We start from the raw sequence: 255,814 nt of genomic DNA on the forward strand, positions 1-255,814 counted from the left end.
TTTTTTCCATATCATTTCCCCTATTGGAATGTGACTTCTTATGAAAATTAAGAGAACTCTGAGGTACCACTACACACCTCACAGATTGGCTAAGATAACAGGAAAAAATGATGAAAAATGTTGGAGGGGATGTGGGAAAACTGGAGCACTGATACATTGTTGATGGAATTGTAAGTGAATCCAACCATTCTGGAGAGCAATTTGGAACTATGCCCAAAGGACTATCAAAATATTCATACCCTTTGATCCAACAGTGTTTCTACTGAGTTTATATCCCAAAGAGTTCTTTTTTTGTGGGAAAGATATCTTTTTTTTAATATTATTTTTATAGCTTTTTATTTACAAATATATGCATAGGTAATTTTTCAGCATTTGTAAATCCTTTTGTTCCAACTTTTTCCCTCTTTCCCCCACCCCTTCCCCCAGATAGCAGGTTGACCAATACATGTTAAATATGTTAAAGTATAAGTTAAATACAATGTATGTATACATGTCCAAACAATTATTTTGCTTTATAAAAAGAGTTGGACTTTGAAATAGTGTACAATTAGCCTGTGAAGAAAATTAAAAAATGCAGGCGGGCAAAAATAGAGGGATTGGAAATTCTATGTAGTGGTTCATAGTCATCTCCCAGAGTTCTTTACCTAGGTGTAACTGGTTCAGTTCATTACTGCTCTATTGGAACTGATTTGGTTCATCTCATTGTTGAAGTGGGCCATGTCCATCAGAATTGATTTGCAAGGGTTAATGTTGAAAAATTATCCATGCATATGTTTTGAAAATTAAAAGGTTCAATAAAAAAAAAGAATCTTAAAAAAATGAGAAAAAATGGAAGAAAAAGCAAAAAAAAAAAAAAAAAAGAGAGAGAGAAATGAATGTGATTTCTTTGAAGGCAGGGACTGTTTTAGCTATTCTTTATATTCCCAGTTCTTAGCACTCTGCCTGATACTACTAAGTACTTAATGAATCCTTGTTGATTTGACATGACTTGATTTGACTTGTTTTTCTTTATGCTTTTCCACTGAGGGAAGGATAGGGTAAGGTGGGGAAAATAGAAGCTACATCTCTATAGTAGATTTTTGACTTGTTACCAAGTCCCCAAAGAAAACACAAAACAATCAGGAAAAGATCTGAAAAGTCAGGGGTGAAACAGCAGACTGTTGAAGATAAAAAATTAAAGGTAATAATGATACTGGAAAATAAGTGGAGAGGATTAGAATAAGACACAAAAGTCATACATTTGACTTTAAGAATTTCGGCAAATGATTGTTGAGGAGAAGAAAAATATTTACCAGATATAGGAAAAATGCTGATTGGAAGAAAATCCATATTTGCTTTCCAAGTAATTCCATCTTCTAAGATGCCAATGAAATTTAACTGGAAAAGAAAAACTACTCGAAGAGAATAGTTACTAAATGGGCTCATGTGGATGGAAAAATAAGAATAATAAAAGGATATAGAAATGTTTCAAATAAAAGTCAGGTTAATGTTGTAAAATTGGTTATAGATAGTAAAAAAAAATATTAAGGAAATAACAAGAAACTTCTGCTATAGCACTTTGGGCTAGAGAAAGCAAAATATAGCCACAGTTCTGATCCAAAAATCTTCCTATATTATATATAGTCCTGTTCTCATAATTTTTATCATTCTTGCCTAGGTAAATACAAAATACCTCGAGTTTTTTTTAACCATTGATAAATTAATTCATCAAAATTATGTATTTAGGAAGAGTAATTCTCTTTCCACTCTGTAATTCCTCAATTAAATTTCTTTCAGTTGAACATATCTGATTCCTGTGACCCTATTAGGGATTTTCTTAGCAGAAATATTGGAATGATTTTGCTACTTTCCTTCCTCAGCTTATTTTACAGATGAGGAAATTGAAGTAAAGAGGGTGAAAGTCACTTGCTCATGGTCATACAGGTTTGTTTAAGGCTGGGTTTGAACTCATGAAAGTATTTCAAGCCCAGCACTCTATCTATTGCATCACCTAGCTAGGTACCATGAAATATTTTCAAAAACAAAAATGAAAATAGTCTTTGTCCTCAAGGAGCTTGAAAAACAACATGTATTCAGATAAGTAATTACAAAATGTATAAGAAGTCATTTTGATGAAATAATTGTTAATAATTCAGAGAATCAGGAAAGGTTTCATGTGGTTACTGGAGTGATTCTTGGTTCAACCTGGGGATTTTAAAAGGCATGAGTAGAGTCAGAACAATCTGGTTATGATAGGTGTCCTGTACAATGGGCTAAAGATGGGAAATGGAATTTGTGTTTGGGGAGCCGCAAGTAGATCAGTTCAGTGGGAAAATCAAGTACATGGAGGGGAGTAATATGAAATCAGTCTGGAAAGATGGGTTAGGATTAGACTTTGAAGGATTTTAAATGTTAAACACATCAATATCCCACTTCCTTCTCTCCACCCCATTACCATTACCACCCTGCCCACAATATATTCATGCACAAATTCCTTCCAAATACAGTTGAGCTTGTCTCTTTCTCATCACTTCTTTTCTTTTTCAACATAAGATCATGAGCAGAGCAATTTTCTTATTTTCCCCCTATTCATCATTCAGTCAGATATCTCTTTCTCACAGATGGAATCCTTTTTTAAATCCCTCTTTCAATTTTTGCTCAATATGGGGCAGAAGGGGAAGGAGTACTGCCCTTGCTACAAATGGATGGCAATTACTGTTCTAGGTACTAGGAATATAAAGAAAGACAAAATACAGGCCTTTTTTCCAAGGAACTCACAGTCTGTTGGGAGAACAGATACCCATTGGGAAGGCCATAGATGTGTGAAACACCATAGTTTATAATTCCTCATACATCTTAGGGGTGGTGGTTCACATGTACAGCAGGATATACACACTGATGCTGACACTCCAATCCCATGCTTAGAGTCACTCAGAGTTCACTCAGTTTTAGAGAAATTTTTTGGACAGTTGATGTGGCAAAAATAGGAGATTACTCATGCACCATTGAAGCAAGGCAATAAGGTATTCTGGACCATAGAACCCAGAAACTTAAATCTAACTGTAATAGTCATATGGAAGAAGCAGATGCCTATTCACCAGATTACTTAAGCCATAGTATCCAAGCTTCATGGCAGCTAAGACTGAATCAGTAAAAATGGGTACTCCACCCACATCCAATTACTCCAGAATCCCAATAACTATTTCTCTCTCTATATATATCCCCCTATTTTTTTTTTTTAGTTTAAATTTTTATTTATTTATTGCTACTGTTTCTTGCTTCCCTCTGTACAGATCCTGCTTACTCCTAGGTTTATTTCTCAGACATCCATTTTTCAACTATCATTTACAAACCTCCAAATTGGTATTGATGTTAATTGGATTTAAATCTTACCAGAATAAGAGGAGAAATAAACAGAGCTAAAGTAGGAAGTAAATGGCAGACCACTACAGTATCTTTGTCAAGAAAACCCTACTGATAGTATTGGAGGGATATGGTCCATGAAGTTCATGGACCCCCTTCAGACTGAATTCAGACATTCAGACTGAATGACTGAATAACAACAAAGAATACCAAGGGTATTCAGTTATTTTCCTTAATGATAACTGTGGCTAATCTCAATTCAAATAAATTGCACAAACATTTATTCAACCCCTAATGTGCACTAGGTGTTGAGAGATAAGCACTTTGATTGTTTACTGTACTTGAAGGAGCCTTACATCCTGAGTTCCAGGAGATCTCTTGCTTTCTCTCTGTTTCTTTAAACTTTTGAACTATCTTCTGTTTTCAACTGTTGTAGATCTCCTTTCTATTGACTGTCCAACCACCTATTCTGCTATTCTTGTATTTAAAAAAAGAATGAATCAGAAAGCATTTATTCTGTGCTTATTATATATTAAACACTGGGGCTACAGATCATGCAAAAAGAAGACTCTGCTTTCAAGAAGTGCATAGTCCTGGTCCTGAAATCAGAAAAACTTGTCACACACTTATTAACTATGTGACTCTGGGCAAGCCACTTAACTCTATTTGCATCAGTATCCTCATTTATAAAATGTGGCTAATTATAGCACTTATCTTCCAAGGTTGTTGTAAGTATTAAATGAAATATTAATTGTAAAGTATTAACATAGTATCTAGCATATTTTTTTTGCTAGATTTTTTCTTTTTTTGGTATGGTACAAAATGTCGGCTATTATTATTTTTATATAAGAAGGATCAGTTTCATGGCCAAGAAAAAAACTCAGCAGGTTCTAGAGTACATTTGGGTCATTGCATTATAGAGTATGGAATCTGGAAGTGATAATCCACTACAATTTGTTGTTTGTTCTTCTTCCTTTGGGAAGAAAACCAATGGCTTCAGAAAGGCAATGTCTTGACCTGCGAATTGTATTTAGGAGAGGCAGAGTTGTGCATAGTCATCGCCTCCAGTCATCTGAGTCCAGTGGCAAGATATAGGTCAAAATGACTGGTGATGGCTCAGGATGCAGTGGAAGCTCACTAAGGTCTTTCCCAGGTCTCAGTATATATGAGGCAATACCCATTCAGTGATTAAAGCCTAGTTAGAATTGGAACAAAAGATGGCCTTCCCAAAAGAATCACTCGGAGGGAAAGACCTTCAGAGTTTCCAGTCAGAACACAAAACAATTGCTATTTTGCATTCAATCCGAGGCATCAAAAACTCCTGAAATGAGCTAGTAAGTCTTCTGCTGGGACCTATTATTGCCAATCAGTGAAAGTCAGATTTCTTGATTGGTAGTTTTCTATTCCTGACCACCTCTGTGAAGAGCATGTTTATTTCACTCCTAATTTAATTCACTCTCTGTACTCTTGGAACAGGTGTTAGTAATCATTCTTTGGGGATTCAATCTTAAATAAGTTATGGGGTAGAATCAGAAGAGGTTCTACACATACAAAGTGCTTCAAGGAGAAAGAGAACACCACACAAGTAAGGTGATCAAGGACTGATCAGGAGGAAAACAGAACAAATGTCAATGGTTCTATTTGGGTTCTTTGTCCTTAGAATCCTGAACATCCTTCCATCTTTCTAATGGTGCTTTCTCAAATTTTTGTTATGATTCTACTGAGAGCATTCCTGCATGGGCATGGGGGGAACAAGAGAAATTTGTGCAAATGTAGGGTAGAAACACTGTATAAAGGGAATAGTTAGCAGGTTAATTTAATTAGTACAAAGCATTAATAAGAAATAAGCACCTAATCAAGCACCAAATTGAAGGTTTTATATATCAGACTGATGGTTTTATATTTTATACAATAAGGAAGCTCTGAAGAGTGAGGGAAGGGGAATGACATTGTTAGGCTTAAGCTTTAGGAATCACTTTGGGGGCTGTGTGTAGAAGAGGAGAGAGTCTGCCATCAGGGTAAAAAGTTTTGAGGGTTATGGCAAAGCAATCCAGGCAAGAACTGAAAAGAATAATTATCTTGATGACTGTGTTAAGGGGAAGCTCTCCAAGAGATGCTATGAAAGATGAATCAATAAATCATGGCAGCTGGTCACATATTTTAGGTTTGTAGAATATGAAACTATTGGAAGGGATTTGGGCAATCATGTAATCCATTCTAATATGTGGAGTGAGGGAGAGGAAAGAGTTAAGGATGACTTTAAGCCTAGATTCCATCTAACCTAGAAAGCCTGGGAATCAAGGGGAGTTAGCTAATGTTATGACTATTGGGGAAAAGGGGGTTGCTCAACTACAGGAAGGATTGTCCCTAAAGAGCCATAGTATTCTGGCAGAATTTCTCTCTAAATAATTATAGAAGATAACAGTGTTCATGAGAGCTAAACTTGTTTATGAACATATCACAATAGGGGAATAAATGATTTTTAATTAAAAGTATAAAAAAAAGAGAGAATTGTTAATTTTTAATCGAAAACAAACAGTTCTATTTGATTAGAGGAACTGGTAACTGGTTAAGATGTATTGTAACTTCATTATTATAATGAAAGATGCAACAAAAAGATGCTTTAGGGAAAACGAATTGTGGTTTTTCTAGTTCTTTAGGACAAATGTCAACATCTCAAACTAGAAAAAATTATTTCAGTTACAAACCACAAAGTCAAGTCCACTGAGAATTAAGCAGAAACTGATTTTTTATCTTTTTCTAAGTATTATTTCTTAATATAGCAAATTCCTCCTCCATTTCCCCCTAAAAATTGTATTTTGTCATCATTTATATTTATATTTACATGTCATCAGGCTTCCAAGTACAAAGACTATTTGCTATTTAACATTTAATGAACATATATTGTATCCTACACACTAGTAGTTCTAGGCTGGTACCATAGTTTCAGTTCTACCACAAATTAGCTATGCCTCAGTTTCCTCATCTGTAAGAAGACAATATTTATCCTGTCTACTTTTATAGAGTTTTTGCAAGAATCCAGTCACCATTTTGGAAAATTCAAAGTACTATGTTCATTTAAATAGCTAGCACAACAGCCTGTTGAATTATTTCACCCACATAGCTCTCTTGGACATATATCCAGGAGTAAGGATAAGGAGTAAGAGAAAAAAGGGTTATGGATACATTGCAGTGTTTACAATGATCCTCAATTTTTTTTTTGTTCCAAAACCTCATCTCTTGAATATTTATATTATCCTACTAAAGAGGCAGCCTGAAGTGATAGATAGAGACAACGTCAGAATCAAAAAGATCTGGATTTGAGTTTCATCTCTGGTATCTGCAAACTGTACCTTGGAAAAATTATTTAATTTCTCAGGATAATATGCAGAGCAGGTAAAGGCCTGCAGTGGGAGTTATTTCTACTAAAAGTTCCAGATGCAAAAGAAATTAGTTTTTGTTTTTGTTTTTTAATCTATTGGCGATGGTCATGGCTTTAAATCACATAACATCCTGAACATGGAAGAATTAAATTACAAATAATCTGAAGGATAGAGAAAGGTCAAACTCCAACAAAATCAATCTGAAATATATTACCATCAGATAAAGGTTGGTAAGGATGCTTATATAACAAGAGCCACCAAGTTGGAAGTTAGAATAGTTCAATGAAGTACTCAACTGTGATGCTAAAAGAACCAAACAACATATTATTCCATCTCCCATCTCTGTGCTAGCCAATCATCCAACAAGCATTTATTAAGTACTTACTGCTTTCCTGGCACTGTGCTGTACATTAGGGATGTAAAGAAAATAAAAAAACAGTTCATGTCCTCAGAAAGTTTACATTCTGATAGGGAACAAAAAGGTTTATAAAAGATACTACAGCATAGATAGACAATAACCTTAGAGAAGAAAATTCTTTTTTTTTTTAGGTTATATATGTACAATTAAATACATTTGTATCTTAGTTATGTTGTGAAAGAAGATTCATAACAAAAGGGAAAAATCATGAGAAAGAAAAACACGCAGAAAGTGAAAATACTTGCTTTGATCTACATTCAGATTCCATAGTGCTTTCTCTGAATGTAGATACAATACAAGGGACAATACAATACAAGGTAGATCTACAAGGTAGATACAATACAATACAACATTTTTCTGCTTCTGCTCACTTCATTCAGTGTCAGATCATGTAAATCCAGGCTTTTCTGAAATTTGCCTGCTCATTATTTCTTATAGCACAATAGCATTCCATTATATTCATAGACCACATCTTGTTCAGCCATTTCACAACTGATGGGCATCCTCTCAATTTCCAGTTCCTTGACATATGCAAAAAGAGCTGCCACAAATATTTTTGTATATGTGGGTTCTTTTCTCTTTTTTATGATGGAAAAAAAGATTCTAGCAGTTGGGCGATAAGAAAGAGTAGAGAAGGTCTCTCAAAGCAAGTTAGCATTTGAGCTGGATCTTAAAAAATTTAGAGGTTCTAAGAAATGATAGTGAGGAAAGAGAGTATTTCAGGCATCGGACATAGGGTCTAACCATGGCAAAAGCATGGAAATGAAGGTAAATGATGAGTCTGACTTTGTACCATCTGTCCTTCATGCTGGCATTGTTTCTTACTTCTGCCTCTTGGAATTCCTAGTTTGCTTGACAGTCCCCCTCAAATGCCATCTCCCTTGTGACAATTTTTGCTGCTCTCCTTATCTGGTAATTAATTGTAATATAGGAATAATAACAATAGCATCTCCTTCCAGGATACTTATGAGGATAAAAATGAGATAATATTATCTCATAATATCTATAATAATATAATCACTACAGGCCTACTTGGTGATTTGAAGAAGATTCAAGGCTCACCCTGAAAATTTAACAACTGATCCTCACAAACAGATTTTAACTGTCTGCAGTACACTCTTGGATAAGAAAAGCCTTTAAACCAGCATTTTGCCCAACCGAAGATTTACTCTGCTATGAAATATAACTTTAGAATGTCTGTTCCCTGCTATTAGTATTGAGAATATCTTTCATGTATATGTAAATTATACTCAAAAAAAGAAGGCATAGAAACTGGTACCTGTAAGTGTTCTCTGTCACCTTTTTTCTGTATTAATAGACTCTGAGATTTCTTCCACATTTTTGGTATTTTCCTCTCTTCCAGATATCTCATGAATCAATGACATAATACTTTTGTGATTGGGTTACTCCTAACCTGAATCTCCCCATTTCCATTCTGGCTGCTTTTCTCATTATAGATACTTTCAGGACCATTTTTCCATTATCTTTAAGCATTTCTAGAATTCTAATGTCAAAATTCAAATTGTGATCACCTTAGTTTCCTTAGTAGTGAAAATAGTTTCTTATGTCTATAAATGTACATACTTGTGTATAAACATGCTATTAAAACTTAAATGTACCCTAATACTTTTGGAATGCTACACACACACACACACACACACACACACATTTTTCTATTCCTAGATTGATATCTTTGGGATGTTAAATTGGATCCATTTTTTGTCTCAGTTTTTACCCAGTCCTAGGTCATTGAATGGTTGCAGCCTCAGATAATCAGACCTGAGAAAGACTAAAGTCACCCACAGGATCCTTGTCTACCAGTCAGTCATTTTGACCTTTGTCTCCTTCCATTGGAGTCTGATGACTCTGGAAGAGGGAGTGAGATTGATGACTTTGTATAGCTCTGCCTCACTCTAATATAATTCTTTGAGGATGAAGAATGAGCAATAACAAATATATGCAATACACATGAACACATGTATATTTTTTCCATTTTTCCCATTTCCCTCTATTTGTTAGTTTCATTTTTTTCTTTAAGTACCCCCAGGATAATTTTGCTTAATCATGACACTAGGTTTTCTTTAAATTGGTTTTATTTTCCATTAACTCTCTCTGATTTATGTTCATATTTCTCCACTATCAAAGCAAAATCCAATAGATTGTCTCATTTGGTGGATAACAGGAGGATATAGGTTATCACTGCTATTTAAAAAATTTGGGTGTAGGATTGGTGAGAGGAAAGCTTAAAATCTGGGACACCAGTTAGGGCATTATTGTGAAAGATTAGATGGGGAGTATTCAGGATTGGATTAGTGAGGTTAGTAAACAGTTGATAGGATTAAATGACTGATTTTATACAGCAGAGGACTGAAGAAGGAATCAAAAATTACTCTGAGATTTTGGGTCTAACTAAAAGGATTAATATTAGGATAAATACAAAACTCAGGAAATATCCTCTTAGGAAAGCATTGATCAGTTTATCCACATTAAGGCCTAAATGACAGATAAGTCTCCTAGATATATTTGCTGCATATCAAAAGCCCCAAGCCAAGAAAATTAACTTCCAATTATGAAATTTTAGATACCAGCTTGAATGTATTTGTGATAAAAGAGTTGGGAAAAAGTTATCAAACTGTGCATACCCTTTGATCCAGCAGTGTTACTACTGTGCTTATATCCCAAAGAGATCATAAAGAAGGGAAAGGGACCTGTATGTGCACGAATGTTTGTGGCAGCCCTCTTTGTAGTGGCTAGAAACTGGAAACTGAGTGGATGCCCATCAGTTGGAGAATGGCTGAATAAATTGTGGTATATGAATATTATGGAATATTATTGTTCTGTAAGAAATGACCAACAGGATGATTTCAGAAAGACCTGGAGACACTTACACGAACTGATGCTGAGTGAAATGAGCAGGACCAGGAGATCATTATATACTTCAACAACAATACTATATGATGACCAGTTCTGATGGACCTGGCCATCCTCAGCAATGAGATCAACCAAATCATTTCCAATGGAGCAGTAATGAACTGAACCAGCTACACCCAGAGAAAGAACTCTGGGAGATGACTAAAAACCATTACATTGAATTCCCATTCCCCATATTTATGCCCACCTGCATTTTTGATTTCCTTCACAAGCTAATTGTACAATATTTCAGAGTCTGATTCTTTTTGTACAGCAAAATAACGTTTTGGTCATGTATACTTATTGTGTATCTAATTTACATTTTAATGTATTTAACATCTACTGGTCATCCTGCCATCTAGGGGAGGGGGTGGGGGGTAAGAGGTGAAAAATTGGAACAAGAGGTTTGGCAATTGTTAATGCTGTAAAGTTACCCATACATATAACCTGTAAATAAAAGGCTATTTAAAAAAAATAGAATAAAATGTTTAATTTGTAAAAAAAAAAAAAAAAAAGAGTTGGGAAAGAGAGAACCCTAAAATTATACAGCATAGACTAGGCAGCTAGAGTAAAAACCGAAGTGGGTCCAGAATTGCAGAGTTGATAACTTGCACTTTTGTCATGGACAAGTATCATAAAATTCTCTTGTGCAGAAGACCACAAAATATTCATGGAGCAAACATAAAATCTGCCAACCCTTTTTTTTTCCTCCCAAAAAATTCACTTGGAGTGGGATAAAAGACCTTGGATCTCGAGAATCTATAGTGAGGATAGGTTCTAGGGATTCTATCCCTTGAAGGGAAATAGAACTATGACCATGTCCCCATGCACAAAAACCCTAGATACACCCCTGGGATGCTGCAGAATGCTGTTGGGAAAGTTGCTGTTTGGGAGAGAAAGCAAAGCTGAGTAGTTCAACTTCCATTTTACTGAAATCCCTCCCCATGTTCCTAATCTATAAAAGTCCATCATTTTCCTGGCAAAAGGTACAGAAGTAATTTGCCATTTCCTTCTCCAGCTCATTTCCCAAATAAGAAAACTCAGATTATTCAGATGCTCCCTATTATTTGGTAACTTTAACTATTTTTGCTAAGTAAATTTCTTTTCACTACTTGAGAAGATATGCTAATAGAAATCTCTAAATTTCAATGCTCTAGAACAAAATGCCATCCCCACTCCAGGTATAGCTCTCAAAGGGATTAGAGCTTCCCCTATCTAAAATAGTTTTCTCCTTTATTGGAAATTCATGAAGATAAAAATCAATATCACTATCCCTAGCTAGGTGACATAGTAGATTAGAGGGCTGGGTTTGAAGGTAAAAAGAACTGAGTTAAAATATAGCTTCAGACACTCATTAGCTGCATGACTTTAGTCAAGCTACTTATCCTGTCTGCCTCAGTTTCCTTATCTATAAAATGGTGATAATAAGCACCAGTTACTACCCAAGGTAATTGTGAAAGTAAAATAAGCTAAGATTTGTAAAACATTAGACTCAGAGAGATAAGAATTTATAGGTACTAAAATGATCTTAAACATGAACCCAGGCTTTCTTGAAGGAATCTTCAATAGTTATCCTTAGTATTTTGAATAAAATACAAATTCCTTCACCTTAAAATCTTTCTAACTCCTTATCTCTGCTGTATAATACATATATTATTGATTATTGATCTCATTTACAAGATTTCATTCATATAGATCACATGATTTCATATACACATTCTGATGTGTATTTTTATACACTAGAAGAATAGATGATCCTTGAAATGGGAATTTCCCCTTCAACCAAATCAGTACCTGGGAAAATGCACCACCTCATTTTTTCTAATTTCAATAATACTTGTATTTTGCCAAGGTTGAATGAATGAATAGATAAAATGAGTTCAGTTTAATTGTCACTGTCTGTCAATCTTTACTTCTTTTCTGGAGCTGATCACATGCTCTCTGTCTTAAAATTACTTTGCATTGACTAATGAGTTATAATTTTTTTCTCTCTTGGTACAATGTAAATTCCTTGAGGGCAGAAACTTTCAAATTTGTCTAAAGACCCCAGTACAATGGGTGAAAGAGTGAATTTATGAAAGGATCTGGACACAAGCCACAGAGGATGGATGAGCAGGCAAGAGTGGATTGGGATCTGCAGCTCCCAGATTTATTGAATAATTAGAGCATCCTAGGTGCATTGTATAATGCTCTCTCTCTCTCTCTATATATATATATATAATTATCAATTCAACAAATATTTATGAAATGCCTGCTATGTACTATGCACTGTTAGGTATAGCAGAGACAAAAACCAAGCAGTCTCTGCTGACAAAGAGATTACTTTCTCCTGGAGAAATATATGTGCACACACAAATAAATATGAGATAATTTCAAGAGGGAAAGAGTGCTGAGAGATCATATTATTTAAAGCTAGCAGTGATTTTTTTTTCTCCCCGAGGCAATTAGGATTAAGTGACTTGCCTAGGGTCACACAGCTAGGAATTGTTAAGTGTCCAAATCAGATTTGAACTCAGGTCCTCCTGACTTCAGGGCTAGTTCTCTATCCACTAGCAATGATGTTTGAGGTAGTCTAATTCAACCTTCTCATCTAACAAATAAAGAACTATTGCATGTATTCAAACTCTGTATTTATTTCCCCAACCCACATGTAATATAGCTATGGATTCATTTAGCAAAAAATGACCACCCTGTCCATTTCTGGACAAATGTTTATTCTATTACATCTGCAAGGGAGCCATGATTTCCATCTTTGTGTAGAATAGGAAGGAAGATCATTATTTGTGGTACCCCTAGTAGTCAATCAGGAGAAAAGCAGGGAGAATACAGCACCACTATGGCCAGGTGATAAATTTCACCTTCATTTTCCTATCTGCAAGAGGGGTATCAGGTTAGAATTAGAAATGATGCTACCAAACATCAAAGTTTTAAAGTCTAGGGTATTCTTTTGCAATTCAAAATACAAGTCAATTCCTTTTTGTTAAGGAAAGAAGAATACTTAGCTTACTTTCATCAATTTCTATTAAAAACTAGTTACACCAAAAAAATTCATCTCAAATAGTTAGTAATGTCTTTATCCAAATATACAGTAAACAAAAATTGGAGTTGTATAAATTAGCAAAGATAAAAGTAAATTAGAGTTCACAAGAATAAATGAACTCTTTAATAGAGAATGCAGGCAACATCTCACTTCACCAAAAAGAGAGTAACAATATCAACAGGGAAGTCTGTGTCTCTGGAGTTACAGACACTGCAAATCTAGTGATATGTTACATATGCTCATATGTCTGCACCTCCAGGTATACCTCCCATTTATTTATTATTCTCTTTGTCTTTCTTGAACATCTTTCTTTCTTAATCTGTAGAATTCTCTTCTCCATTCATGCAGGTATATAACATCACAAATTTAAAAAAACCCTTAGCCAATCAGGAATCATTTCTTTCCTCCCACAATGTTGCAATACCATGTAGCTGTCAGAAAATTAGCTTTGGGGTGGAAGATGGGTTACATAAATCTATATACTGATATGTAATGTTAATATAATCATATTTAACATAAATTCATATATTAACTTTTAAAACCACTATCCTTAAGCTAGCCTAGGAAAATTGCATGCATAAGTCTAAGATGTCCCCACTTTATCTGACACAGACTACAGCACCAGATAAACTACTGACAGGACCTTAAAAGATTTCCTGCTTTCTTTCAGTCCCATGGCTTCCTGTTCTTGTATTGCTCCTCCCAGATTCTTTCTGCTGTTCCTCATCCCTTTCCTCTCCCATTTCCTCTTTTCTGATCTCCTAATCTGTTAACTCATCCCTCCTCTCTCATTTCATTTATTCTTACCTTATATCTCTATACCTGCAACTTCTGTCCACTACTTCCTATCTTTCTCCTTACCCATTATTTATGAAAGTAGTAATGTTGCTGTGACAAGAAAACCAATTTGAGAATGAAGAGATTCCAAGTTGGAATTCTACCTCAGGCATATAAAAATTCTGTCACCCTTTGAGAGTCACCCATTCTCTCTGAATCTCCCATATAAAATGGGAGGAATAATACTAACCTCATAGAGCTCTTGTGAGCATCAGATGGAAACAAATAGATAAAATGCTTTGTAATTCTTAAAATACCATATGAAAGTTTTTCCAAGTTTTTTGTTTCAGGATCCCTTTATATGCTTAAAATTTACCCAAGACCCCATGTAGTTTATATTTATTGATATATAGTTATATTTACTGATATTTACCATATTAGCTAAAACTGATAATTTAAAAATGTTCATTCATTTAAAATAATAATAAACCTCTCATATTTATATAAATAATATATTTTTTATGAAAAATAATTATTTTCCAAAACAAAAAGGTAGTGAGAAGAATATTTACCTAATTTTATGAATCTGTCTTCTATCTGCTTTGGCATTTAACCTCTTATGCTATTTTGTTTTGGGTGAAATATATGAAGAAAATCTGGCCTCATATAGATATATAGTTGGAAAAGAAAGGACTATTTTAGCCACCTTAGAATAATTATGAAAATAGATTTGACCTCAACCTGCATGAGGCTACAGATTATTATTCCAGGAGGACTGCTGTATTATATAAACATTAGTTTTTGTTATTAAATCAAACTCCAATTATAGTTAAATGCATGCAAAACATTTTCTTCCTGGCCTTTGAGTTTTTTCTGACTCTAAGCTTTGTGAGACCAGAGACCGCATATTTCATGTTCACTGTAAACACCACCTTGCCAACTGCAGCTGTTTCAATCAATATTCTAAAATAACAACAATTATAAGCCTGGGAGACCAGTCTATTCTCTCAGTTGATAATTGACAAATTCCTCATTTAAATCACAAACATACAAAGGGTTTATCATGTACTTTAGATGTTTTCAGTTCTCAGGAAGAAGGATACCTATTATCAGAATCCTAGAATCCTGAAATGATAAGTTACATTTGGCAAGAAGCTTAGAGCAATGACTGAGTTATGCTGCCTCAGTTTAATGAATTGGAGTTCTTGTTCTTGTTGCTCTTCCAATTACAGAAATGTCCAGATTATACAATAGAGTGCTACTCCCTCCAAACTGCCACCACTTTGATGCAGGCCCTTCTCACCTCACACCTGTACTATTGCCACAGTCTTCTGGTTGACTTCCCTGAGTCATTTCTCCCCTTCACTCATCTGTAAAATTAATCTTCCTAAAGCACAGGTTTAATAATTCCTTACACCATGAACTCTTGTGAGTCCCTGGAGCCTCCAGGGTCAAACATCAATTCTTCTGTTTTGGCTCCCAGATTCTTTCATAAATTGGTCTATTTTATACCACAATCCCTTCCACTGAGGAGATAGGTGGTACACTGGAGCACTGGCTTTGAAATCAGAAAGAATTTATCTTCATGAATTCAAATCTAGCCTCAGGCATTTACTATCTGTGTGATCCTGGGTGAGTCACTTAACTGGGCTGCCTCAGTTGCCTTGTCTGTAAAATGAGCTTGAGAAGGAAATGGTAAACAACTCTGCCAAGAAAATCCCAAATGGTGTCAGGAAGAGCCAGATATGACTGAACAACAACAACCCCTCCACTAACCTCTTTGCTGTTCCTGGAATGAGACATCCCATTTCCTGCCTCTGGGCATTTTAACTGACCTGGAATTCTCTCCCTTTTTCATCTCAGCCTCTTGGCTTCTTTCATATCTCAAATCCCATCTTCTGCAAAAAAGCTTTTCCCAGTTCCTATCAACACTATCAACCCTATCAACACAACCTTCCTTCTGAGATCATTTCTCATTTAGCCTATGTGTATCTAATTTGTCCATAGCTGTTTGCATGTCATCACTCCCATTAGACTGTGAACTTCTTTGGGAGCAGGAACTATTTCTGGCTTTGGTTTTTGCATTTCTTTTGCACAGCACAGGGCTTGAAATATAGTAAGCACTTAATGAATGCTTGTTGACTTGTTAATTTAAACTATTTGTCATTTGTACCCACCAACCAGCATTTATTTTTAGGACCATTTAGTAGAAGAGTACCATTTAAAAAGAAAGGTCCCTACAGGGACCACAAAAAAGTATAAAAGGCTTCTGTCTACTGAGTTGTTTATATTAAAAGAATTCTTTTGTTTAGAAATTGAGGATGAAGCGTAGAGTGCCCTAAGCTTCATACTGTCACAATAGAAACAATTTATTTTGGTGACTACAATATATAGAACACTGGACTTGGAGTCAGGATTCAATTCAAATCCAGCCTGAGATTCTAGCTCTGTGGCCACAGAGAAGTAGTTCAATTTCTGTCTGCCTCATTTGTAAATGAATAATAATAGCACATAATTTTTTATAGGGTTGTTTCAAGGACTGATGAGATAACATATGTAAAATGACGTGTAAAGTGCTATGTGTGTGTGCCATTCCAGAAAATAGTAGTCTATATTAATGCTGCTGCTGCTGCTGCTGCTACTACTACTACTACTACTACTATTACTAGTGTTACTACTACTACTTCTGTTACTATCACTACTACTTTGTAAAAAGGGAATAATAATAATTAAAAAAAAGTACCAGTTTCTCAGGGTTGTTGTCAGGATCAATTAAGATATCATTTGAAAGACATTGCAAGCCTTAATCCATTATGTAAATGCTATTCTTATTATATATATTATACTTATATATATATATCTTTTATATTTGCATGATTGTTTATACATATTATTTCATCTGAGTCTGGTGTTATTATACAATTAGCATATCCTGTTGCGTTTATTATTAACATTAAAAAAAACCAAACTCTCCTGTGATCTCCTGTGTAATGGGACCTCCTGGTGAGAAAACTCCTTTTAAAGCGTGGGGCTTTGAGATATGACCTGACAGCATTAGTACATGAATTTAGATCTTCTTGAATCTGAGGCCAGTCTGTTATTCACTGTACCATAGGAATCTATCTCCCCATTCTATAAATGAGGAAATATACCCATGGGATTGATTCTCTCATGTGCCACTATAAGTTAATATCAGTATTGTATAGTACAGAAAGTCTTGGATTTGGAGTCAGGGGTCTGTTACTCATTGTGTATCTTTTGTCAAGTCATTTCATCTATGAACATCAATTTTTTCAGCTGTAAAACCTGGGTAAAACTAAATCAAAGCTTCTTAAACTAGGGATTGTAACCCCACAGTGGAGCATGTAATTGAATGCAAGAGTCGTGAAAAATTTGGTAACAGTAAAAGGTTTCTGGATGCAGTGACCAAAAATTAATCAAAAATCAACATATAATGAATGAATCTGAGATGTTTTGGGCAGCACTTGTGTACGCTGTATTGGTAGACTTCACTGAAGCCTTGGTTTTAAACCTACAACATGTGTACTTTGCACTCTCCATGCATCAGCTCAGATTCAAGATAGGATTATGTAAAAATTTCTTGGTTGAAAAAGGGTTTCAAGAAGAAAATGTTTAATTAAGCCTGGACTGGATGATTTCTGAGCTTCTTTGTAACTCTAAATCTATGATCCTATCCATCTATGGCATTCTTAGTCTCTTAGACAGAATTTAAAGTCAGTTCTGACTCCTTCCCACCCCTACTCCCCCTAACAAAAAACACCTCTTTCTCTTGGGCTAAGTCTCTCTGGAACAAAGTCTGTTTTGCCATTTAGTAGTACAAGTAGTAGTCATTAATAATTGTTTTAGTAATAGTAATAGAAATTAGTAATAGTAGCAGTAGTAAAAATAATAGTAATAGTAGATGTAATAATAATAGTAATAAAGTTGTAATAATAGTAGTAGTAACAGTAACAGAAGTAATAGTTGTAACAGTAATAGAATAGTAAGGCAGCTAGGTGGTACAGTGGATAAAGTGCAGGGCCTGGATTTAGGAAGACTCATCTTCTTACATTCAAATCTGACCTCACATACTTCCTAGCTGGGCAAATTCTAGCAAATCATTTCACCTTGTGTGCCTCAGTTTCCTCATATATAAACTGAACTAGAGAAGGAAATGGTAAGTATCTTTGCAAAGAAAACCCCAAATAGGGTAACAAAAAATCTAAGAAAGTCACTTAACTGGTCTTTCCTCGGTTTCCTCATCTGTAAAATGAGCTGGAGAAGGAAATGAAACCACTCCATATCTTTGTACTGATATGGCTCTCTTCAACAATGAGATGATTCAAACCAGTTCCAATTATCTAGTAATGAAGAGAGTCATCTACACTCAGAGAAATAACTATGGGAAATGAGTGTGGACCACAACATAGCATTTTCCCTCTTTCTGTTATTGTTTGCTTGCATTTTTTTTTCCTTTTCAGGTTTTTTTCTTTCTAGATTACACTTCTCTTGGCAGCAAAATAACTGTATAAATATGTATACATATATTGGATTTAACATATTTAACATATATTGGACTACCTGCCATCTAGGGGAGGGAGTGGAGAGAAGGAGGGGAAAATTTGGAACAGAAGTTTTGTAAGGGTCAACATTGAAAAATTACCCATGCATATGTTTTATAAATAAAAAGCTATAATGAAAATAAATATAAAAAATATATATTAAAAAAAAATCCCAAATGGGATCACAGTCAGACATGACTGAAAAGGTTGAATAACAACTAAAAGGAGGAAGAGGAAAAGGAGGAGAAAGAAGAGGATCAGGAGTGGTAGTAGTGGTAGTAGTAATTGTACAAGTTATAGTACTGGTGGTGGTAGTAATGGTAGTAGTAGTTTAGTAGTTATAGTAGTAGTAGTAATAGTAGTGGTAGTAAAATGCTAGTGGTGGTGATAGTAGTAGTAGTAGTAGTAGTAGTACTAGTACTAGTAGGTAGGGGTAGTAGTAGTAGTAGTGATAATAGTAGTAGTAACAGTAGAAATAGTAGTAGTAGTGGTAATAGTAGTAATAGTAGCAGTAGTAGTGGTAGGGTTAATAGTAGTAGGGGTGATAATAGTAGTGATAGTAGGAGTGATAGGGGTAGTAGTAGCAGCAGCAGCAACTGTCTTAATATAGATTGCTGTTTTCTGGAATTGCATACACACAAAGCACTTTACAAATCATTTCACATATTTTATCTCATTCAGTCCTTGAAACAACCCTGTAAATTAGGTGCTATTATTATTACATGTACAGATGAAGAAACTGAAGTTGAGAGAATGCAAATATTCAGGGCAAGATTAAAACCCCGGTCTTCTTGACTCTACCACCTAGCAAATTACTTTTCCTGTTTGGGTTCTTTCCCTATCTGTAAAATGAGAGCATTGGCCTAGATCAGAAGAGTCAAACATTTGTCACAAGTGGCCCACAACACTCTCAAATAAGGCCTGAATCAGATTATAATTGGGAAATATTCAACAAAAACCAATGAAACATAGATAATGTTAATATGTTGAGGGGTTTTTCTGAGTCAATATGTGGTGTATAAAGATCCTTATGTATGGTGTAGTAACTCCTGTTTTATTTGACTTTGATACCCCTGGTTTAGATGACTTCTAGATTTCTCTCCAACTCTAATAGTCTATATGGATGGTCCTCTTCCAAAAATCCTGTCATAATTCCAAGGGATATTTTTATAATTCACATTTGTATGACCCTTTAAGATTTGCAAAGCAATTTCTTCAAATGACTGGGAGGCAGATGGTACTAGCCTTATGTTCATTTGACAAATGAGAAGCAGTGTGGTATAGTAGATAGAGAACTGAGCTTAGAACCAGAAAAATTTAGATTGAAATTCCATCTGGGATAGATATTGGGTGTAGTATCAAACTCTATCAAACAAGTATTCTAAGCAACACTCTGTGTCCATACATTTCAGAGAAGCTGACAACTTGCAGTAGTAGTGGGACTTCCTCATCATCTGTGAGTTCCTTATATCAATGAAATCAAAGGTCAAAATTCTATTCTATTTTGTGGATGGGGAAACTGAGTTGGAAAAAGAATATCAAGTGCCTTTCTCAGTCATACAGTATGAAGGGCTAGAACCAGAATTATGTGTGAGTGGGAACTTGAAGGACTTTTCTAAAACAAGGTAATCGGTGGGCAGTAGTCCTGTACAAATATGGGGTGATCTTTCCCCCGTGGCGTGGAAAAGGCTTTTAATAGTCCTGTTCGGATCTATCCTCTGAAATTTCAGCCCTGGTATTTGAGTCAGAATCCCCTTCAGTTTCAAGGAAGAAGCAGAGCACATTCTTGTGTCTGGGTTAGTCAAACATTTGAAGAACCTTTAGGAAGGACAGTGCTTGATCATAGGTAAGGTTAGATCCTATATTGAGGATCATCCGTTTCTTTGCTTACTGTAGCTGTCATGGGTATTTCCTGGTGTTTATCCTGTTCTTTTCAACAGCCAAAGGAAAAAAATTTAAATCTGCCTTTTCCCTTGGGAGCCCTAAGAGAGAGTCCATGCACCAAATACAGGAAATCATGTGGAGAGGATTTCATATTTATTATAGTTCCCATATTACTTCCCCTCCCTCTGTTGCCACCCCCACCTCTCCTTTGGCCACTCATGCAGCCACACTGGTCTTTTAGTTTTTCCCTCCAGCAGAGAACACAGAGAAGGTAGCTCACCTCTCCCATCTCAGTGCTAGAAGTATTAAAAGATTTAAAGACAATTCCCGGGAGACTCCGCCTACCCATTCTGGACAACTGCCTGGGAAACAGTTAAGTTGTGTCCTAAAGTACATGTATACCTTGGAGGAGTATCGAGGGAACTTATCAACCGCAGCAGGGAGAGGTGGGTATTGCTGAATTGATTTTTGTTAGCTTGAGATAGAGGATTTATGTTCAGTGAGAAATATCTTTTTGACATGGATCTCTAGCTCTGTCTTTCTTTCTGTATATACTGTGAATATATGGATTTATCTGTATGTCTGTCTGTCATTTATCTAGCTATTTACCTATCTATGAATACTTCCATTCATTCAGTTTTCTACCTGTTTTTATTTTCTGTCCATCTGTCTTGTGTATGTCACTGAATTCTACAACTGCTTTGAAAGAAAGCAAAGTTGAAAGGAGCTTACTTTTGGCTGTCTGTCTATCTGTCTCTGAAGAAAGAATGCCAATCAGTTTGTCCAGAGGCAATAAATATGAGTCTTATTTCACTAGAAATCACTAGAGGTAAGATTATTTGGATTTTAGAAAAGGTTTGGGTTTTGTTTGTTTGTTTGTTTCTCCTTCTGGGTATTAAGTGCCTCAGGTCCATATCATGATTTTTTTTGGTTTGGTTTTGCTTTGTTTTTTAGCTGCTTCTGTAAATTTTGCTTTCAGCTCAATAAGTGCTAAGGCTGTTTTCATTCAGAAAGAATAGCCCAGGAAATTTTCTAAATCAGGAATAATAAGTGGCAACTAAAGTATGATAACATGAAGGTGGAGGCAGTTCTATGGATAAAGATCACAAAGATTTCTAGTCTTTTTCACAGTATAGAAGTTGTCTGAAACCTCAGTGAAATTGAATGTCTAATCTTCTGTGTAGTCTCTTAATGGGGACCAGTGATTCTTTGTGGCAGGTAGATTGCTAAGAATACTGATTTGATTTACATTGATTTGTCCTTTGTTCTAATCTCCAAGGCTAGTACAGAACTTGTGCATACGTCTTGGGGAGTCTTTGGTTAAGTCAGTATGATGTGCTGGAAATGGATTTAGTTTTAGAATCAGAGAACTCCTTTAGTGGTTACTATTTGTGAGATTTTGGGCCATTCATTTCATCTCTACAATCTAGCAATGCGCTGAAGTCATCTCAATCCTATTAGGAAATCCAGGCTCTACAAATCAACCTTGATTTATTTTTACTGATTTAAGAAAGTGATGGAGAAAATGTTAACGTTGCAGATTAAACTTTAAAGTGTGTTCTATATACATTTTTTAGCTAGTTTTTAAACATTTGTCAGCATATTTCTTTCCCTAATCCTCTGTTTCCTTATTTATAAGATGACTTTCTCACATTTTCTCCAGCTTTAAATCCTATCATTTTTGATGATGAGAGTATGCCCTGAAAACAAGAGAATTTGAGTTTTAAAATAAAAGCATCCTGTCTTTGAGTAATCAGTCAGTGAACAGGTGCTCACTCACTGTGTGCCAGGTTCATAGATGAGGAGGTGTTTTATATAGTCCAATACCTTCATTTTACAGAAGAAGAAACTAAGGTCCAAAGAAGCTGGATGATTTCTCTCAGGTACTACCTTTGGTAAAAAGGATTTAAACTTAAGTTCCATTCAATACTTTTTCTATCTTATTATGATGTCTCCTTGCTCTAGCAAAACTTTCTTATATAATTTATCTCATATTCATCCATAAGATAAATAAAGAAGGTATTGTAATTCCCATTTTATAAAACAACTGATCAACAGACCACTATTTATTGAGCACTTCTCTACCTTTAGACAACCAGGTGAGACAGTAGTTGGAGTGCTGGGTCTGGAGTCAGGAAAACTCATCTTTGGGAGCTCAAATCTGACTTCAGACACTTAATGGCTGGGTGAATCTGGGCAAGTCACTTTGCCTAAGTTTACCCATCTGTAAAATGGGCTGGAGAAGGAAATGGCAAACCACTAAAGTATCTTTGCCAAAAAAAAAAATCCCAGTTAGGGTCATGGAGAATCATATACAACTAAAAATAACTGAGAAACAACATTCTATCCCATTGTTGTACCTGGTACTTCATGAATGATGTAGGGCAAGGATATCCAGAAAATAGCAAAATCTCAGAATTATAAGGGACCTCAGAGACAATCTAGTTTAATCTGCACATCAGAAAGGGTCCCCTTTATAAGATACCTGACAAATTGTTCATCAAATGGCTTGAAGATTTCTAATGGGGAATTCATATCCTCCCAATTAGCCTGTTCAAATCTGCCTATTGCACCATCATGTTACCCATATGTCTCTATCCTATACATAAGAATCTGAAGGCAATCAATTTCAGTTTACTATGGCTTTATTAGAAAATTTCCCTTTATATCAAGCCTCAATTTATTTTTTTGCACCTTCCAGTTCTTCCTCTTTATTGCTTTGGGGTCAACCAGAATAAATCTATTCTCTCTCCCAAGCAATAGTCTTTCAAATACTTTGGGAGAGTTATCATATTGCATATATATATATATATTATAATAAACTTTTCATACATATAATAAGTATGTCATATATATATATGGTTTTTTTTTTACCATTTTAGGGAGGACAGAAAAGAAAAATGGAGGGAGAAAATTTGGAGCTCAAAATTTTATTTAAAAAATAAGTGTTAAGATTAGCTTTAATGTAACTGGAAAAAAATTTTAAAAACTATTCAAAAGGAGAAAAAATTCTTGACCTAGAATCTGTGTTAGTTATTGAAAGCTATTTTGATAACAATATTTCAATTTAATTATTTTCTTTTGTAATCCTGTTTTGTTTTATACATTTAAAAACATTTTTCTGAGAAGAAGTCCATAGGGTTCATCAGACTGCCAAAGGGGCCCATGAAGAAAAGAAACATACTTATTAAGCACTTACTTCCAAAATGTGACAACCAGAATAAAACACAACCTTTCAGATGGGGCTTGACTAGACCAGGATATAGTACAATACTACTCATTCCCAGATATTATGCTTTTTAACATAGCCTAATAATGGATTATCTATTTTGACAGCTGTATCACGCCTTCAATCTAAACTAAGTAGGTAACCTTCTAAGTAGATGTTGTTTTAGATAAAATCTAGCCATACCTCCTTTGCTTTATATTGATGAAATTTATTATTTTTAACCCAAGTATGCAACTTTACATCCATTCCTTTTAAATTTCATCCTACCAGAGTCAGACCAATATTTTTTTCCAGTGTTTTGCTGCTTGATCACCATGATGTACATTGTTTGTCCTATCTATGGTCAATTAAAAATTCTATAAGCTTTTTAACTATGACTTTATCCAAGTCAGTGAGAAAAATAGTAGGGGACATTAGATCAAATGTAGATTTCAGAAGCAGCAATCCACTAGGGGGAAGCCTCCTTCCAAAATGACATCAAAGACATCATTAAACACAAACTTCTTTAGTATGAGAACTATTTTATATGAGTACATATACAAAGAAAAAGCCAAAATCCCTACTCTCAAGAAACTTATATCCTATCAGATGAGACTATAAATAAGAACTTTAAAAATATATGTGGTGTGTCCCCAAAATCTTAACACAGTTTTAAGGTTTTAAATCTGTACTAATAGTTTTGGAACTCTATGTATATATTAAATTGATTTTAATATTTTGGGGGGAGGTATGGGGCACAAGCAATTAGGGTGATCTGGAGAGATGTCATGTATTAGGCATTGCTCCAGCAGAGTTTTGATGAAAAAAACTGGTCATTTTAAGAGAAAGATACTTTGTATGAACAAATTTTAGACATAGGGAGACTCAGGTTAAAGGTGAGGAGATGGGACATAGAAAGTCATGCGTAAGGAATAATAAATTAGTCAATTTAGCTGGATTATATGGTGTAAGAAAGTGAGTTATTCATAATCATGTTAGAAAGGCAAGTGGGTTTAGATTGAGAAGAGTTTGAAAAATTAAACAAGACCTTATAATTGACCCGAGATGATAAGGAACTACTGGAATTTATTGATTAAAAGAGTAGTATAGTCAGACTAGGTGATACAGGATATAGAGTGCTTATCCTGAAGTTAGGAAGACTCATTTTCTTGAATTCAAATATGACCTCAGATACTTTGTAGCTGTGTGAGATGAGTCACCTAACCCTATTTGCCTCAATTTCCTTATCCAGAAAATGAACTGGAGAAGGAAATGGCAAACCATTCCAGTATTTTTGGCAAGAAAACCTCAAATGAGATCATGAATAGTTAAACACAATTGAAATGACCAAATAACAACAATTGCTTTTCAAGTAAAATGCTTTGGCAGCTATTTAGAGGATGGCTTGGAGAATCTGAGAAATCTTTGAAAAGGAGGTAAATTAGGAAGCCATTGACAAGCTAGGGGAGAAGTGATGAAGGATTGATCTAGGGTAGGAGCTATATGAATAGAGAAAAATGAAAGAAATATTGTAGACAAAGAAAGAGTAGGATTTGGAAAATGAATGAATAATTGGAGTGAGAAAGAGTAAGAAGCTGAGGTTGATAACAAGGTTACAAAATTGGATGACTGGAAGAATAGCTACGGCCTTCTCCAAAGTTTGCCAGATTTATAATGGAAAGGAGGGAAGAGAAGGGAATCTCTAAACTAGAAATAATGTATTCTATCCCTTTTCTGCTAATGTACTTAGAATTCTAAAACATTAAATGAATGGAAGACATTAGTAATCATCTTGTCTAGTACTCTTATTTTATATATAAGGAAGCCAAGGCCCAAAGAAATGAAATCACTTGCCCAAGGTCTTTTCAAAATTCCAATACTACTCCCATGTGTATAAACACATGCATTATGTTGTTAAGATCGTGTATTTTAAGATCAGCATGAGACAGGAATTCAGGTTAGGGGAAAATCGTCAGTCTTTATTCTCAGTGAAGAAGGATCGGAGGTGGAAGAGAATCGGCGATAGCAATGTGTGCAGCTGAGTCAAGAAGCTAGCTCGACCAGCAGCCACACAACCAGCAACTCGGAGTCTCGAACCCAGCTCAATCTCTCCCCACTTGTCTTCCTCCCTCTCTCTCTGCCTCCACCCACCAAAATCGTCATTTCCTATACAACACATCAGGACTTGCACGGAGAGTGGGCAGGGACCATTCTTTATCCAATCATGTATATTAATAAGAGTATAGCCCAATTACTATCTAGCCTCATGTACTTGGGACCTCAGTGCATCAGCTCAAACCTCAGCCCATTACATTATGTATCAAGGGAGATACTGTATGTAAAGCACTTTGCAAACCTTAATGTTCCATAGAAATATAATTTATTATTAATATTATTATTCCTCATGAACTTCACATGAATTATGAACTCAAGGATTCAGAGAAATGAAAAGTAATAAGGCTGAAAACCCCCAAGCAAAAATATTGAACATTTTATAGACTTTGGTAAAAAGCAGTAGACTCCAGGGGTAAAAAAAAAAAAAAATTAATGTGAACTGTATTATCTCCATGATCTACCATAAGAAAAAAACAATAGTAATGAGCTCACTATCCAAAAATCTGTTGTAATTGTTTGTCGTGTTTCTTCCCATCTTTTCTTTCTTCTAATTTAGTTGGTTTGACCTTGCATGTACAAATTCTGATGTGACAATGCACAGACACACAATTCACAAATGATGTTCAAATCAGTAATCTGCTTAATATCTTACATCTGCCTAATCCCTTATAGTTTACAAAGTACTTTTGAAGGCACAGCATTACTACAGTGGCAATGAGGAAGAACATGAGATTTGGGGATTCAAGCAGATGTTTCAAGTCAGAGAATCTATACTTGAATCCTGGCTTTGTTACTTCACTACTGGACAAGTCTCGTTTCCTTTCTGGGAAGGAAGGATTTCAGTTCAGTTTCCTACTCTATCCTCCTCTAAAAAATGAAAGGGGTAGGCATGATTATCTCTAAAATCTCTTATAGTTTGAAATTCCATTATCTTCTTTAAAAATATTCTTTCATTTGATTTGCACCTCTCTTATGAAGTCAATGGCAGAAAGATCATTACTCCTTTTTTACAAATGAGGAAATTGAAGAGCACAGAAGTTGTAAAATGCCTGAGGACACAAAAATAATAACAGGTTTTACAGTTATCCCTTTAACATCATGACTTTCTACATATTGAAGATAGTATAAAAAGTTACTGTTAAGTGGGATTTTTTTTGGGGGGGAGTTTTGTGGAAACTATAGACAACATTCTACAGACAGCAGATGACACAGAAAAAAGTTTAGAAACTCAAAAAATGCTTAAGGCAAATTTTACAATAAGATACTGTAAAAAAAAAAACAGAAAAGAAAGGAAGGAAGGGAGGAAGGAAGGAAGGAGGGAGGGAGGAAGAAAAGAGGAAGGGAAGGAAGGAAGGAAAAAGGGAGGAGGGAGAGAGGGAAAAAAGGAAGGAAAGAAGGAAGAAAGGAAAGAAGGAAGAAAGGAAGGAAGGAAGAAAGGAAGGAAGGAAGGAAGGAAGGAAGGAAGGAAGGAAGGAAGGAAGGAAGGAAGGAAGGAAGGAAAGAAGGAACGAAGGAAGGAAAAACATTTAGACTTCCCAATTGATAAATGGTCAAAGGATATGAACAGACTATTTTCAGATGACAAAAATTAAAGCCATCTATAGTCATATGAAAAAATGCTCTAAATTACTATTGATTACAGAAATGCAAATTAAAACATCTCTGAGGTTTGCTATACCTCACACTTCTCAGACTGGCTAAATTGACAGGAAAAGATAATGATAAATGTTGGAGAGGATGTGTGAAAACTGGGACACTAAGACATTGTTGGAGTTTGTGAAATGATCTAACCATTCTGGAGAGCAATTTGAAACTATGCCCAAAGGGCTATAAAACTGTGCCTACCTTTTGATCCAGAAATGCCATTACTGGGTCTGTATCCCAAGGAAATCATAAAGGATAGTAAAGGTAAAGTAAAGGATCCATACATGCAAAAAAGTTTGTATTCTTTTTGTGGTAGCAAAGAAAAGGAAAATGAATAAATGCCCATCAATTGGGACATGGCTGAACAAGTTGTGGTATATGAAGATAATAGGATATTATTATTCTATAAAAATGATGAATAAGGTGATTTTTAAAAGGCCTGGAAAGATTTACATGAACTGATGCTGAATGAAACAAGCAGAACCAGGAATGCATTGTATGCAATAACAACAAGAATGCATGATGATCATCTATGAAAGACTTAGTTCTTCTCAGTGATTCAGTGATCCAAAGAAATCTTAATATACTATATTAAATTAATATATTAATATCTCTTTTATGATATATGATTTACTGATTACTTACCCACTAATACCCACTGAGATAAGTTCTTGAACTTGAAATCAGGAAGACCCGAGTTCAAATCCAGCTTCAGAAATTTACTTTATAATTTACTTATCATGGCTAAGTCACTTAACCTCTGTCTGTCTCAGTTTTTTCCTCTGTAAAAAGAGGGTGGTAATAGCAACTACCTCACAGGATTATTGAGATTTGAGAGAATAACATATTTATAGTACTTTGTCAATCTTAAAGGGTTTTATAAATGCTAGCTATTACTTAATTAGAATATGTAAATGTATCTTATTGTTAGATAATATAAATATATAACTTTCTTAACATTAGGTCTATATTATACCCCAGAAAGAAAGGAAGAGAAAAGCTATAGGGGAAAAAGGTCAGTTTAAACAGACTTCTAGGGTTACTCTTTAACTAGATTATTAATTACCCCTTATGCTCTAAACACATTCCTACTCACTGGATTTGCTGCTCAGCAAAAGTTCACTTCCTCATTCAGAGGCCATTATAGGGGCACTGGAAGCAAGGAATTCAACAGAGTTTAGAGTTCTTGAAGTCTCTGACATTTCCAGGCCCTCTTTTTCCTTCCCTGTGCTGCCTAAATTGATGGGGAAAAGAGGGAATAGAGTTGGAGTTAGGGAGAAAGGCGTACATTTCTCCACAATTTTCTTTTCTTCATGAGGATAGTCCTATAGGAATTTTATCATATCCTATATACTCTTATGCCTTATACCTATCTCTCCAGCAACTAAATTCAGATAGGTTTTCTTTCCCACTCGTTGGATGGATAATAACTAAATGGCTAGTACTTTGCAATCTGGGTCTACTTGAGTGCTGTTGAGGCCTGTGGAGAGAGAAGAAATCAGCTGGAATGGAGGGGAAACCTTTTTGCCATCAACTCATTCTTTTTTTCTACTTCCCATTTCATTATACCCTAACAGCAGACTACAGGCTCTAAAATCATATAACCTCTCCACTGAGTATCTGATTCACTACATAGGGTTCCCTCTCTCTAATTTAGTTGAGTTAATGGAAGTGCATTTTGGGGGTAGTAATTTGTATGTCTTATTTCTATGTAAAGGATAATGTTTTCTGATAGTCTTATAGGTATTGGTGACACTGAGTATTACTTACAAATTAGAAAGGTCAATTCAGCAAGTATTTATTAAATGCTTAATATGTGTCAGATACTGTGCTAAACTCAGAGATTACCAAGAAAGGTCAATTCAGCAAGTATTTATTAAATGCTTAATATGTGTCAGATACTGTGCTAAACTCAGAGATTACCAAGAAAAGCAAAAATTGGTCCCTACTTAAAGGAATTCAGTCTAATGTGGGAGACAACATAAAAAATTATGCATAAAGTCTAGGAAGGATGGAGAAGTTGTCGACTAGATTTTTGGGTTCCATCTCTGGCTATAGGAGTCTTCCTAGGGGCAACTGAACCATCAGATCAACTCTATTCATTTACACTGTGCTTGGAGATCCCAGGTGCAAAGTAGCTATAATTCCCAAAGCTTTTGATTGAGGATCCTGCAGATGACAGATGAGCAGAAAGTGCTACAATAAAAAATGTGAAACCAAGCCCTTTCAGTTTGGTTAGATGCTAGTGGAGAGTCTGAAGACCTAGATGTTAGTTCTGCCTCTGTGAAGAAAATGCTGTGTTACCTGTGATACAGAGGCTTCTCTCCAGGCTTCAATAAGTGAGAGATTAGACCAGATGTTCTCTAAGGCATATTCTATCTCTAATATTCTGAGTCCATGATGGTTTTTCCCCTTTTGGTTTTACCTCCACATTTTTTAAACTACAAATTTCCTTGAAACTTAATTGGGCATACAAGGTGGAAAACATAAAAATCAGTTTATTTTTAGACATTCATAAGCCAACACAGAATCTAAAAGCCACTGTCGAATGTCCGAACTGCAACCCTGAGAATTTCCTTCAACAATGTCTAGTTTCCTCTCATTGTTAAAATACAAAGGGCATGCTAAAACACACTGGAGATCCCAGATTAACCCCTCCCACCTTGAAATCTAGGACTTGCCACTGGACTGGTATACCCACAGGTTCAAGGTGGTAAGGGTCAATTTGTGGATGACCTAGGATGGCCCTGGTTAGCAGCAAATGGTTGTCTACTTCATCTAAAAATATGCTGAAAGCTAATAATGAAGAAATTTCAGAAGTAAAGGCTTGACTATTTTCTACAGTTAAGCGTCTGACCTTCACCCTTTGCTATATGAGCAACTTCCTGAATAGCACGGGAACAGCTCCATCCTAAATGATTCTCAAATGAGGAATTTAGTCTGTTTCCCAAGAATAAAGAATTGTAGACATTCAGTATCATTAATAGGAAAACACAGATTCACATGCACAATTACACACACACACACACACACACACACACACACACACACACACACACTGGCCAGGCATCAAGAAACGATTGCTGAGAAAAGATTGTTGCTGTTTGTCCTTATTCTAAAAGAGGACCAATGAAATCAGGAAGGTAATGTCTTGGCTTACAAATGAATTGAATTTAAGTGAGGTAAATCTGTGCAAAGAAATTAACCTAATTTTTCCTCTGGAGCCATCTGGCAACCAGTGGCAAGATATAGACCAGGAGAACTGGAGGTGGTCCCCAGATGCAGTGGAGACCTTACCCTTTTTAAGCTAAGATTTTTCCAAGGTTTCAGTTTGTCTGATACAACACGCATTCAGTTATTAGGACTAAGTAAGAAATGAGCCAAAAATGACTTCTTTTATCTAGCCTCCCCAAAAAATCAATCTGGGAGGGGAAAACCCTCAGGATTTCTGGTTAAAACAGAAACAATTGCTATTTACACTCACTTGGAGCCACCAAAACCCAAACAATGACCAATTGAAACTCGGTCTGGGGCATATGGGCCAACAATCCCTATGCAATGAAAAAAACATGGTATTTGGAGGCAAAAGACTTGAATTCATTTCCCAGTTGTATCATCTGTAAACTTTGTTGATATTCAGTTTTTTAAAGTCACTTTTAACTCTCCATAATCCCATTTAAGATTTTCTTAGAAGGATACTGGAGTAGTTTGCCCTTTCCTTCTCCAGTTCATTTTACAGATGAGGAAACTAAAACAAACAGGGTTAAGTGACTTACCCAAGGTCCCATAAATAGGAAGCGTCTTAGGTCAGATTTAAACTCAGGAAGATGAATCTTCCTAACTCAAAGCCACACTCTGTCCATCACACCACGTAGGTGCCCTAGCTTGTCTCTCCAAGCTTTAATTTCTTCATCTGTACAATTAAATCATTAATCTGGATAACCTCTAAGGATCCATCTACCTCTGTCTTTGACACTATAAAATATGATTTGCATAAAATATTGGAAGCTGAGGGAATGCCTATTAATCATATGGATGGTTAAACAAATTGTGGTATATGATTATGATGGAATACTATTGTGCTATACAAAATGACAGAAGGATTATTTTAAAAAAACAATTCATATGAACTGATGCAAAGTGAAACAGAAATCAAAAAGCATTGTGTACAGTAACAGTAACATAGTAACAATGATCAACTGGGAAAAACTTGATTACTCTGATCAATACAATGATCCAAAATTATTCCAAAAGACTAATGGTGAAAAATGCTATTTACCTCCAGAAAGAGAAATGATAATTCTAAATGCAAATTGAATCATTTTTCTCAACTTCTTTATTTTTCTTTCTTTTTGTTTTTGTTATTGTTTTTTTGAAATGTGGCTAATGCAGAAATGTGTTTTGCTTGACTCAATAAATATAATGGATATTGATGAAGTGTGAGAAAGTTGCAAGGCCTAAGAAACCCTAAGGCTATCTGGCCTAGGGAATGCCACAAACAATTCTGGCCAATAATACTAATTTAATACTGATTCTATTGGTCTGTAAGCTATAGAACTCAATGATGGGAACTACCCCATCCCATGTTTCTAGCTCTTTGCTAACTTCCCTTGGAATTCTAGCTCACTTCAAGTGCTGTCACAATTATTTCCTTGATTGATTCTGTGCTAAATTCCCCTGGAATTAGAGCACTGTCAAGCAGCATAATAAATCTTTGCCCCTTAACTTGGAGACTGAGTGTGCAAATTCTTTCACCAAACCCACCAACCAGGGGACTCTGATCCTGTTGATAATCAGCATTATCATATTTCTTGCCTTCTCAGTGGGTCCAGGAAGAAGTAGAGGGAGGCAAAGAATTTGAAACTGAAAATTAAAATTTCATTGTCTTACACATAGGAAGTACTTAATGAATGTTCTCATTCTATAAAACAAGAATTACATACATCTCCACTGTCTAGTTTTAGGTACCTGGAAGGAAAGAGAGATTGAACAGTTAAGTACTTTGACCATAATCATATTTCCAGCACATGTCAGACACAGGATTCAAACTAAGACTTTCCTGATTTCAAAACTTGTTATCTCTCTCAAATGACTAGTCCATTTTTCATCTCTCTCCAATGACTATTAGGACACATGAGCCACAATTGTATTTTGTGCCAGGAGGCATGAGCTGCCTTGGTAAATAGAATAATTTCATACACATATGTATATATCTATCTATCTACATATATACATATATACACATACCTGTTTGTGTCTAATGATAGCCATCTCTAGGGTAGGGGAGGGAAGAAAAAAAAGAAATTTTCATGACAACTTTATTATATATTTAAAAGAATTAGCAGGTTATACATAATAGATTTGCAGTTTCATTTGTAATCATCTTTTTATTATGTTATGGAAATGCTTATTTTATTTCATAAATTAAAAATATAAAAATAAAAGAGGGAGCATAGTAGAATAGGTAGAATCAAGCTAGGAATCAGGAAGACTGGTTCAAAGGTTGCTTCTTGTAAGTAAGTACTGTTCATGTTACTTTGGATAAGTTGCTTCATTTTTAGGTGACAGTCTCCAAGAGAGAAATGTTGCTCTTCCCTTCCATCTCATCCCACCTTTCCCATTTCCTTAAAACATTATCTCTCACTATGCAGAAAATGCAGCAAAAGCAGAAAAAGAAAAGAAAAGAAAAGAAAAGAACATTGAGCTTAGACATTCATAGACCTACCTGAGTTGTATTCTTAGTTATGATGCTTACTAGGTGAGTGTCCATGAGCAGCAAATCACTCCATTTCTCCAAGTCTCAGTTTCCTCATCTATAAAATGGGAATGGTAATACTTGAGTGACCTATCTCACAGGATTCCTATGAGAAAATTCTTTGTATCTTTTAAAGTGCCCTATAAATGTGAGTCATTGATATCTGAATTCCCTTAACATAGCAGGTTGCCTCATCATTCCAGAGAAAGTCAATTGATATGATTACCTCCAGGAGAGTATACTGACCTGCTTGGGATGATAAAACAAGTCATGGCAAAAGCAATGATTAGAACTTATGAGTCATTATATTGGGCAAATACAGATACAGCTGACTTGCAGGTGAAGAAACCGCTTAAGAGAGGCAAAATGTTATTGGAGACAAAACAGATTTTGGTGCTAAGAGGTGTCTTAGAGATAGTCTAGTCTGAGGTCCACAGTGTTTAAATATCTTGCCCAAAGTGACATAGGTCATAAACCACAGATATAGAATCTAAATCCAAGAGGCTGACTATAAATTCAACACAATAATTCTATGACATTGACAAGATTATATAGGATTTAAAACTAAGTCTAACGTTTCAGGCAGCTAAGTGGCACAGACCTGGAGTCAGAATGACTCATCTTCAAGATTATTGAAGATTATTGGTTGTGATCCTGGGCAAGTTACTTAATCCTTTTAACCTCAGTTTCCTCATCTGTAAAATAAATTGGAGAAGTAAATTGCATACTATTCCAGTATTTCTATGGAAAAAAACTCACTATGTGATCATGAAGAGTTGGACACAACTGAAAAACAAGTTAACAACAAATTACAGTCTCCAAATCCAATACTCTGTTCACTCTTCAATCAATCATGCAAATACCTGGCAATTCCCAGGATGGTGTCACGTATCCCATATGGACATAGTTCCTTCCTTAGTCTTATGGGGAGGAGGTGGCAAAAGTTAGGAGTGAAAACAAAACTAAAATGGGCAGCATGAATGGATAAGAGGAAAATTTCTTTTTAACTGAAAGAGGATCTCAAGGTCCCTTTCACATTAATTAATGAAGGAAAACTAGTTCTGGTGAAAATGAAATCATAATCTTAAATGGGTATTGGGGGAGGAGGGCGTCTTTATTGATTGTTTTGTTTTCCAGTGTTTATTATCAAACACCCCAGAGGAGTTCACAGGGCACTTTTCTAATGTCCAAAGTCGGGCTCTGGGAATTTCCTTCCACAGAGGCAGAGCTTCCTCTCTTTGTTACCAGTCAAAGGACAAAACTAAAGCTTTACTAGAGATCCTTAACCCTTTATCCCATATCTGCCACCACCATCCTCAAGTCCCTGGTTGCATCTGAGATGAGAAAATTGTTTCTCAGATTTCAAGACTCTCTTGCAACTGAATATAAAGGGGCATTTCTATTAACAAACATGCCTACAAAGTGTCACATTCCATTTTGAGAATAGTCTCTGGCTTTTCTAGGACAGGAAATGAATTTGCTCATATCATACAGGTTAGAAAGAACATTTATAATTTTGGCCACACTATTCAAGACTGTATCCCGATTTAGCAACAGTAACATTCCCTCCACTCCCAACTCCTAGACCTAATTCCTTAGGGAGATGGTATGATGTGTCCTTCCCAACTCCCAAACACACTCCACTCCCCTACATTGTATCATTGCTGGAAGAGGCTGATGAAGGAATTGAGATATCAACATAACAAATTAAAAAGATTTATTAAACACAAAAGAACAGTGAGGAATAATGGAAATAGCATGGGGGAGATGGGGAGAGAAGGTCAGGCTGGAGCATGATTTTACATTACAATTACAATTATATTACAATAATATAAAGGAAGACCTGTTTAAGGCCTTCAGAACTCAGATTTTTGCAATGACTGGTCAATAGTAACTTTGTTCAACTGCTGGTAAGGCATGCTTTCTACTGTCAGCAGGGAAGAAAGGTTGTAGATTCAAAATAAGGAGTTTTCTCTCTACTACCTATATTCCAATAACCCTTTACATCTCCCCCACATCAAAAGCTTGGACTCTGTCCCTGACTCTCAGAGCAGAGCACTGACCTTATCTTGCCAAGAAAAAATTGTCCAAAATGCTTCCTAGCTATCCCTACCCTATGCAGGGCCCATCTATCTCCTTCTTCTAGCTATCTTTTATGTGTTGTTGTCTTGGGGGTAGCTAGGTGGCCTAGTGAGTAGAATGCTGGATCTGAAGGCAGGAAGACCTAAATTCATAATTCTGGCCTCAGACACTAGCTGTGTGACCCTATACGAGCCACTTAATCCTATTTGCCTCAGTTTCCTCATCTGTAAAATGAGCTGGAGAAAGAAATGGCATAGCATTCCAATGGCTTTCCCAAAAAATTTTTAAATGGGGTCATGAAGATGACTCAACATTAAAAATGTATTATGTTCCCTCATTAAAATATAAACTCCTTGAGGGCAAGGATTGACTTAAACCATCAGGATCATAGCAAGCACTTAATAAATGCTCACTCATTTGCACTATCTCTCCAGCTCTCTATCTCAGTTTTCTCATTTATCAGAAAGGGCTAATAGTCACATCAACTTCACCAGGCCATAGTGAAAATCAAATGAGAGGAGAAATTCAAAGTTCTTTGAAAACCTTTAAGTGCTCTATGACTGTTTGCTGTGATGCATTGATTTATTTGTTCAGCTTTATTTCTTTGTTGCAAAGAAAGCTCTACTGCAGCCAGGAGGAAGATTCATTGGGAACTGACAGGGATTTTTTTTTTTTTTCTAAAATAAAAAGTACCAACAAAACATTTACTTAATGCTTTAATTTTTTTTCCTATCTAAAATAAATACAAGGTAATTTTGGCAGCTAGATATATTTATTTTCTATTTTGTTGTTATCTTATCTATCAGAATCATATTGTTTCTCTCAAGAAAATGAAAGAGATTTGAGGATAGAGTCTGTTCTATTTTTGTCTTTATATAACAAGTGATTGGCATACAGTAGAAACTTAATAAATGGTTGTTAACTGGTTGATTTAGGGAATAAAGCATATGAAGAATTATTAGGGCAGAAAGGCATGTCAGATTGGATCTGAAGGTTTGTACAGCAAAGGACAGTTAAGTCTAGTAGGTGTTAATTGTATTTTTAACTCTGCCATAAAGTAAAAAGTGTGAGGATAGATGGAGAAGTAACTTTAAGAGAATTAATTTCTTAACTCACAAAATGGATTTAATACATTTAAAGAATTGAAAGAAGTTGTCCTTCTTACCTTAGTCTAGTTAATGTCTTAAAAACTGATGCATGGGGATGCACTTTGGAGACTCTGAAGCATATTAAGAAGCAAAAAAAAAAAAAAAAATCTAGTGAATAGAGAGCCAGCTTGAGCTAGGTAGAACTGAGTTGAAATTCAATTCTTGACACATACTGCCTGAGTGACTCTAGGAAAGTCACCTTATTTCTTAATGTTCCAGGCAACTCCAAGACTGTAAGTTGCAGAAGAGTTGCTGAGTTGCCTTGGTAGAGGGGGTTTCCTCGTCAGGAGTTACCCCATAACTGAGGAAATCTAATCTAAAAATATAAATCACCATTCCTGTCCTCAATCCTTTCCAGGAATGTGGCACTCTGGTAGAGCACAATTGGTTTCTATTGTCTTGTAGCTAAAACAAATAATTTTCCATGAGTTAGGAAGTTAAGAAGTATTATAGACAGAGTAACAGATATGTTGACAGATAGACAAACATCAAGAGACAGACTTATAGACAGTAATAGACAGATTGACAGACTGACAGACAGATAGGCAAGATTAATAGACAAACAATGCCAGAATGACAGATTGATAGAACAGACTCTGACAGATTGATGAACAGACTGATGTAGATCCATACCTTTATCTCATATGGATCTATATAGAAATTTATTGTGTATACATGTGTATGTATGTATATGTATGCATATATATGTGTGTGTATGTATGAATATATATCTGTGCACATATGGGACTATAATTTGGAAATAATGCATCATTTTTTAGTTTTAAAATTTAGAATATTTTGGCTCTTTTTATAGGTTGATTGTCACTTATTTATAACCACCCACTTTATCACAGGGTCATAAATTTAGAATTGCACTAGATCTCTGAGGCCTGTAATCCAAACTTCCTCATTTTTCGAATTCTTATTGTCTTTGCATTTGTATCTGGGGGCATTTCATACCTGGTGCTCTGAATAGAGCACTACTCCTGGAGTGAGGAAGACCTGAGTTCAAATTCAGCCTTAGATATTTTCTGGCTGTGTGACCCTAAGCAAGTCACTTAACCATGTTTGCCTCAGTTTCCTCATTTATAAAATGAGCTGGAGAAGAAAGTGACAAATCACTCCAGTATCTTTGCCAAGAAAAACTCAAATGAGGTCACAGGAGAGATGAACACAACTGAAATGAACAACTAATCTCTGATTCCAGATTCATGGGTTTTCCATTATACCACATTCTATCTACTATTCATAAAGCATTGTGTATAAAAATGGCACTTCAAAGATTAAACATAACCTATCCCTTAATTGCAGAGGGAGAACACAATAGCTACACAAATAAATAAATATTATATAAGGACATGATGTAGCAAAGGAGCAGCTGAAACAAAATGCACTTAAAAATTAAGAAGAGAAAATTTGCTTTTACCTGGGAAGACCAGGAAAGGTTTTATGTAGGAGCTGATACTAGACTTGGACCCTGAAGAAAGGAAAGGAGACCATTAGGCCAATGTGTTGTACTGTATTCAAATGAATGAAGATGAGAAAATACAAGGCACATTTAAAGAATAACTAGTTCCATTTTGACTGGAAGCTAGAAACAGCTTGATGAATATGTAAAAAAGTAGAATTAAATATATTTTAGAATGTAGATTGGGTCCAATTGTGGGATGCCTTAAGTGCCAATCTAAAAAAAATACCTATTTTGTATTATTGAAATCATTGTTGTTTTTCAGTCATTTTTCAGTTGTGCCTGACTCTTCGTGACCTCATTTAGGGCTCTCTTGGCAAAGATACTGGAGTAGTTTTCAGTTTCCTTCACCATCTCATTTTATACCTGAGGAAACTGAGGCAAGCAGGGTTAAGTGACTTGCCCAGGCTCATACAACTAGTATCTGAGGTCACATTTGAATTCATGAAGATGAATCTTCCTGATTTCAGGTTCAGCATTCTATCTACTTGTGCCACCTACCTGTCATTTTGGCCTATTGGGATTCATGGAATATTTTTGAACAAGGGAGTAGCAACATGGTCAGTCCTGTACATTAGGAAGATTATTTGATTAGCTATACAAATAATGGATTACAGATGGGTAAAGTTTTGGATTTTTTTGTTTGTTTTTTTACCCTTTCTCCAAACCAAAATGGATATATCACACAGTGCCTAAAATTTCAAAGTCAAAGTCAGAGCATGATGACTATAAAACCAAGTTGAACTTTAGATTCATGACTGTATTTAAATCTTTTTATCTTAGAGAATAAGATGTAAGAAGCAATTTTAGATTTTTTACCAAAATTAGGCTTTCTTTTTTTCTTCTGAGAAATGTGCTTGCCAGGTGTAACAAAACTAATATTTTACCAAGGAAACCACTTCACCACAGGGAACAGGGTCATAGAAATTGTGCACTGCTTCACCCACAGAACTTGCTCAAACCCTTTTGGCTGCTACTCACATCAATTCTGCTGAACTCTCAGGAGAGTTTACAAACCAACCACTAAAAGAATGGATCTAAATCCTTGGGCCACTTTTAGAATGCCTTCTGCCTCAGTTTCTTCACCTGTAAAATGGGGATAATAATAATATTAACACCAACTCCCAGTTTTATTGGAAGGATAAAATGAGCTGATGTATATAAAGGCCTTTGCATATCTTAAAGTGGTATTCAAATGCTAGCTATCATCATCATCATCATCATCATCATCATTAATAATCTTTTCTAGGATCTGGAAAAGTAAAGTTGGATTCAATGCGATTTAGGTCCTCTTTCCATTTTACCTCTGCCCATCTTATTCTTTTTTCTACTTTCTATTGCCTTGTGCTCTTTGATAAGGGTAGGGGCAGAAAGAAACTTACTTATGCTAGCAAGATATTAGTTCACCCAAAGGTTGAGTAGTACCCTTTCCTTTCTAATTTTTTTTCCTGAGGCAATTGGAGTTAAGTGACTTGCCCAGGGTGACACAGCTAAGAAGTGTTAAGTGTCTGAGACCACTTTTGAACTCAGATCCTCCTGACTTTAGGGCTGGTGCTCTATCCACTGTGCCACCCAGCTGCCACTCTTTCTTTCCTATTTAAAACTGAATATTTTTAAATTCTGCAATAAAACTAGGAGAACATTATATACAATGACTATAAAACTATAAATTAAAATAATCAACAAACATTTATTAACATACTTACTATATATGTCCAGCACTATTCTAAACACAGGAAAGACAAAGAGAAGGCAAAACTGCTTGCTTGCATTCTAACGTGTGAGACAATATGTACATTTACAATTATGGACAAGATACAAAATAGAAACAAGTAATTTTGGAGAGGAAGGCACTGGCAGCTAAGAAAACTAAGAAAATCCTTCCTATAGAAAGTGGCATTTGGATTAAGGTTTAAAAAAAGCCAGAGATCATAAGAGGCAAAGGTGAGGAGAGAAAATATTCTCAAGATAGTGGATAACCAGTAGAAAGACATAAATATGGTACATTCCATATGAGGAACAGCAAGTAGGCCTGTAGTGCATAGAGGTGAATAATTTCAGAAGATTGGAAAGATAAAAGTGGACCAAACTGTGAGGAGGCTTGAACACCAAACAAAGGAATTCAATATTTGATCTTTGAGGTAATAAGGAGCTACTAGAGTTATAGAGTTGGGAGAATGGCATCTAAAAGAAATCAGAAATCAATTTAAAGTGCAATAACTAATGTGCAATGACCAATATTGGTTTCAGAAAACCCATAATAAAACAATGCACTTCTCTAGATAGACAAGTAGGGATGGAAGAGAATGAAGAAAGAAGGAGTACAATATCACACATAATAATAAATGTCAGTTTTGCTTAACTGCTTTTCTTTGCTAATCAGGAAAAGTTGTGATGGGAATGGGGGGGTGAGAAATAATCATTGTGTAAAAAAAAAACCCAGAAACATCATTAAAGCTTTTTTTTAAAAAGAAATTCAGCTCCATCATCAGATGGATGCATTGCATCCAATTCAATTATACTGTTCATTAGCAACTACCTAGGATTTCATTTTTATTTTATTCAGCACATTAGGGGTGCTCCATTAAGCAGCTGGAATACAAAATATTAACTCATTCACTTCATAACCATAATATATGTATGTATACATATATACATACACTATCTTTTGTTCTCAAAGAGGATCATGACATGGGGAAGCTAAGTGGCACAGTGGATAGAGCACCACTCCTGAAGTCAGGAGGGCCTGAGTTCAAATATGACCTCAGACACTTAATACTTTCTAGCTGTGTAGTGATTTAATCCCAATTGCCTCAGGAAAAAAAAAAGGATCATGACATCAGGAAGGTGATGCCATGACATGCAAGTGAATTGGATTTAAGTGAGGAAGGACTGGGCAAGGTCACCTGACTTACTTTCTCCTCCAGGGCCATCTGGGTCTAGTGACCAGATATACAAGACCACTGGAGATAACTCTGGATGAAATGGAAGAACTTGTCCTTTTTAAGCTAAGGTCCACTTAGGCAACATACATTCAGTGATTAAGTCTAAGTATCAATTGAGGCAAGAATGAATCTAAGAAGTAAAGACCTTCAGGGTTTCTGACCAAAGCAGAAAAAATCTGCCATTTACATTTAATCTCAGTCAATGAAGACCCAAACAATGACCCAATGGAGCCTGGCCCTCCTATTGGTAGCCAATTAAAATCAGATTGGTTTGGGTTTAAGTCCTGATCCTTAAGGAAAAAAAATCTAGCCAATAAACCCCAAGACATCTTGGGAAGGTTCAGAGGTGCAAAAGACAAAAATTTGCTTTTAAGAGCATCTTTAAGTAATATCTTATGTGGACAGAAGAAGGAAAAGAGGGAAGGAGGAAAAAAAGCAAAGGAGGGAAAGATGGAAGGAAGGGGGGAGAAGCTACATGACTTGAGTGGAACTGGCCATTTGGATCTCCAGTGGGGCAGCTGCTATTACTCACAAATTATTGTTGTCCTTCATTCCCAAAGAGGACCATGATATCAAGAAAGTAATGCCATGACCTGCAAATGAATTGAATTGAAGTGAGGGAGTGAAAGTCACCAACCTCAATCTGTCATCTGGAATCATCTGGGTTCAGTGCCCAGATATAGATCAGGACAACAGGCAGATGATGGGAAAGAGGTTGTAGAAGGAGAAATAACAAAAAGCTGTAGTATGCACCGTGGCCATACTTTGATAGCATCATCTTGGCAGGTGTACTAAATGGCTTTGTGAGTAACCGACAAGCCTCAAACCACTTGATAAATTAGAGTAATGTCTACAGCAAGCATCCAAAGAGGGGGTAGATAAGAATACTTTTTTTTCTCTCAGTGGCCATGAAGGCAGATGAACCTAGTGCCATGGAGCACTTAGAGCTTGGTCAGGCATCAAAGACACCAAGGTCATCTCTGCATCTTGAACCATCTCTAGTCATCCCACTTTTTGTCCTGCTCTTGGATTTTGCTGACTCTGGAAGAGAAAGCCTGATGAATTTGTGCTACTCTTATTTATGTAAATTCAATTCACTCCCAAGTCAATCATGATGTCATTGATTTTTTTTTTTTTTGAAAACTAAGGATGAACAAGACATACAGTGAGGGAGAATAAGAAGTCTAAGATGAAACTGAGGTTGCAAATCTGTGTGACTAATAGGACAATCCCATCTTAAAGAGTAATAGAAAAGCTTGGAAAAGGAATGAGTTTTGAGGGAAAGATAATGTAATGAGATCTGTTATGCAGATTTCAACTCATCAATGTCTGTTCATTCCATACTATGTACTCTGTTCTACTCAAAGTAAAAGCAACCATGATGTTGGATATGCAGGAGGAGGAGGATTTTCTTAGTGGCACCTACACAGTTACTATTATGAGTAACTGGTAGATAGATTAGGTTCTAACTGCCCTGAAGGAGTCTTACTATTGAATCAAATTGGGGGAGGCTAGGAGTTTATATAAGAGAAATGAAACAGGAATAAAGGGAGAAGGAAGAAGGGTAGATGTATTTGTATTGGAGGTAAGTTTCATAATTGGTTATTATGAGTGGTATAGAATGTAATCTATATAAACTTCTACCCCAGATTAGTTGATCAAATTCTTTTTAGACCCCCAGATGAGCCCCAGAGAAGTACAAAGATTTCAGAATACCAAAGTGATCTCTTAGTTGGAGACTACTACTCTAGAGATAAGGGATAGAGTTGATTGGTCAGTGTATCTAACAATGAAATACTTTATACATTCAGAAAAAGTCTTAAACAATTAAATTATATGTTTAGAGTTTTAATTTTTGAATTTTAAGAAAATTTAGCAAAACTGTTTCCAGTTTTCCAATTTCAATTCATTTTAGGTTTCAAATGCTCTAACTGATGATAGATTCTAGAAAGTTCTTTAATCAGCACTTTTAAACTCTTACAGTTGCTGTTTATAAAGCAGGAAATCATGTTATCCATAGCACACACACTTGACCAGTCAAGGGCTCCTTCCCTGTGGGTACTTCAGGTGGCAATTTTTAACTCATTAGATCTCACTTCTCTTTTGAAATGAACCAGGAATCTGGAAACACAAGGCTTATACCCCCTTCTACACAAATATAGTAAAATTGATAAACTAAAACATACTCAGAACTTGGAACACTTTTAAAAAAATTATATGAGGGACTAGAAAATTCACACAGTATAAGCAAGACAAGATTAGAGGAATAGAAATGAATTAAAGATGAACCTAATACTATATCTCTGCTTCTTTGTAAGACCCACTAATCATCTTTATAATTTTCATCTGACTCTTAACTCTGTCTTGCACACTAAAATTATATATATGTAAACCTGCCATTGAAATTCGCCTATAGTCTTTTAACAGATGACAACTTAGCCCAGGGATGTAAGGTCATGCCTCAGTTAATCAGAAACCTAAGAAATAGATCCTTCAAATGACTGCAATTCTTTATAATATACCATTTTTGGAAAAATAAGATATATCTTGAAGAAACATGGTCTTATATAGAATTGTTTTAAAATTCACCAATGTGAATTTCTAATTTAGTACTATCTCCTACATCTTCTCCTTTGACATGCAATTACACAAAGAAACAGCATTCAGAGTGATATCATAGTACACTGTAATTTTTAATTCACAAAAACAAGATTAAAAATTATTTACTATACTTTACTTGGCTTGGCAGAATAAGGGCTACTTCAAATATATTTTGATTACACTAAATTAGACAAAAACAAGGAGATGTTTTGTTTCTGCCTAACTAGATTATCATGAAATTCCCTCAGAATTGTTGTGTGTTTTTTTTCTGGATATTCAGGTTCATATTCAGTCCATCTGCAAATTGACAGATTCTATCCATGGATTAAAGAATGCAATATTTAAAAGTCAATAAAATTCAGCAAGTATTCATTAAGTATCTTCTGGGATCAAATTGCCAAAATGATGCCAAATGAAAAACCAAAAATAAAACTGTCCCTGCCCTCAAGGAACTTGCCTTCTAATCAGGCAAACAAAATGGATATAGAGAAGTAAATATAAAATATATGAAAAAAATGTTTGGGGGAATATAGAAAAATGACAATTTTAGGAATGATGAAAATCCAAAAGGATAAAGATTTTGGTGCATTGTGAGTTCAATATGAGTCAATAGAGTGATGTCACAACCAAGGGAGTTCATTTTATCTTGGGCTTCTTTAGGAAAGAAATATCTTCTAGTAAAAAGAAAGTAATGATCCTATTGTAGAAGAACTGATTAGATTACTCCTATTACTACTAATTCGACTACTATTACTGTTTCTCCTCCTCCTCCTCTTCCTCCTCCTCCTCCTCCTTCTTCTTCTTCTTCTTCTTCTTCTTCTTCTTCTTCTTCTTCTTCTTCTTCTTCTTCTTCTTCTTCTTCTTCTTCTTCTTCTTCTTCTTCTTGTTCTTCTTCTTCTTCTTCTTGTTCTTCTTCTTGTTCTTCTTGTTCTTCTTCTTGTTCTTCTTGTTCTTGTTCTTCTTGTTCTTGTTCTTCTTCTTGTTCTTCTTGTTCTTGTTCTTGTTCTTGTTCTTCTTGTTCTTGTTCTTGTTCTTCTTCTTGTTCTTGTTCTTGTTCTTCTTCTTCTTCTTCTTCTTGTTCTTCTTCTTCTTGTTCTTGTTCTTCTTCTTGTTCTTCTTCTTCTTCTTCTTCTTCTTCTTCTTCTTCTTCTTCTTCTTCTTCTTCTTCTTCTTCTTCTTCTTCTTCTTCTACTACTACCAATAATACTACTACTTGTTCAGTTGTTTCAGTCATATCCAGTTCTTCATGACCTCATTTGGGGTTTTCTTGACAAAGATACTGCAGTGGTTTGCCATTACCTTCTTCAACTCATTTTACAGATGAAGAAACTGAGGCAAGCAGGATTAAATGTCACACAGCTTGTTTTTATTTTATTACTATTACTAAATAAAAATGAAATTATAAGGAAAAATGTATTAGATTCCTGAATTCATATTGTGTCCTAAATAGCTCATTATGGTTTCAAATGACTTTTGTGAATTGACATCACTCTAGGATATCAATTTCAGTTAGAATAACCTCAACTCTGCCTCAACTTACTATTCTTTTCAAGTGCCTTGACATTGGACAGACCCTCTTTGTTTAAAAGGAAGATTGGTATCCCTCCAGTTCCTCAGTGAAGGTTCTTGTATGGATGCTAGCCAATGTCTGGAGTCAAAAAGGCCTAAATTCAAATGTGACTTCAGATACTAGCTGTGCAATCCTGGACAAGTTCCTTAACCTCTGTTTCCTTCTCTATAAAATATTGATAATAATAGTACCTATCTCACAGGGTTAATATGAGGATCAAATAAGGTTATATTTGTGACACACTTAGCCCAGGGTCTGGCACATAGTAGGTACTTAATAAATACTTATTCCCTCTTTCTTGTTGGTAATGTTATAGAGGAAATTTTTGTTCAGGTCTAGGCTGGAATTAGTCTTTGAGATACCTTCCAACTTGAACATTCTGCAATTAAAAAGTATTGAGAGAGACAGACAGAGACAAGAGAGACAGAAACAAAGAGAAGGAGGGAAAGGGAGAGAGAAACAGAGACAGAGAGAATGAGAAAAAAGAGAGGGGGAGAAAAAGGAAGAGAGAGGCAAATACACAGAGACAGAGGAAATACAAAGACAGAGACAGAGGAAATATAAAGACAGAGACAGAAACAGAGAGAGACAGAGGCAGAGGAAAAAGAAGAAAGAGAATTGGAAGAGCAAAGAAAAAGAGAAAGTTTTGGAGAGAAAGATTATACTAGGTATTTTGCTGGATATAAGATCATAGCTTCGGTCCTCATAAATAAGATAACCAATATTTTCCAGTTTAAAGTATTTAGAAAGTACTTTGAGATTCTTGAATGCCAGGCATCATGCATGTAAATCCCAGTGTGTTTATTAATTTTGTGGATATATGGGTTTGAGAAGGAAAATCTTGAAGAAAAAAGAAACTACAATCAGTGGAGGGAGAAGAAAAAGTAAATGTAGAAATGAATAAAAAAAGAATATTGACTTTAGAGTCAGGAAATCTGTGTAAAAATCTTGGCTCTGACCCTTGTACAGTTGTTTTTCTGTCATGTCAACTCTTTATGACCCTATTTGAATTTTCTTGGCAAAGATACTGGTATAATTTTCCATTTCCTTTTCTGACTCATTTTACAGGGGACAAAACTGAGGCCAATAGGGTTAAATGACTTGCACAGAGTCACACAGCTAGTGAGTGTTTGAAGCCAGATTTGAAGTCTGAAAGATGAGTTTTCCTGACTCCCTGCCCAGCGCTCTATCCACTACACCATTTAGCTGCCCCTCAAGACTCTGCCATAACTTATATAGCTTTATATGAATAGGTTAATCTATCTGGACCTCAGTTTCTTCATTTATATAATAAAGTCTAGACAACCTCTAAATTCCTTTCATCTTTAGATCTTTAATTAAGATAATGCTGGATTTGGAATTAGAGAGACATGAATTCAAATATTATGACTTTAGACATTAGTTGGATGACTGAACAAAATACAACTTCTATCTACTTTAGTTTCCTCATCTGTAAAATGAAGGTAATAATAGTGCCCACTTCCCAGGATTGTACTGAGTGTAAAATGAGTGGATCTATATGAAATACTGTTGCAAGCTTTAAAATTCTATATAAACATTGTTCTTTTATTATTGTCCTATAATTCTAAACAAGGAATATATTGAATTCTGCCAATTTCCTGGCAAAGAAATGAGATATAATGTGCCCCAGTTTGTCTTTAGGTTCTCCAGGAACTAAAGAAAGTAGAATCTAGCCACCAAACACACTTATAATGCAAACTGATGATTGCTCATTTGTATAAATACATATAATTTATAAAATTATGTATTGAATTAGCTTTTAAATAATACTCTATAAATTACTATGGTTTTAAACACAACCAAATGATGAAGACTTTATTAGGTTTTTCTCTCTCTCCTCTACTTCTCTCTCTGTTATTTTCTCTCTGTCTCTTGTCTCTCTTGTCTTTTTGTCTTTGTCTCTCTCTCTTCTCTGTCTCTCTTCTCTGTCTCTCGTCTCCTCTCCTCCTCTGCATCATCTTCTTCCCTCCTCTTTCTCCTCCTCTTTCCTCTGTCTCTGTCTCTCTATCTCTGTCTCTGATTGTCTGTCTCTGTCTGTCTCTCTCCTTCCTTCTCTCTCTGTCTCTGTTTCTCTGTCTTTGTCTTTCTGTGTCTGTCTCTATTCTCTCTGTGTCTCTCTGTCTGTCTGTCCCTTTGTCTCTTTCCCTCCCTCTTTCTCTGTCTCTGTGTCTCTTTCTTTGTCTCTATCTTTCTCTCTGTGTCTGTCTTTCCTCTCTATTCTTCTTTCTTCTCTTTTTCCTCCCTCTCCCCCTCCTCTTTCCCTTCCCTTTTCCTCTCCTTTCTTCCTTCCAACAGTATTATGTATTGGATAGACAGACAGATCTGGAGTTAAGTGGCCTTCATTCAGATCCCCAACTCCCTTAAGAAATTAATTAAATAGCCTTAGATGAAGCATTTAACTTTCCTATATCTGTTTCCTCATATGTAAAATGAGATGAATGGACTAGATGATCTCTTATATCTCTCCTTAGCTGTCTATATTCAAAGGCTGGAAGAATTTGAAGACCAAAGATTCTACCTGTGTGCTGCTAAGCACAAAGGATCATCTCAACCACATAAGGATACTATGCTGATCTGTGGTTCTTTTTTGTGAAACAATAAATCCTTCTATTTTGTTTATGGTGAAAGTGGGACAAGAGGCATCTTAGGGCAATACAGAAACTCAGTTACGTTCAAGCAGTCAAAGCAAACAATTAAAAGTAGGTTAAATATACATGCCCAGACTATAGTTCTCTTTCTCCCATACTACTCTTAGGCAGTCAGTATAGGGTGGGAGCCTGACATAGAACATTCCCCTAAAAGAAAGATCTAATGGATACTGGGATAGGGATAGAATTTGATAGTATGCCCAATAAGACCAATGAAACCAAATAAGATTTCCCAATGATTTGAACTTTATATTCTTTTTTTCCAATAATATTTTATTTTTCCAAATACATGTAAAAATAGCTTTAAACATTTATTTTTGTAAAACTTTGTGTTTCAAATTTTTCTCCCTTCTACTCCTCCCCCCAAGACAGCAGACAATTCAATACAGGTTAAACATATACAATTCTTTTAAACATAATTCCATATTTGTCATGTTACACAATAAAAATTAGACCCAAAGGGGAAAAAATTCATGAGAAAGAAAAACAAACAAAAGGTGAAAATACTGTGATTCAATCCACATTCATTCAGCATAATTCTCTCTCCAGATGTGGATACATTTTCTATCCCAAGTATTAGAATTGTCTTGATTCACCACATTGTTGAGAAAAACCAAGTCCATCACAGTTGCTCATCACCTAATGTTGTTACTGTATACAACGTTCTCTTGGTTCTGCTTAGTTCACTTAGCATCAGCTCATGTAAGTCTTCCCAGGCTTTTCTGAAATCAGCCTGCTCATCCTTTCTTAAGAATAATAATATTCCATTACATTCACACACTCTAGCTTATTTAGTCATTCCATAGAGAGACATTCGGGCATCCACTCGATTTCCAATTCCTTGTCACTACAAAGAGACTGCTACAAACATTTTTGCACATGTGGGTTCTTTCCCCTCTTTTATAATCTCTTTGAGATACAGATCCATAGTGATATACTATGCTATGTACAGTTTGATAGTCCTTTGGACATATGGATTCTATATTTTTAAAATGCCATCTACTTCATGAAGCTTTCCTTTGTTCTCAGTCACTAGCCAAAAGTGATTCCCCCTTCTCACTTTGATAAAGAAGCAGCATGGTTTAATCAATTATATCAGGGACACTGGGAGATTCAAATTAATTAATTGATATAAAGCTTTGCAAAACTTAAAAGTGCTATATAAATAGCAATGAGGTGGTGTTGATGATGATGATGTACTGCATAGTCAGTAGGCCTCCTTGTAACTTCTTTCCCTGAGCCTTTTATAACACTCCTGCTGAAATCAAGCCAAATTTACAGAGGCTTATGGATTGGCCAGAAAAAAATGCATGTGCACACATCATTATAGTTTAATTTGGATTATTTATACTTTCTTAAATTGAGACAATTAGCAAAATAAAAAATGAAGTCCTGATTTGTAGCAACTGTGAAGTTCTGAGATGGGTAGACTCACGCTGAAAATTTTACAGTGGGTTGTCCCAGCCCAGGTATAGTTGATTCCAAAATAGGTTTGTATTAGCTTGAAGTCAAGAAGAACTGAGTTCATATTTCAGAACTCAGTTTCCTTTTCTGTAAAATAGAAATAAAAATAGTTTCTATCTTACAAAGAAAATTCACAATAAAATAACCCTTTTAAAGCTCTTAAAATATTATACAAATCAAAGCTTTTATTCTTTGACTTCCAGAGTACTTTGAATCTCTTGTGTACCATTCTTTTATTATATTTATTTGTATGTACTTTAAAGTGCAAATACAGTAGATGTTCAATAAATATTTCCTGAATAAATTAAATGAAATTAATGTCTCTCTTCTCAGTGATTATTAATAACCAATGATTTGGGAAGATATAGAGCTCTCCATTTTTCTAAAGTCTTATTTCAAAAGTTCAGTCTCAGAAGAATCTTGAAGGTAATGTGATTGGGTTAACTTTCTAAACAATCTTGTTCAAACCCCACTCAGGCGGAGAAGTCCATTGTGCTCTGCTCAGGTTTGGGTGGAGACAAATTATTTAATTAGATTATCAAAATAATTTGTATTACAAATTTTTCTCCCTCTTCCCTCCCTCCCCCACCAAGCAGCAAGCAATCCAATATAGGTTAAATACATGCAATCCTTTTAAACATAATTACATATTTGTTATGTTGTGCAAGAAAAATTAGACCCAAAGGGGGGAAGGGAAACATGAGAAAGAAAAACAGACAAACAAAGGGTGAATATACTATGCTTCAATCCATATTCAGTCTCCATAGTTCTCTCTCTAGATGTGGATGCATTTTCTATCCCAAGTCTATTGGAATTGTCTTGTGTATTGTCTGGGAGTAATTCAGAAAGAAATGACATAATCAAAGGTCATTACATTAGCTCATATAATATTCATTCATCATTGATTGTTAACCAGAGTTGATTGCCACCCCTCTTTCAAGTGCATATAAGCTGTGATCATCCCACCATAATGGCCTTTGACATTTGAGAATGCCACTGACTTCTTTAATTAATAATATGCTAGTTTTACTAATAAAATGATTAAATTACCCAGAAATTATATTTATTGAACTTTTTAAACATAATATTTTGTACAATGCTTTGTACTTTGTAACTGTTTACTGATAGGTTAACTGAAAGAAAAAAATCCTGTGAGAACCCAACAGAAAGACCTCTGACTTCTTCAGGAAGTTATTCCCTTTGTGCCCCCCTCTACATAGAGATTCTCTTTGCAAAACACCTTGTTCCCATTCTTGGATCCTTTTCATACAACTCTCCAGCCAAGAAGTAGACCAACAGGTGTTGTCAAAAAACCAATCCCAGACTTTGCAGCTTCCCCCTGTTGAGGCATTTCCTGCTTCCTTCCTTCAAGGCTGAGTGTAGTCAAGGCACGTTTCCCTTCTGACCAAGGGTCAACCCACCACACACATACTCATTATAAGGAACAGAGGACTCCTGGGCTCTAAAATATGCTGAAGGAAAAGAACTTGCTTTTCACCTTGAAGAGTTCTTCCTTTGTTGGGGACTTGGAGGGAAGGAGAATACAGGCTTTAGTTTTTTGTGTTTTTTAATAGTATTTTATTTTTCCAAATACATGCAAAGATACTTAAATTAACATTCATCTTTGCAAAACTTTGTGTTCCAAATATTTTTCCCTCTCTCCCCAAGACAGCATGTTAAACATGCATAATTCTTCTAGATTTCTGCATTTCGCATGTTGTGCAAAAAAAAAATCAGATCAAAAGGGAAAAAAATGAGAAAGAAAAAAATAACAAGCAAATAAACAACAACAATAAAAAAGGTAACAGATCTCAGAATTAATCTACATTCAGTCTCCATAATTCTCTTTGGATGCAGATGCTACTTTCCATCACCAGTCTATTGGAATTCAAGCATTATTTGTATCTAAAGAAAATGAGGATTGAGTCGATGATTATTATATTTAATAAAATGAATTTGACTCCTATTCCTTAGATTTTTTTCTCTTTTCATTCAAAAGAAATGCCCACCTTCCTGAGTATTTTTCTCTATCTAGAATTACACTAAATAGGAAGTGGCCACTTTAGTGAGATCAAAAAATAGATCCATGTCAATTGAGGAGCTTCCTAGGATAAGGATGTACAGGAATTTGAGTTCCTGCTAAACAGGTAGGTGTATGTGGGTTTAGGAGAGCATTTATGACATATTAAGTGTGATTCTAGATGAGAAAAATCCTCTGGAAAGTGCACGTCTTGCCTCAAGAAAACATGATAGTAACATCCTAAACAACTCTACAATGTAGTCTCAGAGTAGGGCTTTATAATGTTAGTCAAATCTATAAATTTAATGGGCCATCCTATTGATCATAAACAACACTACACATAGTATCAGATTTTTTTAAATACATTAACTTGTTTTTGCCAATTTTTTCTGTTTCTCTTGTTGAAATAGCTCAAGGAGCTTTCTGGGAGCTTTCTGGGAGAAATAAGGATACATGGGGAAATGTAGGTAATGTTAAAACAAAAAATATTGCTTTCCTTTTCCCCTTCCTCTTGTCAATAATTTTGTTTCAATTTTTTTTTTAAAGTGAGTCACCTTGCAATATTTGTTGTGGACCATATAAATATAATTGGGCAGTCAGGTAGTACCGTGGGTAGAACACTGATCTGGAGTCAGGAAAGCTCATCTTCCTGAGTTCAAAACTAGCCTCAGACACTTAACTAGCTATGTGATGCTGGACCAGTCTCTTCACCTTGTTTTCCTCAGTTTCCTTCTCTGTAAAATGAGCTGTAGAAGAAAATGACAAATCACTCCAGCATCTTGGCCAAGAAAACTCCAAATGGAGTCATGGAGACTTTGGTAGAACTGAAACACTTGAAGAATAATATAGAAAATATCTGAGTTTGAAATTTCTCACTAGTTAACACAAAAAGCATCAAAAATACAATCCCTCCTTTCTTTGTCCATTGCCACCACTATTGGACAGGATGTGATCACCACATTTCTTGCACTGTCTAACCCTCATAGAGTCTCTGGAATAATCTTACTTATGCATAGGTCTAATCAGGGCACTTCTTGGCTCCAAAAACCTGTGATTTCAGGGAGTGTGTTAATCTGTTAATGACCTTTTAATTAATTTTAATTAATAAGTGAACAAAAATATGTTAAATATCTATTACACACAAGGCAGAGGTTAGTTGGTACATTCACAAAGTGCTAGGTCTGAGGTCGGGAAGCCTCATCTTAATGAGTTCATATCTGGCTTCAGACATTTATTAATTGTGTGACCCTGAGTAAGTCAATTAATCCTGTTTGTCTAAGTTTTTTCATCTGTTAATGCTGGAGAAGGAAATGGCAAATCTCTCCAGTATCTTTGCCAAGAAAACCTCAAATGGGGTCGTGAAGATTTGAATGTAACTTAAATGACTGAACAACAACAACACAGCTTCCAAAAAAAAAATTTACTGAGAAGTGCCCATGGTGGCAATAACTTCATTTTGTAGAGGTTCAAATAAAGAGTCCCAGGTAGAGGGGTGCCAAGAGACAGATTATATGCCCACTTTATGTGTTGCCTCCCCCAATTAAAATGTGAGCAAAGTCTGTTTCGCTTTTCTGTTGGTATCTTCAGTATAAGCTTCAGTATAAGAAGTTAATAAATGCTTTTTCATTTCATTCCATTTCTATTTTATGTACTTTCTTAGGATGTGAAGACTTGTTAATTGTGTAATTCTGGGCAATTTCTTAACCCATCTGTGCCTCAGTTTCCACATCTATAAAGTGGAATAATATCACCTCAGTCTTATAGTAAGGATTAAAATGAGATAATATTTATAAAATGTTTTGCAAATCATAACACTCTGCATAACTGATAGCTGTTATTATTATAATATCTCTTCTTATCACTAATAAAATGCAACAAGAGGTAAATAAATACACAGATCACCATCCATTACCAATACTGTCTCCAGGTTGGTTGGACAACCAATGGAAAAATAGATTTAAATTTATTGATCCAGAATAATGAAAATAATAGATCAATCATCAATATTGATAATAAACTATTAACATGGATTATTAACTTTATTAATAAATAATAATTTCTGTAACAATTCAAGGTGCCTTCCACTAGTAGTGTCAAACTCCAACAAAAATGGAGGTGACTGATCCACATATAAGGGATAGAGCACTAAGCTTAGTATCCAGAAGACTTGAATTCAAATCTGACCTCAGACACTTGCTGACTTTGGGCAAGTCACTTACCCCAGTTTGCCTCAGTTTCCTCATCTGTAAAATGAGCTAGAGAAGAAAATAGCAACCTACTCTAGTATCTTTGCTAAGAACCAAATGAGGTCACAGAAAGCCAGATGTGACTGAAGTGACTGAAAAACAGATCCATATATAAGGATACCTGTAGCCTCATAATAACTTAGCTTTTCAAAAAATATTATCTATGTTTATATTATTTTTATTTTATTATATAAATATATATTTTGTTCTTTATTACATATATATTTATATGTATTTTTATTTTGTTAATATCTTACGATTACATTTTAATCTGGTTCAGACTGAATGGGAATATTTTAATCCTAACAACAACCCTGGGAGGTAAGTGCTAGAGTTATTACTATACTCATTTTACAGCTAAAACCGAGGGAGGTTAACAAGCAGGAAGAATTGAATATAGGATTTGAAGCCATCTTTTTGACTCTGATTCTAACATACTACCTACTATATTAAACTAGATGTAGACTTTATAATGTAATATGTGAGAGAACCATACAGTAGCATAGAATTGTTTTGAGAAGTCTTCTATTCAATGAAAAATCAATCAATCAACCAACAAGAATTTATTAAATATATATTATATGCCAAGGCAATATGCTAGGCTTTGGGCATGCAAAAAGATTCCTAATCAAGGGTGGGACAACTGAATGGAACAATGAAGGATTTTTTTTTTTTTCAGTATTGAACAGTTAGTGCTTTGGGGGTAAAATCCCAGGATTGTAGTTCTAGAAAAGACTTTAAAGGCCTCTGATCCAATCCCATCATTTTATAGATGAGACACATAAAGATGAAATATCCTGCCTGAGGTTACACATTTGATATGAAGTGCTTTCCCTTGGGATAATAAAATAATGTCTCTAAAACACATCATTGGCCAGCAGTAAGAGTTCAATGCTGTTTATCTAAAAGGGATATGGAGATTCTGCCTCAGCAATATTGATTTCCTTTTTAAAAAAATTCTGACTGCTATTTTTAAATAGTATTTTATTTTTCCCAAATGCATGCAAAAATAGTTTTCAACATTTACCTTTTCAAAACCTTGCGTTCCAAATTTTTCTCCCTTTACTCCTCTTCCCCCTCCCCAAGACAGCAAGCAATCTGATGTAGATTAAACATATGCAGTTCTTCTAAATATATTTCCATATTCACCAACACAGAATTCATTAAAAACTCATGTATATTCATGTATTTTCTCAGGATGAACCTTTGTCTCTCTGTGCTACTAAAGACATTTTCACTCCTCCTTTCCTACAAGTTGAATTTTAGGATTTTTGATTAATTTTCATTTGTGTTGTGATTTTCCCTCATCTCAACCACTCCTCATTTTACAATGTTCTCATAAATCTTATATTGAATCCTCTGAGTACTGGTTTCATCTCACAGTGGACTTTCAAGGACATTGTTCCTCCATAGTGATGTGAGCATCATCAAGTTGGTCATTAATTTCATCCTGAAGCAAACATTATCCCTGTCCCTGAATACTATGTACTCTTGAAAGGTCATGTTTTTTCTACAGTTCCTTAATCCATAATAAAGAGGCATGTGTGTGTATATGTGGGTGGGTGGTTGAGTAGGTATCTGTGTATGTCTATGTGTCTCTGTGTTTCACAAATATGTATTCACCAGTTACAAAGAAGTCATCCTGAATGAGAATCTGGCTGGTAGTTGGAAGAATTGAAGAATAAATGAAAATGAATTTAAAAATTACTAAAATTTGACTTCTATAGAGAAAGAAGTAGTAAACTTTTTCAATACTTTTCAAATAGAAAAGAGATTTGTTATGAGAAAATATTACAAGTATTTAATCCAAGAACTTTTGGAAAATGGAATATTGAACCAGTTGCTACTTTGTCTTCTCCTGCTCTAGATACTGATCCTAATAATTTACACTGTATAAACACAAGAATTTATGAATGGTTTTGTGTGTGTGTGTGTGTGTGTGTATTGATGATGATGATGATGATTGATACCAATAGATCATTGGACTAGAAATTGCTTTAGGAATGAGGAAATTTGAACCTAATCATTCAGGTCTACCACTAACCCTGTAAATAGCAGAAACTGTATTCTCACCTAGAACCTCTGACTGCATGTTCTTCACTCTACCACAAATATATTACTAATAAGAAATTTATTTTTAAAATATTATATTCCATATCTGATTCATAGCCTACACAAAAAACTGAGATCAATCAAGTTTTTTCTTATTGAACATTTAGTGTAAATTAATCAAGGGATTCTGGGAAAATTAGCAAGATTCTACCTATTGTAAGTTGTCTACCTGATGCCTATTATAAGGGTCATATTAGGTAAAACAAATGTGAAATAATAAAAATTTGCTTTCACTTTTTTCCGAAATTCCCTTCCTTCTCTTCCCTCCTCATCATTTGGACAAAATTTTATGAGATGGTGAAAGGTGTCTTGGATTTGAAGTAATGGGACCATCTTTCAAAAACTTGAAGGGATATCAGAAGCCATTTCATTTACCTTCTCATTATTCAGTGAAAACATTAAGGCCCAAGGAGATTAAATGATTTGCTACAAGTCAAATGGGTAATAACTATCAGAGGAAGGACTTGAACTCAGTGCCTTTGATTCAGAGCCAATACTCTTTGCCCTGCATTATGCACCCGAAGAAGCTAGATGACATAGTGAATAGAGCACCAGGTCTGAAAGTAATGAAGACTCATCTTTCTGAATTCAAATCTGACCTCAAACACTTAGTGGTATATGATCCTGAACAAGTCACTTAACTCTGCTTGCCTCAGATTCCTCATCTGTAAAATGAGCGAAGAAGGAAATGGCAGACCACTCTAGTGTCTTTGCCAAAGAAACCAAAATTGGTATTATGAAGAGTCAGACCTAATTGAATAACAACACACTCCCAAGAACTGGAAGTCAAATTCTATTGCCTCTTGTCTGGGGAACATTGAACAAATGATTTCATTTCTCTAGTTTTCAGTTTCATCATCTGGTAAATGATAACAGAACCTCCTAGAGTCTTTCCTGTTTTAGTTCTAGGGTTCTATGGAAGCCAAAGGGGAAAGAGTCAAAGAATAAACAAATACTGATGAAATGAAACCAAAGAGCACAGACTTTTTTTCTAGAAGTTTGATGGTGGAGGAAAAGATAGCTAAAGGTCATTAGTTTGAGAGGATGTCAGTGAAGGGTTCTTCTTTTTGTTTTTTAATTGTATTGAGAAGCTTAGCAGAAGCAAAATTCATAGATTCAAGATTCATGGAATCAAAAAGATTCATAGAGACAGAAAAGTATCATTGAAGCAAGATTTAAGAGTTTTGCAGAAATCCTTAACCCTGAATGCAAAGCTTAGTCGTGGTCTCCTACCCAGTTCCTTCCTACTCTCGTTTGCCCTACCCCCCATTCTTCAGCTCCAGCATCACCTCATGTCCTGGTTTCTGTTTGTTCCTATGGCTAACTGAGGTTTTTCCCATCATAGCACATGATGCTATTCCATCTGGTAGAGTAGGAAACACACACCAAAGAGGGGCGGGGAGAGGAAGGAGAAGGAGGGGGAAGGAGGGTTTGCTCCTTGAACATGAAGCTATGATGGGAATGCTTGTTGTTTGTTGACATGTTGAGAGGGAGCAATGACTAAAGTTTGTTTATGGGTGTAGGCTATTGAAAAGGAAGCTACAATCCACCACCACCCATCATGGGGCTCTGCTGACCTAAGGATTCCATGCAAGTCCATCCCAGTGGAGGGGTGGTGTCTTTAACCTAGAGCTTGCCAAAAAGAACTCTGCATTCCTCACAAGAAGAGACAGCATTCAGGGAAACAAATATTTGTTTGCCACCGACTTAGATTATTGACTAGATATAGATATAGATTTAGATCCTTGACTGTTAAAAAAAAATTTTGGAGGCAATTAGATGCTAAGTGATAAATAAGGGTTAAGTTGGCCCTCTTTGAAAATGAAGGATAAACGACAATTCTGTACAAGTATCTTTATCCTCATTTTATAGATAAGGAAAATGAGTCTTGGAAATCATAGGCTGATAAGCTCATTTATTTGAAGCTGAAAAGGGTTCGTTAAGGATTCTGTCCACCACCAATGCCTAATAATTATCAGAAATAGGACTCATATGTAAATGAAGGGGTTCAACTAGAAAATGCAGAAGGTCTCTTCTAGCTTCTGAATCTCTAAGGTTTTCTAGAAAATCTTATGAAAGGCCTTTATGTTAGATTTTCCTCACCTTCTTCTTCCCTGACCCATAAACCACACCAATGTTTTAAATCTTTTAAGTCAAGTTCTTCCTTGCATCCTGTGGGATTCAAAAATCAGGCCTTTTCCCATTATACGCTGCTTCCTCAATAAAACAACGAGGTTAAAGTTGACATATATTTGAAATATTATTCTCAATTTAGACTTAAGTTTTATGAGGGCTCAAAATTTGATTTTGAATCTTCAACCAAGTCATCAAATGTCTTTTCACCTTAACCTTCTCATTTATTAAATGGGGATAATAATGCTTATGTTATGTATTACACAATTGGCATGAGGCTCAAATAACCACTTGGTGATAAAATGCTGCTGAGCTTGGATTTAGCAATATCAGGGTTCAAGGGGCAGTTAGATGGTTCAGTAACCATCTGACCAGACCAGACCAGAGACAGAAAGATTAATAAAAAAAATCTGACCTCAGATACTTACTAGCTATGTAACCCTGGAAAAGTCACTTAACCTTGTTTACCTCAGTTTCCTGAGCTGGAGAAGGAAATGGCAAACCACTCTGATATCTTTGCCAATAAAACCCCAAATGGGTCATAAAGAATCAGACATGACTCAACAGTAACAAAGTTTAAATCCCATCTCAGACACTTACTGATTGTGTAACCATAGGCAAGTCACTAAATTTTCTCAGTCTCATTTTTTTTCATCAGTAACTGAGGATAATAATAGTACTTACATCACAGAGTTATTGTGAGGTTCCAATGATATAATATATGTAAATGTTTTTGTAAGTCTTAAAGTACTATTTAAATGTTAGTAATTGTCATTATGAATGAACATGGAGTCCATGAATTTGAATTAAAAAATTCATTCATATTCAAAAATAGAATATTTCTATCTTCTGACCAGTCTCTTAGAAAGTGAACCATATTTCCCCACCAGAAATTAGGGAGGAAATATGATATAAACATAGACCTATGTAACAGTGGACCCCAGAATACTCCACCATCTTGGTTCCCAAAATTGAAAGAATTTTTGTTAAATCATTTTAGTCAGTTCTTCCAGTTCATTTTACAGATGAGGAAGCTGAGTCAGAGAGATTTAAGTGACTTACCAGAGTCACACAGCTAGTAAGTTTCTGAGGTCAGATTTGAACTCATAAAGATGTGTTAGTCTGACTTCAGACTTAACATTATCCGTTGTACCACCAGACTGCCCATTTCTTCTCACTGAAGATCTCAAATAAAATCTGTATGACCAATTGTTAGGTATATTGTAGTGAGAAATTCATTTTCATGTCTGGTTTGATTAAATGGCTGTTAGCACCTCTTTCTCACTCTAAAATTCTGTGATTTTAGGTTTTGCTGATCCTAACAAAACCAAGATCCAAACCTTTGAAATCCAGAGATCCTTAGAATGAAATTGAAGGTTTCCACCTCTTCAGATATTCTTTGCCACTTGACAAAGATTAAAAGGAAGAACGAGAAACATGATCTGATCATCAGTGCTGACACCAGCATATCTACATACTTTAAGAAAAATCTATATAAACAACACGCCACTAGATAAGGGACACTCAATAAAATCTTGATGATTAATGGATAGATTGACTGACCCATGCCCAGTTCCTAGTTATGAGTAACTAGAGTGTTCCTCATTGACTATTTGTAATTCTGAGGTGAGTAAGATGAATAATAAGTTAGCCCTGAGCATTTCCCAGCCACAGGTCAGGTGGAAGCAGCATTTCAAAAGTAAAGTTTCAAGTTATCCCCATTTTTCTGGTGTGCCCTATAAGCTAGAGGAAGTTTTAGATTTCACTAGCAACAACTCCACATGGTAGGAGGTAGCCATGGTAGCTAACAAGGTAGAATCCTTATTGATTGGTTTCATCTATAGGAAGACATAATTCAAATTGATGTAATTTCCTCTGTAGCCTTTTCTTTTTCCATAATAATAGGATATAGAATTAGAATCATTCTAGAAGCTTAGGGAATCATTTAGTTCAATTTTTACCTAATTCAGTTCATTTCAAATAAGTTCACTTCATTTTATAGAGAGAGAGTATCTAGAGAGTACCTAACACATAGTAGCTTTTTTTTTTTTTTTTTTTTTTTTTTTTGACATGACAACTTGGAAGAAACCAAGCCCCAGAGGAATAAAGTGACTTTCCCAATGCTATATATGTAGCAAGTGACAGGCCTAGTTGAGGATTAGATCAGTGAATAAAAATCCTTTGATTCCAGCTTTTAGAATCTTTCCATGATAGCATGGTAAGAAAAGGTATAAATGATGACATTGGAAGTATAGTAAAAATTTTTATTGGCCATAGTTGGTCATATTATGACTTTCTACTAGGTATAGTCTTAATTCCCTCCCTCCTATACATCCTTACTAATGTATATATGTGTATCCATACATAAATACATTCCAGTCACACTAGAAAAACAGCATTAAATGTAGTGGGGAAAGCTCTGGATTTGAAATCTAAGGATCTTGAGATTCTACTTCCAGGAATCAAGGTGATGGAGTAAACTTTGAATCTCTGCTATCTTTAGTACCAGACAGCATAAAATAGTTTCCCAAGTCAGGTACTGAAGCAGTAGAACCGGCAAAAAGACTGGATGAAACAATATTTTAGCACAGAACACTTGGAGAATCAGCAGGAGGGTTCAGCTCATCTGGGGAAGACACACAGACGAAGTCAGGAAGTTTCCCAATGAGTGGGCAGCAAACCCTACCATAGCTTACCAGTAGGTGATTCTGAGCTCCACTGTGGTTGGAGCAGGCAAATGCCATCATTAGGATCCCAACCCTAGGACCCCACCATGAGAAACCAGTGGACTCCAGCTTCTAGAACCAGCATATGTTTTGGTATAGCCCCTGGTAAACACGTATCCTCCAGAGAACAGACCTTCACATGCCTCAGCACAGTTCCAAGCAAACAGACTTCCTCTAGACCACCATATAATTCAGCATAGTCCCCAAATCTTTCATATGGTCTCAGTGCATGCCAGACATTGTCACTAGGACCCCAGCTCAGTACCAGGTAAACTGCCAGACCCCTCACCAATAGCACATTAATGTTTTATTTTTCCCATATCCTCTCAAACATTTGTTATTTTCCTTTTCTGCCAAATGTAAGGTAGTAGCTCAGACTTGTTTTAATATCCATTTCTTTCATCAATAGTGATTTAGAACATATTTATATGATTATAGATAGCTTTGATTACCTTGTCTGAAAACTAACTTTTCATATCTTTTGACCATTTTTCAGTTAAAGAATGACTCTCATTTCTGGTAATTTGACTCAATTTTATATATGTTTGAGAAATGAAGTCTTTTTCAGAGAAACTCACTGTAAAAACTTTTTTTCTACAGTAATGTCTACCAACTATGTATTTTCTCCATCCTATTTCCTCCCTTCCTACTCTTTCTCTCTCCTTTTATTCTGCACATTTTCAAGTGTTTTGCTTCTTACTTTGCCTTCCTCAAACTGTCTTCTCTTCTATCAGCTCTCCTAACTCTTCTCTTATATCATTTCCTTCCTACTTTCCTGTATGACAAGATAAATTTCTACCCCTAAATGAGAGTATGTATTATTCTCTCTGAGCCAATTCTGTTGAGAGTAAGGTTCATGGATTCACTTCCCCCATTTTCTTCTCCATTCTAAAATCTCTTCCAGGACTCTTTTATGTCAGATAATTCAACCAATTTTACCTCTCCTTTTCCCCTTCTCCCAATCTTCCTCCTCATCTCTTAATTTAATTTTTAGAAAATCATAGCATCACATTCAACTCTCATCTCTGGCTTTCTGTCTATGCATACTCCTTCCAATTTCACTAATGAGAAACATTTTAGGAATTGTAAATATCATTTTCCCAGATAGGAATATAAATAGTTCAACTTTATTGAATCTTTTATCTTCCTTTTTTCTAGTTTACCTTTTTGTATTTTTTTTTTTTTTTACATCTTGTATTTGAAAATCAAATTTTCCATTCTATTTTGTTTTTTTCACCAGGGATGCTTGAAAGTCCTCTATTTCATTGAATACTCAATTTTTGTTCTGAAGGATTATACTCAGTTTTGCTGAATAGGTGACTCTTGGTTACAATCCTAGCTGCCCCTCCAGAAAATCATAGTCTAAACCCTCTGATTCTTTAAAATGGAAGTTATTAAATCTTATAAATTATGATAGTGTTTTCACTATATTTGAATTGTTTCTTTTTGGTTGCAGGCAGTAATTTCGCCTTGACCTGGGAGATCTGAAATTTGACTACAATATTCTTGGGAGTTTTCATTTTGGTATCTCTTTCAGTATTCGTGGATTCTTTGAAGTTCTATTTTATCCTCTGGTTCTAGAATGTCAGGAAGTTTCTCTTGATAGTTTTTTTTTCTTTTTCTTTTCAAAATATATGCACAGATAGTTTTAATATTCACCCTCGCAAAACCTTGTATTCCAAATATTTTTCTCCCTCCCTTCCCTTCACCCCTTACCTTAAATAACAAGTAATTCAATATGTGTTGAACATGTGCAGTTCTTCTAGACATATTTCCACAATTATCATGCTGCACAAGAGGAATCAGATAAAAAGGAAATAAATGTGAAAGAAAACAAAAAGCAAACAAACAACAACAAAAAAAGGTGAAAATACTGTATTGTGATTCACACGAAGTCCCACTGAATCCTCTTTGTGGATGCAGATGGCTCTGTCTATCATAAGTCCATTGAAACTGGCCTGAATCACCTCCCTATTGAAATGAACCATGGCCATCAAAATTGATCATTACATAATCTTGTTGTTGCTATGTACAATGTTCTCTTGTTCCTACTCATTTCATTTTCTCCAGGACTTTCCAAAATTATCCTGTTGATCATTTCTTATAGAATAATAATATTCCAGTGTTTTCTCCCTCCCTTCCTCCCCCACCGCTCCCCTAGACAGCAAGTACTGAACTGGATTTTTTCTAAATTATCTTAGGCTGGAAAATTGTTCCACTCTGTCTTATTGTGGGTTCTGCCACTCTAGAATTTATTTAGAATTATTATTTAAAGGTATTTGAAGGGATTTGGAGGAGAGCTCAGACAATACCCTGCCTCTACTCTGCCATCTTGGCCCTGACTGACCATTGATATATGACCTTAGTAGTGATCCGAGTTTTGAAGAGGTGTAGAGAAGGAGAGGAGAGAAGAGTAGAGGCGAAAAGGCAAAAAGGAAATTAAATGTCAGAGAGAATAAAAAAGAAAGAATAGGAGAGAACAAAGAAGGAAGGAAAGGTAAGAAGGAAAGGAAAGAAGGGAAAGGAAAGGAAAGGTAAAAAGGAAAGGAAAGGAAGGGAAAGGAAAGGAAAGGAAAGGAAAGGAAAGGAAAGGAAAGGAAAGGAAAGGAAAGGAAAGGAAAGGAAAGGAAAGGAAAGGAAAGGAAAGGAAAGGAAAGGAAAGGAAAGGAAAGGAAAGGAAAGGAAAGGAAAGGAAAGGAAAGGAAAGGAAAGGAAAGGAAAGGAAAGGAAAGGAAAGGAAAGGAAAGGAAAGGAAAGGAAAGGAAAGGAAAGGAAAGGAAAGGAAAGGAAAGGAAAGGAAAGGAAAGGAAAGGAAAGGAAAGGAAAGGAAAGGAAAGGAAAGGAAAGGAAAGGAAAGGAAAGGAAAGGAAAGGAAAGGAAAGGAAAGGAAAGGAAAGGAAAGGAAGGGAAGGGAAAGGAAAGGAAAGGAAAGAAAAGGAAAGGAAAGGAAAGGAAAGGAAAGGAAAGGAAAGGAAAGGAAAGGAAAAGGGAAAGGAAAGGAGAAAGGAAAAGAAAGGAGAAAGGAAAGGAAAGGAGAAAGGAAAAGAAAGGAAAGGAAAGGAAAGGAAAGGAAAGGAAAAAAAAAGAGTGGAGCCTCTTCTGGGCCTCAGTTTTCTTTTATGTAAAATGAGGGAGTTGCATTAGATGCTTTCAGAGGTCCCTTTCAGTTCTGTACATATGATCCTCTGAAAATGAAGTTCCAGAGAAACATGTACACTCTCAGAACAATGTACAGCCTATGTCAATGGCACTCATCCAGGAACGGTGTGTCCAAGTCAAACCTAGGCTGTTGCAGCCTCACAGAAATATGACTGATTCCTATTAACAGAGGCTTTTTGCCAAGATATACACATGAAAGATAAGAACAAGACTGGATACTGTAAAAATTGCTGAATTATTCGTTGGTTCCTTCCTCATGTAAAGTCAGTTTGGTGCCAGATGAGAGCTTTCCAGGCCTCAATATGGCAACATCAAAATAGGGCTGACCAAAGTTCTTTGTTCCATAAAGATTATCAGCATCCATCCATGTGCTCATCTAGGCCAAGCTGGCTTATTGGCCAAGCAGAGGTTTAGGAGGGTTAGAGATCTCCCCTATTTAAAGGATTATATATTCTTCATGGACACTCTTATACCTGTTTTTGTTATTAACTATGATTTTATAATTAATTTTGATTTTAATGCTCAAAAGACATTGCAGAAGAAAAGATTAAAAATATTGAGAAAGGCAGAAAAGTATAGTCATAAGAATATTAAGGTTCAGAAGCAGCAGACCTGGCTTTGAGCCCCAATTCTACCACTTACCAACACTATCACTTTAGGAAGTCACTTCCCCCATTTTGAGACTTACTGGTAAAAGGACATTAAAGAATCACTAAGGCCCTTTCCAAAGTTGAAATTCTATAAATCCATGGAATTCAATTCAAGTCAATGAATGCCTACTAAATTTTTGTATATCAGACACCATACCAGACCCTGGAGATATAAAGACAAAAAACCAGTTATGTCTTCCCTAAAAGAGATGACCTTGTACTAGATAGAAAAAACATGTGCATGAATTAATAAAACAAAGTAAATATGAACTAACTCTGATGAGTGGAGGGAATGCTAACTTCTGAGGAGTTCTGGAAGGGTTAAATGGGTTGCACTTGATCTGAATCTTAAAGGGACTCAGGGATTCCCAGAGATTTTTAAAATCATACAAGATATTTGGAATTTCCTGTATTACCCTCATATTTTTCATGATAAATAAGATATTTATTTTTAAATCCTTTTGGGGAAAGTTGATTTTAATATATTTCAATATCCAGGAATAATATCTACTTAGGTAAGCTATATAATAATAGAGAAAGACCTATTCTTGGAACAGGAAAAAAAATTTCTCAAATGGTTATCAGTTTGAAGTTGCTATTTAGGACCAACTTTAAAGATGAAATAGATATTGATTGCTTTTGTCCTTGTATTTTTTTTAATTTCAACTGGACCTGAGGTTAAAAATAATTATTAAATCTTCTTTTGCTATTGAATATGGTTTCTCCCAAAAGAAGTAAATACCCTGATAGCAATTGACTGAAATATTGGGATCCTCTTGAAGTCCAAACTTCTTATTCTTAAATGGAGTTGGAAGAGATGCCATAAAAGAAATACCAACCAACAACTTATTCTCATTTAAAATATTTTTGTGTTTTTTATTTGCGTAAGATACAATTTGATTTCATTATTAATTTTCAGGGATCTTCTTTTTCTTTTTTGTAAACAATTCTCTCATCCCATCATTTCTAATTTAAATTTGTTGGGCACCTTCTATAAAGCACCATTTAGTACAACTTTCCAAATATTTCCAATTAAAAAAAAAACTTAAACATGATTACAGAATTGAATTTGTCTCTTTTATCTATCTATCTATCTATATCTCTCTATATTTGTTATATATAGATACATGTATCTCTCTCTCTCTCTCTCTCTCTCTCTCTCTCTCTCTCTCTCCCTCTCTCTCTCTCTCTATATATATATATATATGTATGTATATATGTATGTATTCCCAATCTCTTCTTACCAAAGAACAATTCTTTAAAATAAGGAATAAAAAAGATGGGGTAGGGGAGAAATCAGTTCAACACAAGTAACCAACACATGAACTAAGTTAAATAGTACATGCAATAATCCACATTCTTTGCTAAGAAGGTAGTGGGGAGCATTTTCAACTCTCTTCTTTAAGGTCAACCTTGTTCATTATAATTTCACAGTATTCCATTTCCATTTTGATATTGTTCTTTCTATTTATATAGTTGCAGTCGTATTTTTTCCTTTTTGCACTTAACTTTGAATCAATTCATTTAATACTTCTCATATTTCTCTATATTCCTCACAGTAATGTTCCTTAGAAAACAGCAGTATTACATTATATTCATGTGGTAATTTATTTGGTTATATTTTAATCGATAATTATCTCCTCAGCACTACAAAAAACACTGATATAAATACATATTTCATGCATATGGATTCTTTTTTTTAGCATTGACCTCTTTGGGTTAATACTTGGCAATGGGATGTGAACAATATACATAATGCCAAAATGCTCTGCATAATGCTAATTCATAAATCTTGCACAGGTATATTAGTGTGCTTGTCTTCCCACAACTCCTCCAAAATTAATCTTTTTTTCCATCTTTGCCAGTTTACTGAGATATGAATGAAACCTCAGAGTAGTTTTGAATTCCATGCTTCTTAATATTAATGATTTGTAACATTTTAACATGCTTTTTACTAGTTTACAATTCTTTTTAGAACTTATTTTCATAAAGTTTAATCCTTTTTCTATTGTGGAATGGATTTTGGTTATATAGTTTAGCATTGTAGTATTGTATATATGTTATATTGTATATATATTTTTGTATATTATATATCTATATACCTCATATTGTATATATCTTGGAATCATATTGATATTAAAGAAATGCAATGCAAATATTTTCCCTTTCAAAATTTTCCCTTATCATTCTGGTATGTTGATTATTTTATTTGATCAAAATTTATCAATTTCAGTCACTACAATTAACTTTAACTGTTTATGATTGCCTCTATCCTTTGGTCAATGATTTTCTTCTACACATGCTTGTGAATGGTACCCCATTCAATTCTTCTAATTGTTACAATCTTTACCATTCAGATCAAACATCTGTCAGTGTTCATTGTGCTATACGGTTTGAGACTAGAATAAAACTTTTGTTGTTGTTGTTGTTAAGCTGCTTTCCATTTTTCCCAGCAAGTAATTTATGTTTTGAGGATTACTTTTCAAATTTACTTATCCAGAATTTACATGTGAAGAGAAAAAAGCCTTAGATTTGTAAATCAAAGGTTTCAAAATCCTTCCTATGCTACTTACTAGTAGTGTGTTCTTGGGAAGTGTGTTCCTCTCTGAGACTCATCTGTAAAATGTGGGATTTGGGTTAAATGATGTCTAAGCCTTCTGAATTTTCAATTTAAAAACCCATAATCATGTGCATGCTTAAAGCCCAATAGCAGGCAAAGGTGGAGAATACAAAACATTGCTAGCAGACTGGAAAAACCCCAAAGTCAGAAAACTTCAGAAGGTAGTGGGATAAAGCTTTTTGCAGTAACATTGACATCTGGTTAAGTTTGTAAAAAGCAAAGGATTTTAAATACACACTTGAAAGACTTTCACCTGGTTCTACTTTATTGTCTCATTGATTGTGCCAAATATTGATGGTGATTCTAATTTAGATTAATCAGTGATTGATAACATTTAAGTCTCAGTAAGAGAGTTGATTGGCTAAACCTAATTGTTAGGTGTGTTTCAGCTGGGAATGCTCTTTTTATGCCAACAGGCATATGTTAAGCACAGCAATGTAACAGACACTGTGCTTTGCCCTGAAAAAAACCAAAATTGGCAAAAAAAACCCCATAAAATCCAAGCCATAAGTAGCTCAGTCAGTGCCTCTAAATGCATTTTAATAGTGGTTACTGATACTGGTTAATGTTTGCAGTAAGTTGTTATAATATTTATCTATCTAAACAACATTTTATATGCAATTACCATAAGTCAAGTCATTTTTAAGTTTTGAAGTCAAGAAGTTAAATTAAATCTAATTTCTGTGTGACTTGGAGCAGGTCACCAAATGTCTCCCTAAGACTGTTCTACTCTAAGTAATGGACTTGGTAAAGGGATTTCCCTGAAATCCACAATTCACAATTTTTTTCCCCTCAAGTAGTCACATACTAATAATTCTCATTTATAAAAAGTGTCCCCAAAGTGTTAGTTCATTTTAAGGACATTTAAACTTAATTATAATTAACTTGTTTAATACTTTAAGAATAAAAAAAATCCTCACAATAATCTTGTAACGTAGGCAAACATAAATATTAATATTCCCATTTTAAAGATGGAAAATCTGAAATACAGAAAAGTTAAGTAATTTGGCCAAGGTAATTAACACAGATGGTGAAGAAGAGGAGCTTGTTATGCACTCCTTCCTCATATAGACTTAAGAAAGTGATGAAAAAAAATATTAATGACAAAGATGAAACTTTAGAATGTATCTAATGTGCATTTTTCCCAACCTAGAGAGTGGGTTGTTAAACATTTACCAGCACACCTCTAGTTCTTTTTCTGGCTCTAACAGGTTTAATGGTATCATTCTGGCCAAATCATTTCCTCTCTTCTAGCCTCAACTTTTTTCTTTGTAAAATGAGGGAGTTGGATCAGACAACCTTTAAGACCCCTTTGCTTTCTAAAATTCTAACCCTCTGATTGGAAAATGGCATTTTCTTGCCTTTCCAAATATATGTTCTTGTGTCAGGAATCTCACTTCTGGAATTATCTCTCATCCTACAAACTGTCTAACACACCAGAAAGCAACTTGGCCATAACTTTTGAGTAACTCCTAACTCTGGAACTTGTATCTCTCATCTATAAATAAGAATGGGTTGAGAATTTGGACTTAACTTCCTTAAAAACAACAAAAAACACAAATAGATGGAAGTTTACCAACTCTCTATGATGATACTTCCTCATCTTTTAGTATCAGTGATAAGAAATTAGTCTTTAAAATTTGGATAGTTTCCAGTCTCTTCCCCAGAGACCTCAAAGAAAAGGCCCTCCTCCTCTGGTCCAATTTAAGGACCACTCTACCTAGGGATAAGGGACAAGACTAAATGATCCCTGGGTGTTTCCTCATAAATCTTGCATTCATTTATTCTGCGTTATCCTGCAGAATGAATAAGTTTATGTGTGAGCATAGGGCAGCCAGCCAGCTTTGCCTTCTCATTGTTTTTTCCTTTTTCTACCTCCTGGAAATCCGAGTCAAAGTTAGGAGGTATCACTTGACTTAAAGCATTCTCCACTGAACCTCTCTGCCATAGCCCAGCCCTCTTCTGAGGGGTTGGTCTGGGTTACATTCTTCTGACATTTTACTTGGAGAGAAGAAAAGTAAAGAAAGGGGCATCGGCTGAACAAGTTGAACCACTCAGTGGAAGAGGCATTGCAGATAAGAAGAAACTGAAGGACTTCCCATAGGCGTGAGGGAAATTGCATACGCCATCCGGAGAAGGGGGCCAGGAAATGGCTTCTTGTTTTCCAGACAGCTCCTGATCTCCCTTCTATGGCACTGTGAAAGCCAGAGGGCTGGCTGCACAGCCAGGGGAGACACCCAGTTCGAAACTGGTCTTTTGCCGGAGGAGATTTATACTGCTGAAAATTGTAGCCATGAGTCCTACAAGGAATTCTTATTGTCAGTGATTTCCTCTGAGGAGGAAACAGAGCAAATGACATCTTAGTTGAAAACAGGACTTAGATCAACACCAACGAAGATTAAGAATCTCATTTTGGCCCAGCAACAGTGTTGGACAGGTAAAGTGAATTCCTGTTATTTGTCTTTTTATTCCCAAGAGAATCTAAGAAGGATTACAATATTTGATGGATCATAGGATATAGATCTCAAAGGGTTATTAGAGAGCATTTAATAAGATGCTTTCATTTTATGGTGGAGAAAACTGAAGCAAGAGGAAGAAAATGATTTCTACATGATCTTGCAGCTTTTAATAAAAGTAGAGGATTCAGCAGAAAGCTAAGCAGAAAGAGTCACTCATTTTAGAATTACTTTCCCTTTGATTTGCCTATTCGTCTCAATTAATTTTGTTAGGAATTTTATGGAAGGAATGCAAATTATTTGAGTCTAATACACTGTATGGCAACCAGCACAATATAATGAATAAAGTGATGTGCCTGGAATTAGGAGTTGAGATATTACTTCAGATCTATAATGGCTATGAGATCATAGGCAAATCATTTAGTAAAAGAATTAAGCAACTCTATAAGATTATTAAATATGAACAAGATTACTCATCTGCTGTTTCAACACTAGGAAATCTTTATACCGATGAAATCATACATCTAGAGCACATTGCATTTCCTGTCTGTCAGCTGTACTTGTGGTGACTTATTCTTTTGGGATTTTCTTTAGTCTGACCAAATTGTCACAAGTGAATAGCTAATAAAGGGGTTTGGATCCAAATATTATAGACTTAGAAGTGGGAGGGACCTCAAGGTTAATTTAGCCCTACTCTCTCCTTTTAGAGATGAGGAAATTGAGATCTAGGGAGATTAATGACTTGTCCAAGATCACCCAGTGGAAAGTAGCAGGGGCAGGATTTGAAACTCTGATTGTCTGATTCTGGAACCAGGGTGAATTCTCTTGTATCACCTTGATGTTGAGGGTTGCTCAGCAGATCACTGGCATGACAACCACGCCACTGACTGGGTACAGAGGAAGAAGTACTTGCAGAAGCAGAATGTCTGTTCTACAATTCAGACTTGAGACAAAACATGAGACGGGTTGAAAGTTTTATCTAAGAAAAATGGCTTGTCTAAAAATGTTAAAACCAGTTTGAAGCTATTCACATTTGGCAAAGTGAAGAAGGCATGTGTAAATTACAGAGAAAAAGGAGCTAAGAATTTTTGGAAACCTGTGAGAGTTGCCTCTGGTAGAGCTAGCACATTTTCCACATTGTTCTTTTTGCTGTCCTTTTCTTGCTCTTTGAAAGATTTGACTAAGTCCTTTGAAAGAATGCTGAACTTGGAGTCAAAGGATATGAATTTAAATTCTCTCTGTCATTTAAGTTAGTTACTTCAGCTCTCTCTCATTATCTATCATCTATAAAATGAGAATATGCTACATCATCTCAAAGGTCATTTCCAACTCTAGGTTCTGGCATATGCATGTATGAGTATGTGTTTGATGCACATATGTGAGCATGTATGTATCTTACATAACACTTGTATGTATCATTCCTATATACATGAATGTTCATATATATACAAATATGTCTATATATCTATATAAACTATTTTTTATCCTACACAAAACCTATCATGGGATTAAGCTCACAATGGATGTTTACCATTTATTTCATTATTTATGGGATTTGAACCTGTGCCTTTTTTACTGTAGTTTTCTATCCATTAAGGCAAATGCACCCAAAACTATATATATCTGTGTCCAATAACATATATTTTGGTTTTGCCAGTGATTTTAACTTTTTACTTATCCAATTTTCTTTGAAGGCCATAACTCTTACTCACCTTGACTGTCAATTCACCATTATTAATAGTAGTTCATATTTATAGAGAGTTTTGAAGTTTATAGGACATTCTCTTACATAACAGCTTTGTAGATATTCAAATATCATCCCTAGTTTACAGATAAAGAAACTGAGGCTCAGGGATGAATTGTCTGGGGTCATGAAACTAATAAATGTCAGAAACAAGACTCAAAAGTGGGTGCTCTGATTCCAAGTCCAAAGGGGGTTTATTCATTATAGCCATCACTTTCCATTGTTAACTTTTTTGGATCCCATTTTGAGAAGGAAGCTTAAGAGCCCAGTAAAGTTAGTGGATGAGAGATATTTAGATAATTAGGTCTCCTCTTATTGTACTTAAGGGTGGGAGGGACTGCAATAGAACAGATGCAAAACTCACCTCAAAAGCCTAGGAAAGATTTTTTAAAATCCAGTCATTAATGTGGAAACATATTTTACATGACTTCTTGTATATAACTATCAAAGTCATTTTATTCTCAATGGTGGTGGGAAAAAGAAAGGGAAGAAAGAGAATCTGGAACTCCATTTAAAAAAAATGAATGTTAAAATTATTTTACATGTCATGGGGAGAAAAACAAAATATTATTTTTTTAAAAATCAGTCACATTTTGCTTCAACTCCTTTTCTACTAGTCCATAATATTGTTTACTTTTGTTTGAGCTTTGTTCTTGAAGAGGTCCAATGACATGAAGAGAGTGATATCTTGATGAATGTAAATTGGATTTAAGTGAGGCAGAATGATGCAGAATCATTAGGATCACTTTCTCCTCCAGAGGTATCAGAAATCCAATGGTAAGACATAGGTCAAGATAACAAGTGATGGTTCCAGATTCACTAGGAGACCTTGGCCTTTTTCAGCTAAGGTTTTTCCCAAGTTTCATTTTGTCTAAGGCAACATCCTTTGAGGAATTAAAGGCTAGGTAAGAATTGAGACAAAAGATGGCCTAGTTTGCCCTCACAAAAGAATTAATCTGGGTAGAGAAGACAAGGTTATTGGAGTCTGATTTTTTACCAGAACAGAAACAAAATCACCTTCTAATATAGATAGGATTAAAAGAGATACTGGACAAAGGTGCCTCCTTCAAGGTTAAGCCATAATTCTTTTTTTGATATGATTTTACCCACTTGCTGTTACCCAATGAACTATGTATTAACCTGGATCACCTGCTCCATAATTTTACCATGGGCCACCAAAAGAGCAGTTGCAAACTTTTGCAAGAGCTATTTGGTGAAGGACAGCCCAAACAGGAAGAAGTCTTTTCAGCCCCACCCAGGACTAATACTGTTGGTAGCTTTTTAAAAGGAAGGAGAGCCCTATGTCCTTCACTGACTTCATGCGTGGTGCTTTGGATTTGTTACTTGCAGATTTTACCAAATCAGATTAAATGTTCTTCGTAAACAGGATATGATCCAAAAGTGCCAAATGATTCTTGTGAAACAAATTAAACTCAAGTTCATCCTTAATATCTTTACTTCCCATTTCCTGGGAAAAAGAGAGCCCTAATCTATGAGAAGGGAATGGAATAAAGCAAGAAAAGTTTTAATCTAAAGTTGGAGGACCTGAGTTTGCATCTTGACCCTTCTAACAATTGTCTTTGTGACCTGGGCAAGTCACCATCTTTCAGGGACTTGATTTTCATACCTGCAAAATGAAAGCACTGAATTAGATGATCTCTGAGGCACTTTTTAGTTCTAAATTAATGACCCTATAATTTATGAATCTTTCTAGTGCTAGAAAGAATACATGTTGATGGAAGCATTTTTAACTGTAAATTCTCCCAGCAGTATGTATTGAATTCTTTAACTTAATGGTAGCTCATCACTTATTATCCTACTGCATAGACTTGCCTTGTGAAAAATATTGGAGATGGTGATTTGTTCATTCCCTTAATAAGCACTTACTGAGTGCCTACGGTTTATAAAACTCCATATAGAGGAATGCAAAAGGTGTAGAATCATAGACTTCCACAACTAAAAGAGCACTTGCACATCATCACCTGCTCTAATCCTTTCATTTTCCAGATGAAGAAACTGAGGCCAGGAGAGGTTGAAAAATTGCTCAAGGTTGAACAGTTAGTAAGTGTCAAAGAAGGGACTTAAAGCAAAATCTTCTGGCTCCAACTCTGAACTTTCTTTAATATCACATCTTATGTCCCCAGAATAGATTGCACATAAATTTGGCTTGAGATGTATGCAAGGGAGAAATAGGAGATAAACTTGGAAAAGAATGTTAGGGCTAGATTGTGGAGTACTTTAAATGCTAATCTAGACTTTATACAATGGATATGGGGGGAGACATTAAAAGTTTTTGAGAAAAGTTTTTAGAAAGGGTATTTTAGAAACTTTAACCTGTTGAACAATATTCAGGTAGGATTTGAAGTGAAAAGAGACTGGAGATAGGATAATCAATTAGGAAGTGATTGTATCTTATAGCAGTTAGAATGAAAAGGAAGCAGGATATTATAAAATAGGAATTGACAATTTGTTGACTAATTAGATATGGGAAACAAGGGAAATGGGGAAATAAAGAGGAATTCTAGACATTCAGAAGCTAGATGACTGGGGAAATGATGGTGCTTTTGACAGAACTTTTGAAATTTGAAGAAATCAGTTTGAGAGGAAAGATGATGACTTGAGGAGAAAGATCTAGCATATCCTTGCATATACAAGTTATAACTTGGAAGATACGTCATAGCTGAAGATATAAATATCTTCATTGAAGTTATAGACAAAACCATGGAAATGGATGATTTTTCCAAAGGAAAGGGTATTATTAGGATAGTAACCAGGTTAACCACAGTTTGGAAATGAGACTAAGCCAAGGAAAGAAACAGATAATCTTAGAGACATGGAGAAAAAGCAAACTATTGTAAAAGGAAGGAATACTTCAAAAAGTAAAGGGGAGAATTGCCAGTAGGAATCTTGACTTTTGGGGCAAATTCATTTGAGGATGGAAATAAGGGGCAGGGTTTAATGCCTGTTGGCAGGTGCCATAGATAAAATTGTACTAAGAGAGGGTGACATAGCTTTCAAAGTCTTTATCCTTTGCTGCTATAGTAATTAGAGGAGAAAGGGCTCCTGAAGAGAATGTGCTTTGTTTATAGGATTCTAGTGTTATCCTAGAAGATAGTCATGCTTTGTAATAATGCAAACCAGTTGAGAACCACAAAAAGTCAGCAGTCACCAAAGAAGGAAGTAAAGGTCCCCATCGGTATTTCTTTTTTATTTCCAATACTGGATCTTTGGACAAAGTTCCATTCACCCTGCACATTTAGGAGAGGGTTAAAATGAGGGCTGAGAAGAGATCACTGGATTTGAAAATCACCATTTATATCCTTTGAGAGTTTTGTTTCAGGAGTATACTAACGACAGTAGATAAATATATCTTTTTTTTTTTTTTTAAGGTGAAATGCATCTGTATGCCTCATTTTGAACAAGATTAAGGGAAACCTACCAAAGGATATATAGTCAAGTACCGAGATTGATTGATAAGAGTAGATTTAAGAACTTTCTGTTTTTATGAAGATGGAAATCTCTTGTGAAAAGGTTAAAAGTCCCCAGAGAATTACAGTGGGAGAAAGGAGGATAAAATGTTATCAAACTAGCACACATGTTGGATCTGTTTTGGAAAATGTGACTCCATTGTGTACAAATAAATGTTCTGCAGTAATCTGATAAGACTGGGATACCCTGACACAATATGAGGCTAAATGCTATTTCAAGGCAAATGAAAATTAAATAGGAGGAGTGTAGGAAAATTTGTAAAATTAGTATTATGTTTCTTGTGTGTTTCAAATAAACACGAAGCTTGTTATGCCACATGTGCTAGTGTCACATTATTTAACTGAAAGCAGCAAAGTTAAGTGTTCCCCCTATGTCTTCCACCAATGTAGGAGGAGGTTTGAGATTTTCAGGCTGTACATCTGGGAGCCAGGACTTTGTCATTAATGATGAAACCTTTTCCTCATGTAACACTCTATCTTGTAAGATTGAAAGGAAAATTGAGACATTGTTCTTATTTTTTATTTATTTTTATTTCATTGAATATTTCCCAATTATAAGTACATTCTTCTTATTGGAAGGAATTCTAAGCTAGTCTCTGAATATGGGTCAAGTTCACTTTCCAAATATAGAATTGCTTTGGTATTGCCATCCAGTCAGTCTGGCAGTTAATTGGTCAATAAGCACTTACTAAATACCTTCTATTTGCCAAGCACTTTGCTAAATACTAGAGAGACAAGGAAAGGCAAAAGATCTGGTTTTCTCATTTATTCCATAATAATCATAACAATAGAGTAAAATCTCACTCTTGCTCTAGGGTTGTCTATATAGTGCTTTTGCTTATATAATTTTATGTAATCTCAGAACAATCTTGTGATGAAGACAGCCATTATTATCCCATTTTACAGAGAAGGAAATTGACTCTTTGAGGCCACTGACATTGTATGTGGAGCTTCTAATTATTTTGTGCCTTTCTGCCTCTTTTCACAAAAAAAATACTTGAACTCTTTACTAAACACAGGGAGAGATACATGAGGGTAAGAGAGTACAAAGAAAGACAAACTAGAGAGGCAAGAGACACAGAGAGATGGCAGTCTTTCTAAACTATTATGATTTTGGTTTTTCCCAAGTCTAGTCCTCCAACCAAAAATAGCTTAGCCAGAAAAGTAATTGAACATAGGCAGACCCAAATGGTGCACTTTGAGATGAGATTAAGCACTTGGCTAAAATAAAAAAAAAATAAAATAAAAACCCTCCTCCTGCTGCATCATTAAATTAAATCCTCAAATTGAAGATGCCTGTTAAAGGATAACTACAAATGCTTCATTATTTGCACAAATTAATTTGTCACATTAACTAATTATCAGTACCAGAGATAGAAGAGACAAGTTGAGTGGGGAGAACTTTGGATCTGTAGTTACAAAGTTTTGACTTTACAAGTTTGTATCTATTTGTGTGACCTTGTAGCAATACTTTCCCCACTTTAAGAATCAGTTTCTCCATATGTAAAAATAGGAATTGTACTAGATAACTTCTGACTTCCCTTCCAGATCCTGATCTAGGATGCTGTGGCTCTTATGGTGTCCAAGGTCTTTTCCAGTTCTCATATTCTATGATTTATTCATAATCCTACACAGACTGTTTTCATTTCTCTAATGATAAACCCACATAAAAATGTTCAATGAAAACTAGAGAGACATCATGGCAAAGTAGCTAGAGATTTTGACCTTGAGTCAGAAAGATCTGGAATCAATTCTCAAGTCAGGCACTTATCAGTAGTAAGACACTTAAAATCTCCATGTCTCATGTTTTTCATCTATGGTAGTGGGGGAAGGACATGTTATTAGCCTCCAAGTAAGTTCTCCTTTTGCTCTAAATCTATGAACCCATGAACTAGTTGAATTGAATGAAATGGAGTGACTTAAAAAAAAAAAAACTCAGCCCATGCTCATTTTTCATTCTAAAGATAGAAACCAGGGACTGCAACATATGTCATTTCTATTTTTTTTCTTTCCCAAGACAAAGTAAAAATAGTTCTTACTTCTTTGGTGGCACAGAGGAAGGGCTTCAGGATATGAAGGAAGTTTTCCTTCCAGACTGATCCCCAGGGATATCATGGAGAACAATTCTTTTCCCTAGTACCATTATATGGAATAACTGAAACTTGGGCTGTTCCCTAACAGAGAATGTTAGAGGTTATACAGCAGGTAGGGGATTGGTAGATAAAGTGGGATTTCAAGTCTTTTTCTATTGTTAAAATTGTCTTTGCCCTGATGGCCTCTTATAATAAGAGAAAACTGCCTAAAATGTCTTGTATCCATCCCAGTATTGCCTGTACTTCAATATTCTGTTTCCCCTCCTCCATGTAATGTTGCCTGCTCACTCCACTTCACAGAGGATAGTCCCATTTCTCTAAACTTCTACAGCATTTAATGTCTAAAATACATAATTTCCAACATGGAACAATGGAGAGAGAGATAGCTGATCTCAAAGTTAGGAAGACTTGGATTCAAATACCATCTTTAGTACATATTTCACTTCAGTTCAATAAATATTGTCAACTCTATGCCAAGCATGATGCTAGATACTGGAAATACCAAGAAAAATGAAATAATCCCTGCTCTGAAGGAGCTTAAATAATTTGAGGACAATAGTATGTTGAACATTTTTTTCTTCAGTTGCATTCTTTGATTACAATGTAGGCTAGTCACCTAACTTCTCAGTATGCTAGGTAACTTTGTAAGATTACAAATTGCAGAGAAAGTACTGATCTGCATTGCTATAAGGGGATATTCTCCTTTGGAAATGTCCTATATCAACAAAATCAGAGAGATAATCCTATCCTTTATATACACATTTTAGCAATGGAAGTGTCTGTTAAACTTGAAGTCAAGAGGTTAAACTTGACTTTTTTAAACACAAGCTCTGACCCAACTAAACAAATCACCTGAAATTTCTGATCCATTCCCTCCCTCCCTCCCTCTTTCCTTCCCTCCCTCCTTCCCTTCCTTCCTTCCTTCCTCCTTCCCTTCCTTCCTTCCTTCCTTCCTTCCTTCCTTCCTTCCTTCCTTCCTCCCTCCCTCTCTCCCTCTCTCCCTCCCTTCCTCTCTCCCAAGATTCTGCAAAATGCAGTGTAGTAAACAAAAAGACAGAAAGAACACTGCAATGACCTTCAAGAATATTATAGGAAATACTATAAGTGTTAAGTGTTTAGCTAAGTGCCGAGTATATAGTAGGTATCTAATAAATGCTTGTTAATTTAACTTGACTTCACTTCTGCTGTAGCATTCCTGGGCTTTGGAGTCCCTCTAGGTCAATATACATTGATGTTGAAAGCTGCATATCTGTCAGTCACCCACAGTGTTGCTAGTTCTTAGAGCCTATACTTGACCCTATTCTCTATTTTCCAGACCCACTGGAAACTGTGGGGGCAAGAGTTCAAAGTCTAAAATCAGGGGAGATAATAGTGTTCAGCAAAAGAAGAGAGGGTAGAAAAGTGCTTATTTCTATCCTTCCCTATTTAAAGATAAATTATGAAAGAGAAAGAGACAGAGAGAGAGAGAGAGAGAGAGAGAGAGACAGACAGAGACAGAGAGACAGAGAGATAAAGACAGAGACACAGAGAGAGACAGAGATAGATAGAGGCAGAGACAGAGAGACAGAGACAGAGACAAAGAAATGGAAAAATGGACAAACAGGAAGACAGGCAGATAGATAGATGATAGATAGATAGATAGATAACAGGAAGACCTGTGTTCAAATTCAGCCTCAAACACTAGCAATGTGACCCTCAATAAGTCATTCAAATTCTCAACTTACTTTCACCTCTAAAATGAAGATATCAATAGCACCTACCTTCCAAGATTGTTGTAAGGATCAAGATAATATTTGTGAGGTGCTTTGAAAACCTACTAATATAATTTTGATGGTGATGATGATGATAATACACTTACTATATGCCAGGTTCTGTGCCATTTTATAGATAAGGTAACTGAGGCTCAAAAAGGAAACAGATCCTGCCTATAGCTTCACAGTTAGCAAATAGGACAGCCAGCCTTTGATTATTATTTTTATAATTGTTGTGCCATTTCAATCAAGTTAGTGTCTTTGTGATCTCATTTAGGGCTTTTCTGGGCAAAAATATTAGAGTGTTTTGCCATTTCCTTCTCCAGCTCATTTTATAGATGAGGAAACTGAGGAAAATAGGGTAAAATGACTTGCTTTAGGATCACACAACTAGTAAATGTCTCAGGTTAGATTTGAACTCAGGAAAATGAGTCTTTCTGACATCAAATCTATACTCTATCCAATGTGCTACCTGGCAAGTCACTGTTTCATTGTCCTGAAATATTTTCATTTCCGCTCAGTGGGCCAGAGGAGCTCCAAGAAAGAACTCAGAATAGGTATATAGTGTTTATCCCATATCCCCACCTAAAAACTTCAAGAGGATCTGTGTGTGTGTGTGTGTGTGTGTGTGTGTGTGTGAGTGCACGTGCACGTGTGCACCTTCCCCCAGTCCAAATAATTAGATTAATTGGAATAAAGTTCTTAGTGTCATTGATTTAGAGCCAAAAGGAACCTTAGAGCTCATTTAGTTCAATCCCTTAATTTTACAGATAAGGATCTAAGTTCTAAAGAGTTCAATTGACTTGCTTGGGGTCACACCACTAGTAAGTGTCAGAGTCAGGAAAAGCCTTGTGCAGCAGGTGAGAATTCTAGTCCACTTATCTCCTTCCTGGAATCTTCTCCTCACCTCACCACATTCCCAGACCCTTATTTTTAAGTCATCTATTCTAGAACCAACTCTTAGTTTTAGTTGACATTAATCTCTTTCAACACATTAATGGGTAACCAAGAGTAGATATTATTTGAGGCTTAGGATGTACAATACCACAGACCAACCTCTCCCAAGTGATAACTGAATTTTAAAAGAGATTCTTGAAAGCTAAAAAGCCATCATTCCCCCAAGGAGACTGGTAGAGTGACACAGAATCAATTAATATTCCAGACATATTTTTCTCACTGATCAATTGCTCATCGATTGAGAATTAGATAGGAACTCAGAAGTTATTCTTAATCCCTTCTTTTTGTGGACAAAGGACCTAAGACACAGGAATGAAGGATATTTCTTCACTAAGAAAGTGAGGAAGTAACTGATAGAAATTATTTCAACCTAGTTACTCTTCGTGATTCAGAGTTCTTTCCACTGTACTGCAATGTACTTTCTACAGCATGACTAGAATAAATATTGGCTCCCAGATAAATTACTTTGAAGAATGAGCCATGTATTGGTGCAGGATTTCTAGTATATTTGGGGAAATGACCAACCCTTTGTTTTATATCCATGCCTGGTAATTTGCTATCTCTATATTTACAAAGCAGACTCAGCATGAAATAGTGGATAGTTAGGATGATCCTCCTGAAACATTTACTACCTATGTAAACCTGGGCCAGTTTCTTCTTTTTTTTCCTGGGCCAGTTTCTTAATCTCATTTTCTTCATTTGTAAAATAAAGATAATAATAGTATCTACCTCAAAGTGTTATTGTGAGAATCAAATTAGATAATATTTATAAAGTACTATATTTATATTTATAAAGTGCCTGAAACATAGTAGGTACTATATAAATGCTTTTCTTCATTTGCCTTTGCTTTCCAGGTATCCTAGATTCATAGATCTAAAACTAGAAAGGGTCTGGGAGGCCATCAAATCCAACTTTCTTATTTGACAAGTGTAGAAACTGAGGACCATGGAGATTAAGGGGTTTGACCAAGATCACACAGTAATCAGCAGAAGTGTTACTTGAATCTAAGCCCTGTGACTTTGAGGTCTAGACTTTTCCCACCATTACACAATGATGATACACCAAGTGCGCAAAACTAACTTTGCAAATCCTGTCCCTAAGTAAATATAGTACTTTCTATGACTTTAGTGGCAGAGTATATATGAGTGTCATCACTAAACGGATCAAGAAACAATAACATTTATCACCAAAATATGGCGAGACAGAGCATTCCTGCTCATTCCTAGCTTATGATGTCAATATATTCTTCACTTTCCTTTCCTTCCCTTCTTAATTCCCAGACAGGAAAATGAAATCAGAAAAAAAATAAGGAAGTTTCTCAGTTACAGACAGACAGGTTCTTAAATCAAGGATGAGAAAACTTATTTCTCTGCTCTGTCTGAGGAATTGTTGATGCTTTCAGGTTGCTGGGGTTCAAGGTCACTATTTTCCTGTTTATAAAATTGCAAATGGCTGAAAATTTCAGAACAGAGTTGTCTTTGAAAAGATCCTTTGATAACAATGTATCCTGTTGACCTGAATAACAGAGTAGTGGGTCCACAATGATTTATGCATAATTGACCCCATTTCATTCAACAGATATATCCCCAGAGCCATTTATGCTCAGATTCTGACAAAGCAGTAACTAGGACAGAAAAATGGGTTTTGCCAAAATGTGGAGCACACAAAAATCTAAAATAATGATTTTAAATGAGTGATTTTTGAATGTATTACATTTCTCTTTTGTTAAAACTTTCAATTGTTGCTTGTTTGCTTGTTTTTTTTTCATTTCTCATGGTTTTTTTTCCCTTTTGATCTGATATTTTTGGCACAGCATGACAAATATGGAAATATATTTATAAAAATTGTACATTTAACTTATATTGAATTGCTTGCTATCTTGGGAAGGGGAGAAGGAAGGAGAGGGAGAAAATTTGGAACACAAGGTTTTGCAAAGGTGAATATTGAAGCAGGGTCACATAGCCAGTAAGTGTCTGAGGTCAGATTTGACTCAGGAAGAGAAGTCTTCTTGACTCCAGGCCTAAAACACAATCCACTTTACCACCTAGCTGCCCAAGTACCAACACTCATCTATCTCTAAGCAAAAATGGAATGATTGCTTCTCTAGTACATGTTTGAAGAATTTCTTGTTCATGTATTGATTGGACTAGATGGCATCTGAGGTCTCATCCAGTTTGAAGCTTCTATGATTCTACAAAAATACCATGATCCACTAAATATGTGCTAGGCTACTCACAGCAGAATAGGAATTTGTGGTTAACAAAAATTGGTGCAATAGGAAGAGTACTGACCTTGGAGTAAAAAGATCTAGACTTGAATTCTGACTATACTTCTTATTAGAAAGCTAATAAATAGCTTTTAGGTCTCAGTTTGCTCCTCTGAAAAAAAGGAGTTATAATGTTTACATTAATTATCTCAGTTGTTGAGTATCAAAGGAGATAATTAGAGTGAAAGGGCTCCATAACCATGAAGTGCTATCTAAATGTTAGTTTTCAGTTTTTGAATGAGAAATATTTTTAGTTTAGTGCGAAAAATAAAAATTTAAAATAATTAATAAATTTCTTGCCTATGTAAGTACAATTCCCTGAACATAATGGAATCATTGTTTGATGAATGGGGATATCAAATGACAATAGAATCATAATTTTGAAATCATTTATTATGGAAGGCTAGTAGAAGAGAATTAGAGAAGTTATCCAGGATGATTAGTTTGATTGAAACATCAAACCTAGTGAGGTAGTAGCCAAATGCAACATGGATGTGGAAGCATTTGTTTAACAGAAGCTATGTTGATCAAAGAAATTTTATAGATAGTTCCTAAGAAAGAAAGAGGACACAAAAGTTTATGGTTTCAGAATTTTGAGTTATCCTAAGTACACAGGTTTTCTTCATTCTTTTCGTGTATCTCTTTGGAAGATTTCTATATGTGTATGGGCACTGTCCTCAACAGATACTGAATTGCATTAGTGAGAGAGTATGACCCAAATTTATTGTTAATTTTTTGATTATGCTAATGATTTGATTATGATTATGTGGGGATTTTAAAATAGCAATCATTCTGTTTTAATCTATCTATCTATCTATACTTCTATTATTAATTTTTATGTCTTATTTTTAAGGAAATGTTAATGTTTAAAGTTTAAATATGTCATCATTCTGAGGAACTGGTTTGCATTAGAGGAATTACATTGTTGGGGACTTGAGAGTCAACAACATGGTGATTTGGGAGAGTAGTATTCCTCCATAATATTATTATTCAGATGCTCTTGGTGACCACTTGGTAGTGATCCTTTTCTAAGAACCTGGTCTTGTCACTTGAGATGGTAGGGAGAAATTAGAGGGTCAACCTAGAGTTGAATAGGTATGAGTATTGAGTACTAATTTAACTTATATTGAATTGCTTGCTGTCTTGGGAAGGGGAGAGGGAAGGAGAGGAAGAAAATTTGGAACACAAGGTTTTGCAAAGGTGAATATTGAAGCAGGGTCCCAAAAGCTGACTGAGAGAAACATAAGTTTCTCATGTCTGACCACCTCTATATACTATTATACAAAGGAAAAATTAAATAAGTTTCTTTACTGATACATTAATATATTAAGAGAAATTAATGAATTCCTGTTAAACCTAACTGATTCTCTATAGTGTCTCCCTTTGCACCCTACCAAACACTATCTTCTCTTCTCAAATCTCTGACTCAGCTTTCTGATCCTTCCCCCAAGAAAACCATTCTTCATAGTTTACTGAAAAAAATAGAAGCCATTAACCTCTTTTTTCTCCATTTCAAATTCCCCTTGACATTATTCCCATTATTCCTCATTTACTTTAGTCTTTGATGAAATAGTTGACTTTTTTCTCAATAAGGCCAATCCCTCTACTTGTACTCCAAGTCTTTCCTCTTCCATCTCCTTTGATAACTTATCTTCATATTTATTATCTTCTCTAATCTTCAATCTCCCCCATCTACTGTTTCATTTCTTGCTATCTACAAATGGATCTAAATTTCTACAATCTTTAAAAAAATGTTCACTTGATTCTATCATTCTTTTAAGCTACCATCTTCTTTCTTTTTCCTTTTAAATAACCAAACCAGCATGGTAAAGTAGCAAGAATTCTGGGTCTAGAATCAAGTGATCTGTGTTTAAATTTCAGCTCTGTTATTTATTAATTATATTACCTTTGTCATTTCATTTAACTGCTTTGTGCCTTAGTTTCTTTATCTGTAAAATGAGAATGTTGGGCTTGAAGCCCATTAAAGCTGCTGCTTCTGTATCTATAAACTGTGAATCTTCGGGGGGAAAACTTTTTTTATTCTAATCTCTACTTTCTCTCCTACCCATAATATCTGCATCTCTTTGAAGTGTGTGAGAGTCATGGTTCATAGTTTAAAAAAATTCAAAGCAATTCTCTTAAAGTCACAAAAGTGTTTATGCCATAGGTGGTGGATTAGTTTTTAAAAGAAGCAACAGATAAGAAGTCTTATTTGTTCAACATTGCTTGGCTAGATATATAGTTTTTATTGCTCCACATTCATCAACTAGGTATGCTGTATTGAGTAGACCCTGGGCTGTGACCTCCTTACTCTTTTTTGTAAATATGATGGTCTTTCTCAGTCCCCGTCATTATTGACCTCACTATAACATTTGATAGTTAACGTTAATTTTGATATTTGATGTTGATTCTTTCCACTCTTGAATTCTCTTTTCTAGACTTTGTATTTCTACTTCTTTTTTATTCTATTGTTGCTTTTTGTCCTTTGTTCTTGAAGAGAACCAATGACATTGTGAAAGTATGTCTTGATTTGCCCCTGATTTGGATTTAAGTGGAACAGAGTTGCATAAAGTCATCAGCTTCTTTTCTCCTCCAAAGTCATCAAAGTCCAGTGGCAAGACAAAGGTCAAGATGACTGGCAATAACATAGGATGCAGTGGGTGACAGACCACTCATTTTCAGTCTTTGCTGGGTTACCATCTAGGTCCCACTCTTTAGCTGCATATGTACTACAAGCCTCTGATGTCCCTCTTTGCTCATATTTCTCCAATTTCTCTTTTGATGACTTCATCAGTTTTCTTGGGTTCGGTTATCATGTTTACAGAGATGACATGCAGGTCTATTTACTGAATTTTCATCTCTCTCATAAACTCTTCGGCCATATCCTCAACTGCCAATTGGAAATTTAAAACTGGCTATCCAGCAGCTATCTTAAACTCAACATGTCCAAAATAGTACTCATTTTCTAGCCTCAAAATTCCCACCCCTCTTCCAGACTTCCCTATTTATGCCAAAGGCAGGAGGTAATTGAAATACATGTTCGAATGTGCACTTATTGTTTTCCCTGGTAAAAATACAAATTCTGTAGAACTCAGGAGAGATTGTTTCATTCTTGTTTTCATGTCCCCACCATCTGACACAGTGTCTGGGTGTGTGTGTGTGTGTGTGTGTGTGTATGTGTGTGTATAGTTTAATAAAAACTTTTTGATTAATTGCTTGCCTAAAAAAAAGTCTGAGAGTTTTAGAAATCCATATTGAGCATTATTGTTTTTGTTGTTTACTTATTTTTCAGTTGTGTCTGGCTTTTCCTGAACCCTTTTGGTGTTTTCTTGGCAAAGGTTTTGGAATGGTTTGCCATTTATTTCTCCAGCTCATTTTATAGATGAGAAAACTGAGAAAAACATAATTAAGTGTGATGCTTGCCCAGGATCACACAGCTACGAAGTGTCTGAGGCCAAATTTCAATTTAGATCTTCCTGATTCCAGGCCTAATACTCTATTCACTGTACCCCAATACCAAGCATTAGGGGGGAGTGAAAAGTTGGCATGAAGTCAGTTTGTCCCTGTGCTCAAATCTCTCTGATGGCAAATTAGGATGGTTTAACACTCCTTCAGATCAGTGGTTCTCAAACTTTTGTTCTCAGTATTTTCATGTTGTTAAAAAACTATCGAGGATCTGTTCAAAGAGTTTTTGTTCACATGGGTTATATTTATAGCAATTTACTATATTAGAAATAAAAAATAATACCACTACACACCTGTCAGATTGGCTAAGATGACAGGAAAAAATAATGATGATTGTTGGAGGGGATGCGGGAAAACTGGGACATTGATGCATTGCTGGTGGAGTTGTGAATGAATCCAACCATTCTGGAGAGTAGTTTGGAACTGTGCTCAAAAAGTTATCAAACTGTGTATACCCTTTGATCCAGCGGTGTTACTACTGGGCTTATATCCCAAAGAGATAATAAAGAAGGGAAAGGGACCTGTATGTGCACGAATGTTTGTGGCAGCCCTCTTTGTAGTGGCCAGAAACTGGAAACTGAGTGGATGCCCATCAGTTGGAGAATGGCTGAATAAATTGTGGTATATGAATGCTATGGAATATTATTGTTCTGTAAGAAATGACCAACAGGATGATTTCAGAAAGACCTGGAGAGACTTACACGAACTGATGCTGAGTGAAATGAGCAGGGCCAGGAGATCATTATATACTTCAACAACAATACTATATGATGACCAGTTCTGATGGACCTGGCCACCCTCAGCAATGAGATCAACCAAATCATTTCCAATGGAGCAGTAATGAACTGAACCAGCTACACCCAGAGAAAGAACTCCGGGTGATGACTAAAACCATTACATTGAATTCCCAATCCCTATATTTATGCCCATTTCTGATTTCCTTCACAAGCTAATTGTACAATATTTCAGAGTCTAATTCTTTTTGTACAGCAAAATAATGATTTGGTCATGTATACTTATTGTGTATCTAATTTATATTTTAATATATTTTACATCTACTGGTCATCCTGCCATCTGGGGGAGGGGGTGGGGGGGGTAAGAGGTGAAAAATTGGAACAAGAGGTTTGGCAATTGTTAATGCTGTAAAGTTACCCATACATATAACCTGTAAATAAAAGGCTATTAAATTAAAAAAAAGAAATTGTTGATTTCCAAAAAAAAAAAGAAATAAAAAATAATTTTGAATTTGTAGACCCTCTGAAAGGGTTTCAGAGACTCCAACAATTCTTTGGACTACACTTTGAGGATCACTGCCCAGGTCTTCAGACTGCATCTCATTTCAGTTCTACAGAACGACTTGTCATGATAGAGTAAACCAAGATAAAGGACTGAAAAAAAATTGAATCACTACCCTCACCTCCCAGGGATTCATTCCCAGGGAGAATCATCCTGCGGGAGCCATAGGGAAAGAGAATTGAGCTCTAATAAAGAAGCAATGTTACCACTTTTTAGATGCAATAGAGATTAATCTGGCCACAAAAATGTGTTCCCTCAATCAAGCATTGCAAAGAGTTTCCAAAAATCACTAGACTGCCAAAAAGATGTATTCAGTTTCTAAAACTACTCTAATATTAATGTCTTTTAGCATGGAGCAATGGAAAGAATTCCGGATTTGAGGTTAGAGAATGTTTCAATCCCATAATGACCTCTTCTCCACTATGTACACCAGTTTCCTCATGTGTCAAATGAGGGACTTGCAGAATCCTTTCTCTCAGGATTCTTCCTTCTTCAAATCTGTCCATCACTGTGTCCTGTCTTGTTTTCCCTTGCTTCCTCCTCCATTCTCAAATGTTCTATTTCTCTCTATTTTACCAGATGAATTTACAAGGCAAGAATCTAGGAGCCTAGGGAGATAATGATTTTTGAGACTTTTTTTTCATTCCACTTGAAGAAGTCCTTCACAATTGTTGCTTTTCAAATAAGATTTGTTAATTTTTTCCATGCTATAAATAAGTAACAATTTTATCAATCTACTGCTCTACAAATCATCTTATTCCCATTTTAGGCCATACCACAAACCTGAAGACATGAATTCCCCAGGGGGATCAATTTTCTGTTTTGTGTTCCTGATTGTGACTTACTCTTCTCAAGCTGCACTGAACTTGAATCTTGAATCCATTGTCCATTCTTTGGTGAGTAAACCTAACCCCAGTCCTTCCCTCCCTTGTTTTTGCCTGTTTTTCCGGGAACTTGATGTATCATAAATCTACGCTTACACAAGTTTCAAAGGCACCAAGGGGGCATTTGGAGGGTAGAGTTTGCTTCTCTTAGGAGAGAAGGGTAAGATAAGGGGAAAGTGATATAAGCACATTAGATGGGATATTGTTAGGAGTGTTTTAATGTCAACAATAACTAAAAATAGAATACATTCCAAGCATGGAGTAAAGTGGTCACTATAAACTTAACTCACCAAGAGCAAAAAGAAAACAGAACTAAGTGCTTCCTCAAAGGACAAATTATTACTGATGCCTAAGTTGTGTTAGTTAGAGTGTGGATCCAGGAGGTACTTTTGAAGCTCTGAACAATTGTTAGCCCCTTACATAAAGACTCTATGTTTCTGGAATTCATTGTGAGGGTATTGATATCCCTATTGAAGATGCTAAGTCATAGTGGATTAGAATTACAAAGGAACTTAGCAATCAGTTGTTCAGAATTTTAACAAACTGATTCATCCATCCTAATATATTAACTTTTACTCTGAAAAAGCTTCATTCCTTAAAAACTAAAACCTTTTAATAGAATATAAGTTCATTGAGACTAGGGTCTATTTTTTATTTTTCTTTTTATATCTTCACCATCATAATGCCTTTCAATGCAACCAGTACTGGATAAATACTGAGATATTATTAGGTGTATTTTGATAAATTTGATTCAGTCAAATATTTGATTTATCCAGCATTTCATAATGATGATTGAATTGAACGGGATGGAATCAAATCAAGTTTCAAGTCACAGTTCAAAATTTGAAGTGACCTTTTAATTCAAATAATGCTGGTGGGAGGTGAAGGAGAATGTCTGTTCTACATAGTTTTTGTTGGAAGGCCTCTAATGAGGAGGATATAAATCAATAAGCATTTATTAAAGACCTACTATGTGACAAGCATTGTTGTAAGTACAACCTCCTGAGACAGCTCATTCTTTTTCAAGATAGCTCTGGTTGTCATTTCTTCTGTATCACCTTACCATATCTTAACAAAGAGTGTTGAGCCCTCCTTCCCTGTGCAAATCTTTCAGAACCCTCCTATGCCCTCATCTCATAACCATTGTCATTAAAGACATTTGTGCATATATCTTATCTTCCAAAGAGACAGCAAGCTCCTTGAGGGCAGGAACTGTGTTCATTTTTTGTCTTCATCCTTAAAATGATAGGCCCAATACCTTACATAAAATAAAAGTCCATTTAATAGAAATTAAAGTGCTTCTTTGCTCACTGCCCTTCACTTACTTCTTCCACCCTTATTTCAGTTACTGCTTCCTAAGCCACCAGAAACTACTGCACTGAGACATTTATATTCTAGAACCAGTTCTAGAACACAAATTCTTTGTCTCCCAATTTAATGCACTTTCTAATGCTCTTTGCTACTTATTAGAAATTAAACTGAAATCTCTGCTTATGAGACAAGCAATATATTTTTTCCAAAATTCCTGAGAAACTTTTCTCTTGCTCTTTTCATGTCAAAAATTTCTAATAAATCATAACATATTTTGCTAAAAATAAATATTTTCTAAAGTCACTACAAAAAATTTCCTGAGAAAAAGAATATAAAATCTAGTTAGACATGTATATGGAGAAAACTTGATGGTTCTAGACTCAAAGTTGGTTATTTTAATTATGTAATAAAATTTTAAAGCTTGAAATGTTAACTACATTTAGTTAATGTAGCTTAGCTACAGCTTCCAAAGCTATTGAGAGGCAGCCTAGTTTAATGAATAAAGAGCTATATTAGAGGCAAAAAAACTTGATAAGGAACTAAGAGCAGAAGAATTGAAAGATGCTCGAGGTAACACATTGCAAATGGAAGAGCAGAGATTTGCCATTTCTTATAATGGAGGTCAAGTGTAACATCAAATATAGTATAACAAATTAATTGTTTAAGTTATTATTATATATAATTATATATAATAATGTAATGTTATATTATATATATATTATATTATAATTATATAATTAAATTATATAATTTATATAATTATATAAATAATTATATATAATATATAATTTAATTATATAATTATAATATAATATATAATATATTATTATGTAATATAATATATAATATTAATATATAATATAACAACAAATATAGTATAACATAATAGTTATAATTATTAAATTATAATATTAATAGTATTAATTGTTTAAGATGTTTAATAGTATAACAAATTAATTAATGTGTCTCTCTTTACATTGACTTAGGTATTTCTCATTATACGAAATCCACTTATAAAATTCTGTTCTAGATAACTTGTAGGTCAAAATATTTTTTTTTGTGATCACATCATTTGCAAAGTTTTTACATAACCTTTTTGGGTCAGCTAGGTAAACAATGGTGAATTTGATGTATAGTTTATAAATGAGCATTGTGCCTTTTTCAGGAGTTCCAAGTTGAAGTGCTGCTCTGTTATGAACTACTTTTTCGTCAAAATCTATGGAACAAAAGATTGTACCATGACTCAGCATCAATAATGCACTTATTAGTACAGTGCTCAGGAATTGGTATTTTTGCACTCGTTGTTGACTGTAAATTAAAAATAAAGGCTTAGTCATAGACCATTAGAGCTTCTTGGAGGTCATGTAGTCCTAACTCCTCACCCTCTCTTTATTATAGAGGGTGAAATGAGATCATGTTAAAAGTACAGTGGCTAAGGTCATTTAGCAAGTAAGTGGTAAAATGGCAATTTGAACCCTGTTCTCCAGACTCTTGGTCTAGGGGCTCTTTCTATCATTCTATTTTGTTGAATCTTTAAATTGCATTTTCAAATAACTACAAAATGATGAGAGAATTTATACAATTGTACATGCATTTATTGGGTATCTAAAATATTCTCAGCACTATGTTAGGTACAATAGATACAGAAGTGGATTTTAGAACCCATGACTTTAGTTGTTAACACCAGGTATTTGGATTTCAGTCCATCCATGCTTGCCCATTCTATGTAACTCTTGCATATGATCTTCCCTAAATTTATCACAGAAAGTCAAACCAACAATCTAGTTTTCTCAAAATCTCCTGATATCACAAGCATACCAGTGGAACATTCAGGATGCTTACTTGTTTAACAGTAAAGCATTTACAAAAGGAATATTTAATGTCAAGATATAATCACAAAAATAGAAATTTACTCCTCCAAATCATAAAAGGCCTAACCCTTCTTCTCCCCAGTCCCTGAGGAGAAGAAGATTAGGTTCATCCACATCCCAGATCACTTCCCATAGAATGCAGTTCTAGTTTCAATGCCAAAGCCCACTTCAATTTCAGATCCCAAGCTTTCTGGATTTGCAGTTTCCATACTGTGTCTTTCTGAATGTACCATTTTGCTATGGCTTGAGCTTTTGGTCCCATGGAGATCACCTCTGGAACCTGAAAGTGAGGAAACAGAAACACCCCTAAATTCATTTCCAGCATTTGGGGTAAAAGAGCAAGAATAGGGAAAGCATTCCTTCTGTTCTTGTTAGTTCAGTTCATTGTGCCCATTTCTATAACTATTGTACATAGCTGAAAGATGGTAGAAAAGAGTATGGCCAAAAAAAAAAGAGAGAGAGAAAATAGCTTAATCTTGATAGTTTTAAAGATGACAGGGGTCCTCAAACTTTTTAAATAGGGGGCCAGTTTCCCTCAGACTGTTGGAGGGCTGGAATATAGTAAAAACAAAAACTTGTTTTGTGGGCCTTTAAATAAAGAAACTTCATATCCCTGGGTGAGGGGGATAATCGTCCTCAGCTGCCGCATTTGGCCCACTGGCTGTAGTTTGAGGACCCCTGATAGACAGACAGTCAAAGGCAGCCATCCACATATATGATATGGGCCACTCCATCTCCAAACTATGCTTGCTCAAAGGTTCCTCAATGGCACCCCCTTGAAAGAGCCAAACATGCTGAGAAACTCTGACTCCATCTGTCTCTCCACCTATATCCTTCATTCCTGATGCATTGTCTGCCCTTTTCCCCACTCATACATTTTCCCTAATGAAATGTTTCTTCAAGTTCCTATTGATTGTATTGTTATTGCTGTTGTTGCTGTTTTTCAAATGTTCCTGCCTCTTTGTGACACCATTTGGGGTTTTCTTGGCAAAAATACTGGAGTGGTCACCACTTCCTTCTCTGTTCATTTAATAGATGAGACAATTGAGGCAAACAGGGTTAAGTGACTTGTCCAGGGTCACACAGCTAGTAAGTGTGTGAGGCCAGATTTGAACTCTCTATAGCAATTTATCCATTGAGTATCCACATAGCTGCTATCTATTCCTTGGATACTGCAGCCTATTCTTACCTCCTATACACCTCTTTAATGCTATATCAACAATACTCATTTTCAATTCCCCACATTGGAATGTTCCATTTTTTATGACCAAACAATAACAGGGTTAAAAGAAGGGTATAAAATACATGAGATTTTGTTTACAGGAGAAGTTTAAGGAGGCATTAAAGGAATTTTGTACTTTCTCAAGGACAATCCAGACTGTTCTTCTGTTTACTTCTGGCCCAACTTGACAAAATGAAAAACTGATTATGTCCTCAAAGAATTTATAGTCTTTTGAAAATGTATATTACCTAAGACATAAATCCTGAAAGTCAGAATATTATCTTTAAAGTAAAGATATAGGTCAAATTCTTAAGTAAAATTTTCCTTAAAATATCTGAAGTATTTATTTCCAAGCAATTAAAAAAAAAACCTTAACAACTTTACAAATATTATTTTACTCTTCCTTTTAGTATACCCCTGAGCTGAACAAGGTCATTAGTGTTTCATCTATATTTGAAATGTATAAACAAAATAACCGAAAACTTCAGTGACTCATTCAGTTAGTCACCTGTATAGGCAGAAATAGAATTCCTGAATCTTAAAGTAGTGCTTTCCCCATAAGACTATTTCCTTCTCCAAACTAGGAAAAAGACCTAGGTCAGTAAGTAACATGAAAAATTTCATTAATCAGGATCCTGCTTAGTACAATTTGGAATTTTTGTGACATGTGACAACCAGGTAATATGACTTTATTTAAATTTCTCAATCTCTCTAAATTTTATTATACTCTCTTAATGTGTAAAAGATTTTAAAAATGTTTTCTATTTTCAGAGTTAATTGTGGGATAAATTAGAATATGGATGGAGGACACTGCACAATTCCATTGTCTTTACATTCTCACAAAAGACCAATATAGTTAAGTAGCTACTCAGAATAGACCATATTGATCTGATCAGCCACAGTTGACCCTAACAGTGGTATTATTTTGGTTCTTTTCAAAAACAGAGGACAACCAACAAACCATTTATGCAAGCCATCAGGGCCTGGGTTATAAACTCAATTAACTGCCTACATGGGTAGGGCCTCCATTGCCTGGTCTCCTAAAGTTTTTCCCTTAGAGTTCTATTCTGGATTCCTATTTAGTGCAAGGGTATGATAATTCCCATCAACAATTCATAATTTATCAAATAGTTCTAACTATCATTCCAACAAGATTTTCATTTTTTCCAGAACTTTGCATGACTCCCATAGAGTTATTTACTTACTAATGTGTAGATGTATTTATTTTCTAAAACAAAATCAAAATTAACAAAAGTATTGCTTTTTAAAAAAGAATTATAGAAGCAGTGTAGTTCTGTCAAATCCTCCCACCCTCTTCTTAGATATGCTGCATTGCTTTGTTGCTGTCATTGGGAAGGGGCAGAAGAAAATTTCTAAATATCAATTGCAGATCAAAGTCCGACTGGGAAGAAAATTCAGTTCACTACCCTCAACTCTCATAAGGATTGAGATCTATTCCTGAGATAACCAGTCAGCTGCTGAGGGAACACAGATACAGTATCTTTTGTTGCTTTTCTTTAAAGGGTCTCAGTGTGATTCCCCAGGTGATTCAAACTTAAACATATAAAAGGAGCTCTGTGCTCAGGGTCTTTACAGACTGGCCAGCTTTTTATTTAATTTTAGTCCAAAAGGATGACCACATTTGGAACACATGCTGCCAGCTGGAACTCCTGGAAGAACAAGAAACAAAGTCACCTGAGAGATAGGTAGATTGTCCCCACTGAATGATATAAAACATTTTCTCTATCTTTTTTTAAAAAATTCTTCTATCTCGGGAAATCTTTAGTGACTATTTTCCTTACATTTACTGTTAACACTCTAAGGCTACATGGCCCCATATTTCCCATCTCTTTATAGCTTCCAGATCTTGCTAATGTAGGGTGACCAAGCAAGCAAGAATTTATTAAGCATTGTCTATGTACCAGATAATGTACTAAGCATTGGGGATATAAAGTTAGGTAAAAATGGTTTTTTCCCTCAAGGAATTTATATTTTAATTGAAATACCCAAATAAGATGGTTTATCCATCTCTGTTAGTGCCTATGTATCTTTAGAAATTCTTTCTTTGTGGAAGCACCAATCCAAAGACTTTCTCTACATACCGAGAAGGGATATATCTCCTTAACTGAATGCTAAGGTCACTCTATAAGATCTTTAGCACATTAGACACTATGCAAGATTGCGAAATGTGAGAAGTTTGGTCTTCAACATCCTTCCCTTCTTGTTCAGGGTCAGAGATTTCTACTTGAGTGTTTTTACCATCCTTTCTCATTCACTCTCATCCAAATATACTTTTTCCTGTCCTCAAACTGATCCATCACCTCTAATCAGATTACTCTGCCTTTTCATGTTGCTCTCTGCTCAAGATATTATAATGTTCTAAAAGGTATTAGTTTGGTGCCTAATGCAGTGTATGACATGTTGTAGAACCTGGTGGGGAAAGTACTGTTTCTGTCACTTATATCGGAGTGATCTTGGTCAAACCATTTTACCTTTCTGAGATTTAATTTCCTCACCCTTAAAATAAGATTAAGCTAGATATGCTTTAAGGAAGACCCCTTCTTATTCTTAACCTATGATCCTATGAATAGAAGTAAATTTTCCCAGACTCACTACTTTTTTTTTATTCCCTTGCTTTCTTTTGATTTGATTTATCTTTGTGTTTCTTTTTCTGAAACTTCAGCTCTCTCTGTGCCTTTCAAGATGGCAATTAATGTGATCAACTAAAAAAGATTTGGCTCTTAGCAATTAGAATGATTTAATGTGGAACTGGGTTACTCTCCTGTAATAGTTAGTTATTACTGAAGATATCCAGTGTCATTATAAAAAGGAGGGTGGAAAAGTAGGAAGGGAACAAGTATTTATAAATTCTGTGCCAGGCACTGTGTTTTGCCTTTTGCAGATATTACCTCATTTAATATTCCCAAAACCTGGAACATGTTCAGAATCACACAGATAATATAGTGGGGAGGAGGGAAGGGAGCTGGATATGAACTCACAAATTCCTCATTCTAGGAACAGTGTTCTATCCAATGTGCTATCTTACTGTAGACAAGGATTGGACTAAATTACCTCCATAGTCCCTTTTTGGTTCTTAAGATCCTATGATTCTAGTCTATTAATCACCTAGGAATGTCCTTCTGGAGACAATTGTCCAACAAAGATGTATATAAATGAATAAAACATGAATTTCAAACCACATTGAACAGGTGCTACCATAACAGGTGGGAGAAGAGAGAAAGAACATATTGGGGGAGCCGATGGGTCTTTTGGGTATAAGCCACTGTCACACATTTGAGGGTATCACTGTTCTGATACCTCCATTTCAAAGGTGGAATTAAAGGATTTTTCTCCATGCTTTCACTACTTTTGTCCCCCTACAATTTGTAGAAGCCATAATGTCCAATAGGTGGGACATTTCCAGGAATTGAAGACCTTGTCTCTTCCAGCTGATACTCTGCCATCAGGAAATCCCCACCCCTAAGCTGGACATTGTCACTTGAGATATTCATCTAGTCCAATCTACATGAGACATGTCAAGGGAAACCTAGGCTGGAGGCACAACTTTATTGGCTGCAGTCCATGAACCAAAGAGTATTATGAGCTCACCAGCAAGGAATGGTGTGTCCCTGTATGTTATGTTCAAAAACACTAGGCACAAAACAAGTTGCTGGTGTGCCCCACCAAGAAGAATAAGCATCCCAATTCCCAGAATTCTGAAGTGACATCCCATGTTCTCTAAGGCTATCAGGAGCAGCATGAGGCTTATCATGGCAGGGCATTCTTAATAACTGATTGGTCCTGAAAAACAATCACTGGTCCCATCCCAACTCTCATTTCTTTTATCAAATGCCCATGAAGTTCCATCTAATTCTGTGGCTCCAGTACAAAGTCTATAAGTATTTTTTTGTGAATAGTAGTTTGTGCCATAAATATTGATGTACATTTATAATCCTCTGCTACTGGGAAAGCTGAAGCTATTGGATTTCTTAAACTCAAGGGTTTTAAGATGTAGTAGTGATGAGATGATCAAATGACCGCAGTAATCTTCATGTTACTATAGTTAGCTCTTGGGAGCAGGATGCCTAAGCAGAGCCAACCTTGATCAGAAAGAGAACAAGTTTAAGTTTTCATTCTAATCCTCAGTGGGATGAGGCTCAAGAGCGACCACTGCATTTCTAGATTGCATGAGACAGAGAAGTAAGTAATGATAACAACAAATTAAATAAAATAGTAGCTGTTAATTTTGATTCTATTTCATAAACAGTTATATATGAATGAGAAATCATTTTGAAGTTATACAAAATTCAGAAAACATTAAAATCTAGTGGGAATAGGGACTGGAATAATTAAATTCAATAATTCATATTTAATTTAGATAAATATGAATTATTGATGGGAACTAATCATACCCTGAAGGATAGATGGGAATCCAGAGTGGTACCAAGAGTGGGAAAAGTTGAGAAGACCTGGCAGGAAAGAAATTCTATCAAGTTTAGGAACTGAGCTGATAACTTGGTTCATAGTGTACCATTCCATGATTTGTGTAGAAAATGGAATCTTAGAATTTGAATCTTTATTCAACCCACTCACAATATGGATCCCCATTGTTGGTTGGTGGTTGTCTTTCATGATCAAAGTGGACCAAAATGACCTCACTATGTTGGAGTCAAGATACAGTGTGTCTAACTGTGGATGGTCAAAGATGAGACTTGAAGGCTCTACCACAAATCAAGCACACATGGTCCTTATGAACATTGCCTCTAAAATTGTGCAATTCTGCTGTGCTCATAGAGCACAGTGCCTTCATTGATGTGGGCATGCCATGTTGGGCTGTCCTGTGCCAGTGTCTCCTGTATTATGTAACTGATTCTTGAAAATATCCTTGTATTACTTCTTCTGATCTCCACTTTAAAGGTTTGCCTTGTTTGAGTTTTCCATAAAATAATGTTCTAGGTAAATGTACATTGGCAGCTGAACAATATTATTAGCCCATCAAAGTTGTGTTCTCTGTGGTAAAGTTTGAAGGCTTAGCAGTTGACTTTGAGAAAGGACTTCAGTGTTTAGTACCTTATCTTTTCAGGTGATCTTCCAAATCTTCTGGAGACAACTGAAATGGAAGTGATTCAGTTTCCTGGCATGGTGTTGGTTACTGGCCAGGTTTCATAAATATACAGCAATGAGATTAGCAAATTGGCTCTGTAGACCTTCAGTTTGGTAGGCATCCTAATACTTCCCTCCCATATTTTCTTCCCAAACACTAAGCTAGCTCTAACAATGCATGTAGCAAATCTCATCACCTATGTGTAGGTTACTGGACCAAAGGAAAGAACTTATCCATAGCATTCAGAATTTCTCCATTTGATGGTTCCACATATAGATTGTATGGTGCTGTCTAGTGGTGAACCTCTGTTTTATTGGTATTCATTGTTAGGCCAAAATTAGCACAAGTGACAGAAAATTGATTCATACTTTCTCGCATTCAGTCTGAGAGGCTGACAACACTAGCCATCTAGCTTCTCTGCTTAAATCACTTCAAAGGTGGAGGCAAGAGGAACAATCCATCACCTCTTGAGGCAAGTCACATTCTATTTTTAGTTGGCTCTAATGATTAAAAAATTTTACACATCCAAAATGGAATGAGCTTGTGGGTTCCCACTCTACCAGACTATCAAACATAAAGACAACCTTCCTAAGTATCAGCCCATGATCCTTTAAATAATGGACAAGCAAGTATTAGGCACCAGAAATAGAAAGGAACAAAACTACCTGACTTCAAGGAGTTTACATTCTCCTGGGGTAGTGGGAAGGGAATACAAGTAAAGTCTTAAGTATATATGTAATAATTTGAGAAGGAAGAAAATGCTGACAAGTAGGAAGATCAGGGAAAGCTTACCAAAGAAGGAGCTTTGTCATCAGCTAGCACCAAGGAATGGAAGACTTTCCAGAAATGGAGAGTAGCCTGTTAAAAACATGGATGCAAGAGATCATTTATAAAGTATGGAGCATAGCAAATAGACCAGTTTGCCCAAAATGTAATAAGCTTAAAAAAGTAGGCCAGTGGCTTATTGTAAATGACTTTAAATGCTAAATTGAAGAGTTTCTTTTATTCTAGAGGCAATAGGGAGCCACTGAGGTTTCTTGAGCAAGTCACCAATACAATCTGATGAATTTTAGGCAGGTTTATGAAGGATGGATAATAGCTTACTCCTCTACCTATTCCCCTTACCTGGGAAGCCCTCCCCTTCTTCTGCATCTTTCCACATCTTATTTATATTTCTGATCTTATCTCTTCCTTTAAAGCCTCACCTGACCATTCCAGCTCACACTTATCTGAATTATTAATACATATATGATTATTATTATTATCATCACTCAGCACCTGCTAATTATTATCTTATAATATCTTCTGGTATTATCTCATAAATTATCATCTTATTATCTTATAAAATTATGGTAATTAAAGCAGGAAAAGACCCTAGAGATCATTTAGTCCAACTTCATTTTACAGATGAGAAAACTGAATTTCTAAGTGGAGAAGAGATTTGTCCAAAGTCAGACATGTAGTAAGTGGCAGAATCTTTTTATTGTTTATTTATATCTATTAGCAGTTTCTCCCTAACTAAATTGTAAAATCCTTAATGGTGAGAATTTTGTGTTATTTTACTTGTATTCCTCAAACCAAATAGTTAGATAATTCTCTCTCATTTTACAGATAAAGAAACTAAGGCCCAGAAAGAGAAGGCAATATAGTTTAGTGGAAAGAGCTCTAACTTTTTGAAGCTGAGGGCCTGAGTTTAAGTCCTATCTTTAACACTTGTTTCCTATGTGACAAACAGCAAATTATTTAATCTACCTAAACCTCAGTTTCTTCATCTGTAAAATGTTGAGAAGGGTTAGATTAATGAGATGGCCACTCAAGTCTTTTCCACATCTAAAACTGTGTTCCTTATAGCCTATGAAGCATTTTAACTAGAAGAACATAGCTAGCAAATGACAGAAGGAGGGTTAAAACTTAGGTTCCTTCCAGGAATATTGTATAGCTACTTGGAACCTATGACCAAGAAAAGAATATTAAATGAATCTTTAGTTTTAGGAAAGAAAGTTTATTCTAACCCTAAAGGACCATAACTATATCTGTTTCCATTCCTAAAACTAGGAAGAGGAACTAGAGACAGAGAGCAGAATGAGTGAGAGAGGGAGAGACAGAGAGAGACAGAGAGACAGATTTAGAGGAAGACAGAGAGAGGAAGAGAGACAGAAACTCAAAGAGACAGAGACAGAGAAAAATGGAGGCAGAGAGGCACACACAGAGAGACAGAGGGACAAAGACAGAAACAAAGAGAGAAGGAAAGGGAAAGAGAAAGAAGAAAAAGAGGCATAGAGATGGACAGAGACAAAGACAGAAATAGAGATTGAAACAAAAAGACAGAGACAGAGAGACAGCAACAGTGACAGAGACAGAAAGATAGACTGAGACAGAGAGACAGACAGAGACAGAGGGGGACATAGACAGACAGATAGAGAGACAGAGAGATAGAAACAGTCAGAGACAGACAGATACCGAGAGGCAGAAAGACAAAGATAGAGACAGAGACAGAAACAGAGTGAGATAGAGAGACAGAGACAGACAGACAGACACACACACACACACACACACACACACACACACACAAACAGAGAGACAGACAGAGAGAGAGCTTCCCATTTCCTATACTTCTCCCACTGCTTACCCAGAAGGATCAGAGAAAGGAATTCAATGCAGCCTTGTTTTCTGTTCTGCATGAGAATTGGAGCCCCAAAAGGATAGGAATTTGAAAATTAATAGTAGTATATATTGTTTCTTTACCTTCCTTGGCTCCTAAGAATAGAGATAAAAATCCAACATGGGAACAACAGCAGAGTTGTGAAGACTATGTAATACTATCAAAAGTAGGCATTTATTAAATGTCTACTGTATGCCCAAGTGTTTCAGATCCAAGAAAGAAAAAACAGGAATGCTGATGAAAAGAAAATACCTTTTCTACCCTATATCTGAAATTCATTTAATGCAGAGGGTTTCTTAATTGTGTGTGTGTGTGTGTGTGTGTGTGTGTGAGAGAGAGAGAGAGAGAGAGAGAGAGAGAGAGAGAGAGAGAGAGAGAGAGAGAGAGAGAGACTTTTTCTATAATCTGCTAAAGAAGGGTAAAGGCTCTTTCCAGAATAATGATAATAAAAAATAATTCTCCTCCTGCCTCTTTTCATCTCTTCACAAGTGTAATGAGAAAATTTTTAAAATGGAAATGCCTCCAAATTGGAAATTAAGGGGATGCCCATGAATTGAGGAATGGCTCATTAAAGTGTGGTATATATTTGTGACAGAATATTATTGTTCTATGGGAAATGATGAACAGGATTCTCTCAAGGAAAAAAAAACCTGGAAAGTGCTCCATGAACTCAAGCAAAGTGAAATGTACTATACACAAAGTAATAGTTCTGGGATGATCAGCTGTAAATGACTGCTATTTTCAGCAGTACAATGATCCACAACTACTCTAAAGGATTTATGATGAAAAATCCTATCCATACCTAAGAAATTGATTATGTCTGAACATTATTGAAGCATTCTTTCTTTCTCTCTCTTTTTACTTATTTTTTTCTTGAGGCTTTTATTTTCATTAGGGGTGGGAGATCTATATTTTCTTTCACAACTTGACTTTCATGGAAATGTTTTGCATACCTTCACATGTGGTTTCTGAATTGTGGATGGGGATAAGAAAGATAATTTAGGACTCAAAAATTTTAAAAAATATACAAAAACCCAATTTGTTTTGAATGTAACTGAGGAAACATATTAAATAAATAAATCAAACACATTTTAAAAATGAAAAATGGAAATGCCCTAGGAAGGAGATAACATAAAAATCACATTGAGATGATAATCAGGCTCTTTCTAAGTATACTTTGGAGAAAGGAAAGGGAGAAAGATTTAAAGGAAGAGGAAGGACTAGATGACTAACCAAAACAAAAATTCATTAAGTTTTATTATTTGTCTCAGGACCAGACCTAAACTAATTGAAATAAATAAAAATAATTCTAGGCAATTTGTAAGTGATAAATGCTGTGGTATGAACTGCAGATATAAGGAATTCAGAGTAAAGGAAAAAGTTTTTGTTTTGTTTTTGTTTTTTAAGTGGATTTTGTATTTGATCCTGAAGGTAATAGGGAATTAGTTGAAGTTTAGGTAGGTAACTGAAGTTTATTGAGTAGGACAGAGTGACATGTGACATGCACAGATTTGCATTTTAGGAAAATCAATTTTGGCAGCTGGTGAATGACAGGAGCATGACTTAGTGTGTAGAAAGCCTTGAGACTGGGAAACCAATCTGTAGTGGGTCAGGTGAGATATGATGAAGGCTTGTACCAGAATGAGAGAGGCTGATACCTTATGAGAATCTGTACCAGACTGAATGTCAGAGAGGAATGGTATGTAAGGAAGGTTAATTTAATAGTGGAGTTCAGGATCAAGTCTACCAGTAAAAGACTACGGCCAGGAAGAAAAATTAAGAGGCTACTGAAACTTTCTATATATGAGATAAAAGGAATAAAGACCAGTTTCTAGTACCTATTACTCTGCTATCTACATGGTAGGCATTCAACAAATATTTACTGTTTAAACATTGGTACAGTGGCAGTGAGGCTAGAGAGATAAATGGGAACATCAGAGAGACATTCTGAAGGATGGATCAAGAAAGCTTGGTGATTGATTGAAAGAAGAAAAAGTTTCAAGCCTAGAGAACTAGGGGAAATGTTTGTACCATTGATATAAAAGTCAGAGTTGATAACATATTGGAGAGGGAGACATTAAAGCTTAGCAATTTGGTTTTATTTTGAATTAACATATGACACTCCAGTGGAGATATAGCTAGCAATTATACAATGTTCTGGGGTTTTGCAAAATGCTTTATAAATATGATCTCATTTTGTCCTCACAACCATTCTGGAAGATAAATGCTATTATTATCTCTATTTTACAGATCAGGAAACTTGAGGAAAATAAGAGGTTAAAGAACTTGCCCAGATGGTTAAGTGTCTGAGTCTACATTTGAACTCATTTTCCCATCTCTGGCTTCAATTATCCACAGAGTTATCTAGGTAACCTAAGGATATATGGAGAAATAATGGAGAGTAAAATAAGCAGAACCAAGGGAACATTGCAGTCAGTAACAACAATGACTTTGTAACAGAACATTGTAATCAGTAACAGCAAAGACTTAAAATGACTTTGAGAAAATAAGTTATATTTCCTATTATAAAGACTAACTATAAAGGACACATGAAGAAAGATATAGAGAAAAAATTAATAAGTAGAATTATGTGTGGAATAATTTTACATACACATATATGTATATATATATATTTATACACATATACACCCATGTTTGTCTAATGGTGTCCATATCTAGGGTAAGAGAGGTGGAAGAGAAGAAAAAGGGAGAGGTTTACATGATAACCTTTTTGTATATTTAAGAAGAATAGCAAGTTACATAGTAGATATTCAATTTCATCAGTAATTATCTATTTTTTTATTATACTATGTTATGGCCATGCTTGCTTAATTCCATGAAAAAATAATTTAAAAAATATATGAGAAACCTAGAATTCAGGAAAGGGGTAAAGAATGACTAAAGATATAGGTTGAGTTTCATCTACATAAAGGTTATAGTTGAAGTCTTAGAGTAGATTAGCTTCCCGAACAAGTGAAAGAGAAAGAAGAGTGTAAGGATTGACTCTTGAGGGAGATCATTGGGGAAGGAAAAGAGTCACAGAAAGAACAATCAAAGAAAAGGAGATTACAAAGAGGACAACTTTATAAAGGTTAAGGGACAGTGAATGAAAAATTTAGTCTCAAACCAGCCATGTGACCCTGGGCAAGTTATTTAACTCAGTTTGCCTCCATTTTGTTACCAGTAAAATGAGCTGGATAAGGAAATTACAAACCACTCCAGTGTCTTTGTGAAGAAAACCCCAAAATGGATCATAAAGAGTCTCACATAACTAAAAGAATTGAACAAAACTATACATGTCAAACCAAAGGATAGAAAAAAAATTAAATACTGTTATTAAGTAGCCTTTATTCTAGGCGGCATTATAAATATAGTTTTAAACCTAGAGTCAGGAATACCTGACTTCAAATCTGGCTTCAGGCATTTACTAGCAGTGTGAGCAAGGGAAAGTCACTGTACTTTTTATTTGCCTCAGTTTCCTTATCTGTAAAATGGAGATAATGATAGCACCTACCTCCTAGGACTGAGAAAATAATGAGGTAATATTTGTAAAGCACTTTGCAAAATTTAAATGTTATAAATGCTAAGTGTTATTAATGTGGGGAGACTATATCTATATGAAGCTTTAGCTGCAGGTCTGGTGATGCATAGGATAAAGTAGCAAAAGAAATGTCAAGAGCCATGGGTGCTTAGAATACATCTGCACCCTAAGGCCAGATGGCAACATCTGAGGAGTTTGGAAGGCACAGAAGAAGAGTAAATGATAAATGGTCTTCCACCTTACTGAAATGGTCATAACTATGGCTCCCAGCTCATTCAAACTATCTCTGCATCCAGTGGGGTTAAATGGGCCTTTGGTAAGGAAAAAAAAAATGAATCCAAAGGTCAAAATGGAGTGGGAAGTCATTATATAGTCAGAAATGGAAAAAAGGAAAGGGAGTATTGGTAAGAAAGCAACTCATAGATAGAGTGCCAGGCTGAAGTTAGAAAGACTCATCTTTCTGAATTCAAATCTGACTTCAGACATTCACTATCTATGATCCTGGGCAAATCACATAACCCTGATTCCCTCAGTTTTCTCATGTGTAAAAAGAGCTGGTGAAGGAAATGGCAAATCATTTCAGTATCTCTGCCAAGAAAACACAAATGGGGTTATAAAGAGTTGGACAGAAATCACTGAACAGAAACAATGAATAAAAATTACTTTGTAATTGTAACTCACATTTATGTATAATTCAACTAACTTTTGATAAGTGTGTCCAAGTGCCAAACATGCCTTAGTATTACGGACAGCAGGCACTCTGGAACTTGAGTAGCCAGTGGGAAGCCAATGGGAAGAAGAAATTTCTGACTCTGGTTTTTTATTAATTCTCCATTCTTCTTTCAGATCCACCAAGGCCATGGACTAGAAGGCAAGAACTATAGGGAAGAATCTCTAAGACACAAACGACATGGTAAATAAGCTTTTTGCAAAGATACACATCTCATAATTCTAATGAAACATTTGGAATTTATGAATACTTATTGATCAACTATGATAATATGTGGTAAAGTAGCATGATACAGTGCATAGAGTTCAGAACTGTTATAGTTAGCCTTTATAAAACAATTTACAAGTATTATCTCATCTAATCATATCATCCCTGAAAATTCGGTGCTAATATCATCCCCATTTTACAGGTTAGGAAATTGAAACAAACAGAGGTTAAGTCATTTGTCTAGCTAATAAATTTTGGAGACTGGGTTTGAACTCAACTTTTCCTGATTCCAGGTCCCACTCACGAACTCACTGTCCTACTTAACTGCCTAAGGTTTCATGTTTTCCCTCTGGTATGTATGCTAGTTATGTGACTGGTAAAGTCATTTTAACTCTATAACATGTATAGAATTGTTGCTTCACCCTACTTACAGTTCTACCTTTTATATCAATAAAGGTGTATTCAGTCTCACTCTCTATTCCACCATTTATTGTACAGAAAATATAATTTCTAATGCTCTGAACAGGATATTCCATAGTTGCTCAGGCTTGTTACATCCAATACTATTTCAGGCTTAGTGACCTCAAAGTGTCAACTGAACTGTCAAAAGCAGACAATGGGTTTAGAGTCTGGTCTGCAGTTCTCTGTCCTTAACCTTGAAGTAATGAAGGACAGGCTATATAGACCCTAGAGACTGGAAGGAGTTTATGGAATTCCAGGGAACAGTATAAGTTATGGTAGTTATTACTGTTGACTCATTTCAGTCATGTCCAATTCTTTGTGACCCCCATTTGGGGTTTTCTTGGTGAAGATACAGGAATAATTTGCCATTTCCTTCTCCAGCTCATTTTACAAATGAGGAAACTGAGGCAAATAGGGTTAAATGACTTGCCTAGGGTCACATAGCTAGTGTCTGAGACCACTTTTCAACTCATGAAATTCTAATTTTTTTCTTCCTATTTCCAAGCCCAGTGCGCTATCCACTCTGCCACCTAGCTGCTTCTGAAGGTATGGCAGAAATCTGTCCAAATATTCTCATGTGCCTAAAATGCATTATGTTAGGCCATGGTGGTTATATCTCCTTGTGAGCTTTCATTTTGTTCCCTCATTGTCTTACCTCCCCAAGGCACTCAAACCAAAACAAGGTTGTCGTCCAGCCTTCTGCCTTTAAAAATAAAATTTCTCCTCCCCAACTTCATCCCACGACCTGACTATCCCATGACAGGAAAAGGATAAGAGATGGGGCCAACCTGGTATTTTCAAACATCTTTGCTTTCCAAATCAAAATATTTGAAGATGAGTTCCTGCTTCAGGTTCCTGCCAAGGCCTTCTTGGGCTCAGGATCCCTGTTTCCTCTTAAGCAATTGGTGACCTTACAGCTGTGAAAGTAATGTTTTCCTGAACTTCCTGTTGAGAGTAGGTTTTCTTTTTTCTTTTTTTTTTCTCCTGACTGACACTGTCAATGAAAAAATTTAATTCTCCCCATGAAAGGGAAACAGCTTTTTAAGTTCAGAAGTTGACATTCCTAAAGTTTTCTTGGAGTGTTGTTATCAAAAACAGTCACTGTAATGATAAATCTGTGAAAAACTATTTTTCCACTTATTATATATATACCCTTTTGCTCTTGAAGTTTTGAGTGGATTAGATGGGTGGCAACAGCTTTAGGGGAAAAAAAATTAGCTTTGTTGGATTTAGTATCTTCACCAGATCCTAGGAGTTGAATGAAGGTCAGATATTTCCTCCAAGTTAGGTAACACCTCAAAAGTAGTCAGGCCCAGGGCAAAGGCATGACTTCAAAAAACGGGAGAAAACTTTGAGATATTTCACTTACTAGGGTCCCAGAAGAAGTTTTCTGGGATTGATATAAGACATTAGATTTGATGTTTTATATCAGTGGTTCTCATATCTGGTCCAGAGCATCTTGGGAATCTCTGAAATCCTTTCAGAGAGTCTACAAATTCATAATTAGTTTTGATTTTTAATGTGATCAATATCTATAACTATAAACTACATAAACAAAAACTCTTTGGACAGATGCTCAATCATTTTTAATAGGATAAAGATATTGAGAACAAAAGTTTGAGGACCACTGTTTTACATTTACAAAATTTACAAAATTACAGTTTTGCAAAGGTTCTGAAGCACCCTAAGTCTGGAGCCATATGTATACATCCCTACCAGATCTCTGATTACACAAGGTTTAGGTTTCCTAATCTATAAAAAATGAGGAAGTTGAATTATGCCAATCAATAAATCAGGAATTGATATTAAGTACCTACTATATGCCAAGCCCTGTGGTAAATCATGGGGATTTAAGAGCAAAACTTGGGTCCTCTCAAGAAGGTTCCATCTAATATAGACATTATTTTTTATAAATACATAAATATATCAAGTCGAGATTATATACAAAATAGAGGCTCTTAGGAGACACAGTGGATATAGCAAGGGATCTAGAATAAGAAAGCCCTGAGTTCATATCCAACATCAGATACTTATTAGCTATATGACTCTGAGGAAGTCACTTAACCTCTGCTTACTCTTAATTCATTGGAAAAGGAAGTGGCAAATGTGACAAAAAATCTCACAAACATTGGCGTGCCATGATCGTGTTACAAAGAATTGGACATGACTGAATAAAAGCAAAATATATAAAACCATTATGAGGTTTTGGGTAGATTGACTATAATGGATGGGGAACAGGATCAAAAAAGACTTCTGACAACATTGTACATAGCAACAACAAGATAATGTGATGATCAGCTGTGATGGACTTGGAACAATGAGGTGATTCAAGGCAATTCCAATAGATTTATGATTGAGAGAGCTATCTGCATTCAGAGAGAGGACTACAGGGACTGAATGTGGATCACAGCATAGTATTTTCACCTTTTTGTTGTTGTTTGCTTGCTTGTCTTTCTTTTCTTTCTCATTTTCCCCCTTTTGATCTGATTTTTATTGTGCAGCATGGTAAATGTGGAAATGTGTTTAGAAGGATTGCACATATTAAATTTATATTAGATTATTTGCTGTTTAAGGAAAGGGGGTGGGCAGGGAGGGAGAAAATTTGGAATACAATGTTTTGCAAGGGGGAATGTTGAATACTATCTACTATGAAAAATAAAAAGCTTTTATTATTATAAAAAAGATCAGACAGAAGGTGGTATTCTGAAGCTAAATTATAAAGAAAAGCAAGGATTTTAAGAGAAGAAGATGAGAGAGGAAAGGGGGAAATCCTGGAGTCTGGAAGATAGCTCAGGAGGATGTTCTAGTAATTCAGGTACAAAGTTAGGAGAGTGGGGAATAAGGGAATAAGGCAGTAGCAGTGAGAATGAAGAGAGGGAGAAATGGATGGATATAAGAGACATCTTGAAGAATAATGGACAGGATTCAGTGCTTTGTTGGTTGTGGGACATGAAAAGAGCCAAGGTTTCAAGCTTGAATGACTGAGAGAATCATGGTCTCCTTGACAGGTAATTCTAGATAGAGATCAATCATAGAATGATGGACTTGGTGTCCAGAAAATGTAGATTCAAACTCAGCTTGAAGCCAGGAATATCCGAGTTTGAATCCAGACTCAAACATTTACTAGCGATGTGAACCTGGGCAAGTCACTTAATTCCCATTTGCCTCATTTCCTCATATGTAAATAGAAACATATTGGAGAAGGAAATGGCAAACCATTTCAGTATCTTTGTCAAGAAAATCCCCTAGACAAAAGTCATGGGATTACACACATGACTAAACAGTGGAACAACAACAATAAATGTGCCAGGCTGTGCTGAGCACTAGGAATAAAAAAAAGACAAGACAGTCCCTGACCTCAAGGAGGAAATAATCTAATAGTTGAGACAACATGCAAACAAATATATAAATAAAACTATATGCAACATGTTTAACATGGATTTACTTGGATTACTTGCTACCTAAGTAGGGGTGGAGGGAAAAGAGGGAAAAAAATTTGGAACACAAGATTTTGTGAAGGTGAATGTTGAAAACTATGTTTGTATGTATTTTGAAAATAAAAAGTTATTATTGAAAAAACTATATGCAAGACAAGTAGAAAATAATTAACCGAAGAAATGAACTAAAATTAAGAAATGTTGGGGGAAAGGCTTCAAGTAAAATATAGGATTTTAGTTGGATTTTAAAAGAAGCCAGAAAAGTCAGTGGGCAGAGCTGAAGGACAGAGTTACAGGCATAGGGGACAGTGATTTTAGAAATGGGGTTCTTAACTTGGAGTCCATAGAACTTTAAGGGGGATATGTTTCAGGGGTCTGCAAAGTTGGAGCGAAAAAATTATATATATATATATATATATATATATCATGAGGCTTAGAGTATATATATATGTATATATATACATATATATATATTGTTTCCTTTGTAATCTGATCTTTTTTTCATTTTATGCATTTGAAACATCATTTGAAGAAGAGATCTAGAAGCCTCAATAGATTATCAGTGGGTTCCATGACACAAAGGAGGTTTAAAAATTCAATTACCTGAGGCAATGCTTGAACACAGATTTTCCTGAATCTCAGTCCCTCATGCTATTTTGAACAATATCGTCTTTAATGTGGCATGTGGATAGAACACTGGACCTAGAATTAGAAGGACTTCTGAGTTGAAGATCTGCCTCAGACTCTTAACTGGCTATGTGTCACTGGGCAAATCACTTAACCTGGGTCTCCTTTCCTTTCCTCATCTGCAAAATGGGGATAATAATAGTACTGATTGCTCAAGATTGTTATGAGGATCAAAGAAGATATTATTTACTTTTGCAAATCTCAAAGCTCTCTTTAAATGCTAGCTGTTATTAGAAAAAGATTACTATTATTATAATAAATAGTTATTTAAATACTTATTATATTAACATATTTATTATTATAGTTATAGTTATCATAAAAAGGATCTCTAGCAGATTGTTATTGTTGTTATTTGTCCTTTGTTCTCAAAGAGGACCATGACATCAGGGAGGTGATGCCATGATGAATGCAAATAAATTAGATTTAAGTGAGGGAGGGCTGTGCAAGGTCCAGAGTCATCTGGACCAAGTGGCAAGGAACAGATTAAGATATGCATAAAGCCGAGAAAGCAGGATGGTGTAATAGAAAATACTTGATCTGAAGTCAAAAAACCTGAGTTTGATTCTCACCTCTAATACTTACTATCTATGTGAATTTGGTCCATTTAAGTAACCTCCCTAAGTTTCAGTTTCCCACTCTGTAAATGGAAAGAATTGGGTCTGGGGTCCCTTCCAGCCTAGGGCTTCCCAAACATGTACCAGGTAGAGTTACTGCTTAATATCTTCTCAAACAAGGGCAAGATTCATACCAATCTAAAGTGTCGTACAACAAACTGAATTCCAAGCTTTTTCTGCAAATCTGGCAACCAGCGGTCTGACTCCAGTCCAGGAAATGTGATCTGTTTATGAGACTGCCAAGGGAATCATTGTGTTCTCATGGTTATAATCTTTGTTACAATAAAATACAGTGCTTACTGTTGTCCTTGAGGCCGTGGGTGATGAAGGGGGTTTGGAGAGAGGGGAGTGCAATGGCCTGCTGTTCTCTAGGCTTTTAGTCTGTGTTTGAAGAGGTCTATAATGTAGTAACTTGTTCCTTTACTTTTCCAAAGGAGAGAACCTAAGTAGCAATGAAGAGACTAAGAGCTTTCATTCCCCCTGGTGGCCCTAACAGTGGCTCAAATCATCCTCCTTGTCATTATCCCCCTTCATCCTCATAGATCTTGGGTTCAAATCCCATGTTAAATGTTTTCTACCAGAGGAATTTTGTTTTTTGTTTTGGGTTTTTTTTTTACAGGTTAAATATGTGCAATACTTTTAAACATATTTCCATATTTATCATGTTGTACAAGAAAAATCAGAACAAAAGGGGGAAAATATGAGAAAGAAAAACAAACAAACAAAAAAGTGAAAATACTTTGCTTTGATCCATATTCATTCCCCACAGTCATCTATCTCTCTGGACGCAGATGGCATTTTCCATTCCAAATCTATTGGAATTGTTCTAAATCATTGTATTGTTGACAAGAGCCAAGTCTATTACAGCTGATCATCACACAATATTTTTGTCACTGTGTACAATGTTCTCCTATTTCTGTTTGTTTCATTCAGCATCATTTCACACTAGTGGAATCGTGAACAAATTCTTGGGCTTGTTCCATTGAAATGGGTAATTTGACCAAATAGAGCTTCCTCAGCTCCATGAAGCTCTAAAAGGAACCTTAGAGAGCACCTAACACTATCTTCTCCTACCCCATTTTACAGATGAAAAAAACTAAAAACCAGAATAATTAAATGATTTAGGATTTTACTGGTAGTAAATCTCAGCCAGAGGAAGCTTGAAACACTGGAAAGAATACTATACTTAGAATTAGAGCACCTGGGTTTAAATTCCAATTACGTTACTTACTATGAGACTTTTACTTTAAAAAAAAAAAAAAAAAAAAAAAAAAAAAAAACTTCTCTGGACTTTGATTTCCTTATCTGCAAAAAAAAAAAAAATGGGATGAATTAATGACCTCTAAGGACTCCAGGTCCTACAATTTCAAATTCAGTACTTTTTCCTCAAGACATGGCCATATGAGATGAAAAGTATTATTCTAATTTTACAGATGAGAAAACTGTAGTTAAAAGATATTAGGTAAGATATGCCAGAGATCTGTGATGTTTAAAAAGTTTGAGAGACATAATTTCTGGGTAATTTAATAATTTTATTATTTATCTTTATTTATTTAGTCAATTTATTAATAAGGCTTGTATGTTTTTTAATAAATAAAAAGATAAGTTACACTCTTAAATGCCAAAGGTCTCTCATGGTGGTAGAATCACAGTTTATCTACCTTTGGAAGAGCAGATATTCCTGAGGATGGCAATCAACATTTATTGGTTAATCAGTTTCTGAGAAGGTGAATATTACATTGAGATGTGGGCTATCCGGGATTACCTAGGTTTTTACCAAGATTTTTCTTTATCAATTTAACCAATTTTTACCACTACCAATAAGGATCTTAAAGTATGTACCTTGGATCACCCAAATCTTGGTCAGAGAGACATCAATTTCCCTATCACCTGTCTGACAAAAGGAAGAATCCACATTTTCTGGGACTAGTTTGTGTTTACTCAATGAACAAGAATTCATAGCCTTTGCCCAAGATTTCCCACGTTGGTTGATTTCTGGATAAGGAAATAAAAAAGAGAAAAACCTTGGTCCTAATTAAATAATTAGTTATTAGTTCAAGAGAAATAATCGTTTTTCTCTGGTCACATAGGCAGCCATTGTCATTGGAGTCAAAACAGTCCCATAAAGTTATCTAGCCTAATTCCACATTATAAATGAGTTGAGAGTAATATAATGCTTCATAAAAATTTTTTGACTTGAAAAAAATATATGTTAAAGATAGGGCTTAGACCTGGCTCTGAGGACAGTTTTCTACCCATTGATTAAAATTGTTTGTTTTCCTTAAATCATATAAATGAAGAAACTGATAGGACTGGAATCCATCCAAATAAGAGATCAGTTTTGATAAGTTCCTTACACTGAAAATGTTTTCCATAAGGGAACATGGAAACATTTCTGTTTGGTTGGATATTCACCTGATTTGGGACCAAAGGAAGGACAGAAAAGAAAGAAGTAATATTGATAAAGAATTATCTCCTTCTCTCTTCCCACCCTCCAGAGTACTAGGACATCATCTCCTAGATGAAGTCTACGTGTTTATGTTTGATTGGGTTGGGAAGTGGAAGTTTAATTTAGACTTACTTTTACTGGATGGGACTGGAAGCAGTGGCCCTTCTCAGGACCGCCTGGCAGAATAATTTTGTTTGCTTAATCTTTTACAATCCAGAAGCCAACATCACTAATTACAGTTTGGGGCCAACTTTCCAGAAATGTTCCTTCAAGATAAGTATGATACAGTAGGGATCATGAGAAAGATGAAGGGAAGTCATTGTTTGCTTATGCCTTCTGGGCCCAGTGATAGATCCACCCTCTCTGGTACTGATGATTATTGGAAGAGACCACATTCCAGATAGGGCATCAAAGTCAGAAAAATTCAAAGAATAGTAATAATTAAAAGGTAACATGATCTCTGACTCCTTTTACTCACCTGTAAAAGGAGGAAGTTGGATCTATGATCCCAAATCTAGTCCTGGCTCTCTTTGGCAAATCAATGAAAATCAGTTTACTCATATGTAAAATGGGGATAATAATACCATCTATTTTCCAGTTTCATTTATCTGAAAAATGAGGGTTTTGAACTAAATGATTTATAAGGTCTCTTCCAATTCTCAGTCTTATGATCCTTTCAACATTGATTTGGCTATCTTCAGTCTCAGTAATGCAGATGTCCTTGATCATAGAGCATTTATAAAGGTGGTTAAGTAAATAATATTTACTGAATAACTATTGACACCTTTGCTTCCTAGGGTCTAAAACTGATATATTAATGACCATACACAGTCAGAGATCCAATCATTCCTATCTCAATTAAAAATATTCTCGCAAGAGCTAACTACAAACCAGGTACTGGAAGTGAAAGACAATTCAGAAATACTAATCAGCACTAGCCTGCAAAGAACTGCTCTGCCAAATTTTTTCAAACATCTAGGCCAAATAAAAATAGAGAATCAAGAGGAGATCCTCCTTTGTGTCATCTGTAGTAATGAGGTTGAATTACGTGGGACATCTAGGTGACTCAATAGGTACAGTACTTAGCCTGGGGCCAGGAAGACCTGAGTTCAAATTCTGTCTCAGACACTTCCTAACTGTGAGATGCTGGACAAGTCATTTAATTTCTATTTGCCTCAGTTTCCTCATCTCTAAAATGGGGATAATAATAATATCTAATTTCCAGGGTTGTTTTGAAATAATGTTTCCAAAGGGTTTAGTAAAGTAAATAAGTATTAGATATTACTAACACTGGGACTTTTCACTTTAGCACTAGGCTCTCCTATCCTTATGTAAAATGTTCTTTCCTTGCTTAGAGGAGTTTACCAGTATAATCCCAAATGCTGACTTCTCTCTGTTCCTATTAGATTTGTAAAGGGGCAATGAAGAAAAGGAATGTTTTGTTCCAGGTTGCACAAGCAGGACTGGGATTTAAATCCATTTCCTTTGACTCTTATGTTCCAATGAATCATGTTTGCACTATGAAGAAAAATCACTGTTATTTTTCAGAAATACATGCTTAAAAAATAGTAAGACAGACTTTTCATGCCACATGTCTTGTCCTTCCAAATGTACTTAGTTCACAAAATAATGTTTTCAGTAGGTTATTGTTCAGTTGTTTTAGTCATACCCCATTTTCTAGTATCTTCTTGCCAAAGATACTAGAAGTGGTTTGCCATTTTCCTTCTCCTGCTCTTTTTACATATCAGGAAACTGAGGTCAACAGGGTTAAATGATTTGCCCAGAGTCACAGATCCAGTATATGGATTTAGAGTTGAACTCAGAAGTATGGCTCTTTTTGACTCCAAGTCTGGTACTCTATCCACTGTGCCACCTAGGTGCCCATAGGTAGATAGGATTCTGCTTAACAATGCCAGATAGGTATGATTTCAGGCAACCGATAATGCAATGTACTTCCTGTTTCTTGATGTAGAGTAATGGGCTACAGATGCACAATTCTCAGATATGGTCACCAGATTATTTTACTGAACATTTGTTACAAAGAAGGGCTTGGGATGGAGTAGGGGTGAGGATTAGTAGTTTATTATAGATGAATCAAACAAAAAACAAAACATATTTTTAGTACACAGAAGAAAAACTATATAAAACGCAGTGGGTACAAATGGACATTTATCAAAATATATAGATGACAAGAAAGCTAAAAGGAGTAGTTTCAGTAATATGCTAAGTATCAGAATCAGGATCCCCCCAAAATTTGCTACTATCAGAAAGAGAAGGATTTGGGGAGGTGATGGTTAGAAAGGAGTGCATCTAAGGCATAAAGGACAGTCTTTACAAATGCATAGAGATAGAAGTGTGTGAGGAACAGAGAGTACTTTGTGTCTACATTGTCAAGTGTAGGATGGAGAGTATACAATGAAGCTAGAAAGTTAATTAGAAACAAAGTTGTAAAGGCTTTAAAAGCTATGTAGATAAATGCATATTTTATCTTAAAGATGGCAGGAAATTACTGAATTTATTTACTATGGGTGTGACATGATGAGACTGGATTTAAGAAAAAATCACTTTGTCAGTTGGATAAAATGATGGACTGCTGTAGGCAGACATGAATCATGGAGATCAATTAAGTAGCTCTTGCTTTGGTCTCAAGAAGAGATGATAAAGGCCTGCATTAAGGTGATAGCTGAATAAGTGCAGAGAAGAGACTGGAGGTGAGAAATGTGGAAACAGAAATAACAAGATTTGGTGACTGATTAAATGTGAGACAAGGGAAAATAATGGGCAGCTAGGTGATGCCATCATACATAGAGTGTCAGTCCTGGAATCAGAAAGATTTATCTTCCTGAGTTCAAATTTGACCTCAAACACTATTGTGTAACTCTAGGTAAGTCACTTAACCCAGTTTGCCTCAGCAAAATGAGCTAGAGAAGAAAATGGAAAACCATTCCAGTATCTCTTTCATCCTAAAATGGCATTACAAAGAGTCAGACATGACTGAAATGACTGAGCAACAATATATACATATATGTAAATAGATATGTAGATATATAAATTAGGCTTCTACTAGAAATCAATACTTTTATTTTTTCCTGGTAAAAGCCTTATTCAAAATCACTGATACAGAATTACACAACAGCAGTTACCAACTCATTTCATTAATATCTGTTGACCATGAATAATATATTCCATCCATCATTCCCTCTTCCCTTCCTGATGTGTTTCTTCTCATATTTTATTTTCAGTGGCCACAAGCAGCCCTGCACCACAAGAATATGACATTGAGATTGAGATAAGTTTTGAAAATGCATCCTTCCTGGAGTCTTTCAAATCTTACTTAAAAAACCTCAGTTTTCCAATTCCAGGGATAAATGCAAACCTGAGCACCGACATTTTAAGCATGAAAGTTACAACAGGTAAGTACCAAGTCATCACTGCATCCTTTGAGGAAGTATATATTAGGATACTAATCCTCAAGAGCTCTTTCCTTTGAGAAAAAAATTATTTAATAAACAAGTTTTCCCCAGTGACTGAGAAAAGACATTCTCAGGACTCAGTTCAAGTAGCATAAGACATGTTTCAAATCAACGTTTTTTTTGTAATTCAATTCTGGGGGGAGGGGGAGATTTGGAAATCAAGGGACTACGTGGGAAGAGATCCCAAAATACTGCAATCCAAGGGCCATCAGTTTCTAGGGGCAGAAAACTCAGGAACCCAAAAAGCTGCTTCCTGGGAATCTGTTTCAGACTAAAAGTGAAGAAGAGGAGGGCTGAATCAGAGTCCAAAAAAAACCAAAGTTCAGTATCTTTCGAGTTTTATTAAATATTGTTTGTCCGTTGTTCTTGAGGCAGACCATTTCAACAGGGAGGTGGTGCCATAACTTACAAATTAATTGGTTTTAAATAGTGATTATGGGGAGGGGACATCATTGAGGGGGAAATTATGCAAAGTCATCAACCTCATTTTTTCCTCCAGAGAGCTAACCTTGAAATCAATAAGACAAGGATTCAAATTTTGTCCCTGACATAGAGGCTATACAATCCTGGAAAATTACTTCATCTCCCAAGGTTCTAGGAAGTTTTCTAAGACTCAAAGTTTCAAGGCAGATGTCAATCTACATTGAGAGAAAATGTTTTTCATTGGGAGTTTTCCTAGTCTGGAAACTATATTGCTGAAGGAGGACAATTGTTATCAATATCTAGAAATTCCAAAACCCTATTTCTCCCCCTTCCCTCATCAATTATAGTACTAACTTTAAGATTGTTGTTATTCAGCCATTTCATTCATATCCAACTCTTCATAATCCCATTTGGGATTTTCTTGGCAAAAATACTGGAGTGACCTGCCATTTCCTTCTCAGATCATTTCACAAATGAGGAAATTGAGACAAACAGGATCAAGTGACTTGTCCAGGGTCACACAGCTAGTGAATGTCTGAGGCCAGCTTTGAACTCATTCTAAAACATCCTAAAACCATGCTAAACCTGACCACAGACACTTACTAATTGTGTGACGCTAGATAAATTATTTTACCTTGTTTGCCTTAGTTTCCTTCTAAGTTGATGAGAGAAATGGCAAACTACTCCAATACTCCAGTCAAGAAAACCCCAGTGGGTAGGAAGGGTCAGATATGACTGAAATGGCTCAACAACCAAAAAAGTTTTTTTTTTTAAAGCAATCATCACATTTTACATGGTAGTCCCAACTTTCTCCTTCTTTGTCCTCTTTTGAATACTCAGGTTACTTTTTATTTCTGAGTTAGCTACTTCAGTATAGAAGACTCCTTATAGAAGACTCCTCTTTATTACCTTAAAGCACAATACAAACAATATGGGACAGAGCATTTTCACAGATATCTGGGGAATTCTCCACCCAACTACCATTCTGTGAATTACTACACTTACACAGAAAAAGAGGAAGTGCAAATAATGGATGGTATATACACATAAAAAAGACCTAAATTTAAATTCCACACTTTCTAGCTTCTTGACCCTGAACAAAGTACTTCAACTTTTATATGTTTCAGGAAATTCCCAAGTACTGATTGACCAAGTCAAAGATGGGTTCTGATAGCAGATATAGTCTTAATATGTTGCTAAATTCCACATTTTTTGCATCTGCTTATATACAGTGGATACCACTACATCTCTGAACATATTTTAACCAATTACATTTTTTCTTTTTTCTTATACTATTTTCTTTTTTCAAATACATGCAAAGATAGTTTTCAACATTCTCCTTTGCAAAACCTTGTGTTCCATTTTTTTTCCTTCTGTACTTCTTTCTCTCTCCATCAGACATCAAGCAATCTGACATAGGTTAAACATATGCAATTCTACTAAACATTTCTGTGTTCTTCATGTTGTGCAAAAAAAATCAGGTTAAAAGTGAAAAAATGCAAGAAAGAAAAAACACAAGCAAACAAAAAACAATAACAAAAAAGTGAAAATACTATGCTTTGGTCTGCATTCAGTCTCCATAGTTCTCTCTCTGCATGCAGATGGCACTTTCCATCACAAATGTAAACAATTACATTTTAAAAATATATATATATATCTTTTGCTTTTTTGTTACCATCATTCCCATTCACCTTCTTTCCCCCACCGCTTCCCAAAAGAGTCATTCCTTGTATTAAAGAATTAAAAAAGGAAAAATAATTCAACAAATCTTACAAACACATTAACCAAGTCTGAAAGAATGTGCAATGTTCCACACTTATGATACCCCTATAACTGCAAAAAAGAAAAAAGAGGGATTTTTTTTCTTTTGAAGCCAAACTTGATACTCCTAATTATTTTTTATTCAACTTTGGTTGTATATAACAATTTCTAATGATGAAATTTCAGGGCAGAGGAGAGGCATTTTTGAACACAGGAAGAGAACCTAGGCATTGCTTCTCAAGTTACTTTGGGTAGGCGTCTCTATTCAAGTTGTATATAAAGCCAACACAGTCTATTTCCCTTCCAAAACACAGATCTGATTTTCCTGGCTTAGTTTACTCAGTGATCATGTAAAGCCTAAATACATCTTCTGCACCACAATCTGAGAGTCTAGTCAAGAGCCTGGTCGTTTTTTTTTTCTTTCTTTCATTGAAAGTTTTAAGAAATCATTTTTTCTGGATACCAGTCCTAGGAAAAATCTGGCCAGCTTTTGTTTGCAAGGCTCCTTCAGCACTCTTCCAGTACAACCCAGTTTCAAAGAAGTGGCCAAGTTTGACTTGAAATGTGCATAGCCCAAACCTATTTACACTTGCATGCAGAAAACCATTTATTGTATTATTTAGATCAGGCATCTGGGAGAAAGGATCACAGCATGATATTTTAGCTAACAGTATATAATGCTGTACCAGTATGTGGCTATAGAAAATATAGTATTAATACAAATTAAAAACATTTTTGGCTAAAGTCCAGTTTGGATTTCCTACAATGCTGGGGAAATCATATATAATTAATCAATGAATCAACAAGCATATATTAAGTACCTGCTATATTCCAGGCACTTTCCAGGTGCTGGATAGGAAGGAAGGAAGGAAGAAAAAAGAGGGGGAAAAGGAAAAAAAGAAAAGAGAGGAGGAAGGGAGAAAGAGGAAGAGAAAGAAAGGAAAGAAATAAAGGATAAAGGAATAAGAAGGAAGGAAGTAAAGAAAAAGAAGGAAGAGAGGGAGGGAGAGAGAAAGGGAGAGAGGTAGGAAGAAGGGAGGAAGAAAGAGAGATGGAGGAAGGAAAGAAAGGATGCAGGAAAGAAAGGGCAGAAGTAAGGAAAGAAGGAAGTGTGTGGGACAGAAACCCTTACCCAAATTAAAATAAAAAATTCTTAAGGTAAAAAGCAAAACAAAACAAAACAAAAAATATATATATATAACAATCTTATGAGAAAAGGCAACTCCCAACAGACACAACAGACAAGGTGTCAACAGAGTAGTGCAAAGCACAAACTGCAAAACACAAGATTATATAGACCCTGAACACAGAAGCGCTCCCCCCGCAACTTTTCTCCATTTGTTTGGGGTGGTCCAGACTCACACACTAGTAAATAACAAACTCTTTACCCATTAAGTACTTCAATGCTAATTAAGGGGTGGAGAGAAACAGGAGGGGAAATAGTCATCTAAATCAATCTGACCACCTGTAGCTACAGCTCAGCTTGTTATTACAAAGTCTCAAGTCACAGTTAGGGCATAGGTAAAAGACACATCCTTCCGAGAGGTCTTCACTCAGTTTATCCCATTCATAAGGAAAGACAGGAGGGAAGGAGGGAGGAAGAAAGGAAGGAAGAAGGAATTGAATCCTTGTGTTCAGGGGACATATAAGATACAGTATCTGTACTTTTCATACATACCTTATTTATACTTGGATTTGTACTTAGATAAACCTATTGAAATGCTTGTGGTACTCCAAAAAAAAAAAAAAATCACAACTCCCTACCTTTTGTTTTTTGCCTGATGCCAGTATGCAGGCCCAATGGAAATGAGACTTTTTGTTCCTGTGAAAGTGGATATAAGTGGCTCCCTGAAGTGTGCCTCAGTAACCTTACTTGTCAAAGCTATCACAACTCAGCCCCAGAAGACTGTAGCTGCCTCAAGGAAATGCCTGCCAAGGGACCCTATTGTCAGCAAATCATTCTCAAAGGTTAGTAGCAACTCCATTTGTGTCTTTGCTGTTTCTTTGTTTTGTCTAACATTAGCCTGAGGAATTCTCTAGACTATTTAGCATTCTCCATTCTGGTATTGCAGACAATTCTCTTGAGATTTAAAAATACTCCCCCCCCCCATTCTCACACCCTTTTCACACACCCCTGTTCCTGCTTTATTCATTTTAGTGTAATTTTTATGTTATTTTACTTTTTTTCTTCAATTAAAAGATATTACACTAAGGATGTCAGTCATACTCAAGATGGACTTTCAGGATGACCTCAAGAACTCCTCCTCTGCCCTGTATAGGTCATACAAAACGGATTTGGAAAGAGCGGTAAGTGCCCATCATTGGAGCCTTTAAAACAGCAAATTTTCTCTCTTTGTCTGACTTTCCAATCTCAGTGAGCAGTGTTAACCATACATTCAGTAACTTTGCCTTAAGCTGAGCTTGCCCACTCTCCATGTGTTAAAGTCATTTTCAAATTCTCCTCAAATAGAGAGCAGGTTGGGGTTTTGCTTACACAGATTAAGGTTCACGGAGATAAGCTCCTCTAGACTGTGTAGTTATTAATAGGAAATTAGAATATATGGCAGAGTCGTAGGAAAAGGGTGTACCTATATGTGGAAGGAAAACTGATGTAGACAGAAGAGTTAGTGATTCTAACTTACTTCATTAAAGCTACATACAGGCATAAAATGACAGGTTATAAAAAAAAATGATGACCCCTGACACTTACTAAGCAACAGTTATCAGAGCCAGAGTTAGCAATTCTAATGCTCAGGGCAACAACTACAGAACAGAGCAACAACTACTCCAACATCACCTTTTAAGGACAAATTTATGTGCAAATAAGATGAAGACATGAGAAAAGAGCTTGTTCCTTGGGATGAACTATTCCCATAAAGAGTAAGGCCCCATGACACAACCATATCCTGTTCTCCCAATGTCCAACTCCAGAGAAAGAGGGAGAGAAAGAGAGAAAGACAGAGAGAGAGAAAGAGAGAGAGACAGAGAAAGAGACAGAGAGACAGGAGAGAGAAAAGTGAGAGAAAGAGAGAGAGAGAGAGAGACAGACAGACAGAGAGACAGAGAGAGGGAGACAGAGACAGAGACAGGGTGAGAGACAGAGACAGAGAGACAGAGATAGAGAGACAGAGAGAAAGAGATGCATGCTAGAGAGATATCTAGTGAGGAAAGTACAAGATGGAAGGCAGATGGATAAGCACTTACCTGGGGATGAAGCTGCCATCTAGCATACTTCTAACTCAAAAAACTGTTTTTACTATATATGCCAAGTAGTTACTTTGAGCTGGTAAAGAAATAGAAGCATTGCAAGGATGCTCTAAATTTCGATACTCTTAAGAGGGCATGGCTGTGTGTGGTTGTCTCATCCCAGTTGTAACTTCCTAAACCCTAAAAATTGATTCACAAAATCTTTTGGTCAGAACATTTCCACATCATTGATCCTAACACTACATCATTTTGGTCTGTGGTTAAAATTAGTGTCTTTGGGTATATTCACTTAAGCAAAGGGGAAAGTTACTCCATTGATAGAAAGCTTTGTCAGAGCTCAATGGGCAGACTCAGGCGTTTTCTAGGAAAGAGAATTAGCATTCAGAGAAAGAGAGGCTCTCCAGAGTCATGTGTAACACAAGGGCTTTTCAGGCTCCTTCAGATCTTCAGATCTTCTAATGAGATGGAAACTCTTAGTTATGTCATTAAACAAACCCTTTTGAATCTGATAGCAGGGCTCTCCTCATTAAAGGGGGAAATCCCCTTACTATTGATGATGAAAATCATAGATTACTGACATCAGGCTTTAAAATTTTATGGAATTTCTCCAAATTGAAGTTGTTATATCCAAAGCTATATTCTTTGTTGGAAAAAAATGCAATCTAACTTCTCTTCTAACTTTTTTGTTTTTCAGTTCTGGGAAGGTTACCGTATTTTACCAGGCTTCAAATCAGTGATGATTATAGGCTTCCGGTAAGCATATTGTTATTCTTATTAATAAGAAGAACACTGGATTTAAAGATGACACGCCAAGGATTGAATCTGAGTTCCAAAATCGTTAATTGTATGTCTCTAGACAAGACATTTAATTCTTTCTGTCTTGCCTAGAAAATGGGGAGAATCACTAGAAACCATGGGACAGTATAGAGCACACTGAATCTTTTGTTAGGAAGCTTGAAATTTGAATCCTGGCTCAAACTCTTCCTAGCTGTATAACCATAGGCAAGTGTTTATTCATTTGAACCTCTATTTCTATCTTACAAATGTAAGATAGGTAGATTAGCTATCTAGATACATAGATATACAGGCAGATAGATACATAAATACATAGGTAGATACATAGATGATAGACAAATAGAAAGTTACGTAGATAAATGAACAGAAAGAGACAAATGGAAAGGCAGCTGGATAGAAAAATAGGTAGGTAGATAGACTGATAGAAAGAAAGATAGATAAACAAATAGGAAGATAGATAGATACATAAATAAATAAATAGGTAGGTAGGTAGGTGGGTGGGTAGATAGATAAATAAATAGAAAGGTAGATGAAGAGGTACATAGATACATAGATATTTAGACAAATAGGTAGGTGATAAATATAGATAGACAATTAGAAAGGAAGATAGATAAATACATAAATAGGTAGATAGGTGTATAGATGAGAGAGAAAGAAAGACAGAGGGGAGGGGAAGGAAGGAGAGAGAGAGAGAAGGAGAGAGGGAGGGAGAGAGAGAAGGAGGGAGGGACGGAGAAAGAGAGAAGGAGGGAGGGAGGGAAAAAGAGAGGAGAGAGAGAAGGAGGGACAGAGAGGGAGGGAGAGAGGGAGGAAGAGAGAGAGAGAGAGAGAGAGAGAAAGAGAGAGAAAGAGAGAGAAACAGAGACAGAGACAGAGAGATGGATGACTAGGCATGAAAGGAGCTGAAGTTTAGAGTCAAATAATCATTTACTTTATGACCTTGGGCAATTTTGTTCATTTTCCTTGGGTGTCCATTTGACATCTGTAAAATAGGGTTAATAATATTCCCAATAACCCACAGAGTTATGTGTGTCAAGTCAGGTGAGATGGTATATATAAAATGCTCTTGACTCTTAAGAACTATAACATTTTCAGCTATTATTGTTATTTATTATTTTGGTGTTTGTGCAGGCCTGGGAGTATTGTTGTTGACTACAATATCCAAGCATCAAAACCAACGCCAACACAAATGAATGAAGCAAATGATCGAGTCAAGACACTGATCAATTCAACATATAGAATGGATGCCCTCTCCTTTGAAGCAGCTCCTAATAGTAAGAACTTCAATTCTTTACATTTTCTTGTAAACAGAATAAAATTCACTCCAAAATACAAAACTCTATAGATCAAGACTTGGAGAAGTTCTGTATAGGAAGCTTCCCATTCCAAATCCAGCTCTAGCTCTGTGATCCTTGGATCCTAAAAATGATTCAAATTAAATATAATTTCATGTAGAAATATCTTCATCATGATTCCCCTTCATATGGTAAATTTCCATTGATTTGAAAGCCAAATCACCAGTAAACTCAGATCACTGGAATTCTAATCTCTGCTCTATTGCCTTGAGAAAGTCAAATGTGTGGGGTTTTTTTTTTTCCAAAACTAATATAAAGAATTTATTTACAAAAGGACATTCTGTAAGAAAGACCTATTTAGTCTAATCTCCTATACTTTCTATATCAACAGTACTATGTGACAAGAATTAATATTCAAAATGAGGAATCCCTTCCTCATAGCACTATGAAGTCCTAAGAGCTATACTGAATCATTGAAAAAAAGAGATTGTTTTCTTTAGAAAAAATTTTTATATTAAGCATATATTTATCATATCCTTATTCTCTTCACATTGACAATCTACATATGATAACTCAATTATCTAGAGCAGCCATTCTCTCAATTATTCCTGATAATGATTGTTTGCTAAAATCAGAATTGTACTGGTTTTCATTTTTTTGACTAAAATATAATAACAATAATCATGAGTGGTATCCAAATATAGTCTCTTACTTAAGTAATTAAAGGTCTAATTTTAAATATATGTTTCATTGTTGTATAAAAGAACATTTAACAATATTTAGAAAGCTATTATAGAGTGAATATTGGATCATTTTGCTGTTTTAAGATGTGTCACAACTCATGGTCAGAAGTATAAGGGTGGAGGATGATATTAAGAAGAAAAAAGATTAGATTTCTTTGGGGTGTTTCTAAAGTCAAAATGTTGAAATGTGTACATATACATACATGTAGACTCCATGATATATACATGTACACATATCTATGCACGTGTGTACGTATATACATACACATCTATAACTATGTCTATATATCAACCTTGTAACAATTACAACTATCCAAAAATGAAATAGGCATACCTAATTAAGTAGAGAGCTCTTCATTGCTGAAAGTACTTGAAGCGAATTTGATTGAAGTCCATCAAGAGGCATTAGAAATTCCTATATTAGTTAGGAAGTTGAAGCAAATTAATTCTAAAGTCTATTCTAACATTATTTTTTAAATTAATTTTTAATGATTTTGTTTAGAATTTATCCTTGCAAGATGATCAGTGATGAGTAGTTTAATCTAAAAGCCTGATAATATTAGAAAAATATCTATCACCTGGCCCTTTGTCTTATACTGAATTCAAAACTCAATAACAGAATAAAAGGCATAAAAAAATAAAAGTTATACAAAGGAACATTAACTAGTAGAAAAAAAAAACAGAATAAATCAAATAGTGACTGATTTAACCCGTGGAAAAAACTTTGATATATATATTTTCTTACTACTTTTAACTATATGTATTTTGATTCAAATCTTCAATTATAGCAGATAAAATGAATTATATATATATATATATATATATATATAATTTGCCTCATCTTTTACATTTGCAATGTGTCAAAACGTTACTAGATAGGCCTTTTAGTAGTTTTGACAGCAATGAGATCCTAGGCAGAGGCTTGCTATTATATAGATATCCACCCAGCATCCTTACTTTTCTTTGTGTTTTGATTGTGACATCTTTCTTTTGGATTTTCAGATGAAACAAAATTCTCCATTGACCCAGAAATCATATATGAAGGGGATAAAGTGACGATGAAGTGTGAAAATGAAGTGCAGTCAACTAATGTAACCTGGCGCCATCTTGAAAGGGCTACAGAAATTCAGAACAGCAGTGGATTTTCAATTTACACTTATCTGAACCACCAAGTTTCAATATCAATTCTCACTATTTATAATATTTCTTTAATTGATGCTGGTATGTTTGTTTTCTTCTAGATGTATAAGTTGATTGGGATGAGAATGTGTTATAAAAATTGATAAACAAAACCATTCTTTAAGCCATCAAAACTGAATTGAAAATTAAGGTGAAATCTGTAGAAGTCACGCAGATCTGTTGGAGACCACAAAGATTTTCTGTGGGTTAGGTTGTTTTGTCTTGGTTGGTTGATGGTTTGCTTACTTTTGGATAGAGCTTTAAAGTTAACTCCCAGAAATAACAATTTCATTTCATAATTTAAGATACAAAACAAAAAAAAATTGTAGTAAATGTTGTATGCTGCAATTCCATGATCCCATATGGTGACTAGAGCTAAGAATTATAAACTATAGCAGGGGTTCTTAATCAATTTTGTGCTTCATGGACCACTTTGGCAAGTGACTTGGCCAGGGTCACACAGAATATGTCAGTGGAACCCATCTGGCTTTAAGGATGACTCTCTGTGCTACTATGTTTAGATTCTGCCCAATATACTCTGGCAAATATGCCAAAGAAGATCTACCTGACATGTCAGGACTGTCTTCATGTTTTCCTAACATAGGGAGGAGGGCTTTGGTATCAGTGGTTCATCTGATTTCTGTCAACTTTCCCTCAATCTTACTAAATGATTGCATTATCTTCCCATCCACCCTTATTTCCTAACCCCAATTATTTATTCTTGTGATGATAACTTTTATTCCATTTCTCTGGTCTAACTCCTTATTTGTAATGGTGTGTAACTTAGGCTCATTGATCCTGAATCTGCCATGTAAATGTAAGGCTTTTTCCCAAAAGTTTTCTATTTCCCCAGAGTTTTACAACTTGCACCTATTTGCCCCCTTTACTGAACATTAATTCCTTTTGCTCACTTGATTTGCTTCCCTTCCCCTACTTTTTTACTTTTGGCATCCAAAGGACCCAAATTGTCCATCTATACTAACCAAAATTTTCCCCAAACTGAGAAGCCCCTTCATTTTTGTTTTAAAAAAATTCAACCAAAGATTTTGAATTATTTTAAGTATCCACATAGTGATCACAATTACTTTGAAGGCTTTTATTCACATAATAATAACCAATAAGATAATATGTTTTGGATTTTTTCAGGTGACTATGTCTGTACGCTAACATATGACATTTTTGAATATGAAGGCCAGAAAAAAATCAAAGTGATTTCCACAGAAATTGAAGCATCAGAAGACCTGAAAGTAATGTGTGACAATAATCCTGTATCTTTGAGTTGTTGCACAAGGAAAGATTTTAATTTGAGTAATATTGAATGGAATCACAAGGGACTGATAAGCATTCCAGGTAAGTAGGAAGGGTCATTATTTTACATGGCATGACCAGTGTAACTTGCAAATAAGTTGATCTGTTCTGAGAGAGTACAAATAACTCACCTTTATATAGCATTTCAAAGTTTTCCATCCAACAACCCTATAAGGTTCAAGTGTTATTAATTCCACTTTACAGATGAAAAAATGAAGCATAAAAAGGATAAATGATTTAGATAGAACCAAAATTCAAAAGCAGGTTTCCTGATTCAATATTTTGACCTGCAGCTAAACTCTTACAGGCAGGTAGCGCTGTGGATAGAGCACCAGATCTGGAGTCAGAGAAACTTGAGTTCAAATCTGGCATCAACCACTGGGTAACCATGGGCAAGTTATTTAAACTCTTTTTCCCTCAGTTTTCTTTTTTGTAAAGGGAAAATAATCACAGTTATCTTCTAAGGTTATGTGGGGCACCCTAGGTGATACAATGGATGCAGAGCTGGACCTGAAATCAAAAAGACTCTTATTTGTGAGTTCAAATCTGACCTCATTCTTATTTGTGTGATCCTGTCTCAGTTTCCTCACCAAAGCCAGAAAAGGAAATGCCAAACAATTCCAGTATCATTGACAAGAAAACCCAAAATGGAATCACAAAGAATTGGATATAACTGAAATAACTGAACAACTATTGTGAGTTATTTTTTGGGACAAATGAGATAATATTTGTAAAACACTTGACACAATGCCTGGCTCATAGTAGGTGCATATAAATGTTAGCTGTTATTGTTATTATTATTGGGAGCTGCTTTCAAGGAGAGACTGTTTCACTATTTCATTTACATCTTTAGAATTTAGCACAACTCTTAGCACATAGGGATTAATAAATGCTTTTTATGCTGCTAATTCATTTATTTCTATTCAAGCTGAAAACAAATAATGGAAAATAATCTTTCAAATTACATTTCCCCCCATATTTCCACAGAGAAGTAGGCTAGTATATATATTTTTTAAAGTAATAATTAATGTGTGAAGACATATTTAAAAAGCAGGCTTACGGGACGTTCTCAAAGCCTTTCTGCCTTCTGAAAGCTTCTTTAGCATGTCTCAAAAATTAGGAGGTGAATCCTTGCTCTTCCTTAAACTAGTTTTATGATTTGGGTAAGTTCCTTTCTGTCCCTGGGCCTCAATTTCCTTATTTGGAAAATTAGTACATTGGATTAGATGATTTTCAAGGTCTCTTCTAACTCTAATAATCTATGGTTCTTGGAAATGTGACATGAATTAAATTCTTAAACAGAAATACTACTAATAATTAAGAAACATATTGCACTTTGGTGGTTGCTAAGTGTTTTCCATACATAATCTCATTGGAATTTCACAGCAATCTTTCGAGAGAAATACTTCAGGCTATTATTCTTGTTTGTCCTTTGTTCTCAAAGACAATCATGACATCAGGGAGATGATGCCATGACATGCAAGTGAACTGGATTTAAGTGAGGGAAGGCTGGGCCAGGTCACCCCTTCTTATTACATCCACTTCTACATATGACAAAACTGAGGATTGAAAAGTTAAAATGACCACTTATCACTAAACTATTAACAAATTTGCACTAATAGTATATACTACTTCCTAACCATGGATCCAGGACCTTGAGGGAAAAGTCCTAGCAGCATGTCACAAGGGTATTACTGGGTTTGTTAATGTTCTCTTTACCACATTTAACAATGAATTTAACATGAAGACATGTAAATCAAAATTGCCCCCAAAATAATCTTGATAAGTTAGAAAAAAATTCAAGAGGTGAGCATTAATTAAATATAATTATATATTCATATATAATTAAAATTATATTTAATTTTATTTAAAATTATATAAAATTTATATTATGTTAAGTTTTATTGTTTTATATTATATAATCACATATAATATAATTAAATTATAAAATAATTAAAATATAATATAATTAAATAAATAAACATAAAATCCTACACTTAGATTTAGCATTCAGAAAATCAAAAGAAAAAGAAAGATTGAGGAAGACCTCTGTTGTTAAGTTATTTCAGTCTCTTTGTGTCTCCATTTTGGGGTTTTCCTTGCAGAGTTATTAGAATAGTATAACGTCTTTCTCCAGCTCATTTTATAGATGAGAAAATTGAGGCAAACAAGGTTAAGTCACTTGCCCAGTGTAAGTAAAAATCCCAGATAGTAAGAATCTGAAACTGGACTTGAATTCATAAAGATAAGTCTTTCTGATTCCAAGCCCAGTGTTCTATCCACTGTACCACCTTATAGCCTGAGGAAGACCTTAGTTTTTTGTTGATTCTAACTTCAATATAAGTCATCAGTGTGATGTGACTAGGAAAAGAAAGATATGGTATTAATCCATTAATTAAAATATAGAATTTATGAAAAAATAGGCAATCATTCCACTTATTTTTATTAAGTTTGAACTATATCAGCAACATTATCTTCAGTTCTAGGAGCCATATTAGGATAGTGTAGACCAGAGTGAGTCAGGGTATAGACAATATTATATGAAGAAAGGTTAAAAGAACTGGAGTTTTTTAATCTAGAAAAGAAAATTTAAATCGAAGGCTATGAGAAATGCCATCAAATATTTAAAAGTAAGGAAATAAGAGTAGTTTTTTTTTCTGTATACCATTAAGAACAAAGTGTATGTTCTTTATGGGCAAGCATTGTTTCATTTTTTTTTTTTTATCCTCAGAACCTATCATGGTACCAAGTAGTAGGCAAACAATAAAAGTTTGGTGAATTCAAGTGTGATCAATGGGAAGGCGAATTCAGGCTTGATATAATGAAGAGTATTCACTTTAAAAATTTATTATAAACATATTAATTACAAACAATACAAATTATTTTAAAATTATGCAACAAATTATAGACTAAATCTGTCTCTACCATCCTTCCTGCTCTTTGTTTATTATGGCAAATTGCCTTTTATATTTTTGTTGAAAAAGTAACAATAATAATTCAATATATCTTTTTTTCTTCTGAAAATAGCATTAGCCATCTATTCCAGGTCCACTTTTTAGTCTGTCTATACTTAATTCTGTTTCCTTTGATAGTTTTACTTATATATATTGCCATTCAAAAGTAGAATTTGACATTTAATGAAGCAGATAAGGACTGAATGACCATCTATCAGGTATGTCTTTTTATGACAACAAAATAGTATGACTTCTTAAGTTTGGAATAATAACCGTGGATTTTTCCCAACTATGGTATAACAAAGAGGATTCCTGCACTGGGTGAATGCCTTCCAAAATCCTCCCCAAATGATTCTCATGATAGTGTATAGTCCAAAGCCAGAACTATTTGGTCTGTGACTCCAGGAGTGACAATGGCAACAACCTTAAGGGGAAGAGGATAGGGCTAATAGGGCAGAGGGGAATTGCCAAATACCAAAGACATATCCAGATGTGGGGAGATGTTTTTCTCTCTTCCCTGTCCTTGGCAAAAGATTAGGAAGGAAGTCAGAGTAAAGCATCTTTCTTTGTATTCATCAGTGGAAATTTGACATAGCAGCTTGAAAACTGGGCAGGAAAACCTTAGTTCAAACCCTTCTTAAACCTTAATGTGCTTATATGAATGTTAATGATTATTATTTTCTACTTTCTGTAGTCTGATATGATATTTCTCATTTCTGGGTCCTTCTTTTACCAATCCACTTGGTAAATGGTAAACAGATTTTTTAACTTGTATATTTTTGCTCTTGATACTTTTCCCATAGGGAAGCTAATCAATTTGCCTGAAATCACACAGGTAGGGAGCCAAGGAGTACCAGAACTCAAATCTTCTGACTCCAAACCCAGAGTCAGAAAGGAACAGATAGATAGACCTTGAGACAGCTAGAGAGAAACACAAAACCATAGAATTAGAGAAGAGGGACAGAGACAAATGAGATAAGTAGCCCTGGTATTCTTGCCTCTTTCATCCTTCAGCTGCCAGCCACCTGAACCAACTATACCTTCTTGGTTAACAAAATTGGGGAAAAAAAAAACTGGTAGAGGTAAAGATAGTTCCTTATGGTAGAAAGAGTTAGGAACAGGTACAGGGATGAGAGTCTTATTTTCTTATTTTATATCCAATATTTCTTATTTTATTTATTAAATACCTATTATGTGTTAGGCATGGGAATACAAAGAAAAAGAGAAAAAATACTCCCTGTGCTCCAAGAGCTCAAAGTGTAATGGAAGAGACAGCATACAAATAGCTAGGTACAAACAGTGAATTAGAAGACTCAGAGGGAAGTGAAGAAGAACAGGAAAGATTTACAAAAATGAGATTTTAGCTTGAAGGAAACTCAGGAAATTTGAAAACAGAGATGAGGAGAGAGAAAATTCCAGACATAAGGGACAGTCAGTACAAATGATCAGAATCAAGTAATGATAAGGAAGCCAGTGGACATCAGAGTCCTAGAGAGAAGAGTAAGAAGATTATAAAGATAGGAAGGGGCTGTTATGAAAGGCTTTAAAAGCCAAACAAAGAAGTTTATATTTCATCCTAGAGGCAAGAAGGAGCCATTGGAGTAAGCACCTTTTTCAATGATCTTTTTTTCCCAATAGGAAAATTAGTGACTGAGTCTTATTGTCAAGAAAAAAGTGTATGCAAAAATTTAAGCAGCCCCTGGGAGGGTAGGAATAAGAAAAGGGACTATTAAAATTCAAATAAAGCAACCAATATATATTTTCTCCCCTTAGAAGATTGGATATACAAAAAAAATCTCAAAATATAATTTATTTTTTCCCCTTTTATCCAAATCAAAAATACATATAGCAAATAGAGAGCTCAGGTCACAGCCACAAAGACTTTAGTTCAAGTTCAGCCTCAGACCCAAATTGGCTATGTGACCCTGGTTAAGTCACCACTCCAGTCATTTCTTTAAGAATATAAGTTACAGAGATGGTGCTGACCTGCTGTGATACAGGAAATTTCTTCATCTAGGAGTTCCCTATAACAATGAATGAAAGGTCCAATCCTCTCCTCTATTCAAATTAAATCAATGAAACAGTCATTAGTAACTGCCATATATTTGTTTCTTTATAGGAATCAGCTCCACAGATTCCGGGTGCAGTAAACATACCATCAAGGCTGATGGTACCCAATGTTTAAGTGGGTCAGCTGGGACAGAGGTATTTTACATATGCAGTTTCCACAGTGGCAATGGAGCCAGTAGCAACAGGAAGATAAAAGTCACATTTACATCTGTGGGTAAGAATTTGTTCTTTGGAATGGTGGGAATTCCAATGTAAACTCTTCATGCCAATTGTAATGACTGTCTTTTGCACCAATAGTTAAGTATGTCCTTCCTAACATCATTGATTTCATTAAAAAAAAAAAACAAACTATTCCATAATATCAGATGAAAAAAAAATGTTCCAGGTAACAATGAATCAAGTCACAGTTTCAGGTGTAGGAAGAAGGGATTGGATTCTCTCTTGTGGTGAGTATAATGGTATGAATGGTGGAGTTTACAAATTTAAAACTTGTCTTTGACATTGAAAAGAGCAATCAATTTGGTATCAGATCAGATTTGAATTTCTTTTCTTTTTTCTTTTTTTATTTATTTTGAATGTAAATGAAAAAAAAATTCCATTGTATATAGCACAACCCTAAAAAAGATTCAATATGAAACCATGAACCTCCATTTCACACTGTTTACCTTTTTTTTGAAAAGTAATAAATATTAACCACCATATTAAGGCTATCCTATCTTTTAATACTTCCTTCTGCATTTTGTTTCTTATTTTATTTTCTGCTGTGATTTTTTTTTTTTACTTTCTCCATCCCCCACACTAGAAAAGGCCACGATTAAACATAGATATTCATGTATACACATTTAGGTAAAATCATACAATCTGTACTTCTATTCATCAGTTTTTTCCTCTGGAGGTAGATAATATCTTCTTGCATAGATCCTTAATAATTAATTTGAATATTTATAATACTCAAAATAACTCAGTCTTTCACAGTTGTTCTTCAAGCAATATGGTTCTTACATTATCTAACACTCTCTGTGAGTTCATTTAGGATTTTCTCGGCAGATATATTGGAATAGTTTGCATTTTTTCTCCAGTTCATTTTACAGGTGAAAAAACTGAGGAAAAAGGGTTAAATAACTTGTCCAGGGTTACACAGCTGGTAAATATATAAGAGCATATTTGAATTCAGGAAGATGAGTCTTCCTGACTCCATGCCTGACACTCTATCCACTACACACCCTGGTTGACCTAAATTGATGATCCTCCATAAATTCATAGAGTCTCTCCATCAGAGTGTTTTCTGAAATTACCCACTTCATCATTTCTTACACCACAATAGTGTTCCATTATATTTACATACTATAATTTGTTCAACCATTCTTCAATTCGTGGATATCCCCTCAAGTTCCAATCCTTTACTACCATACCTCTTTTTTCTTTGTTATGAGATGATTTTTTGGGAGAGAGTGGGAGTTTCAGTATGAGTAGAAATTTAGGCAAAATAAAAACCCAGTCCAAATATAAAAATAAATTAATTCTTTCCAAAACTATTCGGGATTCTTGTTTAGTTAGGAATAAATTGAAAAGAGGATGCTTTAGAGTGACATAGAAAATCTTATTCTCTGGAGAGATACTCTATTCCATACGGGGACAGCTAAAATTGTTAGAGAGCTTTTCCTTATATGGACCTGAAATCTTCAAATCCAATTCCTATGTCCAACTATAGCATTCACTCATTGCTTTGATTCTCTCTAGGACCAAACAGATTACTTCTCTTTCCTGTGATAGCTCTTTAAATATTTTAATACCATGACTATCGCCCTTCCTCCACTACTTAATCTCACCCCCAGCCTTTTCTTCTCCCATCCAAACACCTCTAATTTCATCAGCTCAACCTAACAGCGTTAAGGATTTCTTTAGCCACTCAATCTTTCTCTTCTCTGCTCTGATGTATATATGCTAGATGCTAGGAACAAGTGGGTTAGCAGTGTGACTTGGGTTAGAGGTCAGCACCTGTGAGTTTTCAGCCTTTTGTCACTGTTGATTATCAGGATATAATTCTAAGCCATAAGAGGAAGTGAACAAGTTCCGAAGGGATGTGGTGGAAATGTGTGGCTCAAAGTACCATCAGCAACAGACTGGAAACTAATTAAACAACAGAACAATGAGGACCCCAATCTTGTCCAGACCAAGGACAAGATGGTTCATTGTATCCATCTTTACTTTAAGAAGCTCTTCCTCTGGATGCTACCAAAAAAGACTGATTTGGGGGCATTGTTTGTATTTTGCCTTTTTTTCTCCCAGCCAATCTGACAGTAACTCCAGACCAGATTGCTATTTCTGAAGGACAGAATTTCTCCATAAAATGCATCAGTGATGTGAGTAGCTATGACTCTGTATTCTGGAACACTTCAGCTGGAACCAAAATAAATCCAAAGTTTTATGTCACCAAGAGATATCCTGATAGAGCTGAATCAGTGCTTACTGTAAACACTGCAACAAAAGAATGGAATGGTGAGTGAAAAGGCCAAATATGAGATAGTAACTGTAAAATGCTTAGCAAAGTGTGTGGCACACAAGTACTACATAAATGCTAACTACTACTATTGTAATATCACTTTATTGAAGGTTTTAAAAATTTGTTTATTATTGATATCGTTTGTAGTTATACAGAGATATAGTCCACATGATGGAAAAAATAGAAAATAAAAGGGGAACAAGCAATTCAACAATACTTATTACCAAGTCCAACATTATATGAAATATTTCACATCCATAGTCCCTGACTTGTGCATAGCAAGGAGAAGGGAATTAATATTTCACTTCTGCATAGCAAGGAGAAAGGAATAAATATTTCTTAAATGCCTAAATACTATGTTCCAGATGCTTTTTAAATATTATCTCATTTGATCCCCACAACAATCTTCAGAGGTATGATTCCCATTTTGTAGTTGAAGAAATTGAGGCAGACTGATGACTTAACCAGGGTCACATAGCTAATAAGTATCTAAAACCAGATTTAAACTTATATTTTCCTTACTCCCAGTGTGTTATTCTACCTACAACACCACCTTGCTGCCTAGAATAAAGAAGGTATAATTCTTATATCTGTTCTTAAGGGTCAAATTTGTTCATATTAATTATCCAGTCTTCAAATTTGTTGTTCTTTCCCTTTACATTGCCATAGTCATTGCCCCCAGATAATGAAAGACAGACAAGTCATCAATTAAACAGTTATTTGGGCTACAATGTCTACAATGCATTTCTTTAAAATCATTGTAGAAAGGTACTTTTAAAAAATAAGTGTGGCACAGTATAATTTGCTGAATTTTGCATTCAGCTAAAAGAAAACTTGGGTTCCAAGCCTAATTCTCTAATCTGCTTGCTATGTGACCCTGAGAAAATCTTAGCCTCAGTTTCCTTATCTATAAAAGGGGGCAATAATATTTACATAGCAACCTCTTATGGTTTCTATGAGGTAAGCGCATTACAAACTATAAAGCATTATAGTAATATGATGAGTAATTATATTTATTATCTCATTCTGTCAATCTTTCTCAATGCTCAGTCATTTCAGTTGTGTCCAACTCTTGATGAGGTTTTCTTAGGAAAGATTCTAGAGTGGTTTGCCATTTCCATCTCCAGCTCATTTATTGATGAGAAAACTGAGGTCAACATAGTGAAGTGACTTGCTCAGGGTCACACAGCTAGTAACTGTCTCTGGTTAGATTTGAACTTCCTGACTCTAGGCCTGGCTCTGTAGTCAATGCACCATCTTACTATCCTGTTCCATCAAGCTTTCAGATAAAAACAGTCCAGGATCAAGTTGCTGTCCTGATATTATTCCTATGTATTCAATGTTCTACAGACTGTTGCGCAGGTTGATAACAGTATTTTGTATTTGAAAAAAAAAAGTATTAGGATGCAAATTTATCCTCTGTCCCTCTGAAGCATCTTCATATCAGTCCATTTTCAGATAGGCCAAAAAGGATGGAATGTATTTCATCACATTCCACAAGCCAGGTCTATGTGCATTGAAAGTTTTTGTGTCTATGTAAATTGGAAATTATGATGTGGGATGGTGACATTTATTAATATATTGTATTTCAGGCTTTTTTGAATCAATTTTAATTAAGATGTGGTTTTATTCTTTTAGTATAAATTTATGTAACCAGAGAAGAGGCTATGGATGATTCATATTTCCAATTGGATGGGAGCACTCTCCTGGAATCAGACAGAATTTAGAATCCTTATCCTTTCTCTTTCTCTAAAGAGAAATATAGGCAATGGTGGACAACATTTCAATGCATGATAATGGTCTAATTCCTGTGTTGGTTGAATTCTGTAGAATATTTTACAGTCTCTCTTTGTAGTCTGGGGAACTATGGTGGGTCAGTGAATGAGGGAAAATGAGTAACTGAAGTATTATTGCCAACGTGTCTTGCTAGATATTTGACAGGAGCTAAATTTTACAACCTGCAGTTATATGATGCACAATTTCTACCATCTCTTTACTTGCTCTATATTGATAACTAAATGCAAATCCTTTAAAGATGACCCTTCTGTAGTATGGGATTACATTGATTATAATATCTCTCTATTCCTGCAAACTATTTGGAATAACTCAGACATTTCTTGGGTGATACTTTAGCAATATAATGTTAATTGAATTCATACAAATGGCTTCCATGGAGAGCTTTTGGTTCTATTCGTGGATCTTTGAAATTGTATAGGTTCTATTCTAAAATAAGCTGCTTTCAGTTGTAGTTGATGATTCCAGTCAGTATTTACTCTTGCTCTCTGATATTTACTTATTTCTTGAACATTTCTAATTATTTTTTTACCAATTTGTCATGATATTATAATTATAATTAGAGTGATTTTATTATTATTATATTATTAGAGATAGAGTACTGGATTTGATGTCAAGGGATCTGAGTTCAGATCTCACTTCTGACTTATTAGCTATATAGATATGGGGAAGTCATTTAAGTTCTCTGAAGCTCAATTTCTTCATCTGTAAAACATGGATAATGATAATTAAAATACTTGCTTCACACTGCTGCTTCAAGGTTCAAATGAGGAAATACATCTTAAAGATCTTGATGATCTCTTAAATTTATGAAAGCTTTAAGTTTCCATAGCTTAAAACTTAACTAAGTCTCTCGAGACATCATGTATAAGTAAAGTTGTTTGTAAACTTTAAATTGTTTTGTAAATATCAGATGTCAAATCATCATTATAGTAGTTATCTTTTTCACATTGTAGGTATTAAGGGAATGGAGCCCCCGTGCCTTGTAAAATATTTTGGCTTTCCCTTTGTACCAGAGAAAAAGTCTGGATTTTTTTTTTTTTTTTTACTTTCATAGGGTACCTTCTTGTAAAATTTGGCTTGATAGTATACAATACTATATATATAATTAAGCATTTCTAAGTTTCTAAACTTTTTCTGTATGATTTGATAGCCCTTCACATGTTGTCTGTGGCTTGTGCAAAACTCCTCCAAAATTCCAAAAATTACCAAAAAAAAAAAAGAAATTTTAATTTTTTATGTTGATCCACAAAATATCAAAACAACAATGGGGAAAGTTGTCATGTGGAAGAGATAACTGTATGATGCACATGTATCTTTCCTCCTAAATTTATCCAATGGGATGTGATCAACAATGATAATAGACCTTATCATAAGAATGAACCTTAGCATAAGAATGATTGAGTTGATTTTTTTTTAATAGCCTATCTCTGTTTACTTCCATCTAGGGGTTTATCACTGCATATTTAGGTATAAGAGCTCATACAGCATAGCCACAAAGAATGTTACAGTTTACCCATTGCCTCTGAAACATGACATCCTGCTGGATCCTTTGGAAGCTGATATTCCCTGTGGGGGCATCTGTCACTTACGTTGTTGCATAAATGAGGATACAGACTACAAAGTTACTTTTCAAATTGATGGCTTGTCCTTTCCTGCTGGTAAGAGCAACTACTACATCATCTGATCATACTGCTTCATGCACATGGATATAAGCAGTACATAAAGATAGTGGTAAGACAACAAGGAAAGTGAGAAAAAAGAGCAATGATAATAGGTTCCATAATCCTTGGGTACCATCATGTTTTGCTACATATCTAGATGGAATGAAGACCAGAGTATCTATTTCATTGACCTGGTATTATCACTGCATCCCTCTGTGTCAACCATAGGCAAATTTTTATTATGTTGGAGGCTTGTGCAGCATAGAGCAATTCCCCTGCAAAGAATCTAACCCAAAAATCAGTTTAAGGGATTGCCTTTATGTACTTTGGTATGTCCATTTATAAAATGATGGGGGTTGGACTGGGTAATCTTCCTAGTCCTCTAGTTCTAAAATCTCATATTTCTAAAAGTTCTTAATGGAAAAGCCTCTCAGATCTTCAAGAATGCCATTTATTTATTCACTAAGTATTTACAGACCAATTATTATGTGTTTCTAATTCAATCACAAGCATTGATTTAGCACTTATATATTAGACAGTGTTAAATGCAGGGGATACCAAGGTAAAGAATGAAACATTCCTTACTTTCAAGTAGGTTTTTCATTTAGTCTCCCCATTTGAAGAGAGGAGATATAAAGAAGCCTGAGATTCAGAGTTTAAAATCCATTTGGAGAACAAGATGTATATGTATAGAATAGTTAAGAAATATCATTATTAACACAGTACTTACTAAAAGATTTGAATTATAATTAATGAGGATCAACTAATAGTTCCAATTGTTGATAATCAAATATTAATCATAATCATACAACAGTGTATAACAATATAATATAATTATGATAGTCATATTAGTGATAATATAGTAATAAGAATAAAGCTATTTACAAATATTATCTTATTTTTAGCCTTACAACGTTCCTGGGAGTTAAGTATTATTATTGTCCCCATTTTCCAGATAGGAAAATTGAAGCAGAATGTGGCTTATCTAGAGTTACACAGCTAGTAAGTGTCTCAGGCTGAATCTGAATTTTCGTCTTCCTAACTTCAGGCCCAGTGTTTTTTCCATTTTGACATTGAACTACCTATAAGGTAGAAAATAAATGACCTCTGCCTTCCAAGGGCAGGTATATCAATGTAGGCCTGAGGAACAAAGAAAGGCCTCATGTAGGAGGTAGGGATTAATAGGTCCTTTAATAAGATCATAAATAGTAGATCAGGATTAGAGTCAAGAGGATCTAACTTTAAGACCTACCTCTTAAGCATAATAGCAAGTTTCTTCATCTCTAAGCATTCCAGGCAACTTTCTTACTCTTAAGTAAGAGCTCTAAAGCTGGAATGACACTCTTATTTTACAGATGGGAAAACTGAGGCCCAGGAAGATTAAATGATTTGCCTAAGGTTACAAAGGCATCAGAAGCTGGATTCAAACCTGGACCTTTAACTCTAGAACCAGTACTCATTCTGCTCTACCTGATGGGCTGCTGATTCACTTCTATAAATGAAATTTTTGCACCAGGAATTCCCACTACCAATGAAAGCAGCAGTCCAAAACTCCATCTGCAACCCCCTCAAAAAGAAAGTGATTTAGGTAGGACAAATGGATAGAGAGGAGCATTGCAATAGGAGAGATAGTGTAAATTAAAGTTTGGAGTCAGTAATCAGCATATTCCTGAGATGGTGAGGGAAATAGTTTGGCTAGAGCAAGTGTTTCGTTTTAGAGAGGTGATGATTGACCAAATCCCATCCCTCTCGGATGGAAGGGCATCGTTCATGTTCAAGGCTGCACTGTGAATCTCTGTAAATCTCCTTTTCTTTAGCAAAAGAAGTTCAAGGAAACCGAGTCTGCTATGAATACAGTTTAATGGCAAACACAACTGCCTGGTGTTCCAAAACAGTTCAGGCATCTTGTACCTTCATCAATTTAGTCAATGAATCAGTTCAGAGTGCACCTGTGACTCTTCACTTAGTCCCTGGTAAGACCTCATTTTGTTCTTTTTATAACCACAGCCAGTTCACCTGGAGCCAGCTTCTTGTCACTTCCATAACACTGCTGGGACTTTAATCCAAAGGGCACAACTATTGATTTTAACTCTTTTTATTCTTTTGTTCCCTAATAAAATATATTGCATGTGGTAGGCACTTAATAGAATGCTTGACCAATGGATAAATGAATCAATGAGTGAATCAATGAATATAGTTAGTGCTGAGTTGAAGCATGTTATTGATAGAAGATTTTTGGTGACTAAAGCAACCTACCTACCTGCCCAATTACTCTGACACTGGAGCAGGATTATAGAAAATCACCTGATATTCAGATAATGAACTTTCCCCCAAATCCCATCATAGCTGAAGATAGTAGGTAACCATTCCTTTTATCTTTTATTCACAAAATCATTAATATATCAGTATCTTCATAGCTATTTTCTTTTTTTTTCTTTGAAATCTTTTGGGATGGGAGTAGAGGGTAGAAAACATGAAATGGTGGAAAGAATGTTGGATTTTAAGTCAGAGATCCTGATTTCAGATCTCTCTATATGCCTCTGTAGCTTGGGCAAGTCATTTAATTTCTCTGTGCCTAAGATTTCTTGTTCTATGTCTTTTCCTATCCTCTCAACCTACCTTCCTATGTTAAAAAAATGAAGTGACCTTTCTCCTTGACAAAGCTAATGTCTTCCAAATCTTCCATCTTTTCTACATCATTGCTTCATGGATATTTTTCTTTTTCTCTATCTTAATTCTTTTGTTTCTAGTAAATTCTTTTCTACTACAGAATTCTGTAGTAGAAGGAACATTTGCTTCAAAGACAATAGACCTGGATTTAAATCTTAATTTTACCACTTACTCCTTTTGGAGTACATTGGACAAGCCCCTTTTTCTATCTAGGTTTTTCAGTTTCCTCTTCCAAAAATGAGGAAACTGAAGAGAATAACATCTAAGATCATTTCCAGTTTTAAGTCTGTAGTCTTAAATCTTTTAAAATTAAATTGTCTTTTTTTATTATGAACTTGACAGTTATCAACAAATGCAAACATTTCAAGATATAAAGAAAAGCATGAGAGAGGCTTTTGATAAAAAAAAAATTACCAACTTCTGTTACACTGGTTTTTAATTATATGTGCAAATATAGAGATGCATCATTTTTCTTTTCTGCCTACAAATTAATTTTCTAGGAAGAGCAGTTATTAGTCACTATCTCTATTTCCTTACCATCCACTCAGGCAATCAATCCCCTGTAGCCTGTATCTTTCTCATTACTAAGGTTGCTCTCTCTCAAGTTTCCAGTTAACTAGTTGCCAAATCCAGTGGTCTTTTCACAAATCTTAACATTTTTGCTTCAGGTAACATTGCTGACTACACCCTCCTCCTTAATGCTTTTTTCTTTTTGTCTCTAGAAAATTCTACTCCTTCCTCATTCTCCTCTTACCTTTCTGACTGGTATTTTTCAGTTTCCTTCATTTCAGTAAATGTACTTGATCCATTCTCTCCTATCCTCTCTTGTATCATGCTATATGTAGACTGTCTCCACTTTCCTATCCCCTATGACTAAAATATTTTCTCTCTACATTTTTCCATATTACAAAGTCTAGCTCTGATTCCAGCTTCTCCATAAAACCTTCCTTGATCCTTGAAAATGATCCCTCTTCATATTTTTTTATAGCACTATTCTAAACTGATGTTTCTTAAACTTTTTCACTTATAACCCTTTTTCACCCAAGAAATTTTTATGTGACCCAGGGTCACATAAATTTATCACATATAGATTTATAAAATCTGTGTACAAACCAAATATTTATTGACAATAAATATAAAAATTATTTTAAAACAATTCTTTGGTATACATATAATTTTGCCATTTATTAAAGATGAAAGTAAATTTGCATCCTAATGAGCTAGATATGCTTAATTATTTTTACATAATCAAATCTTTGCAAAAATGGATGCCTCTTACTGTTGCCAAATTTTTGACTATCCTTACATTCCATAACATGACCCCATATGGAGTTGTCACCCACAATTTAGGAAATTTTAGTTTAGACCTTTTCCTTTCCATTTTTTTACATTCTACTCATACTTCTTCCATTAGATTTCATTTCCTGAGGACAAGAATGTTGTTATTATGAAACTCAGCTCAATATTAAACATTTATGAAGCATCTTCTATGTGCAATACACCAAAGATACAAAGACAAAAATTAAGAAGTCCTTGCTGTCTACAACCCTCCGGAAATACAACAAACACCTAGAAAAGAAAATTCAAGATAACTTTAGTAGAGAGGGAGGAAAATAGAAAGAAGAACACAAAGAACCAAGAGACAAAGAGAGGCATAGAAAGGAGAGGAAGGAAGAGAAAGGAAGAACAAACAGAATCAGGGCTAGTAGGAGGTGCAATAGAGAGAAGAGAGAAATAGAGCCAGAAAAAGAGCCAGAGCTAGACAGAAACAAAAACATATCCAGAGATAGAGACAGAGAAAGACAGAGAGAGGGACGGGGAGGGAGGGAGGAAAAGAGAGAGAGGTAGAAAGAGACAGAGAGACAGGAGGAAGACAAGAAAAAAAAGACAGAGGCAGAGAGAGAAAGAGAGACATTGAGAGAGACACATACACATACATACACAGAAAGAGACATCACAGGAACAGAGACAGGCAAAGTAGGGAGGGAAAAAAAACAGAGTTAGAGTGAGTGAAAGAGAGAGAGAGAAATCACATATAAAAAAAGAGAACAAGTATAAGAATCGGGTTATAAGATGACATATTTTAACCAACTTAAGACCATTTTGGTTTTGTCTTTGTAATGAGGACCATATTTACAGTTACTAAAAGCTAGAATTCGCACAGCATTTTTAGGTTTGCAAAGTATTTTATAGATATTATCTAATTTGATCCTCATAATAAACAATAACATAAAATGTTACTATGATCCATATTTTATAGTTGAGGAAACTGAGGCAGACAAAAGTTAAGTAACTTGTCCAGGATCACATGACTAGTTAGTTTCTAAAGTTGGATTTGAACTTGGGTTTTTCTGACTTCAGACCCATTCATTGCACCATCCATCCATCCTTCTTATTTCTTTTGGACCACATGAGAGCTTTGGAAACTCTTCTATCCATGAAGTGGTCCAGCACTGGGAGAATTGCATTTTGGCATGATTTTGTAAACCCTAAGTATACACACTTGGTCCTCCATTTATTATGTGACAGCAACAGAAAGAGGACCAAAGAGGCACTCAAAATTTGACTGATCATACTAAAAACTCCAATGGAATCCTAGTGCCTAGTATGATTCCTTATGCAATTGTTGTTGTTATTGTTGTTCAGTCATTTCAATTGTGTCCATCTCTTTATGTCCAACTCGCCTATTTGCCAGGGTTTTCTTGGCAAAGATACTGAAGTGATTTTACAGATGAGGAAACTGAGGCCAACAAGATTTCTTGTTCAGGGTCACAATTAGCATCTGAGCATGAATTTAAACTAAAGAAGATGAGTCTTCCTGAATCCAGACCAGTACTCTTAGAATGGATTGGAGCTAGAAGAAAAAATGATATTTCAAAGATGAAGAAATGATGAGAGAGTATTTCTAGTATCTAGCATGGCACCTTTCACATAGCAGGAATTTAACAAATACTTACTGAATGAAATTGAAATAAATTGACAAATATCATTATTTTATCAAAGACCATTCTGGGGTCTACTCCTTTTTTCCCATGGCTTCATTTTCTTTCCACTACAGAGGAGAACATCACCTGCCAAGATCCCATCATAGGCAATGGTGAGCCAGGGAAAATGATTCAGAAATTGTGCCAGTTTTCAAAGATTCCTAACAAGTCAAACCATCGAGTGGGTGGAACCATCACTTATATATGTGAAGGCTCTACATGGAAAGTAAAGAGCAACAATTGCATTGCTGCACCAATCAATAATTTGCTTGGCTTGGCAAAGGTAATTTACACATTTTACATATATTGTGCATATGTCTGTTGTATATATATATGCATGTATATGTATATTTCCATATTAGATGTAATTATTGTATGTGTAATTGTACAATTACCAATTTGCTATTCTATAATCATAAATTACATGCTTATGTATATTTATTTATAATATGTTATCATTATGCTATATATTATGTTATAATATATTAAGTCTATATTATGTTATTTATATGTAACATTATATGATGTAGCACATATGATATATATTATTTATATTACCAATATTATACACATATAATATCCTCATAATATATATATATATATAAAATGTGCCCATATTACATGAAATATTTTATGTGTGTATATACTGTGACCATGTTTTATATATATATATATATATATATATATACATATATATAATATGACATTAACTATGTGATCATATATGTGTGTGTACATATATACATACAAATACATATACATACACATACATATATAATCGTCATTCTCTGACTATATCTGGAGAAATATTGGCAAAGGTTCCCTGGAAGAAAGAGAATCTGATTGATCCATTTTTTGGTTTAATTTTTATTAATAACTTTGTTTCAATATCACCAGTAGTTCCAAGTATATCCCCTCTGCCCACTCTGCTATCCAGAACTGTAAACTGTAATCAGGAATAAGAAAAAAAAGAGGGAGAGGATGGAAAGTCATTTAGCAAAATTAATCAATATATTTCCCAGTACTGATAATATGTGCAATGTTCCGTATAATCCCTACTCAAAGCAGGGAGGGAGTCATTTTTTTTTCAATTTCTTTGTGTGATCAAACTTCATCATTATAATTATAAAGCAACATTTTGTTCTTATAGATTTTTCTACCTCCATTGTGGTAGCAATGATGTATTATCTTCCTGGATCTTCTTATTTTACTTTGCATCCATTTATATGTCTTCTTATATATTTCTGTATTCTGTATTTATTATATTTCTTCACATATATAATAATTATTATTACTTCCTTCATAGACTATAGTGTAATTATCATTCCTCAGACTATGGGTGTTTCCTTTGTTTGCAGTTCTTTATGACTATAAAACATACTACTATACATATTTTGGTACATAAGAAACCTTTCTTTTTGTCTTCATCATACAGTCAGAGGTATGGATTATTTTTTAATTCATGAGACTCAAAAATTTGTCTTTTAAAAAATCTGAGGATAGATAAAACTTAAAATGCAAAAAAACTAATATGAATCAATGTGACCCATCAGAGAAGTAGTTTGAGAGAGAAGAGGTTCATTTGTGGTGTGACCTTGAAATATTTTTCAAGCTCATCATGTGGCCTTTCCATAAACATGTACAAATCCCAAAGGATAAGATCCCTCATGTTGATTAACTCAATGTTTCTTCTTTAAAATCTAATGAAATTCATTTCTGATAAGTCCCCAAAGACAATTTTCTATTAGGGAAACTTTTTTTTTTTTTTTTTAATCACAGATGTTCTCTCTACTATTTCTTCAAAGTTGGGGGAGAAATAAAGAAAAGGCCCTCTTAGAATTCATCTATATTGACCATCTCATGATGATTTTAATTACTCCTAAGAAGAAGTGTCAGTACAAATTTTCATAGTGAAAACTAAAAGCAGAGAGTCTTGGGTTGGACTCGGCTCCTTTACATATTCATATGTGTGTGTATATATACACACACACACATTGTTAGAAAGTAACAACCTCTCTGAACCTCAATTTCCTCATCTATAAAAAAGGAATCTTAGTCTATAATAGTTGTTTGTGAGGATCAAATGAGATATGAAAGTACTTTGTAAATCTTGAGGTACTGTATAAACACCAGATATTATACTTATTTTGACCAGGGCTATGATTTCATCAGTATTAATTCCATAGGAAAAGGAACTCCAGATGTAGAAGTTCCTTTCAACAATGCAGATCACCAGCTGTTCTGCAACTAGGAGCATTCTTGAGTATCTTGGGATTTGTTGTTGAATTATTTTAGTCACATCTGACTCTTTGTGACTCTGTTTGGGGTTTTCTTGGCAAAGATACTATAGTCACTTCACCCTGTTTGATTCAGTTTCCTCATCTATAAAATGAGCTGGAGAATGAAATGCAAAACCACTCTAGCATCTTTGCCAAAACAAAACAAAACAAAAAAAATCAATTGGAGTCCCAAAGAGTAGGACACACCTAAGAAAATTGAACTACAATCAAACAAGTATTTATTAAGCACCATATGCCAGGCACTTATGCTGGGTACTGGAGATATAATTATGAATAAATTTTAAATTTTTGTAAATTATAAAATAAGGTACACTTTGGGTAAAATATACTATATATAAAATTCAACATCACAATATGAAGTGATTTTAACCCCTTCCAAATTAGTACTGCAATAGTCTGTGGATATATTGCCACTAAAAAAGGTTCTAATGAAAGCAAATATTTACAATTAATGCACAGATGACTTGTTTAATGAAACTGCTTATACACAGAGTGCAAAATCTTCCCTTAAGTGCAAAAAAATAAATTTTCTATTGATGAAGCAGCTTTTATTCCCTTTGTGCACTCTACAGTCTAGTCAAAGTGTACTTTTTTGATTCCTCACACATGCAACTCTTATTTCCCATCTCCATTTATTATCTCTTATGCTTGAAAGACTCTTGCTCTTCATTTCCATTTTAAACAATCTCAAACCTCTTTCAAGACTCAGTTCAAGCATGCCCTTTCTTATGAAGTCTTTCCGGATCTCCCCAGGGGTCAGTTTCCTCCTCATCAAAAATCCTTTATGTGTATGTGTGTGTGTGTATGTGTGTGTGTGTGTGTGTGTCCCTATAAATGTCCATGTTGTGTCTCCTTTAGAATGTAAACCCCTTGAGGGCAGGGATTATTGCCTATGTGTTTTCAATAGATAGTGTTTGTCATATAATAGAGGCTTAATTAATGCTTGCTGGTTGATTACTACTATTGTTGTTATCAGAGAGGCAGTATAGCATAGTGGATAGAAGACCACACTAAATTCTGAATTCAAACCCAATTCTGTCATATAATGATTATAATCTCTCTGTGAACCTAGAAAAATTTCTAAAATTTTAAGTTCTAGACCAGATGTTGTACTACATTGGTAGGGGAAATGTACTCATCAGAAGCTGCCCACACTACTAAAGTAATGATTTCACATCAAGAAAAAAAAGAAAGGAAAATTATTGTTTTCAACCAATGAGATGTTAATCAATCAACAAATATTTGTTGAACTTGAGCAATATATAAGGCAGTCTACTAAGTAACATAGGGGAAGGAAAGAAATGGAAGCTATTTTCCCCTGCCCTCAGGACATTTTTAGCCAGATGAGATTAAACAAACATAAAAAAAAATTCAATCATGTCAGAGATGAGTGACAAATAAGCAGAACAATGTAAAACTCTCATAAAGAAGTTAATAATAGAACTTCATTAGAAAAGGAATATCACTGCACAAGAGATATATGGGAAGCCTTCATGAGCAGAAAGGATTTAAGCTGAATTCCAAAAGACAAATGCTTTGAGAGTAACCAGGTGACACAATAGATAGAGCTGTAGCCCTGGGGTCAGGAGATCCTGAGTTCAAATTCAGTCTTATACTTGGTACTTACAAATTGGGTGACCCTGGGTAATTCACTTCCTTTTTATTACCTTATCAAAAATAAAAAGATAAAGGCTTTGGATGGATAGAAGAGGGATGAAATTTCAGTCAAGGGCAAGGTATGAGCAGAGCAAAAATAAAGCAGAGTTTTTAGACCATGACCCACCATTTCAGTTGAAATAGAGACCAATTGGAGATATGCCTGGAAAAATTAGTAAGAGTACCTTGAATACCATGCTAAGGACTTGACCTTAGTTTATAGACCAGAGATTCTTAACCTGAAGTCTATCAATTTGATATTTTGTTAATATTGTTATAATAGTATTTCAATGTAATTGGTTTTATATGTAGTCCTATATATTTTATTTTAGGCATTTGAAAAGATTATTTTGAGAAGAGGTCCATAAACTTCACCAGATTACCAGTGAGATTCATGACACATGCAAAACAATGATAATCTCTGCTTTAACAATAGGGAGCCTTTGAAGGTAATAGGAGAGTGACATAATCTAAATAGTGCTTTTAGAAAGCTAATCTTTCATGACATATTGGAGATATGTAGGATAAAACTGGAAGGTAAAACAGACTAATTCAGTAATCCAAGTATGATACAATGAGGGCCTGAGCCATGGTTGGTAGAAATGGAAAGGTTAGATAGTGGGATAGGTTTGAGAGGCTTTGTGGAGAGATATGATTCCTTCACTAACTGGTGACTTCTTTTTTTTTTAACCTAGGCTTTGCTTATGAGCCCTGAGCAAGAAGAGAAACTGTTAACATATGTTCAAGATCTGTCAAGTAGTACTGGGAAAGTGCAAAATGAGATCAAATCATCACCTGGAAACTTGAAGGCCATTATTACCATCCTGGAATTGCTATCAACAGTCCCAACCCAAGTGAATACAGATATAATGACAGTAAGTTATACTTGTAAATTTTAAGAGCTTTGTTTGATTTGAAGTTCTCAATCCACATGGCATGTTTGCTCCAAATGATTAGGAAGCATTGTAGTACAGAAAAATGGACTCTAAAGTCCTAGGTTCAAATCCTGTCTTTGCTGCTTATTGCCAGTGAAGCCTCAGAAAACTCATTTCTGTTTCATGGCTTCAGTTTCCTTACCTGTAGAGGAAAGGAGTTGAACTAGATAATATCTGATATCCTTTCTAGTTCTTGACATTTATGATTCTATGATTAACTCGGCCTCCCTTTTTTTCTTTTCTTTTCTTTTTTCTTTCTTTCTTTTTTTTTTTTTTTTTTTTAAAGCTGTAACAAATCCCTTCTAGAGATATCATCAAAGGATACTTCTATGCCAGGGCAGTTTCTTGCTCAGATGATCATTGCCAAGGTCATGCTACAAGCTGACATTGGTCAAATCCAGTGTTCCAAGTCTTTTGGAATTGTAGTAACTTTTCTCAAATACATTTTTTGTATCAGAAACATTGAGAAGCACAACCACCACTCAGAGACAAAAGCTATATTGAAAAGCTTCTATGAAGCAATTTAATTCAACAAGCATCTACTTATACACCACTCTTCTAGATACTGTATACCACTTCAAAGATAAACAAAAATTTTCCAGTCCCAAGAACCTTCCTTTCTACTGGAGAATACAATAGTAAATAGAAATAAATAGATGATCATCTGAAGCTAATGAGGGTACTAACATCTAATAGTCCATGTGGATTTTTCATAGAAAGGAAACACCAGGATTGAGCCTTGAAGGACACTGAAGATTCTAAGTTAATAATGATAATAGAATGTATATAGTTCTTTAAAGTTAGCAAAGCACTTTATTAATATTATCTCATTATATTCTCACACCAATCCTTGAAGGTAATAATATTAATGATAATTAATATTTTATTTATTCATAATTCATAACTAATATTTATATAGCACTTATATTTATATCTATCTATCAATCTGTCTGTCTGTCTGTCTGCCTGTTTTTCTCTTAGTTTGTCTATCTGTCTGCCTCTCTGTCTATCTTTCTGATTACCTATTTATTTGTTTGTCTCTCTATCTGTCTGTCTATCCAGACATTGTGCTAAGGGTAGCTTCATAAATAGAGTACCTGGCCTGTAGCCACAAAAACTTATCTTTCTAAGTTCAAATCTGGTCTCAGACAGTAACAAGCTGTGTGACTCTGGGTAAGTCACTTAGCCCTGTCTGTCTCAGTCTCCTCATATATAAAATGAACTGGAGAAGGAAATGGCAAACTATTCCAGCATCTTTGCCAAGAAAACCTCAAATGGGGTCATAAAGATTCAGACCTAAGTGAAACAACTGAACAACAACAACAACCTATTCTAAATGCTTTGCAATTAATATTTCATTTGATCCTCACAACAACCCTAGGAGATAGATGCTATTATTATTCCCATTCCACAAATGAAGAAACTGAGGCAGAAAGAAATTCATTGACTAGCCCAGAGGTAAGTGTCTGAAGCAAGATTTGAACTCTTGTTTTTCTGACTCAAAAGTCCAATCTTCTATCCACTGTCACTATAATATGGAGTTGAGGGAATTGAGCAATCAGCCTTGGCAAGACAGTCTGTGCAAAGATATTGAAGCTTTTGGACATTTGCAGTGAGTGACAAAATATTACATTTGAATATCATAGGTAAAAGGGAAGTGCTCATGAGCAGGGGAGCAAGTGGAATTACTGGGGCAATCTGATTTTCTTATTCTCCTCATATTTAAAGTAAAGAGAGCCTTCACAGGCCTAAAAAGAGAGAAAAATAGAATAGTTATCAAAGGATTTTGCCTCCTATCCCTGCTGCCTGTTGTGGAGTGTTTCAGCTCAAATCTTTTAATTTCTCTATTGTTTCTTCTACCTCTATTTTCTTCTCCACCCGTCACTGACTCAAACAATTTCTAGGTTCTTAACTTGTCCGTGTCCCCTCAAAAAATCTATAGATAGATTTCAGGGTGTCTATGAACTCAGAAAAATAAATCTTTATTTTGATATAATTTCTATGATTTCCTATGTAATCCTATATGTTTTATTTTGAATCTAAAAATGTCATTTTAATAAGGGGTCTATAAGCTTTTCTAACTTGACAAAGAGGTTCATGCCAAAAAAATAAACTCTGGTTCTCAAGTAATGTTCTGTTTCTTCCTAACCATATATTCATTTGAATTGAAGTATTTATTAAGAATCTACTATGTGCTATGCATTATACTGGGCATTCAGGATACAAATTCAAAAATTAAATAATAACCGACCTCAAGGAGCTTACATTCTACTGTGTTGGTCTCTCTCTCTTTTACAGCACGTGCTCTCTACAGTTAATGTCATTCTTGGCAAACCTATATTGAGCACCTGGCAAGTTCTGCATCAGCAACAGGCCAATGAGAGCTCCAGGTTATTGGATTCTGTGGAGAGATTCTCCAGAGTGCTGCATGAGGGGGTCAGTGCCATTCCTTCCATCACTCATGCTAATGTGCAAATGAGGGGCGTCGTGACTACGGCCGCACACATGACAGACTATGACCAGCACTTTCTCTTTCCCGATTCCAATCTCTGGGGCCAGGTAATCATCGATAGGCATCAGATAGAAAACCTGGAGCCAAATTCATCCATTGTCACCGTAGCTTACCCAACACTAAAAGCTATCCTGCCCCAGAGTGTCCAGGACAAGAACTACGTGAATGGGTTGGTGATGACCACCACCGTGAGCCAGGGGGTGACAATGCCATTCAAGATTTCTATGAAGTTTAAGAAAAATGACCTGTCATTGGTGGCCCCCCAATGTGTTTTCTGGAACTATCACCTCTCCAACCACACGGGGGGATGGGACAACAGCGGATGCTATGTTGAACAAATGAAAGATGACAGTGTCTTCTGTACCTGTAATCACTTAACCTCATTTTCCATCCTGATGTCCCCTGATTCTCCCGATCCCAGCTCCCTCCTAAAAATACTGCTGGATATCATTTCTTATATCGGCCTAGGTTTTTCCATCTTGAGTCTAGCAGCCTGTCTTGTTGTTGAAGCTTTTGTCTGGAAATCAGTGACCAAAAACCGAACCTCTTACATGCGCCATGTTTGCATTGTGAACATTGCAGCCTCCCTCCTGATTGCTGACTGCTGGTTCATCGTGTCTGCCGCCATTCATGATCAGCGCTACCTATTCAGTGAAACAGCATGTGTGGCTGCCACCTTCTTTATTCACTTCTTTTATCTCAGTGTCTTCTTCTGGATGTTGACCCTGGGTCTCATGCTTTTCTACCGCTTGGTCTTCATCCTCCACGACACAAGCAAGTCTATCCAGAAGACGATTGCCTTCTCCCTGGGCTATGGCTGCCCACTGATCATCTCCATCATTACAGTGGGGGTCACCCAGCCAAAGGATGTGTATATGAGGAAAAATGCTTGCTGGCTCAACTGGGATGACACAAAGGCCCTCCTGGCTTTTGTGATTCCTGCATTGATCATTGTGGTGATAAATGTCACCATAACATTTGTGGTCATCACCAAAATCCTGAGGCCTTCCATTGGGGACAAGCCAAGCATTCAGGAGAAGAACAGTCTGTTTCAGATCAGCAAGAGTATTGGTGTCCTCACTCCCCTGCTAGGACTCACCTGGGGCTTTGGACTGGCCACTGTATTCCAGGGAAGCAGTGCTGTGTTCCACATTGTTTTTACCCTACTGAATGCTTTCCAAGTAAGTGCTTTGGTGAAAGTGGCTGAGAGGAGGGAAATGGGAAGGAGGAAGAACTATTTATCACTGTTAGTAGATTATTACTTTATTATAAGAGTTATTGGAATCATTAATAATGGCAAATATTTATACAGTGTTTTCAAGTTTACACTTTACATTCTTATTTGACCTTCACACCAATTCTTAGAATAGTTCAATAATTATCCCCATTTCACCGATGAGAAAACTGATGTTCAGCAAGATTATATTCCCAAGTAATATAGCTAGTTAGTGACCAAGGCCAACTTTGAACACAGGTCCTTCTTTTTCTTTCCATTGTTAATGACAGTAATGACAGAAACAAAACTAAGAATAGAAATAGGGAAAGTATAATTCAGGACAGCTGTCTGTCCCAAACTGCAGGAATCCCTAAACTCAGGAAGCCCAGAAAAATTCATTTAAAAAGTGTAGATTCATGCTCTATAGAAAGTTTCCTTCCTATTAATATTACAGAAAAGGTAAATCCTTTCTTTTATCAGAGTTGTATAGTATATATTATATTACCTCATAAGGCTCTGAAGAATTAAGTTTTACAGCTTAAATAGGGTAACATATGCATATATAGTATACCTATATATATATATATACACGTATATATATATGTATACATATATATACACGTATATATATATGTATACATATATATATACGTGTATATATATATATATATATATATATATATATATATATATATATAAATAAATGTATTCACTGTATATTCACATCATTTGGAAAACTTAAACATTCTAATTATGGTTATTATTATATCTAATTTACAGATGAAGAAACTAAAGCTCAGACGCTAAATAGTTTACCCATGATCACATAACTAGTGTCAGAGTCAGGACTTGAACCCAGTGCAAGTCCAGCACTCCACCCATTAATTTATATTCAGCCCTCTTTTCTGTGAAAATCCCAAGTCATTCCTATGCCTCCAAAAGCCATGGAATGCAACAAAACCCATGGAACCTGGAGGTAAACAGAGCATGGATCCATTAGAAGGATGCCCAGGGCTATGGCAAGGCAAAGCTCAGGTAATAGAATAGAAAAGCTGCCACAAGAACAAACCCTACATCTGTCACTACTTATGGTCACTCCAGTTTTAGGACTAAGTTCCAAAGCAGCAACATGTTCAGTTTGATTAAACATACACACACATACACATACACACAGATAAAAGTTTACTGCATATTATATTCTGATACAAAATTCTTTGGTATACTCTTATGTCTAAGCAATTCTCACCACTTAGATCCTGTTGGTTAAACTGTCCAATTCTTTTATTATTTAAATGTTTAAGAAGTTAGTCTAGGACATATTTCTAAGTAGTGAGAACTGCTTAAACACAAGGGGATCTTCAACCTCCTTTAGCCCTTCACCTCAACATTAGCCCTTCAACCTCCTTTAGCCCTTCACCTCAACATTAGCCCTAACCCCTGATAAAATGCGATCCTGTTGGTTAATATATCCAATTTATTTTTGTTTATCACTCAAATAGTTGGGAAATTAGTCTTGATCTAAGTGAAGATGAAGGAGGTTGAAGACACCCTTCCTCAGTTGAATTTATCCTCATTTAAAAAAAATGTTCTCCTCAATTACCAGCATCATCCTCTTTAAGGAGATTCATTTATTTGACCCTATCTACAACTCGGTAATTATCACAAAGATGTAGAAATCCACAAATGCCATCATTTCCCTTCTAACAAACATTGTCCAAAGGACAGTGAATTTGGAATCCAACAACATGAGTTGAAATTTTGACTCTACTATTTACTATATGACTTTGATCTAGTCACTTTACCTCTTGACTTCAGTTTCTTTATCTATAAACTAAGATTTGATTTTATATTTTTGAGATTTCTTCCATATCTAGGGACTGGATCTGAGATTTCATTTCTATAAGGAGCCTCCCTGATAAAGAAATTCCTTGTACTAGAACTGAGTGATAGCTTCTCTGTAAATTATAGTCTGAGAGAGTTTTTTTAGAGTTACCTAGAACATCTAAAGATTATATTAATTGCCCAGAACCATTCTACCAGTGTGAGTTAGAAGCAGTATTTGAACTCTGTTTTTCTATTCTCAAGGGCAGCTCACTATAAACCCCACCATTCTGCCTCTTGATTATATAAATATAGTTTGAAAAAGAAATTGAGAGAATATAAAGTCTCACTGTAGTTGGAAATTTAAAATGAGGAAAATTTTTTTGTTTCACATTACAAATGTATTTACAGACTTTTCAAAAAGAATCCATCAACCCCCAGGAGGTTTTTATTTATTTCTTTATTCATTCTTTTTTTCATTTCTTTAGCCTTCATCTTCTTTAACTCTCCAAGTTCATCTAAGTGCTTCACAGAGCATTAATTCCTTGACACAGTAGCTTAGAAGATAGACTATTAAGCTTAAGTGTTAAAAGATCTTATAAATTGAAGGTTAAGCAAAAATTAACATAAAGTATCTCTGAAATAGATAATAGGAGCTATTAGTAAAATAGGAAGCAGTTCTATACAATAGGAAGGACACTGGACTACCACACCTGCATCTAAATAATGGTTCTGCCTTTATCTTTATCTAACAGAATATCAAAGGTTCTGTTTTTGACTGAAATAGGACCAAAAAATAATTTTTAAAAACTCTAGAATCAAAAAGGACCTTAGAGTTCTTCTAGTCTAGGCCCCTCAATTTACATATGAGGAAACCTTAATTAATGTTAAACGACTTGCATATAAAGAAAACTAGGATTTTAGCCCAGTTGTTCTCACTCTAAACTTAGGACTTTTGGAGATATATAAATATAAATAACAATATAAATCTAAACATATTCTATTTGTGTGTGTGTATACGCACAAACACAGATTTCATATATATATATATATATAAAATTATCCAACGTCATCCAGGTAAGCATCAGAGCTAGATTTTGAACTTATTTCCTTGAACTCCAGAGCTATTGCTTTTTTATATCATCCTACCTCTAAGCTTTCATTATATCACACTGCCTACACTAATTATTTGTCATTGTCCAATCATTTCACTCATGTCCATCAATTTAATGATCCCATATGGGGTTTTCTTATCAAGGATATTAAAGTGGTTTGCTATTGTTGTCTTCAGTTCATTTTGCAGTTTAGGAAACTGAGGCAAACAGGTTAAGTGACTTGCTCAGAGTCACACAGCTAATGAGGACCATCTGAGGACTGATTTGAACTCAGGAAGATGAGTTGTTCTGAGTCTAGGCTGGCACTTTATCCACTGAGTCACCTAACTGCTCTCTCTCTCTTCTTATATTTCTTTATATTTCACACAGTGCCTAGCATAGTTCCTCCCACATATTAACAGTTAATAAATATTATTTTGATTTAATTTAATTGTATTCCAAATTTGTTCTGACACCCAGAATAGTTAAATGTCTATATTGTTATTTTTGCTTAATCATTTTTCCATCTTATCTGATTCTTTGTGACTCCATTTGGGGTTTTCTTGGCAAAGATACTAGAGTGGTTTGCAATTTCCTTCTCGAGCTCATTTTATAGATGAAGAAACTGAGGCAAACAGAGTTAAGTGATTTGTCCAGTGTCATACAGCTAGTAAATATCTGAGGACAGACTCAGGAAAAATGTCTTCTCACTTCAGGCCCTGTGCTCTATCCACTGTGCTATCCCAATCATATTCTGTTTCATTCTTATCACCATAGTAACTAAATGTGGAGATGGTTCAGTATCTTTGAAGCTTTGACTTCATTTCTAAGTAGTAAAAGCAAAAAACAAAAAAATTAACCCTAGGGTAGAGCATTTCTTTCTTTATTTCCTAACATAGCCTATTTTTTTTTTTTAAAGAATAAATAAGTAGGTGGTTAGATAGAAAGAGATAAATAGATAGACAGACAGATGGTCAGACAGTCAGACAGGAATATGTCTATGTAGATACAACTATCCTATATTGATCTATATATTGATCATTATGCTCTACATTATCTAATTCCAGACTTTGAAAAAAAAACAGCACAAAGGATGGGTACCTACCAGTTAATACAAAGTTCACAAAGTTTTCCATAGAGAGGAAGAGTGCCTACAATCTGCTTAAAGTAAAAGCAAATCTAATTTTCAATTTTTTCCCCCTAGGGATTATTCATTTTGTTATTTGGATGCCTCTGGGACAAGAAGGTAAGTGTTCTAGTAATTAAATCCCCAAATTTAGGATATCCTGTGATGCTTATGGCTTAGTTTTGCTCAACAAATTCACTATTGACTTCTTTCAAACAATACAGGTACAGGAAGCTCTGCTGCATAAATTCTCCCTATCCAGATGGTCTTCACAGCACACAAAGGTAAACGTAAACTTTCTGGAAAATTTTCTTTGCTTTTTATAGGTAGCCCCACATGATCAGTGGTCAAGTACAGAGGTAAGCAATGACTTTGATCTAGGGAAATAGATAATAAAAGTCTTTTCAATTAATAAACTTTTATTAAGCACTCACTAAGTTCCAGACCCTGTACTAGGCACTAAGGATATACAGACAAAAATAAAACAGCCTCTGCCCTAAAGGAACTAAAATCATTTATCAAGGAAATTGCTTCAGCTTCCCCTTCTCTCCACCACCCATTCTCATTTCTTCGGCCTCTGTAAGCACAGACTTGGAGTTTTAATTAGTATAAATCAGGGCATCTTTAAGCTGGAATATCATGAATGTAGACAGCCTAAGGCAATGATTTTTAATTCAGTTAAAATTAAATTGAATTTCAAACAAAATTGAGTAATTTAAATCAGACTTAAGAAATCAATGTACTTAGGGGAATCCAAGACTCAAAGAAATAATTTAACTTCTAATAGTTATAGTTCTTTCTGGAAAAACAAATAAACTTATTATACATCAATATAATGTGGTAACTTTTATGCATAAAGACCATTTTATGGCCACTATTAATAAGAATTCTTTCTCTAGTGTTCCATAATGCCTTATACTTGATGCTACACTTAAAAAAAAATTGAAATGTATATCTTTCCACACTTTCTCTGTTATTCCCCTTATGACTAAATGTACATTTGCTTGATTAGTGGTTGGAGCTAAGGATGCTCCCCACTTTGCCCAGAATTCAATTGTGTTCCTTGACCTTACTAATCTTGTGTTATAAACAAATTTATATTGCTTCTAAATGATGTTCTTTTTTTCTGCCTTCCAGTCAACATCTCTGGCTTCATCCACTCCTGTGTTTTCCATGAGTTCTCCAATATCAAGAAGATTTAATAATTTGTTTGGTAAAACAGGTATGCAATCGCTTCTGGGTATTCTCAAGTTAGTTAAGCAGATGAGTTTCTTGTCTTGTGGTAACTTCCTTGACACTTTTAGGATCTATATGTAAAGAATTTATTTAGCCAAGGGCAGGGTGATGGGGATGCTTAGTTTTTAAAATTAAAAAAAAATTAAAATTCACTTAAATGCCTATGAGTCCCTGTTCCTTGTATGTGGATTTAAATTAATGTCTTAGGGTTCTAGACATAATTTAAGTAAGTTGTAACTTCAGTGTCATACACACAATACCTCCCTCCCAAGTGATTCTATTTATAAACCAATAAGCACTTTTTGCATTATATATTATAAGTTTATGTTCAAGTCATCCTTGTAAGCCTCAGTTCCATCCACTTTGAGCTCATCTAGATGATTACCTCAAGAGAATCTGATTCTGCAGCTTTGAAAAACTGAAATTTTTCCATCTGGGCTCCATATTTCTGTCAAAGTTTGCAGTTTGGATGCAAACATGAAAATCTGAATGCTCAACTTTTTCAAGCTACACAAAGTAAGCTGAATTGCACAGAATATAATGGCATTTAGGACACATTTTGGCAAAATAAATGCTTAGCATTTCTGTCTGAAAGCAGGTCCTCTTCATAAAAGGAAGGACAAATAATACCAGAAGTAGAGAGCATCCTCAGAACTATTAGCATCCCCCATCTTTTTAAAATCCAACATTGCATGTGTCCAAGTCTAGAAAATTATCAGTAGTATCCATGCTATGATCTTTTGTTTGAAAATAAGTCCTAGAAAACTCTTTTATTAACAAATATTTCTAGAAGTATGGTGTTTTCTACATAGCTTTTTGGTGGGTTATTTGTTTAAATAAAAAAGAGTACAACCAAATGTCTATTTTGCAAATAAACCATTCTCACAAGCTGAATAGAAATGACTAACCCCTCTGAAAATGTTGCCAATAAAACACTTTGGTATTATAAAGACAGTCATTTGTGTGAGTTAGTATAATCACTGGGAACAAGGGGAAATATGAGTAGATTGTCCTATTTGATATTAAAAATAAAATTCTGGGAGCTTTATAAGTCATGTTTGTACAGTTGCAATTATCCATGTAATTTAAATAAAAAAGAAAACATAAGGGCAGCTAGGTAGCACCGTAGATAAAATATGGACCCTGGAGTCAGGAGGACCTAAATTTAAATCAGGCTTCAGACACTTAATAGCAGTATGACCTTGGGCAGGACTTGACCCTCATTGCCTAAAAAGAAAAATAAAATTTAAATTTAAAAAAATCCTACATAAGCTTTTACTAGAATTATCCAGATTAAATCTTGATTTGAAAGTTGAATTTTTGGATGGGACTATACAGATTATATGGGACAAGGCTAGAAGCTGTGAGAATTAATGGAAAATCCAAATGCCCAACAACTGCCTTTGTATATACCTCTCTTCCATCATTTATTCCATTGGAGTTTTGGTGTTCTTTGGTGTTCAGTAATGACTATTACTTTGGTTTATGTTGTCAGCAGTCACAAAGGGTCCTTTATGCAGTGATGGAAGCCTTGTTGGCTGTTGCAGTCCATGATTTTAATGGTAGGGTGGGCACTTTGTCCCTCCCCTTCCCAACCACACATATGTGGGTCCCTGCACTCAACTCCAGCTCCCATTCTCTCACCTCACTTTCCCACAGCCCCTCTTTTTCTGAATCCTACCTTCATACTTCCACTTCTTTCCCTAGTTTTACCTGGATGTTCTCCCCTCCTTTTTTTTTTTTTTTCTTTCCACTTTTTCCCGGTCACTCTCTGGTCCTTCCTTATTTCTGTCCAGGTCCCAGAAACCCAAAGTGGAAAATGGCCAACTCTGACCAAACCTGCCACTTACTGCAAGCATGGGAACTCCAGCCCCTCCTGTCCTATGCATGTAGTGGCTTTGGATCAAGCTTATGGGGGTAGATAGCTACACTCAGAGCTTTGTAGAGATCTGGCTGTTCCTTGGCTTGCTAGTGTGGCATGAAATGTAGGTGGGGCTTTTCTGCTGCCATGCATGTTTGAGAGCAATAAACTTGGCTCTAGTCTAGAGAGTTCTGATGATTGGGTGGAGGACCAGAACCCTCTGATTTACTTTAAGGCATGTTAAAAGTTTGCCCCTATGTTAGAGCAGAGCTCCACCTGGTGGGAAAAATAGGAAGCATCTACTTTCCTCCTTGAGAACAGCTTACTTGATGGGAATCCCTGCTTCTACTTTGTCTTCCAGGAACTTACAACGTGTCAACCCCAGAAACAACCAGCTCATCTGTGGAAAACTCATCCAGCGCTTATTCTTTACTTAACTGAAAACAGAAAACCAGATTTGCGTAACTTCTGGGAACAATGGACTTTGCCACTCATTGACAAGCTCCAGAAAGGGAGACACCTGTAAAACAGTTCTTTGTAAAACATCCTCTCCCTCAAGACCTTATGGCACGGACTTTTGCACTAGCGAAGAGGTCACACTAAATTGTGTAAAGACTTTGACTACAAGTGGTTTTATTGTTTACTTTTGACTTTTTTCTTCTTTGAAATGATCCCTAATTTGTACAGTATTTAAATGATCACATATGTCGCCCAAAACCTAGCTTCTTCTCTGGCTTGAATGTGAATTAAGGTCTTTCAGAGACATTGTCATGGTTCCCAGTTTGGATCTGATGCTGTTTTGCTTAAAATAATAGGGACTAAAGAATTAACACAAAAAAAATTGTGACTTTTTTACTCAATAAGAACAGTTTTATATTCCAATGTATGTCATATGCTACAAATACTGGAATTTCAAAAAGACTAGACATTGAAAACAGAAAGCAAGCTTTAGTAAAGATTTCCCAAATCAGTTGCTAATGCAATCTGTGTAAAGAAAAAAAAATATTAATTTTTTAGAATTTAAAGAGACAGGAAAGTCTCTTTAAAGAGACAGGTAAAGAACCAGGTAAAGTAGAATGGAAATGACATCACAAAAATCCTTTCATTTAGAATATCTAATTTACCAGGAAAAAAGAAGAAATTTATGACTCCCTTAATAGCCTTCTTATGTTTTGAGGTTTTAGTTTTAAAGAGAAAAGGGCAAGGGAAACTCTGAGATTATTCTTTTGTAAACCCTAGCACAGAGCTGTAACTAAAGCATGGTGACTGGAGCTTTGTCCCAAGGTGTCAAAATTAGAGGATACTTAGAGTGTCATTCTATAGCATGTTTTTTTACCTTTTTCCTTTCCTAACCCCACTGCCAAAGTTGCAGTTTTTTGCCCTTCCTCCCATTTCAGCAACTTGCAAAACTTCCTTCCCTCAGGTGAGCCTACCCTCTTCCCAACTTGTCCCAGGTACAGAAATGATTAGTTATAGTTCAACCCAAGCAAAAACTAATTATTGGTCAAATTAAGTGAGCTTGTAAGACAAGTCAAGTTGTAAAGATGCTCATTGAGACCTTTCTTTGAAATGTGTCCCAATGATCTGGAATTTTCTGATTTCTAAATTTTATTATTGCACTGGAAATAAATTCATATTCTGATTATTTAAGAGCTTTAGCCAGGTACTTCTCTGTGCATTATATAGTAGGTTTTCATAGTGTTGTTGCTCTTTGATGAAGATGATGATGATGATGATGAATGATACAGGTAATAGTTTCTCTTGATGTATCAGACAGCAGTACATTTTCTCTCCTAGACCTCTCATTCAGACCAGTTTGCATTAAGATGTTTCCTGTGTTTCAGATTCACTACATTCAGCCCCTTAACAAAATCTTCTACAAGAGGTTTTATTTATAGCTACCTTCTCTGTGCTCCTAATGACACTTCTGCTTGGTGAACAGATGATGGAGCCTTTCCTAAGGTTTAGGGAATATAATACTCATTTTAATGATTATCATCATCCATAAATATTTATTGACACTCTTGGCATTTTGCTAGGCACAGTGCCTATATAGAATAGATAGGCCCTTACCCTCACCCTCTAAGAAGATGAGATGGATAAGTATAGATTGTTGTCTTTTTGTATTTTAACTTTCCTTCCTTTTCTTATTTTGTTTTGACTTTTCTTTTCATTTTCTCCCTTTTTATTTCTCCATTTTCTAACAAGGCCTGAAGATGGAACAGGTGAGTCTGCTAAATTATGCTTAGTAGTAGATGAACTCCTTATTTTTAATCCATTCACAAAAATGAAGAAATCCCACAACAGATGGTCCAGCTGAGAATTCCATGGCTAACCAATCCATTAAAAACAATGGCTTTGGAGTTAAGGAATCTCGCCTCTGGCACTTCTATGTGACTAGAGCATATAAACTTTTGTTTCCTTATCTCTAAAAAGGAGTTGGATTAGATGACCTTTGGAGTTCTTTAAAGTTCTAGATCTGTGATCCTACTATGTGATCCTATAATAAATTAAAACAGCCTTTTCGGTCCATATAACTCGAACTGAGAGGAAATCTTTCATTTCGTTTATAAATTACCTAGTTTAGCTTCCTTGTTTTTAATATTTAAAAAACAGAGGTCTTAGGAAAGTTCAAAGATGTGCCAAAGATCATACAAGTAATATTTCTGGACCCCAAGACTGAGAAGGTTTTGGAAGGCTATAGGGCAAAGGATGCCTACCAGTGAGAGAACTTGAGTGAAATGGAAGGTTGTTTTGCTCTGGAAAAATGGTAAGAACTCAGCTGATGCCTGCAGCTAGATAAAAAGAGATGAAGAGAAAAGAGTCATGAGACACAGTTAGCTTAATTCCAGGAAGGAAAGTAGGCAAATGAGGAAGAATGAGCCACAGTAGATGGCAATTCTTACATCTGGATTTTTAATGGAAAGAAATGGGAATCCCTACATCTATATCCTGCTATTAATTTTATACATTGTGCTTCCACCAGCTTCAATGGAAACCCTAAGGAGATTATTGTGCTTCACAGTATGAACAAGATTTGTGGAATTTCAGGAAATTTTAAAGGGATTACATAGGATGTTTTATTGGCATCATGCCCAAATTCTTGAATGGGAGCACGTCCTCTGAATTCTACATGACAAAATGTGTGCACATTCACACATACACACACACTCCTTCAATATATTCAAGGGCTCTTCTGAAAATAGATCAAGAAGTGCAGTTCCAGATTTCCCAGGATAGTAAAAGAAAAATAAATTTTCTGACTTTTTTTGCCTTAGTCCAGAGGTCAAACACTGATCTTTCAATTGGGTGATGTTTTTCCCAAGAATTCTGCAAAGAATTAAGTGATAAGATCCCAAAGTGTTCATGACAGAAGGCCTAATTTTTAGGAATGTACATCTTCATAGTTGGCCCTGTGGTGAGCATTTTTCTCTGTCCAATAATTAGGACTCATGTGGTAACCTTAAGGAATAGAAGAGAGATGACTGATTAAGATGACTAATGGCTGATGATAGCTGAGAGATGTAGTCTGCTTTATTTGCAGAGAGGAATAGTGTTTGCTTTTGGCTGTTCTGCTCTCATTCTTGAAATATCTGTGAAATTCCTAACAGAATGAGAAATGAAAGTCAAGCTAATTTTTTATGAAGCCACCCTTCCAAAGGTCCACTTTTACCATCTTAAAAGGTTCTATCTGCATTTAGTAAGTTCCTACTGTATGTAGAACACTGTGTAAGACATTAGGACAAATAGAGGGAGAAATAAATATCCTTGAAATCACAGAATTTTTGGAATATAGTAACCACTTAATAAATGTTGACTTAGATAATCAGGGTCCCTATATATAAGACACTTAAGAGTCTAGTAGAGTTACTACTGATATTTGTGAAACAGGAATGATTGAACATGATTCACTAAGCCCAAGACAATGATTTAAGGCAGACATCCCCTAGAGATGGTAAAACTCTATCCGATGCTCCTTATGCTTACCTAGTTATTTAGAGAAAACTGAAAATATTCTTTTTTTTAATTTAATAGCCTTTTATTTACAGGTTATATGCATGGGTAACTTTACAGCATTAACAATTGCCAAATGTCTTGTTCCAATTTTTCACCTCTTACCTCCCACCCTCTCCCCCAGATGGCAGGATGACCAGTAGATGTTTAATATATTAAAATATAAATTAGATACACAAGAAGTATACATGACCAAACCATTATTTTGCTGTACAAAAAGAATCAGACTCTGAAATATTGTACAATTAGCTTGTGAAAGAAATAAAAAAAAACGCAGGTGGGCATAAATATAGGGATTGGGAGTTCAATGTAATGGTTTTTAGTCATCACCCAGAGTTCGAGAAAACTGAAAATATTCTTAAGATTTTCAAAGTATGAGAGAGAGTAAGGTTTGCAGTTATAAGGTCAGAGAAAATACAATATAGAGATTTAAATCAAAGGATGTGAGTATAAACTCCTCTCCTTTCTTAAGTGACTGAGTAAACTCATCTAACCTCTGTATGTTTCTTAATTTATGAAATGATAAGCTAGGTGACTCACCCCAACCTTCTGTGGTCCCTAGAAAGCCTGAAAAAGATAAGAGGTATAACTGGAGTAGGAAAAGAGTAGACAGTACTGAGGAAGTAGGAAAAATGAGGGTAATGAGTAAGGTGAGGAGATAGGAGAGATGAAATCTAGAGAAAGGTTTCAAGGTGAAGACAATTGATGGTCATGATCTTTTGTGTGGCAGTGAACAAAAGTGGGCTACTAGAATTAATTTGAAGCAAGCAAAAAGCAAAATAAAACAAAAACCCTTGACTTTTTCTTTACTTGTGAAATTTGAGAACAGGGGAATCTGGTTTTGATCTCACAAGGGGGCTGGGTAAATGCAATTAGGGGACCTACCCTATTATGTCATTAACAGATATTTGGGACAAGCAATACCTGCTCAGAAAATGAAGGATTGTAATATCTTTGCCCTATGTAAGGTTTCAAAGGTGCTTTAAATGTCAATGCTTCATCTCAGAAATAAGGAGAAAAATCTCAGAGGGCTTCTTAGGGTGTGAATACAGTCATAATTTTTAATCATATGTTTCCAGGATGATTGGAGAGTGGGTTTTTGATCCATGTTTGAGGATAGAAAAAGCAATTAGGACCTTCAAAAGTTTTGCAAATTTTCCTTCTTTGTATTCAAAAATGATGTTGCTACCAACTAGATCCATGTTAGACTTCCCAACTTCAACCAGATTTCTCAACTTGGAACCAGTGATGATGTCTTATTTTGTACTCTCCTACTATCCCACCTAAGTCATTGTAGCTCTACTGGAGACCCCAAGAGAAAAGCTTGGTCAACAGTGCAAAAATTAAAATTGATACGCTTAGCTAAAATTTGTGGATTATGAGAGTAACAGATTTCTAGTGAATCAGTTATCTCCTTTCAGGAACTGCCCTTTCCTGAAATTCAGAAACTCTTGATGGGTAATATTTCTACCTACATTTCCACTATCTCTAAAATAGTTTTCAGTGGACACTTATTAAGAAATGATTTCAATTCAGTAATAAAGTTTAATAGTTACAAGCTTTAATTACAGAAAAAGCACTATGTGCCCCACATAACATGCTATCAGTGATGTCAGATATATTTTTAGTCACATGTTGCCTGCCATAAAATTCTTCATTGCATATTGAAAAGCTATGATCAGAAAAGAGGCTTGGGTTGAGGGAGATTATGGTAGTAAGAGATGACTTGTTTCCTTTAGAAAAAGAATTTTTAACAGACTTCCTGTGCATAGATTTCAGAGGGTCTATAAATTGGATAGGGGAAAAGAATTATGTATTTTAATATAATTGGTTTCCTTTGTAACTCTACATATTTTATGTATTTAAAATTTTATTCTGAAAAGAGGATATTCAGGGGAAAATTAATAAGTCATGGTGCTCCTTATAGTCTTTTAGATGCTCATTGCCAAAATGAAGCTCCTCTCTTTTCTTTGTTCTGTGCATTAAGTATCTTTAGAATGGGACCAGTAGCAGAGGTTTCTCCCTGTAAATAAAAAAGATTCTTTAGGACAGGGCTTCTTAAACTTTTTCCACTCTGATCCTTTTTGCTAGAAAAATTTCTATATGACCTTGGATATATAAAATAGTTAAATGAATTAAAGATTTACTGGTAATAAATCATAATTTCACAACTCCCCATGCTCAGTTAAAAGACCCCATGTGGAGTCACAACCCACAATTTAAGAGGCTGGGCTTTAGGGCAACTGGGTTCTGTGTTTCTTTGGTCTATAAGCAAAAGTGAAAGAAGTCACATTTCCAAAAAAAAAAAAAAAAAAAAAAAAGGCATCTACAGAAATCCATAAAATGGATGACATTTAATTATGGTAAAGGAATTCTATGACTACTGATCTTCTAGGAACCAACTGTTTCTCAATATGGCCTTTCTGGCTAATATGTCCTTCACGTATGGGCTGATGTCAGAAGATGTTTGGATAGGCAGGTTGATGTCTAACCCTTGTCCTAACTACTTACATTTTTGTCTCCCTGTCCTTCAAAAATGTCTCTTTAGTCCTAAGGCATCCCCTCCCCTCCAATCTCTGCCCCATGCAAAGCAATGAATTTCAGGTTCCAGATTATGAGCATTTTCCTATTTCAATTAACCCATGGGCTTTCCTCGAGGTTATTTTTTCTCTGTTGTTAAATTTTTCTGTATCATATTGTCCTGTCTGTGATTTTCAGCTTTTTTTTCAAATGTTCTATTCTCTGTAAGATAATGTATACTGTCATGTAAGAGGAAGACATTTATTTTTGTATTTCAGAGTTTTTGCCTTGCCTCATAAATTTTCCACCTTAGATATATAAATAGAAGGGAAAGCATTTGTTCTTGCTTCCTATGTGTATTTCATCACCAAGTTCTCTGTCAATAAAAGCTGCCCACACAGGTATGAAGGGTGACTGCTTATTCTAAGCACTTACACAATACAGACAAGGGATGAGCTGCTTTCCACAAAAAGACCTGGAGTCTATGAAAATATATATATATATATATATATATATATATATATTATACTTCAGTATAATTGATTGCTTTTGTAATCCTATGTATTTTGTTTATTTAAAATTATTATTCTATGAAGGGGTCCATAAGCTTCACCAGATTGACACCAAAAGGGAAAAAATTTACTGACACATCAGATTTCACCAAATCATTTCACAAAAGTGAAGGGAATTTTATAAAGTGTCAGGCACTGAGCTATGCACTTCACAACTATTATCTCATTTGATTCTTACAACAATCCTGGGAGGGAGGTTATATTATTATCTCCATTTTATACTTGAGGAAACTGAGGCAGACCAAGATTAAGTGATTTGTCCAGGGTCACCTTAACAGCTTATAAATGTCTGAGGTCAGATTTGAACTATGATCAAGAACCCTTGTTCTATGTTGACTTCCAGTTAGCTAGTATGGTGAACAACCTTGAGTCTACACAAAATGAGAATAGGTAGTATGGTGCAGTATAAAGGCCATTAGCTTTGTGACCTTGGACAAATCATTTACATTAAATAGAACATTAATTAATTAAATTAAATAGAACAAGATACTAACAAGACTTCAAAGGTCCTTTCCAATTCTAGATTTTACAGATGAAAAATAGGTTGGATTGGATGATCTATCAAGGCCTTCCATCCATGATCCTATGATCCTACTGATAGTAGCTAGAGAACATCAGTACTTACAGAAGTTCTCCCAGGAATCTCACCTCTCTTCTTTCTAGGTCCTACAACTACTACTATGAGTCACTACTTTGAGTTTGGCGACAAAGTCAGGGATTCTGTGCCCAAAAGACCACTGCCAAAATGTATATTACATATATGTGTATACACACACACACACACACACACATATATATATACATATATATATATATTATATATATATTTAGAAGGTTAAAAGAGATTCTGGGAGACATCCTTTTAGCCTTCTTCTATTAGAAAAGTAGCTTCAAGAAACTTGAGGTGTCTGGTCCTTAGTGACTGACACTGAAGTTGAGGGTGCAGAAAGAAACCTAAGAATAATGTGGTCTTGAGTGGGACATCAATAAATCATTCTAGGGAGAACACTGGGCTCTGTGCAAGTGGTGGGGTTTAGAGAGGAGGAATCTAGTTCATTTACTAGTTCATTCATTCTAGTTCATTTACTTTATCTTCTGAATCATTTTTCCTGTGATTAGTCCTTCAGGTAACTCATTTGATTGTTTTCATAAGGACCTACAATACTCTGAATAGGTTTTTAACATGTTTGTCCCACAAAAAACCCTTTCTGGGCATATATAATTTATCAGAATGATAAATTTTCTGTTGTCTGACCAAGCATTAGTTAGGCACTACACAGCGCCTTCAGCTGCCTTTGTGGCCACTGAAATAGATTGTTCTCATCTGCCAAGGAAAGTCTTCACGTGCTTGGGATGTATATCCCCTAACTCACTAATGGGTTTGAGTCTTGTTGTTTACCCTCAACTTAGTCTGTCAAAACAGTTTGATTGGGGTGTAGGCACTGGTAAGTTACAGCTTCTTGGAGCCAGGTGAGAACTGGGCAACCATTTGGACACCAAAGATGAATGAGCAGCCCTAAAAAGGGCTTATCAAGTCTTTACACTAGAGGGGCTAGTCCTCCCTGAACACTCTATATATTTCAAGACGAAGACTACAGTTTTGTCTTAGAGGAGCCATATTTTTCACCCATGATCCTAATATGAACTGGGGTTTGGGGAAAGAGGAAAGATAATTATTGGAGACCAAACTCTAAGACTAGTAACCATCCCAGGAGTTGGACTTCAAACTCAGATCAGCCCTATGCATATGAAAGAGCCAAGAAGAAGTTTGGTAATTTTCAAATGGCCCATATCAAGATTAGAATCACAGAAAGAACATTAGGTTCTGGACTTAGAAGAATCAGGAGACCTGGGTTCAAATGCTCTCTCTGACATATTACTCATGTATCTGAGCAAGTAACAAACCTTCTGGACTTCAATTTCCTCATGTATAAAAATGAAAAGACTTGAATTTGATGGCCTCTGAAATCTCTTCCAGTTCTAGATCTATGATCCTGAGACAAAATCACTACCCTGTTACTTATTTAATAGTTAATAAATAATTATTAAGCACTGTGCAAAGTGCTGTACATATAAAAAGAGGCAAAAGACAGACCCTTACAATTTAATAGAAGATACAACATGAAAACAAATAGGAAAACTAAGAAATAATTAGCAGAGGGAAGGGACCAGTATTAAGAGGGGAGTGGGGGTGGGAAAGGTTTCCCGTAGAAGATGGGATTTTACTTGGGACTTAAAGGAAATCAAAGAAGGCAGAAAGTGGAGACAAAGAGGGAGAACATTTCTGGTAGGAGAGACAGCAAGAGACAACATTTTGAGGTAAGGCATTTTGATTCTTGTTTGTAGAACAGAATAGAGGCCACTGTCATTGGATCTAAGCACGCCTAATTTAAAAAATAAGGTCTATCAGCTCTGAGGTACCTCTATACACCTCTCAGATTGACTAAGATGACAGGAAAAGATAATGATGAATGTTGGAGGGGATATGGGAAAACTGGGACACTGATGCATTGTTGGTGGAACTGTGAATGTATCCAACCACTCTGGAGAGCAATTTGGAACTATGACCAGAAGGCTATCAAACTGTGCATACCTTTTGATCCAGTAGCGTGTCTACTGGGCCTGTATCCCAAAGAGATCGTAAAGCAAGGAAAGGACCCAAATGTGCAAAAATATTGGTAGCAGCCTTTTTTGTAGTGTCAAAGAACTAGAAATTGAGTGGATATTCATCAGTTGGAGAATGGCTGAATAGCTATGGTATATGAACATTATGGAATGTTATTGTTCTGTAAGAAACGGCCAGCAGAATGTTTTATAAGAAACAATTAGTACAATGATTTTAGAAAGGCTTGAAGAGACTTGCTGAGTGAAGGGAGTAGAACCAAGAGAGTTCTATTGTACACAGTATTGTAGACAGTGTACTGTACACAGTAACAACAAGATCATATGATGATCAATTCTGATTGAGGAGGTTCTTTTTAAAAGTGAGTTCCAATGGTCTTGTGATGGAGAGAGCCATCTGCACCCAGAGAGAGGATTGTGGGGACTGAGTGCAGATCACAAAATAGTATTTTCACTTTTTGTTATTGTTGTTGTTTGCTTGCATTTTGTTTTCTTTCTCATTTTTTTCCTTTTTGTCCTGATTTTTTTGTGCATTGTGGAAATATGTATAGAAGAATTGCACATGTTTAACATATATCAGAATACTTGCCATCTAGAAGATGGGGAAGGAAGGGAGAAAAAAAATTTGGAACACAAGGTTTTTCAAGAATGAATGTTGAAAACTATCTATGCATGTGTTTTGAAAATAAAATGCTTTATTAAAAAAGAAACAAAGTCTAAAAAGACTTTAAGGTAAAAGAGAATTAAGTTATGAAAGATTTAAAATGCCCAAGAGGATCTAGAGGCAATTAGAAACCAAAAATTTATTGTGACAGCTAGAGTGTCAAACCACAGTCAAGAAGATGCATCTTCCTGAATTCAAAATTGGCCTCAGATACTGCTATGTGACCCTCTAGCCAAATCACTTCACCTTGTTTGCCTCAGTTTTCTTATCTGTAAAATGATCTGTAGAAGGAAATGGCAAATCACGCCAGTATCTCTGCTAAGAAAACCCCAAAATAGGGTCATGAAAAGTCAGATATGATTGAAAAACAACACAAAGAACATGAAAACGATCATGAACAAACATAAATTGGAGTTAATCACTTCGCGATTAATTAACCGACACTTCAGGCACGGTGAAATTAGAAAACTTTCCCAAAGTATGATATTAGGGTAATAGGCACAAAGGAACTAAGGAATTGATCTTTTTACAAAGAAAAAGTCTGATTCTGTCACTAAATGGCAAAATGTGTGAATGCTTTTGATTATTTCCTTATGAGGAGTTAGTTCCTCACACCCACGATTCCAGTCGGATACTGATGGGAAGGTATTTACTTAATGCAGATAATTTGTAGCATCTTTTCCTGACCTTTTAGGCTTGCTTCTCGGGAACACCAAATTTTTCCTAGATCCCAGATGGTTGTTGCGATGGGAAGAAACTCAAGCATTTGTCTCCAGCTGCAGGAGTGAGTGCGCGAGCGAGTGACATTCTGCCCCAGCTCAGAATTCATTTCCCCGGGTCGCTCCTCCAACCTTGCCTGGGTATCCATAGCTCTACTGCCACTTAGTGGAGATCTGCAGCATGAGGTCGCCCGCTCTAGTCACTAGCATCATCAAGAAGCTACAAATTGAAAACTGTCAGAAAAAAAAAAAAAAAAAAAAAAGAAAGAAAGCTTGGTATATGTTCATAGCCCATTTATTTAGAACTGGAAAGAGGATAGCAAGTCTAATCCCTATTTTTACAGATGAGGAAACGGTAGCAAATAGCCCAAACATTTATTAAATGCTTACTATGCGACAGTCTCTGCGTTAAGCACTTGGGAGGTGAGTACCATTATGATTTATATTGTCCACTTTAGGAAACTGAGGCAGGCAGAGTTTAAGTATCCAGGGTCAGTGTCTGAGACCACATTTGAATTTTTTGACTTCTATTCTAATGCTACACTCAAAGAAGTTTAAATAAAAAAAGTGAGCCTAAATTCCAATACTCTTGTAATGGAAAATGCCATCTACATCCAGAAAGAGAACTATGGAGACTAAATATGGATCAAAGGATGGTATTTTCACTTTTTGTTGTTGTTGTTTGCCTGTTGTTGTTGTTTTTCTTTCTCATGGTTTTTTCTGTTTTGATATGATATTTCTTGCACAGCATGACAAAAATGGAAATATACTTAGAAGAATTCCATGTTTGGCCTAAATCAGATTACTTACTGATAGGTAAAGGAGGGGATAGATGGAGAAAATTTTGAAATACAAGGTTTTGCAGAAATAAATGTTGAAAACTATCTTTGCATATATTTAGAAAGATAAAATGCTATTAAAATAAACATTAAAAAATAAAAAGATCCTAGACATCATATTTCAAGATATTATCAAGAAAAATTGTCCTGATATTCTAGAAATAAAATAGAAGTTAAAAGAATTCATTCAAAAGATCATCTGAAAGAGATCACAAAATGAAAGCTGATTATGGTCAAATTCCAGAGTTCCCAAGTAAAGAAGAAAATATTACATAGCAGTCAGAAGGAAACAATTCCAGTATTGTGAAGCCCCAAGATTTAGTGGCTTCTATATTAAAAGATCAGATGGGTTGTAATATTACATTCCAAAAATCCATTCTAGGATTACTAACAAGAATCACCTACCCAGAAAAACTGAGGAAAATAATTCCTTAAAAATTAGAATTGAGCAAATGAAAACTAATGACTTTATGGGAAGTCATGAAATAATAAAACAAAACCAAAAGTGAAAAAAGGAAAGAAATGTAAAATGTAATGTAATGTAAATGTAAATATGTAAAATATCTCACTGGAAAAACAATTGACCTGGAAAATGGATACATAAAATTATTGGACGACCTGAAAACCATGATCAAAAAAAGAGTGAGATATCATCATTCAAGAAATTATCAAGGAAAACTGTTCTAATATTATAGAATCAGAGGGTAAAATAGAAATTGAAATAATCCACCAATCACACTTGAAATCCACCTAGTTGAAAACTATCTTTGCATATATTTAGAAAGATAAAATACTATTAAAATAAACATTAAAAATAAAAAGATCCTAGACATCATATTTCAAGATATTAAAAAGAAAAATTGCTCTGATATTGTAGAAATAGAATAGAATAGAAATTAATTAGCCAAAATCTGGAACTCCAGGGTCAAGGAGAAAATATTTCTAGTATCCAGAAAGAAATTATTCAAGTATTCTGGAGGAACAGTAAGGATAATGAAAGATTCAGCTGTTTCTATGTTAAAGAATCAAAGGGCTTGAAATGTGATATTCCGAAGACCAAAAAATCTAGGATTACAACCAAGAATCACCTATCTAGCAAACTCTTCAGGGGAAAATAAATGAATATCAAATAAAATAGAGAAATTTCAAGCATTTGTGATGAAAAGATTAGAATAGAAAATTTAACTTTCAAATATAGAAGGACATATTCATTATTTCTTAAATGCAACATAATAATAATACTTCTATAGTGCTTTAAATAGAAATATTTTACACATGTTAGCTCTTACCATCAAATTCTCTTATATTCTTGTACAACAATTTGTTTAGCATGATTTAGAGCATAAAGTATTTGATTTGGAATAAGGAAGTCCTGGATTCAAATCCCATCTTTGCCATTTATTACTGGTATGGCTTTGGTTTATATACAGAACTTTTCTGGGTCTCAAGTTTTCTTATCTGTAAGATAAAGAATTAGACTGGATGATAGAAATTAAAGAAACAAGCAGAAGAAATAATTACATGTAATGGTCCATTACATTGTCTAAGGGTAAGATGTGTATTTCAAAGCTTTAGTAATGTCTCTCCTTTTCTATTTTGCAGAAATAGAACCAATCCAAAAAGGACCAAGTGTTCCTTTTGTGTTTATTTCCTATCACTTTCCAGGGTTGCTAGGATCATGTTCTGGGATAGCTTAGTCAGATATTAGGGAAAAACAAAAACAAAAGCAAAAGCAAAACCTGTGTTTTCTAGCTGGCTTAAGCTGCTCCTGAATTCCAAGGGCTTAGATGCCCAGTTTTCTTGGCATACACTGTAGAGTTGCCATAGTTTACATGGTAAAAAAAAAAAAAAAGATTGTATGGGAAAACAAGTTGAGCGATATCCCCCAGAAAAATATTTCTAAAAGTAGAGAATGGAATGTACTTGGAAGTCATTAAGGTGGTGTTGGTAGGGGAGGAGAGGAGTAAAGAACCTTGTGATATAGAGAAACTCCTCCTCAAATGCCTAATTAGCTGTGAATTGACCTGTAAATGTGTCTAAGAAATTCTGGGAAATAATTTGGAATTATGCCAAGAAACTGATTAAAATGTTAATACCCTTTGATCTACTGCTGGAGATATATCCCAAGAAGGTCAAAGATGGAAAATAAAGTGTGTGTGTGTGTGTGTGTGTGTGTACATACACACCGAAATATCATATTTACAGTAAGACTTTTGTGGTTGCAAATAACTAGAAACAAAGTAAATGTTCATTGATGGCAGAATGGTGGAGAAGCCTACATTGGGATAGGAAGATGGGTGCAGTAGACAGAGCTTAGGAAGACTTTATCAGAGACAGATTTTAAGAGGCAAATACCCTCTAAGAGGGCAACCTTTTAACTTAAAGTCTAATTAAGGTATAAATAGATGATATCAGATGCTTTTCTGGGAACAGTTCTTTATGGGAGGGAGAGAACAGAATGCCTATAAATGGAAGTAGGGCTCAAACAGATGATGGAGGTAAAAAAAAAAGAAGGGAGAAATGAGAGGCTGGGCAGTTGATGAAGTTAGCATACTTCACAATTTTGCTTTGGCCCACTCTAAACACAAGTATATGAAAAATTGCCATTTGGGAATAAACACCATCTGAAGTTTTATGTTTTAAAATTACATCAAAGAAGCAAAGGGAATATGGTCCCATTTCTTCTTTTCTACTTAGTGGCTTTAAAAAGACTTTCTTTTTAAAAATGTATTTATTTAATATTTTCCCCTAGTTACATTCAAAAACTTTTTTTTACATTTTTTTAAAGATTTTTGAGTTCTCAGTTCTCTCCATTATCCCCACCCACAATTAAGAAAACCACATGTGAATTTATTCAAAACATTTTCATAAAAGTCAAGTTATAAAAGAAAATATAACTCTCCCACCCTAATAAAAATAAAAACTTTCAAGAAAAATTAAGGTAAAAAGTAAAGAAAGATAGAGAATACTTCACTCTGTATTCAGACTTCATCAATTCCTTCTCTGAGTATGAATAGGATTTTTCATCATAAGTCCTTCAGAATAGTTGTGGATGATTGTACTATTGAGAATAACAAAGCAATTCACAGCTGATCATTCCAGAACATTTCTATTACTTTGTATATACTATATCTAACTTTGTTCATGGAGGACTTTCCAATTTTTTTTTCCTGAGAGCATCCTGCTCATCATTTTCGAGAGGACAATAATATTCTATCAGAGAAACTTGTTTCAAATTTTTTTTTACAATTACTATTGCTAATTGTATTCCTCCATTCATTCTTTCTCCTTTCACACTATCCTTCCTCAAAAGTGTTTTGCTATTGACCACTCCCTCCTTTAATATACCCTCTCTTTTATCACTGCCCCTCTTCCACATCACATTCCCCTCTTATTTTCCTGCAGTGTAAGATAGATTTCTATATCCCTATTGAATATGTATGTTATTTCCTGTTTAAGCCAATTCTGATGAGAGTAAGGTTCATTTATTCCCCCTTTTACTTCCCTATTCCCCTCCACTGTAAAAGCTTTTTTTTTTTTTCTGCCTCTCTATTGTGGCACAGACAATTTGCACTATTCCATTTTTCCATTTCCCTTTCTCTCAGTACATTCCTCTCTCACCCCTTAATTTCATCATTTTCTTTAAAAATATATTCCTTCATATCCAACTCACATCCATTACCTCTGTCTATCTGTCTATAAATGCTCCTTCTAACTGCCATAAAATAAGAAAGTTCTAATGAATTACAAATATCATACTCCATTTCCATTCATCTCTGGTCTTTTCATCATGAACAATTGAAAATCCTCTGTTTCACTTTTTCTTTGAAGGATTATACTCAGTTTTGCTGGGTTGGTGATTCTTCATGCAATTCTAATTTCATTGTTCTCCAAAATATTATATTCCAAGTCCTCTGTTCCTTTAATGTAGAAGCTGTTAAATCTTGTGTTATCTTGACTGTGGTTCCACTACACTTGAATTGTTTCTTTCTTGATGCTAGCAATATTTTCTTTGATTTGGGAGTTCTGGAATTTGGCTATAATATTCCTGGAATTTTTATTTGGGAATCTTTTAGGAAGTGATTGATGGATTCCTTCAATTTCTATTTTATCCTTTGCTTCTAGAATATCAGGACAGTTTTCCTTGATAATTTCTTGAAAGGTGATGTCCAGGCTCTTCTTTTGATCATGATTTTCAGGTAGACCAATAATTTTAAAATTATATTTCCTATTTCTATTTTCCAGGTCAGTGGTTTTTTCATATGAGATAGTTCATATTTTTTCCCATTTTTTTCTTTTTTTTTTTTTAGTTTTACTTTATTGTACCTTGATTTCTCATAAAGTCATTAGCTTCCATTTGCTCAATTCTATTTTTTAAGGAATTTTTTTTTCAGTCAGCTTTCATACCTGCTTTCCCAATTGACCAATTTTGCTTTTTAATGCATTCTTCTCATTAGCTTTTTGTAGTTTCTTTTGCATCTCTGTCAACTCTTTCCCTAATTTTTCCTCTATTTCTCTTACTTGATTTTCAAAGTTCCTTTTGAACTCTTCAATGGTCTGAGCTCAATTCTTATTTTTCTTGGAGGCTTTGGATGTAGGAGCTTTGACTTTATTATCATCTTCTGAATGTGTGTTTTGGTCCTCCTTGTCACCATAATAACTTTCAATGATCAGAAACTTTTTTTTTGTTTTCTGCTCATTTTCCTAGCCTATTACTCAGCTTTTAACTGTTTGTTAAAGTAAGACTGTTTCCAGGATGGAGGATACACTGTTCCAAGCTTCAGGAGTTTTGTACAACTGTTTTCAGAAATCCTTCTGGAAATCTGAGCACAAGCATTCTTTTTTCCCCCTGGAGCTGTTAGGGTGTCCCTACCCCATAATATAAGATCTAGTGTGCTGGTTGAGGCTAGGGTTCTGCTGGCTGAGGGTGCACTGGGACTGCACACCAGACTCCCACCCTGTTGCTACAGACCTTCTCCACTGACATTCCTAGTCTTTCCCTGGGGTTCCAGGCTGAGAGGTCCAGAAACCTCTAGCCCACTGCTGATGATTTTGAAACCTCACTGATGTTGGGGTCAGAGCAGGAGCTGGGGCTAAGGCAAGACCTATGCTGGGTTTGTGTACTGGGCTCCCACCCTGGTGCCACAGACCTTTTCTGCTGAACCTCTAAGTTGCCTTCAGTTGGAAAATGTTCTCATCCATCTTTTTGATTGTTCTAATGCCCTGAAATTTGGTTAAAGCAGTCATTATTTGAAAGGAATTTGGAACAGTTTGGGAAAGAGATTGGGGAGTTCCTGCCTTTACTCTGCTATCTTGGGCCCACCTCCCCAAAAGACTTTTTCTTAAATAAATTACTCTTTTGACTTTCTACATGGTAGCTAGAAAGAATAATGAGTTGGCCTGGAGGAAAGAAGATCAGGATTCAAATGCTGCCTCAAATGCTTACTAAGCATATGATCATGAGCATATAACTTAACTTTTTTCTGCCTTAATTTTTTCATTTATAAATTGGGAATAATGTAGCACATAATTCATGGTTGTTGTGAAAATTAAATGAAATAACATTAAGTAAAAATGTTTCACAAACTTTAAAGCACTATATAAATAATAAATATTGTCATATATTTAAAAATCTACACTCCAGTATCTTTGCCAAGAAAACCCCGAAAGAGGTCATGAAGAGTGGGGCATGACAATGAAAAAAAATGGAGAAACCTTAGAGATAACTCACTAATCCAATTTATAAATTTATTTATTTTTATAAATATCTTATATATATTATATTATAAATTTATAAATGAGGAAATTAAATCACAGAAAAATTATGACTGACCTAAGGTGTCACACAGGTAATAAGTAGAAAAGTCAAAATTTCAACTATAATTTCAATTATAACATAGATTTTAATAAATCTAGTCATCTTTTAAGTATACTATGTCACATATTATCTTATTATATGTGTACTTTTATCTTATGGTTTTAATCATCAGAAAAGTGAGTTTTCACTTTTCTTTTCATATCATTATTTTCATATTTTCATTAAAGTTACTCCTCTTGTCATTTTGTATTTATTGTGTCCTTAGTTTGTGGGGGATTGGCCAGATTATGTTAAGAGCACTCATATCTTGGTCCTAATAAAAGAGCACTCAAAATCTGGGTATGATCATATGAAACAAATATAGAGATATTATTAGATAACAACAAATTTCACAACAAAATTTTGAGACAGAAAGTGGAATTTGGGGTTGATTTATATGGAAATTTACCTTGAATTTTTCATTTTATATGTGTAGATACACTCTGAAAGATTTATTTTGTCAAATGTTTAATTTCAGGGCAGCTAAGTTGTGCAGGGGATAGAATGCCAAGACCGGAGTTAAGAGGAAGTGGCTTCAAATTCAACTTCAGAAACTTATTAGCTGTGTAAACTTGGGCAAGCCACTTTCCTCATCTGTTTTAAAAAAAAAAAAACAGCTGGAGAAAGAAAATGTTAAAACTCTCCAGTATCTTTACCAAGAAAACCCCAAATGGGGTCACAAAACATCAAACATGCTTCAACAACAGCAAAATAATTTAGTTTGCATTATCTTTAATATTGTCTAAAGAGTCAACAGTTTTTTGAATTCTGCCAGAATGTCTACTTTAGTATCAAAAATATCAATAAAATGCCTGATTATCCTCCTCTCCTTATTATCTGTCACACAAAAGTGTGTTCAATTGCCAAAACTTGGCATTTTCATCTCTATGACTTCTCTGGCATCTATCCCTTTCTCATTACTCACACAGTCAACCCTCTCAGCTCAGGACCTCAACACCTCAGTACCTGAATTATTCCCAAGTACTCCTAATTTGTCTCCTACCTCAAATCTCTCCCCACTCCACTCTATTCTCCACATGGCAGCCAAAGTGACTTTCATTAAACAAAAATCTGTCTTTGTCACTCTTCTACTAAATGTACTCCTACTGCTCCCCATTGCCTCTAACATAAAAAGTGAGCTATTTATTTGCCTTTTAAGGAGCTTTACCACATGATTGCAAATTACCTTTCCAGCTTCAATATAAATTATTCTCTACTCCATACTTTTCAGTCAAATAAATCAAAGTGGACTTTTTGCTTTCCCTCACACATAAATTTCAATTTCGTTTGCACTGACCATTCCCCAAATGTATAGTGCTCTTCCTTATCAACCTACCTCCTAATGTCCTTCTCTTGCTCCAAGACTCAGCTCAAGCATTTCCTTGTAGATGATGTTTTTCTTTAACCCACCCCCAATCTCTAGTACCCTTCTTCTCTAAAATACCTTTCATTTATACCCATAGATATACATATGTATATGTATATGTATGTATATATTCATCATCTGTCTGTATCTGGATCTCTAGGTGGATAGAATGCCAGACCTGTAGTCAGGAAGACTCATTTTCATAAGTTCAAATCTGATCTCAGTTACCAGCAGTGTGATCCTGGGCAAGTCACTTAATTCTGATTGCCTCAGACTTTTTATATGTAAAATGAATTGGAAAAGAGAAAGGCAAACCATTTTAATATCTTTGCTAGGAAAACACCAAATGGTTTCAATGAAGAGTTAGATTTTTTCTGAAAAATGACCGAACAAATATATATGAATATATATACACATACATATATATATATATTTGTTTCCATCAAAATAATGGAAACTCCATGAGAGCAAGGATTGATACTGTTTTTATCTTTCTATCCATACCCCCTTGCTCAGAAGAGATACTTAGTGTTTGCGATTTGTTTAATTGATTGGCAGAGGGAATTTTCTCCCTAAGAATGACCTACATCAATGAAAGCAAAAATCCAGGACCAGTCCTCCATCCCCAAAAGGAAAAGCATATTTAGATGACCTTAGCTAAAAGTTTACAAACTAAGGGCAAAGGCATTAGCAAGAATTCATAGCACTACATATTTAACTTTTGTTAGATTTTTTGCAGTCTTGTGGAGGAGAGAGGGAAAAGAGGGAAAGAGGAAATTTTGGAGCACAAAGTTTTGCAGAAATGAATGTTGAAAAATATCTTTACATGTGCTTGAAAGAAATAAAATTATTGAAAATGTAAAAATAAAATATTAAAAAAAAAGAATTCATAGCATTTTGTTCTTAGGTATCTGATGAGTTGGGAGTAAAAGAATGATTTTGTATATTTAGCACCAGGCCTGGAGTCAGGAAGATTTATTTTCCTGAGTTCAAATTTGGCCTCAAATACTAACTAGTTGTGTGACCCTGAACAAGTCACTAACCCAGTTCTTCATCTCTAAAATGATCTGGAGAAGGAAATGGCAAACCACTTCAGTATTTTTGCCAAGAGAACCTTAAATGGGGTCATGAAAAGTAGGACATGACTGAAAATGACTGAAAAACAACAAAATTCATTAAAAATATCAAGAGGCATCAATTGAGTTGTTTTTGCTTATAAAAGGAAAGAATGTAGAATCCCTTAACAACTACTTATAAATTAAAAGAAAAACTATAATCTTATATAAATGAATAATTATTTGAAAAACCTGCCATTGCTCCCTCCCTTTTTTTCAGAAGTAAGAACTTTGGGTTAGAAACAGTGAATAAATTATCAGATCCTATTGATGATATGAAAATAAAGTCCAACATGGCTAGGGTATATTTCAAGGTATAAAATCACATCATAACTTATCCCTTTGAATTGTAAAATAAAGAGCTTAAAAGCAACCATTATGTTCAGAAGAACCTAAGAGAGGTTTTGAATCATCATCCAGAGCCCTCTAGCATAGGAGGATTCAGGCTGAGTGATATCATTCCATTTGTGTTCTGGGGGATGTCTTTGGGCCTTAGAAGAGGCAGCCAAATTTAACCTCCTCTCGTCCCATAGAATCACTCTTTTCTGATCAAAAACTTATGTGGGCAGCTGGATGGGACAGTAAACAGAGCACTGGACCTGAAATCAATAAGACCTGAGTTCAGATATGGTCTCAGACCCTTAATAGCTATGGTATCTTGGGCACACCTCTCACCTCTACCTTAGTTTCTTCAATTATAAAATGAGGATAATAATAGCATCTACTTCCTAGGGTTATTGTGAGGATTAAAATGTCATAATGATTGTAAAACTTGACACAGTAGCTGGCTTAAAAACATTATTGTTCTTTGCTATTTTTATTGTTATAAAAACTATTAGAGATTCACTAGTATTTTTAAAGATTAAAATTCAGATCATATTGCTAGGGTTAATCCTGTTGGTGTTTCATACCTTTGTACATATGAGTTCAAGATTTTTTGTCTCTATTCCATAAGTGGAAATGGAAGAGTCAATGTTTATTTTAATGTGCATATATTTCTATGTAAAAACGTATATATGTATGCATGTATGTGTGGATTATATATGGGCACATTTACATAAGAAAACCACAGCCCAGAGTAGCTAAGTTACTGGCTCTAGATCACACAGGGAATATGGGGGAGAGAGACAATATTTGCACCCAGGTCCTCTGATGCCAAACTCTGAGTTCTTTCCATCATATCAAGATTCTTCTTCTTTTTTTCTTTAAAATTAAAAACAAAAATCCTGAACTTAATCAATATTCATTAAAAGTGAATATTTCTAAGCAGTTTAAAAATATTACAGATAAAACTATAGTGTTGTTATTCACAGTCTGCTTTTTTCCTTTAAATATCTATGTTTGATCTGAAAATTATCAAAACTTTCCTGCTTTTCTGTGATTCACTGAGCTGTTTCCTAATTTTGGCTATATTGGTAGAGCAAAGAACATTGCTAAACTGGCCTTTTAGAGAGGAGTTTTAGACCACTAGAGGTCAGTGTCAGGTTGTTGTTGTTTGTCCTTCCCATCAGGGAACTGATGCTGTGACATGTAAATTGGATTTAAATAAGGCAGGGCTGTGCAAAGTCACCAACCTCATTCCCCCTCGGCAGCCATCTGAGTCCAGGGGCAAGATACAGATCAGGATGACTGGAGATGGCCCTGGTGGGGAAAGTGAGAGCAGAGGAGTCCTGACATTGGTATATTTTCATAAAGCACCTTCTTCATTGTGCTTCAGCTCCAACTGACTAATCATATAACAGTTACAAGTTTTTTTTTTTTAATCTAAACCCATTTTAAAAATTCATATGGGTTTGAAATCAGTAAAGTAGAGAAGATAAGGAAGAGACAGTATAAGGACACTAGTGCAGGAAAAAAAACAAACTTTTCTGCTTTAAACCCAGTTCTCTGAGAGGAGTGTATTTGTTTTATTTTCTTTTAATCTAATATTGTTTCATTTTTCTAAATACATGTAAAGATAATTTTCAACATACATGTTTGTAAGATTTTGTGTTACAGTTATACAGCTAGTAAGCATCTGAGACTAGATTTGAACTCAGGTCTTTTTGACTCCCTGACTGCTGCTCTATCCATTGTGCCACCAAACTATTCTAAACTCAATAATAGGAATGTACTGTTATGTTCATCCCCATTTCACAGATGAAGAAACCAGAATTGGCAGGGGGGAAGGGTAAGCTACTTATTTGCCTGAGGAGTCAAATAGCCAGTAAACATCTGAAAGAAACACTTTACCATACAGCTGCTATAAAATCCAAATGCTTATTGCTGTTGCTATAATAGTAATACCTCATGGTTATTGAGGAACGATAAACTATATTTTGATGCCTTGATAGATGTGTGTTAATTTACCAAGTCTACAATAAAGGCAAAAAGATAACTGGGAAAAGAAGTTCACAAAGAATATATTTTTTTCAGACTAAGAAAGGCAAGTGGATAAGTACATATACCCATATATCTTCAACTGGCACTATGTCAATAATGAACATGAGAAAGAGAAGAAGCTATTTTGTACTTGAGAAACTGTGGCACTTTCAAATTATAAGTTGTGTTATCTTGTAGAAAACCTGATCTTTTTAAATACAAATATTCTCCCAGTGATACTATGTTATAGTGTCATTTAATCACAGAACACTGCAACCTCCAAAAAATCAAAATTTTGGCTATCTCAAAGGATGAAGGAGAGTATATGGGTAAACCCAAGGAAGTTGTAATATATTCTCATAAAGATGTATAAAATGTAGATGAAATAGGATAACATATATCATTCAGGAAATACATAATTGGAAAAGTAAGTAGACAAATAATATTGCAAGAATTAGAGGGAATAAATAGATAAACATTATACTTTTCACTTCTAGTCAGAGGGAGTGGAATTCCCAATCTAGGAGGAGAAAAAAGGCAAGTCAAATATCTTTTCTTGAGGCCTCATGGCATAAGGGGAAAGCAAAGTGATCCTCAGACTTTCTCCTCTTAGCACATAATATCAACTCTTGCAAATGAAAGAGTCCTTCACTAGATAGAAATGGAGAAAATAACAGACTATATTCAATCAGATAGTTCTAAAGATAAGATTGTTTCTGGTTTTGTAGCCAGTGGCAAATGGCTGCTCCCAACAACATAGCAGATTACCTCGGAATGTCTATAAAAATGACAGTTCTCCTGTATGCTCGAAATAGATCTCCTTACATATTCCAAATAGGTAACTTCATCTGAAGTGATTGGGGCATTGACAATGCCCTATTACATAAAAATATGTACAATGGATATAAAATAGATACAAAGTAACTTTGAGAGCAAGGGCTTCATGAAGAGGATAGAACAGGGATTCCAGTATGAGTGAGGAAGTATTACATTTTAACTTGAGTTTTCTTGACAAGTGATCCAAAAATCATTTTTTCAATTGATTTGAAGGAGCTCAAATAGGTCTCAAATGCACGAATTAGCTTGACCAAAGGGAGAGAGGAAAGCATGAGTTCAAGTGTTAAGCATAACATAAACTGACTGTATCTCCATAGTCAAATTACTTATTCTCTGAGTGCCCTGGGTTAATCCCTAAGATTATAATTTGGGCAAGTGGCTTTACTGCTCTGAGTCTTGATTTCTTCATCTGTAAATAGATTTGGAGCATATGACCCCCTAGGTCCCTTTTTTCTATAGATGTATCATCCCAAATTATAGTTCAGTTGCCTTTGTATTAGTGGGGGAAGTTTCCATACCAAATATCCTTATATGGATAAAATTTTAAACCAGCTCTGTTTTGTGAACATGTGTACACATACACATATGTTTATAATGCACGCCCATCCCCACACATATAAACAACTGGGTAGAGCAGTGAATAGAGTACTGGGTCCAAAGAAAGGAAAACTCATATTCCTCAGTTCAAATCTGACCTCAGACACTTCCTAGCTTTATAATTTTGGGCAAGTCATTTAACACTATTGAAAAGGGGACCCCAAAACTAAAAATCCTTAAAGGAGAAAATATCCTTCGACTCCGCCTTAGTGAGGGACCCTGCCCCAAGGGACAAACAGTTTCATCCTTGTTATCTAGGTGGGGTCGGCTCAGTCCTGAAACTCATTGAATTCGATTCAAATTCTAGTTCAAGCTGAAATCCAGGGATGAGCCAATTTGGGGCTCCACCCACGAGTTCCCTTCAACTAAAGCTCCCATTATAAAAGAACCAAACTAAAACCCTCTCTTTGCAGAGGTTCCAAACATGCTAACTATGCCATGCTTGGTATGCCAAGGAGCTTCTGACCCCTAGAATATTCTTTTCCAATGTCACTCTCTCTTTATCCTCACCTATTTCCCTAAGCAGACTTCATGCCTCTCTGTCAGAATTTCTAACCTTACTTCCCAATTCCTATAATAAACCTCTTTTATCAATCTAGGTTTTCAGGTCCATAAATTCCTTTACAGAGAATCCCCGTGCTGCCAGAAGGGAGACCCCAAAACTCCCTACCCATTGTTGGGACAAATCCCAAGGGGGTACAAGGGAGCCACACTTCTCTGTTTGGTTCCCTGAACCCCAAACCTGCCACTAGACCTTATCACTTAACTCCCTGACCACTACAAACCCTAATCTCATTTTGGTTCTCTAAATCTAGACCTTTTCATTATTGTCTCAGTTTCTTCATCTGTTAAGTGATCTGGAGAAGGGAATAGCAAACAACTTTATTATCCTTCCAAGAAAACTCCAAATGTGTCACAAAGAGTTGGACACAACTAAATAATGGCTCAACATCAGCAAAAAAATAAACATATAGATATAAATATTATAATATATATGTGTGTAAATGTTTAATCCAGATTCTCTGGGGATAGGTGGGTAGAATCATATGCTTTATTGCAAGGTGATCAATGCAGTAGGAATAGGGAGTTTGATCTTATAAACAATGTTCTATTTAAAAGTCTTTTCATATACAAATTGCCATTATAATCTACATTATTCTATTTAAAGATATATGTATTTGTGCGTGTGCATGTATTTGTGAATGTATCTCCATGCTTAATTGTATTTTTTTTGTGAGGGTGGGGAAGGGAAAAAAAAAGATTAAAAGTGCAAAGAAGAGAACAAAACCTACAAGGAAGCAAAGAAAAGCTGTACATCTCTGAAAACAATGTGTAGTATTTATTATTTAAACTTTCTTGAAATGGGAATTTATTGCTTTATATTGAATCCACTCTTATGATCTACCATATATATGGCATTTTTTTTCTTTTCTAACTTTGCAGTTAATTTAAAGAAATTAAAACTAAAACTAAAAAAGTACATTATTCAAAATATCTTTAGTGTTACAAATCACACATGATAAACATTTAACTCCTACTTTTGTTCTATAGTGTAAATTCAATGGAAAATAAAAAGGCATTAACAATTACCTCATTTAGGAAGTCATGTAGATTATAGAAATGGATACTAAAGTGGACAAATATTACATAAATGTACTTTCAATGCCAAGTTATACACATATCTTTTTTTTTTTTTTTTTTTTTTTTTTTTTTACTAAAGCTTTTTATTTACAAAACATATTCATGGGTAATTTTTCAACATTGACCCTTGCAAAGTCTTCTGTTTCAAATTATCCCCTCCTTTCCCCCACTCTCTTCCCTACATGACAGGTAGTTCAATACATGTTAAATATCTTATGACATAAGTTATATCCAATATATGTATACATATTTATAGTTATCTTGCTGCATAAGAAAAATCAGATCAAGAAGGAAAAAAAAACTGGGAAAGAAAACAAAATGCAAGGAAAAAACAATAGAAAGAGTGAGAATGCTATGTTGTAGTTCACATTAAATTCCCACTGTCCTCTCTCTGGGAGTAGACGTAAATTTATATTTATATTCTTCTAACTGATGCAGCTGCAGAAATAGAAGTGACTTCTGGGTAGCTTTTGTAAAGGTTATCCTTCGAGTAAAACTACTACATCACTTCCCAATTTCTCTCCAAGCACTAAACCTTTCCTTAGTATGAACCAAGTTGTTTACTTGCCACTCATGTACAAAACCCGTAAATTTATTTTTAATTAGTATAGAATTTAGAATTAGACAAATCATTAGATGTAGAACAATTGGAGTTGGTTCAAATCATCTCCTTATTGAGGAGAGCCACGTCTATTAGAATTGATCATCATATAGTCTTGTTGTTGCCATTATATACATATCTATATCTATATCTATATATGGTATATATGTTTACATATATGTATGTTAGTACTGCCATGTCACAATAGATGTGTTAAAGTCAAATTTAGTTGTACAAACACAAGAACTTCAAGAATTGTAATCAAGTTCAGCTCTAAATAATATTGAATGAAGTTTGGTATCTGAACAGTGGATCATATTTTTAAGGCATTCAATCAGCTAACCTTTGTAATCTCCTAACCTATTCATATTAACTATTGTATTCATCTTAGTTCTTCAATAAATATATATAAAATGTCATTTCTTTTAGTTAAAATGTAATATGAAGGCATTCCTTGGGTTCTATATATAACTAACTGTATGGAACAGTCTAATGGCAATCAATGGTAGGCTGCTTAAATTACTCTCATCTTCTTTGTTTTCTGGGAAGATACAAAAGGGGGTAAGAACTTTACTTTCTTCCAAGTGATGCATCTTCAGAAATAGAAGCAACTTCTGGGTAGCTTTTATAAAGGTTCCCCTTCGACTAAAACTTTACATTGCTTCCCAATTTCTTTCCAAGTAATAAACCTTTCCTTAGTATGAACCAAGTTGTTTACTTGCTACTCATGTACAAAACCTATAAATATTTTTTAACTAGTATAGAATTTAGAATTAGAAAAGTTATCTTGCTTTTTAAAGATGTACATTTAGGTTCTCAGATAAAAAATACTAGCTCTTCTTTCTTGACTCATTATCATATATGGCATCATACAAAGCATGTTGGTGATCATTCAGAAGTAGCAACTTCACCAAAGATATACAGGAATCCTCTACAGTATTACCAGTGCCACCCATCCAGATCTGCTTTGCTTCTTTTACAATTATTCGTTCTTTGTCATCATTTTAAAAAGAAGTTTTCTTTCTTTGTTTTTGATTTCCTCTTATGTAGAAGAGTTCTTTACTTTCATGTCTTTAAAAACTTTGATTACTTTGTCATCACAGCTATTCCAGAAATTTAGTAGTAAGAATAAAAGAAAGCCACATTTAGGTTCCAACTCAGACCTTTTAAAGAGAACTGTTTTTTTTGGTTTTTTTTTTTTTTTTTTTTTTTTTTTTTTGCTGGTGAGTCACTTCAGTAATGTTCAACTCTTTGTCATTACATTTGGGGCTTTCTTGACAAAAATACTAGAGTGGTTTGCCATTCCCTTCTCCAGGTCATCTTACAATTAAGGATTTGAGGCAAACAGGATAAGCGACTTGCTCAGGATCACGTAGCTAATAAGTATCTGAGACTGGCTTTGAACTCAGGAAGACGAATCTTTCTGATTTCAGACCCAATGTTCTATGAATCACCTAGCTGCCTAAAGGGGACCAAAATATCTTCCTTACTTTATCTACTTCTTTATATACATTCCAGAGGAGTAAACTGAGATCCTGAGAAATAAAGTGATTTAATTCATTTTAGTTCAGATTTCAGTTTTCTTATGTAAATCTAATATTTTTTATCTATCAAGTTATGCCCTGTAAGTTGATAAAATCATTCTGGAAAGCAATTTGAAATTCTGAGCAAAAGGTCACCAGTCTTTCATCCAAAAATACATTCCTGAGTATATACTTGAAAGAAATTACACAGAGGGAAAAGAACTAAATATACAGGAGTTTTTTTTAGCAGCACTTTTTGTTATAGAAATCAACTGGGAATACAAAAATAGATGCTGATCAGTAGAAGAATGAACAAATTATGTTATATGAAGTTAATAGTTATTATTATGGCTCTATAAGAAATGACAAAACAGAAAAATTAAAAAACTTTGTATAAACTGATGCACAGTTAAGTGAGCAGAATCAGGAGAACACAGTACAGTAACTACCATGTTATAAAGAAAAATCATGTTGAAACACAATTTTAATTAATGCAAAAATTAACACAACTCCAGAAGATTGGTGCAAGAATATTCTTCCCATTTCTTATCCGAGAAGTGGTAGATTGTGGGTATAGAATGAGTTATACATATTTAAAAATAACCAACAATATGATAATTTTTTTCCATACTAATTTTTACAAGGGTAATAAATTTATAGGAGGACATGTGGGAGAAAGCAATGATAACTATAGAACAAGGAAAAAAGGTAAATGTTCAATGAAACATTTTTCAAATTTATAGAAAAGATCAGAAGGAAGGTCAAAAGGAGACCAATAAACAGGATGGTTGGGATAGTAGATTGTTTAATGTAAACATAATACAAATTTTAATATATTGTATCAAATAATGTATGTTATACAGATTCACAATTTAATATACCTCTACTTTTCCAAGTGTAAGCCAATGTTCTTTTTTGCATTTGTGAAGCTCATAATAAGATACAGAGTATACATGTATGTGTATAAAAGGTATGTTTTTCTGTATATATACATGTCTGAAATATACATTAAGTATTGCATATAATATTTTTCTTGAGATGATCAAAACAAACCCAGTAAATAATCTTAGTGTACCTTGTTTATCTTCTTTCATTGACCTTAGCAGTGTCCAATCAGAATGTAATCTCTCCTAAATCCAGTCAGCATCATCTCTGGTATTCTAGATCATGTCACAAATGTTTTGCTTCTAAAAAGCACACTGGTTCAGAAGGTTATGTGTTGCTGCTAGAAAGAATTTATGTCACATAGACTCATAGATCAAAAGATCAAAGTGTTCATTCCTAGAAGCAATTAACTTCTAGATAGCAAATCATGGCATGCACATTTATTTATTAGTGTAAGTTTTACAAAGCATTAACAACACTATAACATGGTTATACAAGGATTTATAAAAGCCATTTTATAAATAAGGAAGTAAAGGCATTAGTTGAGATTAGAATTCAAATTCAGGAAAATTGATTCCAAGTTCCTCAATCTCCTTACTTCATTCACAACTAATGTTTTGCGGCCTTTGTTTCATAAACTGAGCTATGTTTACACTAAATTCTTGAGTCATTACTTCAATTCTAGTAGCCATCTATCTACATTTGTTAGATTGGAGGGCATAGTGAATGGATTTAGGCTTACTTTCCAAGAGCTGAATGTGGAATTTATAAAGTGCTACTGGCAAAGGTTTCATCTCAGACACACAGACTAGATCAATTCTAGTGCATCTGGCCTCTTCCTTTGAAGTTCCCCTCAAAGTGAAGCAGAGGAGAACTGGGGGAATAGGATTCAGGAAGCTGAATCAAGTAGCTGCTGGAAATAAAATTCACTGAGTAACAGCTAAGTGGAGCAATGGATAGAGTGTAGGACATGACGTTAAGAAGACTCATTTTCCATGAGTTCAGATGTCACCTCAGATACTTAAAATCTATGTAACCTTGGCTAGGGCATTTAACTCTGTTGGCTTCAGGTTTATTATTTATAAAATGAGCTGGAGAAGGAAATGGCAAACCACTTCAGTATCTTTGCCAGGAAAGTCCAAATGAAATCATGAAGAGTCAGACATAATTGAAACTGTGAACAACATTTTTAAAAAATAGAATAAAATATATGTCCCAGCAGGAAATCTCATCCTTCAGACCTAGTGTAACCCATTGTATTTGTATATGTGATTCTCTAAATCAAAGTTGTAAAAATCAAGGTATTGCCCAATGATGTCATCAAATGAAGTGATCTTGATTGTGGTAGTGGGTATGCTTGCACCTTTGTTAAAGAATGACCCATAATGAATCAGAGATAACTCCCTCAGCAATGAAGCTGTCATTATATGTATTAATATTGTGCTCATAATTTGTCAAGCAGAGTAGAATGGGAATTATTTGAGGGAAAGATCTATTTTTAGTTTGGTCTTTTATCTCCAGCCCCTAGTATGGTACTTCATGATACTTGCAGAATTAAATTGAGAGAAGCAGCTAATTGTCAGTCTTGAAAAATGCAAACTTAGCTTTCTAACAATAAATTGTCTTCTAATAAGTCACAGGGAACTGTAGTTGGAAAATGTAAACTTATTTTTTTTAACAACCAGTTGTCTTCTAATAAGTCAAAACTGCAAGTCTGCAGTTGTATCAGTTATTGAAAGGAAATAGAAATGAGGGAGGACTGAGTAAAGGATTTAAGCATGCATGAAGTATGTAAATTCAAAATAATAACTAAATTTAGCTTGGAATTTAATTGAATTAAATACCAACAAAAGCACCACTTTTCCAGAGTTCCCCAGACTTCCAATCACTGTGATCTTGGCCCTGTTTCCTTACAAAGTCTTCTTTCAAGGGGCCTCCTACCAGTACAGTGAGAGTGACCTTTGGTTCAGGCCCCATCTCTTTTTATTACCCTTTAAGGAAAGAAGGAGCTTAGTGGCATTTTTCTTTGGCTTTGTAGTTTCATATGGCACACTTCCTTATTGTTAATAATTCATAGGATCATAGATTTAGAACTAGATCATAGACTTTAGAAGTCATCAACTTCAACTCTTATATTTTAAAGATGAGATAATGAGACCAAATTGAAACCCAGTTCTTAATGACTCTATATCCAGAATTTTATGACATAAGTCCTAACTCAGGGTTGTCGGTATTTATTCCACAGGACCATGCTGCTTAAAGGTTCATTCCAGATCTGAAAATCTTGTAATTTTGTGACTATGAGGGTTCTTATAGAGATTTAACCTTAAGGTTCTAAAAGTATTTCCTGGGGAAAAAAAGGTATTAGAAGTATACCTTAATACAGAAAATTTTTGTCTGAAAATTTAGATTTGTAAAACAATTAAATCAAGAATCACCTTTTATTAAGAGAATTAACTTAGAATTTCTATAAATATTGAATTCATTTTAGTTAGATGACACAAAGAATATACTGTCAAATCACAAGACAGATTTTTCTAATCCCTAATCTATGAATCATACTTCTTCAGAAACTCTTGTATCAATTCTCAGAACACTAAAGTAGAAATCATTTCGGGGAGGGGAGGGAGGAAGGGGAAATAAGTAATCAATAGCCATGTGGAAAAAATGCTCTAAATCATTAATAATTAGTAAAACACAAATTAAAATAATTCTGAGGTACCACCTCATACCTCTGAGATTGACTATAAAGATAAAAAATTTAAATGACAAATACTGGAGGGACTATGGAAAGATAGTTATACTAATGCACTCTTGATGGAGCTGTTGAATTAGTGCAACTATTCTAAGGAATAATTTGGAACCATGCCCCAAAAGCTATTAAACTGTGCAGCAATATTGCTTTTAGATACATACCCAAAGAAATAAAATATAGAGGGAAAGGTCCCATATGAATAAACATATTTATAGCAACTCTTTTTGTAACTGAGAGATTGCCTATCAATTAGGAAATAGCTGAACAAATTCTGGTATGTGAAGGTGATAGAATACTACTGTGCTATAAGAAATGAGAAAGGATCAATTCTAATGGATGTGGCTCTCATCAACAATGAGATGATTCAGGCCAGTTCCAAAGCTATTGTGATAAAGAAAGCCATCTGCATCCAGAGAGAGGATAGTGGGAACTGAATATGTACTACAACATAGTGTTTTCACTTTTTTATTGTTGTTTGCTTGCATTTTGTTTTTTTCCTTTTTGGTCTGATTTTTCATGAGCAGCATTTTTATCAATAAAATATATATATATATATATACATATATATATATATATATATATATATTATAAGTGTGTGTGCAATATATATTGCCATCTAGGGGAGGGAGGGAGAAGAAGGGAGGGAAAAAATTGGAACACAAAGTTTTATAAGGATGAATGTTGAAAATTATGCATGTATATATTTTGAAAATAAAAGTTTTAATTAAAAAAAGAAATGATGTAGGAAATAGTTTTTAAAAATATCTAGGAAGACATGAAATCATATAAAGAGAAGTAAAGATTACTAGATAAACAATTTATACATTAATAACAATTTATGAAATTACCAACTTAGATTTAGCTATGTTGGTCAACATAATGACCAACTGCAATTCCAAAGGACTTGAAAAAACATGCCATCTACCTCCAAAGACAAAATTGATACAGTCAAAGTAGAGATTGAATCATATTTTCTCTTCTTTTTTATTTCCTTTCCTTTTTTTCTTTTCTTTCCCTTTTTATGGACTTAGTTAATATGGAAATAAATTTTGCAAATATATGTTTCTAATGGATTTTGTTTTTCTTATTGATTCATTAGGTGGTGGAGTAGGAGAGGGAAGGGAACTTAAACTGAAAATAAAATTCAATTTAAAAAAGAAAAAAAAAGTCATTGCTTCAATATCCTCAGTAATGCCTGGAATAATTAATATACCTTTTAGAGAATCATAATTTAAAACCAGACAAGAGTTGTAGGGAAATCTGGCATTATAATTTAGGTTATATTTGTAAATCCCAAATGGGGTTACAGCCAGACATAACTGAAATATGATGGAACAAACCTATAAGCTCTAATCAGAAAAGAACCATCTTAAATTTCTCTATTACTCAGTATCTAGCAAACTGCATTGTATGTAGTAATAAACACTTAATAATGTTGTTTGAATTTAACCTATGTTCATCAATCTTGCTCAAGTTCTATTTGAAACAGGATGTGGTGAGAACTGAATAGTGTTGGCCCTGCTCGAAAATAGTTTTTTCTCCATTCCTGACTCACACACATGAAAGGCAAAGGGAAAAAGGAATTGTGTAGCAGTAACTGGGGGAAAAGTCAGAAAAAATAATTCATAATGTCTACCTATGTGTACATATATATGTAAATGTATGTACATTTATATATGTACATATAGATATATGTATGTGTATGTAAATGTGTGCAGGTATAAATATATATACATATATAATGTGGGTATGAATGTATATATACACATATATATGTGTGTGTGTGTGTGTGTGTGTGTGTGTGTGTGCTTGGCTGTGGATTGTTTGGGGAAGGTAGAGAGAGCTAAAGCAGGGGCAGGGGGGAATTTAGTGGGAAGTGCACTAGCAGAATACAAAGGAATAGCCTATAGGGAAGCAAAGAAAAGATGAAGAGTCATGAATATAATATCTTCTATTAATATATGTCCTTTCTTGAAATGGAAGTTTATTGTTGCATATTTTGAATCCTCCCTAATGTTCTGTTGAGCACATGACAATGTTTTGTTTTATTTTTTATTTTTCTGTCTTTTTTCTATTTTTCTATTTTGTATTTAGTTTCAAATAAACATTTTAAAAATAAAAAACAGTGGAATGAAAGAAAAATTAACTCTACTTCTCAAATGATTATGACATCTTAGTCATGTTAGGAACAAGTGGAAAATAATTGACAGGGTTAAAAACTATAAATAGTTATTGTTTTCATCATGCTGAATTAGGATTTTCAATAGATTGTAAATTGTTACCTCTCAATTTGAACTTTGGAGTCATTCCCATAAAAACACATTCATAGAACATTTTATTGTAGGTCAGAATCCAGTTACACTTAGGTATAACTATACCTAATGTACTGACTTGAAAGATAAAAGCAAAAAATTTCTAACTAAATAGAATATCAAGATTCCAATTAAGAGATAATAATAATAATGCCAACAAACATTAAGTCCTTACCTTAACAGACTTAGAATAAGAACTAATAGTTTGGGTCTTATATATCATACTATATATATGTATCATCATCATCATCACTTATATCCTGCCTAAAGGCTACACTGACACAAAGTTAAGTGACATGAAGCTATATGGGGCACTTAGTGTCATAGGAGCAATGATATAAACATGGAATCAACTAAACAACATCACAACAGGATTTCAAGATTCTCTAGTGTTATTTGGTTATAAGATGTTATAATTAATATAATATTTGTAACATTATTGAAAAAGCACTGGTTGGTATAATTTATGGTATAATATGAAATGTCTGACCCTAGATATAATGTTACTTAAAGTCTATCTGAAGAATTTGATGGATCATTAAGTCTGAAGTCATTGTATATCAATCCTATGATTGATAGGAATAAAGTTAAAAAACAACTAATACTACTCAGTTTGTCAACCAAAACATAAGGAATTGGGAATTTCTATGTTATTGAATCTGTCAGGTCATTTCTGGTTTTCAGAAAGAAGATAAATAATTCAGTAAGGTTTTCTGACAAGAGGACAAGAGGCTCTAAGTAGCATTTCCTCAGGACTCCAGTCCTCATTAACTTCCCTTATCTCTAAATTTTTGCAATTCATACAATCTATGTTATTATTTTAATGCAAAAAGACTATATTGTGTTCACTTCTGTGTGCTACATTTTAGAACACTGATAAGATGAAGAGCATCCAGAAGAGGGGAACCAAAAGGATTGATTGAAATACAAATGTGAGCAAGTGCTCACATGGAGGTTGGAAGAAGCAATATAAGGACACTTTCAAGGTATCTCTGAAAAACTTTGGATGGATGGTGAGACATGGGAGATACTGGCACAGGAAAACCCAACTTGACATGTATGCATGAAAGAAGATGCTGTGCTCTATGAGCAAAGCAGAATTTCAGTAACTCAAAAGAAACATGAAATGCAGAATTTTAGAGAGGTTTCTATTCCAAATGTTCATGTGGATTATTTGTGCTTGACCTGTGGTAGAGCCTCCTAAGCCTGTATTGGTCTGATCAGCCATAGTTGGACACACTGTACATTGACCCCAACATTGCAACGTCATTTTGATTCTCTGAGTACAGACAACAACCAACACCCTATTGCCCAAGTCCAAGCCCTAAGACAATTAGTAGGGAATATACTCACCCACTCTTATTTTCTCAAAACTTCTTTCCCCCTTCCTTCCTTCTGATCAGAAAAAATAAGAGGAAGGCATTGAAGAGCTTTTTGTAGGACAGCCATCTCATCATTTCCCACTCAGCAATATATTTCTGGACTTTATCTTGTCCTGCACCAAATACTATTCCTTCTTCCTCTCTTTCTTGCCCCCACTTTAAGCTTTATATATTTTCCCTCATTAGATTGCAAATTCCTTGAGACCAAGGATTATTTTTATCTTTTCTTTGTATCTCCTGTGCCTGGAATGTTGATTGTTGTTGTCTATTCTTAATTGTGGTGATAGTTATTCAGTCATTTCAATTATATTTAAATATTCATGACTCCATTTTGGGCTTAATTGGCAAAAATATTAGAATATTTTGCCATATTGTCCTCCACTTCATTTTACAAATGAGGAACCAAGGCAAATAGAGTTGGGTGATTTCCGTTGAATCACAAAGCTAGTAAGTGTCTGAGGTCAAATTTGAACTCAGGAATATATGTCTTCTTGACTCCACTGTGCCACACAACTGTCTCAAGAGCATAGTAAATGCTCCTAATAAAAATTAATTGACTAATTGGACCACATTTAATTTCATAGTGTTTGCCAGTGACAGATGCTCTTGAAAGACCATTGTTCAACCTTACTAACAATTTTCTAAGACTATAAGGCTAAAAATATAAACTAATTAATCTAATAATTTGTTCTCAGACCTTTTCATATTTAATATTCTTCCCAGTCTTTTTTCTCATTTTCCCACTCCATCCCAATCATCATAGAAAATATTCTTGGAATATTGTGAAATTCTTTGACCACTTTTAGATGTGAAAGAGGAAGCAGTAAATATGGTAGAGAAAGCAGGCATTGGAGGTGGAGCTGTAATATATGCACATAAATATATTTGTATTAATACTGACTCTATAGAATAGAAAACTGGCATTGGAGTAAGAAAAACTGGGGTACAAAATCCACTGCTGACGCACACAGGCTATGTGAGTGACCTTTGTTTTAATTTGCATTAATTCCCTTCATATTTATTATGCATATACATATATATGCATAAGATAACAGGTACAGCTTTCCTGCTCTTCTGTAAACTCTTTGAGACTAGGGATTATTTCATTCCATATGATTTTATTCATGGCCCTGAGCACATATCTGAATTGGCACATAGTAGGCACTTTATAAATAGTTGGTGTCTGATAACTGTGTGACCTCAATAAATTAATTACTTCTGTAAGTTGTAAAGGGCTGAAACTCTGAGTAGGTGCACTGGGATCAGACATTCCAGCACTTAAGGCTAATTACCAATTGGACAATACAATTGGACAATTAGCATATGAATGGAAAATGGCCCTTTCCACTATTCTGTGTTGGCCTGATCTTTTTGTGTATACAGAGAATTGTAGGAGGGATTAGGGGGTGGAGTAAGACAAGCCAGAGTCACTTTGGCAGTAGATGCGGAGAAGGGAGGTCATGGAGAACTTGCATTCATCCCCTTCATTTCCACCCCTAAAGACCAAGAATACAGACCAAGGACTTTTGCTTATCCTGACTCTGACTGATTCTAAGGCATCCAGGGAGCTAACTCGGTCTTCACAGTAAGCCTCAGTTCTCTCATCTGCAAAATGGAGACAACCACCTACTTTACCAAGAAAAAATAAAGGCAACATAAAAATAAAAAAAAAATCAATAACGTTTTATTTTTTTAAATCATTCAATACAAGGGCCTTTTAAGGAGGCCCTTTAAAGCCAACTAAGTGGTATAGTGGATACAGTGCTGAGCCTGGAATTGGGAAAACCTAAATTCAAATTCAGTCTCAAACATTAAGTTTGTGAATCTTTGTAAATCACTTAAGCTCTGTCTGCCTTAGTTTCCTCATTTGTAAATAAGGAATATAATAGTAACTATCCTGCAGAGTTGGTGTGAAGATCAAATGGGATACCACATGTAAAAGTGTTTTGTAAATCTTAAAGCACTATATAATGTCAGTCACTATTATTATTAAAGACTTTGACTGTTGCTGAGAAAGACACAGGAGATTTTAAAATTCATGGTTGAATTCACCCAGTTGGAACTTCCTTTTGTAACTTGTAGTAAGGGCCAAAGAATTTCTAAATCATTTAGCACTGTACTCAAATTAGGGAATTAAAAAGCAAGAAACATGGAGGATGTCAATTTAGGAGGAAGAGCATAATAAGTCACCTAGTCTGTACTAAAAGGAGAAAAGGAGAAGTGGTTATGGGGAAAGTACTCCAGGGATCTTAATAGTCTGCTCACAGTGACATCCTTTTGGACATCATGGAGATGATGACAATACTCAACACAATAGTCCCAGCAACTCCTCCAATCATCATTCCCAGGATACTTCCATGAACCTGCATAGCCTGACATCGTTCTCCAGTGTAAAAGAAGGCATGACCAGAGACACACCTGGGGAAAAACAGAAATGGCCAAATATGAGAAACAGTCAAATGTTTATAGCTTCACAAAATATTTGAGTAGAGGATAACCTACCTGACTCTATTTTTTTTTCCCATTTAGAATCTGAGATACAGAGAAAAAAATAATCTATCAAGGACTATATAATATATCCATCACAAGACTAGACCTCAGACCTTCTGAATCCTAGATCAATGCTTTCCCCACTATACTATGTGCTGTTTTTCAATGGTTCTCATGTGAAATCAGAGAAACACAATTAAACAACCTTTCAGAGAATTAAGAAAGATACTCAGCACTTCTAAACTCAGGGATGTTCAGAGATGGAATCAGGCAGTAGTGTGTTTGCTTGTGTATTTGTGTGTGCATGTGTATATAGAATTACATGATTTGGCCATTTGTTTAACACTTTGTTGGGCACTGACTTTATGCCCATATGCTCCAAGGAGCTCTAAGATTAAACTCTAAGATCCTAAGGGTTCCATAGCCTTCACACAAAGATTAGTCCTTTTAGGGTACATTCAGTAGTATGCGTGTGAGGAGCTATACCTTGGAAATCAGCAAACACTACAAATCAGGGATTGGTTTATTAGTTTGTCAATTTCTAGACTTAGAAAAGTGATAGTAAAGTATTAACAATATATATTAAACAAGAATGTGTTGTAAGAAATATGTATGCATTAATAGATATTCATATATATGTCTGTGTATCTACTTATAAATCTAGAGCTAGAGCTATCTACATCTATCTTTGTCTATTTATATGTTTATAGATCTAGTACATTTATTCATTATGAGTTGACTCCTACTCAAAAAAGTTATGTCTGCTTATTCCCAAAGAATTTCCATAGATCTTTTTAACCTGTTCATCATGTGTTCTATTATTCCTACAGCTATTATTACTACCACAACTACCAATTACTACTACAACTACTATTACTACTACTGCTGCTGTTGTTTCACTATAGGATTCTCACACAGACTCTCAAGCTTTTCTAAGTTATTATTCTCTCAGTTGTAGATGTGATATTTTACCCAGACTCTGAGGAAAGATAACAGCCAAGAGTCCTCCAACTTGGAAAAAATAACCAGAACTATAAGAAGTTCTGGAATTATATTTTTTAATTAATCCTAATAGCTATTAGTTACAAACTTCCAAATCTCTACTGATCACCGCCACCACCATTACCAGTCATTAACTACACTTATCCAAAGATCCTAGTAAAAGTTGTCCTGGGGACACGCTGAAATTTGAAATTGCCCTGGATATCATTTTAGTGTTAGTTTCCTCATTAATAAAGTGAGAGAGTCAACAGGGAAGACAGAATGTGGCCCTTGAGAGAGGATTGAGTTTGAATCCCAGCTATCAGTCTATGTGTGACTCTGGGCAACTCAATTTCCTTATCTATAAAATGTTGCACTATTTGATCTCTTGGGTCAAGTATAACTCCAGATTCTTGTTTCTTTGGAAACCATTCCAGTGTTAAATGACATGAATTCTTCACTTCCTGTGGTAAGACTTCCATGACAGAGGAATCTTATTTCCCTTTCTTAGTATAACTTTGAGTCATTTATTCTGAAAATATTTTAGTGTTGTAGGAAGAGTATATAAGATGGCAGTAAAACACAGACTTTGCTTCTAGTCCAGATAAAAGAAACCAAACTGAAATACTGATTGTAATACAAATGCTATTAATAATGTATTATTATTATTAGCTATGATTAGCTATTTCCAATAGACATTTAAAGAAGTTTATTTTTGTCATCTCATTTAATACTTATAAGAGACCTAGAGGTTTCACAGCTAATTTGAAAGATTTTAAAAAGAATTCTTTTTGGGGGGGGGGTCAAAGCTATGAGGGTTTAGTGACTTGCCCAGGATCACACAACTAGTCAGTGTTAAGCATTTAAAGCCACATTTGAACTCCTGACTTCAAGGCTAGTTGCTCTACCTACTGTACCATCTTACTGGCCCAGTTTTGAAAAAAGTTAATCTGGAGAGAAAAATAAATGAAATCTGGTCTAAATTGAAAAGCCAGCCTAGAGGTGCTAGGAATTATTCCCCCTGGTTGATTACTATTCTCTATTAATCAAGCAGGGCACTGAAATAGGAAAAGGGAAATTTCATTCAAGTTATGGTTCTATTGAGAGTTAGCTGTATGACCCTCCCCTCCACCATTGATTCAGCTTCCTCATCTATAAAGTGAAGAAGATCATCCTCAAGACCTCTAAAGTCTGATGGAATATGATTCTGCAAAATTGTCTAATTGCTCTGAAAATATAAATCATGGGAAGGGTTAGGACATCTTTTTAAAGGTAAAAAGATTTTTGGGCTTTTTTTAAACCTACAAAATTTGTCTGGAATGCTACATGCAGTAGGTGCAAGGGTGATCCCAATTCGTTCCAGGGTTCCAGAGCCCCCCAGCACCTACCTGCAGCTTGCCATTCCTTTCACGTTCACACAAATGCCTTCATTCTGACAAGGATTTGGTTCACAAGGGTCTCTGAAGTACTGCGGCCAGTTGTGATCCTCCAACGGCCCCGTGTTCTCTATAGAACGTGTTTGCCTGTGTAGGCTGCTAGGCTGGTCTTCTAATGTCTCTGTCTGGGAATCTTCCTCGGATGTTTGAAGTCCTTGGCTTTGGAGAATCAGACCTGAGGAGCTCTGTCTCGTGCTGGTGACAGGAACTTCAGTCTGATTAAGGTGGGTGATATCTTCAGGGAAACAAAGGAAGGAATCACGGAAGTGACTCATAGTGAAAATGGCAAACAAACCATTTTCATTTCCAAAGATGCCAGATAAACCTAAGATTTATGTGGCAAATACATCATCCCTTCATGGACAGAACTTTCAGAAACCTGACCCAACAGTCATCGATGCCTAGGATTAGATAGTCTATAGATGAATTTCTTGTTTTCATCCAAACTCAGTTCAATCTGGGGATATCTGGGCAAGATTCAGATGCTGCTTCCCCAGTCTCTCTTAAATCTAGTGCCTTCCCCCCAATTTTCAATTTTTTTCATTTATGTGTGTACACACACATATATATGTATATATCTTGCTTTGCACATATTTATTTGCATATAGTCTCCTCCATTACATCAAGCTCCTTGAAGACCCAAATTCCCTCTCTCTTCACTCCCCCCTTCCCTTTCCTCCCTCTCTCCTTCCCTCTCTTTTTCTCTTCCTCCTTCTTTCTCTCTCTCCCTCCTTCCCTTTCTCTCTCCCTTTCTCCCTCCCTCCCTCTTTGTTTTCCTACTTCCCTCTCTCCTCCTCTCTCTCCTCTCTCTCTCTCTCTCTCTCTCTCTCTCTCCCTTCTCTTTCTCTCCTCTCTCTCTCTCTCCCCCTCCCTCCCTCTCTCTTCCCCTCCCTCTCTCTTTCCTTCTCTCTCTCCCTCCCTTCTTCCCTCCTTATCCCCTCTCTCCCTCCCTCCCCTCCTCCTCTCTCTCCACCTTTCTTTCTGTCAACCTTCCTCTTTACCTCCCTCCTTCTTTTTTCCCTCTCTACTTCCCTACCTCCCTTTCTTACTCCCTTCTTCCCTTTCTCCCTTTCTTACTCCCTTCTTCCCTTTCTCCCTCCCTCTCTCTCTTTCTCCCTCTTCCTTCCTTCAAGTATTTAGTACAGAACCCAGAATGTTTTTGTTGTTCAATCATTTCAGTTACGTCCAACTCTTCATGAGCCCATTTGGTACTTTCTGTGCAAAGATACTGGAGTGCTTTGTCATTTCCTCTTCCAGCTCATTTTACTGATAAGGAACTGAGACAAACAGGGCTATGTGACTTGCCCAGGGTCACACAGTTAGTTATTGTCTTAGGTTGGATTTTAACTCAAGAAAATGAATCTTCCTGACTTTAGATCTAGCAATCTATCCACTGTACCAACTCACTATGCTGTCTAGCATATAATAGATGCACTTAATAAATATTTATTAATTGCTTTATTGCTTCCTTCAATATTGGAAGGCTTGTTGATCATCAGATTTGTTCCACATTAGACCTTTTCTCAGGACAGAAGCCTAGCAGAGGGCAAGCCCAATAAAAATAGTATGATAACAGCACTAGATGACATTGACAAATCTTAAATAATGGAGTCACTATTTGCCCCATCCAGTGTATTCTGGACATACATCTCTACAAATGTCCTCCTCCATTTGTGTACCCTGGCTACATATATTTCCCATAATTATGCCACTGAAAATGTGTGCCCTACCCATATATATTCCTGGGAGTTGTTTCTGTCTATTCCACTTTTCCCCCTGAAGTATATATACCATTGTGGGACAACATATTCCAGATTTTTGGTGAAGATGAATGTTCTATTGATATTGTTTCTAAGATAGTTTACTAAACCCTTTTGCAAGGAGTTAGGTATGTCCTCTGACTGACTGGTAAGAGTCAATCCAGCCATCACGGTAGTGCTTACTTATAATCTCAGCTGCCTGGGATGCTGAGGTTGATAAATCACTTCAGCTCAGAAGTTATTAGGAGATATGCTAATTGGATATTTGTGTTAACCTTGCCATTAATACATAATAAAGCCTTTAGAAATGGAAGGGTCGCATGGTTGCCTGAGGAGAGAGGATTGGGCTCAAACTGGAACGTGAGCAAGTCCTAGTTCCCATACTGAACAATAGTGAGATCAGGCCTGTGAATAACCTTTGCACTTCCATCCTGAGGTAAGTGGAAAAGACATAGTCTTTAGTTGTATTTTTCTTTTTAAAAAGATGGAAGGAAGAAAAAAGAAAATATGGAAGAAAGGAAAGATGGAAAAAAGAAAGGAAGGAAAGATGGAAGGAAAGAAAAATGGAAGGAAGGAGGAAAGGAAAGATGGAAGGAAGGAGAGATGGAAAGAATGAATAAAAGAAGGAAAGGTAAAAGAAAGAAAGGAAAAAATAGAAGGAAGGAAGGAAAGATGGAAGGAAGGAGAGATGGAAAAAATGAAGTAAGGAAAGATAGAAGAAAGGAAGGAAAGATGGAAGGAAGGAAGGAAAGATGGAAGGAAGAAAGGAAGGAAGGAAAGTGAATACGTTTGATGTTTTAACCTTAAGTCATGTCACTGATAGCGTAAAATTAGCAAGAATTGAGTAGCATTGCAATAGCAGGTAGATGATGTAGTGTATAGAATACAATGCCTGGAATCAAGAAGAATTGCATGGAATAATGAATAATGAAATGAGCAGAACCAAAAGAACATTATATACAATATACATATACATAAATATGTATATGTAAAATTATTCTATACATACTTCTAACTATCAGTTCTTTCACTACAAGCAGAGAGCATCTTTCTTCATAGGTTCTTTTTGGTTAATTTTGTCATTTATAATCGTCAAAATAACATTCATTCAAAGTCATTCTTAAAACAATATTGCTGTTTTATATATATAATGTTCTTTTGGTTCTGCTCATTTCATTTTTCACTATTCTATGCAATAATTCCTCTTCTATTGCTTTTTTAAAGTGTGATTTTTTTTTTTTAATACTAAATCTCTACATCTCACTTAAATCTCCCAGAGGAATGGCTTCACTGCTAATCCAGACAGAAACTTTGATGTATTCCATTCTTAATTAGGCTGGTTTGTCCATTGATAGGCAGGTTTGTTCCCCCTCTCACCTCTAGGGGACTCCCATACTAAGAGTTAAGTCGATCTACAATGGACACATGAATGTCCTTAGTCCTGCTTTAGCTCAGAACTCCCAAACTCAATGATCACTCCACTAGCCTCAGTCTCCCCAGTAACAGAAGCTACAAACTTGCCATGCTCTGGCTTACCTACCTTCTTAATAAATCCCCAAATAAGAATTATTGAAAACAATTTCTTCCTCCTTAATCTCTCAAAAATAACTCAGCAGTTCAATGTGGGAAGAGTTATATGGCTCTTTGCCAAACAAAGAAAAAATGGTTCACAGAATTTATGATTTCTTTGAGACAATCAAATAAGACACATACCTTCAAAATCCACAAAAATAACAAGTGTGTCATCTTTAATGAAATTCCGCTTTTGTAGCTGCACATGAGAAATGATGGCGCTCCAGCCCCAAGAGATACCTCTGTAGCAGTTACAGCTCTGCTCATATTTCCCCACAACGGACGGTCTGTCCCAAATGTTAGAATTATTTATGTCTACAAAAGCAAAAGTTTAAAAAAGAAGCTGTTTTTAAGTAGAATGTGTTTTCCTCACAGGAATCAAGCCAAGGAGAAATATGGAAAGATTCTTTGGAGTGGCCAAACATTTATCTCTGGCTATCTTCCCCCCAATAAAAGGAAAGAGAGCTACATAAACTTCCTTCTTGAAGTTGACAGTCCAATTCAAGGACTCAGTACCAGGTTTCTCCAACTGTATCTGATCCTTAATAATAATCTTTTTTTTTTTTTTTAGTTGTTCATTTCCTGGGAATTCTGTTGTTCTTAAGGTACTTTCAGGATTTGCTATGGATTTTTGTTTGTTTTCCTAGATAGTCAGACTTTTAAAATGACAGGGCATTTGAATTTTAACATGTTCTTTGTAGCACCATGCTGAGAATTTTTATTGTTAAAAGCAATAAGGAAAATGCAATTAGTTCTTCATCAAACAAAATTAATGAAAGCATTGGTTAGATAATCTCAATGAACAGATGACTGGTCAACTTTTTATTTTTAGCTTTGGAATATATTATATGATATCTTGAAGATTGGAGTGATTTGGGGTTTTTATTTTTTGCTTTGTTTTTGGTATTTCTAGTTTTTGTCTTGGATTTGATCTACCTAATTATGTTTTGTTGTTGTTATTGTTGTTTGTTTACCTTTATATTATAATTACATTGCACTCACTGAATGCTTAGGCATTGAATGGAGAATGTTTTATCTTGATCTGCATTCAGAATGCAACTAGAAACTGAAATTGTGTGGCAAAGAAAGGGAAAAAAAAATAAGGAATCATCCATTAGATAACAGCTTGACTCACTATAGTATTCATGAATTCAGTGGAATATTATTGTGCCCCTTTGATATTCTATTGTTAGTCAGTCATTTTTCAGTCATGCCCAATTCTTCTTGACTTCCTTTGTTTAGGCATTTTTTGGGGTGGTGGTGGGGATGAGAAGCAATACCAGAAAAGTCTGCAAGTTCCTTCTCTAGCTCGTTTTACAGATGATGAAATTGAGACAAAATGAAGAGACTTCTTCAGGGTCACACAACTAGCAAGTGTATGAAGCCAGATTTGAACCCAGGAAAGTTGAGTCTTCTTGACTTCAGGCCTGAACTACTGTGCCTCCTTGTTCTTCCCCACATTCCTAAATGATTACTCATTTATTATTTTTGCCTATTTTCTTTGTTAAAAAAGAGGAGGTTGAAGGTTTGTCACAGGAATGACCATGATGTTAAAAATATATCAATTTTTTTAAATAACATGGGAATAATTCAGAGAAACATGAACAGTATATTTATGAACTGATGCATAACAAAGAAAATAAAAACAAAAATCACACACCATAACCACGCTAATAATATAAAAAAGAAATCACTAAATGATAGCCAAATTCAGCTGAAATTCAATGTTCAATCAGTGTCAGAGGATAGATGATGAAACATCCACTCTTAGCAAAAAGGTGATGGGTTACATGTGTAAAAGTAGCATCCAATGTCAGATGAATTACTATGCTGGTTAATTTACTTAATTTTTTTTCTTTATTAAAAGAGAATTCTGGGGTTGGGGAAATTTAAGGAAATAGAATGGTGCTTTTTTTTTTTTTTTAAAAAGCATTAATAAAACTTAAAAAACTAATTTGCTGAAAAAAATCACAAATAGAACAGATCACTATTAAGTCTGCTCAAGAATATAGTGTTGTTATATTGTTTTTGTTGTTTTTTCTTAAATAGAGAAAATCATCTCTCTATCATTCCTTTTAAAAGTTTTCAGATTTCATGCCTACAAAAGCCATTTACGTACCTGGAGATACATGGTCCTTAGAGGTGGTGAACACCATGCTTGATGACATTGTCTTCTTAGGATCAGGATCATTATCAACAATTGTCATGATGGCCTGCCTATTTTCCACTGGCCATTCCAAGATAGCATCATTTTCCCCACTGTAGAGTTGAAAAGTAAGTCCAACATAGCCAGAGCGGCTGGTACCATTTCTGCCATGGGGGTATAAGGTCACTCCATAACCATATCCCTCTGAGCTGTAGAATCGAGGGCTAAAGACCATATCTCCTTTCACTGTGGTCTGAAGGAGATGAGAAAAATTCCGAACCATCCAGACACCTCTGGGGCATGGTGTTTCAGTCAGAGTGATGTCATCCAGGAAAATACCCCCAGCAGAGTTCTGGGGATCTCCCTTTGTGCCTTGGAAGAGATAGCGGAACTTAACTTCCTCTCTGAGGGTCACATGACCAATTTTCCAGCCATATTCATTATCACCTGGGACAGAAACAAAGCTCTATTAAATGTCACCCAACTATGTTTTCATTTAAATCAGTTTTGATTTGACTTACAGACTTACAGAAGTCTTAAGACTTACAGAAATGGCAACACACACCCCCAATAGATAATCCTCATCTCCTTCCTACAAAAATATTTTTGCTGCTTGAGATTCCATTGTTATACTTTATCACATTGTCAAAAGTTTTAGAGATATGCTTAAATTAACAAAAATTTTCTTTAAAAATCCAGATAGTGAAGGTAAGGTTAAGTCTAATGGGCTTTTCTGCCTTACTGTCAATTAGTTATAGAAGCTTATCTTTAACTCCGCTTAGGAAAATTAGTCTTGCTGAGAGGAGGGAAGAAAGAAAGACAGATGGTGGGACTATAGGATTTAGAACTGTAGGAAGACTTAGAAATCATCTAGTAAGTGTTTAATGACTTGTTTGAGGTCATACAAGTAAGGCAAGAGTTATGACATATTTTTCTTATTCCAAATCTTTTTGATGTACCATGGAGAATAATCCTGAGCTGAGCATTTTAGTGTGGAGCTTTCCATTGGTAAGGACCCATAAAAGGGACTAGCAGGAAAGAGAACACAAAAAGTGAGATGACAGGGCACCAAAGATTAGTTTTCCTACTTTGAATCATTTGTTGTCTAGGGTTGGCCCTAAATTTTGACCTGTAAAGAAAGAGAAACCTCATAGAGCACACATGAAGATAAATAAACATAAATATGTTAAAGTGAAAATGTTCAATTTAATTTTAAATTGAAGTCACTTATAAATAGAATTATTAAAAATTATCTCATTTAAGCTTAAATATACCATATTTAACTGGAGTGACAACTTTTAATTATCATATAGGACATATATATTTACCTAACTTTAAAAACAAATTCATCAAAGGTCTCAATAGTTAACAGTGATTATATTATGGAATCTTTTGATTTGAAGAAATCTTTTGAAGAAATCTTAGGGACAAGTCTGTACACAAGTGCAAAATAAATGATGATTAAATCCTATCTGTAGATAGATTCTTACTTTATAGGAAAAATCCCTCCACTAATGCAAAAGGCAGCTATAAGTCTATACATAGTGACTTATCCATAATATATAGTTATTAAGGGTAAGAGGGGATTTGCCTTTCTATAATATTATAATACAGGGGAATTAGAAAGAATTTTATTCAACAGAAGTCAGTGCTCAATCAGAAAAGATCAATAACCTCCAGACATTTTTTAGCTCATATTCCATTATTTTAAGCAGCTAGGTGGTACAGTGGTAATTAGGAAGACCTGACCTCATACATTTACTAGGGGTGACCCTGGGCAAGTCAACTAACCTTGTTTGCCTCAGTTTCCTCAAGTGTAAAAATGAACTAGAGAAGGAAGTGGCAAGTCACTCCAATATCTTTGCCAAGAAATCGCAAATAGGGTCACAAAGGGTCAGAAGGGACTGAATGAAAACAGCAATACACAGCTGATACTGAGGGTGCCTCAGTCAAAATTAGATTATAACTGCCTTAAAATGCCTATTTTAAAGCTGAAAGATGTAAAGTTTTTAGGGTAGAAAGAGCTGGTGGGGAATTGTTGGACTGCCCCATCATTATGGATGAAGGGCATATGTGGTTATGTTGCAGAGAAATCTGATGATTGATTATAATGGGGAGGATGTAATGTGAACTACTTTTCCACCCTCTAATTAGTTCTACATGAATACCCTTATATTCATGAAAAGGCCTCCCAGTAGGTCCCAAACCCTACTTTGCTGTTAAAGTTTATTTTTTTAAGTTCCTGATAATATTTACAATAAAAAATATCCCCCTTACAGTCATGATTAAACAAGTTGTACTAGTGATGGTTTTCCTTTTAATGACTCTACAAATCTTTTTACATTAACTTGTACAAATATAATTAAATTTGGAAAATATTTTGGAGTGCCTACCATGTGCCAAGAGTTGTGCTAGATTAACAACACAAAGAAATAGTCTCTGCTCTCAAGGAGCTTACATTGCAAAATAAAAGATGTGTATTATATCATTCCCATACAACTGTTTATATTCAACTTTGTATTATAGGATATGTATCCTAGCTACTCTACAAGAATATAAATTCCTTGAGAACAAAGTCATGATCTCCTTGTGGAAAGCAACTTGGCTCAGCTGAAAAAAGTTCTGCATTTGTAGTCCCTGTATTTAACCTAGTTAAACTTAACCTCCATAGACCTCAACTCCTTCCTATGCTATACCTATGATTTTCCTGAACCAAGTAACCTTCAGCTCTCAGACACTTATTTAACATTCCACAAAATTGGTTCATTTAAATCATTCAGTTATCCAGCACAGACAGGGATGAGATGGAATCAGCAATTAAATTTTCATAAGTAAATTTTCAAACCTCAAAAATTGACAATGGCTACAAATCAGGGCTTAATTTATGATTTTGTTGATTGTTTAGACTAAAAGTGATAGAGAAAATATTAATAATTCAGATTAAACATAAAAATCTACCCTAGGCATTTTCCCCCATAGAGCTGTTAAATATTTACCAATATTATGAACCCATCTCAAAAAAACATCAAAACCAATCATTTTGATTGATCAAATCAATCACAAATATCTGATTTAAAAGTTATGCTGTGTACTTTCATTTTTAAAAAAGTTATTACATTTCTTGAATTAAGAAGAGAATACATTAAGATTAGCAATGAGCGAGTACTCTCTTTTTAAAAATGTTCTTTAGAGTTTCAAAAGCTATGATTGCAATGGATCTGTTAATCTTTTTTTAAGTACCTTGGAATGTCTGTATCTTGACCAACTTGCGGACATTGCCAGTGCTGTCATCCCTCTTGACCCAGACAACGAGTCTGTCTAAGGGGCTTCCTGTCATCTTGTAGTAAAACTGGAGGCACTGCTGCTTCCTCTTGGGATAAAGAATCCTTGACTCCAGAAGAGCAGCTTCTTCTGTCTGCCCAGAACTGGTATTGAAGTACATGAAGTAGCCTGCCTCTAAAAAGTAAACAGAACAAGACTTTATCCCATTCAGATCCTTCCACTCTGGGCTCTATTTACATAGTTAAAGTTAAAGGCACAGACCAAAAAAAAAAAAAAAAAAAAAAAAAAAAAAAAAAAAAAAAAAAAAAAAAAAAAAAAAAAAAAAAAAAAAAAAAAAAGGATGACAAAACAAGATGTTTATCAGATATCATTCCAGCAAGCTACCAGGAGCAGGACAGAATTCACTAATTTGTCCCATATTGTATTTCTCTTCATTATGAAAAAATATCCTTCATTTATTTCATTCTCAACTTTGTGAATGAAAGAGATCCACTGTTGCTATTCTATCAAATATAAGACACAGGCAGAAGAATGGATTGCATATTTTCCCTAGTCCACAGTAACATGCTATGAAAGCAACAGGTGTCTTATAAGTATTTGTGGGATTTGTATGGGGAAAAGAGAAAACTTTATGAGGGAAAGGTTCTTAACAATGAGACCTATCTAAAAAGAGGAATAGGTTGCCTTAGAGTCTCTTTATTGGAGGTTTTCATGCAGAAGTTGAATGATCAGTTGTCAGGAGTAAAGTAAAATGTATTTCTGTTCAAATGTGTATTAAACTAGATAGCTCTGAGGTTCCTTCCAATTGAAGAGTCTGTGAATCACAGAATGTTGCCTGATTTCTCTCATGTTATAGGCATACCTTGTTTTATTTCACTTTCTTTATTGCAGTTTACAGTTATTACATTTTTTAAAATAAATTGAAGGTTTATGACAATCATGCATGGAACAAGTGATATTGAAAAATATCACTAGTAGTGATATTTTTCAATAGTATATGCTCACATTGCTTCTGTGCCACATTTTGATGATTCTCAGATCAAATTTTCTCATTATGTCTGTTATGATGACATAAAATCAGTGATTTTTTTAAAAAATTCATTTTCCCCAGTTAAAAACAAAATTTTATATTTCTTTTCAAAACATTGATTTCCAGATTCCCTCCCTTTGTCCCCAGACCCAGCGTCCATTAAGAAAGCACATGTGAAGTTATACAAAACATTTCTATAAAAATTATGTTGTGAAAGAAAACATAGATCTACCAAAAAAAACTCTCAAGAAATATAAAGGAGAGAGAGAGAGAGAGAGAGAGAGAGAGAGAGCATTTTAATCTGCATTTAGACACAATAAGTTCTTTCAAAGGGTATGGATAGATTTTTTTTTTATCATCAGTCCTTCAGAGCAGTCATGGTGATCAGCAATTTTTGATGTTTACTATTATAATTGTTTTGGGGTACCAGAAACCATACCCATAAAAGACACTGAATAATAAATATTGTATGTATTCTGATCACTCCACCAACCCTCCTTCCCCATTTCTCTCCCTTTCCTCAAGCCTGTTTATTACTTGAGACACAACAATATTGATATTAGTTTAATTAATAATTCTACATTGAAAAGCCAAAAAATTACAATTCATTGAAAGTTGAGATGATGGTTAGCATTTTTAGTAATAAAGTATTTTTAATTAATGTATAAACATTATTTTAGATATGATATTTTATATTCAATAGACTGTAATATAGCATAAACATAACTCTTATATGCACCGGAAAATCAAAGAATTAGTATGACTTGCTTTATTACAATATTTGCTTTATTGTGGTGGTCTGGAACTGAATTTAAAATATCTTCAAGGCATGCCTGTATACAATATTTTATATTTACTTCACCCCATACATTTTATTTCTCCCCAATGGAACATAAGGGTTTTGAAGATGGAGATGGTTTCATTTTTGCCCTTTCCTACCATACCCAGTACAAACCTTGACATAATACTGTGCAGTGTAAAAAAGACTCCAATTGGTCTCAGGGGACCTGGATTTAAATCGCAATTCTGTATGACTTTGCGCAAATCATTTAATTCTGATGGAACTCAGTTTCCTCATAGGATGCCCCATAAGATTCTTTCCAACCTATGATAATATTAAGACATTGACTCCAGTGTCAGTCTTTTTGCTTCTTATATCCTGCTACTTACCATACCCTTTTCTTAAGGGAATAAATTGATTTAAGCAAAGTTTTTTGGAATCAACTTCTCTGAAACAAATTTATTTTTCTCATTAACTTGCATTATAATAATGTCAGAGATTCCATGGAGGTAAAGTTTATGGTACAAAATGCGGCGGCGCTCTCTTTAGCATTCAAAGTCTGTCAAAACCTAGCTCTTTTCTATCTTTCCAATATTTTTACATCTTACTCCCTGACAGATATACCTCAATCCACTACCACCGGCCTCCTTACTGTTCCACAAACAACATAGCCCATCTCTTAGTCCCTGGAATTTTCTCTGACAGCCTCTATTTCTGGAATGCTTTCCCTCCTTCTTTCAGACTACTGACTTTTCTAGCTTCCTTTAGATCCCAACTAAAATCCTACTCTCTGCAGGAAGCCTTCCCCAAGCTGGCTTATATCAGAATCTTCCCTCTATTGATTATTTCCTATTTAGCCTATATATAGCTTGCCTTGTATATATTTGTTTGCATATTGTCTCCCCTTATTAGATTGTAAACTCCTTGAAGGTAGGACTGTCTTTTGCTGTTTTTTGTATCCCAAGAACTTAGCACTCTGCCTGGTATATAGTAAGTCCTTTATAAATGTTTACTAAATGACTGATTGGTATAGATAGGAACTCTTGATAAGGAAACCCTCTTTTTCTATAAATCAGCATCTATTCTTCTAGAATTACCTGGAACACTAAAAGAGTATAATTTGGTCAGGTAATCATGTAACAGGAGATAGCTTGAGCCTCAGTTGTCCTAAACTCATTCAAAAGTCCTATGTCTGTTAGACAGAGGGGAAAAAATTAATTTTTTTTTGCTTTTTTTTTTTTTTTTTTTTTTTTGCTTTTTGCTGAGGCAATTGGGGTTATGTGACTTGCCCAGAGTCACACAGCTATGAAGTGTTAAGTGTTTGAGACCAGATTTGAGCTCAGTTGTTCCTGACTTCAGGGCTGGTGTTCTATCCACTGGGCCACTTAGCTGCCCCCAAAATTAATTTGTAATGTAAAAATGATTAAGTATTAAATTTGCATCTGATTTAAACCCTGTTGTGATGTAAAAAAAAGAATTCAAGTCATTGAATCAAAGTCCTAAAACTAAAAGGAATCTATTTTATGAATCAGTTAGCCCCACAACCAAATTTTATAGATGGGTAAATCAGAGACATAACCTTAGGCTAGTAGTAGAGTTTAGATTCAAATTCATGTCCTTATATCTCTGAGTCCATTGATATTAGATGGTAGGGAGGTAAAAAGAATAGTGAAACACTTTCAGCCCTCAGGAATCTTACAGTCTATCTAAAATGTCTAAAATGACATGTATACAAATAAGTCAATATGAAATGGCTATATTTTTATAATATGTTATGTTGTTGTTCAATCATGTCCAACTCCTCATGATCCCATTTGGATTTTCTTGGCCAAGATACTGGAATGGTTTGCCATTTCCTCTTCGAACTAGTTTTACAAATGAATAAACTGAGGCAAATAGAGTTAAGTACTTGTTTACTTAGCTCATAAGTGTCTAAAGATGAATTTGAATTCATGAAGAGTTGTCTTCCTAATCTAGGATCTCATACTCTATTCAGTGTGTCAACTAGCTGCTCGTATATATCATAGAAAAGTTTATTATGCTGAGATATATGTGTGATAATATATATATATATATATATTTACATGTATACATATATATGATGTCTGCATGTATGCATGCAGTTAAATAATTTATATAGTACTTTAAGGTTTACCAAGAACTTTACAAACATTTTCTCAGTTTATCCTCACAACAATCCTGGTATCTTCTACTTTACAGAAGAGGAAACAGAGAAACCAAAATCAATGACTTTGATGATCCTGGGATCATTCAACTAGTAAGTGTCTAATTTCAACTGATTTTGGAGTCCAGTGCTCTCTTCACTACATTGATTATATGTAAACAAAAAAGTCAACAGAATTTTAAGTAAGAAACAGATCCCAATGGACTCCTTTATCAGAGGAAATGACCTAATATTATCCCTATAATCCTTATATTATACTATAAGTGACATTGCTGGAATAAAAATCCATGAGATCAGGACTTGTCTTGGCCAAACTTTGTACTTCTCCCACTCATGCACCATTCTACATATGGTAGCCTTTCATTAAACACTTACCCCTTATGAGAAAAAGAATGCTGAGCCTGGTAGGAATCAATCCCAGTATTGCTACCAACTTTGCCCAGGTTGAGACATGATGTTCCTTCATGTCCCTTTCAGTATTATAGCCTATGATTTTTTCCCAATTGTCTAAAAATTAGCCAATATCTCATAACAAACATCAGATTTTTACTTTACAAGCTATTCCTTCCTAAGAAGAATAAAAGATGTAGATCAGGACAGTTATTTACCTCAGTGGATAGAGCACTGGTTCTGAGGTCAAGAGGATCTGAGTTCAAATGTGACCTCATATTTTAACATTTACTAGCTATGTGTTCCTGGGTGAGTCATTTAACCTCAATTGCTACTCTGCTTCCCCCCAAAAAAAAAGAGGCAGGGAAAGTTGTAGATCTGAGTCTGATAAAGCAATTTCAGATATTTATTTTAGGCTGGGATTGTCTTTTTCTTTTCTCAGTAACATATCCACTCCTACATTCTGAGCATTTCAAACAGTGTGCCAAAAAAAAAAAATCCTTCCATTTAGAGATCACTTTTGCTGCTTGCATGAAAATCAAATATTAACCTATAAATTATCATGATTCGACCTTAGATTTATTATTATAATTGGGCTTTAGAGAGATATCTTTAGCATCCCTAAGAGAGATAACACAATGTTGACTTAATCTTGAAGATAACAAAGAGATTTTAACTCTTTTTTTCTAGAGCAAGTAGGTATTTGTCCAATCTGCTTTCAGGAGAAAGTCTAACCCTAGATTTATCTCTACCTGTTGACTCTCAAGAAGGCATCGAGCAAAGCAATTAAAAGACTATCTTTTCAAATACCTTAATTATTCATATGAGATGATTTAGTATGGTAAATGGAAAGCAGGACTCAGAGATTGAGAGAGAGAAGACAAGATAAGCGAAAGGGAGGGAGGAAGGAATAAAGAAAGGAAAAAAAGAAAAAAGAAAGATAGATGAAACAAAGAAAAAGAAAGAGAAAGAAAGAAAGAAAAAAAGAAAGAAAGAAAGAAAGGAAGAAAGAAAGAAAAAAGGGAAGAAAGAAAGAAAGAAAGAAAGAAAGAAAGAAAGAAAGAAAGAAAGAAAGAAAGAAAAGGAAAAAAGAAATAAAGAAAGAAAGGGAAACAGCGAGGGAAGGAGGAAGAGAGGAAGGAAGGAAGGAAGAAAGGAAGGAAGGAAGGAAGGAAGGAAGGAAGGAAGGAAGGAAGGAAGGAAGGAAGGAAGAAAGGAAGAAAGGAAGGAAGGAAGGAAGGAAGGGAAGGAGAGAGGGAAGGAGGAAGGAGGAGGAGAGGGAGGAAAGGAAGGAAGGAGGGAGGGAGGGGAGGAAGAGGGAGAAAGAGAAAAAGAGAAAGAAAGAAAAAAGAAAGGAAGAGGGAAAGAAGAAGGTGGGAAGGAAGGTAGGAAGGAAGAGAAAGAAAGAAGAAGAAAGGCAGGCAGGAAAGATAAACAAAGAAAATGAATGAATGAAAAAAGAAAGATATCAATCCACCTTTTGCCTTTGGGACTTCCATATGTTAACCCTTCAAATACTTGAAAACAACTACAAAAGTCTTCTCCACGCTAACTTCTCAAATTACTTTACCAAGCACAGCAGTCCATAAGCCCTCTCACCTTCCCATTTGCCCCTCTCTGGGTGCTGCTCATTTTATTAATGTCCATCCTAAATCCAATGCCCAGAACTAAACAAAATACTATTTATGGTCTGAACAGGAAACAACAACAACAACATACAAGGAAAACTTTCTCCCTTATCCAGGACACTATTCCTTTCTTAAGGAAGTGTGAGATTGTATCATTTCACTGCTATGTCTTATTGTTTTATGTTGAACAATTGGTCCCCTAAAATCTGAAAACATTTTTCACTCATCTAGTATTTCTCTCATTTTAAACTTGTTAAACTTATTTTTTGAGCCTATGAATCATCTTTTCCTTCTTTTGCTGGTCAGCACTTCACCTTTCAACTTTCCTATCACTCAGTTTACTTTTCCTTGGCACACAATGTCCTTGAGTATATTTTATCCATTTAAGGCCTAAGAGAAATGTATGCATGCCCTTTGTCCTCTTTCAGATACCTACTCATAAAAGTATCTAGATGCCAAAAAAAAAAAAAAATGCTGACTTGATGTAGTCAAAATCAACCTAGTAAACAACTTGACTGCCCTTTTAATTTCTCTTGTTTATTTTATTCCACTGACCTTTGCATCGTCCAACCAGAGTATGATCTTCTTTTCCAGGACCATCCCCTCTCTCATGAATCCAATCAGCATCATCTCTAGTTCCCTGAATCATGCCACAGATGTTTTGTTTCTCAAACGTGCAATAGTCCAAAAGGGTATGAGTTGCCGCTGAAAAGAATATGCCATATAAATTCATGGTTCAAAAGATCAAAGTTTCTTCTGTCTAGGAGCAGTTACTTTCTAAACAGAAAGTTTAATAACTGTAGTTTATTTATACTTCACTTTGAGTTTTATAAATCTCTTCACAACAAATTTGGGAGGTGGATAATGCAAGATTTGTAGGCCTATTTTACAGACGAGGAAGTTGAGGTTCATTGTGTTGGACAAGTCAAGGATAGGATTTAAATCCAAATCTCTTGACTCCAAGTATGAAAATTCACTTTTACCATTTCACCAAAGTTATTGAAAGTTATCTAGGTATGTTAATATCATTAGACTTTGATTTCTTAATCTGAGTTCCTCTATTAATGCAAATCCCTAGTGTTCTCAATTAAGTCTCAGCAAGCCCTCCAATTCCATTTGTTAGACCCACTAATATAGATGAGTTCCTGTTTTTGTTTGAAGGATGAAATGATAGATTTGTAAAAGATGCCAAAGGGAGCTTACAAAAAGCTCCCTTCTTAAACACAAACAAGATCCCTTTTCGTGCATCTGGGTCTCTGCCTTTCAAAGGAAAGTAGAAAGAAATGAACACTTCAAAGACAAGATGTACAAACTGAGCAGAGTAGTGACAGTGTCAAAATCCCATTATTCAAACCCATCCAAACTCACTGCAATTGTACATGCGATTAAGCCTCTCTAAGTCAATGGTGCTGAAATCAAGTCGCTGCCCGATGATGTCGTCAAATGCAGGGATTTTGGCCGTGACGGTGGGTACGCTTTCATTTTTATTAAAAGAGAATGGAGCATAATGCATCAGAGATTCATAGTCATAGGGAGTATTGAGGTCAGTTATGTAGCTGTCGTTGTAGGTAACAAAGTTGTGCTCAAAGCCTGTCAGGGTGAGAAACAATCGGTCGTCAGCCTTGAAAAGGGTGCAACAAAGTTTCATCTAGTGCATCCCAGGGAAGAGGCTCTTCTCACTTCAATCATTAACAGGAATTAGACAGTGGAGACAAGTTGAAAGTTGAAGGGGGATGAAAGTAGATTTAAAATATGTAGATTCTTGCCCATGTTTAACATATATTGGATTGCCTGCCAATTAGGGGAACACAAGGTTTTGTAAGGGTGAATGTTGAAAATTATCTATGCATTTGTTTTGAAAATAAAAAATAAAGATAAAATAATATATGTAGATTCTGAGATCCAAATTTTAAATAAAATTCGTTTGGGCACTTAAAAAATATGGAATATCTTCAGGATTTCTGTAATTATTGCTTTAGAAATTAAACTATTGATGGTTCCCCTTTTTCCTATAGGATGAAGTTCAAACTCCTTAGCCTGAAAATCCGGCTGCTCTTGTTTCTCCACTTTTATCATCTTCTAAATTCATATCATTTCTGATATGAACTCTACTCATATTGATTTAGTCACAATCTTGATTCCTGTACTTGGCTATCTCTTTACTTTTGCTCATGCTTTCTCTCACCTAGAATACCCCCATTCTTCTTCTTTACCTACATAAAACTTATCCATCCAGGTAAAATCCTTCCTCTTCTAAGAAGTTTTCTCTGACCACCTCAGCCTAAGACTATTTCTTCATTTGAACTTCTATAAGCACTTGGTTTGTGGACACACATAGCATTTATTCTATACCTTACAATATAACATCTTGCATAATTAGTGATCTATTTAAATGTTTAAGCCTTCTTTTGCCAAGCCTATAAATTAAATGCTATGACATTTTTCTTAACATTGTCAGAAGAAGCTTTTATTCAAATCCTATCACCATTAATAACTTGTTGTGTGACTATAGACAAAAGATTTTGAGACTTTTTTGAGACTCAGCTTCCTTACCTGTGGAATAAGTTAATAATACCATGTCAGAGGGTTGCTATGAGGATAAAATGAGATCATGTATTTTATAAAATGTTCTGTAAATCTTAAATCATGATCTAGATGTCATATAATTACAAATATAATCATGTAATTATTTTCTTTGAATGAATTAAAAAGCATTTTATGAAATACTTATCTGTCAAGATCATGTATATAAAATGCTCTGTAAATCTTAAATCATAATCTAGATGTCATATAATTATAAATGTAATATAATCATGTAATTATTTTCTTTGAATGAATGAAAAAGCATTTTATGAAATACATATGTGTCAAGCATTTGTATCCTTTATGGTATTGAATACATCAACTTGTATATAGTAAGTAGTTAGTAGATGTGTGTATGTGTGCATACATACATACATACATATATGTATATACTAGAAACTAATCAACAAAAACATGTAATTTTAAGTCATTTTAAATGAGTATTTTTAATCTCCTCTAATTGAAACTAACAATTTTTATTTCTTTGTCCTGAACCTATGTTATCTAGCTAAGTTAGCATATTTGGCAAAATGTGTAATGAATATTAGTAATGTACATATACACAGATACATGCATGTACATGTAAATATCTATTTCATAAATAATAACCAAAGTTTTCAGTTTGTTGGAACTTTGTTTACTCAATCAACTATATATCAACTATATATATATAAATGTATGCATACGTGTATATATACACATATGTTACTATCAAGAGCAAATTTTATTATGTACACTGACTCAATCAGATATGATAAGTCCAGTGGGAAAAATAAGTTCTCTTAATTTTATTCATAGAAAGTTATATGTACCCAACTAAAATGACAAAAAATTAGGAAATGTTTATTGATTAGTGAATATTTCATTAAATATTTATTATATTATTATATAGAATTAGGTCCCTTTAAGACATTAGAGGTCATAGGGTCAAACCCCTTCATTTTTCGTACATGTGAGAACAACTGCACAGAGCATTTGGTAACTTGCTCAACATCAAAGAATAACTAAGTATCTGAGACAGGATTTGAATTCAAGCCTTGCTGACTTCAAGTCCATTATTCTATTTACTGAACCAATTACCCAAAATTTTCACATATTTGAAGGAATATTTTTCCAGCCTTGTACCTTTCTTTGGATCTTTTGTGGAACCCAGTTCTCCACATTTTGCCCATGAATAATTCAGGTGCCTCTCTGCAATAGTCCTGATGTTTGCAGACTTCTTTTCCCATAAAAATTAGTCTACATCACTCAGGGTCCTAGCAGATGAATAATTAGCAATTCTATGTACTTATTCTTTGTTGGTAAATTTAGAGATTATAATGAGACAGAATTGGAGAAATGGGTAGGGGAGGTATGAGCAGAGTTGGGCAATCTGATTTTGGAGTCAAGATTTGTCTTGACTTCACCTTTTTTGTTAGGTGAAACAGTATTACAGGGAGGTCAAGTAGATTTCTATTAGGGGGATGGGAATATTACAGTAGGATTTCACAACATTATGTCATTAATATATTAAAATATATTAAGCACTTAATATTGTGAAGTGATACGGATTAGGGCAATATTATTTGAGATAAACCTGTTTTTGTACTTCTGAAATTCCTTACATTTAAGACATTATAGAGGGCTTACTGAGAAAATTGGTCTCAAAGGCAGGAAGAAATTGGTTCAAATTCTGTTTTGTACATACACTGACTATGTGACCCTGGGCAAATCATTTAAACTCTCAGTGCCTTTTGACAACTTTCTTTTTTTATTTTATCTATTTAATATTTTCCCCAATTACATTCAAAACAACAAAAAAAATTACATTTTTTAAAAAAATTTTGAGTTCTAGATTCTCTCCCTTATTCTCATCCACAATTAAGAAATCACTTGTGAAGTTATGCAAAACATGCCCATGAAAATCAAATTGTGAAAAAAATAGAACCTCAAGAAAAATTAAATTAAAAAAAAAGATAGAAAGAAATAGTGAATTCTTCAATCTGTATTCAGATACAATCAGTTCCTTCTTTGTGTATGGTTAAAATTTTTCATCATAAATCCTTCAGAGTAGTTGTGTATGATTGCACTACTAAGAATAGCAAAGTCATTTACAGCTATTCATCCCAGAACATTGTTATTACTTTGTCTATAGTACATTTCATTTTAGTTGATTTCATGGAGGACTTTACAAGGTTTTTTTTTTTTTTTACCTTAGAGTATCCTGTTCAACATTTCCCATAGAACTGTAATATTCCATCTTTAACAACTTTCTAAGCCTGTGCATTAGAGAAAAGATACAGACCTGCATTGGAAGAAATGGTTTTCTAAATTGAGAGTTCCCTATGTTAATTAAATCATTTCCGTTATTATTTTTAGTTGTGTGTTTATTTGTTATTTTATTTGGGGTTTTCTTGGCAAAGATATTGAGGTAACTCGCTATTTCCTTAACCAGCTCATTTTACAGATAAGAAAACTGAGGCAAACAGGGTTAGTGACTTGACCAGGATGATACAGCTAGGAAGTATCTGAGACTAATTTTGAAAATAGGTCTTTTTGACTCCAGAACTGATGCTCTATCCATTAAGTCGTATAGTTGTCTTAATTAAATCATAGCTCTAGTAAATATCTCATATTTGTTACATGGTTTAAAGCACTTTGCTTGTTTGTTTGTAAAATAAAGAAGTTATTATGAAAATTTGAATTATCTTTTTTGTAACTCAGGCTTTCAAATCTAAATATATAGAAACATACTTAATTGGAAAACTGACAGTGATGCTGCCTACCTGCCAAAGAAATAGAACTGGTAGGAGAGACATTGGGAAAGAGCTAGAGATATATGGTTCTTTGAAATGTAAACATATGATTCTGGACTTCTTTCAGGACCAACTCCAGGGAAAAGAGAGAGGAAAAACTATAAAAACTGTAGACATATTGAATAAACCAACTCTTTCAAGTATCTCCAATTTCTGGGCTAGTTTACCCATCTGTGAAATAACTGCAGAAGAAAATGGTCATAATGAACTTCCATACTCAATAAGTTCCAGAAGCTCCCCCATTACCTCTAGGATCAAATATCTTTAAAATTTTTGTTGGATTTTAAAAGACTTTTACATCTTAATTCCTTCCTACCTTTTCTATCTTCTTATTCTTTATTTTCTCCTATAGTGATAGTGGCCTCTTTGAACCCTATCTCCCAACTCTCTCTCTACCTTTTCACTGGCTGTCCTCCTTGATTGAACTACTCTCCCTTCTTCCAGTCCTGGCTTCTCTGGCTTCCTTCAAGGCTCCAATACTCTTATTTCTGCACAAAGTATTCCCTAGCCATTCCTCCTTTTCCCCTTCCTCACCCACGCAATACTAATATCTTCCCTTTGAGATGGTCTGCTGTTATTTTGATGTTGTTGATGTTAAGTCATTTATTTGTGTCTTACTCTTTGTGACCCCATTTGGGATTTTCTTGGCAAAGATATTGAAGTGATTTGTCATTTCCTTCTCTAGATCATTTTACAGATAAGGAAACTGAGGCAAACAGTGTTAAGTAACTTGCCCAGGATCACACAGTTAGTAAATCTGAGGCCAGATTTGAAAAACTCATGAAGATGAGCCTTCCTGACTCCAGGTCTTTGGCTCTAACCAGTACACCACCTAGTTTCCTTGTCCTACCATTGACACTATATATTTTGTATGTATTTGGTTTTTGCATGTTGTCTCTAGCCTTAGACTATAAGCACACCATTGCCTATGATTACAATTCAAGATTTTTACCATAATCTAGCTGTATTTTCTTGTAGCTATTGTTTAACATCATCAGCCAATAAGCAGTCAAGAAATAAATATTTATTAGGTACTTTTTAAAATCTACTTTTTTAGACAGGAATCATCAATTAGGAACAGGTGAAAAAAGCTTGCTCATTTAGCTCTACCTTCTCTGTACAGTATTACTGCAGGAATTCTGAGGTCCACATCCCTCATTAATTTGATCACATAATTTATTAGGAAAAGGAAGATGAGTATACCAAATTTTATTCACCAATGATTGGATTAACTCTTACCTGGAATAACTTCATCCCACCAAATGTTCACATAATCATCCCGGTCCGACCTTGACTGCTCATGATAAAATCCCAATGCATGCAGTAGTTCATGCTCAACAATAGCCTTGTAGTCACAGCCTGAACCAATGGAAAGATTCTGCCCCGTGTGTTGATCTCCAACCATAGACCAGCACCTTTAAAAACGGAAAAGAAACTTTTCTGAGAAATCTCAAGTCCCAATATCAATTACAAAGTCTTGAGGTGGCTTTTTCATATTTGTTTGATATTGACACTAAGCCAGAACAGGAATCATACAAATATTGACAGTTTTAACAAAGATTATCAGAATCACCTCTGACAATAAGAACAATAAGAAAAGCATCTGCCATGTCTCAAAACTTCACAAAAGGGGATTCTATAACCTCCTTCCAAAAAAAATCCTTCTATCCAAGATTTCTTTAGTGGGTTAAGCTTAGGTCTCCTAGGTGTAACATCTTTTACTTTCTTTCTTTTGGTTATTTTGGTCTTTCCTCATATATCCATTCAATATGATGAAAGACAATATAGCTTAGTGAAAACAGGATTAGATTTTGGATGAGAGATTTCCTGTGGTAGAGGAAATAAATAGCTGTTCTATACCTAATATCCATATTGTACATTGAGATTCTATTACATACAGTTTGTGGAAATCTTAGTCATGAGCCATACTTAAACTTTGCTTTAGAAATTTCTTGTAATTTTACTCTAAGGTGGGGGCAGAACCAGAGAAAGAAACATAACAATCACTTTGACTCTGTATCACCCTTCCAGGAAGAATGTATATATAGGATTCTAGAGCTTTTGGGGGGGCCTTTTGGGTCACTCGTATATTCATCAAAGGCAAAATTTCCAAAGTTTCTATAACACAAACCCATCAAATTCCTGAAATATGATGTAAGTGTCTTCTCCTTGGTAAGGCTTGAAATCCACACAGGACTTGAGACGGAACATTTCAAAGGCATAAAGAATGACTCCTTTAGCATTCAGTCCTAGAAAACACATTGTACTCATTTTAAATACCCACTTGAAGAAATGTTTCCTATTTAGAGGTGAAGCAAATCTGCTTCCTCTTTTCTTCCTTTCTTCATCATTAAAGACCTCCCCCCCCATAGCTAATATAGCATCCTCTGCATTAAGCCTTCTGAATACATTATATTTAATTATATAATAGAATTTAGAACTAAAAAGAGCAGACATTTATCATTTAGCCTAATTCTTTATACTATTGCGGTGGTCCCAGGAAGGAGAAAATTACTTGCCCATAGTTACACAAGCACAACAAGTGACAAAGTGGGATTTAGAATGAGGTCTTCCAACTCCAAAACCAATGCTCTTTAAGCTACATTTTGTTTTCTTCCCTAATAGGACTTTTCAAACTTTCTGTCTTCTTTAGTGCTTACCAGAATACTCTACATGTAGAGTAATAACTCTTAAATTAAATCTTTACTCAAAAACCTTACTTAAATATTATTTTAAACAATACTTCAGGGGAAAATATTGGTGTTTTTAGTGTCTCTTAATTGGGAGTAGGGCAAAAACTGGTATTCTTTAAGTCTTTCTGGGAATAACCTCAGTAACTGGAGAGAGGTGTGACATTACAAAAAGAGACAAATTAAATAATTAATAAAGGAAAGAATGGTGACTCTCAAAACTAAGTATGAAATCTATGACAGGAGAAATAGTAGATATATTGATTATTTTGAGTTACTTTTTTTTTCTTCTTTGAAAATGATCTTTGTTATAGAGGATTAGGTAATAAGGGACACATTCAAAAAAACATGAAATAAAAAATAAAGGTTTCCATATAATTAAAATTAAAAGATAAAATAATCTAAGTAATTTAAAAGCTGTTTAATGCCAGGCTTACGTAGAACTTTACCCTTGATTTTGTTCCAAGATAAGACTAAAAGTACATCAGACTTTCAATCTTATCTTGATAGTACACTAGTAGCTAAATAGGTTGGCACAGTGGAACATTGGACTTGGAATAAAGAAGATCTGAGTTAAAATCTGGCCTCGGAGACTTATTACCTGCATTACCTATTCAAGTTCCTTAATCCAGTTTGCTTCAATTTCCTCATTTGTGAAATGAGTGGGAAAAGAAAATGACAGGCCACTTCAGTATCTTTGCTAAGAAAACCCCAGATAGAGATATAATTAAATGACTGAACAACAACAAATATTAGAAAAAGCTTTCTACTCCATATCATAGGATGAGGTGAGGATTTGATAATACATATAATACCACTTCTCGTTCTCAATAAACATTTGCTTATTAACTAGCTAAATGAAGCTGTGATAAAAGAAAAGGTTAAAAAGAAGGGGTCCCAAATCATTATTGAGATGGTTCAAATAATTTTGTTTATTTTTGGAAGTTTACTTTATGAGATTATTTATTTTATTTTTTAAGGGTTGATCTACTTAGCCATTTTATTTAGTAGATTATATTTATGTAAATTATCCATATCCAAAATATATAGTTATGATCTCTGGGAAACTGTGAACATTCACATCAAGTGATCATAGTGAAGAGGGCACCCCAAAACTGAAAATCCTTAAAGAAGAAAATTTCCTTCAACTCTGCCTCAGTGAGGGATCCTGCCCCTAGGACAAACAGTTTCATCTTTATTATCTGGGTGGGGTGGGGCAAAGATAACAAAAATAACCCTCACTGATTTTCACTGAAAGATCCCTCACTCATTCCATCCACTGTACTAAGCACCTATTTAAAAAAAAAAAATTTACAAGTATCTAATTTGACCCTCACGAAGACCTGAGTTTAAATTCAATACTAGACACAACTATCTGATAGGACCTAAAGTTACTTAATTTCTGTCTATTTTACTTTCCTTATCTGTAAAAAGGGAGATAATAGAAAGACCTATCTTAGAAGGTAAGGATCAAATGAGATAATAAAACATAAAGTGCTGTTAAATTCTAGTTATTATTAGTATATGATATGCAGTATTTTTAATTGACATATAGTGCCTAACATGGATTCTACATAAATGCAATATTAGCTGAAACAGCATTATAGGAAGCAATTCATTCCATAAGAGCAGCAGACATTTTAACAATGTTATTGAAAAATAATATTGATTGATCAACATAATATGTAGGGTGTGCCTTTAAAAGCAACATGGCTTAAAGGAAGTTCTTTCAAGAATATTAGGACTGATCATGTCTGACACTATTGTATAAAACAGGAGAAAATGAATGAAGCTAAAACATGAGTGTTACACTTATGACCATGAATGTTACCCAGATTATCAGCCAGAATATAAGGAATTGGGAATTTCCATCTTGTTGTTGGATCTCTCAGTCCATTTCGGTTTTCCTAGAAAGAGAGAAGAAAAATAATTCACTAAGGTCACCTAGCAGGGAGGAGTAATCTTCTAAGAAGCCTTTCCTTACTTCTCTAATCTTAAGGAATATTCTCGCCCATAACTGAATTCCTTCAGAATTTATTATTCATATTGTGACATTTAATAAGTCTCTAATATTGTGACTAGTTTTGGTCACCAGTTTTTTTAGAACACCAACACTTTGCAGACCATTCAAAGGAAGTATCCAGTATGGTGAGAGGACTAGAGACTATACTACAAGATATATGATGGAAAAAAGTAGAAATGCTTAGCCTGGAGGAAAGAAGGCTTAGGGGGAACATAATAATTGCCTTCTAGTATTTGAAAAAGATATGACATGATTTACCCTGCTTGGTCACAGAGTCCAGAACTATGAACAATACATAGAGAAAGCTGCTACAATATTCAATGAACTTCTTAGAAGGTAACAGATGGCTTATCATTGAAGACCTTCAAGTAGTTAGGTGTTTAAATGCCAAAAGATTGTTTGTACAATATTCCCACTAAGGCATAGGTTAGGCTAGCTAACTCTGTAGTCCCTTCCAACTCTCATATTTTATGATTGCATATTTTATGATTGCAACAATGACTAATTGTTCCATAATTTTATCATCAACTCTGATAATCTCCTTAAGACCAAGAACAGGACTTTTACACTTGATAAAGGCACAAGAAATACTTGATTAAGCAAATCAGAAGTATTTAAGCTAATGATATTTCTTTGACTTTATTGACAAGAATACCCACTGGTAATAAGATGTCTCCTTCAAAGAGGTCCAGACCAGCAGCTGGAAATGGATTAGAGAAAGAATATTTAAATGAATAGAATTTAACAAACCTCAAAGCTATACAAAAGTATGAATTACTATCATATAAACCTTGGCTTTGCCAAGAATTTTTATACAATTTTAAGCTATTTTAGCTTAAAGTCTTAGCGAATTTTTAAATTATTAATGTTTAAATTTGCACTAAATTTTTTAGGATAATCTATATTAAGATATATAAAAATGTCACTTTACATTATGTATTATGTTAAATATGGCATAATAAAATAACAGCAATTGAAATGTATATTTAAAGCTATGTAGCAGTCAATGATATTGTTATTATATATCATACTACAGAGAAGAGAAAAGAAGAAAGGAGAGGTGGAGAGAGAAGAGAAGGGAAGGGAAGAAAAAGAAAGGGAAGGGAAGTGGAAGATAATGGAAAGGGAAGAGGAAGGGAAAAGAGAAGCAGAAGGGGAAGGGAAGGACAGAGAAGAGAAGAAAAAGGAGAAGAAAGCAGAGGAGAGGAGGGAAGAAGAGATAGAGACAGAAAGAGATAGGAAGACAAAGAGGGAGGCAGACAGAGACAGAGATAGAAGGGAAAGGAAGGGAAGGAGTAAATAATAACTGACATTTTTATGTAACATTAAGGTTTATAACTGTATTGTTTTCTCATGTTTTTGATGGAGTTCAGAAAGAAACAATCTTGAGACAAATTACCATCCTGCTATTATTACTTTCTCATCAGTGTTCTAATGTCTATTGCACAAATGGATAAAATAATTGCTTTCATAGTTGAATGAAAGATTTAAAATATAAGTTCATCTTCTATAGGCTCATTGAAAACATTTTCACTACAAACATAGTAGCAGATAGAGTGACAGTGATGATATATGCTTTGTCTTTTTCCCAAATGGTTTAATTTTTTCTGTTAATTCTTTCTACATTTTGAAAGATTTTCATTCCATGTACATTGGAGATTATAAGTACTTGGCATGTTGATCTACTAAAATATTTCTTAAATTTTTGTGTTACTGTACAAGAACATGCTGTCAATTATGATGCTCTAGATAATTTTCATTTTATTTTTAGCAAATTCATTGTTGGCTTAATTTTCAAAAATCTCTAGTTTTTAGCATGAGTATTAGTTGTCTGTGGATTTATAAAAGATAATGAGCTTCTATTGTACAATTCTACCAATCTAATAGTGCCTTTCTAGGTACCTGTTCAATGCTATTCAATTTTTGCAGCCTTTAGTGATTTAATGCAGTTTCCACCATTTTATTGAATAATCTACATCAACTAGTGTGTTTCAGCTTCTTGAGGAAAATCTTTCTATTATCTTTTAATATCAATAACCCAATCCTGAATTGCTTTCATAAATCCTTTGAATTTTTATAAACAAGTCTATATAACTCTGCTAATTGTTCAGCATAATGTCAGATCTTTGAATTGGGTAGATGATTATAGAAATAGTTTGAAAACTAGATTATAGAAGGAAAATGACAGTATTTTTCTCTAAGACGCCAATTTATCTTGTAATTAAATTAAATGAATTAAAGGCCTTTGCCTTTATACTCATACTTCATACTTTATACTTCATACTCAGAGAAGGCTTAAACTGTCCCTCTGAAAAATGTTATTTTGTTGGGGGTGTTCTATTGTTTTTCAGTTGTGCCCAACTTTTTGTGACGCCATTTGGAGTTTTCTTGGCAAAGATCCTAGAGTGGTTTGCATTTACTTTTCCAGCTCATTTTACAAATGAGGAAACTGAGGCATAAAGGCTTAAATGACTTGACTAGTCATACAGGTAGGCTATATTTGAATTCAAGAAGATGAGCTTTCTTGACTCCAGGCCCCAGTAGTCTATCTTTAATATAACCTAACTACTATGCTTTCCATCAATTATTCTTGATATTATATGATAGTGACATATTTTAAATAGAAAAGTTTTCTTTATGAATGTATAGTACCATAATGGTTAATATTACTACTACTACTCCAAAGGAGATATTTTTTATAAATGAAATTCCTATAGAAAATTTTTCTAAAGTGAAAATGTGACATTTATCTTTAGAGAACTTTCACTATGGAACTAAAAATGTTTTGTAGAAGTTCTTCTGATGTTTTATAACACACTACTGTGAAGTCAGAAGCCTAGTCAGAAATAGCTTCCTAGAAAAGGTGAATACTCAGCTGGATTTGAATCTTCCTTCCAGAAAATATTTTAAAACAGTGATATAAATTTATCACTTTAATTCAAATAGTTTTGTCTTCTTTGACACATATCATTCATTTATTTAATGCTATTCTGCAATATGTTTATATGTGTATCATATTTTCCTACCATTAGAATGTGGACCAATGGTTTAGTTACCATCAACATAACTCTGACTATTGTAGAAGAAGCTCATCTTTTTATTATCTTCATGACATATTATTACCCAGATTTTTGGAAAGGGTAAAATGAGGCATAGAGAAGTTATGGAAGCTTTCATAATAATAATGTCATATTTCTATAATGTTTTAAGATTTATAAGGCATATTCAAGCACAAATCTGTGAAATAGTATCATTGGCCCTATTTTATAGATGAAGAATGAGTGCAAAGTAATTTAAACAGAAAGTAAGTGATTTGTAGACATTGAAAGAATAGAGGAGACAGGATAATAATATGGTGCCATGAGTACTGCCTTTGGATTCCGACGACCTAGATTCAAATCCAATCTTTAACACTACGTTGGCAGATCTCAGTGTCTCAGTTTCCTCATCTGCAAAATTAACTAACTTGTCTTTTGAGGTTTTTTCCCAGCTTTAAATCTATGACCCTATGAAAATGTGGTTTCTCAAGATCACTCATTCTGGCTATTCTGTCTACACTGCCCAAATGCTGTAGAAAGATGGATAATTATCTAGTAAATACAGAGCATGAAATAACAGTCAGTGTCTTCTGATAACTTCTGTTATATGGTCTTATGTATAAGAGTCTTTGTAGAACAATGGCATATGCTGGTATTCAAAGAGAGCTTGGATTTTTTTGTGGTGGTGGTGATATCATTTCATTCATGTCCAACTCTTTGTGACCTCATTCAGGTATTTTTGGCAGAGATAATGTAGTGGTTTTCCATTTCTTTCTCTAGCTCATTTTACAGATGAGAAAACTGAGGCAAATAGAGTTAAGTGACTTGCCCAGGATCACATAGCTAGTAAGTGCTTAAAGGAGGATTTGAATTCACGTCTTCCTGACTACAGACCCAGTGCACTATCCACTATACCATCTAGCTGCCCTTGGATTGTTCTACTTGATGTCAAAAAACAGGACACATAGAAATAGATAGAAAAGCAGAATTTTCTTGTTAAGGTCATACACTGAATTTCAAGAGAGAAATATAAATTAAAAACTGAGTTATTTTAAGGTCACTTGTATCCAGTCATTCTTTTTACACTAACAAAGTGAAATAAAAACTTGCATAATTATCTGGGTCAGTGACCTAAGGTACACAGACTGATTACTACCAGTAAACCATAGTCCCTTCTTGCTTCTCAGGTCACTCATGTTATATGTTCAATTTACCTTCTTCCATTTTACATCCTGCTCTATGTGAGGCAGAAAATTCACACAATGCAAAGAATGAAAGAATGGCACTTAGTGCCAAAGATATTTTTTAAAATAAAAGAAGTCATCCTAAAGGGTTTCACAGCACCAAGGCAAAATATGAATGCTAAGATTTGTAATTTTTTATCACTGTAAGTTAAATTAGAAAAAACAAGAAATCTCTGCCCAAAAAATCTCAATGGTTAGAAGATATAAGATCGTAGGAAAAATATGGCACAGTAGATATTCAAAGGAAATAAAGGAGTATATGGGGAAACACATGTACAACAACACAAGTCATTTAGTCCTCATGTTCCCTTTTAATAAAATGGACAAGTTAGATGAATCATTACCACGATTCCTTCCAGCTCATGCATTTTGTGATCTTGGATCCTATTTGGCTTGTTAGTCTAGCAGTTGGAAAAGGCAACTGAATGTAAGATTGAGAATATATTATTATCTCTTCTTAGTCTAAGGTAGGGAAAGCTTCCTATAAAGGGTGAATATTCAACTGGAGTTGAAACTAATTCTTTCTTCCAAGACTAATCTAAAAAGAGCAATAGCAAAGTATGAACTTTACACCATAGGTAATTCATTCATTAAATGCTATTCTGTTCTATACTTTGTTATGTGCCATATTTTCCCATTTCATGTCTTAGTTAATACTGAGGCAACACTGGTTATATTTGGAAGAATCAAATCTTTTTATGACTCTTGCCCAATTTATTTCTCTACACATAGAAAATATTCGATAAATATGTGTTGTATAAATGAACAAAGTTCTAACTTCAGTAGTCACTTCTTCCATCTTCAGTCAATGGAGCATAGCAGAAAGAGTTCTGGACTTGAATTCAAGGGATCTTGTTTTAATCATGGGATCTTAAAATCAAAAATTAAGAGCTTAGAAAAAACATCAAAATAATCCATTTATTTTATGGAGAAGAAAACTGGGGACCAGGGAAGATTATTACTACTACTACTACTAATTATTATTATTATATATGTATTATATATAATAAATATAATTATAATTAATTATTATTGAGTATCTTATTTAAAGTTATTCAGGTTTTAAGTGGCATAGTTGGGATTTGAACATAAGCTCTAGCATGTGACTCCATGTCACATTGTACTCTATGGTAAATCATACTGCCCTAACATAAGATCTTTTAGATTAATCTGTTGTATAACTTTGAGCCAGTCATTTAACCTTCCTGAGCCTTAGGTTCTTTCTCAGTAAAATGGGGATAAGTAACCACAGTTTAGACTCTGGGGTTCTAAGACTCAAATGAGAACATATGGAAAGTACTTCACCAACTATAAAGCATGGTACAAATTTATTATGTCCATCAGAGAGAGAGAATCAACATTTAGCTAACACTAAAGTAAATGTACGTAAATTTGGGTAGCCTTACCCTTTCAGTTGACCACTCAAGTATTTGAGGGAGCCTACCCATTATGCTGACCTGACAGATTGTAAAGATATCTCTGAATTATAATGATTTTACAAAAAAAAATTAATGTACTTGGAAAACAAAGATTTAGAATTCTATTCCTATTGATTATATTTTTACCATAATGGATTCCATCTCCCTTCCCACAGGGAGACAATAGATAACCAGAGATATGTAATCACTGGTTGACACCAATTCCAATACCAATTCCGTGTTTACAATCTCAGCTCAGTTATGAATTTCACTGTATCTTAGAAAATAGCATGAGAAGAGGAAAAATAAAGTCTTGAGCTACACTAGAAACATATTGAATTACATTAATGAGTTCATGTGACTCTGTATCGTAGGTATATGTTATAATGCTAAAAACTCTTATTGCAAAGCCTTTCTTTTTTCCCCACTAGAAGACGATAATTCGATAATTTTGTCCTTATCATCCCAGGGGCAGATGGTTCTTAATCCTTTGGAATTTATATCTTCTTTCTCAATCTTTTAGCTACCATCTTCATGAAAACTTTTCAGCTCTTCTTAAACCTTAATAAAAGATTCAATATATCTTGGATTTTCCTGGATCTCTTAGAGACAGAGACAAAAAGAGGTAGGAGGATACAATTTTTCTTCTTCCTCTTAATAATACATTAAAACTGGTGGTTTCTCCCAGTTAATTGCATTATAAGATCTCCAGACTAAAATTTCTTTTCACAATTTGTTATGTTCATGTATACATAAGGTTTGTCTTGTGACAATGTTATCTATCCTGGAAAAAAAACTGGTAGTAGCATGTGCCTGAAGACACTCAAAACCAAAAAAACCTAAAACTAAAACTAAAAAAAGTTAAAGAAAACACTAAACCAAGATACTGGTATGGAATTATTTTTCTGTAATCCATATTTTAATTCATAATCTCATAAACTGAACCTTTTATCAAATAAATAATTATTAAATTTTCTAAGTTCTGAACTTTAGATATATTCTAGATCACACAAAAATTTTCCATCTTCCTAAAATAGTCTCTCAATCTTAACTCTACAAAATGGAAATGGCATTTCTCTGTTCAGGAAACTTGTAGGGCTTAATGAAGCTTTGACAAAGCTCTTCCAATAAAAGATAAATCATGACTGAAAAATTACCATAAGCATTTTTTCCATTTGTGTGAATAGGTTATACTCCCACCTCAAATCTAATCATAAATGGGTGCTTATTGATTAGAGACTTAAAAGCCCCTTAAATATATAAATAGAACATTACAGTAGTCATACTACCATATTATACTGCATGTTATATGATAATATAATATAATATAATATTATAATTATATAGTAAGGAATTATATTATATACCTTTTATAATAAAGCATTTAACAAATTAATTGAATAAAAAGTGATTTGTTCAACTAACTTATTTATACAACTGTTTTTTCATATGAAAACTTCAGAGAAGTATGAAAAGATGCTTATGTACTGAATCAGAATGAAACAATCAGACCTACCAAAATAATGTATATATTCTGGCATGATTGAAAAACTACAATATGATTGAAAAGATCATTAAAATGATTCAAGTTCAAGATATTGGAGGGGAAGCTAATAATGAACCCAGGAAATGGGCAATTGCATCTCTTTGACTCCTCTAGCCTAAAAGTTGGGACATTATGGGATATTACAGGGTTAGAATTCTCACGTATTGTCAGAGAGTGCCAATATTGATTTTCTTCATTATAAGGAATGAGCAAATTGAGGAAGAAGAATATATACACAAAGTAATGGATAAAATATGCATAGTGTGGTGTCACAGTGGATAGAGTATAGGACCTGGAGGTCAGTAGACCTAAGTTCCAACTGCCTTTAGGTACTTATTAACAGTGTGACCCTAATCAAGTCACTTAATCTCTGTATTTCTCAGTTTCTCCATCTGTAAAATTAGTATAACAATAGCATCTATTGCTGTGAGGATCAAGTGACACAATATTTTTAAAGCACTTTGTACAGTGACTGACACATAGTAGGTGCTATATAAATATTAGTTATCATTATTGTTGTTTTTAGAATAAAGCTTTTTTAAGAAAAGCTAAGGAGAGGGAGAAATATAACTTACCTAAATTGATTTCTAAAATATCTTTCCTTTGCTTGCTGGCATCTAAATCTAAGGGTAAAAGAGATATTATTATTAGTGTGACTGAAAAAAAGACAGTAAGGAAATATACTCTGAATATTATGAGAAATCCTTACCATTTTCTTTGGAGAAGGGTTTGATCTGCACAGAAATACAAAGATATTGGAAAATATGCATGTAGGAATAAATTGTTCCCAATAGTAGAGAAAAATGGAAAAACACTTACCGATATAGAAGCAGCAAAGACAAACAACAAGATGAAGGATAGGCTCCAGGTGGCCCTGGTACAAAACATTGTGGCAAATGAAACAATCTTCCTGGAGGTGCCTTGTAATAAATGTCTCCTGACCTTTGCCCTTGTTATCTGTTTTTGAACCATAGTTCAAACCCTCCTCTTACTGTATTTTAAAAAAAATATATGTTAGACCAACCAGATTAGTTCATGACTAAGTTTACTTTGAAGAGCTTTGTTCATGGGAAACCTGGGATGGAATTCACTCATGAAGAAAATTGAAGAGTGAGAAATTTAATGGCTCAAGAGTCACTCAGCTTTCTACAAAAGACAAGAACTAGAATTTACAGCAGGCTTTTTTTCTCAAGAGAGACATGTTTTAAGCATACAAAGTCAAGTGATATGGAAAAGGGAAATCATTGCTATTATTGGATACTTTTTATCCTTAGATCAGGTGTTCTTTACCTGGAGTTCATTAACTTGTTTTTAATATTTTGATAACTATATGTTAACACAAATGTTTTCTTTTTAGATCATATATTTTTCAGTTGTCACATTAAAAAATATTCTTTTTTTTTTTTTTTTTTGAGGCAATTGGGGTTAAGTGACTTGCCCAGAGTCACACAGCTAGGAAGTGTTAAGTGCCTGAGGTCAGATTTGAACTCTTCACTCCAGGGCTGATGCTCTATCTACTACACTATCTAACTGCCCCCCCTTTAAGAAAACATTTTCTGAGAAAGGATCCATGTACTTCACCTTGACAAAAAATGAAGTACATGGATCCCTTCTCAGAAAATGTTTTCTTATATTGCCTTTTTTTTTGAAGACTTATTTAACATACCTGTTATGTATATAATTCCCAATGAAATTCTCTTTCTTCTTCTCTTTTACTGACTTTTAACATCAGGGACAGCTGGAACAAATGATACAAATAAACTTCAGTCTTATAGCCTCTCTTTTTCAAGTGATCAACAAGATATTGGCTCCATGGCAATTGCAAAGAAGCATCTGGTGCTAGGAGCTAAAAATCTCATTCAGAGAAGCTTCCTAAGAATCAATATACCTTGTCACTGAGCTCTCTTCTCCACCCAGGGCATACAGGACTAGACATTTAGTAATCAAATTAGTCTGTTATCCAAAATGTTCTTTCATGACACTCATGGTCCTTTAAGTCATAAGTTAATAAAGTGACTTGCTAAGAGACCCTGAAGAATTTCATTAAATATGATGATTCTCTGAGATTTTTTATGCCTTTTAAAAATAACATTCTTTTTAAATAAAGAAGCTGTATTCACCAAAAAAAATGTGTCCAAGATAACTTTTCTGTTGCCTAATTATAAAGGAACTCAGAAAATAACTAATCTAATCTGATTTTACAGACAAGTCCCTTAGAAATTAAGTGATTTGTCCAAAGTAATGTAAGAAATAAACAGCAAAACCAAATTAAAACCTGGGTTGTCTCATAAAAAAAAGAGAAAAGACCAGGCATGTACAAAAATATTTGTAGCAGCTCTTTTTGTGGTGGCAAAAATTGGAAATTGAGGAGAAGCCCATCAATTAGGGAATAGATGAACAAATTGTGGCATATAAATATAACAGAGTATTAATATTATAAAAATAATGAGCAAGCAGATTTCAGAAAAACCTAGAAAGACTTACATTAACTGATGTTGAGTGAAGGGAGCAGAATCAGGAGAACATTGTGCACAGGAACAGCAACATTGAATTATGATCCACATTAATAGATTTTGCTCTTCTCAACAATGTAATAAGGCAAGACAATTCCCATAGACTTGTGATGGAAAAAGACATCCACATTCAGAAAAAGTACTATGAAGACTGAATTGGAGATTGAGTCATTCCATTTCTACTTTTTTATTGTTTTTTTTTCTTTCTCATTTTTTCCATTTTGTTCTGATTTTCTTTCATAAGAAAATATGGAAATATTTTTTAATATTTAATATGTTTAACATGAATGCACATTTATAGCCTATATCAGATTGTTTGCTATCTTGAGGAAGAGAAAGGGAAGAGAGAGGGAGAGAAAAATTTAGAATTCAAAATCTTACAAAAATGAATGCTGAAAATTATCTTTACATGTAATTAGAAAAAAAATAAAATATTATTAAGTGGAAAAATAAGATAACTACAATGTTTAAAAAATGTCTTCTGACTTCAGATCCAGCATCCTTTCCAATAAATTTTGATACTTCATATTATCTTCTTTTCCTAACTTCCCTATTTTAAAGAACCAGAATTCTTTCAGTATCACAGGTTTACAACATCAGAGACACCATCTATTCCTACCTTTCTTTCAAGTCCATATTTAGTCAATCACCAAATCTAGTCTTTCCTAATACTATAGCATCTCATATCTATCTTTTCCCTCTACTCACATAGCTGCCAACCTACTTCTGGTTTTCATTATCTTGCTCTTGAATTATTGACATATATGGTTAATTATTATTCCAACTTCAGATTTGTCCTGTATTCAATCTACTCTCTATCTCTACCAAACTGGTAGTAATAAAGCACAGATATTATTATGTCACTCCCCTGCATAGGAAACTTCAATAGCTGCTTTTCATTTCTAATGTAGAATATAAATTCCTGTGTCTCAGAATCTCAACCCAACCTACATATATATATATATATATATATATATATATATATATACATACATACATATATATTCTATGTGTATATATATTTTATATGTATAAATATGTACATGTGCATACATGTATATACATGTGTATTATATATGCATTGCATGTACATGCTGTGTGTGTACATGTTGCATATGTATATGTATGTGTTTATGCTTATGTCTTGTGTACTTGTTTGTGCATATGTGTATGTGTCTATGTGTTTACATGCATGCATGTATTATATAGAGCAAAACTTCTGAAACTGTGACTCACAACCTCATATGAGTTCGTGTAACTGAATGTGGAGATTGCAAAAAAACTGACGACAGTAAAAGATTTTTGGATATGAGGACTAAAAATGCATTTAAAATTAAATGTGTCATGAATCCAAGGTGTTTCTGGCAGAGCTTGCCCATATTGCATCATGTGATTTCATTGTAGCCTTGGTTTTGACAACACACTTCTCTCGTTCTTTCTCTGTCTCTGTCTCTCTTTCTCTATCTCTGTTTCTGTCCTCTCTCTGTTTCTCTGTGTATCTCTGCCTCTCTCTGTCTGTCTCTCTTTCTCTATCTCCGTTTCTCTGTTTCTGCCTCTGTCCTCTTTCTGTTTTTGTGTGTGTGTGTCTCTGCTTCTTTTTCTGTGTCTGTCTCTGTCTTTGTCTCTTCCTCTCTGTGAGTCTCTGTGTGTCTCTGCTTCTGTCTCTGTCTCTTTGTCTCTCTCTTTCTCTCTCTATCTATTTCTCTCTTTCTATGCCTCCTTCAGCAGCTCTATGCTAAATTGCTCTGCTGACTATTACTCTTTCATGCTGCCTTTCCTGATGGACCTCACTCATAAGACTCAATTGCCAATATCCATGACTTTTCATTGACTAGAATGCCTAGAAGCAGTCTCTCCCCTATAACCTCAACCTCTTGAATCCCTTTGCACCAAGACTGAGCTCCATTTACATGCCACTATTTACATCAATTAATAAACATTTATTAGGTATCTACTTTGAAAATTATATTATAAATCAGCCATTTGGTATTGGCTAAGAAATAGACTAGTTGATCAGTGGAGTAGGTTAGGTTCAAAGGACAAAATAGTCAATAACTTTAATAATTTAGTGTTTGACAAACCCAAAGACCCCAGCTTTTGGGATATGAACTCACTGTTTGACAAAAATTGCTGGGAAAATTGGAAATTAGTATGGCAGAAACTAGGCATTGACCCACACTTAACACCTACACCAAGATAAGGTCAAAATGGGTTCATGACCTAGGCATAAAGAATGAGATTACAAATAAATTAGAAGAACATAGGATAGTTTATCTCTCAGACCTGTGGAAGAGGAAGGAATTTATGACCAAAGAAGAACTAGAGATCATTATTGATCATAAAATAGGAAATTTTGATTATATCAAATTGAAAAGTTTTTGTACAAACAAAACTAATGCAGACAAGGTTAGAAGGGAAGCAATAAACTGGGAAAGCATTTTTACAGTCAAAGGTTCTGATAAAGGCCTCATTTCCAAAATATATAGAGAATTGACTCTAATTTATAAGAAATCAAGCCATTCTCCAATTAATAAATGGTCAAAGGAGATGAACAGACAATTCTCAGACAAAGAAATTGAAAATATTTCTAGTCATATGAAAAGATGCTCCAAGTCATTATTAATCAGAGAAATGCAGATTAAGACAACTCTGAGATACCACTACACATCTGTCAGAATGGCTAGAATGACAGGGAAAGATAACGCGGAATGTTGGAGAGGATGTGGGAAAACTGGGACACTGATACATTGTTGGTAGAATTGTGACTACATCCAGCCATTCTGGAGAGAGATTTGGAACTATGCTCAAAAAGTTATCAAACTGTGCATACCTTTGACCCAGCTGTGTTACTACTAGGCTTATATCCCAAAGAGATACTAAGTAAGGGGAAAAGGCCTGTATGTGCAAGTATGTTTGTGGCAGCCCTGTTTGTAGTGGCCAGAAACTGGAAACTGAGTGGATGCCCATCAGTTGGAGAATGGCTGAATAAATTGTGGTATATGAATATAATGGAATATCATTGTTCGGTAAGAAATGACCAGCAGGATGAATACAGAGAAGCCTGGAGAGACTTACATGAACTGATGCTGAATGAAATGAGCAGGACCAAGAGATCATTATATACTTTAACAACAATACTATATGATGATCAATTCTGATGGATGTGGCCATCTTCAGCAATGAGATGAACCAAATCAGCTCCAATAGAGCAGTAATGAACTGAACCAGCTACACCCACGGAAAGAACTCTAGGACATGACTATGAAACACTACATAGAATTCCCAATCCTTCTATTTTTGTCCGCCCGCATTTTTTGATTTCCTTCACAGGCTAATTGTACACTATTTCAAAGTCCGATTCTTTTTGTACAGCAAAATAACGGTTTGAACATGTATACTTATATTGTATTTAACTTATACTTTATATTTAACATGTATTGGTCAACCTGCTATCTGGGGAAGAGGTGAGGGGAAGGAGGGGAAAAGTTGGAACAAAAGGTTTTGCAATTGTCAGTGCTGAAAAATTACCCATGCATATATCTTGTAAATAAAAAGTTATAATTAAAAAAAAAAATCCCTACTTTGCTTCAGGAACTTCCTCATTAAAACTTTCCTGATCCCCACAATATCTAATCCCTACTACTCCCCCCTCTCTTTTTTGCAATATGTTATTTTCTAACAATCAAATCTAAGTTTGTTGAAGGGAAAGGACTGTTTTGGGTTGGGTTTGGGGGTTACTTCATAAGCCTGTGCCAATTATAGTGTTTTACACACTAGAGTATGGTTACTAAATACTAGATGAATGAATGTAAATAATTGCTTCCCTGTGAAAGATCCCTTATTGCTTTTCTTCTTCCTCTTCTCTCTCTCTCTCTCTGCCTCACATCCCCAGATTTTTGCCCAATCTCCAAGTACTTTGACCATTTAATGATTGTTAATTATTAATAATGTTTGGAAATAAAACATTTTAAGAGTTCTGTGTACTCTATGGCTAATATAAAGAAGGTCAAGGAACATTAGAATAGCCAAGTTATTCACTCTTTCAGATAAACATATCCTCTGCTGAAGGGGTGGAGAATATGTATCATAGGTGACAGGTGATTTGATAGAGGTGAGTACAGGTCTTCTGCAGGATCCCAGTTGTAAACTTAACTCTTTTTGTCTTTGTTTTATGACTTTGATAACAACTGTTAGTTAGCTAATATTTGCATTTTTTAACCAGTTAGATCTCAAAGGTTCCTGTGTGAAGAATATGGGACTAGAAACTTTGACTCTTGCTTACAGTGAAGATTTTGTGATTTAGAGGAGATAAAATCTTAATGACTTTCTATTTAAATATCACTTTCATTGGCTCATCTGACTGTTTTTTTAAAATAACTTTTTGTGTATGTATTTTGTTTTTCTATTTCACTATGATCTCCCCTAGTATCTCTCTTCCTCATCTTTCTAGTCACCCCATAAAACAAATTGTATTTTAAAACAAAAAATGAGCAAAAATCAGCAAAACTGATTGTATGTTGAAAACACTAAAAATATGTGAAATGTAAAGTATCTTGGGGACATCTTACCTTTCTGAAATGAGCTAGAAAAGGAAATATCAAACCACTCCAGTATCTTTGCCATGAAAACCCCAAATGAAGTCTTGAAGAGTCACAACTGAAATGACTGAATGGCGACAGATATCTTTGCAAAAGAGTAGGATTTCTTATTTAGAACAATGCTCCTTTATTTTGCAACTCTGATTTTTTTTTGCTTTTGTATGTAGTTGTAATTTCCATTTATATTTTTATAGTCAATGTGTTTATTATTTTCTTCCTTCTGCTTTCTTCATTGTGTATCAATTCATGAAGATCTATGATTCTCTATATTCATTGTATATATCACAAGAATATTATATTACATCCACACACCATTTGTTTAGTCATTTACCACATTAATGCACATCTACTTTGTTTCCAATTCTTAACTATCATAAAAACTACTGCTATAAATATTTTGGAACATATAGGACTTTTTTTTTCTTATTGGTGCCTTCCTTGGGGTAATGGAATCTCTGATTCAAAGGATATGAACACCTAGGAGGTATAGTGGATAGAATGCTAAACTTGGAGTCTCCCAGATTTGACTGTGAATCTTATTTCAGTCATTTACTAACCTTATGGCCTTTAGAAAGTTACTTGATTTCTATTTTCTCAGTTTCCTTTTATAAAAATAAGGGAATTGAACTTGATAATCTTGAAGATCCATTCAAGCTTTAAATTTATGGCTCTATGGTATTACTATTCTGCTATCAATCTTTTATATTTAATGTTCTGTAGATCATAGTGCATGTATATAAACTTATTAAGATATAATTTTATCTTGTGTAAATTTGCTGAAAGCATCTCTGGTATAACTCCGAGTAACAGACAGGACTACAGAGATAAAATAAAGTTCTACCTTTTCCCATATGATTTTGATTTTTTGGCGAGCTTGTCACATCATTTAGAGCTTGAAAATTTAGTATAGCAACACCTGTTCGTGACACTGTTCCTAAAATTTTTGCAGCTTAACATTATATTCAAGTGTTCATAAGGATGATTTCAGTCTCCAATTCATCAGTAAACTTACATTAGACAACCACATGTTAAAGTCTAGCTTACAAGGAAATATTTAGGGGAATTTGTTCAGATAAGGAAAATAGCTTTCCCTAATGAGAAGGAATACCGTGCTACCACCACCATTTACTTTTGCCCACTGAGGACCAAGCCTTAAGAAAATAAGTTGAGGTACCTCCTCACCCTTCCCTTTTTAGGTCTCTTTATCCTTCCAGATGTCCCTTGTTCTATACTTCCTAAAAGTCACCTATAATGACATCTGCCTATTCATGTAGAACTTTGCACTCAGATTGATATGAAGTAACTTTTGCTAAAGGCTTAGTTAATAAAAATCAGACTTGGCTTTTCTTTCAGGCTATTACATGCTTTAAAGGGTGAAAAGAGAGTGGAAGAGATAGGGAAAGAGAAGTGCTTACAAGGTGATGGGTTTTTTTAATCACTGAGCTCAGGCTAAAAACCCTTAGATTTGAAGAAAAGTGTGTTCCATGGAATAAATATGGTCAGAGCCACATCCTCAGTCATGAAAGAAGTTGCTTAAACATTCTGCCCAAGAGAACTTCTTCCAGAGAAATCAAAGAGGTAAATAGCAAGATGATCTCATTCAAGATCAGGATCAAATTCCAGTTGGAATAAAACCTGAACCAAAGCAGAATTAGGCATTAAGATAGAGAACCAAACTGACCATTTGTGGCCTTTTCTGCTTCCCCTATCAAGTTCATACTGACTATTCCAAAGATATTAAGATCAGAGACAGTCTGAGATGAAAGAAATCCAAAAGTCCAAGCCAACGTAAAATTAAATGCATACCTCAGTAGCCACCAAACTATTTAGCAAAGCTTCCTTAATTATGATAGTTTTGAAGCTACCAGTTCCAGCTGATGTGATTTTTTTTCATGCTCTCAATGATGCTAGGTATCTCAGTAGGACTTGAAGGAATCATAACAATCTCAGAAAATTGCCAAAAGATGATCAATCAAGACTTGGAATAAGTTGCAGCAGCATTTAGGAGGACCAGAGCCTTCTGGATGGCATTGCAGATCAGCTGGACCATGACAGAGATGAGTGGAGGAGCACATCGCTGTTCAAAACCATCCATCACTCCTTTTTTAAAAGCTATATGAATCATGTTGGGAGAGAAAAATCAGACCAAGGGGGAGAAACTATGGGAGAGAGAAAAAAAACAGAAAAAGAGAAGTGAACATAGGATATGTTGATTTATATTTAATCTCCATAGTTTTTTTTTTCTGGATGCAGATGACATTTCATTCCAAAGTCTATTGGGATTGCTTTGGATCACTGAACCACTAGAAAGAACCAAGTCTTTCTAGTTGATTACAGCACATTCTTACTGTTATTGTATACAATGTACTCCTGATTCTCAGTATCAGTTCACATAAATCTTTCCAATACTTTCCAAAATCCGTTTGTTCATCATTTTTTATAGAACAATAATTTTTCATTACTTTCAGATACCACAGCTTACGCAACCATTTACCTAATTGATGGTTATTTATTCATTTTCCAATTCTTTGTTACCACAAAAAGAGAAGCTACAAACATTTTTGCACATGTGGGTCCTTTCCCCTCCTTTCTAATTTCCTTGGGATACAGACCCAATAATGGTATTGCAAAGGGCATACACAGTTTAAATGCTCTTTGGGCATAGTTCTAGATTGCTCTCCAGAATGACTGGATCATTTCACAACTCCACCAACAATGTCTTGCTGTCCCAGTTTTCCTACACCCCCTTCAACATTTATCATTATCTTTTCCTGTCATCTTAGCCAATCTAAGATCTATGAGGTGATACCTCAGGGTTGTTTTAATTTGCATTTCTCTAACCAATAGTATTTTAGAGTATTTTTCATATGATTATAGATGGTTTTAATTTTGTCATCTGAACATTATTCACATTCTTTGACCATTTATCAATTAGGGAATGGCTTATACTCTTATAAATTTGTCAGTTCTTTATATACTTTAGAAATGAGAGTTTTATCAGAAACACTGGCTGTAAAGATTTTTTTCCCCAGCTTTGTACTTCCCTTTAAATCTTGTTTCTATTGGTTTTGTTTGTGCAAAACTTTTTAAATTAAATTTAATCAAAGTTGTCCATTTTGCCTTTCATAATGTTCTCTAGTTCTTCTTTGGTCATAAAGTCCTCCCTTCTCCAAAGACCTGATAGGTAAATTATCCTTTGTTCTCCTAATTTGTTTATGGTATAACCTGTTTAGACCTTATTTTATTATGGAATGTGAAAAATAGGTTTATACTGAGTTTCTGACATAATATATTCCGTGAGTTCTTATTCCCAGAAGGTGGAATTTGGGGTTTATCAAATACTAGATTACTATAGGCCTTGATTATTATGTCATGTGTATCTAATCTATTTCACTGACACACTATTCTATTTCTTAGTGGGTACCAAATGCTTTTGATGACTACTACTTTATAATATAGTTTCAGATGTAGTACTGCTAAGTCACCATTCTTTGTATATTTTTTCATTAATTTCTTTGATATTCTTGAACTTTTGTTTTTCCAGATGAATTTTGTTATTATTTTTTTCTAGTTCTATAAAATAATTTTTGGCAGTTTGATAGGTATGTCACTGAACAAGTAGACCAATTTAGGAAGACTTGTCATTTTTATATTAGCTCAGACTAGCTGTGAACAATTGATATTTTTCCAGTTGTTTAGATCTGATTTTATTTGTGTGAAAAGTGTTTTGTAATTTTATTCATATAGTTCTTAGGTTTGTCTTCACAGGTAGACATCTTGATATTTTATTTTGTCTAGAGTTATTTTAAATGAAATTTCTCTATCTCTTGCTGATTGGGCTTTGTCAGTAATATTTAAAAATGCTGATGATTTGTTTTATATCCTGCAACTTTGCTAAAGCTATTAATTGTTTCCAGTAGGTTTTTGGATGATTTTCTAGGATTCTCTAAGTATATCATCATATCATCTACAAAGAATGATAGTATTATTTTCTCATTGTCTATTTTAATTTCTTTAATTTATTTTTCTTTTCTTACTGCTAAAGCAAATATTTCTAGTCCCATGCTGAATAATAGTGGTGATAATGGCATCCTTGTTTCCCACTGATCTTATTGGGAATGCATCCGGCTTCTCTCCATTACAAATAATCTTTGCTGTTGGTTTTAGATAAATATTACTTATATTAAAGAAAGCTCCCTTTATTCCTATCCTTGCTAGTATACTTTTTAATAGGAATGAGTGTATTTTGTCAAAAACTTTTTCTGCATCTATTGAGATTATCATATGATTTTTGTTGGTTTTGTTATTGATATAGTTGATTATGGTAATGTTTTTCTTAAATTGAACCCTCTCTGCATTCTTGGTATAAATCCCACTAAGATATAGTATATTATCCTGCTGATAAATTGCTATAATCTCTTTACTAATATTTTATTTAATTTTTGCATCAATATTCATTAGGGAGATTGGTCTATAATTTTCTTTCACTGTTTTGGCTCTTAAAATGGTTTGGATATCAGTACTGTATTTGTGTCATAGAAAGAATTTAGAAGAACTCCTTTATTTATTTTTCTAATAGTTTACATAGTATTGGAATTAATTGTTCTTTAAATGTTTGGTAGAATTCACTTGTGAATCCATCTAGCCCTAGAGATTTTTTTCTTAATGAGCTCATTAATGGCTTGTTCAATTTCTTTTTCTAAAATTCTATTTAAGTCATTTATTTCCTCTTCTGTTAATCTAGACAATTTATATTTCTGTAAATATTCATCCATTTCAGTTAGATTGTCAAATTTGTTGTCATGCAGTTGGACAAAATAGCTCCTAATTATTGTTTTAATTTCTTTTTCATTGGGGGTAAATTTATCTTCTTAATTTTTGATGCTGGTGATTTGTTTTTTTCTTTCCTTTTTCTAATCAAATTAACCAAAGATTCATGTGTTTTGCTGGGTTTTTTCATAAAACCAATTCTTAGTTTTATTAATTAGTTCAATAGATTTTTAGTTTCAATTTTATTAATCTCTCCTTTGAGTTTCAGAATTTCTAATTTAGTATTTAATTGGGGATTTTAATTTGTTCTTTTTCTAGTTTTTTTTTTAGTTGCATGCCCAATTCATTGATCTCTTTCTCTATTTTATTCATGTAGCTATTCAGAGATATAAAATTTTCCCTATGTACTGCTTTGGCTGCATCTCATAGGTTTTGGTATGTTGTCTCATTATTGTCATTCTCTTGGATGAAATTATGAGTTGTTTCTTTGATTTGTTGTTTTACTCACTCATTATTTAAAATTAGATTATTTAATTTCCTATTGGTTTTTAGTCTATTTTCCCCTGGCCTTTTATTGAATATCATTTTTATTTCATTGTAGTCTGAAAGGGAAGCATTTACTATTTTTGCATTTGATTGTCAGGTTTTTATGCCCTAAAACCTGGTCAATTTTTGTGTGGATGCCATGTACTGCCATGAAAAAGATATATTCCTTTCTATCTCTATTCAGTTTTCTCCAAAGGTCTATCATATCTAGGTTTTCTAAGATTCTAGTAACCTCCCTAGTGTCTTTCTTGTTTATTTTGTGGTTAGGCTTGTCTGATTCTGGGAGGAGAATGTTGAGGTTCCCTACTAATATAATTTTGTTATCTATTTCTTTCTGTAACTGGCTTAATATATTCTCTAGTAATCTGAATGCTTTATTACTTGGTGCATATACATTTAATATCATTACTTCATTGTTTATGGTATCCTTTATCAAGATGTACTTTCCTTCCTTATCTCTTTTAATGATATATGTATTTTTTACTTTTGCTTTATCTGAGATCTGAATTACTACCCTTGCTTTCTATACTTCAGCTGAAGCATAATAAATACTGTTCCAGTCTTTTACCTTTAGTCTGTATGTGTCTCTCTGTGTCAATTGTGTTTCTTGTAAACACCATATTGTAAGATTCTGTTTTTTAATCCACTTTGCTATTTATTTCCATTTTATGAAAGAGTTCATCCTGTTCACATTCACAGTTATGATTACTGGCTCTGTATTTCCATCCATCCTATTTTCTCCCCCGTATATATTTTTGTTCTCTTTCTACCCTGTCCTTAGTGTTTTTTGACCCACTCCACCCACTACTTTATCTTCTATCACCCTTCCCCCTTTTCTTATCTATTTTCCTAGTGTTTCTGCCCTCCCTTCTATCCTTCCTCTTTTCTTTCTTCTTTTTCCTTCTACTTCTTCATAGGGTTAGATAAATTTCTATACCCAACTAAATGATGAAGTCATTTCATCTTAGAGCCAAAATTGATGAGATAAAGCTTCAGGCAGTGCTCATCTCCTTCCTTTCTTTCCCTCATTTGCAATAGGTCTTTGGTCTAATTTGCCCCATTATACCTCCTTCTTTCCTCTTCTTCTAGTACAGACATTTATCTACTCTTTAATGTCTTTTTCTTTGAAATCATCACATCAGAGTCCACTTAAAACCACACTCTCCATCTATGTGACGTGCCCCAGACATAGAGGCCTCTTGTGTTTGCAGGAAGTAACTTTGTCTGATCTTTTCATGAAACAGTCTGGTTTCCCAGAGTTTGCCTTCTGAACTGGGACTATAGGCTGTCCCACTGACTTGCTCATTTACTTATTTGAGACATCAATTTCTGACTGCTGTGGTATGACTTTTTCACTGGCTTTCTCAGAGTCTGTCTGAGCTGAGTACCCTTTCATCCTATGGGACTAACCTTTCTTGAAGTTTCTCCAATCTATCTTGAACTGGAGAGTAGTTTCATTCCATTAGATTTTCTTCAAAGTCTTGGTTCCATGTGTTTTTTGAGAGAAACTGGAAGAGCTTGAGCAGCTTCCTGCCTTCACTCTGCCATCTTAGCTCCACCCTATAACACACTGTTACTCCTAAAGTTGAAATTTTAAAAGAAAAAAAGACAGACTTAAATTTGGGAGCTCTGGTTCTGAACTCTGTTCTCTCAGTTACTCCCAATGTGACCCAGACAACTCAATTCTCCTGAGTTTTATTTTATTCCTGTGTAAAAAGAGGTTAAGTTGTTTGACTTCTGAGGTTCTTTCCAGTTCTTCATCTAAGGTGTATAATGCATCACAAACCAAATATTGCTTAGAACCATGGAGCTACAAATACTTTTTGATCCATCAATCAATAAGCATTTTGTAAGTACTTACTATGTACCAAGCACTGCACTGAGTGATGTGAATACAAAATCAAAAATTGTGTGATCTTGATTCTCAAAGTGTTGTGCCACAGTTCCCTTTTATTGTCCTGCCTCAGTTTCCCTACGTTGTTTTTCTTCAGTTCCTTTTATTGTTCTGCTTCAATCCCCCTAGTTGCAACACTCCTTCCTGACATCAGGACTGAGATAATTAGGGCTATAGCTGGCCACTCTGACATTCCAAAAAATAAAACACCAGATTCCTATTTCAGATACCTAATGGGCAATCTCTATCTCTAAGTTCAGAATTCTTGTCTCCTAACTCCTCCTAAGAATTAATGGTCCTAGTTACAAGTTTTTCTGACAAAGATCTCATTCCCAAGATTTATAAGGCATTGATTCAACTAGGAGGCAAAGGGATAAAGTGACAGATGTGGAGCCAGGAAGACTCATCTTCCTGAGTTCAAAATGGGGTTTTAGACATTCACTAGCTGAGTGGCCCTGGGCAAATCACTTAACTCTATAGTTCTCATTTTCTTCATCTGTAAAAAGAATTGTAAAAGGAAATGGCAAACCACTCTAGTATCTTTGCCAAGAAAACTCCAAATGGAATTACAAAGAGTTGGCCACAAATGAAGTGACAAAAACAATAACATAAAGATAAGATTCATTCTGCAGGTGACAAAATGCTTACTAATAATCAGAAAAATGCAAATTAAACCAACTCCAAGATAATGCTGATAATGAGATTCTCTTACACAATTGGAATTATATGTCTAGACCAAAAACAGAAATAAAAGAGCAAAAACAAATTTTTATAAACATTTTTTAATAGCCAGAATTAGTCTAGGAGAGGCAAATGGGATTTCTGAATTGTCTGGAAAAAATCAGGGTGGGGTTCTAATTGTGGGAAGGATTTTAGCATAGGGAATCATTTTGGTTTAATCTTTTAATTAAGTAAAGCTGATGCAAAGTTAAGGTTTAGTTGATCCTGAGAGCAGACAATACCAAGGGACTTAGTGGGAAAATAATTTTGGCAACTGCATTTCCTTCTGAAAACCCTTAATTCATGTTTAGCAATTTCTGATTTTTCTGGCAAGTGGCAAAAGATTTTTTTCCCCATGCTTGCTATGAGGCAGGGTGACATAATGGGAAGGTCACTGGATCTGAAGGCAAAGGACCTAGGTTCATGATCCCAGCTCTGATCTTACCTTGTTGACTTTGGATGAGCTATTTAACCTTCCTCAGTTTGACATTTAAAGTCCTCCATAATCTGGATTTCTAGCTTTATCTCATATTCCTTCTCTAAACATTATACTCCATTCAAACCCAGGTTCACAACTTTGAAGCAATCTTCCACTCTTCATTTTCCCCACACCCTCACTGCTTAACTATCAATTGGAAAGTCTTAATTACTCTTCCTTCATACCCCTTACCTGTTCCCCTTTTAGTTCCTCTTCATCTCTTACCTGGATTATTATTACAATAGCTTTGGAATAAAATACAATCTCTCATCTCTCTCATGGCTTCTCCCCAGATATACTAAATAGATATTGATAAGGCATTGGTCTAACTATATTGCTCCACTTCAGTAGATCCTGATTGCCTCTGGGATAAAAGAGGAACTCCATTAGTTGGCATTTAAAGTCCTTTACAATCTAACTTCAATCCACCTTTCCATGCTGATTATATCACTGACCCCAAACTCACAGAAATACAGCTAAACTGGCTTACCTGATATGGAAATAGAAAAGAACACTTCTACTTCCCATATCTAACATTTTTATATCCCAAATACTCTTAATCCTTATCTTTGTTTCTTGGAATCTCAAAGTCTTTCAAAACTAAGTTTACATGTGATCTCCTACATCAAGATGTTCTGCTAGTGAAATCCTTCTACCCCAAATTACTTTGACTATATTTTATATTTTCCTATCACTATCCATGTTGTTTTCCATTTATAATAGGAGAAGTATTCTAATTACCACCTAGATGCAAATTAGGTTAGTTTTCCTTAAAAGGTACTGAATACCATTCTTGAGATTTATTTGACTCATACTGTTAATATCTCTTCTAAATGCAAAGTAACCACAAGGAACTTTCATGGTTGCCATGTTTAAAATGATGGACAACTCAAGCAAAGAATCATTCCTCAGCTGAATCAGCTCAAGAAATCCTCAATGCCTATCCTTATTGAACAGTCTTCGCTTGTTATGCTTGAGTGAATCTTTTAGTAACTGTGAATCAATATAGTGTTTCATTTTATTTCAATATCAAGCATAAATTTTTGTGATTTAGCCTGAATCAGGTCAAAGCCAGAAAACCCCAGTAGAATTTCAACATCTTTGCTAGCAGGAACCGTTTTTATTTTTATCTTCATAGCATCAGCTTAATGTCTACTATATAGAAAATATTTAAATAATTGTTCTTTAAATTTAAATTTGAATTTTATTGAAATGGGCTATTTACTAACTTTTATACATGATCCATGATTTCCCATCTCCATACCTTTAAGTACTAATATTGCCTAAACTTTTAATGTGCTTGGCCAAAACTCACCTCAAATGTCACTTCCTCCATGAAGTCTTCTTGAATATCCTCACTAAATATTTTCCCCCTCTATTAATGTCATGTAAAACTGTCCTTTATGTATTGATGATCTATCATTTTATGTTACAATAATGATGTCATATCCCTTTACTAGACTATAAGGTCCCTGAGACAAAGACCTATGTCTTGTAGAAATATCCAGATGCTCTGAAGCAAACAACACATAGTATGAAATTAATACATATATGTTGAGTTGAATTCTCATTTTTTCCTCTATTTCTACTTTTTCCTTTCTCTTCCCTCCTTTTACTGTTCTCCTCTTCCTTTCTTCCAATGACTGAGACTTCACCAGGACAACCAAGGCATTACTTATCCCAATAATATCCCTTTTGAATAAAGACTACTGATTGCAATTTACACATTTAAAGATTCCAACAGAACAAAATCAATCTTGAATTGATTTTGGAAATACTGTTTGGGGGATATAGCTAAATTCCTGTTATAATTATATAATTGCACTTCTTAAATGTTATAGTATTTCTTTTTTTTCTAATTAAATTAAATTATATCCCTATTAACCCTGATTTAATTCAGCTCCATAACTTGCCTTTTATTTTATTCCTTTTGTTTCCCTTTCATCACCCTCCCACCCAAGCAGGCTATAATTAAAAAATGAAAAAAATAGAACACAATGTAAAATATCTTATAAGAAAAATGACAGATACGGAGAAAAGATCAAGAAGAAAAAATATAACAATAATTGGATTCCCTGAAAGCTCTGACCAATAAAAGAACTTTACACAATAATACAAGAAATAATCCAATAAAATTGTCTTGGGATGATAGAGCATAAAGGGAAAGTAGAAAGTAAAAATTCATCAATCATCACCTGAATGAGATCCTTTGTGGAAAACACATAGTGAAATTATTGGCAAATTTTGAAACCCCCAGATCAAAGAGAAAATTTTGAAAAAAAAAACAAGGAAAAAATTCAAATATGCTGGAGCTACAATTAGAATTGTACAGGACTTACTAGCCACAGTAAAAGACCACAGGTACTGGAATCCTATCAATTAATTCTTTAGAGTCCCTTTCATTGTTTCTTTGTCTCTCATAGCTTCACTGGCTTCCCCTTGCTCAATTCTAATTTTCAAAAGTTATTTTCATCTTTGAGACTCTGTATCTCCTTTTCTTGTTGGCTAACTTTTTTTTTGTAATCTCCTTGTTTTTCTTGGATGGTTTTTATTTATTTACTTATTTTTTTAGTTTTTCCTCAATGTCTTTCATTTGATTTTTAAATTATTTTTTGAATTCTATAAATTCTCTCTGGGCAGGGAGTCATTTCATATTATTCTTTGGAGTAGAAGATTTTGTTTAACCTTCTTTTACTACTTCTGAAGATGAACTCCAGTATTCCCTATTCCCATAGTAAGTTTTTATGGTGGGGTTCTTTCATCTTTGTTGGTTCATTTTGTTTTTAATAAGAGGTATTAGTACAAGCACCTCTAATCATGGGATGGTGGATGGTGCCTCTAGCTTTCCTTCAGCTTTCCCCTCTGACTTGGAACCTTAAAACAAGAGTTCCACCCTCCAGCAAGTGCCTGCAGCCCACAGTGTCCCTGCTCCTCCTGACTCTGCTCTCATGGGTGGGTTGGTTCCTTCTGACCCAGGGTAGTGTCTCTGCAGCACAGCTGGACCTGGCACTCTCAATCAGCCCAGTTGCCCTTAGTCTTCAGTGACTCAGACCCTGACTCCACCCAGTCCAGCAGGTGAAAGTTTCTGTAGCTCCTGAAATTTCACAAACCTGAAAAAACTCAGAATAGAAAAGAAATAATGATGTGATTGAAAACACATTGAATTTGAATTTCCAAAAACTGAGTTCAAATCCTGGATCTACTTGTTTATTCACAGTATCACTTACACTTAGTAACTGTGTGACTTTAAGCAAATTACATACTTCTTTATCTGTAAAATGGGTATCACAATAAACTCCTTGATAAACAAGGTTATCATGTAGATATGTGAATGAATGGTAAAGCACATTGTTATCATGATTGTGGCAGTTAGTTGATAGAATAGGTGGAGTGCTAGACTTGAAATCAGAAAGACCTGAGTTCAAATGCTGCCTCAGACATTTGGGTTCAAAGCAGTTCCTCCAACAGAATCTGTAGAACAAAGAACACAAATAAATGTATGTAGCACAAATGTATAATTAATGTGCATTCCCTTCAATCCAGCAGTGTCACTATTGAGTCTGTATCCCAAAAAGATCATAAAAAGGGAAAAAAACCCAAAATGTGCAAGATGGTTGTTGCAGCTCTTTTTTGTAGTGGCAAGGAACTGAAAATTGAGTGGATGCCCATAAATTGGAGAATGGCTGAATAAGTTATGGTCTATGAATGTTATGGAATATTATTGTTCTATAAGAAATGATAAGCAGACTGATTTCAGAAAAGCCTAAAAAGGCTTTCATTAAGTGATGCTGAGTGAAGTGAGCAAATAGAACATTGTACATGGTAACAATTATATGATGACCAACTATGCTCTTTTCAACAATGAGGTGATTCAAGACAATTTCAGTAGACTTGTGGTAGAAAACTTCCAGAGAGAGACTGAAATAAGAATCAAAGCATAGTATTTTCATCTTTTTGTCATTGTTGTTTGCTTGCTTTTTCTTTCTCTTTTCTTCTTTTGATCTAATTTTTCTTGTACAACATGACAAATGTGGAGATGTATTTAGAAAAATTGCATCTGTTTACCATATTGGCTTACTTGCTATCAAGGGGAGTAAGAGGAAAAAAGAGGAAAAAAATGATACACAAGATTTTGCAAAGAGAATGTTGAAAATTATCTTTGCATGTATTTAGCTTAATATCAAGTTGTTTGGAGGTAGTAGTTGTGGGGATAAGCAAAAGTTTTATAGGAGAAGATAGCAACTAAGCTCCATCTTGAAGGAGCTGAGGTGGGAATATATTCCAGCCCTGGGATATGCTATTTTCTCTTCTGTAAAATGGAAATGACATTGACCCTACTTACTTCTTAGGCTCCAGAGCCAGAAGTTCCTTTAGTCTGGTAGTTCTTAAACTTTTGTTCTCAGTATCTTTATACTATTAAAATTATTTAGGATCTGTCCAAAGATATTTTGCTTATGTGGGTTACATGTATTAAAAATAAAAACTAATTTTGAATTTGTAGACCATATGACCTCTCCCAGGACTTTCTGGACTGCACTTTGAGAACCATTGCTTGTGTCCAACCCTTTCAACTGATGGATAGGAAGCCCAGAGAGATTAAGAGATTTTTCCCAAATCACATAGTTAATAAGTAGCAAAGCCAAGATTCAAAGCCAAAGTCACCAGCTGAATCGGGTGGATTTTCAACTGCATCACAGACTTTTAATGATCTCAGAATTAGGTGGAAATAGATTTAGAATTGAAATGGATCTTAGACATCAACTGAAAGACCATCTAGTCCCATCTTCTCTAATTTTACAATTGAGGAAATATCTATAGGAGTAAAGGGATGTGTTTGAGACCATGTTGGTGAAGTCAGATTTTGAACACAGAATCCACCTTCAATTCTTTCACTTATCACACTAATAATGATGTAAGGATTTCTACCTGTTCTTTTAAAGCACAGAGTAGGCACTTAATAAAATATTGTCAGAGATCAGATTTCCAAAATATATATGGCTTTGGGAGTAATATTTTTCTTTCTCTGGGCCTAAGTTATTCTTATCTATAAAATTAGAGAGAGCAAGACTATCCAACTCTAAAGTTCTGTGAATTTATTATTACATTTACTCAACACTTAGTTTTTTTTTAATCACCTATGTATTTGCTATTTGGCAATATCATTTGCAAATATTTTGTCCACTAGAGGGCATTATCAGAACAATTTTTAGGTACTCCAAGTTCTTAGTAGGATTTTTTTCCTTCCATCCATACATTTTCATTCATTTTTTTCCTCAGTATATACAAGGAAATTTGATTTCTCTTGATTAAGCTTTTTTCACTTTTCATTATTTCAGTAAAGCCTTTTCTGGATTTCTTTTTAGTTCTCAGGCTTATTCATAATTTCATTATTTCATAACATTAATGTAGCATAATTTATTTAGCAATTACAATGATAGGGCAAAGGATAAAGTGCTGAATTCAGCATTGCAGAACATTTGAGTTTGAATATTGCCTCAATTATATCTCAAGCAATGTGACTCCAACCAAGTTACCTAATCTCTATGAGCCTCAATTGTTCCATCTATAAAATGGGAATGATCATAGTACATACAATCAGGATTGTTGTGAGATACAAAAAAGATAATGTAAAGTACTTTGCTGGTTTCAGAAAAAAACCTGTCAAGACTTATATGAATTCATTTAAATTTAAGTGAACAGGACCAGGAGAACATTGTACATAGTAACCGCAATATTGTAAATGATCGATTGTGAAAAACTTAGCTACTTAAATCAATGATCCAAGACAATTCCAAAAGATTCATGATGAAAATTACTATCTCCATCCATACAGAAAACTGATGAACTCTAAATGTATATTGAAGCATACTTTTTAACTTCATTTTTATTGTTTTATTTTATTTGAGTTTTCTTTTGCAACAGAGCTAATAGAATTTGTTTTACATGGCTTCACATGTATAATTGATATCAAACTGTAGCCTTCTTAAAGAGGGAAGAAAAGTAGGAGGGAGGAAGAAAATTTGGAACTCAATTTTTTTTTTAAATTGTTAAAAACTTTCTTACATGCAATAAGGAAATAATTAACAAAATAGAAATCATTTATATTTAAAGTGATACATACTTTGCAAACTTTAAAGCAGTGTGAACTTGAGAGAGGAGTTTCTCAAAATAAAATACCATCAAGCCTATCATCATTAATTGGAAGGATAACCTCCTAAATTCTATAGAACTCAACAGGCTACTGCAGGCAGTTGAGGGTCAAATTATGACTTTGAACTCATTAATGGAGTTCCTCACTTCCATTGATACTTTGCCTGGGCACATTTCCTAAGATTTACACACTCCCTCCTCTTTTATCCTCCCCATCCCAATAATGCTAGACACTAGGTTGCTGACAACCAAATCATTAGTATTAATCTTTAATTTAAATCTTCTTTAATCATTAGTATTCATTTTCTTATTCCCATCCACCCCAATCCCACCTTCCCAATGTATTATTTCAGATCTGCCAGTCTTGTCCACTACTTTCTGGCACTATTTCTCATGATCTTTTCACCTTTTGATACTTACTGATACTTAACTCACTAATTATGACTATCATGTTAATATTCTGTATCTCTCTTCCCCTTCATAATAAACCTTCTGGAAAAAGTTGTCTTCACTCACTCCTACACTTCCTCTTCTCTCAGTCTCTTTTCTACCATCTGCAGTCTAGCTTCTTCCCTCATTATTCAGCTGAAACTGCTCTTTCCCAAATTACCTAAAGTGTACTTGTTGGCTATATATGATATACCCTCCATTTTTTACTGTATATGTATTTCTTCCATGAACATTTTTTGCATGTTGACACCCCAATTTGAAAATCTGAAACCCTTAAGGCCAAAGATTAAAATTTTTGCCTCTGTATGTCAAGAACTCAGTAAAGTAAGCACTTAATAAATTTTTGTTGTTTGACTGGACTTTTATTTTTTCAAATAATAGATTTTTATTTTCAAAATATATGAAGATAGTTTTCTTTTTTTTAATAGCCTTTTATTTACAGGTTATATGCATGGGTAACTTTACAGCATTACCAATTGCCAAACCTCTTGTTCCAATTTTTCACCTCTTACACTCCCACCCCATCCCCCAGATGGCAAGATGACCAGTAGATGTAAATATATTAAAATATAAATTAGATACACAATAAGTGTACATGACCAAAACGTTATTTTGCTGTACAAAAAGAATCAGACTTTGAAATATTGTACAATTAGCTTGTGAAGGAAATCAAAAATGCAGGGGCATAAATATAGGGATTGGGAATTCAATGTAATGGTTTTTAGTCATCTCCCAGAGTTCTTTCTCTGGGGGTAGCTGATTCAGTTCATTACGTCCATTGGAAATGATTTGGTTGATCTCCTTGTGAGGATGGCCAGGTCCATCAGAATGGTCATCATTTATTTTGTTGAAGTATATAATGATCTCCTGGTCCTGCTCATTTCACTCAGCATCAGTTGGTAAAGTCTCTCCAGCCTTTCTGAAATCATCCTGTTGGTCATTTCTTACAGAACAGTAATATTCCATAATATTCATATACCAAAATTTATTCACCATTCTCAACGTGGACATCCACAATTTCCAGTTTCTAGCCACTACAAAGGGGCTGCCACAAACATTCGGCAATCAGGTCCCTTTCCCTTCTTTATACTCTTTTGGAATATAAGCCCAGTAGTAACACTGCTGGATCAAAGGATAAACGTTTGATAACTTTTGAGCATAGTTCAAACTACTCCAAAATGGTTGGATTGTTCCAAACTCCACCAACAATGCATCAATGTCCCAGTTTTCCCAAATCCTCCAACAATCATCAATTTTTTTTTTATTTAGCCAATCTGATAGGTGTGTAGTGGTTCTTAGAGTTGTCTTAATTTGATTTCTCTGATTAATAATGACTTGGAGCATCTTTTCATATGATAGAAATTTTCAATTTCTTCATCTGAAATTGTCTGTTCATATCCTGACCATTTTCAATTGGAGAATGGCTTTTTATAAATTAGAGTTAATTCTCTATATATTTTGGAAATGAGGCCTTTATCAGAACCTTTGACTGTAAAAATATTTTCCCAGTTTATTGCTTCCCTTCTAATCTTGTCTTATGCAGATAGTTTTCAACATTCAAACCTTGCATTCCAAATTTTTTATCCCCCTTTCCAACTGATGGCCATCCACTCACTTTTCAGTTCCTTGCTATTATAAACAGGGCTGCTACAAATATTTTCGCACATGTGGGTCCTTTTCCCTTTTTTATGATTTGTATGGGATACAGACCCAGTAGAGACACTGTTTGGATCAATGGATATGCACAAATTGATAGCTTTTTGGGCATAGTTCCAAATTGCTCTCCAGAATGGTTGGATCAGTTCACAAACCCACCAACATTGTATTAGTGTCCCAGTTTTCCCACATCCTCTCTAACATTTAATATTATCTTTTCCTGTTTTCTTAGCCAATTTGAGAAGTGTTTAGAGATGTGTCTTAATTTTCAGTTCTCTTATCAATAGTGATTTAGAGCATTTTTTCATATGACTAAAAATGGTTTTGATTCATTCATCTGAAAATTGTCTGTTCATATTATTTGACCATTTATCAATTGGATAATGTTTTGTAGTCTTCTAAATTTGAACACATTCACACGAATGTTTGTGGCAGCCCTTTTTGTAGTGGCTAAAAACTGGAAACTGAATGGATGTCCATCAGTTGGAGATGCTGAATAAATTGTTGTTATAATAATTTGGAATATTACTGTTCTGAAAGAAATGACCAACAGGATGATTTCAGAAAGGCCTAAACTTACACAACGATGCTGAGTGAAATGAGCAGGACCAGGAGATCATTTATACTTCAACAACAATACTATTGATGACCAGTTCTTGGACCTGGCCATCCTCACAACGAGATCAACCAAATCATTTCCAATGGGAAATGAACTGAACCAGATGCCCAGAAAAAAGAACTCTGGGAGTGACTAAAAACCATTCATTGAATTAACCCTATATTTTTCATTTTGATTTCCTTCACAACAATTGTTATTTCAGAGTCTGACTTTTTGTACAGCAAAATAAATTTTAGTTATGTATACTTATTGTTATCTAATTTTATTTTAATATATTTAACATCTACTGGTCATCCTGCATCTAGGGAGGGGGTGGGGGGGTAAGAGGTGAAAAAATTGGAACAAGGGTTTGGCAATTGTTAATGCTGTAAAGTTACCCATGCATATATCCTGTAAATAAAGGTATTAAAAAAAAAAAAACAAAAAACAAAAAAAAAAAAAAAAAAATAAATTTGAACACATTTCTATATATTTTAAAAATTGGGCCTTTAGCAGAATCCTTGAATATAAATATTTTCTCAGTTTTCTGCTTCCCTTCTAATCGCGTTTGCATTGGCTTTCTTTGTAAAAAAAAAATCTTTTTAACGTAACATAATCAAAATTATCCATTTTACATTTCATAATGTACTCTAGTTCTTTGGCCACAAATTCCTTCCTTCTCCACAGATCTGAGCGGTAAATTACTATCCTTTGTTCTTTTAATTTGCATCTTGTGAATTTAATGTATTATCAGTGGAATACTATTTCACAACTATTCTTTTGTAGCCAGTATCAAATGGTTTTGATGACTGCAGCTTTATAAGTTTTAGGTCTGAAATAGCTAAGCCACCTTCATTGGTATTTTTTCATTAATTCTCTTGAAATTCTTGACCTTTTGTTCTTCCAAATGAAATTTGTTATTTTTTTCTAGCTATATAGAGTGATTTCTTGGCAGTTTGATTGGTGAGGCACTAAATAAGTAGATTATTTAGATAGAATTGTCATTTTTATTTTATTAGCTTGGCCTACAAAACTATTCTTCCAGTTGATTAGATCTGACTTTATCTGTGTGGAAAATGTTTTGTAATTGTGTTCATATAGTTCCTGACTTTATCTTGGCAAGCAGACTCCCAAATATTTTATATTATCTACAGTTATTTTAAATGGAATTTCTCTTTGTATCTTTTGCTGCTGGACTTTGTTGGTAACATATAGAAATGCTGATGATTTATGTGGATTTATTTTATATCCTGCAACTTTGCTAATGTTATGAATTGTTTCTGGGGTTTTTTTTAATTGATGCTCTAGGATT

At 34.8% G+C, this 255,814-nt stretch overlaps 2 protein-coding genes across 4 annotated transcripts; one reads left to right on the forward strand and one right to left on the reverse strand.

Moving 5' to 3' along the window:
* The first annotated feature begins 20,499 nt into the window (after positions 1 to 20,499).
* On the forward strand, positions 20,500 to 159,581 carry ADGRF5 (adhesion G protein-coupled receptor F5). 3 transcript variants are annotated; one of them, XM_023503027.2, is made up of 22 exons: positions 68,379 to 69,088; positions 86,938 to 87,064; positions 103,610 to 103,676; positions 114,592 to 114,762; positions 118,795 to 118,974; positions 119,207 to 119,313; positions 120,908 to 120,966; positions 122,140 to 122,282; positions 124,049 to 124,267; positions 125,372 to 125,575; positions 130,607 to 130,771; positions 132,847 to 133,056; positions 136,303 to 136,515; positions 138,336 to 138,491; positions 142,247 to 142,455; positions 146,824 to 147,003; positions 149,362 to 150,756; positions 154,911 to 154,952; positions 155,057 to 155,116; positions 155,970 to 156,054; positions 157,564 to 157,630; positions 158,291 to 158,378. In XM_023503027.2, the coding sequence occupies exons 2-21, from the start codon at positions 86,960 to 86,962 to the stop codon at positions 157,620 to 157,622; spliced, it is 4,029 nt and encodes a 1,342-aa protein (XP_023358795.1). In that variant the 5' UTR covers positions 68,379 to 69,088; positions 86,938 to 86,959; the 3' UTR covers positions 157,623 to 157,630; positions 158,291 to 158,378. The 3 variants fall into 3 exon arrangements, with proteins under 3 accessions (XP_023358794.1, XP_023358795.1, XP_023358793.1); XM_023503026.2 differs by lacking the exons at positions 68,379 to 69,088; positions 157,564 to 157,630 and adding an exon at positions 20,500 to 20,762 and having other exon boundaries at positions 158,291 to 159,581; XM_023503025.2 differs by lacking the exon at positions 157,564 to 157,630 and having other exon boundaries at positions 68,382 to 69,088; positions 158,291 to 159,581.
* Positions 159,582 to 168,814: 9,233 nt separating this feature from the next.
* Positions 168,815 to 239,335, reverse strand: MEP1A (meprin A subunit alpha). Its single transcript, XM_012549101.2, is given in 15 exon segments — positions 168,815 to 169,274; positions 195,377 to 195,529; positions 197,971 to 198,253; positions 201,492 to 201,665; positions 203,470 to 203,943; positions 206,737 to 206,952; positions 213,348 to 213,497; positions 214,161 to 214,382; positions 219,410 to 219,585; positions 220,302 to 220,419; positions 222,692 to 222,767; positions 223,543 to 223,583; positions 230,705 to 230,792; positions 230,794 to 230,943; positions 239,258 to 239,335. Coding segments are annotated over 15 exon segments (2,421 nt in total). The 3' UTR covers positions 168,815 to 169,252.
* Positions 239,336 to 255,814: the final 16,479 nt, after the last annotated feature.

This window comes from Sarcophilus harrisii, chromosome 4 (genome assembly GCF_902635505.1).
Source record: "Sarcophilus harrisii chromosome 4, mSarHar1.11, whole genome shotgun sequence".
NCBI classification, from domain to species: domain Eukaryota; kingdom Metazoa; phylum Chordata; class Mammalia; order Dasyuromorphia; family Dasyuridae; genus Sarcophilus; species Sarcophilus harrisii.

Coding starts and splice junctions, on each gene's coding strand:
- ADGRF5 (XM_023503026.2), top strand. CDS start 86,960: ATGAATTCCCCAGGGGGATCAATTTTCTGTTTTGTGTTCCTGATTGTG. Junction 118,975..119,206: donor TCAGCAAATCATTCTCAAAG/GTTAGTAGCAAC, acceptor TTCAATTAAAAG/ATATTACACTAAGGATGTCA. Junction 138,492..142,246: donor GACTCTTCACTTAGTCCCTG/GTAAGACCTCAT, acceptor TTTCCACTACAG/AGGAGAACATCACCTGCCAA.